We start from the raw sequence: 288,358 nt of genomic DNA, 5'->3' as shown, positions 1-288,358 counted from the left end.
TAGCGTGACAGTATACGTGGTCTATAATCACTCGCAATGTGCAAGAAACGACAAGAAGTCATGCCAGCGTCTCCGATTAGCTTTGTGGTGTCATGCCTCGTTAACTCTAGACAGTTATTTCGTTACTGGATGACGATGCCTGCGATGCAGTCGTTCTCATGGACCAACGTTAAAAGAGACGTCTATCTAACAATGACAGGTGAACCCTAGGTTCCTTTTCTATTTTGTGTCAATGTGCTAAGCTCTTCATTCGCAAAGTGCATCTGCGAACAAAGCAGCAACTCTGTCTACATCCAGGATCATACATTTGTTTGCTTGTCCTGTCGATACCACCGCTTATGTTGATCGAACGTATAGGGACTCGTCGCAACGCCTACAGTTTATTGTCGCGCATGTTTCTATACAAGCACAGTGCATCGCATTTAGTGCTCTATTTGATGTTCATCGGGATACGGCCGGCGTTGGGAAAACAAGGGGCGTACCACACTGTAAGCGATAGGAATACTCTATTTCATTAGCGCCGCAACAAAAAACAACTGTTTCATAAAAACCGAATATAGGTTGACAAAGCTTGGTTGAAATCGATATAGTACCTTCGTTCTCGAAGAAAATCGCACTTTGCACACAGGCATGAGGTCATTTTCAACGCTCATAGCGCCTTGGCCCATATAGAATTGATGTGAAGTAACTAGAAGTTTGCAAGACCTTGCAAACTTGCAAGAGCAGGCTACGAAAAGGGCAGAAGTAAAGAAACAAGTGCATCAAACAAGGCCCTCTGCATACTGTACTTGTTTCTTTACCTCTGTCCTGTTCTGCTATTAATTGCCAACTTTCTCAAGGTCACACCCTGTTAAGGAAGCAAGTGCCATAAGAGAAAAAGTGCTCAGAGGTGCCGAGATACGGACAGACCAACCAAACCACTACGAATTGTTAATTACGGACAATAAGTTTCACAGATCACTTACGCAGCTTCTTCAGGAAGACAGACTGAACTCACTTATTAAATATCTCCTATGGCAAAATGTGTGATTGAAGGAAAATGTTTTTTTCTTTGATCCCGAAGTTTCCCTGCTCAGCTGCCACAAAACTGGCATGCCGTATTTTTAACCTCAATATGTGACCCCGGGCGATCATGTACGCAAGAAAAAATTGTTACGGAATCCGTCGAAGATGGTCGTCAATGACAGCGATAGCTTTTTTGTGTCACCTGTGGTATATCCCCATGCTACTTGCGAATCACGAAAACTGATGGGCACAGCAGCGGACACACGAGGTAGTAATCTCATTTTCATCCACAATACCCAAAGGGTACGACATCATAGTACGTATCTTGTAATCACAGCACCACAGTTGAAGCCACATAGCAACCCGTACTATTCCTAGTATCCTGGCTGCAACTTCTCTCTCTCTCTCTCTCTATCTCTCTCTCAATCTCCTTTCTATTCCCCTTCTCCCTTCCCGCAGCGTAGGGTAGCCAACCAGACTCTTGACTGCTTAACATCCCAGTTTTCCTTTTATTGCTCTTTCTCTCTGCTTCCAATCCATTAAGTGGCTGCGGCTGACGTGGAGGTATCTGTTGCAGATGGGGTGCTGTCGATTTAATAGATTTAAGGCTGTACATATACCTTGTGTCAGCTTGGCACATACATTACGGGCGATTGACCGAGAATGAGCACATACCAATATCTCATGCGCAGTGCCGAAGTTCTCTGTTCGAGCCCATGCCCATTGGCAGATACCTGCAGTGACCCAAGTTGTCTACCACGCCAGAGAGCAGCCAGCAGCAAGTTGTCTATTCGGGCACATAGTCAGTGGTCATGTCGTCTGCTAGGAAAGACAACAGTCAGCAAACGCGAAGGGGTCAAATTTGAACCTTCTCCCATAAACGACCAGAAAGACCAAAAGCGCAAAGTTGTGGGACGCAACATTAAGTTGCTCCCACAAGTTCAGTGTAAACTATAAAAATTGAAATGCGACGATTACACATAGCACGAAAATAGTAAGTTGCCCAAACCATAGAAAGGAACAAACGGCAGAACGGATCTTAAAGTCTGCAAAAGAAATCAACAAATCAACAAAAGAGATCCCCAATACACGCTGTGAAGGTGGTTAAACAGTGAAGCTGTAAACGACAACTAGAACAATTACCGATTGCGACGTAGCTTGAAATTGTTCACATGGCGACCTTCGCATGCCCTTTGCTTTACTGAAACCTAAGAGGTTTCAAAGGCCTGCGACTTGACTTCCGCCGCTACTTCGTGCACCTACAAAGAGTGGTCCAGAGACAAGATAAATGCACTTAACAACATATTCGCCGCGCCTCGTATGCAAGTTGCTCTTCAGGAGTCCTCACTATATGTAGCCTTCGCATACCATAGTCACAACACAAATCAGTAGCTAGACGGGTCCTTCTTTGAAATACGAAAGTGTAGTTACGTCACTCCTTCCTGCTTCGTATGCTACAGTTGCTGCTTCCTGGCAACTGCACTTTATGCAACCTTATTCTTACCGGTAAACACTTGCGGCGAACGCTATGCGCGAAGGCGAGCTTTCTAGTTCTTTTTTTTCCTTCCCTCGCACGGCCGGCGCCGCCGCTGCCGCGCAATGGTGGACGCGAGCGCCATCTGCTGGTGCTGCCAGGAACCCAGCGGTGGACGCGGCGCGCGCCTCCCGAGCTTTTGGCTATGAACACGACAGACCCATTAGGAGGTAGAGTCTATGCTGCTTCGCGGGTAAAAAATTCGCAAGAAGTTTTTGTACGTCAATTCTGTTCGTCGCGTCGTAGACGTGGTTCAAACGTGGTCGTAGACGTGTTGAAAGAAACTCTCGTGTGAACGTTTATAAAGGAACATATTAACTTCCTGTCTTCGTGACATCGATATTAACATATTAACTTCCTACCTTCAAGCGACAAATTTTGACATCTTGTCAATATTTGTCGTTGGAACATTAACTGAAAAGATTCGATTGGGACTTTGGCCTGATCCTCATCAGCCTGGTAGTCTGAAGGCTCTCAACAAATATTTGTGTGAGAGCGAACTGGACAAGAGACATTGAAGAGTCTTGGAGCGTGCAAAATTTTCACCATCTTCATCCTCAGAATCAACGTCTTCTCTATTCTTTCTGTCTACACCCTTGCCCCTTCCCACAACACCGAATAGCAGGTCAGAACATTGATTCAGGCCGCCCTCTCAAATATTCTATCATAATAAATACCTCTCTCTCTCTCGTCTCGAAATGTTTTCGCCGCGATTTTCTGTGCATACCAGCCCTAATTTTGTACCATTCGAATCGTGAGACCACCAGGACTCTGTAGATACCAAGTTATCAGGTGGGACATTTATTTTTTCCGGTACTGCGACCACTTTTGTGTTACGATCACGCCGTCGCCGCGCTAAGGCTAACCGCGTGCGCCAGGTGCTCGGCCTACCAGGCTACCTGGCACGTTCCCGCGCGTGTCCGTGCGAGCTCTGCTACGACGCACAAGCCCCTGGCCAAATCTGCGAAGCATGGAAGTCCAAGTATGTGGCAAAGATATTTCCCCAGAAGAGTTAACCGCCGAGATGGGCAGGTGTACCGCCCGTTCCCGTCGGTGTACCGCCCGTCGCCCAGACGAGCAGCGGGGTCGAAAACTATCCCAAGAACAACAACCTAGGACGCAAGACTCTCGCTCTCGCTATAGACCCAGGCAGCAAGTTAGAACTCAGGTTCTCAAGGCCGGGCGCATGCTCCCACTACCAGCAAATGAGATCAAGATCATCGTCAGACCCAAAGGAGCACTCAATATTTCCAAGGTCGGCAGCCCTACAGTGACTGCAGCTATTCTTCAAGCAGCGCAACTTAGCTCAGAAGACAGTCAAAACGACACAATATGCTCGAACAACCAGCAAAACATCATGGTGATCAGCACGCCCAGCCCCCAAAATGCGGACCGGTACGTCAGAATCAAGTCCATCCAAGTCAACGGGGTGACCCACGAGGTCAGCGCGTACGAAGCCGCCCCAGATAATACCACCAAAGGAGTCATCAGAGGCATCCCTCTCACCAATGACGCCAGACAAGTCGATGCTAACATCATAAATGATCGTAATCCTCTAGCCCTGGCCGCAAAGCGAATCGGTTCCACCACGACCATCATCATTGCCTTCGACGGACCTGACGTGCCATACATGGTTCGGTATGGCGCAACACTAATCCCATGCTCCCTGTACCGCAAGCAGATCGATATATGTTACCACTGCGGCCGCCTCGGGCACCGCATGGACGTTTTCCCGTTCCCTAATAACAAGATCTGCCGGGGCTGCGGTGCTCGCAACCCAGATCAAGATCATCAGTGTACACCCAAGTGCATGTTGTGTGGTGGACCCCACCCCACAGCGGACAAAGCTTGTACTGCCAGATACAAAACGCCGTACGTTATACGAAGACGCCTCGGAGAACGCCGAGTAGCACAGCATTCAGCCCTTCATTCAGAAGATTTCCCGTCCATGGAGACCAAGCACCGGTCCCGGTCCCGCTCCGTCTCCAGACCGAGGTCGGTCCAGATCAAGATCCACGTCGATTCCAGGAGCCAGATATACCTCAGAAAAGGTGAGCTTCGCAGAGGCCCTGACGGGCGTCTCGCGAGAGGGTCACGTTAAATCCCCCCCACTGCCTAAACCCAACACAGACAACACAGACAACACAGACAACACAGACATCGAACACCTTAAGAAAGAAAACACAGTTATGCGTGATTTAATCCAAAAGCTTACCCAGGAGGTTCACAGCCTCAAACAACCCAAAACCCAACCCACACCTAACACCCCAGAACCCGCTACCAACAGCCAAACCGAAGAACTCTCAAGACCAGCCCCAAAAAAGCGAGCCCTCCAAGAAGGAGCTCAGGGCCAAGTACGCTCCGAAGTCAAGGATATGCTCGTAACACTCCAAAGCACGGTGGAAACTTTACAGAATTCTCTAATCGCCCTTATGCACAGAGTCACCGCCATGGAAGCTAATATTCAAACCCTTTTCACACAACCCGCTTCCACCGCTCAAACCGTACCCATGGACACCACAGGAACCGTCGCCGCCACCCTGCCACCTGTGGCATCCCCTATCCTTCATCATGGCCCACACTAAAACTGACACAACATTGTGGCAGTGGAACTGCCGAGGCTACCTCCATAAACAACCCGTGCTCCGTCAACACCTCCGTACTACTTCATGTCAACCCGACGTAATCTTGCTCCAGGAAACGCACAATACTCCGGTCAACCTTCCAAGATATCACTCTTTCACTGCGAACAGCGCTCCACACGGAGTCTCCACACTCGTTCGAAAAAGAATTACCGCAATCGAACACGATCTCAACGATCGGCGCACCGAACACCTCTTCATTGAGCTCATCCCGCACAGAAAACGAAAGGAAGGAATATTTATCCTCAATATCTACAATACTCCATCTCAACGCCATAGCCGATTTCTAACCCTCTTCAAAAAGGCCCTTAACATCGCAGGCAGCAGCCCCCTTATCATCGGAGGTGACTTCAATCTCCCGCACACAGGATGTGGTTACAGACGCAGCTCTGCTGCAGGTCGTAACTTATGGCAAGACTCCCATGATCTCGGGCTTACGCTCATTACTGACCCAGCCTTCCCCACTCGCCTCGGCACTTCTACTGAACGAGACACGACGCCAGACCTCACTTTCACCAAAAACGCAGACAACGCCCATTGGCGCAACACCCAACACGACCTCGGGAGTGATCACTCTATCATCGAAATTACTCTCCCACACCTAACAGCCGTTATGAGAAGAACAAGGGACTTTACTTGGACGGACTGGGATACGTTCCGTAAACGCCGTGTAAAAGCAACGACGGACACTCCCATTACCGACATAGAATCATGGTCATGCGATCTACTGTCTGATACTAAATCGGCCACCCCCATTATCACAACAGACGCCCCGACTGAGCGCATGGACAGTAGACTCGCCCACCTTATCGAGGCCAAATCATCCATCCTCTCTAGATGGAAGGAACAACGGCTCAATAGAAGACTCAGACGGAAGGTCGCACTTCTCAACAAGGAAATTGAAGCACACTGCTGCGTTCTAAGTCAACAACAATGGACAGAGCTCTGTCACTCTCTAGACGGGCAACTCCACCATCCCCGCTCGTGGAAAATCCTCAAACATTTGATTGATAGCACCACCACACGCTCATATCAACAAGATCGCCTCACCAAGCCTTTATTCACAGAAAGCAAGACGCATGGCCAGGACCACGTTAAGAATAGCTTATGTGAAAAGTACATCCCATCTGGGCCCACTCAACCTCACGGCCCATACACAGGGACCTCCAACCCTGCCCTTGATGAAGATTTCAGCGTGGCAGAGATTCATGCTGCCCTACATAAGCTGAACAGCCGTTCGGCGCCAGGCCCAGATGGGGTTACAAATAAAACACTAAGAAATCTAGATGACACCTCGGTGCAACAACTCACCGAATACATCAACAACTGCTGGCGCCAGGGATCAATTCCCCCGACATGGAAAACGGCCAAAGTAATTCTAATCCCGAAACCCGGTAAGCCATCTAGCCTCGCCAATCTCCGGCCCATATCGCTAACTTCATGTGTAGGCAAGGTCATGGAGCACGCACTCCTAACCCGTGTAAACACTCACCTCGAAGACACATGTGCTTACCCCCACTCGATAATTGGCTTTAGACAGCATCTTTCCACCCAAGACGCTATACTCCAACTTCAGCATCAAATCCTAGATGGCAAATCCCGTCACACGAAGGCGATCTTGGGCCTCGACCTCGAGCGCGCCTTCGATAATATAAGGCACTCCACCATCCTCGAGCGCATCTCCTTGCTCAACCTTGGAGAACGCACTTATAACTATGTAAGGGACTTTCTATCCAATCGGAAGGCCTTCCTGTCGGTCGGAGACATTCGATCAGAGGAACTCTCCCTCGGCAGCACGGGCACACCGCAAGGCTCTGTCATTTCCCCAATACTGTTTAATCTGGTTATGCTCGGATTAGCACAAGAACTACAAAAACTCGACGGTATTGAACACACCATATACGCCGATGATATTACAATCTGGGCTGCAAAGAGCAGTGACGGCCAAATCGAAACTGCCCTACAAGACGCCATTGACGTCGTAGAAAATTATCTTGAAGGCACGGGACTCCGCTGTTCCCCTGAAAAGTCGGAGCTTCTCCTATACCGCCCCACACTCCGTGGACGCCCTCCGCGGGGCTCCACGACTAAACGCCAATACGAGGAAATAGAGCTCAACCTGAGGGATGGCAGACCTATACCCGTGGTCCCTTGCATCCGCGTTCTTGGTATGACCATAGAAGCCAACGGAGCTAACTCTACGGCTATCTCAAAGATCCTTCGACAGACCGCCAATACATCCAGACTGCTGAAACGAGTGACCAACCGGCGAGGGGGTATGAAGGAAGACAGCCTCATCCGCCTTGTCCAATCTTTTAGCGTCTGTCCCATTACTTATGTTGCGCCCTTTCTCAACTGGTACAAAGCTGAAAAGACTAAACTGGACATCATCATTAGAGGAGCCTATAAGCAGGCCTTAGGACTACCCAACCACACCAGCACGGATCTTCTACTACAATTAGGTATCCACAACACGCTAGACGAGTTAATCGAGGCCCAACGTCGATCTCAACTAGAGCGGCTTACTCTCACGGAAACGGGCCGCAGCATTCTAAACAAGCTTAATATCACCTACCACCGTCAACATGGAGACGAACACCCAATACCACGCCAAATTCAGCAATGGATACACGCCGACCCTATCCCGAAAAACATGCACCCAGACTACAACAAAGAACGCAGGAAGGCACGAGCTACTTCCCTCATCAAAGCTTACGCCAACACAACGGGCGTCACCTTCGTCGACGCAGCTGAGTACCAAGATGGACGGCGCTTTGCGGCGGTTACCACAGCAGGCGGCTTGCTCCGACATGCTGCCAGCATCATTACAAAAAATGCCGAGACGGCCGAGGAAGTGGCCATTGCCCTGGCCACTCTTGACCCATCCTGTCACACCATACTGAGCGATTCTCGCGCAGCAGTCAACAACTACATCAAAGGTCGTATTTCTCATCAATCACTCCGTATCTTACGACAAGCCCCGCATTCGTCTGAAAATCAAATCACCCTCGTCTGGATCCCAGCACACGCCGGCGTTGTCCACCCGCACCTCACCAACCTCAACGAGGTTACACACTCCGTAGCACGAGGACTAGTCAACCGTGCCGGAGACGGTGCAGGTGCACCCGCAGGGCGCGACCGCCTTACGAGATACAACGACCTTGTAAAGTCATTTTACCTCGCAAGAAGAACCTTCCCCACCCCTCACCGCAAGTTAAACAGGGCACAGGCAACCACCCGTCGCCTGCTACAGACGAATACATACCCCTCCCTCACACGCTATCACACTATATACCCCGACATCTACCCGAGCCAGACGTGCAAGGTCTGTAAAACTGAATCGGCAACACTCCCCCACATGATATGGGAGTGCAGATATCAATACCAAGAGCTTAATCCCGTGATCCTCTCGTCGAGATGGCACGCCGCCCTGCGCAGCTCCCATCTCGACGACCAACTCTGGGCGACCCAGCAGGCCTACGAAGCGGCGAAGAGGCAAGACCTCGACGTCCCATCGTGGGAGGCCTAGGCCCAGCCGACAGAACTGCTGGTGTTCATTAAAGTTTACTCTCTCTCTCTCTCTCTCTCTCTCTCTCTCCTACCTTCACGTACGGTGAAGGGGCCTGAAGATACACACACACACGTTAGTATACAGAGAATAACTTATGAAGGCTCTCAGCGCTTCTCAATACTCGCACTTCAAGGGCCTTCGAGCGTGAGTTGCGAAGAAAACTTGATATAACCTGGGAAGTGCAGCACCACCAGCGTCTCCTACGCAAGTAAACGTTCTCGATGAAGCCCGCCTTAGTAGGTGACTTTGTCAAATCAGCATCGTCCGGAGACAATCATCAATTAACCGTTTCGAAAGTAAGGCCGACCAATTCATCATGCACTCGTCACGTAACTTTACTGAAAACCTGGTCACCCGTGAGTATAGACGGGACTCATACAAATCAGCGCTAGTTTTTTCTGCTCCCAAATCTGTAACCATTTTCGCGTGCCTCGCGATGTCTCAAACACATGGTTCGACACCGCGAGAGTTTTCCTTTTCGACTGCCGCTTTCACGAAGTGCTGGTTCCCTCAAAACAAGTCAAAGTAACGTAAAGCAACTAAAGCAGCATGGCTACCCTGCAGGTAGGGAAGGGGGAAGGAGAAAAGAAAGATGCGAAGGAAGCATAGTCAGTGTGCGCAAACACGTGTATGAATGTTGACTCGTGCATATATGCCACAAGCGTTCGTATGGCCCAGTTACCTTCAAGACCCGCATTAGCACTTTTGTGACCTTGTGCATACTATAGTTCTTCAGCCAAGATCCCAAGACTTTTGCTTCTGAAAAAGGGCTGTCGTCTAGTGGCTGAGGCTAGTACGCAGAGTATATCTTGACAGTAGAAGGATGGACAGAGGCCACAGAATGTGTTCTATAGTTTCATCACATTCGCGAGAATGGCTTGTAGTGCTGCTGGCTACTCCCGTGAGGAATGAATAAGCGTTCATCGCAAGTGATGCCCAACCACATGTAGCACACTAAAGTTGTTTCACAACGGGGTAGCCCGCGTAAATGCAATTAATGGCTGTTTTTCAGTAAATACAATCAAGCTATGTTTACCAATGACTATGACATCGAAACTCCCTAAAGTGACCATACCCTCCTCACTACAGTAAGGTGCCTCGATGGTTTATTCTCCCCAATGATGTCAAGAGATTAACTGGTAAGGCTATCAAATTTACGTGGAGGACAGTTGCTTCTTTAAGGACGTGATGTCACAATCAATACAAGCTTCTACACGTCCGTTTACAATATCTACAGTATACACCGAGTTTTACTGAGAATTGGGGATGCTTCTAGACGTCTGAGAGCGGGCAGATGGTAGAGATGCTCAAAATCTATATATTATACACCAGGGAAGACAGGTACGTAGAAAAGAAAATTCAGAAAATCATGGAAGGTCAATTAAATATCAGTGATTGAAGATCTTTTTCGAGTGGCGGGACACTAGCAAGCCTTTATATCTTGTGTGGGGAACTCTGCGCGGTCTTCACTTACTTCCACAATAACGGCGACCTTTCACTGTTCTGGCTTTACATTAATCAATTGATAGCTTGACGTGGCTCGTGGATTTTTATTGCGATAGCAATTACATCGACATTCGAAGCGCGGTCGCACCATTAGCGCAGTCGTCACGTTTAGCGCCACCGTGTTATACCGGTATTGATGGTGCAAGCGCGGCTCACATGCAAGAGTTTAGAAGGCGTTCCACAATTTACAATGTCATCGATCTCGTGACCTTCCTGCAGCAACAAAAATCTGTGAAGAGCGTCTCTACGTCACGACATTCCTACGTAAAAACTCGTACAACAATCTGACCTCTAAAGTCTGCTGAATTTGAAAGCAACGTCTTTAGATAGGTTAGAAGCTACCTTTCCAAGAGATCTATGTTCTTGCTTACGAAAGCTTGCCCGGCAACTAAGCATCTTCCGCGTCGTGGTAACCCAAAGGAGGCTATTTGAGCTCGACTCTTTCCCATCTGGATCTTGTTGGGCTCGATGAATCGCTGCCACCAGAAGAATAACATCTAGCTCTACTCCGATATATGCATCTGCGCCACTGAAGTGGCACGACCTCAAGCGCGCAAGAATTCGGAAGGAAGCAATGTTGACACCTATCTACCTACCAAGTGTACATTTTCCTTGCAGAAACCGGCTTCCCTTTAATTAGGAACTGCAATGTTTTCGCTGTAGTTTGTTACTGAAAGGATAAGTATTGTAATGTCTACCAATTGAGATCGAATTAGGTATTTTTTCGTTTACTTATTTCGCAAAGGGGCATAGTGATTAGGTACTAGGCCAACAAACGCAGTTCAAGCACGGCAGAGAAGCGAGCGCAAGTCTCGCGTTTTTTCACACCCACAGCACATAAAGGCAGAGAACAAAATGCTGTTTCTGTAGGTACTTTATTCAGTGCCATATCACACACTCTGTTATGCCATGCTAATCAATAACACTATGTGCGCGAAACATCAAATCTCGCTTAAATGTGCACATTATACATCATCTTCCGATGAGGCGTCGTGTTTGCTCCACTAGGCGTCGACTCCCGAATCTGCTTCAATGCTTCACGTGCCATTCGAATTACAATCTCGTATAAATAACAGCAGAATTTTATGAACGTTCCCGATGAACTAAACCAGTAACGTCATGTTTCGCAGAAGTATACATAAGCACGCGATCCTTCTTCCGCCCATTTTAGCACAAAGGAGGTCGTTCTCTGACGAGGCGTCTCGCTCGGAGGCCACGAATGGCTCTATGCGCTTCGATCAAGCGGTGAAGGAGCAATTCGCCGGCGAGCGCAGACAGTGCCGCGCTTAGCCCCAGTAACACCATGTAGAACAGAGCTGCGGTATCCTCTACCGAGAGAGAGTGAACTTGAGACGAGGAAGGCCGCGTGAGGTACCAGGAGCGGGGCAGCAGCTGCAGCCGTTTCCTCTCTGTCAGTCCTGACTCGTGCATCCAACGGCACCTGCGATAAAGGGTGCGCACAGGTTGCAGACGAAAGCACGCTGTCGCTTTCCGCTTTATGACATGTGCAGGTAAATTCTCGAATATTTATGCAGTTTTTATTTTCTGCCCCAGTGTAGGAAGTATCAAAAACATACATAACAACAAATAAAGAAAATTAAACGATAGAACGGTATGCGTAGGTAAATGAAAAGGTAAATGTAAATTTTCACGTAATATCCTTATTTCTTCACACGAAGAACAATTCACCGATGTTATGATACTCGCGAATGCGAAATTTGAGCGCAGCTCAATACTTTTCATTTCGCGATATACTGGCTGGCGCGAATAATCTGTCACATGCGGCGCATTGCAAATGGAGCGAACGTGTGGTGCGACCGCCTCGCTAATGGGGAGATCGCGAGAGGCAGCGCGTGCTTGACGCGTGGGAGCGAATCACAGCACCCGCCGAAGACAGACCTCCGCTCATGCAGCGCTTTGTTTCCGTATTTGGTATCGGTGGACGCGCTCGCCGAATGCCATCGGTGAACAGATGACTGCGCGCTACTCTGGCGCCATCTCGTGGTGGTCGTCGCGGCACTACGCTTTTCTTCTCACAATTTCGCAATACCCCCTCCGCTTTTCTTCTCGCGCTCTCTTCGCTATAGCCGTCTTTCATCCCCTGCTGCTCTCCGCGTTCGCGCTTTCATCCTTTTCTGTGCTCGTTCGCTCGGTTACAAAGAGGGGCGACGCTTACGCGAAACGCAGGAATGGGCGCCTAAGAGCTGCGATATAAAACTGCACATATCAGTTATCCACGTATGCCCCATGCATGACAATACACTTTTTGTAAAATGCAATCAGTTTCTGTGTCCCTTCCGCGAATAATTAAGGTCTCAGTTGCTCACGAAGCAATGTTTGCACTGCTTGCTGAACCTCATCACCTAACCTTAACCGACACGACCATGCTTCGAGAGACCGAAGATGGGATAATCCGATGACACCGGATCAGGGCTGTAAGGAGACAGAGAGAGAGAGAGAGAGCAAAGAGAGGAAATGCAGAGAGGTCAACCAGACGAGCGTCCGGTTTGCTACCCGTCACTGGGAGAAGGGAAAGGGTGAACAGAAAGAGAAAAGCGGTATAGAGGGAGCGCTGTGTGCACACAGCAAAGCGCCTTGAAATCAGTCAAGTCCAAGCAAGTGCCCCGCCGACACATTAGGCTGCCGCCATTCTGCTATCTGAAACTAATCTAGGTGCTTCCCCATATCTGATGGTGCACGTTGAAGTGACCTGTGAAGACCGAGGAGCCACTGGTCGTCAGCAGTGCGTTGCAGTACGTGGGAGCATATCGTTAAAGTAAAACGCTCTTTGACTTCAATGCGAATAGAATGCTGCGGGAGAGCCATGATGCCTACTCAAGACTTGGAAGTACTGAACCGAGAGCATCCAGCACTTGCATTGCACTTCGCGCTGACGGAGTGTGAGGTTACTCACGAGCATTCAAAAAGTATTCATCAGAGGGGGGGAGAGAGACTGGAGCGTCATAATCACTTGCCGGTCTTTTTCGGGCAATTTCTCAGGAACCCGCGCTGTACACTCTGCAGCGGTGCGCAGCTGTATCACTTGACGTGGCTCCGGCTCCGGCTGTGGCATCGGCTATGACATCGGCTGTGGCATCGGCTGTGACATCGGCTGCGGCTTCAGTTGTGACTTCCGCTGTGGCTCTGGCTTTGGCTGGGGCTTTAGTAGTGCGGACCAAGTTGTATTGGTCTCCGCCATGACCTTGTCAGATTTATATTCGGTTCCGCCAGGCCTAGGGGGCAAAGGTGGAGGTGTTGTCAGATGGGGCGTACTCATCACAGAAGCATCAGTGTTCTTTGAAGTCCGACGGCGCCGGGAGTGTCGCTTTCTAACGGGCGCAACAGCTTCCCGACGAGACGAATGGTCTCTCGCCATCTGCTTCAAGACCGCCTTTTCCTTCTTCATTTTTAGAGCAGTCCTTCGAGGAAGCATCATGGGACACCAACGCAGTTGATGCATTTGAGAACCGTGGCTGCACAAGAGTCTGTAGCGTGAGGCTCGCTGACGCGTGAGCAAACTCTCGTGTTCTCGCACACGGCGCTGACGAGTCCCAGCGTCATAAAATTGCGGCATTAGAGTGGCCTTGGGATAAATTGTGGCACAGGGTGCCTAAAATGGCCCACCTTGACGTGAGAAACGAGAGTCTCGCCCTTGAAGAATATTTTGACACAGCGGGATGTGCCGGGGTGATACACATGGGTTATAGCCACGTCATCAACGGCAGGCTTCACTGGAATCGACAAGTCCGCGCTGGAAATGGAGGCGTCCGCGTCGTAGATGACACCAGTAGTGGAACCACTCTCCAATGGGATGTACGAGTGGAGCTTTCTGCCACCAAGTTCTGTAACTTTACTCAAATTTCTCAGCGCAGTCTCATGTGTGCCGCCAATAGCCAAAACATTTTTTCATGGGTTGACTCTAACGTCTGGGGTATGATCTGGCGCCGCCGCTTCAAGTAGCACCGAGACAGACTGTCTGTTGAGTCACCTAAGGTTGTCGGTAGCGAGTTCTGGTACAAATAGAATGGTACTGACTGCGGTTTTCCGAGTTGGTCCTACCATTGGCGTGCTCGAAGACATGGAGGCCCTGGTGGTGTGTCTTTGTTTCGTCTGGCGGCTCCGCACGAGCTGGAAGGTGTCATCGGAGAGGTCCTCACTGCTGAGCGAGCAGACACTGGTGTCATCGCCGTCGGTGTTGCTCTGAAGGCCGCTCCGCTTCATAGACGCAGCCACCACTGAAGTCGTCATTCCCGGCGGACGCACGGGGATGTCAACTTGCATCCGCGCCACGAATCATCTCCAATGATGTACGCAGAAATCAGGAGAAAACAGCCGAGCTAGAGAAATAGCGTCCTGGCCCACAGACACTTCGTCTTCGTCTTCGCTTGGTTTCAGGACTGTAAGGAGAATGTGGAAGTGCTAAGAGCTGACGGTGGTTGTACCTCCGACCACAGCAAGCGTACTACGGCACGCCGTTATTTGTTGGTGCATTCCTGGAGTGGTGCATCCATACGGGCGATCTTTTTCCTCCGCGACACTGAAATTTGTGTACTCCTACTTCCACGTCACTCCAAGTATACACGTGGTGATATCTAACACACCCAGATTTCGCTTATTCTCGCGAATATGCAAAAATTTATTTTACTTCTTTATTTACGCTCGTAGGTAGAAGAAATAAATAAAATGTCAGGAGATTTCACAGATGCAGACTCAATGCATGACCGGTGAAAAGCATGAGTAATATCAGCTCATCCTGAATTAGTCCTGTTCACAGTATAGAGCAAAATAAGTCACAAACGCGGGAAAGTAAGAAATATATATAATGACATTGAGATGAAAGAAAGAACATCACGTCAAAGCACACGAAATATCGCTGACTCAAGAATGTCATCACGACGTTACTTGTGTACGGAATTATCAGCGCCAGCAGGCACCACATACGTAGTAAAGACTTGATGTACCCACGAGTTACGCTTCCTCAGTATCAGCTGAGAATGATTCGCCGGAGTGGTCCTTTGTCAACTACAATGCATACGCTCTTTTTTTTTTACATTTTGTGGAAATGCAAACACCCTAGTTTACATTTTGTGGAGATTCAAAGGGGTTCCTAGTTTCGCCATTTTGAAACGCTGAAAGCGTAGAGGGCTATCTGCCACCATAATCACCAACAACACCGATCGCTTTAGCAGGTGTCACTAAGGCAACCTTAGATTTTTTTTTTAGAACCAGCTAATTATTTTTGTTAAACAAGAAAATTTGTTAAGATTTTCAACAAGAGATTATAAAATATAGGAAGCACATATAACGAAGTAATTCGGAAAGCGGAAACGCGCATAAATATCTGTTAATATTTATACAGCGTGAGTCGACGAAATCATAAAAGTATTTTTACGCAATACGGTACTTTAAAAAAGCAGACCATTTCTGAAACAAAATGTTGAGGAACAGTGTATAAACAAAAATGTTTACTATTCAGATAGGACACCGCAAGAGACTGCTTGCATTTTTGTGCATATAAAGAGCTCGAGATAACTGCACCCGAAATTCTCTAGAATAAGCCAAATATATTCGTTAATCTACAGAAAATTTGGCATAAAATACTTCATCTCATACCAGCACGAAAAAAAGAAGGCTCGCTATCCATCACGAGTGCATTTTCGCCGCTAAACAAGACCGAAATCCACTACAGCTACAGTGGAACGTTAACGTGGAAGTATTGCTGCAGACAAGGGTCACGCCAATTTATAAAACGAAATAAAATGGATGTGTGGTGCATGAAATCATAAATGCGTCAGGCATTGGGCGCGTTATAAGCTCACCGCAACACAAACAAGGTATTTTTCCAGGGCTCCTCCATATTATATTCAATAAGCTTGGCATATTGCACCCTTCAGACATCATCAGATATTGTTCGCCGTTGTTCTATCAGTCGTGATAAATATCCTAGTACGCACCCAGCAATTCAGTTGTAGTCTACCCGAATCATTCTACTTTAGGGGCAACGGAAGAAACTTAAATGAATCTGCCGATGTTGCTGGTAAGACGGCTAAAGAACTGGTGTCGCAATGACAAGAAAAACACGTAGTGAAGCGAACTTTCTTTGTTGAATAACTTAAGCCAATTTATAAAAATTTTAAATTACGACTGGCCCAAAGTGTTAAATGAACGGGCTTGGGAGCATGCGCCACTATCCCGTTTCAAAACGGATGCTAATATTGTGTTTAATGGGAACAAAAGATGCCAGACCTGCTATAAGGAGGCATTGCTAATGCAGATGTGTCTGAGATGACAAAAAAATGAGAACAATATAAATAAAGACAGAAAAGCTAGGAATAAATCAACGACGTGCAATGAAACAAACACACGCAACCACACTCGCGGCATCAGTAATCATGATGCATTGCGATCGGCGTACGCGTAAGAAATAGATCAAGCTTATCGCACCGTCAAACATGAGGGCATCTGCATCAACCAGGTATCGGTACAGCTACCAAGAGGCCAAATAGCTTTTATTGATTTCCCGCCGTGATATTGCTGTTCCTATGAACTTGAGGATTTCTTTTGTGTGCCAAGCCCCCCCCCCCCCCCCTTTGTTTTTTAGAAACGTACAATTGATAGACAATGCTCGTCTTGTGTTCTTTCCTGTGCCCTCGTTTGTTCGCGCGCCGCTCAAAGGAAAATTAACAAGGTTACTCATTCGGAAAGGTAGCGCACTGGATGTCACCCTGGTGCTCAAGTAGGTGTTACCTGGTGTGCAGAAGTTCCACGGTTTTCGGATCCAAACTTTTGCGCATGAACATGGAGAACTGAGCCGATATGGTGTGCTGCACGGCCGGATAGATGATGCCGAGTCCCGGTTTCTGCGGATACAGGGCCGCGACGAGGCTGTGCATCGCGTTGTCCTCCAAGAAGATGACCCCGCGCTGAGCGATCATCTCGTCGAGCGTTGCGCGCGTGAACACAACCGATGCAGGCAGGATCGACCCCCGACGGCGGGCCGTTGCCAGAATCTTCTGTAGATCCGGTTCTGGAGAGACCTGCGCAAACGCCCGTTTGGTGCACGTAGATATTTAACTAACTCGCATATCTGAATACAGCAACTTGTGGCTAAATGAAACGGAACCACTTTTTTTTTCTTCAAGGGCCCCTCACCAGGTCTGGCCACTGCATACAACATGCGCTAACGATCGTGTCTGCTAAGTATTACGTCCCAACGCGCCGCGGAGATAGCTTAAATTTCAAACGGAACGCCGTGGGCCGTCTCCTCACGGGCTCCGCGCTCACAGCCGGAGAGTCGACGTTGATTGCACAGGTGCGCCTACGTACATGGCCGTGCTGTGACGTCCCTCACAGCGACACGCGACTTCGAAAATTATTCAAGGCAACATCAGCTATTTGTTTAATCTCTTGCTTCAATCGACCAACTATTGTTTAAGGAAATAATAAAACATACAAACCGAATCTCTGCATGTTTTTGTTTTGCTTCGTACCGCAGCAAGAGAGATGTAGTTCTGTTTTGCCTTTTGTTCCCACGCCTGTGAGCAGAGAACGAAACTATGTCATTAGAGAATTTTAGTGCTTCCGGTACTGCTGCAAGCGCGGGCGATTTGCCGGTTGAGCGGGGCTGTAAACGTGATTAAAATTAAATTATGGGGTTTTAGGTGCCAAAACCACTTTCTGATTATGAGGCACACCATAGTGGAGGACTCCGGAAATTTAGACCACCTGGGGTCTTTAACGTGCACCTAAATCTAAGTACACGGGTGTTTTCGCATTTCGCCCCCATCGAAATGCGGCCGCTGTGGCCGGGATTCGATCCCGCGACCTCGTGCTCAGCAGCCCAACACCATAGCCACTGAGCAACCGAAACATGATCGGCCTAGAGTTACTGTATATGCTACCAAAGGCAGCAGAGTTGCGCGTCTGTTTTATCACGCCGCTAGCGCCTCTGTTGGCAGAACGTCATCACGTGGTAGTCAAGCAACCATGCATTGCGGAGAAGCAGATGCTCGGGCCAATTTTTGTATTTCCCGACGCCGCCGCTGCAGCGAACTGCTGCGAACTAGCTGCGGAGCAACAACACAACGTGCGCAGTGCATCGCACAGTTGATTGATGACAGTGTCATCGCAGTTCCATCGGAATGACATAATGACCGGGTGCTCTGCTCCCAACTGCACGAATTGCTCTGAAAGCAGTAAAGCTTTTTTTATTCGCTCTCATTCGATCCCATGCACCACACTGCTTTCACAGAACTGTCATAAAGAAGCCAGCTCACATTCTCATGATAATTCACTGCTTGGGTTGTTGTTTCTGAACATAAAAGAGGTTACTACTAAGTAACGATATTTCACATACCACTGCTTATGTGCAGCAGGAGGCAAGAGGAATGAACGTCGTTATTTAACATACGGTAAGGGCCTAACTGTGTTTTGTCTCATTACCCATAATGTAGCTATGTCAATCCTGTTAGAAAAAAACTTTCACTGCACTCCCACAGAAGGTTACCTTTGGAATCTCTGCAGTGAAAAGGCACATAATGAAGTGGCCCCTGCAGGTGTGGCTTATATCCAGTGCCTGTTGGTAGGTGGGTACGTTTCTACAGCAAATTTAATGGGCTACCAGAGTCAAAATACTAATCGCTAGTCATTGATTCACCAGTAATATTTTAGACTGCCTACACGTAGAGCTTTGGCACATAAGCAGGTATGGGCCTCATTATATTTAGTACAGTTCCCTTTGTAAAAGAGCAGAAGTTGATAAAGCTCATTGTATCAAAACGTTCGTACGCACATGCACCACTGTTCTGTTTTTCTGAAATTCGCATTGTGGTTTTATTGCCAAAAAGAGGTCGTTGCGGCTCGGTGATTTTCGTTATTGTTTACATGCTAAAAGAGCACTGCACTACTCTTAGTAGTGCATTTATCTTTGTTGAAACAATATCTGAGTACCAAGCAATATTCAAGAGAAGGAAAAGTATTAAATCATCTGACTGCTTACCTCAATTGTTAACGTTTATCCCGTTTTTAATACACTATATAATTTCGAACCTTATACTACCTTGTTATGTAGCTTTTCCATAAAAATAACATCAACATATTCCCTAAGACTGTTCGGTGCGATCTAATTGTTACCGTCGAGGTTCCTGAATGCTGCATCTGATCGGCGTATATAGAATACACAATCTATTCTAGATACGCCAGTGCCCATACGTTATTACGTCAAAAGTTCCTAGAAGGTGCACAGGTGACTGCAAGTCCAAAAAACAACTGATAATATTTGCGCTGCATCTTACGCCGCGCGCTAAAAAAGAGCAGCGCCTTTTTCTTGACGATCTTATCAAGTCAGCTGTTTCGATGCGCTTTGTTTGCGATTAGGCGGAAAAGCACTCCACAAGCGATGCAAAAGCGTCCACGGTCGATCGACGATACGGTAGGCATGTCGCCTGCAAAAACAGAGTGCGGCTTCGCCGCATAGATTTGGTTCCTTCCCAGGCAAGATGGAGGACCTACGCGCAACTCTGCTACCTTTGATAGCATATACAGTAACTCTAGATCGGCCAGATTTGTGGCGCCAGATGATGGTGCACAGCTCAACCACACAAACACAGAGCCAATTACTATATTCTGCTTAGCTGCTGGCGTAAATTTTCGACAGCGGCGTAATCGTGTTCACAATTGTGCCGCTCCCGAAAATTTGCACAAGCATGGAAGCAGGATATAGTGGGTAAGTGCAATTTTAGCTCTGTGTTTGTCTGGCTGAACCCTACGCCACCAGGCGGCTGCACCGCTCAGGGCGCTCACGTTTACGCCCCCCCCCCCCCCCCCCACATCCGGCAATATGCCCAAACCACCCCCGTTTGCCGGAGTAGCGGGCACGCTAAAAGTCTCTATTTTCTACCGTGTTCCAGCGAGGCGATCGTGCTTTTTCATCCCGTCGCGTCTGCCTCAGTGCTCGTGACTGTGACACTGACTTACACCGTTAATCAGGTTTTCTTCAATATCGTCCGCTACGCAAAACGAGACAAACGCAACTGCTCGCGCACGAGACCGTCACCGGAAGTGCGCCACTCAGCAAAAACACGACAGGGAGAAAAAGTGGAATGAGGCGGGACCCGTGGCGTATTTGTCATGCCATGTTCCGGCTCCGGAGTGGGAGAATGCAAGGAAGGCATTTCGCTTTCGAAGGCTAGACGCGGGAAATGGAAAGAGTGAGTATGTTGGCGGTGATTCTCGCCTCCTGAAATAAGTTTGCGGCGCTTCAAATGTTTCTATCTCTGTTCTGGTTGAACCACTCTGGAAAAAAAATGCGGTAGAACACTCCTTGGAGGGCAAGTAACAACTTTCAGCGTGTAACCAAAATTTCCTATGTGGTCTGGTGAGGGGTCATTGAAGAGTGCCCAAAGTACCAAAATAAAGCCCACTTCGACTAAAGAATATGAGACGGAGGTTATATTTGCTCCTCTGTCTAGGCAAATGGTACCGTCTCTATCACGTATTATAAGCATGAAGTCAGCGTAAAAGTGACGCTAGCTGCATACAAAATATTACGAAGAAACTTGACGGTCCGATGTAACGAACTTCGTTACCCAAGTCGGACAACTGCTTGCGAGAGCTTGTACAACGACTTCTCGCCGAGAGGCTAATTCTTTGCACAATCCCCAATTCTATAACCGTGGTTTTCAAGTCCGCCTCAAAAGAAATAATTCATCAGCGCCCCGAGCACGCACCTTAAGCAGCATAGTCTTGCGATCCTTCCGGGTTTTCTTTTTTTTTTTCTCTCTCTTTCACGGCGTGTTAAATATGTCAAGGGTGCGAGAAATTTGTGCGCACCTACGTATAGTTAGAACACTGTCCAAAGAGTTGACGCCCGAAGCAAAACCTTGCTATCACTGTCAGTGGTTCGCCCTTTTTAGTTATTTCTAGTACCTCAAAGGCCCCTGAGGAGGGACCTTTGAGGGGCACTAAAAAATTGCCAAACATGAGATTTTTTACTGTCTCTTTAACGCGGGGGTGTATCCTTGACTAGGGAATGTAGCTTTCTTCTTCCTGACCTTGAACTGGTGCTCGAATGTAGTTCCTCGTACGATGATCGGTTTGAGGTGCGGCCTCTCGGCAACATCATGGAATGTCTCCAGGCGTTCGGTTGGCGTCTTGACGCTCATGCTGGCCTTCATTGTGCCCTGGAACGAGTTCATCAGCACCAGAACGGCCAGCCACCAGACCGCGAACATTACGCGGCCAACCGCGTCACGCACGGGTCGAACAGTGCCTGCGTATACAGAAGGACTAGCTCTCGAATAATAGCTCTCGAATAAGAATAGCTCTCGAATAATAATTTGGCTTTATCACAATAATGTAAAGCGATGTTCACATCTCAGCATTCTTAATGTTAGCAAGTTTCTGTCATTACATAGTACGTTATACCCGCCGTGGTTTCTCAGTGGCTATGGTGTTGGGCTGCTGAGCATGAGGTCGCGGAATCGAATCTCGGCCGCGGCGGCCGCATTTCGATGGGGGCGAAATGCGAAAACACCCGTGTGCTTAGTTTTAGGGGCACGTTAAAGAACTCCAGGTGGTCGAAATTTCCGGAGTCCTCCACTACGGCGTGCCTCATAATCAGAAAGTGGTTTTGGCACGTAAAACCCCATAATTTAATTTTTACATAGTACGTTATGAATCGTTGTTTATAAGAGGCAGGCAGGGAGCATTACGAGCTAAGAAGTAGTTTCTTCGCATGCATAGAGCTCTTCAGAAAGTGAGAATGATCACTGTACAAGCTGTAAAGTATGGCTACCTAAGTGACGTAGCCTGTTTCACTACACAAGTTGTCATGTTTTATGTCTATACTGTGCACGCGTGGGTGAAAACTTACCGTACTTTCTATCGTTTATGCATGTTTATTTGGGTGCAGTTGACATTTTGGAATATACGAAAAATATGTGCAAAATATTCGCACTTACCAATAGCGACTATTCAATTCGAAGACCGAATCAAATAGAACGCTATTCAATTCCTATATTATAAAGTTTCGAATATTCTCACACACCTACATTTTACGCTTACTGCGCTACCCCAGGTTCCAAATGAAGGAGCTAACCGTCTTTGTGCATGTCCATCAGCTGATGAGGTGAAAGCAGCGTTATCTTTTATGAAGCGAGGGTCGGCTCCAGGGCTAGACGGGTTGCCCGTTCAGTTTTATTTAACCTTCTGGGTGCCGCACTCACCTCTGTTATTTGTCGCTGCTGTGAGGACTTTGATTTTACGGCGACCTTTTGCGATGGTCGCATTGTACTAATACAAAAATGAAAGCCATCATCACTTTATCCTGACGGATGGAGGCCAATCATTCTTCTCAGCGTTGACGACAAAATATTTGCAACTATTGTCCCACGGCGCTTGGGGAGCCTGATGTGTCCAGGCGTGTTCGATCCCTGGCAGACAGGCACAGTCTGTAGTTTGTTAAGCTTGACATTAGGCGCACACACTGGGCAAGACCAGTACGTGGGCTGTTGGCTTCGTTACACCAGAAAAAATTATTCAATCGCCTTGAGCATATTTACATATTTGACGCACTGACAGTTATTAGCTTTTTTATTATATTTTGTTCGCCTTATTAGGAATGCCTATCCAAAGCACACTGTTCATGAATGCACATGAAGTCTAACCAATTCACGTCGCACTCGGTGTACGCCAGGGTACTCTCTATCGCCTGTATTGTTCTTGCTTAGCCTTGAGCCATTTTTACGCGCAGCGCTGAAAGATTCTCATGTACGGGGATTCCAATTGTCAGTTAGCGGTGTCGTGAAAGTTACAGCTTTCGCCGACGACAATACATTTGATCTAGCACAGGAAGAAAGCTTATCTCGTAGCATTCGTCTTTTCAGTGACCATATTTCAGGTGCGGCGCTTAATTTATCAAAAAGTCGTTACTTGTTCATTGATTCCCACTATCTCGGCTCAATACATTGTTTCTCCTTCAAAAAAGCGACAGCATTCGTATTTTAGGCCTGTACTAGAATTATTATGGTATATCAGATTCTATGTGGTTTTCAGTCCTTGAGGATGTACGGCGAAATATCCAGAATGCGCGGGACTTGCCTCTGCTCGAGAGGAAGGTACCCAGCACAGTCAGTATTTTGTGGCCGGGTGTGGTACTTTTGTCACGTTATACAGCCTCCATCACGCATCACTAGGTCTCTGCAGTCTCTTTGCTCGTTCTTCAACATGGTCCGGTGGTTCAGAATTGATCTGTCGCGCGGCGCTCGGGCAACCGCACTCTCGCGGTGTGTTCTCGTTTCCTTCAGTGCCGGCTGCATGCTCTGCGATTCGTGCTCCAGCTCTTGCGTGGGGATCAATGCCGCGAACTTCATCTCATCTGCCATTTTCTCGTTACTCAGCTTCACCAGATGCTACCGGGCGTAAGCCTAAATTGCGGGCCACGGGCTTCCAACGCACCTCCATTTTACGCTATACCGCAGCGGCACTTCATCGCCACATGGGGCAGGTCTGACCTGACGCAGATGTTCTCGATGACCACGTGGTGGACACAATGGCAGCCTTACTGCTTCAGCCTGGTTCCGCCAGCATGCCTGGCGCGCTCCAGTCGTGTGTCGTGGGGAGCGCTAACGGCGTCCTTCTTGCCTGGCCGCATCAGCGATTTCATGTGGCGTTTGGGGTGAGCTGTCCTCCCTACGCATGATAGGCTCGAGTGACCGGGCGTAGTCCCAAATTCACCGTGCCCAAACTGCCCAGTCGAAGAATCCAACCAGCATGCGCAGCAACAGTGTGTCGTAGGTCCTACGGAGAGCCGTGCATATTGGTTTCTGTGACCTTCGAATTACCCGTTTTATTATGCATCTGGTCACTGCTCTGGTGATTGCTTCGAGCGACTTCTAATTGCTGCGGGGGCCTTTTGACTGCGGTGCAACCGATGTGAGGCAGCATGCAGGACACCGTCGCATCGCTGTGTATTCAATTCTGGAGCGGCTCTACTCAGAACTTTTTTTCCGACGAACTGTTCTTCCTTGGAGGAGGAATTCCTCCAGCAATGGTCGTGCCGCTTCTTGTCGGTGGCTGATGGGTGTGTACGGCTTTCATTCGGGCCAAACTAGTTATCCTCACCCTCTTTTTGTTTATATGAAACTGTGTTCGTGTTCTTTATTGCTCTACGTAGCAATGTATAGTAAACCGCGCCAACGGACTGCAACATTTCTATGAACTCTTGTCGCGTGCATAGTTCTCATTTGCTAATATTTTACCGCCCCAGTGTTACTGTGTCGTCATCGTCGCAGTGTTCGTATTGTCATTTGTAGGAATATTTTTTTTTTCTATACAGTAACGGATACCAAACTGCGGGAGTGATGAGAAAACACCTTCGCTTTAACATGTTCAAGTACTTTTCTTGGATTTCCTTGCAGCCACGGGTAGTTAAGACGGGGACGGTTTCCACGAAGTTCATCAGCCCCAGGACGGCACATTTCTTAATCCAATCTTTAAAAAAAAGCGTTACTAGTGGTACCAGAAAAAAAAAACCACTGTATTCTGATGCAAAGTAAGGCAATATCTCGCAGCCAGAAACAACGCTATGCAAGAACGCTTGCCTTCAAACATCATGATCCCGAGGATGTCAAAGAGGTTGTCAGTGATGGTGTCCCTGAAGCTCAGTGGAGACCGCGCCGCTTCGATTAAGGATATGAAGGCGCTCACCAGAGGCCAGCAGAGCAGCAATCCCAACCATACCTGCGAACAACCATTTGTCGCAATGAAGCGCCGTTATTCTCTGGTGTGAAGTGGCGGGCATGAAAAACACACGGTTGATGCTACATTATATACAGTGAGGCTTGCAAAGAGAGCGTGCATAGCAGCTACAGATTACTAGGCCAGATTTGTTCTTCAGATATACATATGTACTATAAATGCGGAACTTCCTTTATCAGTTGCTATGGAAATTATAATAGCGATATGTGAACTTTGTATTGGCTTTGTCATATTTTCTGTCGAGGAGCAATTAAGTATCATGCATGAGCACCATTGCCTCCATACTTCGGCTGAAAATCGAAATTTTGGTAGAGTCAAGTGCAAAGCGAACGGGATGCTGCCTTAGCTTGACTATCTTACCACTATTCCACGCATCTTTATAAAACAATTTAGAAATTGTTGCGTACTATGTTCGGGATATATTAGGAAAACAACAACAAGCACCAATTGCTGCCTTTATCGACAACATTCTAGTCTTCATCATTATCTATTTATCATGACGAAAGGGAACAAACACATTTTGCTTCTAACAATGAGGCAAAATAACTTCAAGAATTAACGTTAACATTGTCGCACTGTGAGGAGCGCATTCAGTGTAGATTGTGAAGCACACAAACACACGCTATGTTTCTATACCTTGAAAACCACAGTAACAAATAACCTATTGTACCTTTCTATAGACGCACATTCATCTATGAAGCCTGTAGACCCTCCAGAGACGATTGCTATACAATGGGTTAGGTTAGGTTAGGTTAGGTTAGGTTAGGTTAGGTTATGTTAGGTTAGGTTAGGTTATTTTAGGTTAGCTTATTTTATGCTAGGGTAGGGTTTCAAGGTTGCAGAAAAAATACCGGCTCGGTTCCGATTCAGCCTAAAGTAACGGTTCAGCTCCTGTTTTCGGTTCAGTTCGCATTCAATCCGACACTCTGGTAGATAGTTCAAAAACATCTACAGAAAGTCTCGAAAGTATAGTTAAGCAATCTTCTAAGCGATGAACTATTCTATAAAGCGGCGCTTCTCAAAATGTACTCCGGTAGTTTTTTTTTTTCTATTTTATTTAAGAGGTCCTCAAGCGACCAGTGTAGGCGTCCCTACCCCATGACAGTCATCTTCGGAATTTGAGCCAACGGGGCACCTGCCGAGACATTTGGGACATATATCCGTGGAGCGGTGCTCTCCGCAATTGTCCATGTTAATTCGGAGGCGAGAAGCATGGCTACTGTAAAAACAGTCTGGCTACATCGACGGCGCTTGAGTGGATGTCTCAGCAGAATATTTCGACATGCGCTTATAACGCTGCTAATGATGGGATACCCGTGAAGTACAAAGGAACTGAAATGCAACGTCGCCAGTTCGCACCGTCTTTCTCCCGTCAAGGTCATTTTATACAGACATGCTCCACACCCCAATCTAATGGCACTTTTCTGACGGCAGGTAACGTCTAACATGCATGTCCGTTCCATACCGCACTACCATCGTCGGTAGCGCGCAAAAGCGTGGGCGTGATCACGAGCCGCAGCGGCCGCAAATGCAATCACGCTCGCGCAGCACCACTCGCCTCCAGGTCGAAGCTCATCAGGTATCCAAACACGCTGGTCATGTAGGCGTTGGGCGTGCCGGCGTAGTATCGCGGGTTCGAATACACATAGGCTGGTAGCGGTGTGCCGACTGTCAGACGGTCAGCCGTCGGTATCACTGGGTGCGCTGTGATGTCAGACTCCTGCGAGCAAGTGCATTTAGCTTGAGCACAACCAACGGAACCAGCCAGCATTTATCTGCACCCGGAGGTCCGGGATAGTGGCGCCGGATCGCAACCGCGTAGAAGCCTTTCTTTATTTTATTTATCCCAGCTTGACGCTGACACTCGGCTAATCAGAGATTGAGATAGAAGTGCTCATTTATTTATTTATTTATTTATTTATTTATTTATTTATTTATTTATTTATTTATTTATTTATTTATTTATTTATTTATTTATTTATTTATTTCAACAAATGAAAGTGCATGTGCGATATAGCCCGGACTATGTGGACTAAGGATTACGGGCTAATTTTTGCCATGCACCCACAGTTATCTAAAGAAGCATCATGGGAATATTAATTTTAGCTGTACTTGTAGGTTATCTTTTCGCAATAAAAGAAATGGTCAGGCGGGCTTCATGCGTGAAAAAAAGACGCTAAAAGGAAAAAAATACCCGAGCGGGAGGTTTTCTTTTTGTTGCGTTAATTTTCCTCATCAGCAATGCAAGGCCAACTAGCCCAACAATTGATTCTTCTCAAGCTAGCAAATTTTGATAACCTTTCCTACGGCAAACGGCGGAAGTACGAAAGAGCATGTGAAATACCTAAGAAATTTGGGCATTGTCCCTTCAGCTATCCGTCGAACTTCACCGTAGTGCACCACCGTAACTCAGCGAGCCCACCAGTACGTCTTAATCAATGGGCAGGAACATTAAAAATAATATTTCAAAAGCGCACCCGAATTTTATCAACTTTCACTTAGAAAAGACGAGGGTGTACGTCCTTCTATAGTTATTTGTAAATTTCCTACAGCATCACAGCAGTGTTTTAATTCCGACCAATACAATCCTCTAACACAGCAAAGACGTTATGACTAAGTACCGTAACTACATATGTTAATAAAACGACGTACCCTCTCGACGTTTCTAATTGAAAGTTGTTTAAATTCGGCCGGTCTTCCGAAATACCAGTTATTGAAAACGGTGACCGTTGAGTTACGCTGATGCGATGCGGTGGGCTTTTACAGGTAGACGAAGGGGCAATGCCCAAAATTTTTGGGCATGCAGAAAAAAAAATCTGTACGATAACACAAAGGACAATGCCTCAATTGCTATTTGAGTTTCGAGCTCCTAAGGACAAAATCATATCGGAGAAAATATATGTAAGAGAATGAGGCGTGTCTCTGCTGCTGCAAAAACCCGCAGTCAACTCAGCAGATCCTAACAGAGAGCGAAGGTATCCAGACAGTTAGACCGTTTAGTAGCGTTCACCTTCGAGCAGCGCTGGGATACAAAGGGGATGGAAGCGTTAACCGGTCAGCAGTCGAGATGAGCAGTTGTCTTACTATTGGCGCAAAAAAAAGAAGGTACGGGATTGGTATAGATTGGATCCGCTAAATCATTATTCTGTTAATCATCAGGAAGGAGGATAGCGCGGTCGGAGAAGGAGGTAAAGCGGAGAGCCTCCGGTCTCCGGTCTGGGGTGCCCGAGTCTTGGGTGTGTGTTTTGTAGAAGGCGTAAACACTCGAGGCTAGTAGGCACTATGCCTCACTGTAGCGTGAAAGAAGAACAAGATAACTGAAGCCTGGTGCGCGTTACAGAGTGTCAAACGCTGAAAAAAAAAAATTCAGCGACGATTACGATACTCCCAAATGCGAAATTTGAGCGCAGCTCTATGCGTGTTTTCGTTTCGCGATGTATTGACTGGCGCGGACAATCTGCCTCGTGCGGTACGTTCCAAACGGAGTGAAGTGAGGCGCGACTGCCTCGCTAATCGGGAGATCGCGAGAGGAAGTGCGTGGGTGACGCGTGCGCGCGATTCACAGCAGCCGCCGCAGACCCCGTAATGCTTCAGAAGATGATGATGTTTATGTGCAGAACAAAATATTTTTGCGAAAACTTCAGGTAAAGCTTGAGCAGTAATTATGGTTGTGAATGATATAGCACGGATGAAGCAAGCAATCAGTGGCGCTATCGAAGGCGTTAGAAATGCAACCATGTCATTCCGTTGAGAACGGCGACCAAATAATGTACATGCCGCTGATCGGTCACAGACCGACTTTCGTCGCTGGAGAAAAAATTGCCGCGGTCGAACGCAGTTAAACGAAGTCTGACAAGCGATAGCACGGTTTTGCTTGCTTTTGGAAAGGACACAGACGCTGCTCGGCGCCGTCAGCAACTACCGCATCTACAATTGCACCACAACGCACAGACGCTGCTCGAAGCGGCAGCAGCAGAGAGCGAATTGACCTACATGCAGCGTGTCGCTCCAACGCGAACTGAGCGTCGAAAGCACATCGCATACGAAGCTACCAGCACTCGGCGCACTTTGTCCACATCGCACATTGCTTTCAAGATACGGGCGCCCACGCGACGCACGCAGCAGCAGCCGCCGGTAGTGGCCGGCCCGGTTTGACTTTGACTGAGCTCGAAGGTCAGACTTACGGAACCAAGCGTTTTCTGGGTGTGTACCTGGAGTAGTAGATATATTGCTCTAAAAGCATCGCTTGTCGCAAGCCAATCAGAATGCGAGATTACGAGAGAACGGAGGGGATAGAGCTAAATCTACTCGCGGTTCTGAACATTGGTTAGCCATTTTGCAAAAAGCGCAGTCATGACCAGACATGTTGTTTGCAAGTAAGTTGGCTGATGCTTTGTGAATTTGTGCTGTGGGTCATCTGAAGACAAGTCTGCAGGAGAAGTAAACTGTGTAGCTTGTACATTAAAGTTATGCGCATTAATATAGCTGTGGTTTACGCGTGCGTTGCAGTGTCGATACGAGCCGTATCAGGCTTTTACCCTGACAAAACGTAGCACTCTTTTCCTCTGTACTATTGAATTGAATAGTATTATCATTATCTCGCGCTTCTTTCCTAAAACCCCTTGAACTTCGTAAAGTAGCGACACTCTCCTCCTCCGTCTTCACTCCTCCTAGTTTCTAATCTCTTTCATGCTCCCTCCTCGACCGTGGCGCCGCCTACACCTCTCGAGCGTAGCAGACGAAAACAGCCTGGTTGCCACATGACACGTTTCTAAGCGTTCGCACGCAGCGGTACGCCACGCGCAGGTTTCGCGGTAGCTGGGCGCCAGATGGTACCGAGTGACGCAATGACAGGTTTCCGAAAGGGTAGGTCGTCAATCGACAGCGTCATCGACCTAGTAACAACTGTTGAACATCAGAAACGTCGCCGTCGATTAACGGCTGCTGTCTTTCTAGATATCAAGGGTGCTTTTGACAACGTTCTCCATGATGCAATTTTAAATGGCCTAGAAGAATGTGGTGTCGGGGGACGTATGCATCAATGGATAGCCAGCTATCTTCAAGAGAGAACGATATTCATGACAACTCCAGACGGGGAAACAAAGAACCACCCCGTCTATCGTGGAGTGCCTCAAGGAGGTGTATTGAGCCCAACCTTATTTAATATCGTTCTCATCGGACTGGTCAAAGAACACGCAGGCGCAGTCTCGGTCTCTGTGTATGCAGACGACATCTGTATATGGACCACGAGCTTAACGCGCTTACAAGTACAAACGAAGCTGCAGCGCGTGGTGTCAATAACGTCCACATACCTAAACAGTCGCGGACTGCAGCTCTCACCGGAAAAAAGTGCAACCATGGCATTTACACGAAAGTCAATGGCCTGCTACCCCGTTATGATTGATGGGAAGATTATACCTTCAGTAACCCACTACAAGTTTCTCGGAGTCATCATCGACCGGGACTTATCCTGGTCGAAGCACCTCTCAGGATTAAGAAAAAAGCTAGACAGCTTTACTCAGATCATTCGACATATGTCTGGAAAATCATGGGGGCCATCCAAGTCATCTCTTCTGCAGCTCTACCAGGCACTTTTTGTTGGCTACTTCTGCTACAGTGCGCCTGTACTTTCTCGGGTTAGTACAACTGCTGTACGCACACTTGAAAGTGCTCAGGCTCGCGCACTGAGAATTTGCCTAGGACTACCACGATGTGCGTCTACTTGGGGCACTATTGCAGAGGCACGTGCGTGCCCAGCTCGAGTTTATCTGCAACATGAGCCATTGCGAGTGCATCTAAGGGTACTGACTAGACACAGGAACCATCCACTCACGAACGTCACAAGCGTACGGCCTGTGTCCGCCTACTCAGAAGCCGTGTTGTCGCAGCAAGACTTATTGCCGTCGGACTTCGAACCGTATGACATACCCGAAGTTCCACTCTGGACGATGGCAAAGCCAACGGTCAGGCTCTCAATCCCTGCAATAACGAAGAAGTCGAAGATGCCGCTTGCTGGCCTCAAGCATTTCGCGCTATCATACATTGCTTACATGTATGGATATTACGAACATATTTTTACAGATGGTTCTGTGACACAGACCTCTTCCGCGGCGGCCTACACGGTGCCAGGAATGGGGATCGCACAACGTTTCAAATAGGACACAGGACGTCGTCTACAGCAGCTGAGTTGACCGGAGTTCGAGAAGCAGTTCGCTGCATACTGCAACAAAGTCTCGAGAAGTGGACAGTGTTCTGCGACTCAAAACCAGCACTGCAACTCATCAGCAATTATATGAGTGACAGAACCGCATATAGTCCCCTGGTTTATGACATCATGTATCTGCTTGCTGAGGCGTCTCATTCCGGACATACCATCGTGCTGCAGTGGATTCCTGGCCATTGTGGAATAGCTGGAAACGAACAGGCTGACGCAGAAGCAAAACAGGCGCACACTGACGGAACTATTATAAAAATTCATTTTTCCCGGTATGACATTAACGCCTTGCTCCATACCTCCCTTAAAACTTCTACGGCGCAACATTGGGACAACCCCGAACATCGACAAGAGCGCCTCCATAGACTTGACGCTGGATTACAATTCCGGTATCCACTTCGGTTGCGGAGAAGCCAGGAAACGCTCATTCATCGATTACGGCTGGGTGTGGCATACACCAACCGATACCTTCACAAGATTGGACAAACACGGGACCCTGAATGTAGCGTCTGTCACACTCTCGAGACAATAACTCACGTACTTTGCGTGTGCCCTCAATATGCGGCCGAACGAAGAAAACTCAAATCTACAGTTGACAGCTTGGACTCCCGCCCCTTTTCAGAAGAAAAGCTTTTGGGCGCGTGGAGGAGTGTTGACTGTGCCCAACGTGCCATAAAAGCACTTTCGAACTTTTTAAGTGAGACTGGTTTAGATGATCGCCTATAGAAGCTGTGAGACGTGTAGTCAGTGCGAAATGTGTTTGCGCAAAAACTTTTTGTGGCAAGATTACTTTTTGTATGGACAAGATTACTCTTAGTGTATTGCGTCTCCAGTGCGCATCCGCATATTGGACAACGTGTATATAGTATCTCATTGTACCATATCATAATCATCCGCCACCTACCTTTCCCTGTATTTCCCACTTCCCCATTCCCCAGTGAGGAGTAGCAGGCTAGAGACACGCTCTCCAGGCCGACCTCTCCTCCTTTCTCTCCATTAAAATCTACTCCTCCTCCTTAGGGAAGCGCGAAAGAAGAGTCCCACTACAGTAGACGCCTCATACATAACTCGTTTCGACGGTGGCAATATGTTGTGCAGCTATATTGGGGCAGGCTGATGAAGAAGACGTTTAAGAGTAGTCCAAAGAAGGCGACGCTCTTAGCTTCGTGAGCTAACTACTCGAAATCCCGCTTCGTAATTAGGGCCTAAATTTGCCAATGCCTGTGATCCTATCTTTTGGAGCCTCCATTATTGGGTTCAGTCACAGAAATGTTTGTTTGGCAATCCAAAATTACCTATTTGGAACCATTCGATTGCCATGTTAGACTGATCGTTCTCCCTCCCCATCATAGCTTTCTTTTATTTCTTATCTATGCTGGACGAGTGGCTCAGGCAACGGGCCACCTCCGTCGATCCTTTCGCAGACCTTTCGCATGACAAGGCGCTTTAAGCGTTCGCGTTCGCTTTCTAGCTCCGAGTAACTTCGTGCACAGCATAATTTTCTAAATGGACGGTTATGCAAATTCAGTTACCGCAGCTTTTCTGTTTTGTTTTGTTTTGTTTTGTTTTTTGTTTTGTTTTGATAGCTATTTTCAAAAAAGGATCTGAACAAGCGCCAACTCTGCGCCATGATGACTCCGAATGTATCACGTGCGCTATAATTAGGTACGCAACATTTGTCAAGTGCGTGTCCCAAGATCTTGTTGTGAATGGGTGTAAATAACACATATACAAATCAAACTCGAATGCCAACATACTAACCTCTAGCAAGCTATCAGTAACCTAAATTATCCGCGCCGTCCTTACCATGTGAATTCGTGGCGCGTATCAGCTATGACGTACAAAGGACGACAGAACTCACGAACGAACTGCAGTGAAGGTTCGAAAGAGTATTACAAGCTACAGTGTCACCAACGTGCGTGCTTGCCAATCTTCTAAGCAAGCACAAAGGCTCAGAGGTGGCCCCGTGTGCTATTATACTTCTCATGCCTCAAAGTCGACAGAAATACGCGAAGCCGATCATCGAATCGGGATTCTACGTATATCGAAAGTGAAATCAGTTTTTTTTTTTTTTTTTTTTTTAGCATTCGTTCGCGAAGCGGGAATGCGGGAACAGCGCTTCATTCAGGCTCAAACAAGTGCATTGTTTTTTCAGGTTAGTGACTCATCACGAACAGCATTTCATCGTGCGTTAGCTCGTCTGTTCACAAAGTGACATACTTCTCGCGATCCGAGTTGAACTAAGTTACATGCACTGAAGACGGTTGGGCTCGCTCCGAAATAACATTTGCTAGATATGACTTTAGTGAAGTGATGACCGCGCAAAGAATTACTGCGCTATAACGTGGCCGAAATTGCGGTAAGTGAAGTGATGCAGTCGTTCATATTGAGGCACCATTTGTTGTCTCATTACATGTGTCATCTCAGAGACATAGTGGTCGAACGTGGTAATAGTTGAACGAATGAGTAAGCAAACGACTAAACGAACGAGCGAACGGTGACTAAACCATCCATTGGACGAACGAGCGACCGCACGTTTTCTTTGCGAGTGCTCCACCGCCGAATCTTAACCTACACACACTTTAAAGCTGACAAGAATTAACACGTACGTCTCAAAGACTCGTGATGCTGTCGTTCGGTGACGAACGGATTTCCGGAGAGCACGCACACTTTTCCTTTGTATCGCAAATCCAACGGGCGACCGCCAGTGACGAACACGAACAAAAGAGGCGGATAAAGCTATTTGCTCTAAAGAAGGCTAGTGAAGAACCACAAAATGCAGAATTGCTTTCCTAAGATCAGTTTTCACGCTCGAGCCTCAAATTTTATTAAAAGGAATGTGCTGAATCCTAAAGGTTTCGTAATCACGTTTTCGCACGCAACCTAGCGTGTCCACGAATGCAAGCCTGCTGGCGTACAATACGATTAAGCGCACCAAATGCAACCACCTACTGCTTAAATAAAGAACGTACACGTCGTGTAAGAATCGTGTTAAAGTGTGCAGACAAATGGCAACCTCCACAGTGAACTGTGCAACACCTTTATTAGAGCTTCTTTCTGGGCGAGTTGGTGCATAATTTATTTTAAAATTGTGCAATACCTACTACGCTATGGCCCACAACAAACTACGCAAGCCTGACACGGACTAGACTGTGAGAGACTCGCAAGTACCTCGTATAGTCGTCTGGAGAACGTTGGTCGGAAGTTCTCCCTCCCAATTCGATGAATCCATGTCTTTCTTCTTAACCCGTATAGTGCTTACAGGACGGTATCGAGAACAACTTCCTGTTTTTGCTGAAACCATTTTGGCATGCGAAGGCGCAGCTGGTTATGGTGATAGAAAATGCCATTAAGGGACGTCGCGCTTGCGTCAAACTCAGTTAAGGCGTTCGCAAACCAAAACAACGCGGAACATCAACGGTGCCATCATGCGCTCCTCGCCAATCCGTAGACGCTTCTCAAGAGAAAATGGCGCTGCAGTGCGACTGTAAACAAACGAAGCCGGCGCGAGGGCCCACGTGATGTTATTAGGCCAATAGCGATGCGGTGTCGGCCTCGGCCAGAGGGCGCGAGGAGGAGGCGGCATTCTTCAAAGCGTCGCGCTACCTTACGAAGTTTAAGGGGCTTTATTCTTTTTGGCCTCACTGCGCTATCTAGTGGCGCTGTCGAGAAGTCGGTACGTGACCTCCGAGACGAGAAGCGTAGCGCGCCGGTGCCTGAAAACAATGATAATTGTTCTCTCGCTTGCCGCACACCCAGTGGCACATACTCAGTGACTAAAGTTAGCGAGCGAATGAGTGAGTGAGTGAGTGAGTGAGTGAGTGAGTGAGTGAGTGAGTGAGTGAGTGAGTGAGTGAGTGAGTGAGTGAGTGAGTGAGTGAGTGAGTGAGTGAGTGAGTGAGTGAGTGAGTGAGTGAGTGAGTGAGTGAGTGAGTGAGTGAGTGAGTGAGTAAAAAACTTTATTAGCTCTAGATTTGCTGGTCTTCTGCGGTCATCAGAAGGCTTCGTCCATCATCTAGCACAACGGTCGGTTGCCCTTAGTCCAGGGCTCCGCTGGATGCTGCTGCCAGTTGTGCTCGCCGAATCAGACCTTCTTGGTCGACCTGGCGATCGCTGGAGAGCACTCCCCCCCATTGCTCCGCACTCGGGTTTGGTATAACGGGTACCACGTCTATCTTCTGGCATGCCCACGTTATGTGATACAGCGCGGGTGTTTCGTGGCACCAGGGGCATTTGTCATTGTATTGTTGTGGGATACATTTTGCTGAGTACGTTTAGGCTCGGGTACGAGCCCGTTTGTAGCTGCCTCCACCGCGTTAGCGAGAGATTCATTGAAGAACGGCACATACCCAGTGCATTCGTGGCGCAGCTCGCTAAAAAGTTAGTTCCTCCCCCCACCCTCTATTCCATTGCCCCCTTCCCTTTAAAGAGGGATAAATAAAGTTTTTCATCATCATCATCATCGCGCGAAAGACGTTAATTGAAAAGCGGCACATACCCAGTGCACATGTGGCACAACCTGATAAAGCGTCGGCTGTCTTTCACTGGGGATTTCTTGTGACGTTCGTTCGATAACGCTGAGCATCGGAGAAATTTAAGGGATCTTTTTCATCATTGTAGAGCGGCCCGTTTCCAGTGGCTACACGTACCTAGTTACCCAATTTCAGGACAACATTCATTTGGGCTAGATGGTGCATACTTGAATTAGGAAGGAACATCGCCAACTAAGACGATCACAAGTGGGGAGAACGACACAGGACAAGTGCTTGTCCTGTATCGTTCTCCCCACTTGTGATCGTCTTAGTTGGCGCTGTTCCTTCCTAATTCTAGTTACCCAAGTTGGCGTCAAAGGCGTTCATCGAAGACCAGCGCAGACCGAGTGACACATACTCAGCACCCCAAGTCGACGTCAAAGTGTTTCATTGAACAGCGGTACCTACCGAGTCCTGCATATATCAGTGACCCATGTCGGCGGGAAAGAGGTTCGTTGAAGTGCGGCACATATACGCACATTGCCACATGCTCAGTGGACCAAGTTGGTCCGCTGGTTGGTTTCGAGCCCTGTTCCCTCAGCACAACAACCTGACCATTCGACCATGGTCTACCCAGTGACCCAGGTAGGTGGACACACACACACACACACACACGCACACACACGCACACACACATACACACACAGCCCCCGGAAAGAACGTGAGGCACCTCAAGATTCCTAACGCATTAATATATTTCCGAAATAATAATTTACTTGTGTAAACTTATCAAGTGTTGCCCTATGGTTTCCTTTCAGATTGCACTGGGTAGGGCAACCGTGTCGACGAATACGTGCGCTCAGCCACTCACATTTCGCTCCAGCATTCCCAGTGGACCTCCCCACTCGCCGGTGGAACGTCGGCTGGACCAGATCTGTTCGTCCGTTGTTTGCAGCTGCGTCCTGTCGGGCGTTGCAAACCGTTCAACCAAAGAAAGACATACGTTTACGTGAGTCCAGGCGGAGAAGAAGTTAATGCTGTGCTCCATGTGTTAAGTGTACATATGAAACGATAACCGGAGTGATGATGTTAGCAACTCCATGCTTCTTTGGGACCTTTGACCATTACGCGTAATTTCTCCTTAATTTCACGTGAGGCTGGGTAATACCGGCATCGTCCTACTGCACTTCTCGTCTCTTTATATGAATCGAGTTCACTGGCTTAATTCGTTGTTAAATATGTACCAATTTACACGAGCATTAGATTTGCTGGCTGACGCCTACTCTGACACAGGTTCGTCTTAATACTTAAACCCCATGCAAGCGATCTTGCACGCGACAGCGACAAGCGACGCGATGGAGATGGCTGTCGCGTTCGCTCGTCGCCTACAAGTTGCACCCCATGCGAGCGATGACTTCGAGCGACGTCTCCCCAGTGTTGCCGGTATGAGGGCAGCAATATAGGCGCCGAAACTAGCGTGACGCGTGCTTTATTAACTTAAGTTGATGTATTTTACTGCAAAAAGCAGCACAACTATTTCTGAAAGTCTTGCAGTAGGTTCTTATCCTTGCACGTATAAAAATTCAATCGTTTGCTCGTTCCGTGCGACAATCGGAAGTACTGGAGTTATGTACATCCATTTCCGGCTTTGCGCTATTGGCTAGTCGCTCATAGCACTTCCGGGCGACGAGCGACGAATTCTAGATTTGCAAAACCGAGCGATCGCGCGACAAGAACGAGCGATCTGTTCAAGCGACGGCCCGATCCGTCGCGCGAAGCCGTCGCTCGTCGCTGTCGCGCACACAATCGCGCTAATGGGGTTTAGCCTTAAACGTGGCTTTGACTTACGGTCTGGCACATATTTGAGTGCCCACAATGCGCTCAAGTGCCGCCCCCTTCACCTATCTTTCTGCTCTTTTTCTTTGTTCTCTTTAATTCTAAAGATGTAAATTTAAAAGAGATGTTCGCGTCTTCTGGTGTTCCCACTCTTCGTCGCAGGGTAAACGAAAAATAATTAAAACACAAGAGCCCTTATAAAAAGAGCTAGGAAGAGATGCCCGTTTATAATGATCACTGGAGAGGTTTGCATGGCGGTACGCCTAGTAAGGCACTCGAGATAAATGCGATGATAAATGAAATGATACTCACAGGACATATACGTCACTTAACACACACATGACACAACATACAATATTAAAGTATCTCGTCATGACGAGTGACTCTCAGAAAAGTTAAGAGAGCCTTCGTAGCGCGGGATGCACAGGCGGCCCCTAATCCATACCATCATATATGTTCTAGATGTTACATGTGAGCCTTGAGGTACATAATCACTGAAAACAGTTTAACACCACGAACCCGTGTAATGTTTTGCATACGAGTCAACATAGACACAGTAGAGCCCGCAGATCGGAAACCTGGACAACTTGGTATACATTCATCTTAATAACAAAGCGTCTTCAAAGAGGGGACGAAGTAAAGGTGTGTCCGTCTGCTTCACTGCGTCCCTTGTCTGATAGCGCTTTGTACTGAAGATGAGAGTAAACTAAAATTTACAAACAGGCACCGTTTCATAATCAAGTCAACGTACTCAAAGACTCCGCGAACGGGCGCAGAAGTTTTATAAGCTGCACCATTAAAGCTGCTGCCCCCACCAGAAGCTACATTTCCATAATAATAATGTTTGTTCCCATGAACACGTACAAATTGACAGAGTAGGCAGGAATAAAAGCGAGAAAACACTTGAAAAAGCTCCCACTCCCTTTTGCAGTTCCTTTCTACATCCAACAGTGTATAGAGAAAACAATTAATTAAATTCCACGGACAAAAAAATGGGATAAACTACCACTGGAATTAGGATAGACAGAAACTTTAGCCTTTGTTTTAAAATATTTCATTTGGCTAATCAGTACTGCTAAACACTCATTTTCTTCTGATTGCAATTTCGTCATGTTGCTTGTTATATATTGTAGTGATGAGAATACGAACAGGCCTTTGTTGTGTTTTATTACTTTCTATTACTTATTGCTATTTGTTGTTACAGCTGATCTCCTTGATTTTCGTTTTCACTGAACCGACTGCTAGGAATGTAGGCTGCCGGTTGAGATAGTTATGTAAATGTTTCTTGTTATTTATGAAGATTGATTGATTGATTGATTGATTGATTGATTGATTGATTGATTGATTGATTGATTGATTGATTGATTGATTGATTGATTGATTGATTGATTGATTGATTGATTGATTGATTGATTGATTGATTGATTGATTGATTGATTGATTCCATTCATCCGAACATATTCATTTCATACGTTCTGTCCCAACAAGTCACCTATTACGACAATATCGAAGGTCCGGTTTCATGCGAGTCACTGGCGTTAGCTAACAGAGCAGAAACTCAGAATAATTTTACAAACTACGGTCTATGAGCGATATCTGTTGTGCTTTCACAGAAAGAGGCTGACAGTTAATGAGTGCAAGCCGGAGGGTTCAAATTTAAGTCTTTGCTCTTCTCGAGGAACTCAAGCAATTTACTCATTTTGTAGCCACGTGAAAGCTTGCAATAACGTTATTGTATGACAAAAGCTAGCTCCGCATAAATCAAAAATGTCTAGCAAAAGGCGAGCACGTATGAATATAGAGAATGCTCACTTGAATCGGAGGGACTGCTGCAGACATTGGATGATGTACCAGGCCAGGCCGTCGAAGACGACTTTGCCGTCGACCACTGACACTCCCAGCATGGGCCTCATCTCGAAAATAATTTATCAGAACCGTTATTGAATGTACATTTGCGCACAAAAAAAAATAAGAACACTTAGGTTGCAGCGTTGACCGTAAACTATAATCACGAAAGCATTTACGATATTGACATTTATTTTTATAAACAAAAAGACGCCACAAAATTTTCAGAAGTCCGTACCGCGGGTACTTGCATCCCCGTGGTGAAAGCGGCCTTCACCGCATTGCCTGTGACGCACGTACTATTCCGAAGTGTCATAAGAAAGCAGATTTCTTAACGGCTGTTACTCTTCTAATTCAAGCTGTTTTCCGTTTTTTCATCATCATCGTCGTCGTCGTCATCATCAGCCTATTTTATGTCCACTGCAGGACGAAGACCTCTCTCCCTGCGGTCTCCAATCACCCCTGTCCTGCGCCAACCGATTCCTACTAGCGCCCGCGAATTTCCTAATTTTATCACCCCACCTAGTCTTCTGCCGTCTTCGACTGCGCTTCCCTTCTCTTGGTACACATTCTGTAACCCTAATGTTTCAATGGTTATCTAACCTGCGCATTACATGACCTGCCCAGCTCCATTCTTTTATCTTAATGTCAATTAGAATGTCGGCTATACCCATTTGCTCTCTGATGCAAACAGCTTTCTGTCTCTTAACGTTATGCCTAGCATTCTTCGTTCCATCGCTCTTTGCGCGGTCCTTAACCTGTTCTCAAGCTTCTTTGTCGGTCTCCAAGTTTCTGCGCCATATGTCAGCACCGGTAAAATGCATTGACTGTACACCTTCCTTTTCAATGATAACGGCAAGTTTCCATTCAGGAGCTGACAATGCCTGCCGTATGCAATGCAACCAATTTTTATTCTATGAATTTCCTTCTCATGATCAGTGTTCCTTGTGATTAATTGACCTAGATAAACATAATCCTCCACAGACTCTAGAGGATGACTGGCGATCTTGAACTCTTGCTCCCTTGGCCGGCTATTCATCATTATCTTTGTCTTCTGGATATTAATCTTCCACCTCACTCATACACTCTCTCTGTTAAGGTCCTCAATCATTTGTTGTAACTCGTCTCTAGTGTTGCTGAACAGAGCAATGCCCTCTGCAAACCGAAGGTTGCTGATATATTCGCCGTTGATCCTTACTCCTAAGACTTCCCAGTTTAATAGATCGAGTACTTCTTCCAAGCACGCAGTGAATAGCATTGGAGAGATTGTGTCTCCCTGTCTGACCCCTTTCTTTATAGGTATCTTCCTACTTTTCTTGTGAAGAATTAAGGTAGCTGTAGAATCTCTGTGCATATATTCCAAGATATTTACGTAAGTGGCCTGTACTCCTTTATTACGTAATGTCTCTATGATTGCTGGCATCTCTACTGAATCAAATGCATTTTCGTAATCTATGAAAGCCATATAGATAGGCTGATTGTATTCTGCGGATTTCTCGATTACCTGAATAATGACATGGATGTGATCCATTATAGAGTATCCCTTCCTGAAGCCAGCCTGTTCCCTTGGTTGGCAAAAGTCCACTGTTGCCTTTATTCTATTGAAAATTATCTAGGTGAATATTTTATATAATACTGGGAGTAAGCTAATGGGCCTATTATTTTTCAATTCTTTAACGTCTCCCTGTTTATGGATTAGTATAATGTTCGCATTCTTCCGGTTTTCTCGGACCTTAGCAGTCGATAGACACTTCGTATAGAGAGCCGCCAGTTTTCCAAGTATTATGTCTCCTCCATCTTTGATTAAATCGACTGTTATTCCATCTTCTACTGCCGCTCTTCCCCGTTTCATGTCTTACAAGGCACTTCTGACCTCATCGCTAGATATAGGAGGAGTTTCTGTATCCTGTTCATTACTATTTCGAATTACTGTTTACTGTTTCCCTTTATAAACTCAAAACGCTACTCCCATCGAACGTCGGCTCTAGGAACATCGGCTCTAGAACGAACACCTCTAGGAATTCGAGGTCTTAATAACCTGGGACAAACGTTGAGCAGATTATTTTGGTGCCGCGAAGACGAACGATTTCCAGCAGAACCCATCTTAATACGACTTTTGAAGTTAATCACATTAGCATTCACGCAATGTAGTGACCACACACACCGTATTCACTAAGACACCTTTATTTTGAATCTGTATAGTGGCCCTTCTGAGATTTCAAGCGCTTCGGCTATATACGACATTCGTTGTCTTCGTGATTGGCCTGCTTTGTTATGACTATCGCTTGCCAAGGTTGTCTCACGACGTTATGAGGAGGACCGAAGGCCGACGGCACATGCAGTGACGACTATGGAATTATGAAGAAGGAAAAATGTCGATAGAACGATGAAGGCATTATGACAACGACGGCATGATGACGATGGGATGATTTTGAAGTGATGGCGATAATCACGAAGCATTTACAACACGTGATGGTGGTGGCATAATCACTATTGATTGACGATAGCACTATTATAACAGAATGAAGAAGAAATTATGTCGATGCAACGGACGTAGGCGGCATGACGACGACGGCATCAAACAATTGTGTGACATTTCTGAAATGATGGCGACGTTGCGACGACAGCGTGACGACGGTGTCATGGTGAGGTGACAATGAAATGACGACAAGTGTACGACGAGGATGGCCTGACGACAACTTTATGACGAAAATGGTGGGACGACGACGTATGACGGGAATCAAATTACGAAGCTGAGATGCCGACTATGGAACGACCACGGTGGTATCACGACCATGGCGTGATAACAAATGCATGACGATGACCGTATGTCGACCACGCAATGACGACGATGGCATGACAACCGCGACATAATCAGAATTCTGTGACGACAGCGGGATTACGATGCAATGACGTCAATAGAACTGCGAAGGCGGTACGACGATGAGGGTATGACGACATTTGATGACGTTTCTAAAATGATGATGGTACGACAGAGTTAGGAGAACGCCATGACTTGAACAGGAGGATCAGGACTGTATGATGGAGATAGAACTACCATGACCGCGAGAACATAGATAGATAGATAGATAGATAGATAGATAGATAGATAGATAGATAGATAGATAGATAGATAGATAGATAGATAGATAGATAGATAGATAGATAGATAGATAGATAGATAGATAGATAGATAGATAGATAGATAGATAGATAGATAGATAGATAGATAGATAGTAGACAGACAGACAGACAGACAGACAGACAGACAGACAGACAGACAGACAGACAGACAGATAGATAGACAGATAGATAGATAGATAGATAGATAGATAGATAGATAGATAGATAGATAGATAGATAGATAGATAGATAGATAGATAGATAGATAGATAGATAGATAGATAGATAGATAGATAGATAGATAGATAGATAGATAGATAGACTCCAGCCAGTTCCTCCATTGATTACTGATAATCGGCTAGTGTGACGTAACGCCCTATCAACATGCCGCTACAAGTGTACTCACTGTAAGGCCGACGAACCGCAGAGTAACGTTTTGTAATTCGTACATCTGCGAAGGAAAAACATAAAGAAAGGGAAATAAGAAAAGTTGAATTTGAAGAAAGCAGGAAGGCTAATCGGGAAAGTGCCCGGTTGCCTACCCTATAATGGGAACAGGGGTAGAAGGAATATGAAGATTTAGAAAAGATAGGAAAAGTTATTTTATATTATTTTACTTTTGTTTGTTGATTCCATTATTGCATTAGCATACAGAAAGGCAATCATGCAGGTAATACACTAATGAGAGTCCCAAAATCGCAAATTTCACCGTGACCCTCAACAGCAACTACAATCGAAACCTAACAAGCAACCTAAAATTAATTTTAAAAATAAATGTGAACAGCTTCAAATAGCACACTAAATAGAATCACTAACTCAGTTCATTCTGATAAAGCTTCCTTTCAGGGTCTTCATTTTCAATAATTTCGCGGTAATAAGTCCATTTGTAGACGTGACAACGACGGCCAAAGTTCACTATATTGGGTTTCGCGCTGAAACACCATTGCCGATACGTCGGTGTGACCTCACGAGTTTCAAACCGTTCTCTCGGATTTGGGCACTTGCTGCGCAGTGAAAGTTTTTGAAACGTGTGAAATTATGTCTTTGGCTTCTTTAGAATGCCGTGTAGTCTAACTTGACCGATGGAAAGTTTACTACTGCCGAGCAGACGCCGTCGTAGTCTATGACGTCACGACGGGTTGGTGCAGGGACCCCAAGCCAGCGCCGCCACGGCTTGCATCTTTCTACACTGTAAAATAATTTACACCCTTAAAAGTGAAAAAAGGGTGTAAATATGCCTATAACCGGCACCCTTAGGGTGTCGGTTATATAACTAACACCCTAAGGGTGTGAGTTAGAGACACATTTACACCCTTTTTCGCTTTTAAGGGCGTAAATTATTTTACAGTGTAGGCGTACCAAGCCTCCTCTCACGTTAAGAGCGGCTTTTTGTTTTGCATTGAGGAAGGTAATCACTAATACAGCTCAAAAATTTTTTTCTCTCTTATTTGGGCCGCTTAGGCAACTCAACGACAAAATTTTTAAATATTATATTATGGCATACAAGCGACTAAAAGCAAGTACACATCAATGGAAATGTAAGGAATAGAAGACATTATAAACAACTAGCAACGCCGAACAGATTAAGGTTATGCCTAATCTAAAAGGAAAACTATAAGAGACGATTTCATTGCTGGAAAGGATATGGATTTCAATGCATCTGACAAACTGTTCTACAATTTCATTGCCTTAGATACAGAAGTTTTTTTTTCCAGAATTAGTGCGCACTGGAGTAAAAAGATAATTTGCAGCGAATGTGTGTTTGTCATTTATTAGTGAAATACTAAAAATGGGTAGACACCGAAGTTGATTGATAAGTATTGTAGAAGCTTACTTCTAAGTCGAATAAAAAGGTTCTTGTGCAGGAACGCACAAGGAAAGTGATACGTGGAAGGCCATTACACGCGCCCAATCCATTTGATCAAGAAATGCCACAGCGCTTTCAGAAGTAATTACGCTAGCTCCTATTCCCGGTGGGGGGAATTTTAACAAGCACGAAGTCTCCCTCACGACGCTACCGTTGCCGTATTTCTTTCCTGAACTTATATCTGCCCGGTAAAGCTCACATACAGTGCAGCGCGAGTGCTTCAGAGATAAGCGTCGCGAACATATAAGTATTGCAACAAGAAGATAGCTTGCTGTTTTAGCCAAGTATCGTTTCTTCGAGAGCTTGAAAGATATTCTAACCAGTGTACCCCAGCCGACAAATTAAGTTGAAATCACGGCTGAACAGAAACAGGAACAGGTGAGTGGCCTCTACACTCAAGGTGTACTCATTTGTGAATGCAACTCGTCTTTGCCAGTTCTGTCCAGTGGAAGTAAAGAAAAAAGGCACGGGTTGTGCGAGTCAGTTGAACCGTAGTTCATACTCAGCGGACCCCATTTCACATCACTGTGCTGTGCATTCACTGTGCCGCTGAAGGCGTTGTAACATGTTTGACATGATGCTCAATGTGCGACGTTACGTCAACAGTGGCGAAAAAAAAGAAGTTTATTTCTCGTAACGCTAGCAGCCAACCAATGCGTTCGTGTTCTTGGAACAGGTGATCAAATTCCCTTTATGAAAAACTCCAGCATGACTAACTGCAAGAAAATAGACAATAATTAGTGACTTTGTAATCATGAGGATGCACAAAAAATGTGCGAAGTATCAATCTACTACCCTGACTTCCTCGCAATAGAGTCTCCAGCGCCCTGGAATAAATTATGTAACTTTTGCACATTCGTCGACAGTCCGTGACAATACGTAAGTGAACGGGACAGAAACGCAGAAGGAATGAGGAACCGTGCCTGGGAGAAGCAATAATTTGACTACTCTGTGTCTATAATATACAACCCTGTACTTTTCGTTTTTGCAGCGAATGAACAATCCTTGAATCGGCTCGTCGGAATGGCCGTCCGCCACGGCTAAACTATGCAAGCGCTTCGTACCCACCTTCGCCAGAGAATCCTTAGTGCGTCCTCCCTCGAGCGGAGAAGGTGGTTGAGGCTAATACACCGCGCTTTACATAAGCGAACAACAACTGCGCAACCTAAGTGACACTAGGAAGGTGTACTCCAGTTTTCCTTTCGGGCAACCGGTATCAACAGCAGAACGGCAACGTGCGTAGTACACACAGTCATCGACAGTTCAACCGTGACTTCGAGATAGACGCTGCCACCGTTCACGTGACCTGTCGTTAAACGCTGAAGGCTTAGAACCATTTCTTCGATTAACGGCGGTCTGAAAGAGATGAGATCACCGCGCTCTCCCTTTCGTTATAAACAACCCTCCAATATGCGAAGACCACTGTATGCTCCATGAGAAGAGGACACGCGGACGCTTGTGCCGCCTCTTGAAGTCTTATCAGGTATGTACAAGCTGCGAAAGAGTCATTTCTTTTTGCCCGCTAGTTCTATCTGAATAATGTTTGAAAAGTGTAGCTTGTATATCGACACTGTAAGGGGCCTCTGAACAAAATAATGTTAGAATATGTCCAATGTCTTAGTAAGTTATGGCGCCTGTAGAAATGCCCGAAGTATGCTTGCTTACGAAATGTGTCGTTTAGAAATTAAGACCTAAACTGCGCTGCTGCGGAATTTTCATTTCATTTATTTCCACCTTAAAGGCTCGAAATGGCCACTTTATGCATAAGGGAAGGCATTCACATATTCTTCTTCAAATGCTCAAAAAATTCATCGCAAGCGAATAAAAGACAATAACCAAACAACATAAGCAATGGAAGAATGCAACTTGTCAATAGTTACACGTAGAAACTGTTCATTGCTGAAGTGCGGCCGAAAATGCACGCTAAGGGATGGCTTTGACTAATTCGAACAAACGTTAATCATTTCGTTAATCGCTTCAGCAGTGTGTCTTGATGGTGGGAGGTTTGTGTTGTCTGTTTCTCTTTTATTGTATCCGTGTCTGCACGGCTTACCTTCTTTCACGAAGAAAGAGCGAAGTAGACAAAAGCGCGATATGCGACGAGGGGATTCAAGCGACTGTGAAAACCAAGCGCGAGTTTTAACCGAATGATATATGCTAGATATTGTCTTAATTAGCTTGAGGTGATCAATCTGGTAGCGCGGTTTTGAATGGCGTCAGAATAGGAGGCGTGATATATTTGGGCAGGGTGCCCGAGAAATGAAGCATACTTAAGTGTTCGTTTGACGAATGTTAGGTTAGCTAGCTTTTTTTTTTTTCATCTGTAGTGACGAATTTGTGAGGTTGCAGTACAAGCAGCCTAGCTTGCGCGATGTCTCGGAGCAAAGTTGTTTCGATGGGTCTTATCCATAATTATTTCAATAACGTGAAATGCACCCGGGAATATGTGTATGTGGACGTGGTGACGGAGTGGAACTGATTTAAGGGGATATGTATGTCATGATATGTTATGTAATCGAGAAAATGTCACTGTTCTGCCCTTCGATAGGTTTAATGACAAGAACCATATGTATCGCACCACGTGGTTATGATGTCGAGGTCATGCTGGAGGTCAGGCGCATTGGTTTAATTAAATATTGCGCGGTAAATGACGCAGTCGTCAGCAAAGAGTCGTATAAAGCTGACGTAATATGTTAGCCGGTAGATTATGCGTATAGATTAGGAATAAGAACGGAGATAGCCCGGCACCTTAGGAACACCTGATGTTACGTGAACGAGGGGAGAGATGGTTATTAGCGCGCCGGTATTGAAAGCGGTGTTTTAAGAAGTGCTCACTCAGTCCGTTTCACTAGATTATGAGGTAACCCAAAACACGACAATTTATCGAGGAGGTGATTATGGAGGACACGGTGAAATGTTTTTGAGAAATCTAGGTGTCGATTTGAAGGTGCTCGTACATATGCAGTAATAATCCATGTGTACATTCGGCGACTTGGGTTTCGCATGATCGGCTTTCTAAAACCGTGTTGCTTCAAGTGCAAGAAATTTATTGATTCAATATCAGCCATTTGGTTAGAAGCAATTATGCGTTCCACAAGTTTTGAAGAGATGCTGGTGAGAGAGTTGGTATTATCATCAGCGTCAGAGCGGTTTCCTCGTTTCACGATATAGGTACCACCTGAGCTTCCTTTCTGTCGTCTGGAACATTGGCTATGTCGAAGGAGTGAACAGATATTAGGCTAAGTCTGACTTGATAGTGAAACGCCATTCTTACGAAACTTATATAACGTCAATGACCACAGCGCGGTTTGCGACGTGTAACGTGAAATGTACGCACCGACGCGATGCTGACGTCGGTAATACGCTTCGCGCGATGCGTCCTCATTCGCCTCAATGCCAGCCGGAGAGCCCGTTACGGAGGAATATACGGAGGACTCAAGCAAGGCAAGGCTTCTGAATGCTTACACAGGGCACCATAGTGAAAGGCATCGAATTACCCACAAATGTTACTGCAGGGAACCGTGGCGCCAGTAGCTGGAGGTACGCCGGTCCAGTCAGTACGGAAATGACGGGTAGAATAGCAAATTGGCTGTATATATTTCTTCTTTAATGCTTCCAACGATTTTGTGACTTCGCAATTGGAATATTTTCAAAATATTGCGTTGTATAAGCAACAGTTCGCGATGCTTATACATGTGCCCAGAGACTCACTGCATTTCCGTGTTTGGAAAATTGATTCCTTCAAAACTAAGAAGTACAAGGCATAAAAGCAACGCCCAATGAATTTCTGAAGCCACAGGCACAAAGGTTAGAGTAATCCATATGCAACGTCCGTGGTTATCGTGTTAGCTGAACGACTACAGCGCCACAGCTACCTCTGGTAATCGAGTAATATGTGGTAATGTATATTAATTATAATATATGATATAAGTAAATCTAGTGATACATAGAAAACTCGATATCGGGTGAAAGGGATTGATGAGAGTAATAGAGGCACAGGGGCAGTGTTTAAAGATGCACATGCGGAGAAAACCATTACTCTAGTTATCGCGTGTTCTGCATCAGTTGCGGGCTGTGGCAATGAGCCGTTAAATCGATGTTTTCTCATCAACCATTTCACGTTATCTGCTTGCTTATCTCTCAGTAGCTCTCCAGCGGTCAGCTACGACCCCCTTCGCTTGAAAGTTCGTTTGGCAGACCTATTCACTTCCTCGAGTCCGCAGATATCGATCTCACTCATTTATATAAGCTTACATGTATGCTTCAGCATTGGCTCAATAGATATTGAGCGCGGATGCCACGTCGCAATTGCTTCCGCGCTATCGACACTTTAAACAGCGACGATTATTTGTCGACTCGCCATATACACGAAGACAAAGGCACAACACACAATTAAGCATGGACAAAGCGTTTGATAGAAACCACAGCTACAATTCTTATGACGCGTGACCCTGATAATAACGCTACAGCAAGCGTGCTTCTTTAAGAGGGGAAAAACTTCAGAGGGCACAAGGTCGAGCACTAATTTACATTCGTGCATTCTCTTTCTTTTTCTTTTTTTTAAATTTATCTTAGTTGATTTCAACTGTTTTCGCTAGTACACTCTATAGGGAGATCGAGTGCTAATTTGTTGAGAATACGGTGTAAAAGGCAAGTTGGCCGCACGCGAAGTTATAGGCCAGCTCGCACATTTCATGCCTCGAAGGTGTCTGCGCATGTTTTCGTAATAAGCACTGAGGAAGAAAAGCTTCCTCCATAGTAGCAAGGGTTCATCTCTCGAACAGAGGAAGAACAAACGATTTGGGAAATTTGTCCTCATTATTGTTTGCCTCGACTCCATGCGTTGGTGGGTCGGCAACTCGTCCTGCTCACTTAGACGAGAGAGAGAGATAAAGGGCGTTAGTGGAGGGCTGACACACAGTTTAGACGTCGTATAAACTACACCAGACGCTTTCCGTATGCAAAAATAAAGATCCAACTTCGGAACTATAAGAAAGCTGGGAAACACTTATGTGAAGCCAGTCTCGAAATGGCGCCACTAGCGTAATCGGCGTTACCGAGACGTAAGGACACGGAACAAGTAAACAGGTCTCTTCGGTTTGGCTGCACTTTCTGTACTAGTCGTGGTAGTGCAGCACCTTGGTCCTCGATTTTACAATGCAGCGTGTCCAGCGCGCGTCGCCTGCGCCAAGTTCCACACGAGTTCACAGTTCCCCTCTGCTGTAGACCAGCGTGAAACAAACTTTCCTTTGCATGAGGCGGCTTTAAGGACAAGGGAGACGCTTGGTGAAGCCAATGTAACGAAGAAGATATGCATAGCATTATTGCTTATAACCTTTATTTTACTTTATTTTACATACCCTCAAGCACCTAGGCATTGTAGAGGGGAGCGTAATCTTACTGTGCTCAGGCACCTTACTTCGATATCGCTGTGGAGAAGAAAGAAGCGATTACTCGACCATGCATGTTCCGAGTACGCAAGATGGCGTCGTCATTTCTTTACCCTAGTGCCCGTACACCATCTGCAGCACTCACGAGACGTTTGCCTACGCCGTTGCGGCTGCGTTCCTGATGCAGCCTACCCGTTCTTTTAAAGCGAAGCTGTTGGCCTCTCCTTGGTCGGCATGTTTCGTGTCGTCGTCCGTGGGCAAAAATGTGGGCCGATCCCGGAGGTTTTGCAATACTGCGTCGACCCGCGGTGGAGGTGAAACAGGCTTCAAGCACTCGGCAAAGTGAAGCTAAATGTGCTTCCATTCTTTGGAATCACGCATACAGTATGCAGAACAGCACTCGTTTCAATAAATAACAGGTACAAAACAAGCATCCGAACCACGCAATTCATGATAACGCGCTCCTTCTAACAATGTCAAGCACGTAGCGCTCCCCGCATACGTTTCCCGTTAAAGATTACTGTTGTGCAAGCTGCCGCAGCGACGGCAGCTTGCTACAGGGGGAGTGGGGTCACTAGCCTTCTTTTTATACAAAAGAGCCAGCTTACCAAGTAATTTCAGTGTTGTTGCAGCGCGGCTAAGGATAGGCAACATACAGTTGGGACTCCCGAGGAGCAGCATGAATGCGAGGAGTGGTAAAGGAAAAAAGAAACGGCAATACGACCTGCAGCAGCATGCTGTCGAAATTACCATTAGTCCCATTACTTTCATTACTCTAAATTACCATTGCTCTAACGCAATAAAGCATTGCATACCCCTCTCAGCAGTCGTAGTGGCGGTTCTCAACACATTTACTGGACATCCAGTTTCGCAGGGCCGAGATGGCAAATCATTTTTGTTTCTTTCGGTGCAGGTTTTAGACTCCCCACATAGAGGAATGTGTGCGTGTGTGTGTGTGTGTGTCTTAGCATCCTTATGGCACTTCATGCACTTTCTGGGGGCTAAGTGCGTTTGTGTATATATACCTAACCATTCTTCCGCCAACCTGGGTCACAGTGTACTCCCCGACCGAATAGTTCCAGCACCGGGCTGCTGTGCTGAGCGAACAAGTTTCGAAAATAACCGTCGGACCAACTTAAATCATTGCGTATGGGGCAATCGGTACATGTGTGCTGCTCTTCAAGGAACACCTTTCACGCCTACATGGGTCACTGTACATGTGTGACTGGGTATGTACCGTTCTTCAGTGGAACCCTTCGACGCCGACTTCGAGTACCGGTGTCATACGGTTTCTGCTGGTCTTCAATGAACCTCTTGTGCCACCAGGGTCTAGGCTATACATCTACCTCGTTGATACCAAGTTGGGTAAGTGGGTATGGGCCATGTTTCCCCTGCACAATGAGAAAGAAGATCCGTTGAATTTTTCTGATGCTGGGAACAATCAAGCCTACTTCACACGGTTTCCTCAAGGACCGATACCAGGCGAGTTAGCAGGCTGCGCCACCGGTACGGTATGTGCCGCTTTTAGATGAACTCCTTTCATGCCAACGCTTTAGCGAGCTGCGCCATGAATGCACTGGGTGTGCACTGCTCTAGAATAAACCTCCCCAAAACTTGGATCCCTGAGTGTCAATGGGTGCGCGGCAAGTGTGGGAATCATTCTAGTCGTTCGCATGCCCCAGCGCGCGCCATGCTTCACGCCTCAGAGGCCACGCGTAGACTTCTCCGCAGCGCCACTAGATGACGCAGCGTGTACAGAAAGAAACGCGAGAGATGAGCTCGGCTGCCGTATTACGCGTTTCTCAGCGTTCTAGCGCACTGTCGTGCCATGCACTTCGGAGGCCCCGCAGAGGCTTCGCGGCAGTAGCGCTAGATGGCGCCGAGCGTTCTTAGGGAAGCGCGAAAGAGGAGTCCCAATGTAGTGCACGCCCGCGTCATACCTAACTCGTTTCGACGGTGGCCATACATTGTGTCCTTATATTGGTTCAATGTTAAATGCATTACCGTAGACAGTCATCTCTAGGTGGGTTCTGCTGAATTGTCTGCTTTTATCATTTCTCTGTGCTCTCAATATCAAAAATGGGAAAAGTCATTATTAAAGGCTCGCCTATGGATTGTCCTAAATATAGCGATCTGTGCAAGAAATAAGAATTGCCGATGTTCACGATCTCAACGAATTAGTGAACCTGGTGGTCTAGCCGGCATATCGCCAGGATCTCATCCGAAGTGGAACAAAAATGTTTATGGCATCCTTCGAGGAGGTCAAGCCTGTAGTAACAAAAGACGTATTTCTCGAAGCTTAGATATCCTCATGCTCAGTAGATGTCTACGAAAACAAAGTGCGGGACGTGTTTTCAATGTTGTGGCACTAGTCATCAGTGAAAGCCTTGCCGACTGCGGCCGAACACGGGATAATTATTGCTGCTTCTGATACAACGTAATTGACTCGGACACCACCTCTAAGGAAGTAATTGTTGTTGAGCTCTGACAACTTTCGGAAATAGAGGCTTCCAGTGACGAGGATGACCAAGAAAGCAGCATGCAAACCATTGGCTTCGACGTACTGACATTATATGTTCGACTGATTATATTTTGCTTTAAATGAAAGTCCAAGGCCTCCAAATCCTGCAAAAATCTTGGTAAACCACGGAGCAGCCTCAATAACTTTCCTAGTACAACAGCTTTGCTACAGCCAGTTTCTGTTTCATTGGCAGAAGGTGGCTGTGTCATGTATATATATCATGTATTATATACTTAGACTTCTGGGGTGGAGATGGCTCTTCAAAAGTAAACCCGGTTGCCGCCATCTTACTAGAGGCAAAAAGCGCAAGCTGGTGCAGCCGTCGTTGCACATATTGTAGTGCGTTCGTCGTATCTGTTGATTGGGCGCAGTTGGAAGAGTGCTTAACTGATCGTGGCATGCTCTCCGCGGGCTTTATACCATCTTAGTAGCTCATCGCTGCAGCAGTCACAGAAAGTAGACGCCCCTGGTATAACGCGCCCACTGTGACGTAAGCTCGCCTTGCTTGCTAACGACCGGATCTTGTGCCTACGTTTGCTTCATTAGGGTACGGTGATGAAGGTGCTTGTACATACGCGTATGAAATTCACGCGTGGAGTAATTTTTGGCACGTTACTGCGTTTTGTATTCTGTAGCGCATGTGGCTAGGGTTCCGAAGTGCGATGCGCACTTTCCACGACCTTCTCTTTTTGGTTTGCACGTATTGCGCAATGCCTGCAGTTCTGTAATAGGGAAACCAGTGAGACGTGTACACAAGAAAGGCGAGCTCTCGATTTCCGATAAAAAAAAAGCGATGGGTTGCAAGTGCGACGCTAATCCATCCTGAACTACGTGATAAAAGCAGCAAATTTAAATTGAAATCCAGTCCAGTTCTTACCTCGTAGAGCCTGCATGTCTCACTAGCTTCCTGTTTATTCACAAATACGCATAAACTCGCCCAGCAAAACATTCTAACTGTATTATGTATGGCCTGAACGCAAAAGCGGTTGTGTCCTGCACCAATCAGAAGATTGCAGAGTAGGATATAATATTTCGGATACACCACATCACTCAGAAATCTGATCGGGCGCATTGTGAAGAGCGGTAGCACTGCGTTGGAGACTTGTATTATTTAAAAATCAATGGACACCGAAAGTAAGCTTCAAATTGAACTTCTAGAGTACGGATATACATTTTGAGAACTTCAAGCGTCACTAAAAGTGTTTCCGTTGATCCTATGTTTGTGTAGCATTGCTTATATGTTTATGATGTCTTCATATTTCCAACGAGGCCAGTGCAATGCGTAGGTTTAATTAGCAAATGTTCTCGGCGCGATGGATGGGTGGCATCAATTTCTTTAGGTGCATGTGAACTATAATAGAACGTCCAGAGTAAAGTTCAATGATGCATCCTCCGAATTCAGTATATAAATATCAAATGTTTCAGGATGCTAAATGGATTATTCGCAGTGCCTCTCGTGAGAAAACCAGCTTCGCAGTTTCGTAGCAAAATTAAAGAGATCGTACTAAAGTATTGACATAAAGTAATGTCTCCAACGACGTGAGGGCCTTTCTGGAACTGCGTGGAGCAGATAAAATAAACTAAGTGCAGTTTCTCCACATGTCCACAGCTATGTGACAGCCCTCACGAGAGATACTGTACAATAAGCCAGTAAATGAATATGGTGGTCTCGCCGCATAATCAGAAGTTGGTGGTGGAAGGTGCGTTGTGTATTTATAAAAGGTGGCTTAAAACCTTTTTTTGGCAAAAAGCGGGCAATCAGTATTGGATAATGACCAGTGGCATCGCACTAGAGCCCGTTCTTAATTTAACACAGCGAAGTGCGATTTGCGAAGCGTTCCACCGGTTACTTTTATCGAGACTACGGCAAGAACTAGATGCAGAATTTTTTTCTAAAACAACGAATTGTAAACTGATATACATCTTAAAGATATCGCTTTTCAACTTTTTGTTGTGGAACTACAAATTTAGACAAATTCCGCGCATATTCCGCGGCCGCCTGTGCTGGGGACGCGTCCTCTTGACTCTATATGGCCACGCGGCTTCACTCGCTCCCGTAAGCGGCGGCAGGGTCTGCCACTCCGGAATTGTTATATAACCCCTTTGATCATGACGCAGAAGAAGGTCACGTGGGAGCAGAATATCCGGATGTTTTGACACTCGCGCAGGTCGCTCGGTCGCATTATACACTCCTATTCATCTGTCGACCGTGGGGCCCGATGCAACCTCATAGAAGACAATGAGCGAACCGGAGCGTCAAAACATCTCGATTTCCTACTCCCGGCCACGTGATTACCTTCTACGCCATATCCTCACTGCACAGTCTATGGATACGAAGCCTAAATTTACCGTAAAATGTTGTATTACATTATTCCCTGTTCAGTGCGCTCTAATAATTGTCAGTATTATTTTCTTTGGGATTTAGAAGTCTAGGATTTCCATCTAACGCAAGAAAACAAGAAGAGTCGAAAATATCGTATATATATATATATATATATTATGTGAAAAAGACTTGTTACATGACTACGTTCACAGTCTGTCAAACTTGGAGAGCGCCGCGATCAAGTCGATACTATTGCAACAAGCTTTAATCAGCAAGTTTAGCCAGTGTAATCGCAGTGCGCGTTATTTTTGGGAATAAAGATGTTCTGTAGCACAATTTCGAACAAACTCCCCATACAGCGAACACATTTTGACCAACGAAAGTGTACGTTATATACGGACTCGACTGCTGAAGTCGGAGCTGACAGCTGTAGTTGGAGCACGCAGTATTTTCGTTCAAAACGCACGTCTCGAAGCGCAGAATTAGAAACAATTGCTTTTGTACAACTGGTAGAAGCATTGCGTCTCGCTAACTGCCATGTTCAAAGCACAAGCCCCACATATTTTCATCCCTGTGCAAATTAATGTTTATGTCGTCCAAAGAATTCGCGCGCACCGTCACACGTCCTTGGGCCTCTTCGATTTTCGCAGTTCTGGCAGCCAGGCGGCAGCCAGCTATAGTTTCGGTCCTGATAGGAAGTCACGTGGACTGGGAACCCAAGGCAACCCGAAGATGTCCAAAGTTTGGAAAAGCAGCGACCATGGCGGCCGGCGCGCGCTCAGCGTAGTCGGCCCATTTATGAATTGCAAGCTTGAAAATTTATAGTGTGCCCGTAAAGCCATGGTGCACTTTTGACCGGTCATACGAAATCAACGAAACAAGATAAGAATCTGAAATCTTCACCAAATAACAGGAAACCTCTCCATATTCACGTTGCACTCTTGTCACGGATTCGAATTTAGCAAGCCACAGGACACGCTGAACATTCCTCTGTACCGTCCAGATCTCGACTGGCATGGACGTGGGCTGATCCGCTGCTGCGCAGTCTTCATCTGTGTGCGCACACCCTTGCACATCATACTACGGAAACTTGGAAAGCTTTCCTTTTATTTGGTGAAGATCAAACATTCCTGTCTTGTTTTGTTGCTTTCCCGTGACCGGTCAAGAGCACACCATGACTTTGCGTACACACTGTGGTTGAATTCGGGAATACGATCACTTCAGTGACTTCAGCGAGGTTTCGCACAACTCGGCAAAAGACGCGCACTGGGCACATCACCTTGAACAGCGCAACAAACGGCCTCCGACGCGCCCGATGCCAAGGCGCGAAATCGCGTGTAAGTGATCGCCAAAGTGATCCCTCGAGGACGCCTGTTCGAAGCGGTCGCATCGTCCACCGGCGACGTTGATGAGCTGCCGTTTTCTGATCATTTGACGAGACACGAAAAAGCAGGATATCGGGTATGACTTATAAGCATATAATTTTCTGTAGACATGCTGGAATTCGATTTCAGAAAGTTTATTTCGGCGGATAGTGTTTGTCTTCTACCCTTGTACTGAATGAAGGAGCTGAGCCTGTGCTTTACACACGAAAATGCACGCCGCCTGTCACCAGCGAAATGTCTCACACGAAAAATAGTATCAGTCTATTATGAGGGCAATAAGCTAATGTAAGTGTGGCCATTACCCAGCTAGTGTATTCTTCAGACACCAACGGCCTAGTTAGAACCCATCGGTTTCGAGCTGCCACCCAAACGTACGAGGGAGAGACGGAGCGGACACTAGCAAGCTCCGACGCTTTCGCTAACTGCAGGAAGGATATACCACCGAATTCACGCGAGAGATGTCAAAAACGATACCACCAGAGAAAGAAAAAACCGAAGAGGTACTGCAATGTATGGGTATGAGTGTCTACAACTTCGTGGACTACAACTTGCCCAGGACACGAAGCCGACAGCACGCACGCATAATCGAGAGCGCGGCGCACTGCTCACGGCCGGGAAGAAGCCTTCGTGGGACGCGCACGCACGCACGCACGCACGCACGCACGCACGCACGCACGCACGCACGCACGCACGCACACACACACACACGCACGCACACACACACACACACACACACACACACACACACACACACACACGCGCGCGCATACAAAAAAACTTCAAATCGTTCACCGCCGCTTGTATATCACCGGCTCGCAAGGCAGAACGGTGCGTTAGAACCTTAGAAAGATAATGCTAGAAATAATTCAGTTTGGATGTGTCCCTATCCAGTTCGCTGAGCGAGTTAAGAGTCCTCAGGCGCCCGCGTTGCAATCCAAGTCCCCACAAAGATGGCGGCGAGGGCTCATCGCTTCTTTTTGTAGTTTGCTAGGTAGTAACGTCCAGAGGGCAGCCAGACCAAAATCGTCCTGGCTGGTTCTGGCAGCCCACGAGTAGTCAGAACATTTCAGCACGGCTGAAACGAATTCCCGGCGGAAGTACGTTGCGGTGGGTGGAGCAACCAGAGAAAAACGAAGGCGCTCTTGCTGGCGAAGGCGCTCTTGCAGCCAGAAGCGGAAAATCGAAGAGGCCCACTTTTGTTCACAAAGTCTCTTTACCTTTTTCTCACCTACGACATCAAAAAGCAGCGATGCCTCGAAACGCGCGAAATCCGCGGCATAATAACCGCGGGATCATGGCTAAGAATGGGTTATCAGCAATTTCGTTAAGAAAACGGTGTTCTCGGCCATCTGCATAAGAAAGTGCTTTTCAGAGCCATATGGAGTAGAAAGTGTTATTGACGAAGAATACATTATCAGCCATCTGGATAAGATTCCTGACAGAAAATGGGTTCTCAGCTATCTGGTTATGAAAGTGGTGTTCTCGGCCATATGGCTTAGGAAGCGGTGTTCTAGGCCATCTGAACCAGGAAGTGGTGTTCTCGGCCATCTGGATCAGAAGGTGCCATTGTCAGCCATATGGCTTAGCAAGTGAGGTTCTCGGCCATATGGCTTAGAAAGTGACGGAAGACGGTGCGGAAGGCGGAAGACGGTGACGGAAGACGGTGATGACCCTTCAACGTCATCAGGGGGTGACGCCCGGTATTGAAGAGCTCGGGCATGCCTGTGAGCGGCTTCGTTTCCTCCTGGTAGTTCCAGGTGTCCGGGAAACCAGATGACTGAGGCTTGGCTGGGTGGATGCTTAATCAGCAATGACAACCCTGACCTGTGAATTAATCCATTATTGAAGTTGCGACAGGCGTTCTGGGAGTCAACGAGCACATCGGCTGGGGTTAGATGCTATAGCTAATGCAATAGCTGCTTCCTCTGCATGAGTGGGGTTGGATGTTTTCATCCAGGCGTAGTTCACCATCGATCCTGAAGGCGTTGAGACCACAATAGCCATCACTCAATTCTTTGGCCCTGCGGCGTCTACGTAAAGGGTGTTAGGTTGCTCGTCCCATTTCTTCTGCAGGGCTTCCTCTCTTGCTTTTCTCCTTTCGATGTTATATGCGGGATGCATATTCCGTGGAATGGGGTACACATTGATGCGTCTTCTCACATCACGTGGTACCTCTTCCCTTTGGTCTATCGTATAGGGCAGATTAATATGGATCTTTTCGAGCAGATCTCTACCTGGTTTTGTGAGTGCGAGCCTATTGAGTTGTGAGAGGCATTGTGCTTCCCACATCTCTTTGAGGGGATTATGTACTCCTAGAGCCATGAGCCTCGCCGTTGTCGTGGAGTTTGGTAGCCCCAGTGCCGTCTGTAGGCCTTCCTGATCAGTGTCTCCAACTTTTCAATTTCAAACGACATCAAAAAGCAGCGATGCCTCGAAACTCGCGAAATCCACGGCATAATAACCGCGAGACCATGGCTAACAATGGGTTATCAGCAATTTGGTTACGAAACCGGTGTTCTCTGCCATCTGCATAAGAAAGTGCTTTTCACAGCCATATGGAGTATAAAGTGTTATTTACGAAGAGTACATTATCAGCAATCTGGATAAGACTCCTGACAGAAAGTGGGTTCTCAGCTACCTGGTTATGAAAGTGGTGTTGTCGGCCATATGGCTTAGAAAGCGGTGTTCTAGGCCATCTGAACCAGGAAGGGGTGTTCGCGGCCATCTGGATCAGAAGGTGCCATTGTCAGCCATATGGCTTAGCAAGTGAGGTTCTCGGCTATATGGCTTAGAAAGTGATGGAAGACGGTGCGCTTCCTCCCCGCTTTCCTCCCTTGCGCACGCGAGATTGAGTCGCGATCGTCGGCTCACCCTAGCAAGCTTTCACTCACACATACAGCCCAAGGCACGCGGAGACGGGGTTATCTCCTTTGGACTTTATACAGAACATCACGGCGACGGCGACAGCAAAAATGCGCTTGAAGTGTCCATGTAATTGCTGCCTCAATAAAACAAATGCTTCAACTGAGAATTCGTGAAGTTTATGGAAAGTAAATAAGCGTGTAAGTTTTATTCTTGTTTACAAGTCTGGCCAGTCAAGGCAAGTTTTAATTGCTGAGATGTTTGCAGTACAGGAACAAGCAGCTACAATAAAATGCGAACGTTGGTTTTGCATGGCTTGAAATAAATAGGAGAATTGGGTTTTTTGTAGTTATATCCCAGATCGATGAAGTACACTCCATTTTTGATATTAGAAGTATAAGTTTAAGAGAAGCAGGAGCCCTAGAAAAATTGCAACACAATACGCCAAGATTTCGGTCATCAGCATTAGTCAGGTAATTGATGTGCATTTGCCTAGAGAGATTATTAGCAATGTGGGTACGTATGTACAAGGTGGCAGGCTTGAAAAGAACAGAGTTGATAATCTTTTGGTAAATGTGCTAAGAGGAGTAGCTAAAATATGAAAACCTCTTCATTTTACCTTTACTGATGTTACGTTTTTAACTAGTGAGGACATTCCGAAGAAAAATGAGTCTATTTAAAGTGAAAGGGAAGCGCCAGCATTTGGTTGTTTCACGATAAATCACATGGTCACGAACATAATGTTATAGGTTAAGTTGTTTGGATGCCCTAAAGTAAGAAATATAAATGGCGTAAACACTCAGCATTCTGGCATGAGAGCTTACAAAAGGCAGGTTTCTGAATTGTAGTTGTTAAGATATGCAAATTGTGCTTGATAACCAAGAAAGCATTCAGTGCATTTTAGTAATTGCATACGGATCGATATTCGCTTAACTTCAGGAGAAGGTGGCCGTGGCACAGAGTATCAAGACCTTCAAAAACTAAACGGATACATTCATTGCAAGAACCATGGAAGATAATGGAGAACAAGCTGTTAGTGAATATGACAATAGTTGGGTTTCGCCTGAGAAGGGGATTATGGCTACTACGCTGACATGTTGAGGAATAATTTTGATTTGTGAAGGATTATTGTGAGATTGGATAAGCATTATTCTGAGATTGAAAGAAATGATGTGATGGCGGTTTGTAGCCGCAAGAAGGTGTGATCTGGCTATCAAGGCCAGCAATTGCTCTGCCTGAGTGTCTCTTACAATATTACTACGGCACGTCACCACATGCATTCTCTTCCAGGAAGCTTACAGGGAATGCAAATTTGTGTAATGGGTCTCTCCAATGCCGACCACAGTACGATGACGACGGCATGACGACGCTGGCATGATCGACGATGAGATGACACTTCTGGAGTCATGATAATTGAGGCATAAGATTCCTATTTGCAGTTCCTGTTTATTGGTTTATTGGTCCTGTTTATTGGTCAAACTCTCCCCAGCTACTTCAGCAATTCCATCACATGTTTTGCAATATTTAGTTGCAACATGCTTTTCTTAAATTCTGCCACACTCAAGGCTGGAGGTTTGAGATCCTATATTTTTTATTCACTTGTTTCATTGGGAGGCGCTGCCGTGACCGAGGTGTGCGGACGCCCCTTATCGGCTCCGTCGTAATCAATGTTCTGCAGCAGCTTTTTGGATACCAATCACCAAACTTTAATCAACTCCGTATCCGCCTAGTCGCCGTGAACACGAGGATCCCCTTTTTCGAGGTTGGCGCCCCTTTTTCATCATTTTTGGGGGACTTTTCTGCCAGCGTCGAGCGGCGGCCGAGCTAAGCCTGGGTGCCCGCACCAGCAACTGAGCGCAGGCCTTCGCGACAGCTGCGGAGACGCACGGCACGCTCGCGCATTTCGCCGTCTTGCAGCCACGTGTGACATGTACATACCAGTTTCGGTAGACGGAGAGGATGTCTCTCCTGAGGAACTTCAATCTCCCGGTTGGACCACGGCTGTGAATCGACGGAAAGTCAAAACAGTGCTCGACCGCACGGGCGAGGCGCCGAGCGCGAAGCCCGGCGTCGCGACGTTGTCGCAGCCTCGTCGGTCGCTCACGAAGGTGGAAAAGCAAGTAATAGCTGCGTCAAGACTGTCACAACTTCCGAAAGATCATCTGCGGGTGATTGTCCGTTCAAGAAATGACGACATGAGGTGTGTTAGCCAAATCAAGTTCGCCTTCCCCCTGGCCAGGTCGGCGGGTCTGGGCGAGGAAGACATCGTCGCGGACGTAGTTTGTCCTAACGTCATGCAGAACGTTGCGGTGGTGAGCACCCCGGCGGAGAAGAACGCCAGAGCGTATGCCAAGATATCCAGTATTGACATGGGCAGTGTGGAGTACGAAGTCAACGCATATATGGCTGCCCCGAACGACACGTGCAAGGGGGTCATACGAGGGGTAGACTTCGACATCGATCCAGTGAGACTTCAGGCGCTTATTGTTCATGACGGGAACCCAACAACTCTTCAAGCAATGCGAATCAAGATCTTGAAAACGGTGGTGATTCTTTTCGACGGCCTCAATCTTCCGAATCAGGTTATTTGTGACGCGAGGATGTTCCACTGCACACTCTTCAGAAAACAGACAGATGTTTGCTACGTTTGCGGTAAAGTAGGACATCACGCTGATGTATGCCCTACGCCAGATGACGTCATATGCAGGGCTTGCGGCAAGCAGTCCCCATCGGAGGAGCACGATTGCAAGCCGATGTGCAAGCTGTGCAGCGGTGCACACGTCACAGCAGACAGGAACTACAAGCAGCGCTTCCAGATCCCATATGTAGTGCGTCACAGAAGAAAGGAGAGGCAAAAGCAAGACGTACTCTAATCCGGGTTTTCAACGAGGCCACGACGTGGAAGAAGACTTCCCGCACTACACATGGTCAAGCCAGGGGTTACCAGCGTGAACCAGCGTGGGCGCTCCCGATCCAGGGGCGGCCGAACCCGATCCAGGGGGAGATCAGCCTCCATAGCAAGATCCCGCTCCAGGATTCCTGTGGTTCGCATCGCAACGCAAGGGGTTGACCAAGGAACGTGGTCCACCAAGGTCAAGCAAATGGCACAGCCATAGGTAAAGGGGGGTGCTGATTTTGAGCATGTTAGCTTTTAGCTAATTAGTCGAATCCAAACGGAAAACGCTACCCTTAGAGGCATCGTGGAACAGCTGAGGGCTGAGATAGCAGAAATGAAGGGAGCTGAGGTAGCGAAGGTTACCCTCCATCGCGGCCGAAGAGGCTCGTCGAGAATTTAGGGCAGTCGCCAACAGCTGAGGTTCCAATGGATACCCATTCTGAGGTTAGGCCGGCAAAGAGAAAGGCAACTACTGGGCAGATCCAGAATGAGGACCTCGATTTTCGGGTACAAATCACGGATTCCTTGGCAAAGATTAAGGAGACCTTTAGGCAAATGGCGGAGGCGATGGCCTCTCTTAACGCAAGGACTTCCAAGCTTGAGGCAGAGGTAGGCAAACTGAGAGCGAAGAAGGGAGTCAAGCCGCTGGTTAAGAGTACGGCTGCTTCCTTGTGGGAGCGCCGTGGTAGTACAAAGGCTGAATTGGCCGATATCTCCAATGATGGCTGCGAGTAACGGTGTATTGAACTTTACGATCTCGCAATAAAACTGTTGGGGCTCCTCTCAAAAAAGGCGGCCCTTCAGCAGTTCCTCAGATCGAGAGATTCGAGACCGCAGACATCCTAGTACAAGAGGTATTAGTGGATAGGGTTTCCCTGTCGGGCTACAAATCGTCCGTAAAGAAAGGGCCGGAGGTTAGGGGGTCTCCACCCTGGTCTCTAATAAACACGCTTTTATCGAACACTAACTAAACATGGGAAGTTCCAAAATTGGGTACCTTTTGGCGAGGTTATCCCGAGCGGCGAGCTCAGGAATAGCGTATTCATACTGAACGTGTACAGTTTCCCTAGAGGGGGCCAGCATCGCTTCACTTCAGTGTTAGCTAAAGCGGTTTCTATGGCAGGCAGGGCCAGGGCTCCCATTGTTGTGGCCGGGGATCTTATTGCCCAGCACGAGGCGTGGGGTTAGCCCACACCACGCGCAAAATCGAGAACCGCAGGCGGCGGCGGATCTTAGCCTCACGTTAATCACCGATTACGACTTCCCCACCAGGATTGGCAATTCCGTGTCACATGATTCGGCTCCGGACCTCCTTTTCGTGGAGTCGGCAGGGGAATTTTCTTGGGCTAACTTGGGGTGGAATTGGGAAGCGATCATTATAATATACTGTTAGCACCGTGCTCCAGGTAGGCATAAAGCCTCCAAGGACATTCAGATACGTAGACTGGGATCACTTCCGTAAAATCAGGGAGGGAAGAGGGGGTGATTCTCCGGAGAACTTCCATGAATGGTTTGATAGAGTCAAAAGGGACGTAGAAGAAGCGACCAAGTTTATACACACGGAGCTAGAGGTAGATAAAATGGATAGCAGGTTAATTAGCACACTTAGTAGAGGTCAAGGAATCTCTGCTTGCTAGGTGGAAAACACGAAAGCTCAATCGGAGGCTTAGAAAGAGGCTAGCCGAGCTAAACAAGCAAATTGTGGCGCATTGCCAAGTTCTTTAGAGACAGCAATGACATGAGGTTTGTAACATGGTGGATGGGCAGATGCAAATAGGTGGGAAATTGAACGTACTGAAGCACGTGCTCCGCGAGAACAAAATCAAAACCAATCAGAATCGGGTGGTGGATAAAATTCTCCATGCAGAAAGGCAGCAGCATTGGGATGACGAAATCGCCACGCGCTTGGCATGGAGGTGTCTTCCCCCGGCAGGCGAGGCTGGGACCCCGGGGCCGGATGGCGTAAGTGACAAAATGCTGCACAATTTAGATGAGAAGTCGATTAAGGTGATAAGGACAGAGATCAACCACATTTAGGAATCGGGTGTATTTCTATATAAGTAGAAGATCATGTCCGTGGTTCTCATTATCAAGTCCGGGCGCAGCCCCGGGGCTGAGAATCTCAGGCTCATCTCCCTCACGTCTGGTTTAGGCATGGTGGCGCAGCATGTGATAAATGAGCGGATCTCTGAGCACATTGAGGACGAGGGTCTCCTTCCCAACAACATGATAGGCGTCAGGCCTCACCTCTCCACGAGGACGTCGCGCTACTCATCAAGCACGATATATTATATAAAGACACGAGGTACTCGAGGGCCATTCTCGGTGTCGATCTAGAAAAAAACCTTCGACGGCATGTCGCATATGCATATTCTAGACTCGATCTCCCGCCTAGACTTGGGAGAGATATTTTACAGATTCGTGCAGTCCTTTCTTGCAGGTAGGAGGGCCACAATCCAATTGGGTGAGCTGAGATCGGAGGCTTACAATCTCGGGCAAAGGGGTACGCCAAGGAGTCGGTTATCTCGCCGCTCTCGTTTAACATAGCGATGCACGGCTTGGCCGGCGAGCTTGAGCAGATGGAGGGCATTGGCTCCGCCATCTATGCGGACGACATCGCCCTCTGGTGCTCTGGCGGGTCGGACGGCCACGTTGAAGACGCAATGCAAGAAGCAGTGCATTGCATAGAAAAACACGTCAGTCGGATGGGTCTCCGGCTCTCACCTTCTAAATCAGAGTTATTTATGTATCGTCCCACTAGAAGAGGACCCAAGCCTCGAGGGTGGAGGCCTCCCGAGGAGATTGATATTGAAGTGTGAACGTGGTCCGGGTACGAGGTCCTCAGGGTTCGTTCTCTCCAGGTGCTAGGCATGATCGTTGAAGCTAACGGTCAGCACGGGCGGACAATAAATAAGCTTACAGGACAAGCTGAAGGAGTAATGAAACTTATAATGTAAGGGTTTCCAACAGACAAGAAGGGCTCAAGGACGATAATCTCTTCATGCTTTTTCACGCGTTTCTTATGAGCCATGTGAATTATGTTCTTCCTATGTACAGATGGCAGAAACACGAAATGAACAAGTTGAATACGCTCATCAGGAAGAGTATTAAGAGAGTCCTAGGACTCCCAATGCGCACAAACACAGACAACCTAGCAAGCCTAGGCGTCCACAACACGTTAGATGAAGTTATCCAAGCACAGCAGTCCGCATAGATTACCCGACTCTCGTCTACGGCGGCGGGGAGAGGAGACAGGTCGGATTGATCCCGACCTGTCTAAGGTCGGGATCAATCCGCAAACTTTAAGGGATAGGAACCTCCAGCTTTCAGACAGTATGAGGCAGGCTATTAAAGACTCCCCTATTCCGAGGAACGTACATCCGACTTTTAACGCTGGCAGGAGGACGGCTCGCACCTCTGCGCTTCTGAGGAACGCGCATTCGTACGAGGCAGAGTGATGTTTTGTAGATGCTGCCCAGTACAAAGGCGACTCCAGTCGTTTTGTTGCTAACGTCTTGGACATGAAGGGCCGAGTATTATCGACCGCGTCAATCAGGACGTCGTCGGCTTGCAAGGCGGAACAGCTGGCCATTGCACTGGAGCTCCTTGGTTCGGACAGCGAAGAGATTTATACAGACTCGGGATCAGCCCTTCGAGCTTTCTCGACTGGGGCTGTTAGTGAGGAGGTTGCAAAGGGACTTGAGGGTAAGGTACTTACTCATCATGTCATTACATGGTTTCCGGCGCAGGAGGGCGCCTTAGCAGGAAGGCTAGCCAACGTCAGTGAGTTGGCCCATGCCCGCGCGCGAGGTCTTGCCGGCCGCGCCGGGCACTGAGAGGCTGGTGTGCCGAGTGGGACAGGCGGTGGGCTTGGTCCGACCTTTTCAGAGGCAGGTCCCCCCCCCCCTTTAGGGACATTCTCTCCACCTTTGACGAGATATCTAGTACTATCAGATGAGTCGCAGCCCTTTCCCCTTGCCATATCGAAGTCTCACGATGCCTCAGGCCATGAATGTCAGGCTAATCCAAACACACTCGTATCCCACACTCTCCGTCTTCAGTAGGTGCACGGAGGTCTCCCCTCTATGTCTCGACTGTGGTGGGGTTAGCGACTTTAAGCACGTGCTCTGGGAGTGCCCCTCTTTACAGCATACACATACCAGGGATTGATGGCGGAAACATTTTATTCATTGGTCAAGAGCCACGACTGGATTGGTCAACTCCGCGCTGTCCAGAAGGCCCACGATGCGGCAGTGAGGCTTGGCCTTTCCGTCCCAACGTGGAAGCGACCCGCAGTCCCGCCCCTATAAAGACGGGGTAAGGATTCTTCCAGACCTGAATAAAGTTTGCTACCTACCTACCTATTTGTTTCATTCATACCTAGCCTACAAGCAGCAATTATCCCATTTTACAGCAGCTATTGGATGCAATTCCCAGGTACGTTCTCAGTCTCCTTCAGTGGGAAGCAGTTGCTAACGTAGTGAATGATCATGAATCATGTGTATCTTTAGAAATCACCTTCATGTTATGCAGTGCATATAGCTATACTCTCTTCTAGCACAATTTCTTGAGATGTAGCTCTAAAAAAGGAAGTCAGCTACATTGCCTATGATGAGACTGAATTCTCTAATTTATTCAGAGGAAAAATTAATCTGCTGAAAGCTTTTGGAATGATGCTAATCAGTCCAGGCTATTTAAGAGATGCTTTGGAAAGCATGTTAGGTGGCTTTCATTCAAGCTGCGCGCCTCAACCAAATAATGCATTGAGAATTATTTTCGGCCAGTAAGCGCACAAAAAAATTATTTTCATTTCTGATGTTCTTTTTCCATAATTACTTTCTTAGTTCAGCGCATATATACGAAGCAAGAGATGCTGGCTTTTTTTATTGGGATAGCAATTATATGGACATTCCAGGCGCAGTCCGCCGCTGCCGTCGTCGTGATAGTCCGTATAAAGTCGAAGCGCAATAACATCGTGACCGTGCTAAGTATGCTGTAGGTGCAAGTGAAAGCGTGGGAGGTGCATGAGCCGGGGATGGTGGCTTGATCTCGTGCGCGCAAGGAAGGCAGGCGGGAAGGAAGCACGCTGTCTTCCACTGCGCGCGAGGAACCGGGGGAGGGGAGGGGGTTCTACTCCGGTGGCGGCTGCGTAAGGCGTGACTTTGCGCGGCTGCACAAGCCTTATCTTGAAAGCGATCTGCCATGAGTACAGAGACTAGGTGCGCCGAGGACTCATAGCTTCGTGTGCGCTGTGTTCTCGCCGCTTAGCTCGCGCTGAAGCGAGAGCCACCACGAAGGTTAATTCGCTTGCTGCTGCTGCCCTCTTCCTCACGCCAGCGAGTGTCCGCACTCATCGAGTGAGATTTGTTTGTTTGCCTGCGCGCGCGTGACACAATGCTTGTTAATTTAGTTAGCAAGCAAATGATTACGAATTAATACAGCCGATAAGACTTCTATCCTTGCTTCGTATAGCTGTCTACTAATCTGCTATCGCAATCAATGCTTCGCCTCTCGGTCGAAACTGCGGCTCTTTATTCGAATTAGCAAATTTCACAATCATATACAGTTAACTTCCGTCAATTCCATCTTGACGGGACGGGCAGAACTGGTCGAATTATCTGGCGTGTAGAAATAAACAAAAGGCAGAAAAGTACGCCGAGACACGTCATTGATTCACCAGGCAGTATTAGCCTTTAATGTTAGCGTGTTATGCGGTGAAGCGTACCAAGCTGGGAAAGGGACCACTTTTACGAGACAGAGGATGTCTTCCTTAATTTACAAACGCACATGCGCCGAGCGCCAAGACACCTAATAAGTTTACCGGCAGGCCTTCAGACCTTTTGTAAGGACACCCGCTCTTTTGTTGTCTTTAAACGTCCCCTTGCCTTTCTTGTGTTCTTTTTTTTTTCATTTTACTGCCTTCCTCTTCGCTACCTTTCCCAAAACACAGATAGTTTTTCCCTGATTTTCTGTGGACGCCGCGTGCGAGCGCGTATAATTAAGGAATGGGTACTAGGCCCCGTTGACGGTCTCCTAAACGAGACACGCATGGCGTGCAGAACGAGTGCTCAAATCGCCACAGCAACGTCATAAACAGCTCTGAATAGCTGGCAGTATGCTCATTAGGCGTCAAGGTGCTCGCACTGTGACCGGAGATAGCGCGTGCGCGCCTGTACAATTAAGAAACGTGTACTATGCCACATGACAGTGGTCCTTTTCTAGTCTTAATACGCTTCACCGCATGACATCGCCGTATAGCGGCGAAGCTGACAAGTCAAGTTTGAATTATCCGGCGAAGGCCAATTTTGATATACAAATAACGGAAGTTGGGCCTATATCAATGTATGGGCGGTGACCGGAACCTTCGATCGGGATCGAATTAACCGAAAAATTGAATTAACCATTGTCGAATTCACGAAAGTCTACTGTATAGCACACTTTGCATGTATTGATTGAGCACAATAAAAGTCATTTCGCGAGCAAAACGTCTACTTTTGAATATCAAAGCTTATACTTTAGTGTGTGCTGTTCGTACACGATTCTTTACAACTACTTGACTGTTACAAATGTGTGACGTAAAATTACTCAGCACAGTAGGCAGATTCAAGCTGTTGCAGAGTGGTACTTACCATTTAGTGCAAATATAATCATGCTTCAAGATTGTAGATGTGGATGCCAGGAGTACTGTTAGAATCGCACCGCTGGCACGAGTTGTTGCAAACTCAGCGCTGACACCCGTTGTTGCAATCGGGTCGCAAGCCCCAAGGGTAGCGTTGGCCTGGCGGCCTGGGGCACTGGAAGCATCCGAAGGTCTCGGCAAAGCATGAGTCGACTGGTAACAGAACAACTGGTTTATTCTAACATCGCAAAAGAGCGGGCGGTCAGGTCGACCGAAGTGAGAGACGGGAGAGCACGTAACTCGACAGAAGAAATCGGAGCCTCTCTCCCGGCGTCCGGGGGCAGCTGCTTTTATAGTCTCGGAGTCGAGGGCAAGAGGGAACGCCTCGATAGAGGCGCACGTGACGGGGCACGGACACGCTGAGAGACATGTTGAGACGAGTGTAGTGACGCATCCGCCAGTGGGGCGCCGATCAGACCTCCTCGCTTCACACTTGGGGAGCTCCTCTCCCCGGCTGCCGCGCTTTGACAAGCTTGGGCACACACACACACACGCACACACGCACACACGAAGACACGTGGCACTGAAACACGCCTGGACGCGCTTGGCGGGGAGACTGCGGGAGCTCCGAACGGGCCAAAATGTCCGCCGCTTTGAACGAAGCTCCGGCGTCCGTTGCATCCGCGCCGGCTATACCGCGCGTTGTAGGCGAAACGTAACAGTACATATCAGGGGGTGAGGTGACTTTGGCATGAACACTGGTAAAGGAAGTACTATAGGCAGGGGCGAAGAATCTAGGTTTTGAATATGAATTCATTATTATACTATTCAAATTCTAAAGTGATTATAATGATTCGTAATTTTTGATTACGTATAACTAGCCATATATTTGGAATAAAAGTGCTGGAATTGTTACTGTTCTCCGTCTACTAACAGAGTATAAGAAACCAGAATTTAAACAACAAATCTTTTCGAAGCATTGCAGAAACAAGCAAGCTTTGATTTTGGTTTCACGGTGGAAGCCTACAGAAAACCCCTGATTTTTGCTTATAGTCTATCATTTAATATTATTCGCAGTCTAGTCACGCAAATTTTTAATCAGTTATTTTTCTTCCTGCGACATGTCCGTTTACGTGCCTTTACAGCAAAAAAGCCCTTCAGCAGCTTTTGTTTTCCGTTTTCACTACTTCTGATTTTTTTTTCGGCAAGCATTTTTTACAGCTAGTCATACAGCAGCTATTCATTCTTAGAGGCTATTTGTGCAGTTTTTCAAATGACAATTAGTGATCTTGTGTTTAAAAATAATCCAAATCTTACCTGGTACATAGCAGTCTTCTTTTTTACTAGTCAGCACAAGTATGGTAGTTAATTTAGGGCTGAAAGTTGGGCTACTCGATTCAGCGTCAAGTTCCGTTATGAGAATTTCCAGCGGAAAAAAAAACTGGGAAAGGAAGTAAATGGACAGAAAGACGCTAGACTTTGACGTGTACTTTGGAAAGATGTATTTTGTTTGCCTAGCGTCATTCTGTCCACTTGCTTCCTTTCCTAGTCTTTTTCGCTGGAAATTCTTATAAATGTACTAGCATGGTGGTTCACTATACCGAAGTAAATATGTCTACTGAATGCGTCTGCGTTGAACTATTTGATATTTACTATTCATATTCGATTCGTATTAGAAAATTTTCAATTAGCCAATCTCTAATTGTTTACATTGAAGTAGCGAAAAGTTTGATGGAAGCTCACCTGGTCTGATCGAAAGGAGGCGTGGTAAGCAGTTGAAGATTGGATGCCGTCCGCAAGATTAAGAATAAGAGATGGTTTGGCTGGAGCTTTGTTCACAATCATTGTGAACAAGGCTTTCATGTGGAAGCCGATACCATCATCATCATCAGCCTATTTTGTCCCCTGCACGAAGAAGGCCTCTCCCTGCGACTTCCAATTACCCCTGTCCTGCGCCAACCGATTCCAACTAGCGCCCTCAAATTTCCTCATTTCATTGCCCCACCTAGTCTTCTGCCGTGCTCGACTGCGCTTCCCTTCTCTTGGCACCCATTCTGTAACCCTGATCGTTCGCCGGTTGTCTAACCTACGCATTACATTACCTGCCCAGCTCCATTTTAACGCGACAGCGTTAAGGAGCTCGTGTCGCAGAAAAGCCGGTGTCGTCGGTGTCGGCGGCGTTGGCCGTGAGCGATAAATACCAGGAGTCACTTCATAAATAAAAAACAACTTGCAAGATGGGCTGGGTGGGAATCGATTCAGGGTCTCCGGAGTGTGAAACGGAGACGCTACCACTCAGCCAAGAGGTCGATGCTTCAAAGCGGTACAAAAGCGCCTCTAGTGAATGCGGTGTTGCCTTAGAAACGTGCCGTAGAAAGTTATACTGCGGGGTATATCGGTAATTATGAGCATGTAACTTACAGAAGTCGCAGTTACATGAGTAGCGAAGTACGTTTTCGCTACATTTCTTCTGCTGCGCTCTGCGCACACGCAGAGCCATCTTTTTTTTCCTTAATGTCAATTAGAATATCGGCTATACCCGTTTGCACTCTGATCCAAACCGCTCTCTTTCTGTCTTCTAACATTACGCCTAGCAATCTTCGTTCCATCGCCCTTTGCGCGGTCCTTAACCAGGGTTGCCATATCGCTCCAATCACAGGTAGCCAAATTGGCCTCCGCAGTAGCCCAAATGTAGCCAAAATCGAAACTATTGGGTAGCCCAAAAGTAGCCAAAAAGCTTAGGAAAAAACGTAGGAAGCCGAAAGCTCAAATGTGGAGACAGCAACTGTCTGTTCGCTGGCGCACGCGCGCGCGGGTAGCGTTAGTTCGCGGATGGAGACGTGTTTCCTGAGGCCAACTTTCTTAATTAAAATTATAAACCGCCGCGATCCTTGACCTTCTGACATACATATGTGTTGTCTCACATAGAACTTGCGAATTTTGATTTTGTAGCAGACGCGCTCTTTAACCTGCTATCACCTCCAGTTTGATTCCAGCGTGATTTTCATTTAAGCATAACCATTTTTTATTTTTATTTACACAGGGAAAGGATGTAGCCCAAAAATAGCCACATAACCAAAAGGAAAATTCTGACGCCAACTCGGACAAAAAGTAGCCCAATATGGCTATTAATAGCCCAATCTGGCAGCCGTCCTTAACTTGTTGTCAAGCTTCTTTGTCAGTCTCCAAGCTTCTGCCCCATATGTAAGCACCGGTAAAATGCACTGATTGTACACCTTCCTTTCCAACGATAATGGTAAGCTTCCAGTCAGGAGCTGACAATGTCTGCCGTATGCGCTCCAACCCATTTTTATTCTTCTGTGAATTTCCTTCTCATGGTCAGGGTTCCCTGTGATTATTTCACCCAGGTAAACGTACTCATTTAGAGACTCTAGAGGCTGGCTGGCGATCCTGAACTCTTGTTCCCTTGCCCGGCTATTCATGATTATATTTGTCTTCTGCATATTAATCTTCAACCCTACTCTTACACTCTCTCTGTTAAGGTCCCCGATCATTTGTTGTAACACGTCTCCAGCGTTACTGAATAGAGCACTGTCATCTGCAAACCGAAGGTTGCTGAGATATTCGTCGTCGATCCTTACTCCTAGGCCTTCCCAGGTTAATAGCTTGAATACTTCTTCCAAGCACGCAGTGAATATCATTGGAGAGATTCTGTCTCCTTGTCTGACCCCTTTCTTTATAGGTATCTTCCTACTTTTCTTGTGTAGAATTAAGGTAGCTGTGGAATCTTTGTAGATATTTTCGAAGACATTTACGTAAGCGGCCTGGTCTCCTTAATTACGTAATGAATCTACGACTGCTGGTATCTCTACTGAATCAAATGCCTTTTCGTCATCTATGAAAGCAGTAAAGAGAGGCTGATTGTACTCTGCGGATTTCTCGATTACCTAATTGATGAAGTGGATGCGATTCACTGTGGAGTATCCCTTCCTGAAACCTGCCTGTTCCCTTAGTTGAGTAAGGTGCAGTGTTGCCCTTATTCTATATCAGAATATCTTATTGAATATTTTATATAATACTGGAAGTAAGCTAATACGCCTATAATTTTTCAATTCTTTAAAGTCTCCCTTTTTGTGAATTAGTATAATGTTTGCATTCTTCCAGTTTTCTGGGACCCTTGAAGTCGATAGACACTTCGTATTGAGTCAATCAGAACTTCAGCAAGAGACGAAGCGTACATCCACGAGATGGACACTTACAGAATACGTCCCCCCCCCGTGTTCTGTCCTATCTTTCAGCCCCTCTCCGTATATTTTGCTCAGCAAATTACCTTTATCAACCTTCCAATAGCCCAGCGCCTAAATAGGTCTGTAAACTCAAGCAGTTAGCGATTGCCACTGTGATGCGCTATACACTGCAGGCCCAAGCAATGGCTTCACCATAGCTTTCCAAGTTAATTTTACTGAACTTTGAATGTAGAGAAGGCAGAATATAAAAATAGGCCAGCATTTCCCTAATCTCCCGGCCCTCTTATTTTATTACAGTCGCATATTCAACACAAAAGTAAAGAAAGTAGTTGACACTAATTGCAGTTCGCTGTTTCGTTTTTAAAGCTGTAGCAAGATTCTTTTAATTACATTACGAGTTGAGACTCGTATTTCCATTTTATTTATTTCTCAGGATCCAAACAGAGCTAAAACTGTTCCCTCATCCACAGCTACTGAGAACTTATGACACCATTGGATGTTCTCTGAAATGAGTAAACGCTACATATCGCATAATTTCTCTATACATTTTCACAGCTGCCTTTCACATCTTTAGTTTCTCATTAAAGTCAGCATTTCTCTGGCAACCACCTTAAACATCTTGTGGTAATGTACACCCACATGAAAGATAGGTGCTTTGTAGTGCTAGTATGCCTTTTCCTAGAGAACATTGTTTTATGCTGAAATTGCCGACATACAAGTCGGTGAAATGCCGCATCAAGCATTGGTGCTTGGTATTTCGCCTTGTGTTTCAATTTCACTGCATGTATGCATTTTACCAGTGCAACAGCAGAAAGGGTTCAATGCTGTTCCTGAAAACGTTCACGAGCACTTATCACAATCAATTCCCTATATGCTGAAGAGAATACAGGGATAGACGAATAATTAGACAACCAGCAATGAGGGCAGGAACATTTTATTTTCAGAAAACATGTTTTTGTTGATGAACTGCTGCTAAACTGTTGAAATTTGTGCTTTTCAGTACACCGCTCTGGTTCATCACCCCATGCCGAGTGTAAGTATCCTGTACCAGGAAATCAACCAAGACGTGGGGTGTTCAATCTGTGAAAATAAAAAGGAGGCTCGAACATTAACGTGTAAACATTAAAGCAGACTCAAGAAAATTGCCGCCGCACAAGAACAAATCCAACGAATCAGAATTACCTTTGAGAGCAAGAAAATAGTATCTATGGCGCAGTGGAAAAACACTTATCCTCCGGCTTTTGTGTGTGTGTGAGAGAGAAAAGATGGAAGTGCATGTGTAATTCTGTCTAATATTGTGTATCTTTCACCTTTTAAAATAAAAAAGAATGTCTCATTACGCAAAAAGGAGGTGAGGCGTGCAGACAGGACACAAGAGTAGAGAAGTGGACAACACGAACGCCGACTATCAATTGAAGGGATCACTGAGGCGAAAAAAGAAAGAAGACAAAAAACTCACCGGTTAACGACCTTTTATGTTCCATTAGCCTCTGATTGATACACCGTCCCGTTTGCCCTACGTAGAACTGGCCGAAAAAAGCGCGATAACACGATCTGGCAGAACCGCTCGCCATGCCAGTGTTTTTTTACGTCCTCGCTATTTTGCGCATCCCTTCCTGAACAAGAATACTGAATAGTTCTGTGCACGCCCTCACAATCCTAACGGAGGCTAACACTCACATGAGCAGCTCTATATGGCATGCCACGGGCCACTCCACAGGCTACAATATGACGCGGCCACGAGACAAAATATGCGCGCAAGATACCTAACGGTAACGCATCAAGCAGCTTGCAGTCTTTATTACACGCATATTCAGTGGAAATATGAATTACTCGCGCTGCAAGTGGGCACGGAATACGAACTGGCCTATATGCCCAGGTATGAAATATACGATAAGCGTAACATGTTTTTCTCAGAAATCAGACTCGAGAATAATTTGTTTCGTTTACATGTCCCCAGAAAAAAAAACCGAAAGACGCAGCTACTTTCTTTCTTTCTTTGTGTGTGTGTGTGTTCTTTTTTCTTTAATTAAACAAATTCTGGCATTTTAGGTCTGGCGATATGATTATGCGGGACTCTGTTCAGTTTTCAACATCTGGGCTTCTTTAACGTGCACTTAAACATAAGTACACGAGTGTTTTTCATTTCGTTGTTATCGAATTCCGCGACGTCCTTTGAACCCGTGAGCTCGAGTTTAGCAGCGCAACGCCATATCCACTATGTAGCCACTAATTAGGCGACCGCGACGCTTCCTTCTTTTTTTTTTCTAGTTAAGCATGAACTGGACAAAAAGTTTCACATGTCTTACGGGCCAAAGATTAGCATATTGTCACGTGGTGGTGACGTAGAAGAACACAGTAGCAATACTGTGAACGAGAAAACTAACTTTTATTGGGCGAACTTGTGCCCACAAAACAGGCTACACTTATAGCACAACGAAAGCGGCGAACACAGTCGGCGATCGTCGGAGATCTGATCTGCGGGTCCAGCGCGTCCGCTTTTATACAGCAGTCGTCGAATGTTCCAGACTAATCGCTGGGACCCGCGCGTATTCCACAATGTTCTACGCCATTCGCGTCAGGCGATGAAATCAGATAACATAAGGTACGGCGACAACAGACAGCCGGGTAGAAGCATCGATAACTTTCCAGAAACATCGGATACATGCAGGCGCGTCCGTCGCTGTGCGATTACAGTTGTTAAGCGGTGAAACGTGGGCGCCCGATAAAGATAAGTACACGTGTCAATACCCCCCTCTTAAAAAAAAGCATCGACCCGATGCTGCAAACAAACGAAGTTAATAAACAAAAGCATTCGTAGCAAAGAAAAGAACAAAAAGGACGAAGTTCGTCAGCGTCCGTAAAAGGGTTTAAGGCGCACCACGTGGACCACTTCAGATCGTGCGCGGCGCCGCTGTGAATGCGAAATGCCGTCTGGCACGACCTCATAGTCCAGAGCGCCAATACGTCGGATGACCTTGTAGGGTCCGAAATAGCGTCGGAGTAGCTTCTCACCGAGTCCTCGTCGGCGTATCGGGGTCCAGACCCAAACACGGTCGCCAGGCTGGTACTCGACGAAGCGTCGTCGGAGGTTGTAGTGTCGGCTGTCGGTCCTCTGCTGGCTCTTGATTCGCAGGCGGGCGAGCTGTCGGGCTTCTTCGGCGCGCTGTAGATAGCTAGCGACGTCAACATTCTCTTCGTCAGTTACGTGCGGCAGCATGGCGTCAAGCGTCGTCGTCGGGTTCCTGCCGTAGACCAGCGTGAACGGCGTGATCTGTGTTGTTTCTTGCACCGCCGTGTTGTACGCAAAGGTTACGTACGGCAGGACCGCGTCCCACGTCTTGTGTTCGACGTCGACGTACATTGCTAGCATGTCGGCGAGGGTCTTATTCAGGCGCTCCGTGAGACCATTAGTTTGCGGATGGTAGGCAGTTGTCCTCCTGTGGCTTGTCTGGCTGTACTGCAGAATGGCTTGGGTGAGCTCTGCTGTAAAAGCCGTTCCTCTGTCGGTGATGAGGACTTCTGGGGCACCATGTCGCAGCAGGATGTTTTCGACGAAAAATTTCGCCACTTCGGCTGCGCTGCCTTTTGGTAGAGCTTTAGTTTCAGCAAAGCGGGTGAGATAGTCCGTCGCCACGACGATCCACTTATTCCCGGATGTTGACATCGGAAACGGCCCCAACAAATCCATCCCAATCTGCTGGAATGGTCGGCGAGGAGGTTCGATCGGCTGTAGTAATCCTGCTGGTCTTGTCGGTGGTGTCTTGCGTCGTTGACAATCTCGGCAAGTCTTGACGTAACGGGCGACGTCGGCGGTCAGACGCGGCCAGTAATACCTTTCCTGTATTCTCGACAGCGTCCGGGAGAATCCGAGGTGCCCAGCGGTTGGATCGTCGTGTAGGGCGTGCAGTATCTCTGGACGCAGCGCTGACGGTACAACAAGAAGGTAGCTGGCGCGGACTGGTGAGAAGTTCTTCTTCACGAGTAGGTTGTTTTGAAGCGTGAACGAAGATAATCCACGCTTAAATGCCCTAGGGACAACGTCGGTGTGCCCTTCCAAATACTCGACGAGGCCTTTTAGCTCCGGGTCCCCTCGTTGTTGTTCGGCGAAGTCTTCCGCGCTTATTATGCCAAGGAAGGCGTCGTCATCCTCGTCATCTTGCGGCGGTGGGTCAATGGGGGCGCGTGATAGGCAATCGGCATCTGAGTGCTTTCTTCCGGACTTGTATGTTACAGTGATGTCGTATTCTTGTAGTCTGAGGCTCCACCGCGCCAGCCGTCCTGAAGGGTCCTTTAAGTTAGCTAGCCAACACAACGCGTGATGGTCGCTGACCACTTTGAATGGCCTGCCATAGAGGTAAGGGCGAAATTTCGCCGTAGCCCAAACGATGGCGAGGCATTCCTTTTCGGTTGTAGAATAATTGCCTTCCGCTTTTGACAACGACCGGCTAGCGTAAGCTATCACGTGTTCATGTCCATCTTTTCTCTGGACTAGGACGGCACCGAGGCCTAGGCTACTGGCGTCAGTGTGTATTTCGGTATCGGCGTGCTCGTCGAAGTGCGCAAGTACGGGCGGCGACTGCATGCGTCGTTTGAGTTCTTGAAATGCGTCGGCCTGCGGCGTTTCCCACTTGAACTCGACTTCACATTTAGTTAGCTTTGTCAGCGGCTCAGCGATGCGTGAAAAGTCCTTGACAAAGCGCCTATAGTAGGCACACATGCCAAGGAATCTGCGCACTGCCTTCTTGTCGGTTGGCTGCGGGAACTTTGCGATGGCAGCTGTCTTCTGTGGGTCGGGGCGTACTCCTGATTTGCTGATCACGTGGCCTAGGAACAAAAGTTCATCGTAAGCGAAACGGCACTTTTCCGGCTTCAGAGTGAGCCCTGATGACTTGATGGCTTCTAACACTGTCGCAAGCCGCCTAAGGTGATCGTCGAAATTGCCGGCGAAGACAACGACGTCATCCAGGTAAACAAGGCACGTCTGCCACTTCAGTCCGGCTAACACCGTGTCCATGACGCGCTGAAACGTTGCAGGCGCCGAGCACAGTCCGAATGGCATGACCTTGAACTCGTAGAGGCCGTCTGGCGTGATGAAGGCAGTCTTTTCGCGATCTCTCTCGTCGACTTCTATTTGCCAGTAGCCAGACTTGAGGTCCATCGACGAGAAGTATTTAGCGTTGCAGAGCCGATCCAATGCGTCGTCTATCCGTGGAAGGGGGTACACATCCTTCTTCGTGATCTTGTTTAGTCGACGATAATCAACGCAGAAGCGTAGGGTTCCGTCCTTTTTCTTTACCAGGACTACAGGAGAGGCCCACGGGCTTTTCGACGGCTGGATGATGTCGTCGCGCAGCATTTCGTCGACTTGTTGCCTAATAGCTTCACGTTCTCGCGTCGAAACTCGGTAAGGGCTCTGGCGTAGTGGTCGAGCGCACTCTTCGGTTATTATGCGATGCTTTGCGACTGGTGTTTGTCGAATCCTCGATGACGTCGAAAAGCAGTCTTTGTATCGTCGAAGCAGAGTTCTGAGCTGTTGCTGCTTAATCACGGGGAGACTTGGATTTATGTCGAAGTCTGGCTCGGGAACTACGGTCGTCGGGGTAGATGCAACAGAATCCGAGAGGACAAAGGCATCGCTGGTTTTCTGAATTTCCTCGATGTATGCGATCGTCGTGCCCTTGTTGATGTGCTTGAACTCCTGGCTGAAGTTTGTCAGCAACACTTTCGTGTTTCCTCCGTGCAGTCGAGCGATCCCTCTTGCGACGCAAATTTCACGGTCGAACAGCAAACGCTGGTCGCCTTCGATGACGCCTTCTACGTCAGCGGGTGTTTCAGTGCCGACGGAAATAATAATGCTGGAGCGCGGCGGGATGCTCACTTGATCTTCGAGCACACTCAAGGCGTGGTGACTACGAGGGCTCTCCGGCGGTGTCGCTTTATCTTCCGACAGCGTTATAGACTTCGACTGCAGGTCGATGATTGCGCCGTGTTGGTCCAGGAAGTCCATACCGAGAATGACGTCTCGTGAACACTGTTGGAGGATAACGAAGGTGGCAGGGTAAGTCCGGTTATGAATGGTTATTCTTGCCGTGCATATTCCAGTCGGCGTGATGAGGTGTCCTCCAGCGGTCCGAATTTGAGGGCCTTCCCATGCGGTCTTAACCTTCTTCAACTGGGCGGCGATGTGTCCACTCATTACGGAGTAATCGGCCCCTGTGTCCACTAAGGCGGTAACTGCGTGGCCGTCGAGAAGCACGTCGAGGTCGGTGGTTCTTTGTCTGGCGTTGCAGTTAGGTCTTGGCGTCGGATCACGGCTGCGTCGCGTTAAACTGAAGCTGGAACGTCGCGTCGTCACGTAGTCTTTTGTCGGTGTAGTCTTGGCTTTCTGACTTCGTCGGGACGGCGGCGTGTCATTATTATGTCGTGGAGATGGTCTCTTCGGCGTCTCCGTCGGCGTCGGAGGATCTTCGTCAGTTCGACGAACAGCAACCGCACCTCCATCGGTTGCTGCTTTTAGTTTTCCGGATATGGGCTCGCAGACCGGCCCCGGGCTGGGCCAGTGTATGGTCGGCGCTGCGGCGACAGGTAACGGCCTGGTGACGGCGAACGGGACGGTCGTCGAGGGCTCCACTGAGTGGCGGCGAGGTAGTCGGCGATATCGCGAGGTCGTTCGCCAATCTGTGGTCGCGGCGCGTTCACGGCGAACCCTCGGAGTCCCATCTCCCGGTATGGGCATCGGCGGTAGATGTGCCCGGCTTCTCCGCAGTGATAGCAAAGCGGGCGATGGTCAGGGGCGCGCCAAACGTCAGTCTTCCTTGGAATGCCGCGTGGGGTGACGGGTTGGCGTGCTGGCGGCGGGGTTGGTGGTGGCCGACGGAACTATGTCGTCACTGGGCCCTGCCGTGGGCGCGGAGGGGGAACGTGACGGCGGGCTACAGCGGCGTATGTCATCGCTTGCGGCTGAGGCTGCGGCGATTCAGGGGCTACTCCGAGTTGTTGTTGGAGCTCCTCACGTACAGCGTCGGCAATCGAAGCCACTTGAGGCTGCGGTGACGGGAACAGCTTTTGTAGTTCCTCCCGCACGACCGCTCGGATAGTCTCGCGCAGGTCATCGGTGGCCAGTGACTGAATTCCTGTGTAGTTGGTAGAGTTCGTGCGGCGGTTGAATTGCCGGTTCCGGATTTCGAGTGTCTTCTCGATGCTGGTGGCCTCGTGAAGAAACTCTTCTACGGTCTTCGGTGGACTTCGTATCATTGCGCCGAAAAGTTCTTCCTTCACGCCACGCATGAGAAGGCGGACTTTCTTCTCTTCGGGCATATCCGGGTCGGCGTGGCGGAACAGGCGGTTCATTTCTTCCGTGAATATGGCGACGTTCTCGTTAGGTAGCTGCACTCGGGCGTCCAGCATAGCTTCGGCCCTTTCCTTGCGCACGACGCTTGTAAAGGTGCGCAGGAAGCCGGTACGGAACAGGTCCCATGTTGTCAATGTCGACTCCCTGTTCTCGAACCACGTTCTGGCGGCGTCTTCTAGGGCGAAGTATACATGCCGCAACTTGTCGTCGGAGTCCCAGTTGTTGAAAGTGGCGATTCGCTCGTACGTCTCCAGCCAGGATTCCGGGTCTTCAGTTGCTGCTCCATGGAAGGTCGGTGGGTCCCGAGGTTGTTGCAGGACAACGGGTGTCACTGGGGCAGCCATTGGGGTTGTCTTGGCCACGATCTTCTTGGTCTTCTCAGGTAGAAGTCCGTGTTCCGGGGGCAGCTGTTGTAGACGACGGCTTACTCGATGGTCCGTGACTACGTTGGTGCTCTCTTTACGGTCCGGGCTTGGATCACGGTTTGTCGGGGGCGTCCGGTACATGGACCAAAAGCACCTCCACCAGATGTCACGTGGTGGTGACGTAGAAGAACACAGTAGCAATACTGTGAACGAGAAAACTAACTTTTATTGGGCGAACTTGTGCCCACAAAACAGGCTACACTTATAGCACAACGAAAGCGGCGAACACAGTCGGCGATCGTCGGAGATCTGATCTGCGGGTCCAGCGCGTCCGCTTTTATACAGCAGTCGTCGAATGTTCCAGACTAATCGCTGGGACCCGCGCGTATTCCACAATGTTCTACGCCATTCGCGTCAGGCGATGAAATCAGATAACATAAGGTACGGCGACAACAGACAGCCGGGTAGAAGCATCGATAACTTTCCAGAAACATCGGATACATGCAGGCGCGTCCGTCGCTGTGCGATTACAGTTGTTAAGCGGTGAAACGTGGGCGCCCGATAAAGATAAGTACACGTGTCAATATATAATGGTTACCTAAAACTGTATTCGGCGCCCGAGGTCCGACCGCAATAAAGCACCCGTACCAATTACTCCGCATTCTGTTATACGAGGAAGACGGAAACATGAATAGAATGTTGCACTACAGCTTTTTTTTTTCTTTTTCGATAAGAATACTTCCCGTAAACCTGAGTACAGTGCGCCGGAAGGGGCAGATATGTTTTATTTGTTTGAAGCGGCGCAAGCAGGAATATTACATAGGTTATTCCTTCTGCGTTTCGCAAGACCTACTAATGGAAAACTATATGCGCAAAAATACACACGAGAGATACATGCTGCTTGAAAAACAGGGAAAATATTTGTTCTCAGAGGGAACCGTACAATATCATGGTAGAATAAGAGCCGACATTGCGGGCCGCACGTGCAATCACCAAGCGGCACTAAAAATAAATGAAATAAAGAAGGAAAGGCTTCTATTCCTAAGGCATACATACATTTCATATCCAATTATAAACACCGTTTGAGCGGTCTGAACGCATATACCAGCGCGCGAAGTAGTACGAATGACCCTTCCGAGAAGTATCGCAAGCAGTTTCCAACGGCGCGACTTGATGCGGCCCACTCCACTTCGACCGCAGCGCCATCACAGTATTTTTCGTCCTTCGAACTCCTAACTGCAAAGCATGCGCCGCCCCAGCCGCTCGAGCCACCCAACCTCATTCATGGGAGCCGCTTCCGCCCACTCTCGTTGAACCGGAGGCCGCAGGTGGCCCTTCTAGAATTGGTTGCTCCGCTACTCGGAGGCTTGCCGGGCGGCGTACACATGCGCTCGCCAGGTCGTCTGCTGTGGCGGACTGCTTGCACCGGCGGCCGTAGGTGGCGCTTTTACAATCTGTTGCTCTGCTACTCGACGCTTTGCTGGGCGGCGTTCAAATTTGCTCGCCAGCTCGTCTGCTGCGGCGGACTGCTTTCATACGTGACAATTTCTTACGAAGACGACAACTAGTATGTGAAAATTGTTTGTGTGCTCAATGTAGTGCTATGTAATAACGTGTAGAACAGTATACAAATTATAGGGAAATTTCGCGCGGCTCCATACAAGAAAATGAATTAACCGATGCTTACGTGTTCGTTCGGTGCGCCAAACATGCAGTCTAAGCTTTTTGAGATGGTTTATATATGATGCGTCGCTTAGAATCAATGTTTCTATGACGCAAACGTCCTAACAGGCAACATCTAGACCACGATCGCGATCATAAGCGAAGTAGCAATTCTCCATAAAGAAAGCGACTACAGGCAGAAACAGACGAGATATGGATAGCAGGAACAAACACACGCCCCATAGTCGCTGTCGTTGTGGATTACCGACTCTTCCGCTCATAAAACTTGTTGCAGTTATCCGTACATCATACTACGAGAAACTGATCGCCTGGTACGCACTGCCAGCTACATTTAACCTCCAAATATTAGCGTATCATAACAAACGTACTGATAAAGCCACTGACAGAACTGCCGAGGGCTTTTTGCTTCGTGGTGGAGGGTCCGCATAATTATTTACGTACGATGTGATAAACGGCGTTTATCATCATCGATCGATCGCCTACACAGACGGTTAAAGACACACCGAAATAGCGGCACGAGCGCTAGAACAGATCGCAGGAGCAGACGACAGCGAACAGGTTATAACTAGCGCCACTCTGCTCATACGTTCCGTTCCTATCGGCAAAACGGGTGAACTAGAGTACGCGTGCTGGAGTAGGAATATCTGTGCGGGTCTGGAGTTACTGTACAACGTCGCTTCTGTTATGCAACCGTGCCTGATCATAGCCTCTGGTCTAAATTGAAATTATTCGACAATATATTTCACTACTGTTTGATTTTCACTTTCGGTCTCGACAAATTTCGTTCGTACCGGTTCAGCGGCTGCTGCGCTATGAGAATTCCACATTTATTCTGAAACGCATGAAGTCCGAGTTAGAGGCGTGAGCCGTTATACGGCTCCGGCGCTCGCCTAAAATTCCATGCGTAGACTCGTAGCGATGGTTCCACTTCCCTTGCAAACGATATGACGGGAAAAGAATGTGCTTCTCGGGATTAGGTGCAGTTCATAGGGTTTGTTTAAATGAGCTACACGCACATACAGGAGCCGTGATCTATGAGCAACGAAAGGGAAATATTGCATGGCTTCGGCGCTCGCCTCGAAACAACGTCGCTTCATCGTAGCTTAACGCAAACGTTCGCGCTCAAATAACTGTTGCGAGAAAAAAATTATTGGGGTTTGGCGAAGTGTGGCAGCGTTATTACGTCAAGCTGTATCACTACAATTAGCATTATGGAATGCACTGTTGAGACGTCGCACGGATTCACGGCGCTCGCTTGCTTCGTAAGGAATTTTTTCTTGACTGCAATCGTACACATTGGTGATAGCGGCTGCGCCCATCCAGCGCTGGATCTGCTAGATATGATAAAATATCCTCGATAAAGTTAACGATACGAACTTGTCGAGTTGAAGGCCGTCGCGCACAGGGGAAGTCATGAACGAGGAAGCCGTGGGAGAAGCCATGTTGAATGTGACGTCGTCACTGGCGATCAATAATGCTTTTTGTTTATTTTCTCGACTTGGCTATCTCTAGGTTTTGTCGATAAAATTTAAACTTGGGGAAAGAAAATTGATAGCTCTTGGGCCTCTCTGTATGGAACTTCACACTATCGACCGCTTGTCTTACGTCACCGCGAGGTCGAGAGTACCTTCACGTACATTTTATTGAACCTCGCGTGTCTTATTCCAATTTCTTAATAAAATGGGCAATATTTAAACATTTTAAACTAGAAGTACTACGTCGAAACACTCCTAGAAGTTGTCATAGCGAAAGACTCAGATGATGTGTCGTAAATTTTGGTTTTTAATGGAGCGGGCTGATGCGCACACGGGGGTTTATTTTCTGGTTTGAAATGGTGTGTTGAGACCTCGATCCAACATTCTGTTATCGCTTCTCGGCCTTTTGGCTAAGATCAAAGTGTAGTACGCTTTGGTTTTGAAGCGGTAAAACCCTCGTACTCGGACATCCCTGCTGCCCCTGGAAACCCCGGACCATTGGAAGGATTTGCTGCCTGCTGCTTGAGTAAGTATCAACATTGCCTGATTCACTGCTTGCTTTCTTTTACTTTTTCTCGCCTTTTCTCTGTAGTTCTTGTATTTTTTTTTCTCTCTCTCTCGTTCGTTTGTAAACTTAACGTTTTCTGCATGCCCTAACTTCTAGAACAGTCGTAGTTCCCTTTTTTTTCTCTCTCGCTCGGCGGCCCCAGCGCCGCGAGCCCTTGACCATGTCTTTGTGTGCACGCTTTTGCATGTAGCATATCCGCTGGTTCCACGTGGGCCGCGGTGAGCAATAAGCTCACGTGCGGTTCACAGGCCCACTGGTAAGATATGTTTTCTTTTCTCTCGCTTTAGGTACACGTTCTTGCATGTAGCGAACATTCGGGCCCCAAGTAGGCTTCCGTGAGCTATACGCCCACGAGCGGCTCACAAGCCTGCTTGTCTACTCCGCTTGCTTTTTTTTTTTTTTTTTTCCTGCTTTTTCACGCCGCGGTTCAGCTGTAATTTTTTTTTTTTTTTCAACTAGCGTCCTTGATTCTGTACGCAAACTCTTGTATGCACTAAAACCTTCTGTCTTTGCGTGGGTTGCTCTGAGCAACACGCTCACGTGACGCCTTTCTTCTTTTTACTTCCCCGCTGTCGAACGAGATGGCGCCACCTCTCAGCCCCCCAGACGCCAGACCACCAAGCCGGATCCCAGTTCGCTCGCCGCCCGCTAGACGGCCGCAACCTGATTTCAACCACGCCAGTCCCGGCGCACAGCCGATACGCCACGAGCAGGAACTAATACTGTTTTTTCCTCTCCCCAGTTGCTTCAGATGTACAGAGGAGGGCTGCTCAACGAGCTACTCACCAGCAGTCTGGACATCTCGACGGCAATCCCTTCAGCGGCACCTCGAGCAACAACATGGCACCAGGATCCTAACAACCACACATTTTTGCACTCTTTGCAGAAAGATACTAGGATCCCGGCCGACTTCGCATGGATGCCTCGCTGGCGGCCAGCACGACCTCGCAACGCGGATTCAACACCCGCACAAATGCACTGAGTGCCCCTCTTCCTTTCCTTCCAGGAAGGGTCTCGATAATCACCAGCAGGCACACAGGAAAAGAGCGGCAGCGCGGCAAGCCTCATCCACAGCCCGGCCGACTTCAGTAACAGGCAGCGATTCTAACACTGACGCTCCACTTCTAGAGACGACACCGACTCCGGTCCCCTCAAGGGAGACCACACCTGCACCGAGGCCAGCTGCTTCAGCAAGCAGCAGCCCCTCGCCTATGCCCTCCCCATCGACCTTGACGATAGAGGCATCTCCCTCTTTTTCAGACGAAAGCATCGAACCTGCTCCGGCGCTGACCTCCTCTCCCCCCTCTCAGCAGGCACACGACAACAATGAGGCAGCACATGATAGCAGGACGAGCAGCGCGGCCACCCCCTCTCCTGGTGCACCGCTGTCGCCGGCAGCCACCGAGAACGACGACGCCTCCCAGGAAATTGACACAATTTCTCTTGCAGGCCCCATCGAGGATGACGGCGTGCTAGCCAAGCACGCCCAACAGCTGAGGCAGCTGCAACGCGAGCCAATATCGGACGCTGGATGGGAGCAGTTCACCGGAATCCTGGACGACGCCATACAGGTAGTATGCGAGGCGGTAAAGCTTCCTGTAGCTTCCGCTAACAGGAAGCCGCGCCGCCCTCTGAATCCTGAGAATGCTCAGCAGATTCAGACACTGTACCGACGCAATCGCCGACGTGCAGTGAGGCTGATCGTGGAGGGTGAGTCCCAACTCTGCCCGATCCCTCTTGACGAGCTGGAGGAACACTTCAGCGAGGCTTGGGGGCCACGTGAAGCCGACACCGCTCTGCTTCTGAGCAAGGTGAAGCGAAGCGACATGGCTGAAGTCAGCCTTGCGCAGTTCACTGACGGCGAGGTAGTTTCCCGTCTTCGCAAGAGCGAGAACACCGCCCCCGGAAGTGACCGCCTCACCTACCAACACTGGCGCTCCACTGATCCCGAAGCTCTTTTTCTCACCGCAGTGTTCAACGTGTGCCTGAAATACCAGAGGGTACCTGCTGCCTGGAAAGAGTCACGGACTGTACTCATCCACAAGAAGGGAGACCTCGGGGATGCTGCGAACTGGCGCCCCATTACCCTTGGGAGCACGATTTCGAAACTGTACGCGGGCTGCTTGGCGGCTCGCTTACAGGAATGGATCGCCTCCCAAGAAGTGCTCTCCCGTTGTCAGAAGGGGTTCCTGCCGTATGATGGTGTGTACGAACACAACTTCGTACTGCAGGAGCGCCTGGACGCGGCGAGAGCTGGCCGTGGGGACCTGTGCGCGGCATTCCTCGACTTCGCCAACGCGTTTGGATCTGTTCCCCACAACGCCCTCATTGATGCACTGCATGGCGCTGGTGCGGGTGATAACTTCTGTGCTATTATTGCTGATATTTACAGAGACAACAGGACCAGCGTCATCGCAGAAGCCGGGATCACCTCACCGATAGAAATCTCTGCCGGCATACGTCAGGGTTGCCCACTGAGCGGCCTCCTGTTCAACCTGGTGCTCGACCCAGTCGTGCGTGCGCTTCAGGGAGGCGACAGGCAGCACAATGTGCTTGCCTACGCCGACGATCTAACGCCGCTAGCTGACGAGCCAGGTACACTACAGAGCCGCATTAACGTAGTGGCAACCCTGTCGAGCCAGCTCGGGCTACGTCTGAACCCCGCGAAGTGCAAGTCACTGCACCTCTCCGGAAAGACACCCGTGGGGACAAGACCTACGACCTTCACGGTCTACGGCACCCCAATCCCATCAATCGGTGACTTCGAGGCCCACACCTTCCTCGGGCGACCAGTCGGGTTCTCGGTACTACCGGACCAGGCAACCGTGGACGAAGCCATCAACGTGGGTCGCCGCCTGCTTACCTCGATGCTCGCCCCGTGGCAGAGATTGGACGCCGTTAAAACATTTGTATTTCCGGCGCTAAACTTTGCCATGCGGTGTGGCTCCCTTGGTAAGGCAGAGTGGTCTCGCCTGGACACAACGCTTCGCCCACTCATCAAGCGGACCCTCTACCTGCCTGCCAACGCTGCTAACGACTACCTATACGGTAGCTCCGCAGCGGGTGCCATTGGCATTCCTGTGGCGGCAGATATCAGTGACATCTGCAGAGTTGACAATGCCTTCAAACTTCTCTCCTCTGCAGACACTGAGGTACAGGACCTGGCACTGACGGCACTGATGGCTGTGACATGCAGGAGATTGAGACGCATTCCAGAACCTGGGGACATGCCCGCCTACCTGAGCGGCGAGACAGAGGGTGACTTCCGGGCCACGGCGACGCAGCTCCAGTCCGTGTGGACGGAGGCCCGCAAGGCTTCTCGGCGTCTTGGTGTCACCTGGGAATTCGAACAAGACGGCCCCCGTATCTCCAGGGGTGACATAACACTTGGCCCGAGGAAGCGTACTAAGGTGGTGAAGACACTCCGGACGGCACTGGCAAACACACGAGATCACGATCTCCACCAAAAACCCAGTCAGGGGAAAGTGATGGAGTGCGTTGCCGCCGACCGGAGCAGTTCCCACTTTGTACGTACCGGCCAATTCACGAGGTTTGCCGACTGGCGTTTCGTTCACCGGGCCCGACTCAACGTCGTTCCCCTGAACGCAGCGAGGCCATGGGCTACGGCCGTGGACCAAAGGTGTAGGATTTGTGGCGGTCAACCAGAGACCCTGCCACATGTCCTGTGTCACTGCATGACTCACAGTCAAGCATACACCAACCGCCACAACCAGATCGTGAACCGAGTGAAAGCCGCTGCCTCCGCCAAGTTCACTGTCACCCACGAGAACCGACCAGTAGGTAATACTAATCTCCGTCCTGACCTTGTGCTTTGCAGGGGCGAGGAGGCGATCATCATCGATGTAACCTGCCCGTTCGAGAACCGGCCTGCAGCCCTGAACGCGGCCCGCCAGGGGAAGGAGGAGAAGTACCAGCCAGTCCGCGAGTACCTGCTGCGGAAATTCCAGAAAGTGACCGTGGAGGCCATCATCGTCGGAGCACTTGGATCGTGGGATCCCCGAAACGACCGGATCATGCGCCGCTTCTGCAGCCGCAAATACCTGCGGCTGTTCAAGAAACTCGCCGTGAGCGAGACAATCGCTGCATCACGAGACATCTATGCAGCGCACATCGCAGCCAAGTGAAGAACAGCACTAGGTAGACACACACTACACCAACACACACTTCTATGCCAGCACAAAAACTTCCAAAATACCCAACAAACACTAAACAAACACACACCTCTATGCCTGCCCAAAAACTAAACACCAAAACTCTAGTAAATTCACATCAATGAAACCGTCCTTCATTGGGAAAATGTAACAAGCATTTTTTCAAAAACCTCTGTTCTTATCAGCTTAATATCTGATACGGGTCCTATTTGGACCCAAGATATTAAACTTATTTTTGGAATGGGGCGGAGTGCTTGAAGCTTGCTTCACCTCCGCCACGGGTTGGCCCGGTATTGCACTGCCTCCGGGATCGGCCCACTCACCCCTATGGGGTGGGAACCTTATTCAATACAAAATCAGACTGAAACAATCTAATGCACCTCGTGAGGTACCACCGAAGTACTGCAAATGCGGCGTCGAAACTCAACTGCCCCCCCGTAATTTTTAGAAAGCTCAGCCGTCGAGCGACTGAGTCATGCGGGGAAGCCCACTTTCAAATTCAGGAGCGGAATGTGCACGATATCGGAAAAAATATCGGAGTTCAATTACTTTGCAAGGTACCAGCATTCTATACTCCGTTCCATACATAGCAATCAGCGCTGCGGAAGCTGCGCAAGAAATTAGGTCAAGAAAAGTTACCGCTCCGTTCGTTCCGTCTATGCATCGCTGCGCGCCAACAGCGTTCACCCGCGCTAGCATGCACGGGAGGTTCCCGCGTCGGGGTGCAAAAACTGATCTGAAACAACGCATTAGCAGTGCTATACCACAGTGTGCTTCTTTCTAAGGATTAATACTTGTTTCATTCAATACTGAGCCTACATAGAAACTATTCACGCACAGTTGCGGTCAAGAAACGTCGAACTGTATATCCAAGTGCAAACGAAGCTACTGCAAGAAGTCTCTCTAGCCTCCACAACGTTGACTGCTATGTATGGAACGGAGTATAGTATAGACGCGGCTTCCGACCTCATTGCCCCCCGTAATATTTTAAAGGCTTAGCCGCTGAACGACTGTCATGTGGGGAAAGCCAGATTCAAATTTAGGAGGGGCAAGCTATACTTGGTCACGTTACCACAAAAAAAGTAACCGAGTACAATTACTTGATTCAAAATTTTAATTGATTACAGTGGCAAATTACTGCTCCCAAAAAGTAATTGCTTACTTTTACGCTACTTTCCTATCAACGCTTATTGATACTGCACAAATACAGTAAATAGAACAAGCTGTCCTGGCTGCAACCCTTCACAATTTGTTTATCTTTACCAGCAATTGCATCAAATTTTTTTCATTTGTTGCCTACCCACGTTTACGTGTGAAGGCGCCAGCAGCGACATTAGAAACTCGCTCGATGTACGCGCTGAAGGGAAGAGCTGTGTTGTAACGGACGAACACATTGCGTGCAAGACTGTGGTTACCCAATGCAGCGATGCTCGCGTTGTGAACACGTTCCCAATCGGGCCAGTGAAAAAAAAAATTAAAACTCATCTTACAGGTCTTTGGCATCGACGTCCGAAGTGGCCATCGTCATCGAGCCTACAATCGCCTTTTCATTCAGTCGGTCAACATCTCGCGGAACTCCTCCCGGCGCCCTTTTTAAACGAATAATGTTAACAGAGGCCAGCAAATGCTCACGTCCCTCGAAAAGGTAGCCACATTCCTAATGTAATTTAATATAAAGCTGCATATCATCCGATGCTAAGAATTAGTATGTTATAATTGCAAGAGAAGGTGTATATGAGCCAGGTGTCAAACGAACAAAAACATGTGCGTTTGTTTCCATCTGCTTGGACATTGTCACATGCCGACCTCGGGCATTTACTGAATTTGCCGCCAAATATAAGAGCTCAAAGATGTGTCCCGTGTTACAGCTTGTTTTGTGAATAAAGTATAACTAGTTACGTGTAATTGGTTACAATAATTAATTACGTGTAATTCGTTACGTACAAGTCCGGCGCAGGCAGATTGATAGACTGGGAATGGGTGCGAAGTTAGAGGGTATTAGCTAGGATATTTGGTGTCCGCACGGCTTCACAGTCCAAACGCAGCTTATGAAACGAACGCCTGATGCACGGCTTCACTGTCCAAACGCAGCTTGTGAAACGGGCGTCTGTCGCTCATACGTTCGTTCGTTCTAACGGCACCCGTTAAACCAACCTAAAATTCGGAAAACGGAACAGCCCGGTCACTAGATTCTGAATTCTTTAAGCAAGCTGCGCGATCCTCCCTGCCACGCTCCGAAAGCTCTGCGTATCTTCAATTAGCCACGCACGATATTTCCGAGCTTTCGATTGTGATCGACTGTTCGAAGAAATTGTCCATTACTTATGCCACTCCGTGAGCGCGTTCCAAATTTGTGGACGCAGCAGGGTCCCTTTTCGAGATCGACGGAACAAAGGCGGCGCCGAAGGAGGGAGCACAGCATGATTCCTTATTCTCATTGAGGGTGCAGGAGGGCAGCCCATAGTGGTAGGAGAGGGGTGATAGATAGGTCGGCAAGAGATAATCGATATTTCAACGGGTGTTCATGGACATACAGTTGTCCTGCTCGTCATATAGCAGCTGTAGAATTTCTGGAAATGCGGATATTCTTTCTAAAGGCACTTGTTTATGTTCATTATTACGACGTTCCACCCGTGTAAGCTGTCTCACGCATGCAAACTTCACATTATTGCATGACACCTGAGCAACTTTGTTTTAGTTATGGAACTCCCGTTCCTTAGCTCCGTGTTCTGTATTTCACAATTGCTTTCCTTCTACATTATTCCAGCACAGTGTACTGGACATGTACTTGCTGGAAGCGCCGAAATTTTGTTCGGTGAGCCTAGTCTATTGCCTTCCTGTTGCTGCAAAAGTGCCAATGCGGCGGCCTGCAGCCTTGTCAAACTGTTCTTACAGCTTTTTCTGCTGGCCTCCTGTACACTGTCGTCTACACCTTGACATGATGCTCATACAACCTATCATTATTATTAGTGGGACTACAAGGGAACGAGAATAAGGCAAATACTACTTCATTCTTCGAGAATACGCAAATACTGATTTGCAGGGGCGGCGCGCGGAGACGGCAGACTAGATATACAAGCAAACTGGGTAGGCACGATGCACGAGGTGGTGCTTGCATCTCACATACTATGATGACTATCATGCAACCTCCGCGAAACACACCGCTTGCAGCCCTGCCTGTGATAGGAAACGACTGCCGGTAAAACAAAACAAAATATTACTATTCTTTTTTACAGCGGAGCTGTGTATGGCTAGGTTACCTTAGAATTTTCGTGTCCACACGCAAAGGTTATCATCATCAATGACTCATACCGCTGTAAGCACTCGTACCCCTGAGCAAGCAAAAAACGCAATGGCTCATATAGTTCACGAGGGTTGCAATGTGGGCTTGTTGGTAATGCATCTTCAAGGGGGGTATGGTAGCGCGATTCAAATACGGGACAAAAGAAGACACAAAGGGACACACACAGCGCTGTGTGTGTCCCTTTGCGTCTTCTTTTGTCCCGTCTTTGAATCGCGCTACCATACCCCCTTGAAGGCTCATATAGCCCCTGTTGGATACGGACACTTTCCCTGGCGTCACTCAAGTTCCCCGACCACATCCAATCGCCGCCGCATTCCAATTATGGTGCGCCGGGGCGCATCTACCACGTTACCGGACCCGTCAGACGGATTGGCGACCCCCACCTCATGCGCCACACGTCGAGCTATTGTCCCTCCCTGCTTGACTCTTCCCGAAAGTGCAACGAAAGGCTGGCACAGTTCCAGGTAGTTGATCTTGGTCCCGAGCAAAGCTGTTTTGCCGCTCTAGAAGGTCGTTCGAGAACAACCCGTCTCCTCCAGCTGAGCGCTTCCAGGCGAGGAGGCGACGCCGGAGGCAAGTCAACCCTCGGACAATGGAGCCCTTGGAGCGTTCCCCATTGGCCGAATGTGACGGCACTTGCACAGGCGCCTACCATTGGAGGAAAATGACGACACCTGAGCTGGCTCGACGATTGGCCGAAAATGACGTGACCCCGAGAGACCGAAGTGATTGAAAGCAAGAGACAGGGAGAAGAGATTTCTTTTTTCGTTCTTCTTGCCACGGGCAGCAGCGTCCGATTTGCTGCAAGGTCGTCGATGACTTTATGACTGTTCATTACTTTGTGTTATTACAGTAAATAATGTAAACCTTCAGTTCTCAAAATCCTCCTTAACGTCGGCCTACTCCCACAAGCCACAAGCACTCAACAAAGTGAAGCGAACAGTGCTTAAATTCTTTCTAATCACGCATACAACATACAGAACAGCCTGTCGAAAACTGTTATCATAAATGGCTCATACCTCCGTAAGCAATGTCTCATATTCCCGTAAGCAAGCAAAAAATTGCAGTGGCTCATAGCCCCATAGGGTATATATATGGCTATTCACTTCACGGAGGTTATGGTAGTGATGACGCTACCCCCTCTGGCCGTTGATTTCAATGTAGATGAGTTGAGACCGAAAAGGGAGGGGCTTACACGTTTCGTGTTGGAGTATTTCACTTGCGACGCCACGCCGATCAGGACCAACCGACCATCCCGCGGCGTACGTGCATCGATTTGACATTATCAAAGAAAGTGTTTGCAGTTGCGAGTATGCGGATCAGTGTATATCATAGCGACCACGAAGCCAGTGTGACCGTCGTTACTGAGTGACAATGAGTGATGTCAATAAAGTATTTACGAGAAGTTTTTTTATACGCCGACGTTTACAGCTCCGCTGGTCACCCACCTTCCCAGGGCGGAATGGCCTTGAATTTTTTTTGCAGCGAAGCTGTTTATGGCTCGGGTTATGGCTAGGGGCTAGGGCAATGGCTTGTACCACTGCTCGCGCGTTCGTCGTCTTCCGCGGTTGACTCTTTCGAGCCACTCAGCGTAACCGTGCGAACGCGCTCGTGCCACTGCTCGCGCATTCGCGGTCGTCATCTTCCACAGCTGGCTCCGTTGCCGCTCATCATGCCAGCGTTCCCATACTGCCCCTCCCTCTGCGAAGGCACTGACGGCACTGGCCCACAGCCAATCGGTGCAGTTATTTCGGTCTCAAATTATTTGCCTCAATATATCACAATATGAAAACACAAATGTATATAACGAATGTGTATAACGAATGAACGCGAATGTATAAAAATAAATGTTTGTGCGTACCTTTCGTATCTAGGACCACCGATCAAGACAATAAATGTGTTCGTACCTTTGTTCAAAATTCTGCGTCGCCTGTTTGTCGTTCGCTACACAGCTTCTTTGGTCGTCCACCTTCACAGTGTGGAATGGCTCATCGCCTTTTTTTTTTTTTTTTCTGTTTCGCCGAGCACCTGCCCTGTGTCGCACAGCTTTCGAGAACCGACAAGTGGCAGCGCACGCCGGGATCACCTGACTTCCTGCTACCCGGGTGAAATGCAAGCCTACAACCTGCAGGCCATCAACAGTCAGTTACGGCGTTGCCGGGCGCGTGCCGAGCAAGAAATATCTTCTATACAATCGGGGAGATGAACTAACCTATTATGAATCACTTTTTAAAGCGAAGCTTTCTTTGCCTTATCTATGGTGCTGCTGCTGCTGTGGGCTACTGCCGCGCACACCGCGTCAGGGGGGGGGTCAGAGCCTGTATATAGATGACAGCACGAGTAAGAGAGAAAACGCGACGGGAGAAACTCGTTTTCACCCCACCACGTCGAATGTGCACAATGCCCTCTGGAGCTCCCTGGCCGTCGCCGCATTAGCCGCTTGACAGTTGTAATTATCCGTGACTCCCCTCAGAAGCATTGCAGAAGCTGCAGCGCTTCCCTTTCTACTAACGTGAGAGGCCAGAGGGGACGCAGATAGAACTGTAGAGAGAAGGAGAGGGAGGAGAGGCAGTTGCTATATAAGAGAGGGGTGAGGTGACATGAGAAGGCAAGGAAACCCCGCTACTATACGACAGCGGTTCCGGGGAAACCGGATAAGCTCAATTTCCATATACGGTACACTACGTTGCTGCTATTTCTGAAAAATAAACGCCACGCAAATATGTCAAGCGGGCAACTTACGCAGGGCGCGCAGAAGCAGAGCCGCATTAATTAAAGCGCACCGCAGGGTCCAGGAGACACCGTCAAATCAACACTTCTGTGGCCGCCGCGTTAGCTTTGCGGCTATGGCAGTGCTAGAGGTCGTGGGTTTGTTCCCAATCGCGGCAGCCACATTTCGACGGGGACGAAATAGAAACGTGCGCTTAGATTTGGGACACGTTAAAGAACATCACGGTGTCAAAATTAATCCGCAGTCCGCCACTACGGCTTGCCTCCTCATCCGAGTGTGGTTCTGGAACGTACAGCCCCATAACCCAATTCAAGTTTAATACTTCTGCCACAATGCAATGTGCCATGTGAGGAAATGACAACGCTCAACCCTCTCAGTAGTTATAAAATATGGCGCACAACAACGCCTCAAGTAAACACCTCTCCCTGTGTTTTCTGTGTACTACGCAGACAAACAGCAGTGGTGCACGCAAGGTAACGTTTAACATCAACTCACCACTCCGGTGTTAGCCTAAACGTCGAAAAATGAAGCTTTAGCCGTTAACATCACCGCTAATTATCGTCACTCAAAGTATCCAGCACGGAAAGCGTCGCTCACATCGATTACCACAGTGTGTGGGATCTGCATCATTTTTTATAGTGTTTCACAGTATTCGCGAGCACCTTTCTTATGTGGCTAAGGTCGCTAAAGTCTTGGCAAAAAGACCATGCAATGCGAGTGTAACAGAGAAGGAAAGACAGAGAAGGAAACCGTTTTACCACACCGCCACGCGATCGCAACGTAAAACGCTTGCTCGCAGCTAGACGAACCTTGTGAAGTGACCGCAGGCTCTGAGGGCATCGTTGGACCAGAATTCTGCTTGGTGACGTAGTTGACGTAGCCGCTATCGCAGCTCGGTTCCCCTGCAACAGAACGATGTTGAAACATGAAGACGCTTTCACACAAAATGCTTACAGCTAACGTCTTGCCGCTCACAGAACGATTGGAGCAGAGCGATCGAGTTATATCGCCATCCTCCACTTACCGACGGATCGCAACAACCCTTCGTTTCCGTTGCTCCTTATTCCATGGCATACGATGAAACGTGCCGCGCTGCTTCCCGTACCCGGAAGTTTGTCGTGCCGCCATCTTTTGGACACTACCTATAACAAGTGGCCTTCCTTCCTACACTCGTTGCACAGAGTGCTCCAAGCTGGCGGAACCAGCTTACTTGGTAGAGAAACGTCTCTTCAGCTGCCGTCGTCGTCGCTTTTCCTCTTTCATCAAAGATGGGACGCCATAGACGTTTGCACTTGGAGACGCCATAGACGTTTGCATGTATACAATATTTACATCGACAGCTGTTTACAGTGAGTCTGACGTATCAACTCGACATAGCCGATAGTGTACAACACCGTTCGTACGTCAACACCCTTCGGTTTCACTGGGACCGGCGCCTTAACTCGGCAGAGCCGAAAGTGCAGAGCACCTTTCCTGCGCCCGGAACCTCCGTGAGAGGTCGGGAGCCAGGTTTTAATCCTTCAGTTGCTCCTCCCGAAACCCCTAACGGCAAATCACGACACCCCAGTGACCTGACTGGGTCAACTGGGCTGTCACTCACTGGTCACTCTCTCTCTCACCCTCTCCCTGCGTTCCTCGGAAAATTCAGACAGATAGAGGAAGAAAAAGGAACCGCCAAACAACAAATACACAAATAACATCCCATCCATCTTGCTCTGCGACATGTATGGGAAAGTCTCCCGACACTTTGAAGAACACTTACGGGGAACGAACATCTGCGTTGCCCCGTCCTCGCACCTTAATTGAAACCATGGCACACTGCGTGCCGCAAAGCGCACCCCTGCCGAAGCGCACCCGCCGACGGCATGTCTTGCACAAGACATGCCGTCTTGTTCGCAGCTAGTCTTGTGCTTGGTTCGTCTCCTCTAGCGGGCCCATAAAACTAAGTGCGGGGATGGATTGTGTCTCCGGCGCCAGCCTGTCTTTCAAGAGACCGCGCATCGGGTCACCGATCCCTCTGGCTTTAAGTTGCCCCTTTGTACCCCAAGCATGCCCATTGACGCCCTAATGACGCTTTGCCCGTGGTCCGTCCCAGGCAGGGCGCCTCCGTCCGCGCCTACGGGCCAAAGGGCCCCCAACGCCGCACCCTTTCCCACGTTTCCAGACCGCCCGTGCGACAGGTTGATGTCCCGAGGTGGCCACGCGGGCCCTTTGCCGCCAAAGAGCGCCTCCTGACTCACTACCCAGCTGTTTTTGCTCTCGGCGAAGCCCGAAAACGGCGATCTTCCACCATTCTGGGACGAAATTACTTCTCAGCCCCCAGGCCATTTACAGGCAGCATCTGGATTTCTTCAGCGGCAATCGATGCTTTTCTTTTCGTCGACCGCAACGCGCTACACTATTTCGCTGCGCTAAAAGGAAATGTTCATAACATTCGTATTAACCCTGGTGCGCATTAATGAGGCTGGGTGTGTTTCATAGGAACTTTATCCTGTGAAACACACCGTAGGAATGTTCGTGCGATATTCATACCGCAAGTGGATTTCTCCGCATACATTTACTGCTTAGTGGTGCAGGAAAGAAGGAACGGAAGGAATGCGGTCAGGGAGTGCGTGACTGCTACGTCAGGTTGCGCTGGCATGCTGCATAAAAATGTGCTTAGAAATTATTCGACTACTTACTGGAACCCGCTTCACATATACTTTTGTGCACCTTTTCTCTTTTTCAAAGCTTAACTGGCACCTGAACGCGGCGTGAAGCAGGGGTAAAATCGTAATAATCACAATTTTTCCAGTCATCGAAAAGTGCGCTGACATAGCGGAATGCTCTAGCCCTATTATACACATATTATTAATGCGTACGGTTGCAGAGATGATAAAAACATAATTAGAAAACATAGGCAACGAAACAAGCTGTTGGCGAATTGCGAATATAAAATGAGAAACACGCTGCAACGGCACGGACGACCGGCTAGACATTTAGCCAAGAGGTTGGGCTCCTTCATTAACTGGTGCAAAAATACGAAATTCAATACCACTTGTAATTATAACACCAAACAACGTTTCCCTAACAATTGAAATGTTGTATTTCGCAAACATATGAAACCATTAATGTTATTTCATCGCCTGTCGCTATTCCTCTTCTGCTTCAATTATGCTTCAATAGCGTTCATATAGTATGTAAATTCTTACATACGTACTGCTTTCTAGATGTGACTTTTATTTTTTTCTTTGTTTTGATTTTTAAACACGTTTTTATAACTTTGTCCGTTTCTGCGCAGATGTTATTGGACTGATTGCTTAAATGTAACTTGGTTCCTTTAATCATCACTTCAACGCGCTGCATCCGCACTGTGGTTCTTATCCTGTATGTACAGACACACATGTGCAAAAAAAATGTTTTCTTAAAGTCTCATTATTATTCTTGCAATTGTTGTATTAGCGTTCTGGCCTCTTGCGTGCATATTAATTTTGCCAGTGCGCCTTGCCCCTCCTGCTTGGGCCACGAGGCCTGTAGCAAGATCAAATTTTTTTATGTGCTGTGCTGCTAGTTGTGCGTGATCACGGGCCTCCAATAGCTTCGGCTATTGACCCATCAGATTTCTGCTGTACTGTGCTTTTGGTGTGATCACATAAAATGAAATGAAAATGAAACCTCTCTGGTACGTTGTAGTCGCCCCACTATGGTGCGAGAGGAATGGTCCAAGTATTAAAAAATTGTGCGAATCCCACGCACTGTGGGAACGGACGTAAGCGAAGCTTTCTGTGCTGTTTGCTCTGACGATAATTAGCGGCGATTTTGACGGCGGATGTTTCATTTCTTCAGCGTTTAGTGCAATACGAGAGTGGCGAGCTGATGGTAAATGCTACCTTGCATGCTCCACTGCTGTTTGTCTTCGTAGTACATAGAACACACAGCGAAATGTGTTCGCTCGAGACGTTGTTGTGCGCCATTGTTCATAACCACCGAGAAAGTTAGCATTGTCACTGCCTCACGCGGCACATCGCATCGGGACAGAAGTGTTAAACTTCACTTGAATTGTTGAACTGTACGTACGTATTGTGTGCACACTTCAAGAAAACCTCACACACTGGCCCAAGAACAGAAATGGTGACCCTGCCAAATCTCATGTATATATACTCGCAATGGCCTGTCCCGCCCTCTAGCTGGCATGTAACGCATGATGTGCGCTGCACGGTAGTCGAAATTTACCCATTGAATTACGCTAATGGGCGCTATTGCAAATACCGCAAATACACCAACTAGTCCATCGTTTCTTTTTCCCACGCTTTCATTGTTCCTTCCAACAGCCACAAACACTAATAAGTGTTTTTTTTTTTTTTTTTTTTTCAGAAAAACAGGCGCGAGCTAACGCGAACAAGTAGTATACGCCGTGCATTTCGCCCATTGGTTCTCGGTGCGGTGGCTAAAACGTTGCGTGTGCATAGGTAGGTGATGTTCATGTAGTGGGGGGGGGGGGGGGGGGAGAATTTGCATTCATGACCCCTCGTCCCCATTTAGGACCGCCACTGGCTGCTGGCACCCATTTTCACATTCAGCCTTTCCCTTTTATGCATGCCTCATTCTGTTGTAAAACGTTACCTTGCGTGCACCAATGCTGTTTGCCTGCGTAGTACACAGAACGCACAGGGAGACGTGTTTGCTCCAGGCATTGTTGTGCGCCATTGTTTGTAATCTGTGAGAGGGCTGAGCATTATCATTAGGGAGTTTTAGAATAGGGGCCCCAAACGTTTTGGGGCCCCAAAGAAATAGCGTCGAAGCCACTGCGCATGCGCACGACGCAAACTGCGTTTGGGTTTTGCGTTGGGAACGCTATTTCACCGATTTAGCGGGAGCCCAAATAGCGTCCCCAAAAGCTTTGCGTCGGCAAACATGGCGGCACCCATCGAAGCGACGGCTCTAACCTAGCACAAAACTGGGTTCGATTCGCGGTAACGCGTGAAGTTCGCAAGCTAGGAGAAGTGACTGCGGTTATCGCTTTCTCCCAACTAGCGTGTGTTATGAAGATTGACTCATTAGACGCCGCTGATTTTGAATTCGATTGTGGATTTTATGGCTCGTAGGCCTAACACGGCTAAGCTTGGCTGGTGAAGGCTAGTAAAGTTGGTTTGCTCAAAACTAAGCGCAACTAATTATTTGCTGCTTACAGAATAACCTCTAAATTGTAATTAAACGCAAATACACGCAAGTCAAAATTATTATTCCTATCATAAAATGGTATATTTTATTTAATTATTTCGAATAGCTTTTCTTTGATGCCGTATAGTGGCGCTGTCAGCGCAAGACGCTATCCGCAAACGTAAAACCCTATTCTAAAACTCTTCACTCCTACGTGCCCCAACGCTAACACCCGCAAAGCTGTTTGGGGCCCCAAACTATTGCGGCCCCTATTCTAAAACTCTCTATTGCCTCACATGGCGCATCGCATCGTGGCCATGTGAATTTAATTGAATCATGGGGCTATGGTGCCAGAACCACAGTCGGATTATGAGGCGCACCGTAGTGGCGGACTCGAATATCAGGGTGTCAAAATTAATCCGGATCCGGATTAATTTTGACACCCTGGTATTCTTTAACGAGTCTACAGGTGCACTAGCATTCTTTATTTCGCCCCATCGAAACGCGGCTTCCGCGGTCCGGATCAAACCCGTGACCTCTAGCAATGACAGATTAGCCACAATGCTACCGCGGCGGGCAAAAAAGTGTCGATTTGACGTGTAGGCGCTTACGTAGTGTCGCCTTGACCCTGCGGTGCGCTTTAATGCCGCCTTGAAAATTGGTCAAAAGACACCGCACTGTTTCTAAGTGCGAACGCAGCCACTCCAAAAAGTATTTCTAGCCTCCACAGCGTTGCACCTGATGTTTCTGAACAAAACTAAAAAGTAGCGACATTCCTCCTCACCCTGCCTCTCCTTCTACTGGCCTTGTCGCAGCTCGCTCTTCCTCTCATAGCTCGCCCTCACAGTTTGGTCGTTCGCACGGAAGCCGCCCATAGAGGTGCGACATTAAAAATTGTTGTTGGGTGTTTGCACAAGAATTTTTACCGTATTTAATGCTTGATTATTGCGTGCTGTGCTAGGAGCGATAATGGAACGCTATGAAACTGGCTGAAGCGGATGTTTCTTGTGCTCTTTCGCCGCGTAACTGCGCGCTCGTTTTGTGGCTTCGGGTTTACTGCCTGCTTCCAGTTAGAAGAATGCTTTTGATACTAGTTAGGTGGACAAATTCCTTTTAGTGTCGAGTACTAGCACAAAATCAGAATTCTTTGTCCCGCCGATAATATATACGTAATGTACACGATGTTTATATACGCGCCAGAGCTTCGTTTGAGTGTTATGTCGTCCATGGCCATGCCTTGGACTCGTAGGCAAAGGCACTGTCGCGGCTTGCACAGATCAACCCGCCTCGCGAGTTATTTCTATAGCATTGATCAGATTCTTTATTTGGCTTTCTAAAGACACTTGACCGGCGTGAAAGGGCTGCGATGAAGGTTTCACCGGTACACGCCAAAGGCGATGCGCTTGCTTGTTCAGATGCGTTTGCGCTGCTCGAAGTGCGTACGTGTGTACTTGCGTCTACTCAATCGACTGCCGTGCGTCCAGCTTGTGCAGCTTCATAATGTAATCATTTTAGTACCATGATGACCGAACGCGAGGCGTATGACGTACATATTCGCCTGAATGACGCGAGCGTCATGTAGAAACGTGCGCGACCAACGCGGAGCATCTCAGCTATTCTCGTCGTTTCGTCATCACACTGGCATCCCTTCATGCAGTGAAACTGGTTCTACGCTTTTATGACAAGCTCGCGCCGTTGGCTCTCGAGCGCAAACATCACAAGGGAACCTGCACTTTATTTGTGAACAAAGCGCATGCAAGGACGAAAGTTACACATAGAAATGGTTTCCATCAATGAGCACTTTCCACCTTCGCGCAGTTCCAAGTCAATATGAGCCAACAAACTCGCGCACCACTTTATCCTGCTGAGACGGCGAAGCAAGGAAAGCCTAATCACAATAGTCAAAATCATTTGCACTGGTAGTGAACGGCTTGCCCTCGCAAAATATATTTGCAGCGCCTAATTCAAAAGCACGGACTGACAAAGCTATGCACTCTCAGTGCTACAACAATAACACGTGTTAAGTTTCTAGCACGATATATGACAGAACACAGCCTATGCACTCCATAGCTTCATACACCTGTTGACGATAGCACGATCAGGAAAACAAATCTGTACGAGCACCGAGAATAGCACCCATGCATAAGCTTACCCATGCCTGAGCTCCGTATCCCGTCAACAAAGAAAAAAGCTCCGTTCGTACACGTTTGCACCTTTAGCACTCTTAAAATTAATCCCTAACATAATATAAGACAAAAACTGAGTTTTTAAATGACACGGTTAGCTACGAAACTTAACCAATACATCCGAAATCAATTGCGAAAGCCTCGCCGCGGAAACTCGACGACCAACCGTTCTGGTGGTGAGGTAGTGACTCTCGAGTGAGCCGAGAAATGAAGAAAAAATAGAGAAAAGGGCGCGAAAAATACCACGTGATGGTGCTCAGCCAATTGGTAGACGGAGACCTTCTCTCTTGCCTCCTCGCAGCGGCGATGGTGGCAAGATAAAATGCAACTCTATGGATAAAATCATGTCGCTACATTTTAGTCTTATTCAGGAACCTTAGCAGTAGCGGGACCTAGCCATCTCATGTAGCCTTCTCTCCCTCCCGGCCTCCTCACTGGACGGTTGCACATTAGTAGAAAAGTAAGCGTTGCTGCAATGCTTTTGCGGGGGGGTCACGAATAATTACAGCTGTCAAGAGGCTAACGTGGCGATGCCCAGGGAGCTCCAGAGGGCATTGTGCACATTCGTGGCGACGCAAAGGTGAAAGGTCCAAATGATCGAGTTTCTCGCGTCGCCTTTTCTCTCTGCCGTGCTCCTGTCATGTACACACACGCTCTGAACTAACCCCCGACACGGTGTGCCAGACAGCAGCAGCTGCAGCAGCAGTGGGAAAGTCAAAGGAATAGGCAACGAAAGTTTCGCAAAAAAAAAAAAAGAAAAAGAAACAAAGAAGAACATGAAGAGGGACGTGGTGCTTCTTATGCTTGTCCTAGACAAACAAGTCGTATTATTTTCGTAATGCTTCGCGCAGCGTGGTCGACGATTCGCTCGTACCATATTTTGTACCCTTTCTTATTGTGCACGCTGAATTCAACAAGAAAATGAATCAACCTTTTCAGTTAAAACAATGTTAAAAAACAAGAAATAATATGAAGATGCTCTATTCAAATGTTTTCTGTTAACAAAGGAAGTGTGGAATGTTTAGCGCTGATTCAACCTCAGGAGTTTTGGTTAACACGATCTGGAATTCAAGTCCCGGATTCAGTCCACACGATTCCATCCAGCATGATTGGAGCACAGAGCGTTAGCGAATTTGCGCATTCGCTTGCGTTAGCGAACTAACTGATCGCACACAAGTAAGGCTGGATGAAGGAGCAATGGTTTCGTATTCGTGCGCTTGTCGCTGAAGCTACGTGCGTCATCTCGTTTCTCTAAAACAAACTGCTCGGCAAAAAGCATGGCCTCCAAAACTGCCTTTGTGCCTAAAGGCGATCTTAAAGGCTATGCAAAAAGAGAGTGAATAGTACATAATAATACCGACAGACAGCAGCACAGTTGCCACAGTGTCCAACGACGTGCACGAAACATTGCATGAGCGCGCGTTTGAATTATATCATCTTTTACTGATCACCTGCGTCTTTAAATTTTTCTCCTCTTGATAGATCAACATCTTCTTACTCGTCTCAAGAAATTTCCCTCTATACATCCGGCTTGCAGATGCCTCCACGGAAAAAAGCGAAGATTGAAAGTGCTGCTGAGAAAGCAGGCAAGTTCGTTTGCCTTCTGTTTGAGCGGTTGATATCAACACAGAAACTAACATAGCTATAAAACGAAAATAAGTGTCAGGAGCGCGTTGACTGTCGATGAACTCTTATGTCCTACAGCTCGAAGGGACACCTGAGTTGCCCGTTCGCCACTTGGCAACACGTTTCGGCCCAACACGTGTAAATTTAGTTTGTCTGTTGATGCAAAGCCTCACGTAGTGCTGTTTCATAAGCAGCTTTTTTCACATAGTCACAGATCAGGCGGAGAATAGAACTCGTGAAACAAATCTTGCGCTGTGTCCTCTCGTTCCCTTCGCGCTTCACCAACACTGATCGTCGTTGATTTGCCCGTATTTAGATTAGATTACTTCATTCTCGCCTCGCATACTATTGCCCGTTTCAGGAACGGCATGTTTTATGTGGAACTTTTTATGTATTCATGTGGATGATATGTTATAGCCAGTGGTTACAGCCACAAACAAAAAGAAAAAAACAAAATAACACGCCATGATCGACTTTTTTTGTTTCTCGTAGAACAGCAGCAACTAAAGCATGAGTGCTATCAGGGGGCTCTCATAGGCATTATCCTCGCAAGGTTCGATTATCATTTGTTTAATGAAATGCTCAGACGACGTTAATTGAATTAACGCAGAGTAGCACTGAATTTTTTGGCTGCATAAAGTAGTCTAATTCTGTAAGTTTTCTCCTCATCTTGGTACAAATACTAGATGAGCACATATGTGTTCGTCTGCACCACTTCACAACCCTGTCAATGAATATGAGCAGGCATCTGTACTTTGCCTTCCGTGAATCATGTACTAGTATGCAGAGGTGATCAATAATAGACTTACCAAGTGCATCACGTCACTGCTGCGCAAACAATTGCATGCTATTGTGGCAAACATTTCTTTTTCTTCTTCTTCTTCTTCTTCTTCTTCTTCTTCTTGTGCATGGCTGGTTTTAGACATGAGCGAGTAGTGGGGCACGGCGTAAGAAATGAGGAAGAGGAGTTAGAAACGATGGAGTAGATCAAGTAAAGGGAAATACAAATAAAACCACTGTGCTCTTAACTGTGCTTGGTGGTTCCAAAATTACTGGTGACCCGGACTACGAACGCGACCTTCAGTGGGTCAAACCCAGACTCCAGGCGACCTCAACTCTACACCTACTACTTCTGCAACCAGTCAGGTACCTTCTACCGGTATTATAGGAGCTACAGCTACTATTACGCTACCACAGCTGAGGCTCGCCGATCTCACGTTATGGTTCATACAAGCTGAAAACTAGTTGCGCAGTCATCGCGTCAAGTTGTAGTTTCGCAAATATGAGCTCCTCCTTGCCGCTTTGCTGCTACAGGATGTGGTCGAGATATGCGACATTTTCGTATAGCCACATCAGGAAACACCATATACGACAATCAAAGAGGCTCTTTGCCATCTTGTTCCGCCTGCTCATCGGTGTATTCAGCAGCTCCTGAATGACAGAGCTTGGTGACTGACATCCAACTCAGTTTCTATGTCACCTGCAATACCTCATTGGTGTCCGACTAGACTTCTTGGACACGGCTGTATTAGTGAGTTGTTTCTACAAAGCCTTCTAGCCAATGTACGCATGGCTCTCGTCTCAGCTAAGCATAAGCCCTTGTTGGAACTCGCCAAACTGGCCAACAATATGATAGACATAGCTCCGGCAGTCATAAATGCTGTCAGTAGCTCTCCACTTCCTGAAGGGGATTTCCCTGCGAGAAACAGTAAAAAAAGCTCACATCTCAAATCGCTGACTTGAGTCAGGAATTGCGCAGCACACGCAACTTCAATAACTGATTCTATCCAACTCATCAGACTCTCACGCCGCCTTTTATACAACGGCCGTTTCAACAACCTGAGCACAGTTTTTCATCACAGGGCCTGTGCTACTACCACCAATGTTTTCGTGCTGCGGCTCATCAATGTGTGTCACCCTGTTTGTGGCACTCGAAAAATGCTCAGGCGAGTCATCAATAACAGCAGCGGGTGATCATGGCTGTATGTCAAGCCGCCTTTTCCATATAATCGACTGAACCATAGGACTGCATCTGTTGGTAGACCCTGGTGTGGAAGTTGGCATTATTCCTGCATCCGAAGCTGTCTGGCGTCTCTGTGCAAAGTCAACCCCCCTACAAGCTATCAGCTCTCCCGCATTCGTAACTTATGGACAGAAGACGTTTACCCTCGGTCTTGGCCTTAAGAGAAGGTTGCTGTGGCTATTTTAGATAGCAGACGTCAGCTATGCCATCTTAGCAGCTGATTTCTCAAGCCATTTTCATCTGCTCGTGGACGTGAGCCACAGTCACCTGGTGGATAACATCATGGTTCTGTGAGTCAACAGTTTTCTGTCGCACGCTACTGCTTTCAACCTTACTTTCATGAAACTGCCTACCTCACCATATGCAGCTCTACTCAACGCATTTCCGGAGATTATTACACAGTCTCTGATGGATAAAACCCCTAAACACACTGTAACCCATTGTATTGCTACCGCAGGCCAGCCCGTTCAATGTCCCCCCTCTTCCCCCACCAACTCGGTCCTGATAAACTTCGAGTTGCTCACAGTGAATTCAAGCATATCTTGCAACTAAATTTCATTCATCTTTCGTAAAGCTTGTGGTCATCAGCAATACACATGGTGCCTAAGAGGAACAATAATTGGCGGCCCTGTAGAGATTATTGCACGCTGAATGCGGTCACTGTTCCCAACCGATATCTGCTACCCAATATTCAGGATTGCACTACCTTTTTAACTGGCGCAACAATATATTTGAACATCGATCTTGAGAAAGCTCTTCACCTGATCCTCATTGAGCTAGCCCACATTCCAAAAGCTACTATAACCACCCCATTTGCCCTTTTTGAGTATTTACGCATGCCTTTTGGTTTGTGCAACACAGCTCAAACCTTTCAGCATTTTATATATGAAGTCACCAGAGGCTTACCATTTTGTTTTGCCTACATAGATGATCTCCTCGTCGCCACCAGCAATGCTGAAACCTACAAAGCACATATACGTTAAATTTTCACTCGACTTCGTGCTTACAATCTCGTCGTCAATGTTGACAAATGTCAGTTTGGGCTCCGGAGATCGATTTTCTCAGACATCACGGCACTAATCACGGCATCACTCTGGTGCCTGACAAGGTTCAGGCCATCATCGACTACCCATCACCAAAGTCCACACATGGTCTGCGACGTTTTCTTGGACTCATCGATTTTTATCGCTGTTTCATCCCTGCATGCTCTAAGTTGGTGCAGCCCCTTGAAGCATTTCTCTCCATTTCGAAAGCTGAGTCTACCGCACTTCCTTGGGACACGGTCGTTGATCAAACTTTTGCCATCATTAAGACCAAACTAGTACAAGCTCTCCTCCCGCATCACCCTTCGCAGGCCGTTGCCACTAGTCTTATGGTGGACGCTTCTTCGGAAGCCATGGTAGTCGCTCTTCATCAGTGGATTAATGGTGCATGGGCCCCCATCTCCTTTTTTTCCCCTAAGTTACGCGACACTGAACGCCGATAGAGTACTTTTGGACAGGAGTTCCTTGCGGCCTGCCTCGCAGTGAAGCACTTCAAGTGTTTCCTTGAAGGGCGTCAATTTTTTTATTCTCACCGACCACAAACCACTTGCTTCAGCTTTACGTTCGTGCAGTGCCACCCATACTCCTAGAGAGCTCCTGCATCTTGCTTTTATTGCCGAATTCACGACAGACATATGCTACATCAAAGGCACCCTTAACAAGGCAGCGGACGTGCCGTGTCATGTCATCGGAAGCCCGTTCATTGCACTAAGTGTGCATGCTCGACCAAACGCGCACTGCGTAAAAGCAGCCATGCTGTGTACAATAAACTGTTATTTGGCTTGCGCCTACTGCATGTGTTGCTGTCACTCGCATTACTACAGGCTTTCAGTTGTATTTCCATCAACGCCATGCCAAGTTCTGTCCACCTTTTCTTGTTTTCACTTGCGGCAGCTCAAGCATTCGATGAGAAATCTCCATGACTCCAATCTTCTACATCCCTCCGCTGGGAGCAAGTCAACTTTCCCAACCACGACACTTCACCTAACAGTACCCACATTTATGTTCCTGTTCTTCTTCGTTGTGCTGTTTTTGATACACTGCACTCAATTTGCCATCCAGGCGTACATGCCACACAGCACCTTATCCCCAAATGTTACGTTCGGCCACCCATACGCGCTGATATGCGCAACTGGATGCGCACTTGTACAGCGTGTAAACGTATCAAAGTGCTACGACACACCAAGCCTCCATTGGGAAAATTCCTTCTCCCGATGCACGTTTCGACACCATTAATTTGGACATTGTTGGACCTTTGCTGCCATGCTGTGGTTATACGTATTTGCTCAAGTGTATTGATTCACGCACGGTGGCCTGAAGCAGCTCCAATGCCTGACATAATGGCGGAGACAGTTGCTGATACCTTTCTGTCTACCTGGGTAAGCCGTTTTGGTGTGCCATCAGCGGTGACCACTGATCGAGGCAGACAGTTTGAGTCTACACTTTTCATGACTGTAACATCCCTTCTGGGTTGTGAGCATATTCGCACAACTGCTTACCATCCTGCATCCAACAGCATCGTCGAGAGGCTGCATCGACACTTGAAAGCTACACTCGCCGCTCAGCCTCACGCAGAGGATTGGATATCGCACCTTCCAATCGTGCTGCTCGGCCTTCAGTCAGCACTCCGACCAGAACTCACCTGCTCTCTAGATGAGATGGTTTACGGCTGCACCCTCCGTTTGCCCGGTGACTTCGTCAGCCCCGTATGTATGCTGAATGTTTCTGAGCCATCTTTTTCCGTCCAGCGTCTATTCATTTTCATGCACAACTTGTACCCATCGCCAACCTCTGCTCACACAAATAAGCATAGCATTTTCCTACCCTCAAACCTACAAGCATCCTCACACATTTTTGTCTGTGTTGACACACCTTGTCATCCTCTTCAGCCCTGCTATGATGGTCCTTTCCCTGTCATCATATGTCCTGAATGCCAATTCACAATCTTGTACAATGGGCGTGAAGATGCAGTTGCTATCGCAAGAATCGAACTGCCTCCCATTATCAGCACCTCCGTCTGACCACCTCTTCAAGTGACCACGGCCACTTGTCCTCAGGGGGGGGGGGGCCCATCTGTGGCAAACTTTTCTTCTTCCGGGGCGTCGCTGGTTTTAGACATGAGCGAGCAGTGGGGTACGGCTTAAGAGATGAGGAAGAGGAGTTAGAAATGATGGAGTAGATCAAGTGAAGGGACGTACAAATAAATCCCTGTACTCTTAACTGTGCTTGGTGCTTGGTGGTGCTGCTGGGAAGACGTGTGATTGCAGTCCAGTCAGCCTGATGGTAGCTATTGAACCACCAACTAACAGGATCAAAGGTCTCTAGATTTTTGGATTAATGCGGCAGTATAAAGATGCAGCACTGTTCACATCTTAATTTTAATTTCAGGGGGCTGAAAGCTACAGTACGCAGCTATCATCATCAGCAAAGCATCAGTAAAGTTGTAAGTGGGGGAGGCATTGTTGGTCACAGTGGAACATTGTGGTGGTACCCCATTGCTCACATTCACCACTGATTTGCCAATTCCTTGCAGGGAGTTGTAAAAACAACTGTCATCTGAAGCCATTGTACACAGGTCCGCCATAATTATTGCTTAATATTTTGCACATGCACCAGTACTTTGGTTCGTGAAATTGCACCTTAGATCTTTCTTCATTTCGTCAGGCCACTTCTAGCATGCAGACCGAGATCTTTGTACATATTTAAGGAAATAACAAGCCCCAGCCTCCACCACTTCAAAATCCTGCCACTCAAGAAGGCTAGACACACTTTCTTCAAGATCACAGTGTTGTACAGAAGGCTATTGAGCATGAACACTGAAGGATCCTGTCACTCTGGCCATGTTTTCATACAAGTACCCAAGAAAGTATGGACTAATGATGCAGACATTAAAAATGGTCGTCTCTGTTGGTGCAGACTACTAGGGAGGAACACCCCACAATAACTTTTCTGGCGAGATTTTTAAGGTACAGGCCAACTACATTGTTTAGTGGCTATGGTGTTGTGCTGCTAAGCATCAGGTCGCAAGATCAAATCCTGGCCACAGTGGCCACGTTTTAATGGGGGAAAAGTGCAAAAGCATTTGTGTACTTAGATTTAGGTGCACATTAAAGAACCCCAGGTGGCCAAAATTAATCTGGAGTCCCTCACTACAGTGGGCCTCATAATCAGATCATAGTTTTGGCACGTACTGCACCATAATTTAAAAATTAAGGCTGACCATCACTCCATACTCTCATGTGGTCCCCTTGTCACCACATCTAATACAGCCATTCACATGGTTTTCATTACTCTCATGCAGAATTTGTTATGGTGCAGTATGAGATAGCTGCCACAGGCAGAATTCCTGTTGTTTCCACGTGCTGAGCAGGGTTTAATATTCACACAGAAACAAAACACTTTTGATCAAGTGCTACAACCTATTTTGCTTCCTTCATTAGTGGAAAATGTTTGAATAGCGTATCTTTCCTTTTCTTGTTTTGTAACTTTATTTTAACTTAAATGTTTCATTTGTTTTCTTGTTGAATTCAGCATGCACAATGGAAGAGAGCACAAGAGAAATGAACACACAAACAGACACATTGACTCACAACTATTTATCTTTTCTTATTCAGTGAAATTAGTGCTATTTGAATTAAAAGAGGAGAGAAGGATGTCGTGCCCACTTATATGCATAAACGGTAACAAACCTGTGAGCAAGGTGATATCCTCATGGGAAATTATTGGTATCTTCGGATAATGACAAGGCACAGTAGCATGAAACTCAACATTAACATTCTGTTCCATATTGTAAACTTGTAGTGTAGTAGTGGATATCTTATACTTTGGTCACCACATTGCTGCTTGGTAATGCTTGTCAGCTTGTTTAAGAATTTTCATTCAGTTGCTAGCAATGGTTCCATGTACCTAATAATGGCACCACATCAATCCCATTAATGTCCCACAGATGAAGAATGTTGGCATTCCCTGCCTAGAAATACTGTGGGGCTGATGAGAAAATTGGTAAACCTTCACGGAAATAATGTAAAAAAGTAATCTGAGTATCCTTGTAAGTGTCAAGTGAAAGTAATAGTTGGCTTAAAGAGAAAAATGGTGGAACTCTTTCATTTAAAATTATTATGTTCACTGAAAAGAACAGAAATTCTGTCTCCAGATAATGCCTTAAATGTGCGTCCATTTTCTTATATAGGAATCAAAGACCTTAGCCATGAAGGAAATTTGTGTCCCTGACCAACAAACTAGAGAGATCAATGCACTTCCTTTCCCCTACCGTGTGCACGCAATGAGCTATGTGGCAAAGTGTATGTGTTTCCATAGCACTGTTGTGAATGGCCTGGAAAGCTTAAGAGGAGAACATTTTGGTTAGCCACATTAGACAGGGCAGGCAACTTTTAGAAGTGAAGATGCAATTTCATATTCATAATAAAATAAGCAATATTCTGCAACTCTTTTCATCTGTCATTGCAACAATAGCCCACAGGCATTAAATATGTTGAGTATGAAGGAAAGCTAAGAAACCCCATGAGTGTGTTGTCAGCCGAGCATGCATTAAAAAAGAACACTTAGGTTGGACAAGTGTTTCTCGTTTCTCTAGCTGGTGAAACATAACTACTAGAAGGGGTGCACAAATTGACACACGTACACAGAGGAGCATAGAGAAGAACAGTCTGTCCTTCCATGTATGTATCTGTCAATCTGCATACCACTTCCCACAGCTGAGGTTGCATTCTTCAAAGAGCTCACCAAAGAGTGAAAAAACTCTCCTTGACATATGGAACATAGAGCACCTCGATTCAAGCCCATGGAGGAGTTAATTTTTTTGCAACGACACTGGAAAGCAGACACTGGAAGCAGATTTTCAAGGTAGAGTTTTTTCTCCTCCTAGTGAAAGTTTGATGAGGCACTGATTTGTTAAACAAGTGAGGAGATTTAACAGTACTTGCTAATCATCTCCTGTTGCTTAATATAGCAAGACTGGACCGTCCAGCGAGCGTGGGGTTGGCACCTGGGGAAGTGCAGGCATCGTACCTTCCCTTCATCTAGTTGCCTTGCTTATTCCTCTTGGAAATGGTGGGGATACAGGACAGGCTGATGCCACAATTCACTCTGTAGCATGCTTAGCCCCACAGACATTAAAATGAGACACACTGGTGGAGAAATTGCTGGAATAGGGAGCATTTGCGTGATGCCATGTACACCTTTTTGTTGCCCTATTCACAGCTTCCACTGTGTTGCTGGAAGTAAGGGGATTGGAATAGGCTTTACACTGTGCTCACTGTACAACAATATGGTGGCTTCGATGATGTCACTGCACACCCTTGTACATCTTTGCAAAGGCTGCATCTGCCTGTAGCTTGCACCACTCCTCTTTGGCAGTCATTTGTGTATGGTGCATGTGCTACGCCTTGACTTTTTTGCTTTCCCTTTCTTTCTTTAAGGTCAGCCAGATAAACAAGCATCAAGGAATACGCAAGAAACGGATGAAGTGGTTCACTGGCTGCTGAAATCTGAACCAGAAAGTCGGATAGAAAATGGTATAGACATGAAGGTAGTGCCATGTTAACCTGGACTTTTTTCTTTGGTGACCTTTCCCCTGATAGAGGTACAGTCTGATGTTCAGCATTGCTATCTTCCAGCAGTGTCAGCAGGTGCAGCTTCTCTAATAAGTTACTGAAGCATGGGCCTTAATAACATTGATTCTATTCCAATCCCCTTCCTCTTCATGAGTGGTGCTCGGCATACCAGGATTGGCAGGTTGTTGCTGTTGGATAAGAATGGAATGTAAGCCTCTGTCTTCTCCTGTTTCAATGTGCTGCTAGTGGTGTTTCAGTTGCAGCTAATTCTCTAGTTATGTTATTCTGTTCTTATGTGAGCTCTGTTTTACTTGTATTTATTACATCCATGTCTTCAGTTGCAACTTGTTTCTTTTTTTATTACTATTCCATATACCCACATACAACCAACTTTTTCTATATTACTTATTGCCCCCCCCCCCCCTCTCATGCTATACACTTACACTGGAAGCGTTACAACTCCACACTTTTCTGCCGGTCTGGTTGTAAGCCTGGAATTGACAGGTGCAGCGCAGCTGCACACAAACACGAAGGTCTAGGTTTCTCATTCCTACACATCGTGATAAGACCATTGCAAAGTTTACTTTTTTCATATCCTCCCTTTTTGAGAAAACTTTGAGGCATAGAAATAAGCCCTGCCAATAATTATTAACTAGATCCTTTTCTGATCATGGAGCATAGTTTCTGCTTTTCCATTGGTCTTGATTACAGCTGTATTGTGTGGTTTGCAGCATTGATAATGTTAATCAGGACAGTGCACAAACAGGTAGCAAAATCACAGAGAAGCATCAGAGTTTACGCAGAGGGAGCTTTCATGTTAAGAAATAACAGTGAGAGCCATGGTATTCTGCTAAGAATTATTGTATCCACTTGTTCCCTATGTCCACATTACGTGCTAAAGTGAAAATAGTACTTCGACTAGCATGACCACATTTGTGGTCAATTCAATCCAATCAAAGGCTGTACACCCGGTTATCATTTGTCCTGTCTGTTCAACGTTTAAGACTTCTGATTCATTTATTCGAAGTTAATCTTTAAATAATTACAGTGAACTATCACTGATGTTTCATTTTAGCTGCATCTTGCTTGAATGTTAAAGCTCTTATTTCTCTACTACAGAAATACATTACACTGCTAGACAAAGTCCTACCCCAGGAATATCCACTTGCCCTTGTCCTTTGTCAGCTGACTTAATACAGCTCTCTGCCACCCTTGATTGCATTTCCCTTTTGTCACCCATTCGGTTACTCATGATAGACCATAGGTTGTGCCTGTATTCTATTGGTAATCTTGTGCACTCATAAGCTGTGTGATATTCACAATGTTTTTAGTTGGTTTGCTGTATTGCAAAAAAAGAAAAGTATTATCTTAGTGGACCTAATTTACGGCCATGTTTAGGAGTGTCTAATGTGGAAAACTAGCTTGTGATGAGAGCATAATGTTGTAAACTGTGTTCCTCACTGTAACTTCGGCGCCTTTATGTTGTATTTCTTTCCCTTGGCACCTTTTTAAACCTTAAGTTACTCTGTAACATCTTTTCTTGAAGCTTAATTAAATAACATGTTGTAATTAGTGCAGTGTCCTTCAAGGAATATATTCCCAAAGGGATTTTCAAGATGGGTCTAATATGGCTAGAGTTAATAGGAATGGAATGTGTCTTTCTTTTTTCATTCCCCTTCAACTCAACCATTCCTCTGAGCGAGGGCAGCATTGATAGCCAGCGTCTTGCCTAGGAAACCTCTGTTCTTCCTTTTTAGCTTTATGCATGCAGCAACAGCAGTAGAACAGGCGGAATGTGTTGATAGCTACCACTTCACTTTCCTAGTAATTGCTGACAAGTCTGGAAGGACATGCATGCATGTGAGCTTGTGCATGCAAGTAATTCTTGGTAAAAAACAATCACCCAGTAACTGGTGTCTATGGGTTTCTGCCACCTGACGTCAGCTGTCAGCCAGCTGGTGCTTCCAAATATAGGATGGAGAAAACTTCTTGTCAGCTCCATGTTTGTTAATTGTATAACATAAAACCTGGCTGAGGCATTCACAGTTCCATGCTCTTCCTGGAGAGCATGCTTACTTGCCTAGCTCAAGGGTTAGTTCAGGATCCCTTTAAGTTGGTTCTTCTCTGGTGTCCTTGGTCTATCATTATCATCATCATGTTTGTTTATGTACTGTATTTTTCGTTCTATAAGTCGCATCTTTGTATAAGTCACCCCCTCCTCAAAACGACAGTATTTCCTTTAAAAAAATGTATATCAATGGCACCGGTGTGTAAGACACACCTGTTAATTTGATGACTGATTTAAAGACTCGTTGAGGATTGGGTTATGAGAAAGTGTGACCAAAATACCTGCTAGCAGCGGCCGCCGCCTCTGCACGCATCCCGTGGTAGACAGTGCTGACACGCGTGCAAGCACCTTCCAACATCAAGACAATAGTTTTCAGAAGTATTTTATTCTGATAGCATGAACAATGCTATTGATAGCTTACATGACGATGTTTAGTCAAAGCCATCGAAGTCATCCTCCTTCAAGTCGCTTATTAACAATGCAGCTACTTCAGGTTGGAGTTATGCTGGCACATCACTGTTACCTTCCGACTCATTGGTGGAGCACATTGGATGCTTTCCGCCAGTCCCAGATTATTTTTTCGCTGACTTCAAATTCCCTCACTGCTGCTCGGTTTCCATGCTCCACAGCACATTCAACTGCACTGCACACAGCTTGAATTTCGCGTCGTAACATCGGCGACATTGCTTCGCAAGCGGCACCATAGTTAGCGAGGCAGCATCTACACAGGTGAAGTACGCAGCCTTTTTTTTTACTATTATTCTGTATACCCACATACAACCAACAATTCTATACTCGTTATCGCGCCCTCCCCCTCTCACACAATACACTTACACTGGAAGCGTTACAACACCACACTTTTCTGACGGTCTGGTTGTGAAGCCTGGAATTGATAGGTGGAGCAAAGCTGCACACAAACGTGAAGGTCTAGGTTTCTCATTCCTACACATCATGATAAGACCATTATAAAGTTTACTTTTTCATAGCCTCCCTTTTTGAGAAAACTTGGAGGCACAAAAATAAGCATTACTAATAATTATTAACTTGACCCTGTTCTAATCATGAAGCATAGTTTCTGCTTTTGCATTGATCTTGATTACTGCTGTATTCTTTGGTTTGCAGCATTGATAATGTTAATCAGGACAGTGCACAAATAGGTAGCAAAATTACAGAGAAGCATCAGAGTGTGTGCAGAGGGAGCTTTCATGTTAAGAAATAACAGTGAAAGCCATGGTATTCTGCTAAGAATTATTGTATCCACTTGTTCGCTATGTCCACATTACGTGCTAAAGTGCGATTCGACTAGCATGACCACATTTTGGGGTTAATTCAATCTAATCAAAGGCCGTATACTCGGTTATCATTTGTCCTGTGTGTTCAACGTTTAAGACTTCTGATTCCGTTATTCCAAGTTAATCTTTAAATAATTGCATTGAACTATCACTGATGTTTTATTTTAGCTGCATCTTGCTTGATAATTAAAGCTTTTATTTCTCTACAGAAATATGTTACACTGCTAGATAAAGTCCTCATCAGGAATATCCAATTGCCCTTGTCTTTGGTGAGCTTACTTTATCCAGTTCTCTGCCGCCCTTGACTGCGTTTCCCTTTTGTCACCTGTTCGGTTACTCATAATAGACCAAAGGTTGTGCCTATATCCTATGCACTACATACGTGCCCAAGCCCACTACCGTTCCTCCTTATCTGAACTAATATACTGGTTGCATTTGTGTGGTGCTCTCTTATCTGCACTTAGGTTTTCTAATCACCTGTGTTTCTGTTCACTGCAGTTCAGCATTGATGACCTAGTTGAGTGCCCTGACAGGACATCATGCTGGGATGGAGTGAGAAACTATCAGGTAGGCCCTGGCTATAAGTGGCGTTACGCCATGTTCAGTACTTGTGCAATTCGGTGTGTGTGCTGAATGTGAATGCTTTGTGTTACTGTATTTACATATAAGAGGCCGTCTACAGGGAAATACTTGGTTTATAAGGTCTTATAGTGCAATATCTCTCATTAAAAGAAAATGTACCTGCAGCGTAAAAATCCTTCTTGGCCACATTTAGGTTACATTACAGTACAATAATATTTGTTTGGAGTTTAACATGGTTAATACAGAAAGTGGTTTATGAGTTACAGAAGGTTGCTTGTCTGCAACGTCAGGAACTAACAGCACTAAGGCCCAAATTTTCATACCTTCGTTACTTTAGTAGGGAAGCCTTCATTGCAGTTAGACTGCCTTAAATCAATTCTGAAAGCTTCCTTTTTGAGGCCTCCTTAGCAGAGGCTTCCTTGGCACTCCCTTGCTGTAAGGTAGCCCCGAAGCTACCTGCACACTTCCTTTCCTCACTTTTTTGCCCTAAGTGGGATTCTTGCCAATGCCTCTCCTCATTTATTTCACTAAACGAGGGCTTCTTCACAGTGCTTGCCCATGTGATGCTCGTCTGCGCACGCGCAATTACTTTCTGGTGGCCGGCTGGCTGGCGACAAGAAAACGGCGGCTGCAAGTTTGAGTAAAAGTTTGAGCAGACGGTAGTGCGCTCTATGCAAAGTGCAAAGTACGAACTTTATGTTCGTGGCCTCCAAGATACCGCAGTGCGTACGGTATTGTTAAGCCTACAGCAACGAAAAATTGAGAACCTATCTGAGGAACAGTGCCCAACTGTCACCAATACCTTGTTGTCGAAGCATCATGACACAAATCTAAAGCAAACACAACTATCACTTGAGAACGAAAGGGCGAAACAGCACAGGACGACAACTTAGTATACACAGAGCAGCCAGTATCCGCCACAAGGTGTCCACATTGCCCTCCACAAGGTGTCCTTACGTGCGTTAGCGTTGAGCATTAATCAGGAAAAAGCATGTGCGTTTATATATTAACAATACAGCAGAGGGAAAAGTATTTGACAAAATAATTTATTTTGCTGAATAAAGACGTTCGGTGACACTTATGATGAATACCCTTGAACCCTGATGCATGGAATGCGTTCTTTACCTAACGAAAGGGTTCCTTTCGTGAGGGCGGGTAAAGGGAGCTTTCAGAATACACTTGCTTCCTCCACACATCCTTCGAGGTAAGGAAGCATGAAAGGCTCCTCAAATAAGGTTAGGAGCAGCCCAAGGAAAGGAAGGTCTCAGAATTTGGGCCTCAGTGATTATTGGAGCTATTTATTTTTTCTTGCGTTTATGTATATTACTGATTTCAGGAAAACACTATAATCAATGAAAAGCACAACAAGGTACAGACTAACATTGATCTGCAGGGGAAGATTTCTCAACTCAGGATTTTCTGATTGTCAAACAAGGCACCTCAAAGAAATCATCACGTTCAAACCACAAGCTATGGCAAAAAGTCACATTGGCCTAGACCGTTATTTAGCACCTGAGAGTGTTGCAGGCGAGGACTTGTTATTATAGAACATTGCCTGTGAAAAATACTGTCCGCACCATTTGTTTAAAGCCCTCAGAGTCACTGATATTCGATTTAATCAACCAAAGCTTAATCAGACATGGTAAAAAACAATTATATTCTTCTAGTATTCAACACATTTCCGTCGTAAATGCAAATTCTGAAAGAATATTTTTTCCAGTCTAAACTGATTTATTAGTGCTGTTTAGTGTCCCTTTAAAGAACTTCACTTCAATCTTCGTGGCTTCCTACCCTGTTTCCAGGCACGGAACATCTTACGGGACCAGATGAAGGTCGGCCACCAGTGCTTCTTCTACCACAGCAATTGCAAGACTCCTGGAATAGTTGGCATTGTCGAGGTATGGACACACTTGTGCAAACAAGGATTGCGATGCAAGACACACATGTCATGCTTATCTTCTCGCTCGGTTTGAACGAAGTCACAGTTTAACATCATCAACACTTTGCGGACAGCAGGTTGTGAGAAAGCATCGTATTTCCTAGCAGTTTGCAACCATAGCCAGTAAAATTGTACAGCCCTTCAAGAAGTTAATTATCTCACAAGAGCATCGACCGACATGGTGGGTCAGCACCATGTCATGGAACACAGCTAAAGATTAACGACAGCAGGTGCATCTGCACAGAGCATAGACGCAATGAGCTTAGATGCAGAGCTTAGACGCAATGCTTGTCCAAGCATTGCATCTAAGCTATAGCCCCTGCTACTCATCCACTTCCAATGCAAGAAGAAATGTACACACATGTTCCTGTGCGCACAGTGGTTACAGTAAGTGGATGCAAAAAATTTATGTGCTGATAAACACCAATTGCTATGCTAGATTCATTGAAATAGCCTAGCAGACGATGCTCTAACACTGGAACGCTCTGCAGCCCGTGTACCCACCCTCATTACTTTTGAAAGTGTGCTGCATGACACAGCAATGATCGACGTGCTGGTCGACGCTTCCGTGAGATTATTAAAATATTGGAGAGCTGTAAAACTATGTTGTTCTAACATCCTCTTTAGGTGCAGTGTACACAATGGTGCACACCAGGAGAGTGCATCAAAAGCAATAACACTGATGAAAATGGTTATATTTAAAATTTGTTGCATATATCTTGAAGCTGATTGGACTTGTGTGTAAGTTTGAATATGTGTAAAGTGTTTTTTGTTAAGCGAGTTGGCTGGGTGTTTACTCTCAGCGTCAGTGTGTTGTCATGTAGCAGGTTAACTTTTCATTGTTTTTCACCATGTTTTGTGAAAGGCGCTCATACCTCACTGTGCAGAGCTTCATGCCTCACGTCTTTCTCCAGCGCAATGCCCTCAAGGCACCTTTGATGCCTGCCTACGATGGGCCGTTTTACATCCTTCGGTGAACAGCCTAGTTGCAGGAATTTTTCAGCGTGGTTGTGAGGAGGTCATCAGTCGGGAGCGCTTAAAACCCGCCTACCTGGAAGCACCTCAGCACACCATACCTGTGGACATCGATGTCACAACGGTCACTTCCCCATGCACAGTAGACTTGACATCATCTCGCCGCCATGTTGGTTTCGACGTCCCATCTAGGCGGGGGGCCCCGTAGCACCCTCTTCTGGCAGCTTAAGGGTGCTTGCAGGATTAGCAAGCGTAACAGTAAGAAGAAAATTAAAGAAGTGCAGTTTGAGGCATGCACACAGGCATGACACGGCTGGCAGATAGGTTTCGGAGTCTTGTCCTGGTGTGCCATTCCTGCAGACATAAAGAGTGTGCAGTAAAATCCCGAAGACTATAATAAATTACCAAACGTACAGTGAACCTTCATAAAGCAAGCAGAAGCCAATGGAGAGCCTTCTCAAAGTTTCTAATAGTTTTCCTATTAACCTCTGCAGGCTTCATATGATCCCTGCAACGACTCCAGCATCAGCATGTGATTGCATTTGGAGATCCTTGTGGTCCTTTAGTGATTTTGTCTGAGCTGGTGGTGTTCTTGACGTGTAACTACTAACAGTCTGCTTATGGGTTACCTGTGTGCTACCAGCATGATGCAACTTTGTTCTGTTTGACGGTGGTTTATGACTGTATCGTGCGCCCAGGCGCACACCACAAGAGCTGCCATATATGAGCCATCACTGCCCTTGGTATCACCCTTCACGTATGTGTCATAATGGCAGAGCTGGCTGTAACCATAATCATTATGTGGGGCCGACTGTGGTGAAGGCAACAACACATCACAATGCTGTAATTTCAGCTGTGTTGTCCCTTTAACGCCTATCACTTAGAACAACTGCGGGTTGTCTGGTGCATGTGTTTGCTTATGGAAATAACAGAATATCTTTGTTCGTGCACACTAGGTTGTCAAGGAGGGTTACCCCGACCACACACAGTTTGACAAGAAGGGTAATCACTATGACAGGTAAGCTGAGCTAGAATATGTGTATCGGATTCATTAATTGCTGATAGGAAAGTGTTGCTATGTCAAATCACTTAGAGTTGCCTTTATATGCCTTTTTTTTATTTAGTGCTTCATGTCAGCAAAATTAGCAGGAACATGTCACTTTTTAACGCTCTGCCTGTCCATAATTTTCTTAACTCATTTGTGTGATGTGGATACTATTTCAATGCACTATCAACTCGCCCAAGCTATCTGAAGGGCTATTGATACTCTGAGGAAACATTTTGACAGCTCGATGTCAGTGCATTAGCTTTGGTCTCTTCTTTGTTCCATTCAGGAAACCCACACCTAATTCTTTTATGTATACCTTCTGTTATTGTAATATAGTCATATTTAACTTTGTAATGCACAAGGTGGGAAGTGCAGTGTTACGTTTCGCCTACGACACGCGGTATAGCCGGCGCGGATGCAACGGACGCCGGGGCTTCGTTCAAAGCGGCGGACATTTTGGCCCGTTCGGAGCTCCCGCAAAACCTCCCCGCCAAGCGCGTCCAGGCGTGTTTCAGTGCCACGTGTCTTCGTGTGTGCGTGTGTGTGTGTGTGCCCACGCTTGTCAAAGCGCGGCAGCCGGGGAGAGGAGCTCCCCAAGTGTGAAGCGAGGAGGTCTGATCGGCGCCGGGTTGGCGATGCGTCACTACACTCGTCTCAACATGTCTCTCAGCCTGTCCGGGCCCAGAGTCACGTGGTCTCACCCCGAGACGTTCCTCCTTGCCCTCAGCTGCGAGACTATAAAAGCAGCTGCCCCCCGGACGCCGAGAGAGGCTCCGATTTCTTCCGTTGTGTTACGTGCTCTCCCGTCTCTCACTTCGGTCGACCTGACCGCCCGCTCTTTTGCGATGTTAGAATAAACCAGTTGTTCTGTTACCAGTCGACTCATGCTTTGCCGGGACCTTCGGATGCTTCCAGTGCCCCAGGCCGCCAGGCCAACGCTACCCTTGGGGCTTGCGACCCGTTTGCAATAACGGGCGTCAGCACTGAGGTTCCAACAACTCGTGCCAGCGGTGCGATTCTAACAGCTGGTTGCCAGCGGTGAGATCGCGACAACGGAGGCCAGCAGCGAAGATATGCGGTTGACAGCACAACGGCCATCCGGGAGCAGTGCAACGAGCCCTGTGTGATGACTGGTTGCCTGCAGCGGAACGACTGCGCTGAATTCTTGGCTGCGAGGTTTGGTGAGTGCGGGACTTTCTTCTACTGAGTTTTGCCAGGCTTTTGTTAGTGTCAGAAACAGAGCTGGTAATTGTGGTTGTCGTTGCTGCCGGGTTAGTTTGCGGCAAGACAGTAGTAGGCAGTAGAGAAAGCAGCATTCAGAGCAGCCATGGATTTGAAGTCGTTGCGCAAACCGAAATTGCTGGAGCTCGCAAGAGAGTTGGGCCTGGATGTCTCAGACAAACTCAGAAAACCAGAACTGCTAAGGGCTATTCTTGAGTTAGAAGCTGAGGATGACGAGCTGTCGGAATGCCTTGAGACCATTGAGGAGAGGGAGACGGCAAAAAGACAGGAGCGCGAACTTAAAGAGCAAAAAGAAAGACATGAGCGCGAACTTCAAGAGCAAAAAGAGAAACAGGAGCGCGAACTTAAAAAACAGAAACAGGAGCGCGAACGAAAAGAACAAAAAGAAAAAGAAGAGCGCGACCGTCAACACGCTTTGGAAATGAAGCGCCTCGAGGTAGAGATGGAACGCGCTCGTAATGGAAGTCAGGCACACGGTGCAGGAGAACGAGTATTGTTCAAAATGACTGACCTGATGCGGCCGTTTAAGCTTGGAGAGGACATTGGTTTGTTCCTGGTTAACTTTGAGCGAACGTGCGAGAAGCAGGGGTTCTCTCGGGAAACGTGGCCACAGCGCTTGCTCACTTTGTTACCCGGCGAGGCGGCCGACGTAGTCGCTCGCTTGAATAGAGAGGAGGCAGAGGATTTCGACAAAGTGAAATCGAGTCTGCTAAAAAAGTACAGGCTGTCCGCGGAGGCGTTCCGTCGGAAGTTTCGGGAAAATGAGAAAGGCAAAAGTGAGTCATATACAGAGTTTGCCTACAGGCTTATGTCAAACATGCAGGAGTGGCTCAAAGAAGAGAAAGCGTTTGGTGACCACGAGAAAGTTCTGCAGTGTTTCGGGCTAGAACAGTTTTATAGTCGGTTACCTGAGAACATGCGGTACTGGGTCTTGGATAGGCCAGACGTTAGTACGGTGGCTCGAGCCGCTGAGCTAGCCGAGGAGTTTGTGACGCGTCGGGCTCGTGGAGCTAAGGACGGTCAAAAGGGTGAATTTGGCTCCAAGTTTGAGAGGCCGAAGTTCACGCCCATGAGAGCAAAGGGGGACACACGTAGTGCGGATGCGAGTGAAAGCAGTCCGACCGAACGTAAGGAGACGGCGGCAACCGAAGCCAAACGCAGAAAGAGGTTCGAGACGAGGCAAGCGCGCGTTTGTTATACGTGCCAGAAGCCGGGTCACTTTTCGGCGCAGTGTCCAGAAACAAAAACAAAAGTCGTGTTTTTGTCATTATGCAGCACTGACGAGAACATGAAGCTTCTCGAGCCTTACATGCGAGACCTCCTCGTAAACGGGAAAGAGTGCCGAGTGCTTCGTGATTCCGCAGCTACAATGGATGTAGTTCACCCCTCTTACGTAGAACCCGATATGTTCACGGGCGAGTGTGCATGGATCAAGCAAGCCGTGGAAGCTCATAGCGTGTGTCTGCCCGTAGCAAAAGTGCTTATTGAAGGACCTTTCGGAGCGCTTGAGACGGAGGCCGCAGTGTCATCTATGCTGCCCCCCCAGTACCCGTACCTATTTTCGAACAGGTCCGATCACCTCCTGCGCGAGAAGGGGCTTTTGTTTGGTGAGGCTAGCGTTCAGGCCTTAACCAGATCAAAGGTTCGGGAGCTCGCTGCAAAGGCAGTAGTTGCGGGGCCGACGTTGTCGAACAATGAGAAAGAGTCAGAAGCGCAGCAAGCTGATATTCAGAGCACGCCCGAACTGAATAAAATTGAGCCTGTAGCGTTAAAGGCACCAGATACTGGAGAGGAAATTCCCGATGCGGGAAAGTTAGAAGAGCTATCTGCAGATTTGCTCATCGCGCCTACGTCAGACGGACTTAATAGGTTGCTAAAAGTCAGCCGGGCGGCTTTGATAGCCGAGCAAAAGAAGGATGGCAGCCTAGAAAACATACGCTGCATTGTCAAGGAAGGTGTCGCCAAGAAAAATGCTCGCTTTGTGGAAAGAAGTGGGGTCCTGTACCGAAAGTATCTAGACCGCAGAGGAGTGGAGTTCGATCAGCTGATCGTGCCTCAGTGCTACCGTCAGGATCTGTTGCGCTTGTCGCATGGGGGTTCGTGGTCCGGACACCTAGGAGTTAAGAAAACTAAGGACCGTCTCTTGCAAGAGTACTATTGGCCAGGGTGTTTTCGGGACGCAGACCACTTTGTGAAGACATGCGACACCTGTCAGCGGGTGGGCAAACCAGGGGACAAATCGAGGGCGCCGTTGAAGTTGGTACCTATCATTACGGAGCCTTTTAGACGGCTCGTTATTGATACAGTGGGACCTCTGCCGGTAACAACCACGGGGTACAGACACATTTTGACTGTGATCTGCCCAGCGACAAAGTTCCCTGAAGCAGTACCGCTTAAGGAACTCAGCTCAGTTGAGATAGTCAATGCACTACTGTCCATATTTGCGCGAGTTGGTTTTCCTGCGGAAATCCAATCAGATCAGGGCACAGTGTTTACTAGCGCTTTGACGACAGCCTTTCTCGAAAGGTGCAGGGTAAAGCTGTTACACAGCTCAGTGCACCACCCCCAGTCGAATTCCGTTGAGAAGCTCCACTCCGTCATGAAGCGCGTGTTGAGAGCATTGTGTTTTGAACATCAAACTGACTGGGAGCTGTGTCTGCCTGGGGTGATGTTTGCATTACGGACCGCGCCGCATGCGGCTACGGGGTTTTCGCCAGCTGAGCTGGTGTACGGTCGCTCGCTGCGATCTCCGCTTCGCATGCTTTGAGAATCGTGGGAAGGCAGGGGCGACGACCCAGTCGTGGTGGAGTACGTGCTTAAGCTCCTCGAACGCTTAAGAAGGGCACAGGAGTTGTCAGGTGAAGCAATGGCAAAGGCCCAGCAGAGGGCCAAGGTTTATTATGATCGGACAGCCAGGGCCCGTCGTTTTGAGGTGGGCTGAGGTCATGATATTGCGCACATCGCTAAAAAACAAACTCGACGTGCAGTGGGAGGGCCCAGCACGGATTGTTCAAAAACTGTCGGACGTTAACTACGTGGTCAGTCTGCCAGGAAAACGGAAAGCACAGCAAGTTTACCACTGTAATCTGCTCAAACCCTATAAGCAACGGGAAGCAGTAGTATGTATGATGGTAAACGCTCCCGAAGAGCTACCGGTCGAGCTTCCGGGACTAGGCTCAGTAACGAACAGGAAAGACACTGATCACGTCATTAGTGACTTAATAAGTAAAGCATCGCTGTCGCCTGAGCAGAAAACCGAACTACACCAGCTCTTACAAGAGTTTCAAGGTCTGTTCTCTGAGAGGCCTGGTAGGACTTCTGTCCTTACTCATGACATAGAACTTACCTCCCCAGAGCCAGTACGATCCAAGGCGTACCGGGTGTCACCCCGCCAGAGCGATATTATGGAGGCTGAGGTAAAGAAAATGCTACAGCTCGGTGTTATTGAGGCAGGTGAGAGTGATTATACCTCCCCTTTGATTTTAGTTGAGGTACCGGGCAAGGAAGCTCGTCCTTGCGTCGACTACCGCAGGCTTAATTCCATCACTAAGGATCAAATTTATCCGATCCCTAACATCGAGGAGCGCCTTGAGAGAGTGAGTAGCGCTCAGTTTATTTCCACCCTAGATCTTGTCAGGGGTTATTGGCAGGTTCCACTTACAGAAGAGGCTAGTAGGTATGCGGCGTTCATTTCACCAATGGGGACATTCCGTCCTAAAGTTTTGAGTTTTGGTTTGAAGAACGCGCCATACTGCTTTTCAAGCCTCATGGATAAAGTGTTGCGGGGACAGCAAGAATTCGCTTTACCGTATCTAGACGACGTAGCGATATTCTCCGCATCTTGGCCTGAGCATATGGCCCACTTGCGGGCAGTGCTAACCCGCCTGCGCGATGCGGGCTTGACAGTCAAGGCTCCCAAGTGCCAGTTAGCACAGGCCGAGGTTGTCTACCTCGGTCACGTGATTGGTCGGGGTCGTCGCCGCCCCTCTGAAATAAAGGTGGCCGCTGTGCGAGACTTCCCGCAACCGCGCACGAAGACCGATATTCGGTCGTTCTTAGGTGTCGCCGGCTACTATCAGAGGTACATCCCCAGGTACTCTGATATCGCGGCTCCCCTGACGGATGCTCTAAGAAAGACAGAGCCGCAAACAGTCGTCTGGGACGAGACAAAGGAAAGAGCTTTTAGCGCCCTAAAGAGCGCCCTAACAAGCCAGCCTGTGCTACGATCGCCCGACTACACAAAAGGGTTCGTTGTTCAGTGCGATGCTAGTGAGCGAGGCATGGGCGTTGTACTGTGCCAACGGGAAAATGGAGAAGTAGAACACCCCGTCCTGTATGCTAGTCGTAAGCTGACCAGTCGTGAGCAGGCGTACAGCGCCACCGAGAAAGAGTGTGCGTGTATCGTGTGGGCCGTTCAGAAATTGTCATGCTACCTAGCCGGCTCGAGGTTTATCATTGAGACGGATCACTGCCCTCTCCAATGGCTGCAGACCATCTCTCCCAAAAATGGCCGCCTCCTGCGCTGGAGCCTCGCTTTGCAACAATATTCCTTTGAGGTGCGTTACAAAAAGGGGAGTCTCAACGGTAACGCCGATGGCTTAAGTCGAAGCCCCTAACGTGGGAATCAGCCTCAAAATTGTTTGTTACTGATGTTTTTCTTCCTGAGGCAGGATTTTTAACATATTGCTTTTGTGTAGTGTTTCAAAGTGATGATGTGCTTTCTCGTGCAATTTTCCAATTTGTGGACGCGTTCTGAGTGCTGCTAAACTACTGTAAGGAACTAGGCAGTAGTATAAAAGGGGAAAGAGCCTGGCAGGGCTTAGTGAGGGTTGTGCCGTGCTTGCTGACTGAGCGGTTGAGTTTCGGCGTAGTTCTAACGCTTGCCGGGAACGAGAACAAAAATGTCAACTCTCCCGAAGTCACTTTGCAGTGTCCTGTGTGAACCTGAACGAGAGAACGAGGCCTTCTCTGTGCGCTGCGCTCAAGAAACGCCGAAGGACGACCGACTTCGGTTATGAGCATCATCAAGCGACATCTCTCCGGACAGCGGATGCAGTCCCCTGACCATCGGGATCTCCCTCCCCCGGCGGGGCGGTCTGTTACGTTTCGCCTACGACACGCGGTATAGCCGGCGCGGATGCAACGGACGCCGGGGCTTCGTTCAAAGCGGCGGACATTTTGGCCCGTTCGGAGCTCCCGCAAAACCTCCCCGCCAAGCGCGTCCAGGCGTGTTTCAGTGCCACGTGTCTTCGTGTGTGCGTGTGTGTGTGTGTGCCCACGCTTGTCAAAGCGCGGCAGCCGGGGAGAGGAGCTCCCCAAGTGTGAAGCGAGGAGGTCTGATCGGCGCCGGGTTGGCGATGCGTCACTACACTCGTCTCAACATGTCTCTCAGCCTGTCCGGGCCCAGAGTCACGTGGTCTCATCCCGAGACGTTCCTTCTTGCCCTCAGCTGCGAGACTATAAAAGCAGCTGCCCCCCGGACGCTGAGAGAGGCTCCGATTTCTTCCGTTGTGTTACGTGCTCTCCCGTCTCTCACTTCGGTCGACCTGACCGCCCGCTCTTTTGCGATGTTAGAATAAACCAGTTGTTCTGTTACCAGTCGACTCATGCTTTGCCGGGACCTTCGGATGCTTCCAGTGCCCCAGGCCGCCAGGCCAACGCTACCCTTGGGGCTTGCGACCCGTTTGCAATTACGGGCGTCAGCGCTGGGATTGCAACAGCAGTTACGGCGAAAAGTAATGCAGCATCGGTGCCATACCAACCTGTGCTTTTATACTACATCTCGTTTATCACTGTAATGTTATTTTTTCATTTGGTGCATTTATCAAGTGCTTCTAGCACTAATTCTTGATGATATTCACATAAAGGCAATGTTAATTGTTGAACCTCTTTGATAATATTCATTCTTCTAACGTCCAGGAGTGTCTGCATGTGTCCATTACTGCTGTGTCTGTTACTTTTCTTTATTTAAGAAAGTTATTATTATGGTACTTTTTCTTCTCTGATACAAGACTCAGCACCACTGAAAAACCGAGGTGGTTCATGGTCGACGTAAAGTTTGTCCGCAAACTGGACCGCCAGATCACTTTGGCTGAACTGAAGACACTTCACGAGAAACATAAGTCTCAAAGTCCCAAGGGTCCTTTGGCAAACATGGCTCTAGTTGCGAGATCACGTCTTTCAGTGCAACCAGTCAGGAAAGGTATGTCAATGTTGAATTCCTAAACCTTCAGACTAATGCAAATGTTGATCACAAAGAAGCATTGTGAGCATTTATATGAGCCTCGTATTCTTCATCTCTATATAATCATCATCGCATCGTCATCGTCATTGCACAGCTCGCTTTTGGAATAGAGCTTTGGCACAACCGTTGCTTTTCATGTGGTGAAGGGCTCGTCTTGTGCCATGTTGATGAGCACTTGACACAAGCGGTGTCTTGAACACAACTTTTGGGAGGAAATGAGGCGAGACAGACAATGGGGAGATCATTGAGCACCTCCCCCCATTGAAAAGCAATGGTAAATTATATAGTATATAGATTTTAACCAAAGCTGTTTCTTAAAGGCGCCCTGAACTACTCCTCGGGCTTGATGAAAAAACACAGTCCGCAGATAGCACGCGCTGCTGTGAACATCCCAACCAAATTTTGCAGTCGTGCGTGGCACATGGATCTCACAAGTAGAGCGCAAAGTCATCGTTCTCTCAAATGCTCTCTTTTCAACAGAAGCCTGCTCCTCACTCTTTTCTCTACGCTTTAATTTGTAATATAGCAGCCTCCCACATGTGGCTGCTATTTGTCAATCGCTGACATCAATTAAGAAGGGTGTTTGGATCAGTACGCTTCTTCCTACTGTTACTGTGTATATTTATTGATGCAATTTAATAAACAGGCTGAAGTAAGCAAAAGTCAGGTTTTTAATTTCGATAATAATTACGTACTTCCAGAAGAAACCAACTATCGTCTGCTCATACTCGACTGTGGCCGCCCGCGTAGCAATTAAACTTTGGCCGCTCTGCTTATCGGTGTCGTAGTCATCGGGTCTTGATCATTTCAACTAGTTTCGAACACTCAACTAGCCTTGAACCACGCGAAACTTAAGGTCAGGCCACACGCACTTTCCAGTGCACACTCACTCCTGGCTGCTCCTGGTTAGACGCCTTGGCAGGCTTCGCCTCCTAATGAACTTCAATATGTGCAAGTTGGATGTGGCTACTATGCATCAGTCAAGCTGGTGCAGGACAAATCAGGTCCGCACCATGTCGTAACCACGTAACACAGCCAAGCAGGAGCATATGGACGCAAGAGCGCACTCTAGCCCTGTAGTGCACAAAGCAAAAGCTGCAGTTGCATGTAGATGCAGTCTGCCACGTAGCGTACACACTGTGGCCACCATGGGGTGCCGCGACGAGTCCACTGGCTGAGCGCACCGCAGCTCGTTGAAGTCAACCGCATTTGGCATGTATGCATCAAATCGTAAATAGTGGTGTCTACATGAACACCCAAAATAAAATTTGAACTGCACGCTGCTGTGACATTCAGTAGGCAGAGCGTTGTGGGCAAACCCTGCTCTACCATAGCTTTCGTAGTGCAAATCATTCAACAAGGAGCATAATCACTGCGAACGATATGTTTGATTGCCAATAACTCTGCTTCTGCTGGACACATTGAAGAACTTCTTGCGGCAACGTATTTCTGAAATAGTGTAATTTAAGTTCAGATGCATTTCTCGACTTCAATAAAAAGTAGTTCGGGGCCCCTTTAAAGGCTAACTGCAAAAAAATTTTATTTTGCCTAAGTTGGTTATAAACAAATATTATAGTAAGTACTGTAGAACCAGTCTCGGTAACATTGCAAAGCTGGTAATTGTCTAATTTTCTTATTAACAGCCTTTAAATGGCACCTAAGCAGGTGACACACGTATTTGGTGGTTAGCGTATTTGACGTAGACCTCAGAACATGGCCTCCAAGACTGTCAGTGTGCCCCAGGCAGTGCCTGAGCTTGGAGGTCATGCATAGGCACCACACTGGACTGGTTTTCAATATTCTGGCTATCATGGCAATGAGCGGCAATGGTAGCGTTTCTGCCTTGGTGGTAAAGATGAGTGTCTTTACATGGTTTTCATTATGCGTACACTTGTATTCCAAATGCCAAATTTTGCAGCGAGGTTGTTCTATGTCTATACTGTCTTAATCTAAGCTTCTTGCAGTCAAATTTTGCTGCAGTTGTCCTTTAATAAAGTATTTGTGTTGTTGTACCTGCCCTCTGTCACTAGTCAAGTTCACTGCAGTTGTAGAAGGTCACATCTGCACCCGTCATAGAATATTTATGCGTGGAGAATTCTACCTTGGAAAGCATATTTAGCGCCAGCGAACAAGGACAGAAGGGAGACGACACAAGTGAACGAGCACAATATGTCGTCTGTCCTTGTTCGCTGACGCTAAATATGCTTTCCAAGTCTGTTTACCAACACGCCGAACAAATGGCAATGCTGAGAATTCTATGTATGTATGTATGTATGTATGTATGTATGTATGTATGTATGTATGTATGTATGTATGTATGTATGTTGTGTGTGTGGTACGATTCTATACACTGTGCCTTTCCTTTACCGTTTCTTTTTTCTTTTTATTCTCCTCTATGGCCTACCACAGAAGAATGGGACTTCATCCTTAGCCTTGAGAAGTCTTCACCATAGTAGCCTTTGGTAAATTGGATGAAGTTAACAACACTCATCTTCACACAAAATAGCAGGTGGTAGCTGTCACCCGTCAGTGGTTGTTTCTGCTTATGACATCTTAGCAGCATGACAGTGTTTTAATAAACATATTCAAAAATGTTTGACATTTTTGCCTCATTATCAGTTTTACCGACACATGCTTCTGTAGGAAGTGCTTCTGTATATGAAAGTGCGTGCCAAATTTGCATTGAAAATTGCTCATTATCCTTACCTTGTTTGGTAGACTCTCCAGAACTACTGGGCAAGTAAACAAGTACTGGCAAGGGACATTTTAACTCTAACACATTCTTTTTTTATTTTTTTTTATATATGTACAAAGAATATTTGGACCGATAGCCTGAAAATGGCTAGTGGCCGGTCCAGTGCAATATACAAAACAGGTCAGCTAGAGGATAAAAAAGCACACAAAAATACTAAGAATCATATACATTCACACACACACACACGCACACACACACACACACACATATATATATATATATATATATATATATATATATATATATATATATATATATATATATATATAATCTGTGATCGAACGTCCGTGAAGAGTTCCATTTTATGTCGGTTCATATACGGATCAAAAACTGCTAACACATGGAAATACCACGTTCCTGTAAAGCCTCTTCAGGCTATACATGCACAATTGTGCACGCCAAGATAGTGCATCAAAAGCAAAATTATTGATCGAAAAGAATATTTGGAATTAGTTGTGGGCATCTTGAAACACTTCTGATCAGAATTTTGCTGTAAGCTTGCATAATATGTGTAAACTGTTTTGGAAAAGCAAGCTGGAAGGTAGACGGCTGTGTGCTTGATCTCGGTATCGCTGTGTCATCACGCAGCAAGTTCACTTCTTTCGTTGTTTTTGACGATGTTTTACGTCAGGCACATGCATATGTGCTTAGACAGGTGCTTTGCAAGTATGCTGAGTACAATATAGCTGGTGTTTTCATATCTAACATTCCTGTAGAGAGTCCACGCATGAAGTACTCATTCTGTAAACTTGGCAAAACTCATTGAACACTTCAAAACTGCTAATTCTTTCTGGTGCAGTATGCTTTTTATCATTCTGCAGATAAATGTGGTCAAATTAAATTTTCAATGGACAGAATTAATTCACGCCTGAGGAAGATAAAGTGTTGAAATAACTGTGTGAAGAGGTAGAACTTGCGAGTTTTTCTGCAGAAAAGAAGTTTTAAACAATGGCGAAGCGACACTTTTCTTTCCTTGCATGTTGAAGTGCAACGTGACTTAACTTTCCGTATTATTAGTGGTTGACTAGTTTGGAAATTTTAAACTGGACATTTTATGCTATGTGATCTGGTTCTGGCAGCTTCACAGTGGTAGTGCCAATTCTGTGCTATGTCATTTTCTCACTTACCAAAGCTCTCTTCTCCATAAAAATGAAGCACTGTACACCTTGATACACTAATATGTCTCTTTAGCTTGTCAAATTTGCCTTCACGGCACTTTCAAGTGCACAAGCCCAGTTTGAACATCAAGCAGCATGGGAGCACCACCTGGATGGCATTTGCGTGGCCCCTCTGAACAATCACTCGTCAACAGAGTGTCCACTAGTATTTTTTGTAGCAGCACCACAGCGCCTGGTTCACCTATGTGAGCGAAATGCAGAGGGTTCAATATCGGCATGTAATATATCAACTCTTGAACTGGGACATTGTAGTTCAGGAATTCAAAACAGCCACAATTGAAAGCGTCTACTTAAACTAGGAACCCTGGTTATAGCATTGGATACGAGAGACTCATCTTCAAAATGTGCAGAGTATAGGCATTACACTTCGTAGTATTCTAGAGCGCCTTCATCATGGGCTTCAGGACAACATTAACCACAGATTTTGCAGATATCTCTATACTAGTGCCTTTCACAGGGTACCTAGACGATGAACTTGCTTTCAACAATTACTGCCTATAACTGACCAATTACGTGGCCTCTAATATTAGTAACAGAAAGCTGAATTAGGGAATGTCATGTCATTAATGTGTTTAGCACCATTTTCTGATGTACATGGGTGCAAACTGTGTGCTGCTGGAGGAATGTGTTCATCTAAGCAGCGCTGAATTTTTGCCAGTATTTGCAGAAACTTTTTAGGTATGCAGCTAAAAGAGATAGGTTGAGCTGAAAGGTGTTGTTTCAGATACTCCACAGTTGTACAGGCAAGGAGCGAAAAGTTTTTTTCCCCCCCCTCAAACCATTCTAAGGTGCTAGATAATGCGAACCCTCTCATTCACCACATTGAGCAGCCAAGGTTTAGTAGTTGCATGCAAACCTGTTGGTTCTCAACATTTCTATAAAGAGCAGTTTGACGGACATGCCAGATCATTGCTAATGCACCACGACTGTGGCGTGTGGCCTTAAAGATTAGATAGCATAAACAGTCATCTGCTTATCGTAAATAACCGAATGACTAGTATCTGTAGAGTCATAGTATCTGTAGAATCATAAGCATATTTTTTGCCTTGATGTCACTTTGTTGTCATATAGGTTCTGCTGTTTCAAGGTTCTGCTGGGTAAAGCATACGTCTCTGAAGCACTTTCACATCCACTTACCACATAGATACGTGCTAACTGTCCAGACTTTCTGTAAGGTTTACGAATTTGGGCTCGTCTTACAATATTACAAATTTTGTGTCGTGTTTTACTAAAAATAAGTTATGTTCATGAAAAAGATTTCGTTAGTCTCCTGAGCTTCTGTTGGAAGTGTTCTGATGGTGAAAGCATGACAGAGTGTACTTGAGAAAGTTTATGCAGAAAAGTTCCTGAAGCAGGTGAGATCAGCAACAGCAAGTCACTGATCTAAAAGCCATGTATCATGTGTCAGACTTCGCTGTTCCAAGTTTACATCTAATGGGTAATTCCTCGTTAATAAAGTATGTATGTGTCCCTCAGAAGTCGTGTTCTCAGGGCTCCCATTACAAAGGAAGCTTGCTATCTACCGCTCTCCAACCCTTTCAGTCTCATGTTAGGGTATTTTTGCAAATTGGACAATTGACAAGTTGGCAGGTATGCAGATGGCAATGCAAGAACTGTTAGAAAGGTGCAATACACAGGGTAGTTGCACAACTTTGTTTTTTTCTTTCCACATGAGTAGGAAATTCAGTTTCATAAATTACATCTTGAACATTATAAGCAAAAGTGATTTTTTTCTTTTTCTGGGGGGCCTCCTCTTTCATGTTCTGGGGAACGCTGTGCCAGTGTTTTAGGTATGTTACGTACCGCTTTTATATATGTTTATTTAAGGCCTCACAGAAGTGTGAGCATAAAGTGGTAAGACTTTTTTTTTTCCTCTGTAAAATTCGTGTACCTGTAAAAGGACCCTCATAAGTGAGAATGAATGCTAGGTTTACAAATAATTACACTGAAATAAGGATAAATTTTAACAAAGCAGGCACAAATTTGGCTTCGTAGTGAGATGTCAATGTAACGGGACAAAAGACATTAACTGCAACTTTGAGGAAACAGACTTTATTTACAACCAACAGCCATTATCTTCACAGCAAAGCTACACAGCTTATAAATAGAGAACGGCACAGATGCTGTACAGAAATAGCAACATGTGACTCCAATACCTCAGTATACTGAGGCCTACTCTCAAGCACTGTTTAAGTTAATGATTCTCTAAGAAAAAAAATACACACACACTTGGAAGTTGTAATGAGTTGACCATCGATGTTGCCTTAGCACAACCTTGGCATAAAGCTTCACAAAATGCATTAACACTAAATTACACATTGCATTTGACGGCATTGCAGCCCACACATATGTACAAGCAAAAAAAAATGCGAACGAGCACAAGATGACACCGAGATTCTTTCCTTGGCATAGAGTGCACCAAATAAATAACCTACACAGCTGCAAGTCCTGCTATGTACAGAACAAAGGCCCGAGAATTATCCGTTCTTCCTTTCTATGGGCACAGCACCTTTGGTATTGCGCATTCTGTGCTGCACAAGTCTCCTCTCTCTTTTCCTGCAATTACCCCCTTTCGAAGCTCCACAAATGTGACATCAGTAGTACTGCGGATGCCTCCTGTAGTCCCGTAACCTCAGGTACAGACAGCAGGAGAATATCATGCCAAAAACCTACAAAAAGAAAGAAAAAAAAACAAAACAAATGAGGACGTGAGTTGTCCCACAACACCAAGCATGCCTAGGCACCAGTTGAATTGATGATAATATAATCAAATATTTTATTGTTCGAAAGCTATGAAACCATATAGTATACTGAGTGGACATAGCCATCAACGCCTAGAAAACTTGGTTCATGAAAAAGGAGTCATGAATGTACATTTCTGGTAGCTAAGGCATTGTGACTTCACTATATGACTGTTATAGTATTTCAATTTCTATTTTATTCACATTCATTCGACTTGCAAAGTATCAAAGTGGTGATGTAAACGTGTTGGTTCATCTTGACAGAGAAAACCAGTGTGACGTGCATTATACATGATTCAGCAGTCTGCGCTATCATGTCCTAGTGCATTATTTTCTTGAACTATCGTTCTGTACAAACCCTTTCTAGTCCAATTAAATTTTATTAATTAAATGAAAAATTTATATTTCATGCATCTGAATTACAAGAGACGGCCCAAAATAAAATAAACGTTCCCAATGGAGTTTTCGGCAACATATCGAAGGCTTTTTCTCGTGTACTGCAAACAACTCAAGGCATTGGAGACTGTGTGGTTTTTCAGACTTCTTAATTCATAATGCCAACCCCATGAAGTATGAACACAAATTGTTTGAAGTCTTTTCTGCCCACCAAGGTGGGGGCAGCAGGCTCCAAAAATATGTCACAGAGGCCTAAACTCAGCATGATGCGATGCATGGGCATTCGTGAAATATGTATTGGGAAGAACCGTGTTTATCAGTGCACCAAGTCGACAAATCATGTTACTCAGATTTCCAAGATTAGTTTCAATGTTCATTTTTCTGCATGTATTTCTTGCAAAGAGTCATTAGACAAGAAAGGGTTAAGAGTAAAAGAATTGGTTTGCTCTAGAGCCATGAATGTCCGACATCACTAATGACAGGGATCCTATCCTATGTAACTTGATGCTTGGAAGGTATGCATACTTTCTTTTTTCTTGCACCGGTCTATTCTTGAGTCATTTAGAAGCATCTCAGATGTTCCCCCTGTCAGGCTCTGTCCACAGGCTTTTGAAATACTCGAAACTTGAAGTCCAAAGAATATTTTGTCACTTAGTACACACAACTACTTGTGGCTCACTTCTGGTTTCCCCAATGAAAATAAAAATCCATAATGATAGCTTCATACATGGCAAAATAATAATAGCATAATCTTGAACTGTCGTGAACTTTTTATCAAGGTGAACCAATTCTTCGTATAACTTGACATAATCTGGTACAGTTGATTTCTGTTAGCTGGAATTTTCTTTTTAGCCTGAGCAGTAAAAATTTTATGCAAATAAGCAACCACTGTGGTCTTAACACTTTCCCTACCACAGGAAATGAAAAAAATTTACCAACTTTCCCAGAAATTTCCCAGAAATCCGATGCATGGGCAGCCATAATTCCAATGCAGGCTTGAAGCAGCCCACAATAAATAAAGAAAGAAACTGCACATAATGCCACTAACATTGACAAGCACCGTCATCAAGTCTCGAAAAATGCAAGTAGAAGCAAGTTGATGGATATACTACTTGTCATTGGTTCGTAGTGCAAGGTATTTCTGCTCATGAAAACATTACTTGTCATCAGCTATACTAGTTCTAATATACCAGTTAGCGGTAAAGAAAGGCCTAATCTGCTAATCTGCCCCCTTACAGCAGTTCTGCGACCGAATGTTGTGAAATGATCTGTTTAATGTGATGGCTGCAGTGACCAAATGCAGATAATAATTACCTGAACAAGGCATATTCCGAGGCCGACAGCACCTATGATGATTAAATGCTCTCGAATCTGCTCATCAAGTGCATTGATGCATCCCTGAAAAAGACATCAAATAAAACCATCTTGTAACAGAATAATGTAACATAATGTAACAGAATAAAATTGCAATGACTCTAAAGCATTGGCATTAAACATGCAGTTCTTTCAGGTTGCACCAAGTGACATGCCGACACCATATGGTTATCTGTAAATTCTCAAGCTTATAGTTCAGTTCTGCAACGCGTAATACAGTACTGCTTAGAAAGCAATTGGAAGTTATTTTCTCACTGAATGAACGATCACCATCATCACTCCTTATGCCTAATCATAGCGACCACAACTATTCTCTGTCCTTCTTCAAATAGGCATTTCGTAAAAGTTGGCACTTGTGTGCCTTGCCGTCCTTTTTCCTTTTCTCAGCTTTTTTTGGCACTTTTGGAACTTTTGAATGCGGTCAAATTAAAAAGCAGGACAAGTTGCTGGTGTTGAATGAACACAAGTCAACCATGTTTTTTAATATTCACCGCATCTCCTAGCTGGTTTAACCTTGAGGCACACAGTAATTGCATGGCATGAGTTAATCTTTAATGGCACAGTTTCTGCTAAGGTCATCTTATACTGGCTCTTGTTGTGCCTAAAGTTTTAGCTTTGCAAATCATCTCTATGCACGTGCAGTAGCAGCAAGTTTTCCTTTTCATTAAATTTAGAGAGTTAGGCTTCACATTATTTCAAGTAAGGATGCAACTTGCATATACCTGGTTAAGTCAATGAAATGAACTAACAATGCCATGAGATATTGTGATTAGCTGCTTTTGTTGTGCTAGGATCATATTTCACTTTTGCGCTTACGTCATAGTAGATGTTTGATGGGTGGGCCAACTTGCCACAGCCCGGGCCTATGGTCTTGCAGCAGGAGTCCGGAACCTTGTTGTTGGTACGCGAATGCTTGCGAAGCCACATGCTGAGTTTCCAGTCGTCGAAGCCATTGGCTCCGCAGCACTTGAACTGAAAGTAGAGAATGAGAATGCACTGTCAAATTTAAATCCACCTCATGTGAAATTCAATGGCTGATACTTTCCTTGAGAAACCTGGTGCATCTAATGTGCACAGAGCCATGTGCATTGTACTTTTTTTTTACTGCTAGCTGCAACTGGGCATGAGACCCTTAACAACGCTGGAAGTCTACCTTGCAGGGCAGTTCTAACTCACGGGTTAATGGAAACATGCATACCACAGTATAAAAGACTGTCTTGAGACCAGAAAATTTAAGATAATTTCACTCATGTATCCTGCAGCTAAGGAGCGATTGCCTCATGAGGATTTCATGGTGACCTTGATCAAAACCAGGTTATAGTTCCATATATCTTCTGTCAATATTTCTTACAACAGGTAATACATGATGTTAAAAATTGAGCCATAGTTAGAATGACATAGTAAGATGACAGTATAAGAACCAAACATTTTAGAAGGGCATGCATAAAAGGAATAACTATTATTCATGCCAAAGTTCTAAATTTTCTTATTTGATGCAAGCACTTATAAAAAATTTTTTGTAATCAGACAGTACTGTCTCACAGCAACATCTGTGGTTTTGGGCGCACACTGTATTTTAATTCAGTAATTTTTCTTTTTTTGCCACTTGGCATTTTTTGATGTACCCTGCTATTTCAGTTAGTGGGAATCTTGACACAGACACTGCAGATTGACGGTGAATTAAATTAAGAAGATAAGAGTCTTCTTTCAATATTGTACTCCTATTTTATTTAGTGGGAAATGGGTCATTAAAGGTGTCAGACCTTTCATCCTTACACTTCATGCCCAAACCGTGAAGGTAACAACATCAATGTGATGTCACAAACGTTCCTTTAATTTCAGGTATTTCAGCCATTTTAGTGCAGAAAAAGCTTTTGAAAGCTAACAGGCTCCATCTTTGCATACCTTCTAATGTAATGCAGACCTTCTTTGTGAATGAACTATTAACAAATTTCAGGCAGACACTGTAAACATCTATCATGCTGTGGTAACTAAGTGGTATGAGAGCACGACTGGCATTTCCACCTGTTCCTTGTTTTGTATCCGCCCCCCCCCCCCCTCTTTAGTGCCGGTGCCATGCATCAGCGAGATCCCCCTATCTTCTTCGGCATTGATGACAAAGACGTTGAAGATTGAATCTCCTCTTACGAGCGAGTAAGTGGCCATAACCAGTGGGACGATGTTACCAAGTTGGGAAACGTCGCATTCTACCTCTCAGACATTGTGAAACTATGCTTTCTAAACCATGAAGCCAACCTCACTTTGTGGTTGGTCTGCAAGACCAGCTTTACCCAAGTTTTCGGTCGGCCAGCAGTACGAAAGCTTCATGCCGAACAATGTTTGCGTACATGATCCCAAGAGATCGGAGAGAATTTCACGAGCTATGTTGAGGACATTGTTGACATTTGCAAACGGGTGAATGTGTCGATGTCAGAGGAGGAGAAGATCAAACATATAATGAAGGGTATTGAGGACGACGCGTCCCAAATTATATTATCAAAGAGTCCTCACGCTGTCGTTGAAGTGCCAGAATTGTGCCAGAATTGTGACGAGTTGTGCAGGGAACTGCTTCCCACATGATGTCCCAGTATACGCCTACCGACTCTCTGTGAAGCCTTGGAGTTGGCGACAACCATGCTACTCTTTCCCTAAAAATTTAGGAGTTCATTCGCGCTGGGGTATCTCGCCTGCTATCTTTGATGTCTTGTGTCCCGGAACCACCACCACCTGCTTTGCCACCTACGGTCCGCGACTTTATTCAAGAGAAAGTTGCTCAAGCAGTTCCTCCAGCCCATGAACAGACACCAGTCACTGCACCTCTCATGTACATTGAAGCAGTTTTCCGATCTCGTCCATGAACGCTCTTATGCTCCTATGCAATGACCGCCGTCATTTTTGCCACCATCTATGCCACTTCCAAACCAACAGCATTTTCTTCCTATGCCGCTACGAGACCGACAGCATTTTCCGACTTCTCAACCACGACTCGGACCTTAACCCCACCAGTGGCACATTTTCGATGACCGTCCAATATGTTTTGCTTGTCGTGGTGCTGGTCACGTGGCACGCCCCTGTCATCGTTGCATGCTTCTTTTCGTTGCATCCGTCTCGGAGCGGCGTGTCATTGACGACCAGGTTGCTGACATGCTCAAGCGTGGTGTTGTACAGCCTTCAAACAGTCCCTGGGCGTCACTGGTCGTTCTTGGTAAGAAAAAGTATGGCTCTAATCAGTTCTGCATCCATCGACTACCGACATCTGGACAAGCTAACGCACAAGAACGTTTACCCGTTACCGCGCATCGACAACACCCTCGACTGTTTGCAGGGAGCAGAGTTCTTTTTTTCGTTGGATTTACGTTCCAAATGCCGACAAGTCCCTTTGGCACCATCTGATCGACCTAAAACAGCATTTGTAACACCTGTCAGACTACTATATGAATTCATTGCAATGCCTTTCGGCCTGTGTAAAGCTCCAGCCACTTTTGAGAAGACGATGGATAATATTTTACACGGCCTCAAATGGAACACATGTCTATGCTACCTGGGTGGCGTAGTTGTCTTTCCCGCTGATTTCGAAACACATCTCAGCCATGTCGAGCACGTTCTGAAGTGCCTCACTGACACGGGACTTAAACTCAACTTAAGAAACTCTCATTTAGGCGCCCAAAAGCTCACTATTCTTGGCCATGTTGTATCGCGAGATGGCATCCTCCTGGATGCAGCCAAGCTCCGCACTGTCGCCGACTTTCCACAGCCAAAAAAGTTAAAGGAGCTTCAAAGTTTCCTTGGTTTATGCTCATACTTTCGACGTCTCATTCGAAATTTCGCCTCCATAAGTGCACCCCTGACAGTCCTTCTAAGTGGTGACAAAAAGCTTTCCGCTTGATCGCCCACCTGCAATGACACGCCACCCCTAACCTAGCCACCTATACTCCACCACTTCACTCCTGCAGCCCCCACCGAGGTCCACCCCAATGCCAGCGGCGTCGGACTCGGTGCCGTACCCACGCAACGAAAAGCGAGGTTCGGTGAATATGTTGTCGCCTACGTGAGCCGAACTCCTGCAAAGGCCGAGGCTAATCACTCGGTTACAGAGAAATAGTGTTTAGCCATTATTTGGGCCCTTGGAAAATTCCGTCCTTATTTGTGTGCGTACCCTTTCGATGTCGCACATTGACCACCACGCTTTGTGCCTGTCCACCCTTAAGGACCCATCTAGCTGACTTCCTCGCTGGGCTCTTAAGCTATAGGAGTATGACATCCACATTTTCTACTGTTCCAGCTGCAAACACACGGACGCTGACGCCCTTTCTCGCTCATCGGTCTCTGCTGACAGCGCTTGCCTATCCACCCTTGAGCCCACAGTTACATCTCATGCACTGTGCAACGTGCCATTGGAGAAGCGCAAGGATCCCTGGATCAGTGCTCTCAGCATCCTTTCTGATCCATCCACCTCTTCACCATCTCGCGCTCTTCGCCACCAGGCTACCCACTTGTGCGTTCGCGATGGCCTCCTTTATCGTCGTAACTACGTTTCTGACGGTCGCAAGTGGCTTCTTGTGATACCCCACCATCTCCGTGACTTTATCTGCGACGCTTTCCACGCAGACCCTCAGTGCACACATGCCGGCCTTTTCAAGACCTACACTTGACTACGCCTCCGATTTCATTGGCGCGGTATGTATAACTACGTCCAAAAGTTCATTCGCTCCTGTGCTCAGTGCTAACGCCGAAAATTACCTCCTAGACAACTCTACCCGTCACAACCCCTTCCCTGCCTTAGTTGGCCCTTTGATCCTGTTAAGGTTCCCATGCTTGGTGCATAATAATACATCTATTACCTTCAGCAGGCACTTGGTCTGCCTGAAGGCATGTACCATTCGGTACTTGTCTGGAATGGGCATTTGAAGGATATGCACCTTTGTTGATAGGCCATGTGCCAGGCATAAAAAAAAGAGCAGGGCGCCTACCGGAACAATTCCCGGGGAGGGTGGCTGAAGCCCGGTGCCCCCCCCTCCCCCCCCACTTTGGCTATGCCACTGGTTACTACGCAACATGATATGCTGAGGGCCACTTACAGAGATGTCAACCCAATGTTGGTTCAACCGGAATCTTTGTTAACACATATACGCATCTTACTTTGCAAGTCTGCATGTGGGGATTTGTGCCTGCAGGAGCACAACTTGTGTTTGGGACAAGAGTGTCATTACAATAACTGCTCAGCACAAAAATGCACAAGTAAAAAGAACAGTGCAAATCTGGTACTAAAGCAAACAAATGGCTACCTGGGCAGAACAAGTAAACATGCAAAAACAATAGCATTAGTTTGTGTTTTTGGAAAACCCAGATGAAGTGTAGCGTGAACCAATATTATACAGAAATAATAAATGTTGCCGAAATTTCATAGCAATAGAAATTCCACAGGCTGAAAACAAGATTTCTTCGACAAGCTTAAAGAACAACCTATAAATTTTTCTCCTGGTGTGCCAAGCTTCTGCTCTCAGTATGACTGGCCTATTTGGTGTTCCAGAATTTTAATCTACCAGTTTAGACGAACTTAATTCTCTTCGACTTTTGTTGTGTGTTTTGTTTACTTCCATGGTCGCTGCTGACTGGTACAAGCTCTGTTAACACGAAAATGGTTAATCAGATTTAGTGGTGGAGCAAGTGGATTATAAGCTAGAGCTTTTGTTGCCACTTGTTCTGATAGTCCAATACTTAATGGTTCTTGGAAGGTCAGAGGGTAAAAAAAATTCTTGTCATTTGTGGTCAAAAAATATTCTGCTGTAAGTAAACCAATGTAAATGAAAGAATAGTTTTGGTGAGTGGATTATCTCGCATTCAAGTCTAGTACATCACTGCAATCTATGTTTAACAGTGGCTTACAGTTGAATTCTGCTCACACAAAAATTATTAAAATGCGGAACGTTCTGTTGGCAAGAAATCTATGATTACTAGTGATGAAGCAATGAAACCAGCAAACTGCAAAATATTTTTAATTCCAGAGACTGGAAAGACTAGATTGCTTGTTTTTCTTCGCATGTAATGGCGTGATGAAAATTATGTTTCGAGTAAGAACTGTACCATTGCAGCATTATCATCACAGGTACCGCTGGAGTTCCCTGTAATGCCCAAGATTTACTAGATAAATATGTTGCCCACTGTGCATGCTTGCAACGACTAGATATACCTGGTAAACCGATACAGCTGCACGAAATTTCACATTTTAACCGTTACGGATAATAATAACACGGGGTGGAAGCGGTCGTTTGATGGTCATAAAATGAAGGGGTGGGTAGGAATAGTATATCTATATAACGCAAAATAAGCGTGCGCAATGCAATGCGACCGAAGTCTTAGGCCTGAAATAAATAGGGCGTCACACCAAATCCGCTACAGTGATGCGCACTCGCGCATGGCCACCTGCGCATGCGCCGGTACAACATGCTTGAGCGCATGTTTGTGCCACTGTCCCTGGTAACCGCAGCTGCACTCTCACTTTACCGCAGGCGCGCGCCGCACATGCGCGTACGTCGTACGCTCCCCCGGGGCACTGAATTGTCGGCTTTCCTGCAAAGCTGCGTTGTCCGGTGGATCAGCCCGCCTATGTCTAAAGGGATACTACACGTAAATTTTGAATTGCGCTTTTCGACTACACTTGGACACCGCAAAGGTCAGCCGTGCCGAGAACGCAAGCTTGGTAAGCCATGAAAGATACAGCAAACGAAAGACGGATGGCAACTCCATTTACCGCACCTACTAGTGACGTAGTAGATTTAGACAGCGTCTGTTCCGGTCTAGTCGATTGTTTACCGAAAGGTACCGACTTCATTGCATTTTAATGGGAAAAAATTTTCAACCTTTGATATTCTGATAACCTTTTATTTTGTAAAGAACCGCTAAAATACGTTTAAAGGCATTGAAAGCCGCAATGGCACCCTGACCCAGATGCCTCCTTTACTAGATGCCTGCCACATGAGCTGAGAAGCTGGTTCCTGCCCCTCTCCTCTTTCCTCCTCTCCACCCGGGTCGGCTGCGAGCGCTAGCTGCTGTGACCGCTGCAAACCTAAATCACGTTGCCCTGCCTCCGAGATTTTAGCGGCGCCTCTTGCGATCCCGGAGGCTGGACCCGCGGTATCTCGTCAAGCCATTGGTCGAGCGCGCGCCAGCCTAGTAATCGTCACTTCCTCCGCAGGAAGTGGGTCGGCAGCGAGCGCCGTCTCTCCGCTACTATCCTGAACTATGGAAACCTCCGCTCCAATGGGAAGACTAACGACGCTTCAGGCATTTCTTTTTTTTTTTTTTTTTTATAGTAAAGTCGGCATTGCCCTTACGTACCAGCTCTGAAGTTTCGGCGCGGACTTCGAAAGGAGTTTAGCCCTCATTTTCTTCACTACAGTAGTAATGAACACTTTTCCTCCAGAAGAGTAGAAACAGTTCTGAAATAATACTTTACCGCTGTCAACACGAAGAGTCGGAGACAGAAGATCTCGACCGAAGCGCTCTTGATAGTGTTTTTCTCATGCTGATAACATTACAGCACTGACTGCGATAGCAAGGTTAAGCGTCGCGCTTGAACTTCTCGCAACCCTTAAAAGCCTTATCACGCTATGTAGGGCCTCTAATGACATCTCACAGGCTCCACTACGCTGCCGTAAAAAGCCGCGCCATTAAAATGACATCACTTTCCGAGTTTGAGCTCCGAATTGTTCTGCATTTTGAATATTCAATAGTCTGACAATTTTTAAGTTAAAAAGCGTGCGCTGCGAGTGTTATGTTTCATGACCTTCTTTTCTTTTTGTGGGCTGCCATTCTCAAAATTCTGAGGAATAATTTAGTCAAGAATGTAAGACCTGCTACGAGAAACCTTAGGGATAGAATAATGTAGCAATATAAGCCGCATATATACACCATGGCATCACATATACATATACCTAAACATATGCAGGCCTTCACGGCAACGTCGACGGCGTTAATACGCTTGGAGTGTCCAGATATTGCTATCGCAATAAAGAAGAATGGGCAGTTTCGCACGAAAAGCGCAGAACATGACAGCAATAGAAAGGTCTAGCGCTGCGCGAGAACTGCTCGGACGGCGTCCTAACTGTACGCGGGTGCGACATGTAGGCGCGACGCAGCGCGCATGACAACTCGTGGGGGTGCTATCTTAAAAGAGAGGTTCCTTTTCCGAACAATCACAAGATTAGAAGAGGAGATTAGAAGTGCCGCCAGATGGCGTTGCGGGAGTCACACGTCGGTGTTTGCGGCGGCAAAGCTATAGAAACGATGGAGTATGTTTTATTAGAATGTGAAGACATCTGCCCAGCGGTCGATTTAGGCACCACTGGCCTCCTTGATGCCCTTGGGTTCAGCGAGAGCAGGGGAAAAGTAAACATGTCCGCAATAGAGATTAGTAAGAGGCGATTGGAAGATTGGTGGAAGTAGGGAAACGACAAAGAACGGAGACGTACAAAAGCAAAGTTCGCAATAGGGGCTCAGAAAATTTGGTTGTGGGAGTTCGTAGTGTTTCTTTTCTTTTTTTTTTTTTCTTTCTTAAGTTAGGTAGGACATCAGGCAGTATAATAGCAATAGCTTGGTGTCGCAACCCACCGCCCCGTTCCAAAGGGGACGCTCATAGCATCCATCCATCTGTCGGTGGGGCACGAGAGGAGACCGATGGGAAATCATCGGCATTAGTCGGCGCCCACGGAAATATTAGATAACGTCAGCTTGACGTTCACTGCACTGCTCATACCATAGCATACACACAGCGACTCAACTGGAACGTTACAGTGGGCTTATGCGTGCGAATGCTCATGCCATCAGTGGAAGGCCGAATGCTGCCCATGTTAGTAGGAAACCCTGTGGTCCACTTGGCTTCGTTGTTTTCGCAGCCAAGCGCGCTCCGCGTCTCTGGAGGCCTAACCCTCCGCGCGCCAGCCGCGCATGCGCCGTCACACTGAGGCGGCATTAATGCGCCTCGTGAGTCCGTATAGTTACTATCGCAATAAACAAAATCCCCGTTATATTCGTGCAAATGTTATGAGTGCAATCGCTCAATGCTGTGCTACGTAAAGTGTACGTACGGTGCGCTGCAAATCGTTGATTGCCTCTGTCCTGCTTGCGTCGATGCCGTAGCTCTCGACGAAAGTTGTGTTCAGTCCATCAGCCAACTCGTGCCACACCTGAAACAGTTGTGAAGAAACATGCTTTACGCGATCGATATTCGGCAAAACAGCCTTATGTACATTTTTGAAGTACACGCGGAGCACGTGCAATTTATTCTCACCTTCTGTACTTTTTATATTTTGCTAATATTTTTGCTTGCTCCTTTAATAGCAGGTAGATAACCATTACTTATACGGCTATAATCAGCACGACAATCTTACTACTGCCAACTTGTTTTAATATGTCTTTGGACTAAGACGAAAGAAAGAAAACAATTTATGTGCATCCGGCATACTCTATTTGATAACGCAATTTTTGTTTAATGATTTGAACACGTGGATGTACAATGTGCAGGACAAATTAATGCGTACACTAACAGGAAAGTGCTGCTGTTGTTAGCAGTTAACTCGCTCCCTATAGACTGGCCAATGAATAAAGACTCTTGTTTCACCTGTTCTTCGTAGACGTAGGCAATGATCCCCGCAACGGCTTCCATCAGGAATATCAAAAGGAGCAGGAAGGTGTACTGCAAGGAAAACGATGATGCAGCATTTAGTCAAGCGCACGGTGTGCTACATACACAATCATCCAGAAGCGTGGTGTGTAATAGTGATGCTCCATGAATTCGCCACGCATCAGTGTCAGTGCACACAATTAAGAGCTGATAACAAGCGACCATGCACGCATTATTGTTCCGCTGGTTCTTCTCACAATTTGCGTCCGTTTAACGTATCACTCTACGAGAACGGGATACCCAGTACAATAAGTAATCATCGAAGTGTTAATTGGCTTCAAGCTGGAGCTCCCTTTTTTGCTCGCACTGTTGATCAATCAAGTCTCAGTCATCCTCAGACCCCTATGATCTACACAAGCAAGCATTTTACAGGATAGAAATTACGCGAGGTTTCTTCCTTTCTTTCTTTCTTTCTCTCTCTCTCTCGTTCTTTCTTTATTTCTCTCTTTCTTTCTCTCGTTCTCTCTCTCTCTCCTTCTTTCTGTCTTTCTCACTTTATTTCTTTATCTCTTTCTTCATTTCTTTCCTTTGACACCTGGAGGAATGGTTTTCAAAATACAGCTTCAGACATACACACAAACATGGTGCTGCAAAACCGCTCCACTTACAAACGATACGCTGTGTGCAGCCGGCGGAAATTTTTTCTAGCGAAGGTCTTTTAGTAGCCAAGATTCTCGCGGGAAAGGAAAAGAATCGGTCGCTGATTGGACGCCGCGCCATGTTGCGACCCGAAGGCAACGCTTGCAGTGTCAGGGCAAAGTGTGAACCATCACGGCACTCACGGCCAAGAGGAAGCATCGGTGCAGGCGGCAGACGGCCACGCACCCGAGCGCCGTGACGAGGATGACCAGAGCCCCGGCCAGGACCAGCATGTAGGCCGTCGACGCGTAGGTGGCCGTGGTCAGCAGGCTCAGGTGGTGCCGCTTGGCCACCAGCGTCCACACGCCCACGCCGAGTACCGCGCATCCCGACAGCTGCGAGGGAGAGAGAAGAACTCGATCAACCGTTTGCTGTGCACACCGTGCGGTAGCAAAGAACGTACAATAACCTCAAGGCCCGAAACCCCCAAGTTCCAAGTTAAGTTCCATTGCGTAGTAAGGACTGGCTTGTATCAGACACAAATGACGTTCAGAAAACAACGCACCTCCCATGGATACGTCCAATGGGTGCGCCTTGCACACTCACCGGCTGCAATTCGTAAATTGCAATATGTTCATTTAAGTAATCAATTAATTTAATTAGTTAGTTTCTGTTAATTAGCTGAATATGTGTTTCAATTTGTCGTGCTAGTAATGTCCGCCTCTTCGAATGCTCCAGCTCAAGGACAAGAATTGTGCGATCTGCTACAGGCGATCTTTAAAAATTCCGAGAAACTTAAAATTGATCACCCCGTATATAATCGCGTGTTCGGTTGAATAAGTTTGCAATGTCGTAGAAACTTGAGGTGAAGAGCAGATAGGACGCTCCGTAGCTCGGCAAAATGAACGGAACTTACTCAGACTCATTCACAAGATATATATCAACACTAGTGTTTAACAATAGCGTTTACCTTCACTTCCATCTGCACTAGCTCGCTAGTGCTATGTAAGTACATCACATCACTAGTATATCAAAATCCGTCTATCTCTCGCTTACGCCCGTTAAATGATGCAGAACTCAACAACCGGCTTATCATATAAATTCGTGTCGTACGTACGCAGTAGGAACGATGCCGCTGCCGTCATACGATCGCCGTCGCCGTTTTGCAGTTGTGATCGCACACAAGTATACGCTCGCGTCACGCACATATATAGCGACTCGATTTACATAAATGCGTTGGTCCACCTGGTAACGCTTCGCGGCACCCCACGCAATGCTTTACAGCCAATGACAACGTGCACAATGCTTCACCTAACATCGATTGCAACAATTCGTAAGATCTTTTTCTGTTTTTTTTTTTGTTTTTTTTTGTTTTTTTATGTGTATGTGAATACGGACCACCATCTGCACATGACACAGTTCCCTACGCGCTAACTGCTCGTCACCTCGCTGTGGAGTGGACAGCATTCCCGAGAGGTTGACCTGCGCCCTCCAAATGAGGGTCTATCCTCGAGCATCCGAGACGCGAACTTTTTTTCTAAATTTTGTTTAGCGAGTCCTTCCTCGACGCGACCTCTATAATGTGCTTGGGTTGTTGCTGAAGGCGAACACACTTCGCCCGCGTTTATCGCTTCTATACGAGCAAAGCACTCTGGCAGATGATGTTTACTCCCTAATGTGTTTCTTTTCTGTCTTTTCTTCCTTTCTTTTCTTTCTTTTTTTTTTTTTTTTAGATTTCGCTCCAATCACCTATCTTGTACTTCTCCAGAGGACCGGGCACCTCGCGCACATCCGGAACGGGCCGCGCGCACGCTCACACTTGAATTCGGCGAGGTAACAGCTCCCGGGCGTGACCGGACCGTTGTCGTCGGCACCTTCTTAGTGCGGGCGCCTCCGATTAGAGGAACCGTTAATCACGGAGAAAGAGAATCGGCGGGTCAAAGAGAGGGCGGAGGAAAGCCGAGGGAGTAAAACGTGACCCCTCGCCCGCCCCCCGTTTAAGGTGGGTGCCGCGCACCCAACCCACGCGCCGCGCGGATTCGTTCTTGGGACGGATGTTTCTCGAGTCCAGGAATGCGCGTAGTGTCAGTGCCGATAGATTGCCCAACTGATGCAATCATTGCTGGAGCTGACGTGCTGATTTCAGCACCCTGTCCGGCAGCGTCTGGGATTTCTGCAGAGCGTGACCGGATGGATAGACCTGTTTCTGCAAGCCAAGCTGTGAGCACGCGTGTGTGACGACAGCAGCAATACGCATACATGACGATGATGTGACGTCAATGGTATGACGGCGACGAAGGCAGTACAGTCCTGAAGGCGGCACAGTCGCAAGGCGCCTACTTAACTATAGTGCCAGCTGTACGAGGAGCAGACAGGGAAGTGTGGGCCCGATTGCGAAGGCGGTGCACAGTCTTAACACAGAGCCTTAATGCGATATTTGCATTAATATATTTGCATAGTTGACGTGCGTATTTCGCGCATAAGATAGCGGTTATTCAGCGTCTGGGTCCCCTTTAAGTGCAGCGCTTTATAATTGCTGCGACTTGGAGAAGACATTCCAGGTCGGGGCCAATGAAAAGCTGAAGGAATCGTCCGTGTATGATTTCCTGGCATTGACGTCCAAAGTGGCCTTCGCTTTCGAAACGCATACCAGCACCTGTTCATTTCGCCAGCCAACATCTGGTGGAGCGTTAACATGAGGAAACACATACCCCCGGGTTTGCTAGTCTGAACATGCGCATTCGCGAGGATATTTATTGCGTGCCACGATCTCGGGCATCCTATTGTAGCTTTCCGCCAAATTCAGGTTCTCAATGCTGTGTCGCTTGTTACAGCTCGTCTCCTCAGTAATGTAACCGGTTACGTGTAATTGGTTGTTGGAAAAAAGAAAATAAATTTATTTACAGTGTGCGTTACCGACTAAAGACATGATAGCTAAATTTTAAGAATTCAAATAATTTTAATTGATTACGAATAATTAATGACACGTAATTTGTTGAGTACAAGTCTGGCTACGACGTATTCGTCATGCGTCGCACCCGATGATGCGTTAGAACAAGCAGCGTACGATTCCTGGAGCAGGGCAGCATGGCTGTACTTGTGACATTGGCACGTTCGTCAAGTGCGTCGCCTACCGCTGCCGTTAGCACTAAAGCCTCTCCATCCACGTTTTCGAGCAAAATCGGTGGTGGCGAGTGGATGGAGGGGCTTAATTTAGTTAGCACTAGAACACAGCACACCTCCGTGACGTCTGCGGCTGATAGTGTCGACACCGCTACGCGGTGTTCGTTGTAAAGCAACAAATTAGCCGTCGGAGACGCCTAAATTCCTTCGCTGTACAGGCAAACTCGTTGTACTGGTCTTCGTTCTCGAAGCGTTCACAATGCGTATCAAAGATAGAATTTCGGCCGGGACATAATACATCCTTCGTTATAAATGTAATTTGTTTGTGGAGGCGTTCGACTGTATTGCAGTAACCAACCATATTCTACATAGCTACGGCTGTAAAGTGTTGGCAGCGACAAAGGCGCTCACGTGCAACCTTTTTTTTTTTTTCTCCACAAGGACACATGTTTAACACGAGAACGTGTTTAAACCGTGGTAGTTGGACAAAGCGTCACAAGCTGTCAATTAAAACATTACTAAAAAAAAAAAAACGAGGCGGCGCAGCGTGACAGGGGTTGGGCCGCTATTGAAGTCGGAGTAGCGCAGAGCAAAATTAGCCTTTGAAGAAAGACTCAGGAACACGATTGGAAATAAATGGGCGGCTAAAATGCACAAATATCTGCTCGTCAAAAGCGTGGACATGGAATGGAGGAAGAGGGCAAGAAAGTTGGCAACCAGATACAGGGTAATTGAAAGTGTAAACAAACAACCAGACGTCACCAAAAAGAAAATGAGAGAAACAGACAGTAAATTGGATGCAAAGGATGGAGACAAAAGGACCATGGAGATTTACCAGAACGAGTAGAAAGAAATTAGAAAGGAAAATCTGTATGATAACACAAGGGCATTGCTATTTGAGGCCCAAGCTGGCTGCCCGAGGACCAAAACATGCCGCAGCAAATATTCGAAACAGGATGAGGCACGTACCTGCTGCAGCAAAAATGCGGAGCACATATCCTAATAGAATGCGAAGGTAGTCACCCGGGGAGACCCACCCATAGATAGAAGCATTAACCGGTCAGCAGTCGTCATAAGCAAGGGACGTTTAGAATATTGGCGGAAAAAGAACAAAAGCAGGGAAGAGAATGATAGGCCCAGGTTTCGTTACGGGCCTAGGTAACTGTACAAGGCCGATATAGATGCTATAATTAAGGAAAGGAGAAAATATTAGGGACATGTAGGAAAAATGCAAGACTTCCAGACATGTATAGATTACCTGATTAGCTCGAGCGGGCTATACATGAATGTTTGTCACCGCCCCATTTCGAAGGAGTTGCCAATAAAGCATCATATATATTGCCAGTACCACACTTCGCCTTCAATACACGCGCGCCGGGAAACAGCACACTGCCCCTCTGTAGCGTGAATGCTCGCACGAAAAACGGCTCTTTACTCACTGCCTCGCCAATGGCGAGAAAAAGAAAGCGCCGGTCATTAGTGTACAATCAGTGGCAACCCGCTGGGCGCTCTTGGGCTAAGCCCGAACGTCTAGACAGGCATTGTCCGTTTATGTGCTCCCGGCGCCACTTGGTGAATTCGCTTTCACGGTCACCTACGGGGCTTGCCGAGGTCGGCGCGTGATGCATGCGTGCACTTGTCCGAGTCGCTAAAACGCGCTTAATGCCCCGGCGTTAAAAGGCATGGCGCACGCTTGCGCGCCCAGGCTATTCCACAGGAAGGACCGGAGATATATAGGCGGGAGTTTTCGCTAAACGAAGGGCATCGTCCCCACGACTTGAGAGCACACGGCGTATATCGCAGATGAGATGTCGAAGTGGCGCCTGAGCGTTCAGTCATTTTATAGTTGTGCTTTTAACGCCGGGAAACTATATTTCGAATGTGTTAGCGTATTCCACCTCTCACCAGTTGGTCCTGGATCGAGGACGTCGAAAAAAGGTTTTGCACCTTGTTTTACACAAACAAACACAGGCGCGCGCACTGAAAACGTGTCTAATATTCAGCTGCTATATGGCGGAATTTTATTCAGCTAAGAACAGCCAACGTCAGAGGTTCAATCCCCAACCATATATAGAACGTCCCATGAACCATTCCAGGTGCGCGTTAAATAGCAAACGGTGATCAAAATTAATCTGGGGTCGCCTATACCGTATCATGTATACATCACGTGTCTTACGCCATGACTTGGAAGGTTAAGCATCATCAGTTTAATATTACTGTTATCTCGGCGACAGTAACGCCCAGACACAGTGGGCGAAACAAGTATCTGCCGGCATGCGCTTTTGTCAAGCAAAACGATCGAGTAGCACCTGAAATAAAACTTGGGGACCGCTCCCCAAACGTAGCGGTGTGGTCAAGTAATAGCGAAAGTCGCCATGCATCTATGCTGCTTTCAGTATATGTATCAGCCTGCCACCCATCGCAAGGAGTCGAATCCTCATGGATGCCGCCGCTTGCTTGCAACATCACATCCACTTTATTTTTATTTTATTTTTCTGGTAGCTTAAACTGGTAGTTGCGTTGTCCTGCGCGCCAGCATCGCGATAGCAAGTGTTGCAGCTTAGAGGCTTTCTTCTGTTTCGTCGCTGCTGTACGAAAATGTCGTACAGATTAGAGCTGTGGTGCGCACATCAAAGCGCGGCGTACAGAACGATAAGACAATCGCACAGGCAGGTCCCTATAGCATACAACGTGCGTTGGCATTCCGAGAAGCGCCAGTAACCCGCCGCCCCCTGAAATCGCCCGCGCAGGCAAGCAACCGTCGCGGAGGCTTCGACAGTCGACAAACCGGCCACTTGGCGCGTACAGACATAGGTATAGAGCATATCTAATTCACTTGACAAAATGTGTACGTTCAGCGCTCGTTCTTCGCGCCGATATTACAACGTCGAGATGTCCGAGGCCGCGAACACCTTTCAAGGCGTCGCGGAGTCGAGGGATTCCATCGCGAAACACTCATTTCGAAGCCACTATATGCACAGCGCTGCCTGCTTATACAGCTACGTGAGTTCCATTCACAGCATGACGAAGCGGCAATTAAAACTACGCAGAGATCCACATCGCTGTTGTGCAAGCAACCGTCGCGGAGGCTTTGCACTGCCTGCAGTGGGTGTGCATGTCTGCTGGGCCTGTCGTCTCCTCCCGATAACGTATATGAACAACACGCAAATGTTGCCTAATGCGAATTCTTCACCGGACAACCCCAGAAAGCTCGGCATCTTCTCTTTCGTCTCTTTTTTTAAAATGTTATTGTGGAGACGCTTGTCCATCGTGTCGATAAGTCGTATGCCGACACTCCAAGAGGATTGTGGTTTCTTTCCTCTGTGCGCTTTCAGCGCCTCGCTAGCGCACGCGCGCGCGCACACACACACACACACACACACAAACACACACACACACACACACACACACACACACACACACACACACACACACACACACACACACACACACCTATATATATATATATATATATATATATATATATATATATATATATATATATATATATATATATATATATATATATATATATATATATATAGAGAGAGAGAGAGAGAGAGAGAGAGAGAGTGTGTGTTGTCAGACGTTGACCGATGCGATGCCTTTATTTTAGAGCAGCCGCTATAGAGGCAGAGCTGAAGCACCACACTAGCCAAAAGATGATGAGTCGTATATACAGATGACGACGACGATATACACCAACTGCGCATCCCCCCCCCCCTTCCCTCAACGAAAGCTGTCAGCAAGGTAGAAAGGGTAGGTATACGACGGATGTATATAGTTTCAGGCGAGAGACGTAAACAATTTCTGTAGTGCGGCGGCGGCGGTCAGTAGCTGAACTGACAGAAGTGACGCGATAGTTAATGGCCGAAGTTCCTTGAATAACTGTTTATGGGCCGCGAAGTCTATGAATAAATTTTTGACAGAGCCCCGGTGCGCGAACAGGTGTCCACAAAAGAACTTCGTCGTCTGGGCGGAACGAAGCAACACGACGCGTCGCATCATAGCGAACTTTCCTTTTGTGACTGAATGCTAGCGTTGTTGTCGCGGGCAATTTCACGGCAGCGGGCGATGCAAGCAGCAAGTTCTTCCGGAAGGAACGCGGATGGAGCAGCAGGTACGGCAGTATGGATCAGTACGTTGGAACGAGACGAGGTCGGCAGACGGAAGAAAGTCAACTGAGGCCACAGACAGTACCGGGCTACTGGGCATATATGCTTGAACGTTTGGCTAGATGGTGACGCACGTGCAGACAAAAGGGGGAAGCATTGGTGTTTGGCGATAGCGGACAGCGCGACAAAATATCGGCATCTTGATGTTGTTTGCCGGACACTGTTTAACATTGAAGTCACTTTCCTGCAAGCGCACTACCTAACGACCGAGGTGTCCAGACAAGTTTTGCAGCATCGACAACCAACAGAGAGCATGGTGGTCGGTCACAATTGTGAAATGGCGGCCCTAGAGATAGGGTCAAAATATTTATATTTCCCATTGCCATCGACGCGCGCCGGCATATCTGTATCTCCTATATGTGAGACGAGTGTCCACGTGGCGTTTTTGTTTTGATTCGGACAATTTGCCCCGCGGCATATGCGAAATTCAAAAGAAAGTGTGCAAGCCCTCCACATGTGAAAAGTTTAGTACCTTGGCATAACTTATCGTCCACGAGCCAACGCCTACACAAGACCCACGTCGACAATCTCGCCGTGTACTTTGTCGAGCAATGTGAATGTGAACACTCAAATTGCCTTCAAGAGGCCGTAGTGGATATAGATACGTATGCGTCGTATAGAAGTGTTCTCTGAGAATAAATCATCATCGGGAAAGGCACTTGTTTCATATCAAGACGTTATATTCGAAACCACAGATCAGGAGCAATCGTTGCTTAGAAGGAATTAGGTGTTCCCTTTCATACATCTAACGACTGTGTGTCGACGATGAGCACAACAATGTAGTGCCTTAGGAGAACTTATAGCGTTCATGAGCCAACGCGTACAACTTTGTCTGATCAGTTTCTATATCGACACATCCGAGAATTCTCTCTGCATGAGGAAACGGGGTGGCACAGTGAACAGAGAGCTGAAGCGTCACCGTTTGTTGCTCGCAAGAAAACGTTTCCGACTACGCCACCTAACCACATTCAGGAGGTTACGGCACGTAGCCAAGAAATAATCGTTTCCGAAACGCGTAACTATAAAGGAGCGACATGCATTGCTTCGAACATCTCGTTCGTCCCATGACTTGGATGTGTTTTCCCACGCGTAGCAGTAACCCTGCGCCAAGATAGAGATAGACGTAAAGAAAAGCAATACAAAAGAGAAAGAAACGCGCCATAGCCAGTCGCCGACCAGACGTAACTATACACCGCCGTTTCGTCGCGGTTCGTCGTCGCCTTCACCGCGTTTTTATGGCCGCCTCTGCGTTCATCGTGAAAGGCCGGGCTGGATGGTCCCGTCCGTGTCCGCGTCGTTTGACCTCTCGCTAGGGGGTGGGCGGTCCGGTAGAGAAGAATAGAGACGGCGCGCCGCCTTACACACACACACACACACACACACACACACACACACACACACACACACACACACACACACACACACACACACACACACACACACGCACACGCACACGCACACACACACGCCTCTCTGTCTCTCTCTCTAAACGACCTGCGGCTGCGTTTTTGGAAAGCACTGGGGGTCGTCGATCCTCCTTTCAGCGCAGATCTCGGCGGAGATCGCGTTGATTTTCCCACCGCGTCCGACCTCCGCTGCAGCAGCTCGCGCACAATGGACCAGGAGCGGTCAGCGCGCCGGCGCTGTTGTCCTTCCCCGGCATCCAGGATTGCGCGGGCGGAGACGACGGGCACCTGAGTTAAGCGTGGCGCGGCGTCCTTTCATCGCGTCGCCTTCTCGGCGACCCCTGCCCCGCTCCTCGTGGTATGCCCTCCCCTTTGTGTCGCCTACTCAGGTTGCTCCTTTTTCCTTAGATCGCTTATATTGTAGCGTGTTTCGCGAACCGCTCGTGCTTCATGTGACCGGGCGTCCACGGTTGATGACGGGACTGAGGCGCACTGCTGTGCTCCGCTGGAATATATGTGAAAATACGGTCGCGCGGAATGCATTCCTCGCGGTGGAATTTCTGGCCCGACAATTCCCACGCAGTTACGTTTATATTTCAGCAGAACGCGTTTGAATGAAAAGTCGAGCGTCTCTGAAGATGCATTCTTACGGGTCTGGCTGTACGCACGTAAACTATAGTTACTATCGCGATGCTAGATATTTTCTCGCTCGATCAGATTCTGTCCTTTTGAATTTCTTTTTTTCTTTCACTTACTGCCGCGTGGCGAGTAGCCGCAGAGGTTTGTTTGCAAGAAAAGCAATTAACTAATCAAAAACGCCATTTATTAATAAAGTAGGATCCTGTCACATTCATAAACAAACGAGAACAGAACCTGGGCAATAGACTCCCATACGCGATAATAGGGATGAAAATAAAGAAAAGAGAGGGAGAGGATGTAGGGCAGCAAACCGGACGCGCGTCTGGTTGACCTCCCTGCCTTTCCTTCCTTATTTTCCCAGTCCTCCACCTGAGCGATAACAGCCAGAAATTCCGCTATATCTGACTGTGACGTCACTCCGACGACTTCGGCGCTGCGATTTGGGCGCACAATTTAAAAAAAAGAACGGTGTTCTTTTTTGTCCTCTTATTAACCATCGTTGCTCTTGCCTTTTTTTCCTGTCTTGCTTTCTTTCCTTTCTTTCCTTTCTTGCTTTCTTTCCTTCTTTCTCTCTTTCCTTCTGCCTTTCTTTCTTTCTTTCCTTCTTCCTTTTTGACAAAATCGGAGAGAGTTCCTGAAGAGTAATGTCCCGGTCACCCCGATGTAGTATTTTTCCTTTTTCAAACGTTCGCGCTTTCCTGTGACGATAGACAGCCCCATGTATTTACGTGCACGCATATGCTTGTGACTCTTCAGCGAAATGTGCTGGACCCGCGGCTTATAAGCCTAATATACATGTGACCTCCAGCCCCCTTCACACCACCGCGTTGTTTTTTTTTTATTTATTAGATTTTTTTTAATTCGGTAACTGATGTCTCGAAACGCAAACTGCTGGCACTTTTTTCCGTGCTTGCTTCGACATGTGTGGCGACACCTTCGTCTTTCAAGCACGTTTCCGTCGCCCCCAAACATCGCGACCTCCTCGACTCGGTGCCTGCCACGTATACATCCATCCTCCGTATAACGACGATGATCGCACCGAGCCCCTAGACACGCGAGCAGATGGTTTCGACAAACCGGACGACGGATGCCTTCTGTCGACGCACTGAGGAAACATCCCCGCAGGCTGTGCCCGCAGTTACGCACCCCCTCCCCTCCCCTCCATGTCGTACAGCATACAACGTACACGGCTACGATATACGCCGTTGGTGCGGGACGCGGTGTGTTACACATCCCGTGTACACGCCGCTTCAGGTTCCCGACGACGGCAACGCGTCTACGCGCGTTCTTCAACGTTCGCCGCCCCAAAATCTCAAGTTCGTGCTATAGCTATATATATGTATATATATATAATACAACACTGCGGAGTCGGGGGGGTTGTGGGCGCGAAGGCCTTGCCGCGGCTGGTTTTATTTTTGGAAATGCCGCTGGTGCGTGGCTCGCGCCCATACCGCAGACGCCACGCTGCTGCCTCTGTTTATCTTGGAAGCTCGCGCTTTCGCCCCACTTGATTTCTTGCCTTTTATCTTTTCTCGAACTTACACAGCTTGCGCATATACACGCGCGTATAGGTGCAGCATCGGAGCGGGCACGCCCGCTGGCGCGAGATGGTTTCGAAAATAGTAGCTCAAGCGGGCCCTGCCAGGTTCGAGAGTTTCTCCAGAAGCTCGCCCGATATACGCGTGCTCGCAGCGTAATCGGTAGTACGAACTCATGGACCCGCAAGGGCACCTCTTAATCCAACGGCGCTTACATGACACATATCCGATTATTCAAAGCATAATTTCGGTGCTATCAGTGAGAGAGAGAACAGAGATTAGAGACAGATAGGTTAGCCAGGGTAACTGTCCAGTTGCATGGCTATACTTTGAAGGGAAGGGTAGAAAAGATTAGAAAGAAGAAAGGGGGAAGGAATTAGTAGAGTATCTACACAGAACACGGCGGAAGCAACTGACGACTACAGTTCTCCATTAATCCCTGATACCTTTAAAACAATAAATGGGTGAACGAGAACAGCCTCTGCCTGTTCGCTCACTGTCAGTCACTTCAAGTCCACATCTTGCTGTGAACTCTTTGTATGGTTTAGAATTTTGATGTGTGTTACACGTACACGGCTATCAGTTTCATAGCACTTCGAACCTATATAAATGAAGTGACAGCCAGAAGCACGTCGGGTAACTGATCATCTGGTAGTGCATGTGAACCGTGGTCTGTTCGCTGTATACTGGGAACGGTTTCAACTTTCACGGAACGCATATAGTTCATGCCGGCGTGTAAAGGAAAAAAAAAAAAAACGGCTTGGATAATGAACGTGATTCCTTTAGCGAGTTTTCCCCTAACGTGAATCGTTCTCGCATTAGTCACAGACTGTCCATGAATTTTCCGACTGGCCACCTAAGCATATTGCCGCCCCAAGGCTTACTGACGTCATGCGCTGGCTGCTAACGTGGTTCAGTACGTCATTTGTTGGCCAAGATGGGTGTAATTTTATACAAAGTTTACTAGAAGGAACTTCAGCGCTGCGATCGCTCAGCTATACCATGCGAATGGTGGTTGGTACATGAATTAGTCTCATCTTCATGCTTGCGACTCCAGACCCGTTCTTGTGGCATATTTATTTACTGTGCTGCTTACGCATTTATTGGCCTACAGTATTTAAAGCAATCATTTTTTAAATTATGTTTGTAAACGCAAAGGGCCACCTGGCTCTGAGAACACGCTTAATCATTCAGAACAGTTGCATCTAACGCGACGTTTAGCCGAAAGTAGTCAATTTCCAAAGTCACAAAACCACTTGAAGCCATTTGTAGTACGAAGTTCAGGCAAATCCATGTACCAACCAAAGAGGTTATGTATTAATGACCAACACACACTTGATGGCCGAACCGCCGCTGCGTGCACTTCCCGTAGACAATATATATAGCGCCACGGTTCCCTGTAGTAAATTTTTGTAAGAAGGCTGTATTGGGAGGCAGCTAGGTGTCAGTAAATCTAGTACACGTGACAGGCGCGTCAGCTATATTATATCTAACAATCATTAGGGCACCGAATGCTCCGGCCATAATGCAAGGATTAATTACCCGGGACACGAAATTAAAGTTAATTAAACAGCACGCGGGCTCGAGACGACCGTCAGCGTTCGTAACCTTGCAGAGAGGAACGAAAATGGGTCGCGGTCGAGATCGTGGTTGCCTCCGTGAAACCAACTTCCGCTCTCTGCAATGAGCGGCGGCTCTTTAATTACCCGGCCGGAGCAGACTGCACGCGTGCGCAGCGCACACTGTATACAAGCTCAGTGCATCACGCTGCGCGCGCACTAATTAAGGGAGCGCGCCGTTTTCCGGAGCAATTAGGTGGCCGCGCGATTAAGGTCAACGATATTCGAACGATCGCCGCATTCTCCGGGCTGACCTTGCAGATCGGCTCCGGAGACGCGCTCGATATAGGACGAAACGCGTAGCGCTCCTAATGCATGCATGCCTAACAGCAAAACGTGCACCAGGTTGTCGAAGCAGCGACCGCTCTAACGAAGCTGTTAGGGCTGCGCAAACGTTCGCGTACAGCATTTATTTATATACAGACCTTGAAGACCCTTAATTACGGCCGCTGTAGCTCGGGACAGGCGATCGGCGATTATCTAATCGATTAGCACCAGAAACAGCGACAAAGTGATGCAGTGTTCGTGCTCCATTTAGCGCACGCCGCACCACAGTATTCAGTGCCAAATGATTTGACTCCTGACGCTTCCTTCTTCATTGCCGGGGCGCTTTTTGAGGGAACACGTTAAATATGAACGTTACGATGAGCTGGGCTCGTAAATTATGGAACGCCATAATGGTCAGTGCTCCTACCACGAGCGGTGGCTTATGTGGTATACGCCAGAAAAGACGCAAGAATGACAGGCGCGCGACATTTTGAAGCCCCTTGTGACGTTATTAATTTTAAAAGCGAGTACTCGGGACTATAGTTCATTGTGCTAATGATAACGGAGGATGCCATCGCACGAGAGACCCAACCTTACAATTTCGTCTGTATACTAAAGAGCAGCCTATAGCATATGCCAAAATTTGTGCAAGTGAAATTCGTTACGTCACGATAATTCCACCGGCCCTGTGGACTTATCAATGAAGTTTCAAAATAAAATGGAACAAAAATGTGAAGTTTGGCCTTTTTGTACCGAACAGCAGGAAATATGTTGGCCTGGGGTGAGTGCGGTGGACGCGTGATCAGTGCAATCTAAAGCACCCTGACAGAAGCTTTCGCCCTGCAGCGAACATGAACGGGCGGATCATGACGGTTACGATAAAGTAAGTTTTCTCTGTAGTAAGTAAATCTGCATTTCGGTATCACGCGGCGCCGTATTAAGCCGACAGGGCACGATTTGGCAAAACCCCGCGCATATGCTGCCAGAATCAGTCGTTCGGTCAGTATATATACTTACTAAATTATCTCGTCGGTAGAAATACATTTGCGAGCACATGACGTCGGCGTTATTGAGCTTACACATAGGTTTGGTGCTATACAACACGTGTGTACGGTAATGACGTGTCCTGAAAGCGATGACCATCACCAGTAATGTGTTGCCGCGTTATGTTTATCTGTACGATTTCGAATTTCAGCTTATGTACGCGTATACGTGCTGCTCAGACCCGCGGACTTCAAATAGCCGAAGTGCTCTCTTAAATTCCCAGCACCGCTTTCTCATTTTCACGCAAAGGAATAAGACCTAAAAAGAAGAAAGATAGAGAGAAAGAGAGAAGATAAAGAAGTAGGAATAGAAAAACGGAATACTTAAAAGAGATCGCGTTGTTCAAACAACGTGACCTCATTTCTTGCTCTCTCTCTCTCTCTGGCTTTCTCCGAGCTGAGATCTCCCAGGGTTACAACAACACTCGAGGCCACGCGATATGTCTGCTTATTGCTTAAACCCGAAACAAACGAACCCAGATCTCGGAGGGAGCCGGGCATCTCCCGTGACGGTGGCGTCGATGTATGCGCAGATAGCCAGACGTCCTTGAAGTTTAGAGAGAGAGAGAGAGAAAGGCGCCGCTCCAAAAATGGATGAAAAGGAGGAGAACACCTCGAGTCAAAACAAAGCGATCCGTACGTCAAGAGGACGGCAAGACGAAAGGAAAGGCCGTACGATCTCTTGCGGCCAATGTGTTTGAATCAATGTCTTTTCTTCGGCTCTCCACTCAACAGAGGGAGGGCAATGTTTGTTGCTGGTGCGCGTAGCTCATCTCGGTCACCACGCATGCACGGATGACTTGCAAGAAAAGCAAGCGCCTTAAGGAGCCCTCAGGCAAAGCCGAGGTCGAATCGGGGTCGCGGGGCGGGGTGCGTGTGTGTGTGTAAGAGTGACGCGCTCGCTGGAACGCACGCACGCACGCGGGAGTTGAGGGAAATTCGAGACCTCGGGGCATGTGAGCGTGTGTTTGTGTGCCGCGCCGCCTCTGGGTGGATTCTCCTCCAGGCACGCGGTGGCGCGGCGTTTGTTGCGCAAGCGCCAGGCGCACGGCTTCCTTGCCGGCATGTCGAACCTTACTTATGCGCTGCGGGTCACGCGCATATGGACGCGGGTTTCAGCACGGCGAGCGAGTTGGTGGAATTATGCTAATTGCGTACTATCAATGTAGCACGGCTAAGGAGAAAAGAAAAAGGGGGGGGGGGGATGGGCGTGAGTAGTTGAAGGCATATCATAAGTGCTATAAGCTGCCTCAAGATCCTGTGCTTACGCTATAGAGATATTGATTACAGATCGCCGAAAGAGAGAGAAAGCGAGAGGAAGTGAAGATGACGCATTAATAATCTTTCACGCCCCAAACGAGGGAGAGAGAAGCGATGAGAGAGAGACAGGGAGAATGCTGAGCCCGACTGACTACTCCGCACTAAGAAAGGGGGGTGGGGGGAGGGACGGTTGCTGAACGGTTCCTGAATCGATTTTGGAATACCTGAATATTGCTGCACGCGGCAGTAATTAAGTCTCGGCCCATGGGCGTTTTTTCTACCGCCAGCTAGCCCCAATAAATCAAGAGAATCCCTCGACTCTGTATACTGCCTTATAACGACGACTGCGAAGACATTCACCAGCCTCTTTTTGTTTTTCGTACGAGCGCAAGCAACACGTCTTGCGCTGTATTCCACCCGTAGATGGCTTGCGCGGTATTACTTATTTTTAAACAAATATTTTATCACTTAGATAATTTATGCGATTTATATTCTTTACGCACTAGCGCTTCTGTCGGGTTCATTTTCGCTTTCGAGTCTTCGCGCTACGCCCGCCACGTTACAATCACGCTATATAGAAAGTCGTCAAGCTATAACTTCCAAGGCAGTATCGAAATTCGATATACATGTTTGCCACTTGTGCGCCAGCTCGAACGTTTCTCCGAACGACGCTGCGGTATACTTTTGTGGAAGCCCACGAGCAGTCAAGCATTTCCGCGAACGATGAGTAGTAGTCCAGCCTCCGGGTAGATCCTGTAGCAGGCAACCGGATCGCCGCATCACGGAAGGAAAGAAACGTCACTTCCGGTGTGACACCCGCTCCTGGTCGCGTCTACGCAGCAACACAAGGACGCGCGCGGACGGCACCAAACAAGTCGAGAGATGCGCCTTGATGCGACGCTAAAAAATGGGAGACGCTAATACCCCGCAGTCACACGGGTACGTTTAGTGACCCTTTGGGCGAGTGTATACTGTACCGCAGTCAGTGCCTGTTACGCGGGAAAGTAATGCTAATGCGACACTGGGAATTGATGGCAGTGTCGATCGATGGTTATGTCATTAGGAACGTTATACAGATTGAGTGAAAGTTGAGCGACTAGAGAGGGATTGGTTTTACTGAAAGGAACGCGTGCGAACACGGACACGAGCAAGAAAAAAAGAAAAAGGACCACACAAAAGCGTCTGTGTTCCTTGTGTCCGTGTTTCCAGGCCTGCGTTTCGGTAACATGAACGTTACCTATACGTTATTTTACGCAGTGTTAGCAAAATAATATTGCGTTCTAGCTCAGAACAGTAATTAACGTCACAGATAATGCAAATAGGGTAATTCGTTGCAATCACATTAACATGATCAATCCTTATATAAGCCAAGGAAATACAGCATTGCACCCAGGACAATCAGGGCAGGAACGGCGCTCTACACTGCAGATGACACTGGGCGCCTAACTAAACTTCAAAGGACAGCAAAATGGTTTCAGAATTAATGCTGCTCGTGCATTCTACATCATTTTATTGTTATTTTTTAAGCATTGTTATCGACGCCACACACTTCGACCCAGCGAAGCGAATTCAACAAACGAACACTCTGGCCACGTGCGTTCTACAGCGAATGTCACTAAACGTTTCCGCTTGAAGTGACACTAAACTGTCCCGTCTGATTTGGGTACCAGATAAGATTGTACATGCTTCTGAAATAGCACTAGGTAACATTACCAGAGCGAACTGTTAGGTGAGTTGTTACATATTCATCGGAAGAAAGAAAAAAATGGTTTCACTAGCTGTGTATTTCCACGGTGGAAGGCTATAGTTCTCGGTGCTCTCTCTCTCTCTCTCTTTACTCTCATATTTCGCTCTAGTCGTTTGTGAGCACTCGTATAATGTGCACCGATACGCTTACCTTAATTATAATAGTTATACTAATAGAGTGGAGCACCTCTACAACGAACGCACGCTACAACGAAGTGACCTATATAACGAATTATTTCAATAGCCCCCAAGCACTTCCTTATAAAGGCGTTCGACTGTAATAATAAAATAATAATAACCATGGATGGCTGTTAGTGAGGGTACTAATCCAGGCTGTTTTCTTGTCCTCGCTCAATTCATTGCTCCATTGTCGATGTCGAATCGGTGACGTGTTCACCGAGAGCATGTCAGTAAATTATGCGAAGAAGAGACGTGCGGCGGTGACGGCGACACTTTCGAACGCCGCACTCTTGTTACAGCATAGGTCACGACAACGCATGACTATATTGAAATGTCGACTGACAAAAACGGACTCTTTTCTTGCGTTAAATAAGAGAAAATTTAACCTGGCGACTGTTACAAGCCTTGCCTGCGGATATGGCGCGTATGTACGAAAGTGTTGCAAGCGGATCAGTGATTCGGTGGTTATACGTGGCGGCTTACGTTATGCAGTTCGTGACGTTAAGCGAATCCACGACGCTGCTCGGGCGTAAAGTGGGAAAATGGAAATTGGGGCCTTCATTTTTCTTCGGTTACAAACCACCTCTGCACGCCGACCAAATGTTCAAAGGCTTCCGAAAGAGTAATCTACCTATCTGGACTTCTCAGTGTTTGCAGTCGACATTCATTTAATGCGGTTTACGCTTGGTGTCAGACGCTAGGAGATACCGCGTTCTATGTGGCGGACAGTCGCCAGCAACCACAGCTACTAGCGCAATTCTATTGTCATTCCCTACTGAGTTACCGTGTTGTTACTACCCTATACGATATACAACTGCGTGCAATGTCAATTAATGATCAGTTATCCGTTCACTGTTTTCACGTGCTTTGTTACCTGCAGACGTCACTTTGAGCTCAGCTTACTCGTGCCCTTTCCTTCTAGTGCTTCATACCTGCACATATTTTCTTAGTTTCTTTAATTTATTTATTTCATTGTGTTCCTGATGGGCGAATGCTTTTCTTTCTAAGTGTCACGTACAGCCAAACGCAAACGCTTCCTGGGCACAGGAGGACGGCTGGGAAGAAAAGTTGGAAATGTGCCAGTCGTACTAGCACATTCAATGAACTTTTACGTTTGAGGATAGAGGAGTTTGCATGCTCCTAGTGCTTTTGCAGGTGGAAGTACCCCCTGGTACAAAAGTAACGGACCCCGGCCTCTGCCTCCAGTTTCGATATCACTTCTAGCAAATATGTCATTGTCTCTACTTGAGGGCTTTCTTCGGACGTATTACTTTCTAGGCCTTGAACAAAAATCAACGCTGACTGTTACGTCAAGCGATGTCTAATCGCGGTTTGAAAAATGTTGATGTTTCTATTACTTTTGCACGTGGCAGTACCTTGAAAAACAATCCTGACGCCTTCCCACGACGTCCGCCTTACGTTTTCTTTTTTTCTTTTAACTTTATCCCCGTTTTCTCGTTTTTCTTCCTTTTTTTCCATTTAGCCTTAATTTATATTCAGAGCTGTTTTCCCGCGACTTGTGAGAGATGTTTCTTGGTAAAGCCATTTCCGCTTCTGCTTCCCTAAAAAAAAAAAAAAAATAAACACAAAAAAAAGAACACCTAGACTGGGAACCATACCTAGACCTCGCGGAAAACCAGCTGCGCAAGCCAACGGCTTTCAACAAAGCTGACCAATAGCTATTGCGATAAGCCGACACATCAGCCGACCTGTTTGAGACGGCGGCCCGCCATGAAAAGCATCGTGACTATCGCGTAGCAGCTAGTCGTCGAACTTTCCTTCGCAGTCATACCTTCCTAGCAGTGCGAATCTACGGCTGCTGCTCGCCGACGTGACCGTTTTAACACGTCCGCACCAAAGCCGCACCTGTGCCGACGTGCGCTGACGCACTGTAACGACCGGATGCACGCGTTGGCATAGGTGTTTCGCGAGTGCATGCGCTGACTGACGCGCAGAGCGAAGCACAGGGCTGAACGAGCTGCCGAAAGCAGAGGTGTAGAGGAGGGAAGGGGGCTATGGTAGCAACGCAGGAAGCAAGGCCAATGGAAGCTCGAACGCTGGCTTACACTGACCTTACATTGCACCAACGGTGGTACCATTTATAGTACTACTTAGGTAACCGATGTCCACAGCCTGCCGGTCCACCTTCTTTTTCTTTGAGACAGAGTGAGTGAGTGAGTGTGAGAGAGTAAAAAAAAGGGGGGAGGGAAGTAGAAATGTGAGAACCGCCATTTCATCACAGATCGCATCACAATAAGCATGTGAGTGTCGGTCGGCAAGAATGCTGTCGTGGACCATAAAATTACAACGTATTAGCATACCAAGTCTATGATAGGTACCGTAAAATTCACCATTGTAGCTTCCTCCGATTGGGTCAGAAGGTGGTTACGTCCCCTCTGTTAAAAAAAAGAAAGCGTTGCGAATTTCTCACTTAAAAGAAAGCACAACACAGGGTTTCTGCTTTGAGGTGAATCTTGCTCGACTCCTCCGTTAGTTTCGGAAGGAGAACAAGAATGAATAAAGCCTTCATTTTAAGGCAGCGGACAGCTCTCGACCGCTGTTGGGTATTAGATGGGAAAGGAATCTAGGTTCCCGGATTGTTAGCTGAGGCACATCTTCATCCCAGTCTTTGATCTTCCGCTTCATGCAGACTCTGGTATTGCTAGGCATACATGCTCAGTTCCATCGCTCTTGCATGGGCTGGTCGACCCCTTCTACACTATACTCGAAACAAGCCACTTTGTCTGCCATACGTCGCGATGGCTTTCTGTGTTTCAGGGTTAGTTTGTATTTGATTGCCTATAGGGTTCTAATGTCTTCGTTGCAGTAAGTGTTGAACGTCGGATCTCCCTTACAAGGAGAACAAGAAACACAAAAGAACAACCTTATGAGGCAGACAGTCGAAACTACAAGGTGCGGAAATACGAAAGGCTTGGCAGGAGGATACGGTTCGATGAGGAGGAAAGTGAGCGTCGCGCTCGTGGCGGTGGTACAGGAGGAAGCCCGCGGGCGCGTCCGCAGCCGGAAGGGTCCGTTGACCCGCGCGTTTGCGGCGTCCCGCCGTCTTGACGCGTGAATAATCACCTGCCGCATTTGCGCGTGTCCCTCTCTCTACTTCCCCGAAGACGCCCGATGGCTTTTGTCTTTGAAGGGCCCCGGAGGGAAAGGAAAGAGACAGAGGGAGAAACGCCATTTCAGTGTCAGAGAGAAGTGCCCGAAGGGGGTTTTCGGTTTTCGCACGGGGAAGAGGGGGTGAGGGGGTGCCCACGCAGAGTCTACGTAGCGTCGTTGCCTGCCAGTCGGCCTCTCCACAATGCAGCCGCGTTGCCGGAGCAGCAGTATACTGCGTTCGCTGTACCGCGGGCGGCTGTCACTCGCTTGATGAACGCCGACGCTGCGTCACCTCGGGCGCGTCTATCAGCCCTGCCTGCCTGGCTTACCTGCTGCTGCCTTTCGCATGTGCCGCAACAGGTGCCCTCCCCTTCTCCTCCGTTCTGCGGCTCGCGCACGCGCGGTCCTGTTTTCAATCAAGCAACAGCAACGTTCGCCCTGTTGTTGCCGCGGCTGCCGCCTCGCTCCCCGACTCGTCGTCTCAAGCTGAGCGACTGCCACGGTCCCCACGTTTGTCGAAGGGCGTGCGAATGAACGGGCGCTCGCTGCTTGCCTGAGTGACTGCGCTCAAACGTTCTGTAGTACGCGGAGACTTACGGCCCCGAGGAGAGAGCGACGAGCTGCGGCCTCGCAACGACTTAATTATGCGCGGAGGTGGGGAGCGGTCGTGTACACGAGTGCGCGCGGCACATCTGCGCGGCTTTCGAAACGACGTTCCCTCCTTATTTGTTTTTCGCTTTCCTTTTTCTCTTTTTCATCGAAGGAGTCCTCGGCCAGCTAGCTTCATTAGATTGCATTTCCAAACGCATCACTTTCACAGCCGTCTCGCGATCTCGGGCGTCTGCCTCTCTCCGGTTGCGCCTGATGACAGACAGCTTTTACATGCTGCGTCGTGTGGCGGAAGCCAAGGTCACTTTGCGGCGCTTACATGTGGCATTGCGTAACTGCGGGTAAGCTGATATGCCTCACCTTGAACCCATTACTGCTGCGGGAACCACATTTCGCCCTGCATAACTCGAGTGGCAGTGCTCGCACTAGCATTTCATATTCTCACGGCTGGCGCCTCAATTCATGTCGCGCCAATCCATGGTATTGTGCTTTGTAACACGCTTTGCTTAATCACACCCGCCGTGGTTGCTTAGTGGCTATGGTGTTAGGCTGCTGAGCACGAGGTCGCGGGATCGAATCCCGGCCACGGCGGCCGCATTTCGATGGGGGCGAAATGCGAAAACACCCGTGTACTTAGATTTAGGTGCACGTTAAAGAACCCCAGGTGGTCTAAATTTCCGGAGTCCTCCACTACGGCGTGCCTCATAATCAGAAAGTGGTTTTGGCACGTAAAACCCCATATTTAAATTTTGCTTAATCACTACACGTGTCAGGTTAGAGATCAGGGCATGCCAACGGTTAGCAAGCATGAACGTGAGGTTCAATTACGACGTTATGCGTGTGACAAGAACAATTATACGTAGATGTATGAAGGCGCAGGATATGTGCGTCAGGAGCAATTGAGGCTGTTTTAACGCCGATGCAACTCAGTGGTTGGACGTTGTAAGGGAGGTAAAGTGAGGAAGCAAGTGACTGAGGTGAAAATTTAAACACCTTACATTTCAGTTAGTGCCCGAAGGTCTAAGAACGAAAATTTAATCAAAGAAGAAGTTGCCCTTAATAATCGCGGAGTAGCGGAAGTAATTGGCCGTTTATTAAAATAATAAGTAAAATAAATCATGAGTAAAAATAAATCAATTAAATTATGGGGTCTTACGTGCCAAAACCAGGATCTGTTTATGAGGCACGCCGAATAGTGGGGGACTCCAGATTAATCTTGACCACCTGGGGTTCCTTAACGTGCACCTCAATATAAGTACACGCGTGTCTTTGCATTTCGCCCCCATATAAATGCGGCAGCAGTGGCCGGGATTTCATCCCGCGACCTCGTGCTTAGCAGCGCAACACCAAAGCCACCAAGCAACCACGACGGGTAAAAATGAATGAAGGAATTATCGCTAACTGCACTGTAACCATCTAGCGCAGTTTGCCGACACCTGAATCGCGGCGGGCACTGGGAGGACGACTGTAGAGAAGTAAAAGGACAGCAAGAGATGATGGAGACATAGACAAACAGTATTTACGTAAATATACATGCAGCAAATATGTATAAAATAGCATCCGTAGATCGCTCGTCGAGTGACTTCTGCAAGAGGTTTTGTCACCCGGCTCCGCACACAGGCACTGTTAGTTCACGTAGAGAAGCCGGGTGACGATGGCCGACTGCTCGAGGGAGTCACACGGTGATCGCGGAGACCTATACGAGCTAAGTACAAGACCACGACGCCAGCTACGACATATATTAGTACACCATCAAGGAGCGCCGATCGGCGTTGTCAGACTCGTGTTTACTGTGAGACAGCGCTTTTCTGTATCAGGAGTATGACCGCCGTTGTAGCAGCTGGCACTGTGCTCCTTCCGGTGGTGTTGCCTTGCCGCCGTGACGTCGAATGATCACTTAACGACAAGGGACGGGTGAAGCAGTCCTCGACACACCTGTGTTAGCAGACGAACCCTCAACCGCAGATTGAATCCGGAGCAAAGTTTCAGCTGCGCACCATGCCTCAACGCGTTTCCCGAGTGGCGACAGCCGAAAAGCCAGAGCGCTCAGGCGAGGCGATCGGCGTGCGTGAACGATCGACGCAGCGTCCGGAAGTCGCGAACAGCGGGACACGCAATGAATTAAAAAAAAAATATGGGGTTTTACGTGCCAAAACCACTTTCTGATTATGAGGCACGCCGTAGTGGAGGACTCCGGAAATTTCGACCACCTGGGGTTCTTTAACGTGCACCTAAATCTAAGTACACGGGTGTTTTCGCTTTTCGCCCCCATCGAAATGCGGCCGCCGTGGCCGGACAATGAATTTTCGTCGGCCATTATAAATGTGCAACGCAGCTAGCGCTCATTAGTTGCTTACTCTTTTTTCTTTCTTTCCCCCGTCGTTTTACGAAGTCAGCAGCTTAGGTGTGGAGCAACTCTTATGTGATCTAAAGCCCGACAATTATAAACTGCGTCGCCAAAGAATACAGGGAAAGGTCCTCCGCTGCATACGCTAGGCAGTGGAAAATAAATTTAAAATAATAGCCAAAAGCTTCTTGTCGGCAATATACCCGACCGTACGCGAATGATTATATATAGTTATCGCCAAACGTGGTATAGCCTATATATACGCTATACCAATGTTACACGGTCTGAACACAGTATACTGTGTTCAGACGGTATAACATTCCTAACTATACGATCTTGACAATGTCCTTCAGTGGATATGGCGTTCTGCTGCTGAGAGGTTGCAGGCTCGATTCCTGGCCACGGCGGCGGCATTTTTGTGGGGGCGGAATGCAAAAAACGCTCTTTTACTTCGATGAAAGGTACACGTTAAAGAACCCTAGGCAGTCAAAATTAATCCAGATCCCTCTGATACGAAGTCCTCAGAGCCCCACAGTGTTTCGTTGTGACGTTAAATTACTGTCAATTAACCGATAAACTAATCAATCAAGAGATGGCTTCAATATTCTGAACGTTACTACGTGCGGACCACTACAGAGACAGGAGACCACTACAGAGACAGGAGACAAGCTTGTGCCGATTTCGCAAACTAGACGGATGTAGCCACGTCCATTCAACGTCATTGACCACGTTGTTATCGATTACGATGTGGTGCAACTATTTCAGACACTCTCGCCACTCAAGAGGTGTGCCACAGGTTTTCCTTTATAGCTTCTGCTTAATTATTATTTGGAGAGCTCAATACTGTGGCGATGCCGGTATTGTCGGTCGAAGCGTTACACTTTCCATGCTGCCTGATAAAGGGCACAGGCTTTGCCATCGAGTGGCGTAATGGATACACTGTCATGGGTGGAACTTCAGGGACTGTACAGGACAATTCCAAGTAGCAATGCAATGACGAGTCAACCTGCATCTTGAAGCGCGAAAAGCACATGTGAAGGAACCATACAATTTGTTACGCCACGCTAGTGCAAACAACACATCAAACAAAGAACAACAGAAAGCTGAGCTAATCGGTAAGGATTCATAATCCAAAAAAAAAAAAAAAGGAAGGGAGGGAGGGAGGGAGGGAGGGGGTAAACCATGCAGACACGGACACATGAGAAGTGGTTCGTGTTGTCCACTCCTCTTGTGTCCGAGTCTGCCCGCCTTACCCCCCCCCCCCCCCCCTTTTCTTTTTCTTTCTTTACATTGTACATCAAACGAAATTCCATCACAGGTTTCCAACACTCCGAGCAGGCGTATCTTTCCGGCGCATCGTGCGACTGAGCGGACGGTTCGGAGATGCACGTGTTTACTTTGCAATCGCGCGCGCAGTGCGTACGCATGCGCGCATGCTCACGCTTCCCACGACGCTTCCCACGCGTCGCCCAAAACGTGCACAGCGCGTCCCACTCACCAGGAAGATGAAGTTGAACACGTGCAGCAGGCACTTGAGGAATCCGACGCTGCAGCAGCCATCGTCCTTGGCTCCCCTGCGGTAGGTCATGGCCGCTCCTTCTCCTCCTCCTGCCGCTGCTCCAATCGGTCGCCCCTGGCGGTAGTGGTATCCTGAAGAAGCAGACGCACGGGAAAGGCCGTGCGGCGTGCCGTTAGTGAAGCGGTCCGACCTGTCAGCGGCGCTTCGACCACGGCCGCCGCCGCCGCTACCGCCGCTAAACACGTTCCCGGCCGCCGGCGAAGCCATTCCTGCCGCGAAGAAGCAGGGAGGCGACGGCAGAGGAAGGCAGCCACGCCGCCCCTTCCTCTCTCCCTCTCCGGAGTACACTATATACGCGCGCTCTCGGGAATTAGCCTTGGCTCGCGATCGCCGGCAGACTGACTGTAGACGACAGACGAGATGCTGCTGCTGCTGCTGCTGCTGCTAATGCCTAGGCCGCACGTCGCTCTCTGCCGCGATAGAGATACGGCCAGCAGCACACACTTTACGGCGTTGACGCGGCCGTCACGAGGCCGCCGCTGTTAAGACAAAGCGTAGCGCTAAGCTGCGTCTCGGGCGATTGACGGGAGAGCCCGCGGCCCGCCCGAGAGCGTCTCTGTTCCGAGCTCCCGCAGTTGTTTATCTTTATTTATTTTTTCTTCTTTTGACAGAACCGGGACGAGCTGGCTATGTACGTTGGCACGACTGCCGAGTCATCGATGCGGCTCGAGCGTTCCGTTCCAACGGCAGCGCACGCAGTAGTAATCGTATTACGCTTGCGGCGGCGTTCTCGGCAGTGGTGCGAATAATCGGGAATAGAGTTGGGAACGGTGCCGAGAGAAATAAAGGTGGATGAACTCGTGTCCGATAACACCGAGCACTGCGCGACTGAATTGCGTGCATTTTTTTTTCTTTATTCACTTTATTGCACGCTGAAGCTTACGTTCCGGTTAGTTTGCATACTGCGGCATATACGGGGTGTTTCAGCGAACATTTTCGAAAATTCTTAAATTTGCCTGTGACAGATAGCACAATTCTAGTTCATGAGGCGGCCTACTCGAAGCGGCGGACACTACTTGCACAAAAAATTCGATTCCATGATCGACTAACAAAAGCTCACTAGAGAGAGAGAGAGAGAGAGAGAAGGGAAGACAGAAAGGCAGGGAGGTTAACTAGACTGAGTCCAGTTTGCTACCCTACACGTGGGGAGGGGAATGGGGAGTGAAAGAGGGAGAGAGAGAACTTAGACATAGGATGTCTACAGTCTGGCACTCAAGTCTGTTTCCCTCAGGTAGCGAAAAAGCGCTCGAACTGCTTTCTGGGCCATTGAACTATGAGGCCAGGCCCCCAAGATCTTCGCTTCCGTAAATGGCCTGTCATCCAGTCTATTTAAGGCACACTGGAGAGTCTCGCGTTGATTATCGAAGCGCGAACAGTGGCACAGAAGGTGACTGATGGTCTCTTCACACTTGCACTTCGCGCACATTGGTGAATCCGCCATTCCAATACGATAGCTGTAGGAGTTGGTGAATGCTACTCCTACCCACAGCCGACACAGCAGTGTTGCGTCACGTCGCGGAAGGTTCGCTGGTAATGTAAGTTTCAGTGATGGGTCGAGGCTGTGTAAACGACACTTAGAGTTCTGAGGTGTATGCCAGCAACCTAACGTGATTGTACGAGCGAGATTGCGAAGCTCTCTTGCAGCGTCGACTCTGGATAAAGGTATAAGGAGTGTCGGTGAGCCAGCCTGGGCACGTCGGGCAGCGTCATCGGCGAGGTGATTACCAACGATGCCACAATGTCCCGGCAGCCACTGAAATATGATGTTATGTCCTCTTTCAGAAGCGCAATGGCAGGTTTCGTGGATTTGTGACACCAGCTGTTCATAATTGCCACGTCGTAAACTTCTCAAGCTCTGGAGGGCTGCTTTCGAGTCACAAAATATTGCCCATTTGTTGGGCGGTTCTTTTTCAATGTATTCGACAGCAGCGCGAAGAGCGGCCAGTTCAGAGCCTGTAGATGTCGTTACGTGTGATGTCGTAAACTTGATGACGACCGATTGAGATGGTAGAACAACGGCGCCCGTAGAATTTTCCGAGACGGAACCATCCGTGTAAACATGAATTCGGTTAGAGTATGAACAATGCAGAAGTTCCAGTGTGATCTGCTTGAGAGCCGCGGTGGTCAGGCTAGCTTTCTTCACTATTCCTGGAACAGCAAGGTACACAGGAGGCTTCTTCAAGCACCACATAGGGGATGGCGTTCTTGTTGCGGGTGAGTGCCTCAAAGACAAAGAGTGCCGGTTAGCCGCAATTGATCTGGAGAACGCTGCCCTGGGTCTTTTCTCAGGCAATCGAGCGAGATGGTGGTCAGGGACTCGGGATATATGGCGAACATGCACCCGGAGCGCGTCGATATCTATATAGGTCCTTATTGGGTGGTCTCTCGCGGTGGCAATTGTTGCCACGGTTGAAGCATTTCGAGGTAGCCCCAGACATGTTCGAAGGGCTTGGCCTTGAATGCTCTGTAGGACATGGATGTTAGTTTTGTTAGTATTGGACAGCACTGGTGTGCTGTATCGCAAGTATCCCAGGAAGAGCGTCCTGTATAGTTGAAGCATAGATGCCACGGATGTGCCCCACGTTTTACCGGCGAGAAACCTTAGTATGTGGGAGATAGAAGTAAGCCTCTTCTTCAAATATGTGATGTGGGGGCTCCATGAAAGGTCTCTGTCTATAATAACGCCTAGGAATCGGTGAGTTTTTGCGTAGGAAATTGGTTGGTGGTCAATAGAAATGGGGTACCAGGTCATGGGCTTGTGGGTAAAGGCGACTAAGGCGCACTTCTCGGTCGAAATGCTGAGGCCTTGCGCACGCAGGTACGATGATGTTAGGGTCACTGCTTTTTGGAGCCGTGCACGCACCTGGAGACGTGTAACTGCCGAGGCCCATATGCATATGTCGTCAGCATATATAGAAAGGTTTACTGTATGTGGTAGAACGTCGGCAAGGCCAAGGATTGCAAGGTTGAACAAAGTGGGGCTAAGAACCCCACCCTGAGGGACGCCACGGTAAGTGTAATGGTCAGCAGTTCGGCCATCTGCACTGTGCACAAAGAAGGATCTTTTGAATAGATAGCTCCGAATCCACCGAAACATGCGTCCACCTATTCCATTATTTTCCAGGGCATCAAGGATGGCTTCATGCGTTACATTATTATAGGCGCTTTTCACGTCGAGGAATAGTGCAACCGATATACGCTTGTGGTGTTTTTCCTGTTGTACAGACGAAACTAGGTCGATGACGTTGTCAATAGAGGAACGGCCTCTTCTAAAACCAGCCATGGCATCGGGGTATACGTTGTGGCGCTCAAGATACCATTCTAGGCGGGTGAGAATCATTCTTTCCATGACCTTCCCAACACAGCTGGACAGCGCAATGGGTCGGTAGGACGCTAGGTCAAGTGGCGACTTTCCAGGCTTCAGGAGTGGTATCAAGCGGCTGGACTTCCACCGCTCAGGAACGACGCCATCATTCCATGACTGGTTATAACATTCCAGCAGTCTGCTTCGGCCATCTTCACCTAGGTGGCATAAAGCAGCGTAGGTGATGCCATCTGGTCCTGGCGACGATGAGCGCCTGCATGAGGCCAGAGCAGCGTCCAATTCCTCAAGTGAGAAGGACACATTCAATTCTGGGAAGCGTGTTGCAGGAACTTCACCCAGAATTTCACTATTGATGGTGACCACACTGCCCACTAATTAACTTTTTAACTAATGACCTTATGGCCCATGTTGCAATTCACAAATTCAAGCCGTGGAAAAATGCATTGGCGTTCCAGTTACTTTCTCAACAAAACGTTTCATGCATTCAAGCACGAAATTAACTGGAACGCAAATGTAGTTCTCCGCAAAGTTCGGGAATTAATACCTCGAAACTAGTGTCATCCTGAGAATTCGTTCCAAGCGGATTCGCCTTAATTACGATCTCCACGGCTAGAATTTGTAAATTGCAATGTGGGCCATAAGGTAACTATTTCAAAGGTTACTTAGTGAATTATTTTTAATTAGTCGATTATGCATTTTAATTATTGTTGCAACTAGTGCCCACCGCTTCTAGTGGACCATCTCATAAACTAGAATTGTGCTATCTGCCGCAGGCAACGTTTAAAAATTTGTTTAGAAGTATGCGCTGAAACAACCGGTATATAGCTAGGCCCGAATTATTCGTCGACCATTTTCGGTGGTAGCTTGACTACTTTGTGCACCTTTATCCCTTAGCTTTCTTTCTTTCTTTCTTTCTTTCTTTCTTTCTTTCTTTCTTTCTTTCTACAGCTTATCAAGAATATTACTATTGGCTATACGTTAAGACTTTCATTCCAAAAGAGGATTTTTGAAGTATCAAACTTAGCGTAGCATATGCATGATACGTTGGGCATTACGAGATTAATAAAGTCGCAGAATGCGTCTATCCCAATAAATGAAGTCCATGGAGGGAGCGGCATGCAATGTGGGTCACGTATCCAGAGCGTTTGACGAACGTTTATCGCACGCATAGCTTTCAGGCGCCGCGGTATAGGCTACTATACTGTACGTGTCGCGCTCTAAATTTCGCAACGACAGATTGGGAGAGGAGGGCCTATACACGTTACGAAAAAGCGCGTTCTTCTTTTTCCTCGTCTCGCGTCAGGATGGGTGGTCGCTCTGCTACAGGAAAACAAGTTTCCGCCTTAGCGGCGATAATTAAGAGCGATCATTTGGGCTAGCACGCGCAGTCAGCAGCCTTGCGTACAGGCTCAGTTTCAACTGCATCTGTGAAAGATCTCCATGCAGCTTATCTCTGTTGCTTGCTCGATGGTCTTTATGCGCGTTGCATCTGCATTCTTTCTTTTTTCTTTTTTCGTTTTGCCTGTTATTTGTCTCCTCGTACCCGTAGTGGTAGACGACTGGAGGTCAGCGCTGCGTTTGTGTTGCCTTCGTGCCTTTATGCTAAGCCCTGCGCGTATTGCGGCGCTGTTCTAAATTTTTGGCGATGGAGATGCTCATCTTTCACTACATGTAGCTACGCGATAATCGTCTCCGAGAAAAAAAAAGAGATCTAACCGATGCCTCAGTTATGCGGACAATATTAATGAAGGTAACGGAGCACAGGGGTGTGTGTGTGTGTGTGTGTGTGTGTGCGAGAGAGAGAGAGAGAGTTGGGAGGGAGCGGTCGGGGCCGGCTTTGGAACAGACATGTTGCTTGAGTGATTTGCGACCGCGCAGCTGGCAACCAACCGTAACATGCAGTTCGCTATAATCAAGAAAGGAAATACTGCAGCGGCCACGCGTCGAAACTCCCGGTGATCTTCCGATACGATCTCCCGGTGATCGCTTCGCGAGAACTGTCCAACCTTATCCCGTTATGCACTCTCGCTCAAGACGCGATTTATGTTGCATCGGAAACTTCGCCAACATTGTCGCCAATTCGGTAGCCCGGCAGTACTGTCGCATCAGATTGCACACCCTCGAATCCGTGTGGGCGCCACCACCGGCTGCTCCGTAATACACGATGACGTATGCAATTCATAGCAGACAGTCTTGCTCAGTGGGATTCGATTCAGCGACCGGGTCGGCCGTACTCGTTGTTATCACTTACGCGCTGCTTTACATTGTGCCCCCAGGTCCCGACACGAATCTTTCTTTCCCTCCTTCTTCTATAGTGTTTTCTACAATTCTTCGCCGTCACATACGCCGAGTGAATATAAAGACACGCAGATATAGATATTTGTGCAGTTATCGAATGCCCATTACGCGAATCAGCATTCCGCAACGTGTCGAGTTCCCCATGTTGTGAACTCACGCAGCCTGACTCGATCCTCCTGTTTTAGCACGAGTGCCCGCAGACACTGATTACGGCCTCATCGACAAAGAATCCTGTTTGCACGTTGGCTTCGCTATCATCGTCATTACCAGCCCAATTAACTGCTCTGTATAATACACCTAACCCCCATGTCCAACTAAACCCATGTTCTACGTCAACCGCTACCCAACCAGTGCAAATTATCTTCGATATCTCTCCCGCTCCATCTAATGCCGGCCCCAGAAATGCGTTTCCCCTTCACCTGGTATCCATTCCGCTCTCGCAACAGAGCACCTGCCCCACGCATTACGTATGATGCCCGCATACGTTTCACTACTCGTTCGTTTTCGTTTGCGTTCGTCGAAACAACTGGAGTGCCTCTGGCGCGGGCTGGGAGAGTCCGGGCAACCAACCTTGCGCCGGAATTCCGAGAAGATGCGGCGCACCCGCGTCTCTTCTGGTCTTTCACTCCTTTTCTTCGAATGGCGTTTAAACGCGCTGCTGCTTCTAGTACTTCGACGCCACTTTTTTTTTGTTTTTACCTTTCTTTCGTGTACGTTCATTTCCATGCCTAGCCTCTTTCTACTTTTCTTTGTTGTTGTTGCTTTTTTCAATCCTCCGCGCGACTTTGTCGCCGGTAGCAGTAATAGCAGCTGCTGCTTCCCCCTCAGCAAGGTGCCCCATGATCGCCACCCCGTGCGTATGTATGTAACTCAGTCTATACGAGAGAGCTTGTCGCAAGAAAGCAAAAAAAAAAAAAAAAGAAGAAGGTCACATAATCAGACGAAACGAAGCCGGCGGTGCCCCGAAGGATGCCGGCATGGCGCCCAAGCGGCGGAGAGGAAGGAGGAGGTCATCTTTCTCGAAGAGGACCGAGAGCTTTGAGGAGACGGATGAAGTGGCGCCGGGACCCCCCGCGGGGTGTTAATCGAGGCGGCGCGGCCGGTGCAGCGCACACACGCGAATGGAATGTGCGCGCCCATATACTATATAGCAAGTGCATGTGTCCACTCTACACGCACTCGCCGCCATCAGATCTCTGCGAGTTGCGTGCAGCATGGCGCCGTCCAACGTACGCACGGACCGGGCACGTGCACCCACACGCGTCCGAGTGTGTGCGGGCCACGCGAAAAATACACACAGACTGTCGCGGGTGCGAAACTGAGGGTCGTGTGCTACAAAAACGGCCCGCTTCACTTGCTTATATAGGTGGCTCGGGGGCTGCGGCGCTCTGTTGCTGAGCGAGACAAGATGGCGGGCTCAACTCCTCCGGCCACACTATAGCCACCTTTCCACAGCTGCGGATTCTGAACCAGAAAAAGAATCAGTGTACATATGTAGTTTGAGGCGCACCGAAAAGAGACATAGACGAAATTAATGAGCTATTTTTTCTTTTCTCTCTCTCTCTATTTTTTGCTCTCTGCGGCATCTGTAAACGTTTAGGACGCCGACTACTGCATCCAACCAACAGCAACTTTCGGGAATACCGTGTTACGCCGCGCTGTGATTGACTGAGCAATTGGAAGTGGACTAGCGAAACGTTTCTTTAGTGCTGAGGTTACATGAGGCTTCAGCCTTGCGGAGCTTCTGTCAGCCATTTTTCGTAGCTCAATTCATGCTAGCTAGTTAACAGATGAACAAAAGATTCGCCGCAAACAAACAAACGACGCGCCGTTGCACAACTGTCTCACAGTCCCTGCGAAATTCGAGAAACTGTAGCAGGAGGCGTGTGCTCTCGCGTATAGCAGCTCAAAAAGGCCGTGCGCAACACAGGAAGCCATCAGGAGCACGAGCGCTGCTGACTGCATCGTGCAACGTCTGTGGACCTCCTGGTGAGCTTTGTGGCGTGAAGAACAGAGTTCCTCTACGCATCTACATCTTTCTAGCCACAGTATTACGCAAATGTAATACTGGACGTCCCAAATAAGTCACCCGCACTAAATGAACGCAGTGGCTTCCTTTGTTTTGACAAAAGCTGTACCTTGTTTCTAAAAGTGGGTAAGCACGACTACACATATAATAGTACTGTCAAGCATTCAAACGTCGCTCTTAATTCTTCCGACTTCACTTCTGTATTATTCCGTAAGAAGGTATATATTTTCGGGGCTTGCTAGCGCTCTGCGTGCAGCATATTTTGCTGCAGTTTTTAGCCCCTATATGCTAAACTCCTTGCACTTCCGGGATGCAGAAACCTTGCAGGTCCTCGCAGGGAACGATCACTAATGGCGCGCAAAACTCTCTTCGCACGCTGCCACCACTGCAGGTGCGACTCTGTTGCACGGAACTGCATGACTCGTGAAACGCAAGTTTACGAGACTTGTGCGCGTTGTGTGCGGTACGTAAAATGCATTCCGGGCGATACCGCGCAGCAGTACATGGCAATTGCTCGCGTCTTCTCGATCGCGCGAGCGTGCACGAGCGATTCTCGCGCAGTTCGACGCATGTACGCCGTCGTGTCGCCTTTTTCATACGCACGCTGGCGTGTGGCCCGTGTACCATCGCGCTTGACCGCATGGGTGGTCTCCCGTCGATGAGCGGCGGCGAGCCTTTTGCTCCGCGTTTCCGCCGTGTCTCCTAGCAGTTGTAGCGCACTGCTTGCGTGAGCAATGGTGTCGAAACGGGGTTCACGCTGAGAACAGCGCCCTTCTCCGGTGACTTCGTGCTGCGAGAACGCGCAGCCATATTGCAGAGGGGGGTAATATGTATTCACTTCTAAATCGCAGTCGGTAGCCGGCGAGTTCATTCGTAGCGGTCGGCATATATACGCGGTGCCGATGCGCGACTGTAAGGCAGAGAGGGCGCGCGCGGGTCACCTTTGAAAGGGTCTTTAACCTGGCTTCGCTGCAGGTTCCAGGGACCGCGCGCTGTTGTATAGGCGCGCGCACGTCGCGACATCGAACCCGAAGTATTTAGGCTTACACCACCAGTCACTTGGATGAATTCTTATTGAATCAACCGCGCATTATGTTATGCCGTCCTTCCACGATCTGTGACCGCTTGTACTGCTTAATTGAGGACTAAAGATGAGATGAATAACTTCGTAGGGAGCAGTGCATGAATGAGGTGCCGAAGGCGTGGAATGATGCGCGCTGTTTTAGGCACTGAAACAACGCGCTTAAAATAGTTGTACATGCCTTTAGAGGGCGCTATAACTTGCTTCTGCGCAGCGCGCAGCCGCGCATCACCTGCGTGCTGTACATACACATCCGCAGTGCCCGGGATCGAACCCATGACCTCGAGTTCGCCGCAACACCCAAGCCGTGTCATGCTCGACAACGCAGGAGCAGCAGCTCGCAGATGCAGTTATTCTTGCACCGTAATCGGGAAGAAAAGGACCGGTACACCACGCGCGCTCGACCGCGGGTTCAAGTGCTCGTTCGTGCTATTTCGAGGGAACGAGCGAAAAAGGGGCACCGAGCAGCGGCCTCTGCACAGAGCCATCAAGGAGAGAGCCGGAGGCCCCTCCGGTGGGGCTTAGCGGCATCTCGTCGGGCCCTGGCGCCCGAAGTCGACGACCGGGCTTGGAACGACAGCGCGACTCTCGAAAAGGACAGGTCGACGCTTCTGGCTTCCGCGGTATACGGGTGGGCAGAAACTTGAGGGCTTTCTGGCGACCAGGAAAGTGGTGTGTGTACGCGGCCGATTGGCGCCGCGCTTATAAAAGCCACGCGCAGAGAGTGCGCAACGAACTCTGGACGACTCTGATGCGAGCGCCTGCGTTTTGGTGCCTCGATCGCGTTCGTCCAGCAGTCTATGTAGCATACGAAACTGTGATGGTACGTGCGCTAATGTGCGATTTATAGTGACGGCTTGCCTGTACCGAACAGCTGTTTGTGGGGAGATAGATTTGGTTATCCTTGGGGTAATTAAAGCGCAGTTGAGTGCACTTGAAAGTGCACTTAAAGTGCGCTTGAGCAAACACAACGGGCCTATGTAGACAAAAATAAGCGCGACGCTTTGTGCCTGTCCTTACTTTGTGTGTGTACAGGTAGGTCCATTGTTAAAGAGAATGAGCCGACAGCTGACTCACATCTTGCGAGTGCTGCAGTTGCTAATGCCTGCGGAAGAGTGCTGTCAATGCACTATGCAGGTACTATGCATACAGCGAAGAGCTGCACTGTCACCTTGCGCATATCGTGTGCCACAAACCTGCACATCTTCAGACTTGCCACAGAGGGGAAAATTGATAATGTGTGTTTCCGTTAACTAACTCACCTGCCTGCGTGTCTGCTTCTTTATTTACCGTACGTTTTCTAAGCACCCTGTTTGGTCTAAGTATCTCTTCCTCTTTCCAGCTGACATTATCTCTTTTTATCCTTTATATTTACGTAGGACGGACAGTGGGGCTCAGTCCCACATCAACTCATTGCCTTTCTAATGTCTTATGTATCTTTTTTTTGTCTCCTACGTATCGTCCAATTTAAGCACTTTCTATATTCTGTTAAACTGTCCTTACAATGTTACAGAACGCTTTTACTCTATGCTTCCCAGTCATGTGAAGCTCTTTATTTTCTTAGTAACGTGAACCTATCTAATCTTGGTATCTCGATTATTGAGGCGACCAATAATTAATAGATCCAGTTTATCTCTCTCTCTCTCTCTCTCTCTCTCTCTCTCTTGCTTTTGTCTCAGCGGTCGTCAGTGATAGTTTAAAGCCGGAGGAACGAGATCTTTACTTACGGGGCTGAAGGCTTCTTTCGTTTGTAAACCGCTCAAGCAGATTGCCGGGAACAACATTTTATAAACTAATACGTGAAATAAAACCTAACGGAGCAATGTGTCTTTGTGTGCGGGGAACATTCTCTCTTCTGTGTATATTACCAGAAAGTTGGCTTTTACTACACGCACCACGATCCAACTTCTCTCCCAATTCTCGCCCCGTCTTGTGCCGCGAGCGGCAGCAAGCTCATTTCTCAAATTGCCGGCGTGGATTGCCGCGACGACGTGCGGAATGATGCATTTACGCATGCGGGACCTCCGCCGTCAAGGGGGAGACACAGAAATGTGCGCACGTCGCCGCCTCGACACCGGATGCCGCGCGGATCACTTGTTCGCCGACGTAAGGCTTCCGGGATGCAGACGCTGCGCATCTCCCGGCTCTCCAGCCTCAGCAGCGCCACATAAACACTACGGCGCGCCTGCGTGGCCTTGAATTGCCCAACGGTCGCTCCGTTGGTCGGTCGGTTGCCGCTCGCGCCTTGAGTTATACGCACGCCTCCTCGGAATCGCGCCGCCGCCGCCGCTTTCCTCTCAGGAAAAAAAAAAACAAAACAAAAAAAAAAAGGTTCTGACGCAACGCGGCCAGCTATGCCGGCTCGCCGTGTATACACGGTGAAAGCTGCCACATTCTCGTCGTTTAACTTTCCTTATTTATTTAAGTTTTCCAGGGAGGGGGGAGCGCTTGGTCGGTACGAGAGTCGCCGGCGTTGAAGTGAACCTGCAGATTTGTCCATGGTGTCCGCGGGAACTGTGTGCTCGATGCGCGGACGGACATCCTGCTTGGCCGCTTTTAAAGTCTGTCGTCACTGCCTTCGCGCTGGCTAGATGTGGCGCAAGGCGCGAACGTCAAAGTCACCGTGACCTCGGCGAGCGAGCGACGTTAGCTGTCTCGGTAGATGCCTCCTTTTCAAAAGCCGTTCTCTTCCCTTTTCTTTCTTTTTCTCTTTCTCTGTCTCCAATAGCTCTTAGAAGAGGTGGAGTTTTACAGTCGAAGAAAAGCCCATCAATAGTTGAGTAAAAAAAAATTGATGCCGATCCAAGTTTTGTATTTCACTTGTATATTACCACGCCCATGACGTCAATGAGGCGTCATAAATTTCGTAGCATTTTCGCGTGTATCATTTGCCGCTTCTTTTCTTCTTTTTGTCTCTGTATATGTGTGTGCAGGAAAAAGGTTATGGAATTTGTCGAGTGGAGTCCTTGCTCGCGTCATTTTGCATGCAATGCCTTAGTTGATGCGTCTTTGTTGCGCCTTTGTGATGCGTCTTTGTTAATAAACAAAGTATTAACCCAGGTACAGGCTTTTTCAAATTTCATCACGTCACATTGAACTGGTGTTCAAATGCGAAGGTGGCGTATCCACCCGTCTCTCGTCGTGTCCTTTCTATTGCTTATCAATAAGCTTCCGCTGACGTTGAGACTCTATAGCTTCTTCAGTAATCCAGAGCCGTGAATTATTAACCTACTTTCTCTCGCACAGCGTATATGACGTGAATGAGAACATTCCCCCAATGGCTTAGCAGCTGACGGGATGATGTGTCTTGCCGTTTAAACGCGAAGTCCCACCATCGATTTGGCTCCGCGAAAAGGCGTTCTCGTAAGGTAAACACCCCTGCCCACAGAAGCCTTAGGGGCATGCAATCTTATAAGAGAAATATTTTAAAATTCGCCACAGCCATCGCGTCCGCGCCACAGGAGTCGCCCGTGAAGTCCAAGGTGAGTGCTGAAACCACGACAATTTACCACTTTTTTCTTAATTTCCGGCGCCTTTCGGTGGTCGTGTGAACACACCGGCCTTGAATAGCAGCAGCATATATATATTTTTTTCTGTTAATAGTGATTTCACGCGGAGATGGACATCTTTCATGCATCTTCCATGCACCCGTTCGACATCTGCTCAGGAAGTATTTGAAGGTGTCGATACCTGCGATGTGGTAGAACGCAGCCGGTAAAAATACGCTGAAATAGGCGATCATCAGTATAGGCAACTCTACATTGCTGGCGACGATGATGACAAGATTCAAACAAAGCAGTATCCACAAAGTGGGATAGGTCAAAGAGAGATAGACGTAAGGAAAGGCAGGAAAGTCAACCAGATGTAGCTCCGGTTGGCTACCCAGCACGTGGGGAAGGGTGTAAGGGGATAGAAAGAGGGGTGAGGAATACTAAGAAACTAAATTGCGTATGGAAATCCTGTTAGGGTACTTGGGTGGCTGGGAGACAAATTAATATACATAAACGCAGAAATGACACAAAACGGTAGCAAAAGCAGAATAGGAAGGAACAGAATAGGGCGTATTTAAATCCGACAGAATGAGTGGACAGTTAGATCTAAAAGAAAGAGAGAAGATTCATACAACGATTCAGACTATCGCCTGCCCTCTTCTTCTTTCTCTTATTCTGAATCCTCTTCTTCAGAACAGTGACTCGTTCGAGATCTCAACAGTATACCGATTCAACTACGTAGCTTTTGTTTCCAGAACAGCAGCAAAGCTGGAGGCGCCCTCAGTGGATCTCCTTTCATCAGGCATTAGGCAGAAAAAAAAAAAAAAATAGAAGACGTGTATCCGACATCGTCGCTGTCGAGCAGCGACCGATGCTCCGACGACCTCCCCGTCCTTGGGCTCAATGTGGGAGGCTATAGACGGCTCAATGTACGGCACGAAAAAGACCGCTTCTCTCTTCTTGCCTCGTGATCATCCAGTTCGGTAAGAATGAATAATAAGAAAGCTTGCGAACAGAGTGCGCCCGAGTGCGGACCCCCGTCTCCCCTGTCCCACCCCCTGCTTCCCTTTTTTGGCGTGGTGCCTTACTTGAAGCGTATCGGCGCCACTGAAAAAAAAAAAAGGAATAAAGAAGAGAAGAAGAAAAGGAAGCGTTATTGGCACCAGTCCAAGCAGTGCCGAGACAGCGTCGTCAAGTCGGCGATGAATAGCCGTCGCCGTCTTCGCGATCGATGGGACCGGACGCGAGCGCCTCTTTCTTTAGGCCTATACTTCGCTCTTTTGAATTTCCATTTTGTGCTGCTTGCAGAGTGTATATAGTTACTACAACGCGGAGTCTACGGGAAGCCACACACAGCCGGCGGTTTAAAGGTTAAACGGAGCAAGTTGGCTGCAGGAAACTGGATGTACGCTATACGTATACGGTGGAGGATCCGGTGTTGCGTGTGTGACACATGCAGGCGTTGCCGAAGTTGCACGCTTTCGCTGCTCCGGCAGGCAACCGAGGAAATACGGAGACCGCTGCTGGTGCGAACGTCCTGAATCGAATTTCAGCTCTGACGTCACATGGCTCAGAGGGGCCCCTATATCTTGCAAGCGACGCATACCCTTTTGCAGGCTAAGAAGCACGCTGTTTGTTCTCAGTGGCGTATATACTGACAGTACTTGCTGCATATAGTTATTTAGATGCGCTATTGGCTATGGCGCTGCGACACTCAACGTCAGGTTGCGGGTACGATTCCGATTGGCGCGGAATGCGAAAGCGTTCGTGTGAACGCTAGACTTCTAAAAAAACAAAAACATACACATATAAGAAAAATGCGCTATTGCACATGCAGATAAAGCTACGTCCATTGGATTCCGTGCTATATGTAGCATCATTTGCTTAAAACTCATTCAGCGTGCGACTTTTAATATGTTAGGATATTCATAACATGGATTGTTCGGCTGAAGCATTTATATAACATGTGATTAAGGCAACGTGCGTATGTAAAAAAAGAGAAGTTATAAATAGTGGTCAGTGCCGAAAGCTGTAAGTCTCAATCCTCTCAGGTTCACGGTAATTACTTACGCATGTTCTCTTCTATCAAAGGGCATTGCATTCCACAAGCCACCAGTTTGCGAATAATCGCGCCATTACATGCACCGTGGTTATGCGCACATCACGTCATAATACGTTGGTGTTTGCGCAATAAGCTGCGGGTGTGCTTAGTGATGTTCATAGCCTGTGCATTAATAAATATTTTCTTAAACAGAAAATATATTATTTTATGGGTGGCTCGAGTCCTCTTTGGGGAAGGAGTGAAGAAAAGTCGGGCTAATTATGGCTCGCTATGGAGGCTTCACATACGATGATCCATATAGTGAATTCAGTACCTAGCCTGTAGCACTGTAAAATACTTTACACCCTTATTCACTTTTGAGCACGTAATTAGTTCTTTTACAGTATGGCCGGACCCAGTTCTCGAAGGACGTCACCCTGTTAAATTGGCGCTCGTTCAAGAATGTCCTTATGTCTGCAGCGAGCTCCCGCGCTATAGGTGATGACGCGCGCTTGAGGCTGACTCACTTGCGCATGCTTAACATTTCACTTTCGGCGGTGATTGTATTAGGACTGACCACCCAACGACATCGACATCTGCGGAACAAGCTGCTCTTCGCGCTGCACTTTGTTTCGTCAATCGGGAACCACCTCGACAATGGTCAATCTTCAGCGACTCAAAGGCAGCCCTACAATCTGTGATATCAGCTCTGCGTCGCGGGCCATTCGAACAGCTCGTATACGATATTAGATGCCTACCCCATACATCACAGGAGAAAGGACACCACGTGACGTTTCAGTGGCTGCCAAGTCGCTGCGGCGTCATAGGAAACGAAGACGCCGATAATGCCGCTCGGGCAGCCGCTCGGGCAGCTCTTGAAGACACACAGGAAGGGGCCATACCACTCTCACGGACCGACGCAGCTAGCAGACTTCGAGTGCTTGCACAGGAGATCACGCTCTCTCTATGGTGCACACCAAACAGCCAGACCAACCGGAGCAACCGCCAATACCACCTGCCCTCTTTGATGCATCTCCGTATGCCAACTGGACTCCGCCGAAGAGAGGCGACTCTGCTTTATCGCTTATGGATAGGGATGGCTTTCACGAAACCTTACTCATTTCGCATTGGAATGGCCGACAACGCTCTCTGCAATTACTGCCTTTGCGAGGAGATGTTAGAACACATTCTGTGCGACTGTCCTGAATATAATGTTAAGCGACAGTCCCTGGCATCCGTTCTAGCGCACCTTGACACTATAGACCATTGTCACTCGAAAGGATTTTCACATGTCGCCGACAGAAGACATCGCAGCTGAAGGCGACGAAGGGACTACTTCGGTTTCTGAAAGAGACGAGATTTAACAAGCGGCTGTGACAGTGATATCAGGTAGCACGCAAGAGTGATGGACTCTAACTGACGATGTGTGTGCTGTGCTATGGGCTCTCTCTCTGTCTCCCTTCCCCATCTTTCATCCCCCCATCCCGCTCCCATCTGTAGGGTAGCAAACCGGTTGAGCTAAACTGGTTAACCTTTCCTTCTTCACTTTTTCCTTCCTTCCTTCCTTCCTTCCTTCCTTCCTTCCTTCCTGCGGTGATTGTAGACGGTTGGTGCAGTTGAATTGCCCTCGCCACTGCCATTATGCGACGATGTCGTTCGTCATGGCGTACCTTGTCCTGGACAGCTTCCTATACCGTGCTAGAGTACCCGAACATGGCGGCCATAATGACGTCAGTGCACCGTATTATCACGCGTATATGTACAGTTATTGACGCTATGCCGTTTCTTCACCAGCTTAAACTGTCATCGATTTGTCACCCTGCGCAAGACGCGCCTGTCGCGCTGTCATGTTTCTCGTTTACGCAGCTTCTCGACGTGCTATACTGCCCCTATAGATGGCGGCCACGATATCGCCCCCCCCCCCCCCCCCAACGCAAAGCTATCCATAGTTTACGCGCGCGCTTCGTCTAAAAAAAAAAAAAAAGCACTTTCGTTCTGGGTGTGTTCCGGCCACACCGTGGTCCTTTGTCGCGTATGTACGTTGAGATCGGCAAAGATGAACGCAGTAAAAAGCTTCTACGAACACGTTGGTAAAATAGGAAGCACATCTTCGAGACTTGCCTATATCCATACGGCTAGTTGTCCTCGAGAACGGCAAATATTTGGCCGGAAACCAAGCCTGCTTTGTTCTTCGGGGATGGAGAAAGCTTGAGCGAGCACACGAACTTGGGCCATACCACGGTGAGCCTTGCGTTAAACAAGGTCCAAATGTAAGGCGAAGGGAGGGGTGGGAGGGGGGGTTGCATGGCCAAGGAAGTTAATGTTTGCTCACTGTTCCCCCGAGCGCGCCGAGGTCATTTGACCCAGTCTTGAGACAGACGCAAAAATAGAAGACAAAAGAGGACATGCGTAGCAACAAGGTCCAGGCATTGCGGCTTTGTACATGTGTGCTCTCCGATAACCTCTAATAGCCAACATGTTATCTGAAATTGAGAGAGAGAAACGGAGTTGTGCGTAATGCGTGGAGCAGATAAGCGGTGGTTGAATACAGAGTTGCAGAATGGGTGCCAAAGGAGGGGAAACGTTGTCGAGGACGGCACGGAGGTGGTGTGAGAAAATGAGCAAATTTTCGAGTATCAGATGGAGTACTTATAGATTGATTCTGTATATAGATTTATCTAAGGCGTTTCATTATATTAAGCACAATAATATTCTCCTTTGTTATTTTTTATTTAATAATTATTATCATTATTTTTTTAAGCTCAAGTGTTATGGTATTGTTGCGCCACGCTATCACTGCTAAAAACGTTGTCGTCCAATATACGGTAGCTTGTTGTAGATGATCGCTTTTCTAAACATATATTATTAACCCTGTTCCCCAAGGGTGTATTTTAGGGCCCCTTTCGATTTTAGCCTACAACGATGATTTGCCTTATTGCCTTTCGTGCTCTAAGTGTATTTTGTAGGACTTGCACCTCTATCTTTTCTCTCAGCCTTATTCTCGATCTGGATTTCTAATTTACGAGCAGACTTGAATTCCCTTGTGCGCTTGTGCTCTGCGAACCGGCTATCGATTAAACATTCGAAATCGTCTTTCACGCTTTTTCGTTCGCCAAACAGGAAAACTACGTCTCCTCTTATTTACATAAACTACCAGCCCCTTATTTTGTCAGATCATGCTTCCTTTCTTGGAGTCATTGCTGACACTTATTTTAGATTTCACAAACACATTTGCTTAGTCTGAATTATAGGATATCTTTTGGCATGCGTACCCTCCTTATAGCCAGATTGTATTTCCCCCTCCATGTATTCGCGCCATTATATTACGCTTTATACACAATCATATAGACTACTGCGTCACATCGCGGGGTCATTGCACTCCGTTTACCTCGCCCCATTGATTAAACTACAGAAACAAGCCGGTTGCATTATAATTTAGATCCACGGCCGCCACCATCTTATCACGTATTTATTGATCCTAATATCTTGCCTTCGTCTAGCCTTTACTTTTATAATATATGAATTATGTTCTTTAAGATTTCCTCAGTTTAGACATTTCCTCACAACATGCTCTCTAATTTTAATTCTACTCACTTCGCCGCCCATTATAACTTGCTCTTTCCTAGTATCCGTACTAAATATGGCGGATTCAATTTGATTTTTGAAAATATAATTTTAGAATAGATTAAACACGTATATGAAACCTATAACTGTCTTTCGAATGTTTAAGAGAAAAGAAAACTGTAACCATAATTAATCATTTCTACCTGTGAACATTTCCATGTGTTGCCTTATTAAACTGTTGTGTTTTTGATGCAGTTACATGCGCATTTTCATTTTTTTTTTGCATTGTAACCTCTCTTATGTTTGCTTCGTTATATACTTTCCATTTTACTCACTTGACCTGTATATTCCCACCCACGCTGATTAATCCTTACTTGGAATCCCTTTCTGTGTATGCACAACTCTGTATTATTTCTATTACGTGCAGTACATCTGAATTTGAAATTTGAGTAGCCGACGCAGGACAGGGTAATAAGGCCCCTCAGAGGCCTTCGTCATGGCAGTGCTCCTCAAAAAATTAAAATTCTGCTGCTGCTGTAGCTACTACTGATGATGATGATTATAATGATTATGATGGTGGTGGCGACGACGATGATGATGGGGAGGAGGGGGAGGGTGTCGACGACGACGACTGCTCTGCGGCAGAGAGACTGCGATGAGTCCCAATTCGTCTCTCCCCCACCAAGCACAACAGCCTCCACACGCCGTTCAGGGTTCAGCGTCTTGCGGACCATTCCTTTGGGTTCCGTCAGGGCCGCAGTTTCAGTATTGCGGTTGCCACGGACATCAGATGTGGCGTGCTCGCGACTTCACTCTCGGCCACAGCTTGTACAGGAAAGGTCAGTGAACCGCAATAAAGGTGCAGCGTACATGACGCACTAGGAAGTGAGTCCGCGCGAGGTTTATCTCGTACAACGTCGACAACGCGCGCGCGTAACAGCTTTCTCGGCTGTTGTTGCGATCATATCAGCGTCGTCTAGCTAATAGTCTCTAAGAGGAGGATTTCCCTCGGCCTCAGTGCAGTCTCGGCGTTCTCTCGGAAATAAAATCGCCTTGTTTGTTTCTGCGAGCTCGCGGCCTTGAGATCGCGCGTCCTCAAGTCGCGACGAGGCAACGTGAAACTACCTTATCGAAGTGGGCGCGTGGCGATGCTATTGCGTTTCGTGCCAACGTACCCTGTCATACGAGGCGCGCTGCAGACGGATGGTCGTGTACATCGGCAAGGAAAAATTGTGCGGCCGATTTTGAAAATACGAAACCAATAGAGAGCGAGTGAAGGCGACGCCCAAGTCTGGTGCCAACGTTTCGACAAACAAACAAACAAACAAACAAACAAACAAACAAACAAACAAACAAACAAACAAACAAACAAATACTTGTCTTTATGAAGTGCTTTTATTTTTGTTTTTCTTACCTCCACCTTCCAAGCAGCTTCGATCTGGCCCTATATGCGTTGAATCGACCCTGTGAGTCACTTCCCCACGCAAGTCGTATGCGTCACGGCATACCGCGGTCATTGCGATAGTAGGAAGAAAACTATACAGATACTCATATAGTCGATGCTCGTAAAAAATTGTACATAATTTTCCGTTTATTTACTCTGTTATTCTTTCTCCCTCTCACGTTATCCTATATCCCCGACCCCCCACATAGGCTGGCCGCCGTGCAGGTGCCAGCAGCCAAAACTAGACAGGTACAGAGCGGTCAGAAGTAATTTACTTTCTTCCTCCTTCCGCTGCGAAATGAAACAACAAAAAACAAAACAAAACAAGTACTACAGTTTACAAAGGGTGTACTGCGTGCTTGAACGTCGCGCGCGGCGACGCATAGAAGCGGCGAGGCCACAATCCTCGCTACACGCACTTGGCCACTGGCAGCTACCACCACCGCGTTCTGTCTCGTCGTGTTCTTCTGTTGTACAGATACGCGTGACGACACACAGCGCCGCTCGTCGCGCCACTGCAACATGTCCAGCGTTCACGCAAAAACAATGCATGCACCGACGCGCGTCTTTCGAGAAGCAAAACTGTCTGCTATAGTCTGGTCCATCAACTCGCCCGCCCTCCTTTCTTTCTTTCTTTCTTTCTTTCTTTCTTTCTTTCTTTCTTTCTTTCTTTCTTTCCATTTCGTTATATCCAGTAGGTCTAACGCGCCGACTTCGTTAGCGCCGCACCGACGAGCCGCGCGGGAAGACCATTCAGTGCCGTCCTTGCGTGCGAAGGCTCCGGCCTGCACAGTGGCCGACCAGTCAGAAAGACCGTGCTCGCACATGCGAAGGTATAGGCCGCAGGCTTCCTCCTTCACCTTTCCTTTTGTTAAACCCCCTCCGTACGCTGCAGGACGCTTTCGCCCAGACGAGCAAATAAACAAGCGCGAGCAGCGGCACCTCGCCTTCGTCGCCGCCAGCTTTGGCGGCGCGCTGTGGGAAAGCCCAGCGGAGTGTGTGTACACCGTGTCCGTCACGCGCTCCCGACGCGCGTAGGCACCGGACCGTAACCGCGCGGCCAAAGCGCATGCGCGCCGGAGGTCCCCGGGTCGCGTATAACGCATACGAGTCTATTAGCCGCCACGCCACGTAATACGCAACATTCGTTCCGCCCGAGGCACCTTGTGATACGCCGAGTGCTCTTTTTGCAACCTGAAACGCTCCGTTTGGTTACTTGGTGCTCGGTTTCACGGCTGTGCCTGTTCCCCTCGGTACGGAACGGACGCGACAAAGCTGCGGCCCACCAGCATCTGGAATTCAAGAGTAGCTGAACGGGTGGCCATGAGTTGATACTCACTTCGACGATATATCGCGTTTCCGCGGCCACTGGTGCGTGAAAGTCCACAGCGTTATCGAAGCGTTCATTCTATTTGGCAGGCAATGCGAAATAAAGCTCGGTACTGTACTTAGACTTAGGTGCACGTTAAAAAAACAAAAAAAACACGGGCAGTCAAAATGAATCCGGAGTTCCCCACCACGGCGTGCCTCTCAATCATATCGTAGGTTTGGCACGAGAAGCCCTTGAATTAATTGATTAAGATTATAAGCAAGCTACCCGCGTAGCCCTCCGTCCAGCAAAGTTTCCAGCAACCGACGAGTCCCCAAGGTGTCCGCCACAGCGCATGAAGAAAATCCTGGACTCTATCCCAGAGCACCTCTGGGATAGAGTCCAGGATGAGCACCTCTGGGAGACGTCTTTGTCCGCGATATATTTTAACTTGCCGTGTTGAAGTTCACTTTCCTCTCCCGCTTCATCATCACATGGTCGCCACCTAGACGGGAGGTCGCACTCGTTTGATACAAATAAAACGTTTTCAACAACGAAGCTCTTCCAAGTACAATCCTAGTAAATTGTTGAACCAAGTTGAAGAACATCTGTTTATTTTAAAAGAGGAAACCGTATTCTAGGGCATGATCGAAAAATATCTTTTTCAGGTGGCTCCTCAATATTTGCTGCAAACATTGAGAAAGGTTAGAGAATTGCACCATTGCTTTGTAAAACCGTCCAGTCTCTTTAACAAATACGCATAGCGCTCCAAGAGTTGGAAATTTTGATTTGTTTAAGCTATAGCGAATTACTTTTTCACAAAAAAATGCCGGACGCTTACGACATGTTGAAGATGAAAATTAGGGATGAGCGATGCCCGTAATATAGGAAAAGGAAAGTGACATCCTCGTGTTTTATATACGTGCGCACATGTCGTTGTTCTTTAATGCTCGCGACAGTGACAGAGAAGAAGAAGAAGGCGCTTGACATATTCCTGCTACACTGCGCATGCCAGGTCAGCGGCCGATGCTACCGAATTACTCCATCGGTGACCCGCAGCGAAGCGATCCATCAGAGCTGCCCACGTGGAAGAGGTGCGCCTCTGACCACGCAGGGAACGGCGTTCGCATAGCCTGCGGTATTTAAAGAGAGAACACAGAAAGAACTATAGCACGGAAGGTTTGCGTACCGGACAACGCCCACCATCATCTGCCCGTAGGTATATACTTTATACATGCTACCTACGTTATACATAGATGTATACACAGAGACATGGAGGTCGTTGCGTCGCAGCGCGCACATAGTGGGGCGCTTCTTTCGCTCTTCGGGACGCGAGAGCGAAGCTTTCTGTGTATTTATGGTGTAGGTGGTTGCGGTGGCCATATACGTATACGCTACACGCAAGCTTCTTTGACTCCAGAGTTCAAGGCCACCAATTGGTTCCTCGCACCGGTATACCGTTTCAGGGCGTGTGCGTATTCAAAGAGTGTACGTCCGGCTAAGTGCGTCCATTATAGCGGTCCGTATACGAGCGCTAAAAGCCGGTATTCAAGCTGAGCGGCTCGCCTTACTCATTGGGACAGGTGGTCATTTGATATGAGCTCGCTACTGGCCGGAAACTTATGGGCTTGCTCTTCTGGTGCCTGTAGTATAGACCGTACGGAGACGAGAGTATAGAACGTGAGACACGTGAAAAAAAAATAACGGTAATAATTCGCAGACACCTTTTTTTTTTTTTTATCTACTCGTTTAGTAACCCTTCCGCGTGGCATGGGCTCGTCCGCGATATCGCTTGTTCGTTGTTTGGAACCGTAAAACGCTGCTCGTAATTGGCGAGCTCACCTTGATGTCCGTGCACACATACGAAAAGCCGTGTCCCTCTCCGGCACTCCTCGCTCAAGTGGATCGGCCGCGGGAAGCGCTCTGTGCGCGCGATATTTCAACCGTGTGTGCGCGCGCTTCCCTAATCTGGCCGGCCGTGCCCCCCGCATATCTCCGTGTTCTTCTGGGCCCGTGCTCTATACGCGGAAGTGTGCGCAACTCGGTGAAGGCTGGCACTGCTTGGCACACGAAGTTCTTTGTCCGTGCATACAGGAAAGACAAATTGGAACTCCGAACATTGTCGTATATAGTAACACCACACGGCAATCGTTCACCAAAGGGCCGCCGATATGCGTTTCTGGAATAACTTAAATAGCCACCATCTACTCTGTGAGTCGGTTTTCCCGTGAGAAATGCTCGTCATTGTTGACAGGTGTCAGTAGACGCACCGGCACCTGTAGTAAATGCGCTCCCTAGAAGATGACGTGATTGTACGGGAAAGCACGGCAGATGCGTTAAAAAAAGAAAACGAAGTTGATACGCAAATACGTTTCTATACAGCCCTATGTCGGGATGGCATGGAAAAAAAAAATGAAATTCGACCCTCCAGAGCAAATTCAAACAAATTTTCCTTATTTGAGGAAACCTTTTAAGCCGTCAAAGTAGGTTATCTTTATTATACCTGCAAACTTGTAATAAAATTAGAGAATTTATTATAGAAAAGGCAGCGAGATCGGTCTGAGCTAGTACGTTCTGACCTGCTATGCTCCTCGCAGGGGCATAGGAGGAAAGGGAACAACAAGGAATGGTGAGAGATGACGAGGAAGAGAAGAAGCGATGCGTAAATACAGTAACCACGTAACACAGTGGTCTCCTTAAACTTCTAGGCCGGTGCTGTGTAAATAGTCCATAACAGCCCTCGTAGCTGATTCTGAAACCTGCGAGTCGCTGCTATGATAAATGGTCACCGACCCGATAAGCGCACAAGAAGGCAAAAACGAATGACGTAGTAATATTAATATATGCGCTCTTTCGTGGGCGCGCCAGCATCGCAGCATTAATTAACGACGCCTCTCGGTCTCGGCGCAAATGGAATTGCATGGCGGCTATTGCGCCTGCGTGCAGATGGAGGTGCGGACGCAGCACTTTCAGAGTTTCGCCATTGGCTGTGGGGAACCTTCTAAAGCAGAAGGCAAAGTCGGCATCGGGTGTTCTCGCTTCTGAATGGGACAAAAGCAGTTTTGCAATCTCGCCTTTTTTTTTTTCTCCTTCCATCGCCCTCTCTGGACTGCATGGATTCTGCTATCGTAATTGCCTCCGCGTTCACTTGTGATAATATTTGTCCGTTGCGTCTTCCGGTCTGCGCACACAAAGCGGACGATAACAATAAAGCAAACAGACGCAATATCAACTGAGGAAGAAAAAGGGGGATCGGCCGTGCGTCCCCGAAGGTGCTGATGACCGCTCTTAATGCAACGGCGCGCTCGGCGATATTAATCTCTCGCCACCGTACGGTGTGGGAAGTGATTTCGCAGCCTCGAAACAAGCTTTGTGTACAAGCCCGCTTCCTGCAAAAACTACGCAAGCCCCTCCCGGTCGATGGCTTCGAGCTGCCGAAGATGAACGAGCCGGGCCAAGACGATCCAGCCGTATATAGCCGAAGAGGCGAGGCCTCTCTGATACGCGTGTATAGGCGTATACAGCAACATGGCAGCTCCCTGCGCGTACACACACATGCGCGTGGGGATATCTGATGTTCGGAACGACTCTTCACGCACGGTTGACGCTTTTGCCCAACTCGCGTCTTAGCTGCGCCACGCCCACCACCTTTGAGTTAGGTGCGCACGATAGCATGCGCACATGAAGTGTATTGTGGGAAGGTTTGCGCGCACAGGTGGCACTAATAGCTCGCCGCAGCATTGAACTGTCACATTGCGTGAGGCTGCAGCGCCACTGAGGTAGTCGGACAGCAGAAACCACGGCTGTTCAGCCAAGCGTATGTGCTCGGCATTATTAGGTGAGGCGAATGAATGAGCGGCCGAGACACTGACTTGGAAGCGGTGCGAGGCAGTATATATATATATATATATATATATATATATATATAGACGCCGATATTGAAAGCAGCTCGTACCCGCCGCGGCGTCGTGACAACAAGCGAACGTTATACCTAAATAGTTTTCATGTGACGTCACGGGCGCAGCTCTCACTGCGCTAGTACCAAAAGCTGGGGGCCGTGATGACGTCAGTCCATTGTATTAACACGCGCACATTGTTTTGTTTATTGACGGTGACTGTTTTTCACCGGTTTATCACTGTTATCGCTTTGTCGTTTGACACAAGCTTAACACATCGTTGCGTGATGCTGTCATGCTTCTTGATTACACTCCTTCACGACTTGCTAGCACCTAAATATGGCGGCCGCGATGGCGTCTGTGCAAACTATCTATTCCCTGGCGTAACCACACAAAAAATTTGCGTACAAAGTTTGACAGCGGTGTATCTTGCACTGAATTCTTAGGTTGTAACCAAATTATACAGAGTTACAGCGTAAAACATTAATTTGAAGGGCTCTACTCCGGGAAACCGTTTTATACTCTTGGGCTTCGAAGGAAGACGTCTTCATTGCATTGCTTCTCAAGGACGCCATGGGCGGTGAGTTTCAGAATGGCTGGAGGCTACGTTTCTCGCCAGCGCATCTGCAACCAAAGGACCGGATCCAATTCCCGTGACGCAACTATGCAGCCTCTCCCACTGAGGAGTGTTTGACCTCACTCATTGCGCGTGTCCTATCCACACCCAATCGCGCACAGAACTACAGACAAACCGAACAGACGACACCGCATGCAGAGCTCTCGAACGATGCCGCTCGACGTTTGTGGAGTTAATTGGTACTGACAGCGACTGCGCGAGAACGCGAGCATCCGCTCCGTTCCACTGCATTTAAGAAGAGTCGCACGCAGTCAAGCAAATCGACAAGCAGAGAAAAAAAGAAAAAGCCAGAAGAACCAGAACTTGGTATACGGAGGCACAAGCGAGGAACGTCCGGCTCGCCAGATGGAGTGGCTACGCGCACACGTACGGCCCACACGTTGAGTGTGTCGTGTGCGTATACGAGAACAGCGTGCGGGGGTCAACGCGATGTTCCGCCCCGGTGAAACCCCTCCCGCACTCTGCGTCACGGTAAAGAGCCGCTGGAGCAGAGCGCGCGCGCGCGCGCTGTGTAGCATGCACGCCGCGGCTCTCCCTGCGCGCCTCTCTCTCTTCTTCCCACGCGACCTGTCAAGGTCAGTGCTGGTTCTTGTACGCTCTCTGTCTTTCCGAAGACCCCCTCCGAATAGCGGGCCGGTACGAAGTGCGTAGAGCAAATTCGCCATGTGCTTTGATGCTCTCCAAAGCGCGCGCCAGATGCGACGCGGGTTATACGACCGACCGCAGTATGCCGCCCACCCAACGAGGAGGCGAGGCGCCGCCAGCGCGGCGCATCGCCCGCGCTGCTTTGTACCTTCGTGCGGCCCGTGCCTGGAGCCGAGACCGACGACGAGCAGGACGACGGCGAAGGGCGGCGCCGGCGGGACGAGGGCGCACACGTGCTCGTGCGCGATGTGGTCCGCACCGACACTCCCAAGTCGCGAGAGGAGTTGTTGGCAATAAACAAACATCAATGCGAACAAGAACTGTACTGGGAAGATGACTTCTTCGTTCATTCTTAAAGCGAAGCTTTCTTTGCTTGCGCAAACATCGTCCATACTTAGAAGCTGAATGAGAGCAGCATTCCGGGCAAGTTGGTAATCCATTACTTAAGATGATATTTGCGCTAGGTGTGTCGCTACGTGAGATATTGCGCTAGGTGTGTCGTCTTCGCTCACGTCCGTGTCGTTTTTTTTTTTTTTGTCGCGCGATATCATTTAAGTAACTTAGAAGCTGCATGTAATGTAGCTATCTCTGAAGCAAACAAACATCCGACACCGTCTTCGATTTGGTTGTTTTTCATTGGTTCAGCCATTCGACATGTGCCTCTGGGTGTCTTCCCCATTCTTGGCCGATCCTCCAGAACGGGTATGTGCCACTGCTATACCAAGAGCTATACAGAATCACTAAATGTGGCTAGATATGTGTTGTACTTGTCTGCGTACACACCTGCAATTGCTGTTGTTCCCTCGACTACATCGCCTTCGTGCCCGTCACATCGCCGCGTAGACGTCTCGCACTACGCATCCGCCAGGTTTGGTGGTTGCATTTCGCCTAAGCTCGTGAACGACATATGTAGTGCATAAATAAAAAAAAAATTGCACGAGATTGAAGTTAACTTTGTCCTGCATGCGCACACACATTGTGTGGAATCACACGTTGAAGAGGATGAAAGTAAACACAATTGTACGGATCGCCATTAGTTTTACAGCATTTAATTAACCCACCGCTTCAATAAAGCTTTGCTTCACATAGATTCCAGCATGTGCGTTGGACGCGCATTCTTTTTTTTTTCTCATTGTTTACTGAATTGCTCGCAGTTTAGTAGATATTACAATGAAACGTTCGGATCCCTCTCGTCCACTATGCTATTCCTCAACCACCAGCGTTGACGGGCCTCGCAACAACAGGTGTTCTGCGCCGCGGAGGGCGGGCGAGAAGGCCCTGGTTTCCGAGCAAAGACAGCGTGCCTCTGTGTACCGCTGTCGCCCGCCCGCACGTCCTACGTATATACGTATATGTCTTCGCGCGGCAAACAGCTCGGCGGCTCCCCTAAAAACAGGCGGGCGTGCAGGCGATGAAACCGCGTGCAGAAGGAAACGCGTGTGCACTGTATACGCGGCCCCTTCTGTATGTATACGTGGTCCAGACGCCAACGCGCTCAGCGACTGGGAGAGACAGAGCCGCCCGTCTATAAGGCGAACGAAGGAGGAGGCTGCAGAACCGAGCGTGTGTGCGCAGACTGTGCGCGTACGGAAACAGCAGGCAATGAAGGAAGAAAAAGTAAGATGTTAAACGAAAGGTCGAGAAAGAACAAAGACGCGAGGGATGTACGACGGCGTTTCCGGTTGGCCGTTCCGCCGCAAAACCTGGCCGTCGTCGCATACGCCGCATGCAGGTGGGACGCGGCGACGGCGCTTCCTCTGAGGCAGAGCGAGTTTAGATTGAACGTCCAGTCGGGCGAGAGAGAAGTCGGACGACGCTTTCACGATAAGTCCTCCACCAACCATGACAAGAGAGTTGTGCACGGATTGTGCCACTCAAAGCGCCAACGAGGCCTGCGTAAAGAAGAGTGTGGTTTTTGAAAAATCGATTATTTCGAAATGGTATCGGCGTTCTCGCTTGGGTCGTGTGTTTCTCATGGATATCATAGTACGTTGCATTTGAACCTTAACTCTAGCTTAGAACTGCGGGACATTCTTGGCTTAAGTTGAGTGTGTGTACATATCTGTAGTTATGTGCCATTTTTGTGTGTTTGTCTTGTCACTGCGTAGTCACTTGCACCCAATCCCTGGAGTAGCACGTCATCCCGTCAGCCAGGCAAGCATATCCAGCATATCCAGCTTTATCAAGACAGCATATCTATCTATCTATCTATCTATCTATCTATCTATCTATCTATCTATCTATCTATCTATCTATCTATCTATCTATCTATCTATCTATCTATCTATCTATCTATCTATCTATCTATCTATCTATCTATCTATCTATCTATCTATCTATCTATCTATCTATCTATCTATCTATCTATCTATCTATCTATCTGTCTGTCTGTCTGTCTGTCTATCTATCTATCTATCTATCTATCTATCTATCTATCTATCTATCTATCTATCTATCTATCTATCTATCTATCTATCTATCTTACCTTATCTTATCTTATATCTATCTATCTATCTATCTATCTATCTATCTATCTATCTATCTATCTATCTATCTATCTATCTATCTATCTATCTAATCTCATCACGGACATACCTGGAGAGAGAAGAAGCGAAGAGAGAGAGAAAGGAAAAGTAGGGAAGGTCATTCACACGAGCATTAAGTTCGCGACTCTTCACAAAAAGAATGGATAAGGAGAAAGGAATGGATGCACTGTACCAGTGGGCTGTATAGGTGAAAACAGTTCTCCTGATCGAGAAGACACACGTATGGAAAATCGACGTTGCTACAGAGTATACGTTCAGAGTGGTCGACATCTGGAAGGTAAAACGCAGCAGAAGCCCCAGGAAAACACACGGTTCGATCTGTGATTCACTGCGGGGCGTCACAAATGAGCCGAGCGCAAAACAGAAGCAATAAAACCGAAACAAAGAAAACTGGCATCAGACTGTGGCTTCTTCTAGACGTTTTAACCAAACACAGCGTCAGCCCCATCTTTGCGCTTAGAGATTTAAAGAAGGGGGTACTTGTTTTTCGCGCAGCCCGAGAACATTGGCACTGGAAACTCACTCCGTGAGTAACGATCTATAAGTGCTCGTCAGATAGAGAGAGAAAGAAAGAGAAAGAAGGAGGGCAAATTACATAAGCAGAAAACACACCTTAGTCATTTCAATTTATCGAAGGGATCTTAGGCCATTACGAGCCATTTGATGCTCGTAACACCAAACACGCCAGGTCGCACAAAACAAAGAAAATGTCCGGCTAATCGCACATACGTGCTACCATTACGCCGAAATAAGCTGCATCGTAAATAACCTTAATTGGAACGGCTCACCAGTTCGGAAGTAGAACCGTAACAACCGCACTTTTATCGAGAGACGTTTGCACCAAGTCACGCGCCTCAAGGCCGCTACGAGGCGCATTACAACACGCGTTAAGTGCAGGGGACACAGTGCAGGAGCCGTGAGCGGAAACATTGTAAGCAGCGGCAGGTCATCTACCGCATATATGGCCGATTAGAGAATTTGAACGAGAAAGAAAGGGATAACTTATACCACAGGCATATGCAGTATCAGCGCGAACGCGGACGGTTGCCGAAGATCCGCGCAATTTGCCCGTCGGGCGAGAAGCAATTTAGACATTTATTTTTTTCTCCCCATTTCGGCCCGCGTTTTCCACCATCAATCAACATGTTTTTCTCAAAAGAGAGAGGTAAATAAAAAGAATTGAACGAACAAAATAAAAAAAAATGATTACTGGGGTGTGGAGGTGCGGTCTCCGTCCAGCGAATACTTGCGCAATGGAAAGAGCGAGATTACGCGCGTGGGAAGATGACGTCGACGGCGCACTGTCTCTACCACACACACACACGCGCGCGCACACACGCACACCAACACGGACACATACACACGAGCACACACGCGCACGCTGATCGGGGAAGAGCGAGAGATGCAAGCGAACGAACATCAAGCGACTCGGCGATGACGCAAAGCCTTTAGCGAACAGGAACTTGGCTTTGCCATCATTGCGGCAAGCTTGCCGTTCGCTCTTGCCTCAGTGAGCGTGAATGAGAGGGAAACACACACACACACACACACACACACACGCGCACACACACACACACACACACACACACACACACACACACACACACACACACACACACACACACACACACACACACACACACACACACACACACACACACACACACACACACACCCGCACGCACGCACGCACGCACACGCACGCACGCACACGCACGCCCACGGGTCTCGCAGTTCTGCAGCTTTATATACACAGCAGCGTCGGGTGGATTTTCCTCTGCCGCTTCTGCGGCAGCTTCTGCCGTCGAAGCAGCTCGGCCATTATACGGCGCGGCCGACGGGCGTACTATAGTATAATTGTGATAACGACGGAGGCCCCCACAACGATTACGGGGAGCCATGCATCCCCTTAAGAGCAGCCCCGCGCGCGATAGCCGCCTCTCGTGAGCCACACCGCACGAGGCGTCCGTGTGCATGGGGGCGGGTGTGCTTCCTATACACACATACTGCAGGTGCGATTGCGTTTCGTATATCTGTACTAAGCGAGCGAACGATCTACGTGTTGCTTTCTTGGGTTTCAAATGCGTATGTATTTTAGCGGAGAATATACGACAGACTGCGCGACTGTTTTGTTATCTATCCACTTTGATCGCACGAAAGGCGGTAGGTATAAATTAGGGAGATAATAAAGCGAGAAATCAAACGATTTGGCAACTGCAACCGAGACGGGAGACTCAGCGATCTAGTCGAAAACATGCGATACAGAGAGGAACGAAGGCATCTGAGGGAGAGCGCGACTATGGCACCTCCTGACGACGGAACCGTGCTCCTTATATTATAGCCTTGCAGCGACGCAAAAGGAGACCTGCACGGGCCGAGGTATTCCGGGAAAGCAAACAACCGGACTGTTTCGCCAGTGGGAAGTCGAAGCTCGAATAGGAAACTGGAGGCCGCTGTCGTGCGTTCTGACGGTGGATGTGCGTGTATAGGGGGCTTGGTGATGGCAGCGCTAGTGATTCACCCGGCAGGTTTTCTCACGACTGAGAGCGAAACAGGAAATAACCGTCTGGCCGGCTCACACCGCGCGATCGGTGTCGTTTGGCGTTATGATACACTTCTCTCGTATGGCTGGACGCAGCCGTCATCATATAAGACATCCGCAGGGTCATAGAGGCCGCCTTATACACAGGGTGATCATATTTAACTTTTACGGAATTAAAAAAAAATAGCCTGCTGGGGATAACATAATTGTAGTCTATGAGGTGGATTATTCAGAGAGGTGGACATTACTTGCGCGATAAATCGAAACACATGTTCAACTAATTAACCGAAATTCACTAATTGTCTTCTGAAAAAATATCACATTATGGCACATATCGCAATTTACGAATTGTAACCGGTGAGTTGCAAGGCGCATCCACTAGGAATGAATTTCTAGAATGACGGAAGATTGGAGATATGCGCCATAAAGCTCGCCGTAATAATGCACTGATGTTCCACTTACTCTTTTAACAAAACGCTCTCTCGTGCATTGAAGCACAAAAGTACCTGTAACGCCCTTGTATTTCGTCCCACGCTTTGGGAAATATCTCCAACTGGTGTCATCCTCGAAATCCATTTCAAGTGGATACCACTAGCAAGCTCACAAGCTACTGTTCATGTTCCGTAAATGGAGTAATTAGAAAGTTAAATACCGAATTCTTGGTAATTAGTTGAATATGTGTTTCGATTCCTCGTACTATACGTCACGAGGAATCGAAACACATACTGAGCTAATTACGAAAAAGAAACTAACTTCTTAATTACTTAATTTACGGAACCAATTCTGTAACTCTAATGGACCATCGGTTATTTGCCTTACGCACTACATGGCCTGCACAGCTCCATTTCTTTATTTCTCTCTCTTAATGTCAACAAGAATATCAGCCTATTTCCATTGGCTATCTGATCCACACCGCTATCTTCCTGTATCTTAACGTTACGCCTGACATTTTTTTTTCATTCCATCTCTCCTTGCGCGCTCATTCCTTAACTTGTTCGCGAGCATCTTTGTTAACCTGCAATTTTCAACTCCATATGTTTGCACCTGTTGTTGAACGTATGTATATGTAAAAAAGATGAACCGTTATTGTTCGGCACGTTATGGGCTTGCGAAGGCGAATTCGATACTCATTTACTCCGTTGACACAAGACGTATGCAGAGAGCGGTGCCACTGCTGACAAACGAGACAACGTTCAGTGCTACACTAAAACGCGAGGATAACTTGTCAGCCTCATGTTTGCGTACAACAAACTTATATTACGGTCAACAGTATTCCTGTCATCAAGTTTTCTGAGAGCAGAACCGCTTCTTCTTCAAGGAAGATACGTCCGAGGCAAGAACACAACGCGGCTGCTTTTTCTTCGCCCGATATTACATTTGGCTTTGGAATTCCTTTAAACGCCGAATGGGCTATTTTTCTTTTCTTTTTTACTTTATTTCATTAATGTTGCCACTGTCGCTTGCATATTTCTCGCTCCCTTAAATGAATAAAACGTATATTTTCTAAGCAACCAGGGAGCTATTATTCTCCGAGAGATGTGCGGTCCATTAAAACGAAACTATATCTTCTGGTGAGTTTAAAAGGCTTCTTGTCGAGCAATTAGAGACGTTTCTTTCTGGCGTTGTTTGATTTCGTTCAGAGCATGCGCGAGTGCGGTACTAGGGGAAGCTTGTTCCCGATGTGTTGTTCACGGACCGTTCACGTATGTCAATTCAATTTCGATGGCACAATTAATTTGTCATAATGTCGATCACAACTATCTGAATTAAGTATATCTTTAAGTCCACTGACACAAACGTCCCGTTATGGAACACGTTTAGTTGTACGAATTCTATGGCGCCACATTCTATGCATGTCGTGGCGTCACTGTCATGGTAGGCAATTAGCACTTGGGCTACACAGAAGTGCTTGCTCATTCTCAAGTGCGCTAGATAGACTCGACGATTGTCCTTCGTGGGAGAAATTAATCTTGGTAGACTGGTTCAAGCCGTCCTCGGCATAGAAGGCATTTTAAACGCTTTTCTCTGCTTTCTGTGAACATGGGGATCCGACTAAGCGCTGGACTTTAAATTTAAAGTTGCCACGCAATGCATTCCGTTTATGTACGCACTTTTAATTTTATTATTCATTCATTCTATCTCATCTTTGATTATATCACTTAGAGAGAGAGAGAGAGAAGTTTAATGATACGATATGCCGAGAGGTATATCACTTATAATTACCTGTGCCCGGGCACAGGGTAGCCAGGCGGTGCTTACGCTGGCTAACCTCCCTATCTTTCCCATTCCTCTGTCTCTCTCTCTCTCGTTTACAATGTTATAATTATGGTTTACATATTTTTAGGCGAATTCTAAAGAATCAGCACAAAAAATATTTTGACGGATTGTGGTGCAAAGTAATATCTTTTTTCCAATCTCAAAATTTCAACAGTGTGCTCACGTACAAACAGCCAACGCCGACGAGGCTATACGCTCGTCTGCCGCGCTGCAGAGTGAGCCCCACGTCCGAACCGCACTCCGTGGGACGGCGTTCTGCAGCCGGCCACGTCTGTAAACGAGCAGCACCTTGGTTGACGCGAGGCTTGCCGCCCCTGTCGACACAAGCCAGTAAAGATGGCGCCTGGTTCTTCTTCTTGTGTGCCAACGAAGCCGCAATTTTCTCACGCTGCCACCGCGGCGCTCCATCCCCAAGAACATTAGAAGCCTGAGAGTGCGCGGGCGTTTGCGCGGGATTAAAGCAAAAGGTGCAAGCGTGAGCGCTATAGGTGGTAGCGGTGGTTGTTGTAGGTGGGGGAGGAGGAACAGAGAGAAAAAGAGGAGGGGGGGGGGGCTGAGTACACAAGAGCCCATGCATGGAGGGAAGCTGGGTTCTAATTCCATCTTTCCGCGCGCCGCCGGAAACTCTATATTCCGCGGGCTCACTCGGTGCCTCCCTCACCGCGGCAGACCTTGCGGTGGGGTCGTCGTTCGAGCAAGGATGCCTTTGTCTGAGCGCCTGCCGCACATCGGGAACTGAAGCCGATGCATTCATAGCCGCCTTTACGAACGACGCATCCAGTGTATACGCGGATGTTCACATTACCGGGTCGGTGCCGCGCTACGAGCCTCCGGATGCTCCGGCTTGTCTCGGATTCAGCAGGGCAAGCGTGTTAAGACACGTAGTTTTCTAACTGCTCTGAAGAGGGGACTGAAGTGCCAAATTCCGTATAAAAGAGAAACAATTCAATGGCAACTTAATGAGCATAATGTTGACTGTTTTTATATATGGAGGGTGTTACTACGCATTTGCGAATATTCAGCGGAACTGTACTCGATTCTATATGTGTGTATGTATTTAGGTCCGCTGGGCTAATTGGACACTTAGTTTCACGCCACTTACTGTCCGCATCGTTACGTTTCATATTTGCGTAACTCGCTATCTTCTGCTACACTCAGGCGCGTCAAGTTATGAGCATCCTTGAGTATAGTGCAAGCATAAAATGATAGCGAGCTTTGGAGAGCTTGTTACGTAGCAAGAAGAAAGAGAAAGGCAAAGACGCAACTTGTCTAATGATCGGAGGACCTGCATAAGTTACTACATCGTTCCTTTATTAGACTACAATGCCGCGGTATATATATATACATATATATATATATATATATAGAGAGAGAGAGAGAGAGAGAGAGAGACTAAACTTTTTTGTTTGACCCAGGCTTCTTTGACTTGAGCGCAAAGGTGGGTGGTCTCCACAGTCCAGGTAGCCATGGCACGCTGCCGCCGCCTGAGCTCTGTCCACCAACCGTAGCTAGTCTTCATGGTCTTGTGTCAACAACAAAACCTCCCACTGGTGGCTATGACGTTGCGCTGCTCAGCTCTAAATTGCAGTTTCGACTGCAGCCGCCGCGGCCACTTTGCTTTCACACGCTCTATAACAGGGAACACTCAGAAGGTGGGCGAAATGCAAAACACCCTCGTGTACTTAGATTTAGGTGCATGTTGATGAACCTCAGGTGGTCAAAATTATTCCGAAGTGCCCCTCTACGTCGTGCCTCATATTATCAGATCGTGGTTCTGACGCGCAAAACCTCACGATTTAATTTTTTCTTTCAGTTTTCTTACTTTTTAAACGTCGCGCTGTCTCAGCAGCACAGTTGGTAGCATAATTACTGTCCCACAAACTTCAGCAGCGCATTACATTTATTTGTTCTTTCAGCGGTGTCCGCAACCGCGTGACCTTAATATCCTTCATCGAAACGCAGCCACGGTATGGTTGAGCATCCCATGCGCAGTATCCATCGCAATGAGTCCGAACGCAGGAGACCGCCGCAGAGTTATCACAAGCCGCGTTGATGAGGCGTAAAAGGTTCAAAGGAGCGCGCGCCATATAAAACGAGTCGAAGATTCTTTCTCCCGACCTGCGGCGAACGTTGGCTTCCTGCGCGAAGCGTCAACGGCCTTGGCAGACGTGACGTGACTAATGGCTTCATTGTGTTCGCGGCAAGTCGCATTTATCAGTCCTCCTTCCTCTCTTCTTTAAAAAATAATACAGCGAAACAAAACTGTGCACGCGCTCTGCGTGCCAAATGAGGCGTTCCATCTCCCGCAAGTCTGTAAATAAACCATCTGGCGAGGCGGAGGTGCCAAGTGCAATTGTTATACGTCCCACATTACCCATGGAGGTATGTGTGAGGATTCCCATATACGAAGAACTTGAAGGCGTAACCAAGTTCCAGCGCGATTCCTTCGGTTTATATTGACGATGATCGTCGTTTGTTTGTTTCGCTTAGAGGTGCAGCTTGCAATGCGTGCAGGTTTCTATACAAGCGTTCACGCGAGAGCGGGCCACCAGCGTGGCGCGCTGCGCCGTTTCGTGAGAAAAATTTGCATTTCTGTGATGAACGACCTCTATAGCTACGCGGGCGCGCCTAGGCCGACAGCCGGGATGATGAAATGAAATGTATTACGACGATGATAAAGCGTATATGTTGCACCTCGCCCACAAGCTTTAGCGCGGTGGATCGCCAATCGGGGTTAGCTAGATCGCAATATTTACGACATTTTGGCGTCAATCGTACGGATGCGAAGGCTATCGTCGCCGCCACCTGTCGCGTTTGCACAGGCGCCGCGAATGCGCATGGTAAGCGCGGCGCGGTTAAGATAGGGTGCGCAAAGCTGGCAGGTGGCTCGCAATCGGTAACGCCATGGAAGCAGTAACGCTACGCTAAACATCGCCATTAATGACAGAACGCTAGTCAGAACCAGGCACTCTCAGGTTGCTTGTCACGATGTGTGTTTGTGTATGTTACTTGTAAGCACATGTTGTGTGGGTGTATGCGCCTGGGTCGTTTAGTGCGTCATGTATTAGCGCGCTAAGCCAAACAAACATCTCCACCCATAAAAGAATATATATATATATATATATATATATATATATATATATATATATATATATATATATATATATATATATATATATATATATATATATATATATATATGTATATATATATATATATATATATATATATATATATATATGCTATTGATGAACCTTTGGCATGTAACGCTGGTTCAGAAGCTACTTCACGCCCGTATAGCTCGTTAACGAACCATGTCGAACACTCAATCGCGACTGCTCGCTGTACGCCATGCTGTGTGCGCTGTCGTGTCAAACCACCTGTTGCGCAGTTCGCAGCTTCCGCGTAACGCAATTAGCGGTTGCCAACGCGAGAAGGCCGCGGCGCGAAGCCTATGGCTTCCTTGGCTTTGGCGACCGTGACGGGAACGTGCATCACGCCCTTACATCATCGCAAAGAAAATGAAATAACCAACAAATACAAAACAATAAAACTTCGAGACAAGGAAGGAAAGAAGTACATGAACCGCAGCAGACACGACGGTGGCCTAATCGATACGGCAGGCGCGTATCGAGTAAAATAAGATTAGATGCGGGCATCGCCGAGCGAGCGAGCGAATGGACTTTGGGAAGAAAGAACGGGCCTTCTGTATGCGCACGGTTCGGCATCGCGCACGAGCGAAGCTTTGGCCATCGTTGGTCGTCGCGCGTATTACACACACACACACACACACACACACACTTCGCGCGTGTATACACATACACGTTCGCGGTTGGCGCCCTTCCTTCCGGAAGGACGCGCGGCTGGTGCTCGTGAGACGGTGGTCGACGCGTATTGGCATCGGTCGAAGATTTCGTTTGCCAGCGTGGTCCGCGGGTGGTCGCCCGTCCGGCCGGTCGCACGACGCCACACGCCATCGGCTTGCGAGGAACCACGCGAGCCAGAACGGGGGGCAAACACGCTTGCGATTTTCGCGGCGCTGCGTGATGTCCGGAAGAACGACCGCGGCAGGTCCCTGGCGAAACGGGACGAAAAGCGAGAGATCCACTCGGATGCAAGGAGGGGAAAAGAACTGATTAGACTAGCCTGGAGGAGGACTGATAATTTTGTCGCTTCCATGTTTCGTGTGTTTCTTTATGTTTGTGTATTTCAAAACGCCGCAGCTGTAAAGCTTTCTGTTTTTTTCCTGTTCCGTCGCGTCGTGGTTAACGCGTATCTAGGAAATATAGTCACCTGCGAGCGTCCTGCTTTTACAGTTTAGAGAGGCTGCAGCGCCAAGAACAAAAAGCAAAGTGGCATGCATATAACAAGCTGTGGTGTCTGGCCCGAAGCGAAGAGAGGCCTAGCCGGTGGTCATTTGACCGCAAGATACGTGTTCGTATAGCTAAATAGGACTATTGGACTGGTTTGTCTTGTATATATATTGAGGGGAATCAGCGCAAAAAGAATAGAAAAGAAGAAGAAAGACGCACACACAGGACGAAGGGACGAACACAAGCGCTTGCGTTCGTCCTCCCTTCCTATTTGTGCATATATATCATTCTTGTTATTTCTCTCATTCTTAAATTTTTTTTTTTGCTAATTCCTCTCAACAGATATGCGCTCAGCTCTCCTGCTGTAGCTGCGTGTAGTATATTATAGCGTTTTTTTTTATTTTCGGACACCCCTATTGAGGGATCTTAAGACGAAGGCATGCATTCTAAACCGAGCGGTGTTACGTCGTCACTGGTATGCGATAGCTAACCATGAAGTTCGTGATGGCGGTCGTTTTCCAGCAAGTTTGTAAACCGGTGTTCATGAACAACACGTCACCGAAGTCAAATGCCGACCCGCCGTGGTTGCTCAGTGGCTATGGTGTTGGGCTGCTGAGCACGAGGTCGCGGGATCGAATCCCGGCCACGGCGGGCGCATTCCGATGGGTGCGAAATGCGAAAACACCCGTGTACTTAGATTTATGTGCACGTTAAAGAACCCCAGGTGGTCGAAATTTCCGGAGTCCTCCACTACGGCGTGCCTCATAATCAGAAAGTGGTTTTAGCACGTAAAACCCCATAATTTAATTTAAGTCAAATGCCGCGTTCAATGTCGTTATAAGAATCTTCTTTGCCTAGCAAAGCTTGTTGAGCGAGTTCGTGTTTAGGTGCCGTATGGTATATAATCAGCGCGAAGAAAAGCGTATAAGAACACGGGAGTTTGTTCGTCTGCGTTTGTTCTTCTTGTCCACTTTCCCCCTGCCCCTTCTTCTTTTTCGAGAATGGCTGTCTAACGGTACAGCAAAAAAAAAAAAAAAAAAAGAAAAAAAAATGAAGACAAGACAAAGTTATCAATATGAATACAACACGGCGTCGTGCAGTAAGTAAAGTGAGGCTCTATAATTACGGCCATATTGAAGTCAGCCGGCCGGCCATACCGGGCACGGCCTCCCTACCCGCCCCCGCCTGCGTATTCTACCTTTTAAGAAAATTCGAACCACTGTAGAACTCACCCTATATGCTCTACGCCCTTGAACTCACTCGCACAGGGCTTTCTACATCGCCACGGCCACCTCCTCAACCTGCGCTTAAACCAGCCATCCATGTACATCACCCAATACGGGAGCATACATAGAGGAACGCTACATCGATACAAGCATCGACACAAGCTGATGCGCTGCCGCACATTCATGGCGCGCCAGCGCGAATAGGAATATACAGCAAGACATGAAGAAAAGACAGCCACGTGCGAGCGTTGTTCGTTTCTCTATACACGACCGCGACACATCTCTGACAGTGGACGCCGCCGGCTCGCCGCGTGCGTGTGCCGCACGGTGAGTAGAACGGCTTTCGCAAGCACCCGCGAACTGCTGCGCCTTGCCAACCAGCGTGTTTTTTATGACGCGGCCCAACCAGCCTGCAAAGACCGCACCGTACTGGAGCGTTTCTGTATACGCTCTCTCTCTCTCTTCTCTCTCTCCCTCCTTCCACCGACACTGCTCTGTGGTGCGTTTCGTCTCTCACCTTTGTACCCTGACAAAAAAAGAAATAATTAAAAGATAAATAAACGAACAAAAAAAAAGAAGGTGCGCGCGATGCCTCAGGCATCGCGGAGGCACGCCGCCGCCGGCACTGCCGGCAACGCTCCGCCGAAACCGGATTCCAGCACGACCCGGGCCAGAGCGGCACGGCCCGCACCGTTTGGCCGCTGGGAGGGACGCGTATGCCGCCGCCACACCGGCGTCCATCCTGTTTTATGAGTGCCCCCGCTGCCGCTCATAGACCCCCCCCCCGCTCCTAATGAAGCACACCGACGCCCCACACGTATACAAGAAACGGCCACGCCGAAAGAGTTGCCGCCGTCCTCGTCGTTAACTCTTTCGGTCCCCGCGAGTAATATTCCGCGGAGGGGGCGGCGAGTGGGACCCTCTGCTTGCATGCTGCGCGGACCCCCGCCTCCTTGTTGCACCCGCGGCCTTGGATCGTTGGGGCTGCCGAGCTGTCGCCCCGTTTTGTCGTTATCGGTTGGTGTATAGTGGGATGCTGTGTTTCTACTGCTGCTGCTTGCTCTTTTTTCGGAAGCGCCCGCTCTACGGCAAGGCACGGCGCAACCGGAGAGTTTTTGGAAAAGGATGCGCTGGCCAACCGTGAGACGCCGCCGGAGAAGCGATACGCGCGAAGAACAAGCGAAGCAATGATGTGGCGTCCAGATTAGGACCTTAACGCGAGCTCTGCGGACGTTGTGATTAAAAACAAAAAAGAAAAGCAAGAAACGAAAGAATGACCCTGAGCTAACTGACGCAAATTTTTTCTTGCTATCCGCACACAGAAGGCGATGTCGGTGAGGGCCCGAAAGGCGTTAATATAACGCTATAAAACAACGCGAGGCTGTGCGATGCTCTCCTTAAAGAGGTCGGAACACGTTGCCTGTCCTCTGGCAGTCGGTGAAGGAGGCTAATTTATCTCGAGGCAAATCCGAGGGATTCGATATGCCCCGGATGAACGGACAGAGTTAATATACTTATAATTGCTTGATTGCTGGTTCCAAAGAGAACGTTTGAAACATCTAGCGTTCGCGCATCCATTATATAGAATATCTCTGTATTCGTTTACGGTATAATATATGTAGCGGACAGCAGAGCAAGAAGAATTTGTGAAAGGGACCCTGATGGCTCATTAGTCTACCCTCTTCCATTCCCTGCTTCTTAATCTAGCGATTACTATATACTGTCTGATCAAAATGGCGCTTTTGACTCGCGACAGCAGACGGCTGGGGTCAAGCTTAGACGCGCCTGTTATATTGAAACATGCTTCCTTTAAAAAAGAGGCGCGGTTCCCGTACGCGTGAGTGTGCATGCATGTGTTTAGGCGCCTGCGGCAGAACGCTAGGCGGAAAAGGGTGAAGGGGGCGTGTCAGCACTGAGATAACCATCGGCTGCGGTACCGTACTCGTGCGCGCCGCTAATGAGAGGGTACATGCATGCAGTGCGCTCACTGCTTCCCGCTCCCGGTAGCTCCCCGGTTTCGCGAGACAACTTGCTCCGCGATAGAGACCATGACCGGTTATGGCAAGCTAAAGGACGTCAATATATAAATATATATTTGAAGGTTAGCAAATGTAGCTCCGAAAGAAAATTTTTTGACAGTGAGAGACAGACGCTCATCGACGCCATTCCAAGCTCATTTGAACCCTCAGTCAGTAGATGATGTCCCACTTCCGCTTCGCCATGTCCCATTGGCCAAAGAGGTCTGCTATGCTGCACTACATCTCGTTTCCCTCTCCGCTGCTCTTCCCTTACTCTTTCCCATCTGCAATCTACATTAGCCTTTGGATGCGTGTCTTCTGCAAAACCGCGCTTGTGATTTATTTAACATTTCCTTACAGTACGGGCAAAAGACTAGTCTGCAGAAGCAACGGTGCGTGTAATGGCGGCAAGGCAGCCAGGGAGGTTGTTCAATCACAAGTTCGAAACTTTATATATTGTATTATGCTCAGTGCAAGGACTCGTCCAAAGCAACATCTGACGCAGTAGAAAGTAGCTTTCACTAATTAACAATAATGAAGAAATTTCAATTCATTCAGCTAGTAGCCCCAAGTCTAACTTCTTGTACATAGAAATGGGACAGAAGGAATTCCAGCTGAATGAGAATGGTAGAATACTCAAGGGCCTAAAAGATATTCAGGGCTACTGGAACCGCCTGTTTTGTGTTGCTTGTCGTTTGTAAACCACTGCAAGTCAGATTCCAGCAAAGGAAATAAAAAGAAAGATATCGTACAAGAGAGAAACAAACACTGGGCGAGAAAGAAAGAAAGAAAGAAAGAAAGAAAGAAAGAAAGAAGAATAAAAGCGTCTTGAAGAGGCTTACTTGATTATCCTTCCGCTTTGGAAACGGCGGCCGAACACGAACGAGAACATAGTACAGGCGCTTACTCACGTTGAAAGGCCCGTTTTTGAGTTTACAAAACAAGGAAATCTTGTACCAACTATAGCCCGAATATCCTTATATTGATTATATATGATTGATTATATAGTTATATTGATTATCCGCTGAAGCACACCCGGAAACGAACCTGATTTCCTTCCTATATTATTCTTTTTTTTTTTTTCGAGGAGTCACACCGCTTCAATAAGTCATACGTGCGGTCTGAAACCAAGACGAATGCACGCGACCGAAATCCAGTGCAAGCAAATCCCCAAAGTGCCCCCAAAGCGAGCAACACGCAAGGAAGCGTGTAATACGCAATTGGCGAGGCGGCCTTTTAGGCAGTCTGATTCTCCTTCCGCGAGCGGTCGTTCGAACCGATCGGTCGCGGCCGGCCGAGTTCGCGCACCGTTACACACACAACGGCGATCCCTTGTTCGCAGCTCGCCGGCTTCGGAGGCCGATTATGATCGAACGCCGCTGCAAGGTCCCCGAAAAGCCGCTTTGCTGCCCGCCGCTGAAAGATCGCGGCGAGCCCGCACGCAAGCACGCGTGCGAAGAGGAATAATGCCTGCGCACGACCGTTTTGGCACAGTTCGGTGCATCACCGCGGACGCGGCAGGAGGCCAAGAGGGCCGACGAGGACAGCGCCTGAGATGCACAGAGCTAAATGAACGCTAAATGAATGCATAAAACTTTTATTTCGGGGAAGGGAGACGGCTCTCGGCCGCTGCTGGGGGATTCGGTGGCAAAGGGTGCGTCAGGTTTGGGAGATTGTTAAGGCATGAGGGGAATGCCCATTTGAGTCTTTCTTCTTCTGGCCTATGTGGACATGTGTACTTTTTCCGAAGTTGGAAACTCTAAATCTGTTTAGACTGATAAAGTGTTCTTTCAAGAGTTTATTTTCGTCAGTTTCACGGTAGCAGGATGTTTACTAGAAGGTATAAAGTATTTACGTGTGTTATTTTCGTTATGGCGCGGTAAATGTTTTGGAAACTTGCTAAGTTGAGCCTTTGGCTCATTTAGAATATACAGCGTTGTCCATCTTTAATGACAAAAGGTTAGCTAGTACCGAGCAGGTGCCGTCGTTAAACCATGGCGTCATGGAGAACTGGCTCGGGAATTATCGTCACCCACCTTTGTCCTGCCGCCTTTCCTGGCTTATACAGCCGCCAGTCACGGTAGGAGGCGCTTTCTTTGTTTTCCTGTTTTTTTTTAATATTCCATAAAGACAATTTATTGATGCAGTTAAATCTGCTGTTTCCTTTGAGTGCAAAATTTACCACCTGAAAACTTCCATATATTGGAAGAAAAGCAGCGCTAACAGTACGCCAGGAAGACAGAGAGAGAGAAGGAATTCAAAAGGCAAGGAGGTTGATTAGACTCTTCCCAATTTGCTACCACCCCAACTTGAGGAGGATGAAAGTGGGAGCGAAAGTGAGAGAGACAGTAGACGAGAGTGAGTATACATGTGCATTGAAGGAGGCATGGCGTTTCTACTGGCATATGCGAGCGCTTTTTCAGTTTATGAAAGCAACCTGCTTGAATTCTCGAGAAGAAGAAAAAAAAATAAGCACGCAATGGAGCTGCTACGCTAGCAAGTATGTTCTGAAGTCAATTTTCTTTAATTTCGGCGTATACAGCATACATATACGGACCATACTTGGAGGGAACACTTATAACTATAGCTTTTCAATTGTTGTGCAACACTGCACTTAGTCGTGGAAAATACATAACACGTTAGGCCCATATACATTTCTTGAGAAAGATTATCGTGGAGGCACTATTGTCAAATCCAAATTGTTAGTTTTCGATTACTGGCTCAGTTAACTGCAAGCTGTACGTGCAGTGTGCGCGCATGCACACACACACACAAACACACACACACACACACACACACACACACACACACACACACACACACACACACACACACACACACACACACGCGCGCGCGCGCGCGCGCAAGCACGCACGCGCACACACACACGCTATCACACATGGCCGCACGGCAATAGGAGCAGAATGTAAAAAATAAGTAAATGTGCTTCATAAACATTGATAAATTCATAAATATATGGCGCGGCTTAAGCTTGTTGTCCTTGCTCCTTCTCCCTATCCGTGCAATATTGATCAGGTTGTTACTTACAATATCTGAAACATGAGCCAGTCGATAAGCCCTTATTGTTAAAATAGCGCCAAAATGAAACTGGCACGAGGAGACGAGAGGAGACAGCACCTGCGACCATGCGGACTAACCATTCTTTAGTTGCAACATCGACAACTGTCAACTGCAGTCTAACCGTCGATCCTGCTATGAGTATTACTATAGTGTAGTAGATGCAGAGTAGTATTTTAAGGTCATGCAGTGACTGCAGTGGAGCGTGAAGTAGTGTCGCAGGATTTCACAGAAGATACATTACATTTGTGACGGAACAGAGACATGTATACCTGAACGACTTGATACGTTGCTTACCGTTTGTGACGACGGTTCACGTGTGTAACACGTGAACGCAACCTAACATCGAACGCAACCTCTCTCCTGAATGACCGGCAGACAGCGGGTCTCGGTGGTTTCATTTCAGTGCACGGAATTATGGGCGGGGAGAGCAAGTGGTGCAGGGTAATTTGCCGGCTAAGTCTCGACCTCGTGGACACGGCTTTCCGCAGCTTTCCTACGGTATATACATAGACGGCTAATCCCGACGCCACAGACACGCGATTGCAAATACAACGTTGCTTTGTGTTGCCATTGCACAGACGTAAGAAAAAACAAACAAACAGAAAAACAGAAAAAAGGACAAAGTACATACATCGATATATTGTTTTGATCTGCAAAGTATGCGAGGCCGAGGCTATCGATCATCGATAAAGCTAACAATAAAAAAAAGTTATCCTTGTTAGCTGCATGCCTCGATTACCGAATTGCAAATTTCATCGAGAGAAAGACGATCAGTAAACAAGATAAAAAAGCAGAACGCTGGCGGCAGCGTTTCCTTAAAATTTTTGCACTAGCAGCCAGTAACCTCATATATACACTGTATGAACGCAACACTGAAACTATACGTAGTTGTTCATTGTTAAGAGCGTAACTACGCCGTCTTCTAGGATTTAAAAAAAGAATGAGGAAAAGTCGACTTAGAAATGCATTTTTTTCCTGCACAAACAAACATGCAATAACGCCGTCAAATCCACGACGTAAAAAATCATCTGCTATGTTCGAACTCCACGCCAAAAAAAAAAAAAAAAAAAGGGAAACTTGCCCGTAGCTCTGTTCATTAAAAAGCACTCTTATTTTTAAAGCCGTGTAAATGCTTAGATACTTCAGACAGAAAAATTCAAGGGGCACTTACTTATCCCTACGTGGATGAGTGCGGAAGCATTGCGACCACGTTACTCGAGCGGCCACGTCAGAAGCAGCACTGCGACGTCACGTGACCATTGGTGTTCGTCGCAAGGTGCGCACAACGCAAGTCGTGGGTTCGACTCCCGACAAAGGTTGTGGTTTCGAGTGCCTTAATTAACTCTACATTAATTAACTCTACCTTAATTAACTTCGCCCCAACGTGGGTTCGCTCTAACGTAAGGTCATGGGTTTGACTCCCACAAAAGGTCGAGGGTTCGATGACATTTTGGACCATCGGTGGTCACGGCAACGCTGGAAACTACGCCGGATTATCCGTCTCTTGAGCCATATAATGCTTTCGCATTAATAATATACGAGCCTCTAAGCAAGACAAAGGTTGACAGAAGGATGGAGACTTGAGAGGTGAACAGCAGTGGTCTGATAAGAGATGTCTACTTCAAGACGAAGACAAGACGAATACATGACGAATACAAGACGGAGACGAACACAGATCCCCTTATCGAAACGTCCGCTTCAGCCTTAGACATCCGTTGTACGAACTTCGTTGATCGATTCGAAACCATAACCATTTAAGTAGTGGATCTATGCGCGGGAAATCGTGTGCTTAGTATGGCATGCTACTGTGATGGGCGGTGATAGTATGCGGTGACAATGACCGGCTGTGATTGTGTATCTGTGTTCGCTTTACTCCTATCTCTCTTTACTTTCCTGTCACTTAACCTTCCCTCTCCCCTATCTCCCCAGCGTAGGGTAGTAAACAGGGTTTTCCCGTCAGGTTAACCTCCCCTCTCTTTCCCCTTCTCTCTCTCTCTCTCTCTTGTATTACTCGCCTTTTCCCGAGGTGGCTCGGCCGGCGACAGAGACTTCGATCTCGCAGCCGAGCCAGCTATCTGTGACCTGCACACTTGCGTAGCGGATGTGGCTCGACGTGGTAAGTATATAGGCGCGGCGAGACGTGGGCAAGGCTGCGGCGACGGGCGCTTGGCTTGTTTTGACTAGACGCGGGGGCGACGGAGGCAAGTGCGTTGCCCCGCTCCATCCACACGCAGTGCCGGCTCGAGCTACCCGGCGGGGCATCTCTTAACGAGGCTTACGAATGCGCATACCCCTGCCATGCATCTCGCTGCCTTGACACATGCACGGACGACGATATAACGGAAAGACGGCATCAGCCGAGCTGCCAGGGGGCCAATTTCGTCGTGTACATATGCTGTACACATCACGCCCAAGGCTGCGCCTGTTACCAAATGACAGACGGCGTCATTTCGGTCGCGCGCGGGTTAAATGCCGCTGGAGCCGCTGACAAAAGCGGCGAATTAACGGTGACAGCGCGTCGAACGCGGCCGCAATTTTAGTATGCGAGGCGGGCGAGAGCCGATTCACCCATGTATTCTAGAACGTTGCTCCACTCGGCTCGGTGAAGTATGGAGCCCTCACACACATGGGTGATGATGATGATTTACATTGAAATCTCCTTCGATACAGGGCGGCGACAAATAGTCACCTAGCCTAATTGAGCTAATCAAATTATACTGCGTCTATTGCAGTCTACCGTTTTGCGTATCTCTATTTTATATTCTGTCTCTTCTTCCAAACCTACATCTGCTTATAACACACACACACACACACACACACACACACACACACATATATATATATATATATATATATATATATATATATATATATATATATATATATATATATATATATATATATATATATATATATATATATATATATATATATATATATATCGACATTGTGGAGTTAATTATGCTTGTAAACACTCCGGTTCTGTCTAACTCTTCCCTGATTTTTTTTTTCACGAATACTCTTTACGTCTCTTGCTTATGTCGACCGCTGGCCAGTTAACGCTTCCGTCCACTTTGCATCCCAGTGCTTCTGGAAGATGAGCGTTTCTTACATGTCGTGCTGGAAGAACATCCAAAGGCACTCCATTACGATGTGCTGAGTCGTCTCTAGACTTTTGCTGCGGCAGGCTTTGTCTTATCGCACAAAATTTCTCTCCTGATTTCTTGCTTACCGTTTTTGTAAATCTCCGTGAACTTTTGTTGTTGTTTCCATCCTTCGCGCACAGTTTATCGAGACCGCTTCTATCACCTTCTTTATGATGACTTCGCTTTGTCTAGTTGTACTCCAAATTACTCTTTACTTGTTTGCCAACTTTCTTTATTTCTTCCTTCACTGTGTGTCCGCGCTTTCGACGTACATATATTTGCTCACTTTAGCGGCCCATTTCCCTTCATCCAGTCTTAAAACAAAATTAATTTGGCTCTGCGCTTGTTTGACTTCAAAGCAGGCCAAGCTCATGTCACCCTGCCCTGCCACATACGTATTTTTACATTGAGCCACACAATGTCAGTAGGCCACCGACCTTCCAGGCCCGACAAGATCTCTTACTTTAGGCACGGAATGTCTGGCACTTGCGAACGTTAACGCTGGCACCATTACTCCTCTCCAGATTCATCGCACCACCTCATATTTATTGTAATCCCAAAGTGCTCTATATGTTTCATAGTAGTTGCAGTTTGCTTCCCCCTTTATCCTCAATTTTTTCTTGATTCATACATGCTTCAGTGGGTCTTTTTCCTTTGGTTATGTATACACCCAGGTATTTATTGCTTGACTATACGGGCATCACTCAATGTTGAGTTGATATCACGACATTACTTGTCTCTTCATTAAAGTTCATAATTCGCGATTTCTCTGCGCTAAAAGGAAGGCCTAGCTACCTCTTTTCACTGCCACATGTGTTCGCAGGTCTCTGTAAATTCCCTTGCATTGTCCGCTATAGTAGCATAGTATCTCTGCTGTCCACAGTAAAGTCGATGGCAGTGCATGCTGCCAGCTGACTGAAATGGTTCCTGCGCTTTAATTGCACTCCATGTTGATTTATGAACGGAAACTTTGTAAGCAGTTGCTTGATATCGAGGCGCCATAGTTGTTTCTATTGGGAGCCTACACGCTTGCATGTAGTGCTATAGCATGTATGGGCTTCCTACTTGCTGAAGTAGAGTGAGGCTTCGAGTCACGTACCGTTCGTCGTACACTTATAAAAGCAAAAGTTGGGCGAGTATAACGCCATTGACGCCGCAGGGCAGGTTTTGATTTCTCCAACCGCTTTATCCTTTCTTATTTTCGTAGGCCACGATACGCCTACAAAAATTAAGAAAGCTTAGCAGACTTTTTATCATGAGAAACCATATGTGCGATGCTGCGAAATATTTTTTTGATAAGCGCCGCTTTATTACTAAATGAATAAACGAATGCTCTGGCAACCGTATTGCCAGGCAGCGAAAAAGAGTTCCCTTTCAGAGAGAGAGAGCGAGAGAGAGACAGAGAGAGAGAGAGAGGGGAATACAGGAAGGCAGGGATGTTAACCAGTCAATAGTCTGGTTGGCTACCCTACGCAGGGGGTGGGAGAAGGGGAAGAGAGAGAAGGGAGAGAAGGTGTTTTGTACTTTCATAGGCACGCAGAGCAGCATGTCAGCGATGTCTATACGCCGGCTAAACTCGCTGTCTTTCTTTAAAGGATTCTCTCTCCGTCTCAAAACAAAAATTAAACCTTATTACACAGACAAAGGATTTCAATACTGTTGCCCTGGCTTTGTAAACAATATAAGAGCGCGCTTAATGTCACACTGGAGCTTAGTTACTATGTTAAACGACATTTAGAGCTTCTGAGAGTGCTCCGAAACAACTAGTCGAATGCGCTATTAGAAAGATGGAGCAAAGGAATTTTTGACGCAAGTAAGAGTGATGACTGCCAGTTAAGATCCCTGTTAGACATACGTAGGTTGTACTGATTGCAGTACCACTCATCGAGCGTTTTTTATCGCAACGATATCTTACAGTCGCGTCATTACCGAACGCTTCCTAAGGGGACGAAGTCCGAGTATACGTGCTGCTGGCAGTGCAGTCTTAGTACGCCCCTTCCACGCAACATAATCTGATATCCGCACTTACACAGAGGTTGCCCATGTTGAAGACACGTAAGGACATTTATCAAATGGAAGGGGAAAATAATCAAGTATGTAATTGAAGAAGAAAAAAGAAAAGCACGTCATTCATTCGAGAGCACATATCTACTAATGAGCTGCTGACGATGTAATTGCCGGGGTGAGAAACAGGTTGGTCATTCTCGACTGATTTATATAGCGCATTAATTCAACGCATGCCGCTTCGACGTGAAATGGCCACGCCATTACGTAACAACCGCGCGATGCTTCCCCAATAGCTTTCAATGGTGACACGTACAGAACTATGATTTATGGCGTACATGAAAGGACAACGGCGCTATGCACCGCAGGAAAGAGATGTTTTAGCTCAGTCACGCGGCCTGCACACACCAGGCTCAGCGAAAGATACGAGGCGGAATATAAACAGCAAACAAGTATGAAAAAGGGACCCACCACGGGCTCACGCACGCATGTGCACAACGCGAACGCACACTCAAAGGTAAGTAATTGCCAAGCCTACTAAGTCGTGTATCCCAAAGACTAGATGCGCTCTTCGTTGCGCACAACGCGAAGACAGTTATTGCTTGCAGGTCGAAAACGTCCCGCGACTCAAAGTGCGGGTCGTGACGCAGACGTTGGGCTTCCTTTCCAAACAATAATGCTCGGGGCGCTCACGAGGTCCTCGACGCGAAGGCGGGCGTTATCCGTCTGCTAGGCAAGTGAGAAAAGAAAGCAAGAAAACGAACAAAAAAACAGAAGAAATAAAGAATGGAGAAAGAGAAAGCGTAATCTTATGTGGTTTAATCTACGTTTTGAATCGTCTTCTGCGTTGTTCTGAAGATGATAACGGAGCTTGAGAATCTAGGCAAGACAGTGACGAATGTGAAGCCGCTTCAAAGACTTGAACGCGTCTTCCCCTCGAGCAACGGCTCGGAGTCACGTTTTCCGATGTAGACGGGGCGTAAAGGGAGGTTCGAGGTAGAGCCGCCCTCTATTCTGCAATGCATGAAGTGCACTGGGGATTATACATTGCGGAAGTGCTCGCATGGTAAAGCCAATTGGCCTAGTAAAAATTCTGAATCGAGTTTTCTCATTTTAACTGGTAGAATTTTCTCAATTGCGGTTCTACCCGGCTCTTATCTTTCTTCTTGTCCAACGCCCCTTAGGTAGCACAAGGCCCGTGCACTTCGATCCGTGACGTCATACTAATTTGCCCGATTGCCATGGAATCTAATGGGGACGCTCCTAGGTAAGCCGCGGTGATCTTGACGCCACCGTTTTCGTAACGCCGGGCTTTGCGAAAGAAATTTGGTCCAAGTAGCATAACGTAATAAAGCAGATTGCACAGGCCTGCTATACATCTAGGAGGTGTTGCTTGTTCTCGCTAAGGACATCTTTCAAGAAGAGAGAGAGAGAGAGAGAAAAAAAACGCAATTGAAAGCCCAGCTTTCCGTTTTCAATAGCTCTCGCGTCATACTGCAGAATCACTGACGTCATTTGGTGACGCACAAATATCACTCTTTTGCGCATTTGGGCCTTAAATTCTCCATACACGGAAAGTGTGCGATATACTTGAATTTCTCGTTACTTTTGAAACATAATGGGAATCTGTCGTAAGCTAACAATTAACAATCCTCGGTTGGCCGCTGGCACAATTGATATGTGACGTCAAAGTAAGCGTTTCCTGGAACATTGGCGAATTTTGTTCTGCGTGCTAGTATTGCCTCACCGAGTGTTAAGAATGGACATGCTTCTAATTTACTGCTCTATTTCACCCTGCGATATATATATATATATATATATATATATATATATATATATATCGTACCACACTTTCTAACAAGATATCCCCCAGACGGTGTGGCTTCAGGACGTCGTTCTCTAATAACGTACGTGAGCGCGATATTTGTACATGGAAACTTCAATGCACTTTAAAGCTAGAAAAAACCCGCCGTGGTTGCTCAGTGGCTATGGTATTAGGCTGCTGAGCACGAGGTCGCGGGATCGAATCCCGGCCACGGCGGCCGCATTTCGATGGGGGCGAAATGCGAAAACACCCGTGTGCTTAGATTTACGTGCACGTTAAAGAACCCCAGGTGGTCGAAATTTCCGGAGTCGCCCACTACGGCGTGCCTCATAATCAGAAAGTGGTTTTGGCACGCAAAACCCCATAATTTTTTTTTTTAACCTAGAAAAGTCAAGGTGGCGCCACGTCTTCTATGACTAAAACGTTTCCGCATACCCGACTTCTTCGTTGACTAAGAGCGACTGATTATCTACCTGGGTTCGTAATATACTAATCTATATCACGAACTGTTATTTTTATTTTACGCACGTTTGCAGTACGCACTGCTTACTGACCCGGAGCTTCACACTGAGGTCACTAAAGGAAAATTCGGCTCTACAACTGTTCAGGCGCAATCCGCCACAATAGAATCGCGAATATTCCATATATATTTTTAAGATTTCGCCGGGAGGCTGGGGGTGGGGAGGCAGGGAGGAGGGAGTACGGACTCAAAGCATGCTTCAGCATCTTTCATTGTTATTTGTGGCTAAATTGTGCTAGGCTCAGAACAATGCATTAGAGCCGTTAAATATTGTATTGTGGTAGAAGTTACAGGTTAAATGAGCTCTAGAAACCTTAAGGCTTGAAGGTGGAAGAACGAAGTTTGGCAAATCTATGCGCTGTCCCTCATACGATCCTGCGGCGGAAAGATGCCATACTGGCGCTGCGCACAGGCAATATAGCCTCAGATTTTTCTCCACTATATGTTGCATGAAACTGCATGCTTACTGCACGGCGTCCTAGATATGGCAGCGCACACCCACCGCAGCTCATGATCTCAGAGGCCATGCTTACTGGTATACCCTCCGAATAAGCAGGCAAAGGCCTCTTAATTTTGCTGGCTCTACCACCCGGCTTGAATGCTGATGGCAGGACCATATATGCGAACAGCGAATGGTGATTGACGTTCACTCTTTCGGGAAGCCTTAGATAAAGACACACAAGCTCCGCTGGCGCACGTGCCGGCTTAATCACCCGGAAATTCGGACGGTCAGTGTGCGCGTCAGCGCACAGCGGAAGCCGTATATAAGAGCGCCACAGGGGGCCTTCCCTTCCCGCGAAGTACTCCGCTCCCTTTTTCACTCCTCTTCCGTCGGCCAAATACAGTCACCCGCGCATGAAGAGTCAGTCAGTCATGAAGCACGCCCTTTTCCAATCTTCTTCGCGGGAGTTTGCTTTTTGCCTCAGCAGTTCTGTGCAGTAGACTCGCACACTTATGAGCAGATTCCAGCACCGCGCTACTTACAGCTGCCTCGTGCTGTCCTTCGTCGGACAGGCTCCGTTTCCTCTTATCTAAATTGGTGTTCGAAACTGGTGCTGCCTTTGACAACAGAGAGAATGTAAACAAAGGCTGGGAGACTGGTTGGCTACCCTGCCAGGATGGAGATGATAAGGGAGCATGAAGAGAGAGGTGACAAACGCAAAAACCGTGAATAAAAAGCGCGCATACAGTCTAGGGGTCGCACGCAACGTTCTAACAGTATGTTACGTCGCCTCGTAGACTTGAGGCACTTGCAGCTCAGAAATATTGCCTTTGTGCGGAGCACCTCTGGGAGCAGTCGCCGATTCCAATGAGGGAGGCATAGACGTTATTGGTACAGCCTTCGACAAAACGTACGGAGGCCACGACGCGACCACAAGCAATGCAGCCCGGGTAGTCTAGTACTGTTCGTGCTGCAATACTGCACCGAACAAGCTAAAGCCAAGTGCCGCGTAGCGCGGTTTCCCCTCCCAGCGGCGCGGCGTGCGCGATCAGCCCGCTGTGATGGGCGATCAGATTGGTCTTTCGCGTAGCTGGGCCCCTTGCATTCCCTATGCGTGACCGCGCCTGCATCAGTTTCCATTTGCGATCCACTTGAGCCTGGCTCCTGCATGCCTTGTCCTTCTCCTTGAATGCCTCTCCATCTATGGGGGAAGGGGAATGCCTCTCCATCTACTCGTAGCCGTGCATTTCTGACCAACTTCTTCCCTTTATAAGAATTAAGACATCTTCTATCCATACATTGGCTGTGCACCCATGTACGAGAAAACTATGGTATTAAGTGTATACGCATCGCAAATTGTGTGATCACCTGCGATTACCTGACTATAGAGAAACATATCCCCACCAATCATTACTCAGGCGACCCTATACCCTAGAGGTCGTCTTTGTAACGTGGCCTTAGCAGAAACAGTTTTCAGCATAGGGACATCGCACGAGACGTCCGTCACCGCAGATTATACAAGCCACCATACGGCCTCAACTCGTACTGTCCATTGCGAGCTCCAGGTATGCACCCATCTCCAACGTCTGAAACTATTTTCAAGAGATTCAGACACCACCACTTAATAAGTAACCGATAGTGAGAGAAAAATAAAGGAACGAGGAGAAGAAACTAACAGAGGTCAACAAGACGAGCGTCCGGTTCGCTACCCTATGCACGGGTGTTTGAGGGAAAAAGAAGAGTGAAAATAGGGAGAGAGTGAATACTGCTTTGCACGCTCGAGGATGCGTCGCTGAGACCGGTGCACTGCAGGAGTGCACGAATAGCTTTCTGGCGCCTCAGAAAAAAAATTTCTAGAGTGCAGCCGCTTTAGTCCAACACATCTCTATACAGATCCCAAACCGAGAGTTCTGAAAATAAAGTCTTCCCCTCCAAGGGTTCTGTTCGCACCGCGCCGAACGTGCTCAAGCATCCCTGTAGGATTCCGCACACACGCGCACAGATCATGTCCATGGGCGAAGCCCTCGTTAAGAGGCAGCTGGAGCGCCAATAATTCCCGAGGCTTTCCTCTTCGCCAGCCGCAGCACTTGCGGATGTGCCCCCCCCCCCCCCCCCCCCCTCACAATCCACCGTTCATCGTGGGCTCCCGGGCCAAATGCACCCCGCGGAGTCATTGAGCATTCCCCCGTCCGCATCCCACGGCATCCCGCGGGTAGTGAACAGTGCCACCGCTGCCTTTTCAGACCCCTGTGGACTTGCAGCCAGTGGACACTGACGTCACCGAGTGACGGGGGCTTGTCGCAGCCTTCTAATAAGACTCCCAGCGTTGGTCGCTCAGCCGTGTGTGCTTAAGCCTGAGCGGTAAGCACGCAGCTACAACGTCGAGCTGTTGCACCGTCCGTTGAGAGAGCCGCACGTGACTCAGAAGGGTCGCGCGGGAGCCGTGGCGGAATATTAATCGCGAACAACACGCAGACGCGTGGTCAATTGGGCGACAGACGCTTATACGAGACCTGGCAGAGACGAATGAAAGCACTTCTGGCGTATGCGGTCGTTTGACAGTGTTTGCGTGCTCCGTTTGCGTAAGAGTTTAGAGTACTCAACGATTCAAACGCTATTTCTTGCAACCTATTGCGACAAAGCAAATGGCGCGAACATGTACATGCGTGCCCAACTTTGATGCTACGTGGTGCAGAAATCTGACACTCAAGCACACACATCATTTATTTCTTCTTATCTTTTTCGTTTTTCTGCAAGCTGCCAGTGGATGTTCCACGAGTCCCGCATGCTCTACCTGCAGCCACATCAATTGAATACATCATATCTAGAGAAATAAGCATGCCGCCAAAATTCAAGGAACAGAAGAAAAATTCACGCAAAAGCTCCTCTGGGAGTTGTTTAAGCATGCGTAAACACAGTGCCACTTGCTCATCTCCACGCAGCCCGGTGTTACTATTAATGTTATGAAACTTGACCCGACACGTATAAACAACGCTGCGGCGACACGAACTGCTACGGACGGCGGCGCAAGGTGGATTGATGACTCAAGTAAACTACTGCAGGTGGCGGCGCCAGGTACGCTGATGACGTAACGATCATTATAAGCCGTTATCGCTCTTTAGCGCATTATCCATCCGCATCGAACCATTATCAACCGTGATCAACCGTACTCCGGCGGCGGCTGCGTATGGCCAGGCCACGCGGGTCCTATATTGAAAGTGATCTGAGACGGGGACAGAGGGCGCCAAGTTCTGATAGCTTCGTGTGCGCTGTGCTTTCGCCGCTTAGTTCGCGTGTGAGCAAAAGGCAGCACGAAGGTCAATTTGCTCACTGCTGCAGGCCCTATTTTGAAAGCGATCGTCTCACGTGACGGAGGGTCGGAGTACGCACGGGCGGACGGACTGGTTTCCTTGTCGGGTAGGCATCTAAATGCGCTTACGCAGTCAAAAAGAAGGAAATGCTGATAAGCGCCGTCAGACATGTTCTCGACGGGGAAATGTTTTGTCTCTCTCGTGACTATCATGATTTTGTGGCTATGGATCGAAAGCATCTTCGTACCTCTTGGATGACAAACACACGTACGGTAACAACCTGACAAACGCTGCCTTACAAACAGTTGTATGATGCATGCACGATCGTCCATAGTGCGTAACTGCATATAAGCAACCCTGTCTACTCCCGGTGTGAAAACCCTGATGCGTCGAGCATAAGATATATCACCATGGCTCACGAATTTGTCCTGACAGACTTATTGCTGAGCATATATAACGCTTTCGAGCCCATCGCATCTCATAGCGAACGGGCCTTTGCACCAGTTAAGCGCAATGCTTGCAGTGTTGCACGGTCATGTTGAAAGTAAGCTCCCATGCATGCGAAGCCGTTTTAGTGGATGAAAGCGCACTGGTTGATGGAATGTGTTTCCTTGCCAAATCGCAGTGACTTGCCGGGTATAATAAGAAAGTCTGCCAAGCGGCTCTGATGTATGGGATAAATATTGCCTGCGGCAAGGAGGTTCTCATTTCGTCTATTCTCTACGCGTGCTAGAAATGCCAGACTAGTAGCGTAGCGTTCAAAAACGCCGCCGGCGCGTAAACAAACTCTCCAGTAACTCGGCATACCAGTCGGAGCTACTGCTTACATTGTGCATCTCTGCCTTCAGGCGTTTTGGAGTCCTGTGTACCCTGGCGCCAAGCCAGGCGTACGCGACTCAAGCGCAGCGCTCAAACCGTGTTTACCATTACCGAGCGTGTTTTCACTAGAGGCCCGCCTGCAAACATACTTGCAAGTCGAATATTTATGCCCAGGAATCCTAGGCGCATACGCTTCTTCTTTTTGAATGTCCGCTTTTCCTGTCGAGGAAGGTTATTATTATTGCAACCATGGCGCGAGACATGTTTGGCCTGTACAACCACCCATACATGACTCATGCGCTACGCATGTGCGTATAGTTATAACCGTCCCCGCGGTGCTGGCCCGATTGCCAAACGCTATATAAGGTAACCAAATGCTCTGGACGATATCCAGATATTCAAACGAGGATGGCGCCTCATCACGCACGCGCATGCCAACAGCATCTGTCTTCGCTCTATTTGTCTCACCATGGCTTGCGAGAGTGCCGCCCCTTGCACGGCCAGCTAGCCGATCTCGCGGATCCAAAGCGCGATTGCGCAAAGGCACGCGCTGGCTTCGCTTGGCGAACGAATCGGGCGAAATGCGGTGCACATGCCGCGGAAAACAGAACGACACGTGATTGAATTGGCGTGGTACATTTTTTATGGAGTTCGCCTGGCGCCACGTTTTATGCTCCCTGTGCTCTCACGAAAACAGCTGGTTTCATCGGTAGATTTGGAGCAGCCCTTCTCCAATTACCGGTCGAAGACGTAGGTTATACGTCTTTGCATGTCTCGTATGCTTGGACAACGAGCGTATTTTCTATTGGTTGATTCGGGTACGTCTAATTCGAATACAATATGCACCCTGAAAAACACATCGCATACTCGAACCGAATCGATGGAAACGGGCCTCCTTTCACATCGTCCGAAACAAATTTGGAGGCTGCTTCAGATCGACGACACGGGACTAAAGGTAAAAAAAATTCAGCCTGTCTCAGTCACCGAGGAGACGCCGGAAAAGAAGCCGCGAAGACTCTCTCGACAGTTCACCTCGGCGCGTGGCCGCTTCTCCCGTTATCTGCAGTCGAGATAGCGGCGTCCATCCCATACGGATATGAGCACTCGCGGCCACTTCCGCATCCATAAGCGCGCGGCCAGCCCTCTCTGTCCCTCCCTCTTCTGCGTGGCGAACGCCAAGGCCACCTCACCGCGTCGCGTGCCGGTACAGCTGGGCTGGCAGGGGTCCCTATACGTACCCAATCCGCCTGGGTGGCCCACTGCCGCGATAGGGGAAACCCGCCGGGCAAGTTGGTGTGTTTTGGACGCCGAAGGTCGCGTTGCGTGTTGCGTCACTCTAGAGACACCTCGAGGGCGAACAGGCACTTGTGTGAAGCGAAGCGAGTTAATATCTTTTGACGGTGCACGCCGGCTCAGTGGACGTCGGATCAACTAGAGATCGGACAGCTTGTTGTGAGTGATGGTTCAGGCGTACATGTTTGAAGGAACTTCATCTAAAAAAAAAACAGGAAAGACCGAGAGCAGGTAGGAGAAAGAGACGGATACAAGCAGTCACTTACAAACCGTTTATCGTAGGCGAGAAAATATCGAAACTCGTCAAATGCGTCCCTTTTGGGGACGCACGCGAAGGGCCCGCCAACCACAGCCGCGTACTAACAGTAAGTCCACGCACGCAGACGTCGCACTCAAGCGTTCGAAAAAGACATTTCGGCTAAGTGCTGTAGCTGATAAAGTGAAGTATATCGCTAATGCATTAGCTAAACCAAGGGCACCGTCCCCACCACTCGAGAGTGATGGATATCGCCGATGAGATACTGAAGTGGCGCCTAAACGTTCAGTCACTGTATATAATTGCGAATTAATCTGGGGAGTCTAGTTCGAATGTGTTTGCCGATTCCCCCTCTCATCCGTTGTCTGTGGATCGAGGATGTCGAAAAATAAAAGGTTTTGCTGTATGTCTCTCCACACGCGCGACGCACCCGCGCGCGAATTGATCAGAGAGACGTGCAATTTAGCAGGCTTCAAGTAGAAGCAGTTCATAACATTATGCAAATAAAACACGCACGCACGGACGCACGGACGCGCACGTGGACGCACTTGCGAGCACGATAACGTCAAGTTGGAACATGAAATAGCGCTGAGTCTGGCTTGCCGTTCATCTGACAGACTGATTTAATGCTAGCCACTGAGCACAAGCCTTGCAGGAACCACGGCATGTATTGGAGGACAACGTTCACAATTACAACAACGCCAGACACAGGTATTCCTATGATTTCCCTCTACATTTCCGGCCGTTTTTGTTTTCGTAATACGAACCACCGACAGGCACTCCTCACGCAATAGGTACAAAAGAAACGACTGCGCTACGCGTTTGGTTCAAGGCGGAGCAGAGCACAAAAGACGTCTCTCTCAGACCGCGCCGTCCAGGCCCACCGCGGCGAGCTGAAAGTGCGCAATTAGCTGCTTGGCATTACAGTGTTGCATATGTGTTCCGAGCGAAAGCACCGGCGCGAGTCAAGAACAGTGACTTCTTCAGCCGTGCGTGAAGCACGTGCTACAACTGTTAACGAGCGCGCGAGTGCGCCAGACCGTGACGGATGCACGTGCGCGTCGACAATCCAAGCCGGCAACGCTTTGACCAGTTTTGACCGACCGCTGCTCGCAGTTCCTCGGCGGCGACGAGGCGGCTGTCTACAGGGCCTCTGAGATCCGACGGCACGACGGAGGAAGCTCGCGCAGCAGCGCCAGGTCACGGAGGCAATGTGCTCTGAATCGCGCTGCACGCTAGAAAACGAAGAGTGCAACGCGACGCCAGGTGCGGTTCAGGGTGCAGGCAAATAGAGCGGACGCATGGGCGGCTTACTTTGTTGTTGTACTACGCAGCCCAGAAAAACTACAGTCGGAAAACAAAGTTGTCGTGCGTAGGGGACTGCTTCGAACCTGGCGCCATAGCCTGTTTCTCATCCTTAAAGGCGTGTTCTGATGATCAACAAGCTTTTGGCGTGTGTTATGGGACCAAAACGGAAGTAGCCCTCCGTACGAGGATTTTACGCCTCTGTCTCCACTTCTTGACCTCTGTTTTGAATTTAAATGGCGATCACCAGTATGAGGAATCGAATGACTAAATTAATAATTGATAATTGGAGGACGAAATAATTATGTTTCCGATGGTTGCCGATGCACATTAAGTTAATTTTGCTGAGATGTAACCCACAAAAGAAAACTTAGATCAGCTGCGGCAATCCTGGAAGCGATAGCGCTTTAACTATGACACTACGAGTACAGTTCCCAAGCACTTCAATGTGCTATGCAGGAAAAAATCAGACAAGCGCAGTATGGTACAAAGCAGCATAAACTTCGCCTGCAATCACCTTCAGTGGCTTCTGCACAATTTCGTTTCTTTTTTTCACAGAAGAAAGAAACCACGGAATAAAATTGCGTTTTTAATCTTGCCTTCCTGTTTGAATACCTTTCTCTTTTTTTGCTCCATTTGTGGATCCACGATAGTGCACATCTTTTGTCTGCCGACATCGCGTCATTCCTGAACACGAACATCTCTCTCTCCCTGTCTCTCACGTCCTGTCTCTTTCTTTTTCCTTGTTTCCCTTTCTTGACTCACCATTCGTTATTGTTGCCTAACTCGCTCGCGGTCACGGTCGGTCGCGTAAATGATGCTCGCATATATACGCGGGCGCGCACACACACACACACTGCACGCCCGACGGCGCATGAACTCGCCTCTTCCATTGTTCCACTGGCGCGTCAGATGCGGCGGGCGTATTCTTGGCATCGGCCATACTCCGCGCGTCATTGCACCCTTCCTCAGTCTCGACCGCCCATGAGGAGACCCGCGTTCACCACCCCCTATAATGGTGCCTCTCAGCGGGTGGCAACGCAGGTGGCGTCGCAGCTTCTCGGGTCACGGGCATTGTGCTGGCACGCGCACATCCTGAAGAAGCAGCGAGCTCCACCAGGCAGTGGCGTCTGTGCCACGGCCTTGTCTGTATACAATGCGCATCCGTTTGCCACTGACTCAGATCGGTGTGATGATGCAAAGCAGGTGTTTACAACGAACGCGAACTTACTAACTGTACAGGTGCGTAACAGCGGTGGTGCCTCGTGGGCCCGTCTGGCGTTCACTGGCTTTTATGTCTCTAGCGCGAGAAGAACAGGTGTGTCAGGATCAACGATAACCCGCCGGATTGAGCTTTTCATTCAAATGTACTGTAACTATAACGCCGTCGTTGATGGGACCCGTTGGTATACATGTATATGTATCGTCAAAGTTCTCGCTGCAGCGAGAACTTTGACGAGATCTGAGCAACTTCTAAGAGCTATATATACTTATATGAATAATAAGCAAAAGCAAGGGAAGTTAACCAGAACAAATCACGGCTGGTAAACCTGCAAAGCTACACGTTACACGAGACAGCAAAACGCTGTCATTAACCCCACGCTGATGTAGTTTAAAACTGCATTATGCACGACGGGAGGGCGTGAATACGCATTCACTGCTAAAGATGATTCATGTACTGGGGCCGCATTCTTGAAACGATCACTCTCGAGTATATGGATATTTTTGTCCGAGTTGATTGGTTGAAACAGTGAAAAGGATAATCGCCCCCTCTTCAGTGATGCGTCGTCCTGGACGTTACGTCATGCAGGAGTGAAAGTATGCGTGACGGTAATCGATCTTGAATGCCGACATGGTGATTCTTCTTCATAATCAGTAAAGGAGACGATGGACGAGCGTGGGTTTTTGAGACGCAGACAGAAAGCGGAGGAGACAGGCACCGAGTTCGTCAAAGCTAGCTGCTCGATGTACTTACTATAAGTGCCGTACTTGAAGCTATTTGCGTAGCATTAATTATGGAGCTTTGACTTGGTATACCACCGCGCAAAATATTCAGAAAAGCCTCGTATAGGCAGATTTGAGAGATCGCCATCGGGTCGTTGGTTAAATAGAAAGTACATATGACGAAATATTTTAAGTTTTAATAATTAATTACGCTTTCGCAATAGCAATACGGCGACTCTGGCCGCGAGGAGAAGGCACCGTCACCATGAAGTTCCCACGCCAGCTTTTCGTGACGTCATAAATTTTGACAGCACCTATATGTCCAGGTATTCAACCCAGAAGTTTAGAAAACTTTCAGTGCACCCAAAAACGGTCCTGTAACAGAAAAATACATTCGAATTCGTGACGTCATGCTGACGTACAAAGCGCTGGCGTGTCGGAACGAAATTCTAAGAAATAGTTTGGCGTTCAGTCTCTCCGTTACTGGTGAATCTTTTCTACCAAGCTAAAATAGACCTTTGAAAGAATGCTTCAACAGTATATAAACTGATTTAGCGTTGCTATATTAACTCATTGTTCCGGCGGCAAGTTCCTTTCGTGGCTTTGCCGCCGTCTAAAGCTGTTGCTAAATTCTCCGTTCGAAACCCGCGTAGTGTCATCAACGGTATGTACCCATTTTCGTTGCTGTCCTGCACCTTTCTTGCGCGGAGAAGCTGAGTACATGGCTTGCAGCAACAAACAACCAATGTCGGGTTCCGAGCAGGAATTCTTCTCGTGGAGCATCACCGGATGACTCGCTTTGATCAAGGCAGGGATCAAGCTTCTTATCTCCATTCCGATCGTGGTTCCACTCTCCTACGTCACAGCCGCCAGAAACAGGCAACCCGCTGTTCAATTGCAGGCGTTGTTTGCGACCCCCCTTATTAAACTCTCGATAAGACCCTGCAGACGAGGCTCTCACGGTGTGTATTTAAAGACTCGGGCGCGTGCGAGCACACGCTATAGTGGCGCAGGTCCCACGCTTTTCTTTTCTTTTCACTTTTGCTTTCTGATTGGTGGAATTCAAAAGGGACGTGCTCTTTTGTACCCCGGCCTGGCCGTGAGAAACGGAGAACGCGCGCGAAGTTTCAAGTGGGCACGTGCACGAAGGAGGCGCGGCCGCGGAAGGTACATACGCGCACGGAACACCCCGCTGTTCTCTCAGCCACCATGCATATCTCCTGCTTCTTCATTACGGTACGGATACGCTCACAACGCGCAGGCGCGGCATGACGGCTTTTCTAATTTCCCAAGACTACGCTCGCAAGTGATGTCTTCGGAAGAAAGCCGGCGTCTATATACTTATTCAATGAAGATATACCGCATATACCTCCCGCACATCGACCGTGACGGTTGTGGGCCGCTGTGGCCGACTCTTGAGCAGCGCGGATAAGGTGACCCGTAAACTGCTTCGCCACATTTTGCGACGGCATTCTTAATTAGCACGGTCAGCGAATTGATGGTGACGCGAACGCTTTTATTTAGACGGTTGGCTCGAAGGCCTAGGAGGTGGAACGGGAAAGCGCGGGGTGTTTTCAGTGTCACCCTATATATAGGAGCTGCGCGTCCTTTGGCACAAGTTGGGAACGAGTGTAGAGGATTACTGTGGGTGCTATACTTCTGGAAACTGTCAAATTCCGCCACGTCGATGTTTTGAGCCAATTAGAGACGGCAATTGCCCTCACAAAGGCATACTCTACATTAATAGGAGTGACTGACAGTACAGCATGCGAGGTCTGCGGCACCGAAGAAAATATCGACCCCCTGCTGTGCCACTGTCAACAATATGCCACAGAAAGACAAGGACTTGCCAAAGCTCTCCACAAACTGGACAATCGGCCGCTTTCTGTGTAGGTTCTACTAGAACACCGCCCCCATCGCTCGTCGGCCCATAAAGCGGTGAAGGCGCTTTTGTGCATCTTGAGGACGATGGGCTTGTGCGACCATCTGTGGCTATTAATGTAATTTCTATAAGACCACACGCGTCAGCGAACTCACCGCAATTTCCTTCTTTCCTTCCCTCCTCTCTCTCCCTGTCATCTTTGTTCTCGCCTTTCCCGTTCCCCCGGTGCAGGGTAGCCAACCGGACGTTATTCTAGTTAACCTCCCTGCCTCCTGCATTTCTCTTTCCCTCCTCCTCCTTCAGAGACGGCAAGATGTCGAATTTGACAATATGACGGAATTTCGACAGGAACTTGGATTGCGCTTATACGTGTCGCTATCAAAGCCTCGTGGGACGCTGCTCGCGTCGCTTCTCAGCCACGTGACCGTCCCGGTGCTGAGCGTGGCGTCGTCGATCCTCTCTCCTTCTGCTCGCCCCGATCTTGGAGGTCGTTAGTGGCGCAGCGCCACGCGAACGCAACTTGCCTCGCCGAGTGATGCATGGGCGCCGGAAGTACGATGTTTTGTTTAGTCGAAGGCTGGCGCAAATGAATGTGACGGCGCCCACGCGTCGCGACGCGCGGCGTTTTCGGAGAGGGGTTTCTTGGCCGGAGACACGCTCCCACAGTGCACAGGAGGAATCGCAACATATATATATAATACACAAGAAGTGAAAGAACAACAGCAAGAAAAGAAATAGCGGGTCGTCGGCGTCTTCTTCAATCACTTCTCTTGCACCGTGACCCGGCGTTTCCCGAAAGGGTCGCAAGGTCGGGAAACCGAACTGCGCGCAGCGCTATAGCAGCAAGCGTGGGAGTAACGTCCCCCTCCCCTTCCGACCATAAGAGCTAGCTAACGAGCCGCCTGCTCTCCGCCGACGGGCCGCGAAGAGCCAGCATCTGCCACCGCTGCGTTGCTACTGACGCCGCCGCGGCTGGCGCCTTCGGCGCGCGCTGGATGACTTGCACCTCAACCCTGCCTTGCCCTCACAACCTTTTTGTTGGGCGAAACGGAAAGAAAGGTCGCAACGACAACAAAAAAGTTGCGAGCTTTACGAAATTCTTCGTGTGAACTACGAGAAGAGCGTAACCACCGACTCACCACGCCGAAAGTTTCAAGTCGATATGTCTCAAGTTTGCAGGAGGTGACTGAATCGAGTGAGACCCCGAACAAACCAATCAAGCCAGCTGCGCTGAGGAAATACTATCAGTTAACACGCGCGAGGTACAATCTGCTTTCGCAATAAAGTGTGCAGAGTCACGTTGTACGAAGTCGAGCGCCGCCCAAGTATCGCAAGACCTACACAAAGAGGACCGCAATTTCCTTTGCACCTCTTGAGGCCGTACGCCTGAACGTACAGCTCACAACAGGAGGCGAACGTATGGCTCTTGCACGCGCTCGAAAGTGGGGCTTACGTGGCGCTTATCAGAGGGGCTGACCGAGAAGGTGCCGTATAACACTCGGGACACATGCTCACTGCAGGATCAACAGCAGCAGCAGCAGCAGCAGCAGATGGCGTACGTGCAGCAGCAACGCATGTTTCTTTCATACTGACGCCACGCCTTACACGCACAGTGTAAGCTGCTGCCTTCGGGCGTGACTTGATGCCTCCCCCATGAGTGACGCCATATTTCAAAACTCCAGCGGCGGCAGCAGCCGTGCCAACATCACAGATGCGGCTGCTGCTGCTACCACCGACATCTGCACGGCGATACGCCTCTACTCTCTCGCTCTTCTTCCTCAACGGCGTATCGGCGCCAGCCCGAGATCTTGGCGGGAACGGCGCTCAGTGAATGTATGCCCGCGCAGTATATCAGAGAGGCTGTCATGTTTACGTCGCAGGCACCGGTGCCCACGCCACGAAAGACCGTGCACGCTCCTGCTTGTCTCGTGTGCGACGCGCGGGGCTTTGCGCGATATACGAGAGACTGCGAGGGCCTATCAGCACCTCCTTCAATCGCCGCCAACTCCCGCCGCCGCAGTCACGGACAGCGACGTCTCCATCGTGGGTTCGTCTCTTGGCTTCGCTCAAGTTGATTTGCGTGGACGGGCGCGTTCCGCTTCCGGATGGGACCGACGAGAGATCGGCGCGAGGGTGCGTGCGTGGGTGCGGGCTACATTCACTGGGTTATCACGCCGTGGTATACGTCTTTCACATTTTCTTTTCAGGCTCGGCCCCTCCTATCTTCCGCTCCGTTTGTCACTTCCGCGTGTTTCGACGCCGCTTTCATCTGTCAGAGTGCGGACGCTGAGCAATCCCGAGCAATCCCTCGCGTTGTTTCGTCGACCATCGGAGGACGATTGTCCAACAATCGCTCGCCGAGGTGGAACTGACTCTCGATCCCGTCTCGAACGAGACTCTTGGAGCAGGAAGAAGGAAAAGTATGCACACTGGCGCTGGGCCCACGCCTCACTGCGCTCTTGCGCGATGCCGCATACAGACTTCCACACGATTGGTTGTGTTCTGGACTGCATGTCTGTGCGGGGCCGGTCAGCGAAACTCTGCTTTCCCGTTTCATTTAATTTTCGCCCACTTTTGCAGATCACTTCCGTATTGTGTGCCCGCGGCAGTCGGGTAGCTCGAAAAGCTCGGACGCGTGGTGCCTGTTCGTTGTTTAGACTGAGCGCACTGCTAATTGAAAATGAAGAAAAATAAAAACGGCACGAAAACGTGGAAACATTCGGACGATGGGTGGGCCGGTGTAAGAACCACTGCTTATGTATGCGTGATTGTATACAAGACACCGCCGTACGAACGATGGAGTAGGCATAATCTCTTCAAGAACTGACTGTGGTATATAATTGCCCTTCAGCATTGCAAATGTCGCATCCATGAACAGTTTTTGTCAAAAATTTCGAAGCCACTCCACCAGTAACAATATCTGCACCCTGGCACCGGACCCTGTGCGAAGATCCTGGAAAAGACGCTTAGCTATAGCATGGCGCTCCCAAGCTGAGGAGAGCGAGAAGCACGCATGCAACACAGCAGGCGCAAGCGGCACAATGGTGTGTCGTTTACGCCTGGGCGTTGCATTCACCAATGCATATTCATTTCTTTTATTGGAGTGGCCGATAGCGCCGTGTGCAGTGCCTGCGGTGTCGAGGAGACGACACCTCCTCTGAAAATGAAAGACATGACATAACGCACAGCTCTAAATCGGTTGGACAGAAAACCATTAACCTTAAACAAGACCTTGGGACCATGGTCTCGCATGACGCAGCTACTAAAGGCCACAAAAGCGCTGTCGCGATTTCTGAAGGCTACCGGACCGTCTGTGATATAAAGGAGATAACTGTTGCTACGTCGGCGATATACCTTCTATTCTTCTCTCTGTTTCCCCTCAACTTTCTCCCTTACTCAGTGCAGGGTAGTCAACCGTGCTCAGGGCTGGTTTACCTATTTGCCTTTAAATTATCATTTTCCCCTTTTCTCTCAGACTCACGGAACAGCGAAATTTGCATACAAAGCCAAGCACGTAGCGTAGCGACAAGCCCGGTAACGAGCGCAGTATTTCGAAGCTCTGGCAGTCAAAGACTGCATTACCGCCGGGGTGATGAAACCTGAGACATAAACTTCAAATTCTAGCAGCAAAATACGGTACACACACAGTGCTTCAGACACAGGGGGCGCATTTGAGCCCATTCCCACTGTCGCGTCCGTGAGTTCGCAGCGGCCATGCAGCTGGTATAGTCTAAAAGTTGTTTTCAGTAAGTCCTGCGCTACTCAATTCCTATAAGCTCTGCGAGCGGAGCCGAAGAGCTTCCGAATAAGCAAACCAGACGCGCGTTTTCTGTCGCATTGTTGCGTTTATTTGCACGACCCTTCGAGCTTGTCACTAATTTCGTTTGCCATATTTATTAGCCACCCGCGACTTACTTTTACGTCTGCGGTACAGCAGAATCGTCAGTGACCCATTTTCCCCGTTTTACGTCAACGAGCACCAATAACGGCTCGCCACTATATATACTCTGTGAATTGGGTCTGTACAACTGTAGGACACCGCACCGGTTCCCGCTCAGTTTTCTTCGTAATCGTGACGCCCGGCCTACTCCTACCCGAGTATGCCTGCCCAAGAAGCCGGCGTCCCCTGCTGCTCAACAGGACCAACAGCAACAACGAAAAAAGACCGCGCGCACATTCTTCACCGCCTGCGCGCGGGCCACAGCACAAGCACGTGCGGGCGGCGGTGGCATTGCACACGTAGGAGGCCGCGTGCGGCGCTTCCGCGTAAACGCCCGCAGTATATCTCCGCGGCTAACAAGGCTTCCTTGCCCCTTTTGTGAGGGACGAACAACACGCAAACCCAAGCTGAGCCAACCAGGCCACCGCGCCGCAGGTGGCGTGCGCGGTTTACGGAGATGGAGGCGCGGGCGTGGGGTCGTTTGGGCGATCGTCGCCGACGCTCCTCCGCGGGCGTTCGCCCCGAGTCAAGGGGAAGTCGAGGAATCGGAGGTGGGAGGAGAGAGGCGGCAACGGAGGCACTTGGCTTCTGGCAGCCACGCGCCGCGCTCTGCAATCTATTGTGTAGGTTTATTTAATCCATCTTGGAGCACTCATTGGTGCTTTTAGAGAAGCGCGCGAAGATGAAGCGTTGTCAAAGAGAAAAAGAAAGAAAAAAAGACGAAAAGAAACAATAAACCTTTTGGAGACATATACGATCCCTCATTTGCAAGAAAAAATTATTATCTGACGATTTTATTATTATTATTATTATTATTATTATTATTATTCTCAGACTTCTGTTGGTTAACACGTCACAAAAGCGACACTTGTGTTATACATAAATGAGAGGCCCCGTAAGTGGCCGCATTAATTTTGACCAACTGAGGTTCTTCAACGTGCACCTTAACCGAAGTACACGAGAGTTTCCTTTTCTTTTTCATTCCGTTTTCATCGCAACGCGCCCACCGCTGCCCTTAATTGCACCTGCGACTTCGTGTTCAGCAGAGAAACACCACAGCCATTGAGCGCGGAGGATCATCGGCAAAAGCGTCATCAATGAAGATGCCATGTGGCACTGCGACATTGGCGCGCGCGCACCTCTCCTGCGGCTCGGTTTTTGGCGAAATGCGAAAAAGAGCTTGCGCTAGCCTTTCCAATTAGTAGCAGGGTCCTTGAATACTTAGTAGCGAGACGGTTAGGAAAGCCCGCGACACAGATGCGTTGCACTTGAGCAACAATGCACTCGTAATTCTCGTGGAAGCTGGCAAACTGCTGCTTTTTCTGAAGGTTGTTGGCACAGACACCCGATGCGAATACGCCGACGGCGGCTGCATATCTTGCAAAAGCCCGTTCCGATCCAGAACAAGGGGGAGAACAGGCAACCGACTGTGACTTCACTTGTGACGTCTCGGCGCCCTACAATAAGGTTGCGTGTACTGCTTGTTCCTGTCGCGTTCCTCTCATTCTTGGATTTGTAATTGGTTTGGGCGACTGTCCCGCAGAACCAGTTGTGATTTCATGATGTTGCCGTGAACATGCCCAGCGTGTTGTCCAGGGCTGATTGGTTCTCCTCATCTTTTCCAGAATGGAATGTGTGTCCATGAAGCACGTTTCGACTTACGCACGCACGCGCTACCCCCCCCCCCCCCATCCCCAAAAACATACACAAACACAAAAACAGTTCATAGTGAACCGGAAAAATATTAACAAGGAAAGATGATAAAATCAATCAAATTGAAACGAAAAGCAAGCGCCTTCTTGTCACGATCGATGTAAACATGCTCGTAAATATCGTAAACTCAACACGTGAAATCAGCGGATGCATGCAGCTCGCGTAGGAAAAAAAATGTATAAAATAAAAGCAAGGAAGGAGGGACGCACGAACATGAGGAAGCGTGCAGAGTCCAAATCACATTATGGACACAGTACACTGCGTGACTCCTGAGTCTTCTAGTGGCGTTGCACAGTACTACTGCGACAGAACGGGAAGACTTAACGACTGCGACGCTGTCCCAAAACTGCGATTGTACGTATATACACAGGCGCCCCTCCCCCTCCAACCAAGCGACAGCTTTCACGCCGTTGCAGCGCGAGCCACCAAGGGAGAGACCGTCATAAATCTTCGGCTCGGCCCAGTCACCCCCCCCCCCCCCCCCACCTCACCCCATGAGATACGGCCCCGTACGATGGGCGCGCGTACACGGGAGACCGCTAAAGAAAACTTGCGATAGCAACGGCGGCCGGTATGAGACCGCCACAGGGAGCGTACGGGCGCCATGCTGAGAACGCTTTTTCTTCGCCAAAGCGCTATGCCGAACACGGGGCGGCGTCATTGAGTGCGCCACGGTGGCTGCCGGAATTCACCAAGGGTAAGCGGGGAGCTCACAAAGGAAAAATAGCGCTCTTTCAAACTTCTCACTCGACTTCAAAGCACACCGATAATTACGCGTACGGCAACTAGTGAAGCCCTCTTTGCTCCACCCCATTTACACTCTTGCAGAGGAGAGTGCTTGTCGTTAAAAGGCCTTCTGCTGTAGTAGTTTGTTGTCGCCGTTGTTGTTGTTGTTATTGTTGTTGTTAAATGAGGCTTGGTGCTTTTCCGTTCCGCCAGAAAATGAGTGGCAGAGACCGCAATACTCCTTTAAAGCCTGGAATAACGCAAACCTCCCTAAATAATGATAAAAGAAGAAATAGCTTACTCCAAGCGACAAAAAGCTTCTTTTCAAGGTGAACTTGCGTACGTACACACGACTGTGGAGCAGAGATATTCGATGTCACAAAAATGAAGTCGAGTAAAGCTATTACCGTGACCCTGCCGCGAGAAAGCTGGGCTGCGCAGGCGAATCTCCTACGCGCTGTTGAGACAAGTGACAGGCAAAAATAAGTTTGAAATTATTTACGGTCCACCGCTCAGCGGACACTGCACCTGCGTTCGGTAGCGAAACAATGGTCGATTAATCCGGTGGGGTCGTCAGCCTGTTTCCTTGTGTAGTGGGGCAAGGATTTGTTCTTTATATTTTCCTATTCTGACATTTCAAAGCCTCAGGAGGTGCGTGGCGCCGTTTAATTGCGCTACATATCAGTATCAATGTATCATCGTTTCTCCCTCTCTCTCTTCCTCTCGTGTAGCGATCATTTCGGCTTCCACCTGTGAGAGCTGCTATCTTCAACACTCTGAACTTTTAACCAAGCAGATTCCCGTGTGCTTATTTAATAAAAAATGAATTTAGTGAGCAGTAGGCGCCACTACGTCGCGCGGAGTTTTTGAAGAAAGCCTAGTGTGACGTAGAACAGGTGTACTCAATGAAAGCAGATGGATACACTGGCTGTTCGCATGTTTTTGACTGTTGGCCGCTTAGAAGCATTTTTGTGATCCCGAAACTGAAAGATAAAAACCATACCTTTGCGCCGATTCGCGTAGCCTGCTTCAGTGCTGTGCCACCAGGCGGTGCAAGAGAAAGTTGCCACAACCAACAACTGCGACACCGCGGTTTGGGCGTGTCCGCAAAACGCGCGCACGCCAAGGAGACACGAAAGCGTCCTTTCCCTCATTGCCCCAGAGTACGCCGGTGAAGGTCACCGCCGCCCGCGAGAAAGCGCAGAAAACAGCCCGCGCAGCATGCACAGGTGATGGTGATGTTCCGCCCTGCGGCGTCCAGAGTTTCCTCGCTCCTTCGTTATTTTATACGGGGAAAGTACTCAGAAAACAACATTTAATCCTCTAGTAGGCTTATAGCCGTGATAGACCACTGCTGTTGCAATTATTATCGTTGGAATGTGCTTTCTTTCTGTGTGTTTTTTAAATCTATATAATGCAGCAACCACTTTGCGGAATGCCATATATAATAATCCGTTGCGGTTTCTGTCTTTGTCGTTGTTCATAGTGCCGTCGCTACTGCTATTGTTGCTAATCGTGTCGCTGTTGCAATCTGTTGCTCTCTTGTCGTTGATGATGTCAATGCAGTTACGGTTCTCGTCATTGATGTGAGCGCACTTTGTTATCGTTGTTCGTTCCAGCCGTAGTTACGGCAGTAGACTCGGTCTTTAGTCCAGTTAGTTTTAAATGCGTGTTTGTGCAAGAGAGAGAGGGGCAGAAGAAAGGCGAAATGCAGGGACGTTAACCAGAGGGGAAGTTCCGGTTTGCTACCCTACGCTGGGGAGAAAGGGGATAGCGGGGTAAAGCGACAGGAAAGTATAGAAAGGAAGCCCAGGTACACAATCACAGTCGGTCACTGTCACCACATACAACCACCGCACAGCACAGTAGCACTTGCAACACTGTAAACATCACTCCAGGCTACAGCCGCTGGTCCAAGTCTGTTGTCCTTAAAGACTGCAACAGAGCCCTCGTCGCCTTCCGCTGGTATGACTTGTGTTGTCGGCATTATAAAATGATTTCCTCTGTTACATGTCTTACGTCCAAGCGCGCTATCGCGATTGCGAGCGATCGCATCTGTAAATTGTAGCGAGAACAGTCACAGAGAAGGTATTGCAGAGTCTCCTCGCTACCACATGCAGTCATCACACGAGTCGTCGTCGCCCACCCGATTCGGCAAATAAAAGACTTTTTAAAGGCCACTCCTAGCCATATTCGACAAAGCAGCCTAGCTTTCCGTTGACACAGTCCAGCTGGAATGCAAAGGCAGAGAAAAGTTCTAGGTGGTGCAGCCGGTTCCTTTGTAAACTTCGTGCGTTTCATGCGGAGAACGTGATAACCCTGGTGAGCATTCTTAGTCTTCTAGCGGCGTCTGTCCTTGATAACGGTATCGACTCCTCTTTGTCGCCTTGAAGAGCCGACCAAGCAGCCTTATCGGCGTGTTTGTCGCCTGTGACACCGCAGTGATTTGGAAGCCGCTGAAATGTCCCGTGGTGTCCTTTCTCAGCCAAGGTGTGGAATAGTTCTCTAATCTAGAATGTCAGTTGTTCGTGTGGTTCGAGCCGCAGGGCTGATAGTAACGACTGCAGTGCTGCCTTCCAGCCACTGAATATGGACTATCTTCGAGGTTTTTCTTGGCTGACGAGACGAAGTGCAGCGCGAAGACCTGCATGTTTCGCAGCCGTCGATGTGGTTGGGTGACACGTCTTGAATCTGATGGTGGTGGCTCTAGCTGGGAAAACCACGGCTCCAGAGGAACACTGGAGAGTTGCTAATCCATCTATATAGATATGCACGTGGTCGGCGTACGTCTCTTGTAAAAGGAGCAGAGTTAGTTGTTTAAGAGCAGGTGATGACAGTTCAATCTTTTTTTTTCTGATTCCTGGTACAGTGAGGTGCACTGCAGGTCGAGCCAAACATCTTGGAGGAATCGATGCCTTAGTTGCGAGAGTGAAGCCTGACGGATGGCGAGTGTAGTAATCCGAAATCGTAACACAAAATTATGCCTGCGGCCTTGATGGAGGTATAATGTTGCAAGATAATGGGAACGGGCTCGGCAAAGTGCCTAACGTGCATTCTCAGCACTTCCACAGCAATGTTTGTTTGTATTGGTTTGTCTCGAGCGATTGCAATAGTCGCCACAGTTGATGCGCATTTAAGCAAACCAAGACAAACTCTTAAAGCCCGAGCTTGAATAACGTGTAATGGCACAAAGATTTGCCCTGCAACTGTTGGTCAGTAGGGGCAAACTGTATCTGAAGAAGCCCAGAAAAAGAACCCTGTATAATTCCGAAATTGCATGCACTGACATTCCCCAAGTCTTAGTGCAAGCGCATTTGTTGCTTAGTAAACGCACATGCTGCTGTTCGCCTTGCTGTTGTAAATTAAGTTATTTGGCGCTGTCCCTGTCATTATCATTGAAGTAGATGTATAGAGCGAAGTATCGAGGACAAGGAGGCTACAGAGAGATAAAATAAACATCTTTATTAAACCCCTATAGCCCGGTATCTTCTGATTCCAGGGCGTTCTTGACATGAGATACTGGGGTTTACTGGAAAGTCCATCATCTACTTTGCGACGACTCTAATTAATTTTACGGTCAATTAGAGTCGCTGCACTGTAGACGGCGAAGTGGGAGAAGGATAATAAGAACAATGAGAGGCAAATGACAGAATGGCCTTATGATCCATGGTCTCATGTACGAACCTTACATGTATAGTTGTTATAGTTGCAGTGGTCCTTGTTTTGATGTAAGCGTACAGTTTGTCGTGGTTTATGACAATCATCGCGCAAATACAGTTACCGTTTGTTCGCGATAGCGCGATTTATTTTATGTCGTTTGTTTTATGTATAGTACACTGCAAACCACGTAGTGGAACGTAAACAAAACATTCATATGCATGTTGTGCAACATGATCAAATGAATGCGGCGAACGCCCGTAATTAACGTAACGCGAAAAAAAAAAAACAGAATGCTTAAACACCTCTGTGCGTGCAAAATACGGGGCCAAAGAGCATGTGGTCGTAAGTTTCGGGTTTGTCTAGACGTTATAGGTTTAACGTGTACTGAACTGCGATTATTTACTTCATTGCTGATCATTCAAGAAATAAAGTCAAGGCAAAACATCCTTTTTTTTTTTTTTGCAGAATGCCAGCGACTGTATCCCCTTTTGTGAATGTTATATATAGGAGGGTATAGGATTAGTATCTGGGCCATTTGGGAATATCACCACCTTCAGTTTAAGCCTGCGACGTTTGCTTGCTTGAAAAAAAAAATGTAACAATCCGATGTGAGGATCACTCCCTTCGTTCAAGGAACAAATACACAAATTTACTTCCTTCTCCGGTATTGCTTCGAGCAACGCCATCGCACGCACGACATCAACATAGCATCTACATACCGTAAACAAACGGCGTGCGCGTAACGTGACATAGTGTATGCCTTAATGTGAGATCAGATAACATCAAAACGTTTAGCATTAACATAGTGCGCCTTTGCTGCTGTCTTTCTTTTTCTTTTTTCAGCGCTCCCGACAGCCTCTAGGCTCACGTGGCTGTCGTTCCACTCACGCTTTCTCGCGGTGCGCGTAGACGCGACATTTCGAACACGGGCATCCCCCCGTCCACCTGCGCGAGCCTCGCACCGCGAACGACCGCGTGCGACGACGTGCGTACGTAGTATACGTACGTACACAGAGAACACGCAGGCACGCAGCTGTCCCTCCCGCACAGACTGTCGCAGCAGCATCGCTCGTGGAGGATCGCACACTTGCGCGTGCTCTCCGCGCGTCTCCCGTGTCGCTCCCCTCCCACCTCTGGTCACGCGCGCACAGCTGCGCTCTCGCATCTGCGCCCTCGTGACGTGCAGCATCGAGCGCAGCAGCGCGTACACGCCGGAATGCCAGAGATGATGCGTCGATGCTAGTCCCCCCCCCCCCCCCCCCCCCCACACGTTCTATTTCTCTAATTCCCTTACACAGGGACAGAGATTTTCGCATTGAAGGGTGGGGTTGCCAGATAGCGTGCGTGAGCGCCGTTTACAAAAGAAGGCAGAAGAAATCGCAGGCGGTCGTCAGTTTGCCGGTTGTGTGCACATTACTTGAAATACGGGGTTCTGCGTTCCAAGGTCGCGATGTGGAGGTAAGAGACGGCCAAGGTGGCGGGAAACGGGTTAATTTTCACCAGTTATACAGTGTTCTTTAGCGCGCATCCGACGCTCGGGGCACGGGCACCTTTTATTTATTTTTTATTTTTTTTACCGGTCCCGTCGGAACGCGGCCACGCGAACTGGGTATCGAACCCGCGACCTGCATGCTCTGCTGCAGAACGCCATAGCGATGAAATAATGTTCCGGCAGGTATGTATACCCACATAGCGAAACGGTGCGCCGAGATTACACTTTGTCAAACGTGCTCAGTAGTTGACCGACTTTTACAACTTCCCATGGCCGCATCCGGGTTATCAGAGAAGCCCAAACTTGTTGAGAGATTCGCGTTAGCGTTGAATATCGATCTGTAAGATCCTTCAACGTGCAACAAAACGTCAGGACGCGGTGGTTCTTGCATTCCGCCTCCATCGCAGTTAACGTTGCTGCCATGACGAGACATCGAACCATCGACGTTCGTTACTCGCGTATCGCCGCAGTCAATGAGCCACACGCCATATGTATACGGAAGACAACACTCCATCCACTTCATTTCTTTAATGTGGCACGGGACGCACCTATATATACGTAGAAGCGCGCCGCATCTTCTTGCGATATGGTAACGCCCACGTTACGAAATATGTCGATTCCAGCGCTGATTGCGCATCATCGGTGTGCCGACTTCGACAGCAGCTATAGCCCGCGAACCGAACAAATCGAAGACAAACATCGCGAGATCGGCTCCTTCCGAACGCCCGCGTATAATATGACTTTATTCAAAGTGTGAACAGCGGATGTCCTCACGCGCACTCGCGCGACAGGAATGTCACGAAAAAGAAAGGGCGGTGCATCCGTCCTACGCAGATGACTGACGACGTTAATGCGAGTAGCAACCTATATTATTATGGGTGTGTAATTGGTGATGGTATGTTTGATATGTTATGATGATTATTATGAAAAGCGGCACATAACCAGTGGCACATAACCAGTGACCCAAGTTGGCGTGAAAGGAAAATGGTTAAATCCGTACATAGATAGATACCGGAAAGACACCATTAAGTTTCCTATAATAACCCTAATAACATAAAAAAAAGGAGACCATGGCCGTCGAGGATGGCGCGTCTTAATTAGGCTGATTATAAATGTGAACTGATAAATTTCATTCGCGAAGCACCTGACATATGTGGCTCATCAACCGAGTTGGGTCCTCCTCACCGTATACAAACGCAGCTATGAAAGCGAAGCGGTGGTTTGTGCCGCACGTGATCGGCAAGTTATTTTTTAGAGAAAACAAAACAAGTACGAGAGAAACAATCCAGTCGGCGTATGTTCAGAGTTCATCTGAACGGCAGTAAGTTCGTTAATTAACCATGTTTTCACAGTAGCCCGTAAGCGTATTGGTTAACGTTTCTGCACGGCCCTTGCGGATAAGTGAGCGTGAAACAGAACACAAAGAAGCGTGCCCGAGATGCGCTTTGGCAAGCACGTGCGTGTCTGCCCACGCAAGCATGACGTAAACGCGATCGCTTCCTTGTAGAAGCGACAAAGCTTCCGCGTTCGCCGAGCGTCGCTTGTCTGACGAGACGACGTATGCCACCAGCGAGAAGGATCAATTGTCCCCGTATAGCGGAAACAGGCATGCAAGGGATTTCTTTTCTTTTTTTTTTTCGTGAAACAGAAGTATGCGGGCATTTCGCAGTCTAAAGTTTCGTTTTCCGGAAAACAATCGCGAATTGCCGTAACGCCTGAAGTCTCGCGCAATATCGCTAAGAGCAATGTTGCCACTTGGGCCTGTTCCTATAGACTAGCGCGTTACGGACAGGGACATCAGAAAGAATCAAACCTATAATGATACCTGCACACAGTGCTACCTCGCAACAATTTTACTTTTCAAACTCACGACCGTGACAGTAGTATGCCTTGAAATGTATAAAAATGGACACGAGTACTCGAAATAATATTGGCAGCCGCGTGTATAATTAGTTTCTTTATGTTGTCACAGTATACGTAACGCGCTATTTAATCTGTATAGCAAAATCCCTACGCGTGAAGTATTGTTACGAGGAGTCGTTAACCCTATGCGTTGCAAGGACTCACGCACGTTGGCCAGGACTGTTACGAGTTCATTATTCTCGTTGTTTTTTTTTTCCACGCGGAGCACTGTTATTTTTCTGTGCTACTTTATTGGAGACCGCACCATACTGATGATGACAATCCATCTGGGGTCCGCATATATCTGGAGACTCTCTTCGTGCGAAGCGCGCGCATGCGCCGTTAAAAGCGGAACAGCACGACGACGCCGGCGAGAATGAGTCTCGAGAGTCCGTATAATTGCTGTCGCAATAAAATTAAAAAAAAAATGTCGCTTTCATCGTTTTTAGGCTTCAGGTATACTCATGTATATGACCCGACAAAGTAGTATGACAGGGAGACACGGTTTCGCCTGCCGGATGAGGCGGCTCTGCTGACAACCGCGTTTGGCGCCGTGCCATGCAACTTCGCAGGAAGCGTTTGCAGTTTCCAGTTAAAAAAAAAACAAGCAGGCAAAAGTGACTTTGCATGCACGTAGTGCGCGAAGTTGTTCGACGATTAAACAGGCCACTGTAGTGACGGTAGCCACTGTATAATGGATATGTATTGACTTATCAGGTTTGTAACTTGACTCGGCGAGCTATTCGTTGTTTGAGGTCGTGGTCATACGGTGTTCCCACAGCATTTGCACCAGGCTGTACACTGATACACACACAAAAAAAAGCGTTCCAGCACTTAACTGTAGGCGTAGGTTGGAGAATCCCAGGTGGTAGAATTTAATCCGTAGCCACATGGCATGATGCAGCCCTTCGAGCGAAGGCGAATATTTTATGAACGACAGTACAGCAGCCACGCCCATATATATGTATCTGTCATATGGTGAGGTTGGTTAAGCTAGGTTCTTGTAGCACGCGGGCAGGTGTGCTCGGAGTGCTCGGGCGTAATAACCACTTCACTTGCAACCTTCCTCCCCGAAGAGCACCGCCCCCCTCGTTCTCTCTAATCCCTGCCTTCCTATAGACCCCGCCGAGGTCAATCCGGTTCGTTTGTGTGCCTCTGACTCATCCTATAACATCGCCAAACGTCAGGAAGCAATTACGCCGCCGCAGGCAACGTTATTTTCGATCACGTAGTTGTCGCAAAGGGCCGCACGGCGATTGGCCGTTATAATTAGCAGGCAGCGATGACTGCCGCAGCCAGTGACCGCGGATATTATAATATTAAAGCTACGGGCAATGTAACTTTAATGCATGTCGCCAAAAGCTGTGAAAACCTGTGTCATTCAAGTCAAAGAGGAGGCACTTTATAAAATAATAATAATAATAATAATAATAATAATAATAATAATAATAATAACAACAACAATCAACACGGCATTACGTTGTTCGTTTCTTGCTCTTCTCGATGGCAGTGTCGAATTGACAGACTTCTAAAAAGTATGTTAAAGTCCACTGCGTATAACTCTTCCTCGGCTGACAATATGAACTTGCTTATACGTCTGGGTTTTATGCCATACAAAACATTGTTCACTCAAACGAGTTTGGTAAGACACATTTTGGAACCCCGATTTCAAACAGGAACATATTGCTTCCCGTGCGCTACGGAAAACATTTCGTTTTCTAGTACCCTACTGCAACACAATATTTGGTATAGGTAGTAGGTACGCATATTGGGATTGGATTGGACAAACTTTAATGTCCCAAGAATATTCAATCACATACCCGATCATATATTTACGGCAACCACGAAAGAAAACTTGAGAAAATTTGTTGAAGGCACTATAAGCTATGTATAACACTAAGTACTGTTGTTGTCTTCTTTCTCGTTTTTCTGTCGTCACTGATTTCAGCTAAATTTCTGCGTTATTTAAACTTCATTTTGTTGTTGTGATGAGCTTCACCAGCTTTCTATTGCTGCACATGCTTCCATTTTGTTTTTTCTTGCCGACGTGCCGGGCCTAGTCACGCAAGTCTCTTCCTTGGCTTTGATGGGCCTGCCTTCTGTACAAAGATTCTAGGATGGCAAAAATTATTATTATTATTATTATTATTATTATTATTATTATTATTATTATTATTATTATTATTATTATTATTATTATTATTATTATTATTATTATTATTATTATTATTATTCACTTGCGAAGCGCCGAAGCCTCCACTACTCGAACCATTCTCTTACCGGAAGTTTTCGCCACGCCTCGTAGTATACGGCTCTTAGTAATAACCCGGCTTACGAAGGTCACTCCAGTCGACGCCAAGAAAAATGGCTTCGCTTTGCGCGTAGCGCAAGACGTGAAAAGACGCTTGCACGACGCCTGCAAGCGTCACGTCGAACTTCGACATGCACGCGTCGCCATTGTGTTTCTCTCTCCACTTCTAACCCATCTCTCTTCCTAAATTTCTCTCTTAGACACAACAGCATTTCTTATATCTTGCAACGAGGGGTGTTTGTAACAACAATAGTTTCGAGACTCCTGTTGCGCGGAAAAACAAACAAACGAACAAACAAACAAACAAACAAACAAACAAACAAACAAACAAACAAAAAGAAACGACAATCAAACGAACGAACAAACGAACAAATAAATAAACAAGCAAGCAAAAGGCCACGTTTTCCTGGAACGCGCAGTATCAAGGAAAGGTAGAGTGGTTTCTAAATTTTTTTTGGTCATCGGCGTTATGTATCAGTCATTTAGCCAGCTATTTCCAGAGGCATTCAACTAAATAAGCTTAAAGCTCTGGTTGTTAAAAAAAAAAAAATCCTTATGTAACGACTCCAGGTGAGACCACATTTATAACGTGTGTCAACCACCGCGATACGACAAAAACCACGTAAGTAACGTTTAAAGAAATCATAACGAAAGGTAAGAGGGAGGGAATTGAAGCCTGTCAGATGGTACTTCTGGCGAAGTAGTGAAAACCGTAGTGTAGTCTTCGTGCCTCCAACACGCGAACATGAATGAGAGGGAGAGAGAGAGTGAAGGAAAAAAGAAGAAGGAAATAAAGGAGAAAAAGCGATTTTTAACGTCAAGAATCCCCTCGAGCTGTTTACGTCTAACTCACAGAAAAGGGTTGAACAACTGCTGCGGGCGACCTTCACGAAAGCACGTTTAGACAAAAAAAAAAAAAAATAACCAGGCAAAACAAGCTAAAGAAGGTAGCTGCTCATTCCGACGCAGTTTCCGTGCACGATCGAGTCGTGACCGCAACGATTACGGACTCATTTGGCAAGGCCCACGTTGTTACATTCCCTCTCTTGGGCACTTCGCGTTTCTCGGCCTCGCTGCCCGCACAACAGTGTTTCCTTTAGTTGTCCCATGTTGGAACTTGACAGCCTTATGTATCCAGCAAGTTACTCTATACTCTATATGCCAGGGGCCTAATTCACAAAGAGTTTCGTTGGTGTAGAGCCATTTGCCATTGACTGGACGCTTTCGCTAATAATATGTCCAGCATCAGGATTGACTGAAATATTCTCTCGCGCACTCTTGTAGCGTAAGAGGTTTCTGCGAACCAGATTTCTTAAGTGTATTTACTTACTGTCCCACCAGGGATTAGAGCAGACGTAATAAGTCTTGACCCCAGTCGCCATCTGTTGGCGCGGGCCACGCAGGGAACTGCGGGTTTGGTGAATGGGACAGCTGACGACGATTAAATGTTATTACGCGCGAGATCGCACTGCGACAGGTATGCGAGAGGCACAGGCTGAGCGCTATGCCGGCCGTTCGTTCGGTCGGTTCCCGTAGTCCCCGGAAAGATATAGGTGCCACCACCTACAAGCCGTGTAAAGGTGACATATCATTCTATAAAGGTGACATATTACGGATTAAACGAACACTAAAGAGAAACATCAAGTAAAGCTGCATTAGTTAATTACGGTTCCGCGACGGCATCACGGTCACGGTAATCGTGAGAGGAGACTTGGCAAGGCACTGAGAAAGGCACAACGCAAGAAAGGTAGCGACGCCGTTCTGATGTTAATGCACGATCTCATCGTGATGCCATGAATTTGAACAGCTTGAACTCGAGCCTAAATTGTCTGCCGGGTCTGCCGGTAAACAGGGGCTACACACTGTATTCTAAATTAATCTAAGATTCAACCTCCGCAAATTTAGAGGGCTTTTCATGCGCGAAAACGGCCGGAATATGAGACAATGCTTTATAATCCGCGGCGTCGTACTGCAGGCACTGACTTTCCGGCGCGTTACGGCACTGCACTTATCTCTTCCATTCTCTCTAAAATCACTTCACACACACACACACGGCGCGAAATTCACGAGAAGTCCGGCTTGCATCTTCCACATCCGCGCCCACGCGGTTTGTTAATCATTCTTGAAGGCAAAGGGTACCGTTACCCACGAAACGTGAAAAAGTGCTCACTTTATGCAAAAGTTACTGCCTTTTTATTGCACTACTGCGGAGATCACGTGTTCGCTTTGAACTCGCCGCGCAGGGACGCGGGCAGGATTTCATAAGAGCGTTGAAGCCACAGAGAGATGAATGAAGGCATATTTAATAGGAGGCGTAGGAATAATCGATTTCACGACCAAAGTGTGTGAACTCAGATGCTACGCTCATGCCGAGCATTCACGGGAAAGCCTGAAGTTTTAATGCAAAGGAGTATCAAGCTCTAACGAGTCTGCTGTCGCAATCGGATGCTTAGGTTATGGGGTCGGGTTAGATACTCATAAAGAGATACTCGCAATGTGAGTAGACATCAAGAACTAGTAGGTTAGCGACCACGATAAAACAAGCTGGTTTTGATCGCAGACTCCTCTAAACAAATATGCGCTGCGATTATTGCGCTCCACAATGCGAACAATGTATCTAAGGGCTATACAGTTCGTACTCACGAAATAAAGCTCGAATATTCAAATGCGTGGCAGCGCCGACTAAGTTTCCGCTGCATACTTCTATAAGAAGTTCTCGGATGACCTTTATATACAGCACGGGAAAAAAAAATGTCTAATCGCTTCTGCATTGGAAATGCCGAGCACGAAACCAGACACAAATCCATTGAGACGAAGAACGTGTGAGTCGTGAGGTGAAGCGGTGGAGGAGCTAGCATACACAGGGGACGTGTTCTTGGCATAATTTCACTGACTAATTGCGTCTGGCTAATTGGGTGCACGCAATCGAGAAACTGCCTTCGCTTAATATCTTCACAAATGATTAAACTGTCTGCCCAGGTACGATGTAAGTTCCGTTACAGGTTTTGCAAGGAAGCTGGCGGATACACAGCAAAAAGGAATTAAAAAAAAATGGACGTTTCCGCATTAAAAGAACGAAGACGCATTAAGTTACAAAGCGAAGCGGCAAGCCATATACACGCAGCTTATCGGCGGTCAACGCGTAGGATGGGTTAAATGAGAAAACGGAAACAATATATTGCTCTCTCTCTCTCTCTCTTTCTGGCAGCTGTTTCCCGCCAGCTGCACAAAGTTGCCACATAAAAAAGAACGACCAGACAGCTGAGTCCACATTCGTCAACCGCTCTTTAGGTAACAATAGCGCGAGGAAAGGTCACGCTGAAATGAGGCTCGGGGAAGGAAACGTAATTTCCCGCGCGCGCGGCCAATGTCACAAAAGCGTCTGCAAGCCCCTCAAACAGTTCGGGACGTGCTACTTAGCCGGTCCCTATACTGAATCGCTCACCACAGCCTTAGGTTAATTATCATAGTTGCATGACCCACGTGGATGCTCCTTCAAGAAGCGCCAAGGGGCAGAGCGGACCCGCGAAGAGGAACGCATCACAAGCGATATGACTTGTGATCTTGTTGGGGCTTTGCTTCTGCGGTAGTCTCGTCGCAATACGGTGTTTACTCGAGACCGTGTTTACCATAGTTGCGCCAGATTGTATTTACATAGGAAGAAAGTCACTGTGCTTGTGATGAATGCTATTTCGTCATGCGAAGAGCGACAGTTTTGGCTACGCTCGGAATCTTCAGCCACTTATACGCCATAGCAGGGCAACGATTTTTTTGTTTTCCATGTCTATGTGTGCGTCACTGTTGTATCGCAGCGTCTACTCGCGCTGTGGGAAAGCGATAAGCACATAGGACGCATGACAAGTCGGGCGGCAGCCAGGTCGCCGGTTCGAATCCCGCTGCCGAAGGAACGCCGAACGATGTTTAGTAACTTTATTTTCTTGCCTTCTGGCTCAGCAACGGCGATGGACATGAAGCTGACCTTTTTATGTGTGTGTTTTTGGTATAAGCTAAGGACAAGAAACCACGATTGCAAGCCAATAATAAATTAAATGCCGTTGCATGATGGAGAATAATCCACTGGTGGGAAAACAAGCGTCTCATCCGGATTGGGACAGCAGCAGGTGGTTGACTCTCGCACGTAGCTAACGTGCAGACTCCCGCTGACGGTACTAAAATTGCAAATATTGCAAGACGCGGGGTGCAACACGAGGTTACGTAGGTGACGGGCAGACTTTCGTGTACCGCAATAAAATCGCGAATATTGCCAGGCGGGTGGCACGCATTACTACGAGTAACACTTTTCATTTAATCTATTGGGCCTTAAACCAACTTTATCGAACATTTAATAAGGGGAAGTAACGCTTACCGTTTGGTTGAATGCCTGACGGAGTGGTGCCGCTACCGTCGCAGACGCAGGTAGTACGATCCTCTCGCAGAGAACAGGGCGAGGGCGGTACGCTTCAGCGAGAAGAAACGGGCGCCAGCTGTTTACGCGACACGGGAAAGCCGCCGCGGCTCACGGCGCATCGACGTACGCGGGGAACGAGAGAAAAAAAAGAAAAAAACTGCGCCGCAACAAAAATTCCGTCGCTCGCTGGGCGCGAGAGCTTTCACTTTCTCAGCACGACGTTGCGCAGACACACGGCGAACCAACACGTCGACGACTGCGGGTCGCGCGCCCGCGCGCGCTCGAAGAAAGGCGCCGGCACCAACGGGACACGCCTCCTTTCGCGTCGTCTTGGAAGCGACCACGAGCGCGCGCTTTCGGCCGCCGCACACGCCACCGGCGTCGTGTTTGCAGCAGCGCGGCCGCGGCGCGCCCGACGCGTCGGCCAGGGCCAGGCGGCAGGCGCGGCGCATCGTCGCTCTCTTTCCACTGCGTCGCGCCCTTCTCTTCCTTCGTCGTCGTACGAAACGGGGCCTCGGAGATTACTGACGAAACCCGCGCGCAGCGCCTTCCATTTAGGAGGCCATTAAAAGAAGCGGCGCGGTGCTCGAAGCTTTCGAAAGGTGGCGCTAACGTTTAAAGCGCGTTCGAAATGCTACGTTTTGAGGACAGTAGGGAAAACTTAAAAAAGAATCGGCCGGTGAAAAAAAACATAAGCGTAGAATAATCGTTTGGTGGAAGAGGGTTGGCTACGCGGGGGCGAAAAAGAGCGGGAAACATGCAATGAAGCAAGCTTTCTGTTGTGAATCATGTAGCTCACTGTATAAAGGTACTTTAAGAGTATAATACGCCAGAAAAGTTAAGTGAACGAGCTTGGTGGCATGCGCCACCGCTATGGCCACCATCCCGTTTCAAAATGGGTGCTCATATCATCATCATCATGCTTACGGCGGCGCTAGTATCGAAGCGCACCAAAGCCATATATGCTCCTTAGAACGGGATACTGGTGCGCAAGGCATTTTCAGAGATAACGATGACTTCACGAATAACAACGATATATTTGTACCAAGCATTTCGAAATTGTTTATTTCACTGCTGTTATCAAAGTCGGTTGATAAAGTGTCCCAATACCCTGAAAAAGAACACAAACGAAAACCAACACTTTGTCTGAAATGGAACTGTGGTTCAAATGTGCCTATTGGTGGTTTTATTGGTAATAATAGTACCCATAACCAAACTAAACCACTAAATGCAGGCACCTCGCTGGAAGTACTACAGGGGTTGCCTTTCATTATTAATTAATTAATTAATTAATTAATTAATTAATTTATTCATTTATTTATGTACTTACTAACTGTTCGTCGCTTTCACGTAAGTCTGTTGAACAAAGCCATCTTCAGCCTCAACTATCGACTGAATTCAGCTTTGATAACGGCTCGGATAATGCTCGGATCAGAAAGCACGAGTTCAAGTTGCGCAGTGCCTCCACGATAGCAGCGCTTAGCGAGTTTTTACATTTAGCATATCATGGCTGCTTGTTAGTCTACCTCTCAGTGGCGTTAGCCACACATAGCAGCGTGGCAGGTTTACTTTATTGGAGAACTAGGGAGGCCATATTTAGGTGCCCACAGAAGTTCACAGCCAGTCACTCTTGAGTCGCACAGGAGCTATGGGAGCAAGCAAATCCGTTCTTTAGGAGTGGCGCCTAAGGACATCTTTCACAGAAAGCTTCTGCTGATTATACCATTCGAAACTGCTTGGCAATGGCCATGATTGGCTTTTTGGGATTGTCACCCAGTATGACCTCCACCTGCTGGAGAGGGAGAGATAAAACTTTATTGTGGCCTTGATCGGGTCCAGGGGTGGTGGGTGTTGGGCCATTAACCCCCAGTCCCCCCTTCCTCAGTGCAGGCCAGTCCTTGCTCTCTGGCGGCGTCTTCGGCCATCCTACGGCCCAGAGCTGCTCTTCTGGGTCCAAGCTGAGCAGCAAAGTCGCCCACTGCTTGGGCGTAGTTATGATGCGTGTAGTGTTAGTGCGGTGGGTGTTCGTGGGTGCGGCTTTAAAATTATGGGGTTTTACGTGCCAAAACCACTTTCTGATTATGAGGCACACCATAGTGGAGGACTCAGAAAATTTCGACCACCTGGGGTTCTTTAACGTGCACCTAAATCTAAGCACAGGGGTGTTTTCGCATTTCTTCCCCATCGAAATGCGGCCGCCGTGGCCGGGATTCGATCCCGCGACCTCGTGCTCACCAGCCCAACACCATAGCCACTGAGCAACTACGGCGGGTTCGTGGTTGAGGCTCTGGGGCATTGCCAGATAATGTGATCGAGGTCAGCGCGGGCCTCGCACGCTTTGCAGAGTGGCGAGTATGCATCGGGACAAATGCGGTTGTATAGCACGGGGTTTGGGAATGGGCACATTTTCAGGAATAGACTCTAGGATTACTCACTTGGTAAGGCTAAACAAAGCATCCCTAGCTGAGGCATCACAGGCTCATAAAGGGACGGTCTCGCGTGATGGCAGTATGGGTGCCAAACCCATAAATTAGTAATCCAAATGGCTGGAATCACTAAAGAATCTTTGAGAATTTGGCAACGGAACTGTGCGAGCTTCCCGAAACACAGGCACTCCTTGGGGCAGCTTGTGAGGTCGGTGAAGCTCAAACCACAGGTCTTAATTCTACAGGAAACACTGTTGGATTCCCAGGTCTCACTACCAGTTTATTGCACTGTGGCATCCAGAAATGACAAAGGACGGGGTATTGCTACATTGATCATCAATAATATGTCCTTTATTGAACTCCAGGTCCCAAAATATAAGGCAGAGTTAGATATCCAGCTCGCGGAGGTAATCCCTAGGAGGGCCCAGGATGCGAGTGTTTTCATCCTCAATGTATGCAGTTCACCCTCAGACAAAAGGATAAATTTCAGGCACGCACTAACTTCAGCAGTCAAGCTAGCCAGGAAAGCCCCATTAATAATGGCAGGAGATCCTAACGCTCCGAACCAGTAATGGGGCTACGGTTATGGTAGCGTCAAAGGCACGGAGCTTGCTACAGCTCGGCTTGATCCATGTCACTGACCCAAGATTTCCTGCCAAAATAGGAAACTCGGTTTGCAGGGACACTGCCCTGGATCTAACTTTCGTACACGGAGTAGATGGGGACTGGGGCAACCTTCAGGAGAGTCTGGGCAGCGACCACTAGATTGTAGAACTCACCCTTCGAACTGTAACCAAACCCCTCAGAACATTCGAATTCACACCAGACTGAGACCTCTTTAGGAAAATCAGAGGAGAGCAGACTCCGGAAGGAGAGACATACCAGCAACTCTTAGATAATCTGAAAAAGGCGGTAAACGAGGCCACGAAGACAATAACTACCGACTTCAGAGCCCCTGTAATGAATGCCAGAATGGTGCACGTGTTTGAGGCTAAGCATAGCATAATTTCTAGATGGAAGACGCAAAAACTTAATCGTAGGCTCAGGGCCAAAATGGCAACTCTAAACAAGGAAATTGATTCATACGTTGCACTTTTGTCGCAGCAACATTGGGTAGAAACAAGGGCCGAAGCGGATAGTCGTATGAGAAGAGGCAGTAAATGGAGCCTTCTCAGAAATCATCTTAAGAACAAGAAATCAAAAGGGACAGCTAGACTAGCTTTAGACAGGATGATCAAAGGCCTAACTAGGCATGGTATGACGGAAAGCAATATCGTTCAAAGCGTGCTGTCAACCTACTTTCCTCGGAAGGACAGTGAAGCATGCAGGGAGACAGAGAAGGTCCCATACCCGGAATACAACACTGGGCTGAATGCCCCACTCCTTGATGAAGCCTTCTCCGTATCAGAGGTTAGGTTCGTTCTCTTTAACTTCAATAGCAAGTTTGTTCCAGGACCAGATGGCTTCACAAACCAACTTCTAAAGAACTTGGATGACAAGGCAATAGAGATTTTAACAAATGAGATTAATCGAGTCTGGGAGTCGGGGCAAGTCCCTGATGAATGGAAGGCTCCCAAGGTAGTCTTCATCCCCAAATCGGGAAAGCCTACCAGTATGGAAAACCTCCGACCCATCTCGCTTACTTCATGCCTTTGCAAAGTCATGAAGCATGTAGTTCGTAATCGCAATCAAGTCACATCGAGCGACATTGCCTCTTTCCTCACAACTTGATGGGATTTCGACCTTCCCTCTCCACACAGGATGCGGTGCTCCTATTGAAGAAATCAATATTTGATAACCGCATTAGAGACGTGATAGGTGTTCTGGCCCTAGACTTGGCTAAGGCCTCTGACAGGGTCAGACACCAACACATCCTAGGTGAGATATCCCAGCTCAATCTTGGCAGCAGATTTTTTTAATTTTACTAAATCCTTCCTTGGTGAGTGCATGGCGTTCATCAGAGTTCGGACGGTTACCGAAGGGCCGTTCCCTCTAGGATGTCTCGGCACACGCCAGGGATCGGTGCTGTCACCCCTGCTCTTTAATATCGCTATGAACAGGCTCTCCGAGAGGTTCGAATCGTTGGCATCCCAAATGTACAGCATTTCATCTATGCGGACATCACCATCTGGGACCCCGGAGGGTCGCTAGCCAGATTAGAGGAAAGCTTACAAGAAGCTGTTAACATCACAGCGGATTTCCTCGCTAGCACGGGGTTGACGCTCTCTCCCACAAAGTCAGCTCTCTACTCCTGTACAGGCAAGTGAGACAAGGAGGCAAAATTAAAGGATTAGCACCACTGGACTCCTTCCTATTCAGATACAAACTAAAGTGGGCACCTGCATACCCGGAGTTGATTCTGTTAAAATCTTAGGTCTAACTATTAATTCCAAAAGGCATAATAGAGAAGCTCTGAGTCGTCTAGCAGGACAGGCAAACAGTGTTCTGAAACTCGTTGCTAGGGTAGCTAGCCGAAGGAAAGGATTGAAGGAGGACAATCTCATCCGGGCCTTTCAGGCGTTCTTCCTAAGTCACGTATGTTTGACTGCACCTTATTTAGAATGGATACGAGCTGAAACAGCTAAGCTTGACTCTCTCATTCGAACGGGACTCAAAAGGGACATTGGACTGCCACAGTCTGCTAGCACAGAAAAGCTGCTGGCCCCGGGAATCCACAATACTATTGATGAGATTATTGAAGCACATTGCATAGCCCAAATCACTCGGCTCTTTGCCGCTAAACCTGGCCTTCAAATCCTGGAAGAGGCCGGCATTGCACCCCGGTATAGCCCTGAATTCACTAAATCTCTCAGCAAGGACATCAGGTGTCACTTAGTAACAGACCGTGTACCCCGTACACGGTATGTTATCCTGCGTATAACGTGGGCCGGAGGAACGCACGAGCAAGGGCAATCCTACAAAATTTACATCAACACAAGCTAGATGCGCTTTTTGTCGACGCAGCACCGTATCCCACAGGGGAAAGATTCTCCATAACAGTGGTGGACGTAGAGGGAAAAATCATTAACGCAGCTTCTGCAAGGGTCAAGACGTCCCATGGGGCCGAGGAGGCTGCTGTCGCTTTAGCTAATAATAGTCGTAGGAAGCCAGCCTTTATATACTCGGACTCACGCTCGGCCATCCGCTCCTTCTCACCTGGATTGGTAGCGGAAACACCAAGTAAGATCCTTCGGGATCAGGACTTCACTATCAGAACTGAAGAGTAGAGATATCACCACATTTCTTGGTCCCCTGTCTACTAAAGGGGCATCACTGGACCAAATGGGAATAAACCAGATGAGGTTGTCCATAGGTTTGCGCGTGACCTCACGAACCGCGCAGCCGAACCTGCATGGGGCCTTATTGATTCCCATAGATCTAGGAAAAGACTTGCTCTATACATATCATGAGATTACCACTCATTATAAGCTTAGCCGTAGAACGTTCCCCCTCCCACACCCCAAGCCTGACAAGGTCCAGGCCTCTACGCTTAGAATGCTACAGACTAGATCTTACCCTACTTCTCGCCTTATGTACTTACTCGACCAGGAAAACTCACAGGAAGGCCACAATTGCGGATACGAATATTGTAATTTCGAACACATGCTCTGGCTGCGCCCCGCCTTAGAGGCGTCTCCACTTCAAACCAAGGATTCCTGGGAATCCGCCCTCACGTGTCCAGAACATTTACAACAACTCCAGGACGTCCAGAAGGCCCAGGATGTTGCGGTGACTCTCGGCCTGCCAGTCCCGTCATGAGTGAAGCCATCGGCTTCTCCCGGGTGCTCCCGGACGTGAGCTCTTCAGGACCTCAATAAACTTTCTGTCATGTCAAGGGAATGTTCGCGTCTGAAGTAGTCGCCAAGTGGTGGATTGAGATTTATTCAGTGTTTTGTGCGCTAGGGGTAGCGTAACTGCTCTCTGCGGTAGTGGAAGAGGTTTCTCTGAACGTGAGCATTCGTTCCCGCGCGTGACCGCGATGCAAAACAGAGGGCTTGTCAGGATCGGAAGACGCAGCAGAAGGATGGTGTGCCCGGTGTGCGAGAACTCACGCGGCATCACGAACGGCTTCGTTTCCAGCCAGACCCGAGTGACCAGGGGCCCCGAAGAACTGGACGCGGCGTTGCTTTGAGGGAGGAGTGCCGGAGAGTATCTTCTGCTCTTTTGGTGCTATCAACCCTCTTGTGTAGTTGCGAATGACCATTCTTGTATCGCAGATGATGCAGTGTGAATTAGTAGAGGCGTAAGCCAAAGAGATGACTATTTTTTCCCCTTCGGGTTCACTGGTGAGTATTGATGCGCTCGCGGCGAGGCGTTACTGCGAGCCCGCGACTACGACGACCACCATGGCGTTCTCGTCGGGGTATTCCGCTGTGTCCACGTAGGCTACGTCTGCGGCTTGGTCGCAGCGCTTTTGTAGTCGTTTAGATCTGTCTGCACGTCGCTCCTGATTGTGTTCAGGTTTCATATTGCAAGGTATGGGCGGGATAACTAGCTGAGCGCGAATGTTTGGAGGGACGTATACTTTTGGTCCGAATTGGGTGGTGTAGGTTATGCCTAGGCAGGGTGTCTACCAACCGGGAAAACCGGGAATTCTCAAGGATGTTGAGTAGTCTGGAAAAACTCAGGGAAAACTCAGGGAATTTGCGCTTCTATCAGGGAATATCAGCTGTAATCTTATTGAAAGGGAACGGAAGTCGCGATAATGCTGTCCCGAGTAACATAGAGGAATCGTAACGAATGGTCTTTGACGCCGCTTCGTCGGCTGGAGGAGTTGCCAGAGTACAGTTAACGAGCGACTTTCCGGACGCCGGATAATTCGGACGGCTTCGCGGCACCACTGCGTACCCGCATAGGGACAATGTATAAGAAATTTAGGACGCAAGAACCCTTCACCGTCCAATTTTCAGGACTTCTTTCCGTGACCGCAGGTCCGAAACGGCATTAATAAAAGCCACAACCGCCGCCATTTTGATAACTTCGCCGCCTCGTACTGGCACACTCGCACGCAGATCCGCTGGCAGCCGTGGCCACCACCGCGGCAATGCTAGGCCTAGCTGCTTCGAAGTTTGGTATTAGGCTTCTTGCCGTTCTGTGCCGTGTTTTTCATTGAAAGAATTCGCCGCTGTCAGCAATCGAACCGACAACGCCTTTGTGGTCATTGCGATTGGCTTCGAAGTTCGGAAAGCACGGCGCGTTGCGTAATGCCGGTTCCCCAAAGTCAGCTTCCCCTTATTACAGCAGTGTTACGCTGTGAAGCATACCAAATATGGGAAGGGGCAACTGTCACGGGACATAGTACGTATTCCTTAATTATACACGCGTGCACCCGCCATCTTCTGTCATAGTACGAGCACCGATGTGCCTATTAAGTGTACTAGCAGGCCTTCAGTACTTTTTCGGGCGTGCCTGTGGCAATTTGAGCACTTAAGGGCTGTAAAAGACATGCATTCATTTTTTCGGATGTTTTCGCGGCCCCTAGGGAGTCCGAAAAATTGGACGCTGACTGTACAACTGTCCAAGAGGATGCTTCAAGTAGCCAGTGAGGCGAACGCGCAGACGAAGGAGAACAAGAAGGCAAAAGACCTACGCATTAATAAATGAGCGGGAAAGGAAGCATGCCGCCGCTTTTTTGGAGGAGGTTGCACTCTAAAAGCAAAGCGTCGCCTGATACCGAGATGCAGGTGTCCCTCATCCAAGCAAGAAAACACTCTTTAAAACAGTGAAATGCAACACTTAGGCGTTGTGCGCAGGCTGAGAGTATGTCAGGACAGTTGAGGTTGACTTAGCAGCTGTTACGAGAGAATTTCACTTGTTATAAAATTCGGGCCTCATACCAATTAGCTTGCTATGAGTTGATAAAAATAGCTCATATTCGAAAATATTCTGTATGCATCTCTTTCTTATTCGTATTTGAGAGTGTTCGACTCAATTTGCAATGGGTTTTACTATTTCTTTCAAAGATATTTTATTCACTATGCATTTTACTAACCCCTCCCTTCTGTTTTCTTTTTGACTAAACACTACCACTTACTATTCAAACTGTTATTAAGTTTTTTTTTTATTTTTTAACATACTTACAGAGAGTGACACCGTTAGGCGACATGATGTAGGGAGCCCGTCTTGACACAAAACAAAGTTCTGTGTCATTCAGGGAATATTGCAAAGGCACTCGGGGAATATTGCAATGGCACTCACGGAAAACCTGGAAAACTCAGGGAATTTGGAAATGTCAACTCAGTAGACACCCTGCTAGGGTGCCTAGATATGCCTGTCCATGGTGGAACTGGTGAGTCGTTCGTATTGGCTAATAAGCTGAGGTTCAATGAGCTCGTCTATGGTATTGTGAATGCCGAGAGTTTCCAGTTTCTCGTTGGAGGTGGAAGTGGGAAGATGTAGGGCTTGTTTATAGACCCTCTTGATCATGGTATTAAGTTTGAGCTTGTCAGTTGCACTGAGGCTAAGGTACGGTGCGACATAGGTTATCCAGCTGAGGGCGTAGATGGTTACCAGGTGTATGTCGTTTTCTTTCATGCCCTGATGTCTATTTGCGATGCGTGCCATGAGGCGAGTGGTTTAGTTTACATGAGTATCTAATTGCTTGAGTATCTGTGTTTCTGCCATTTTGTTGGATGCGTAAGCCAAGGATACGGATGCTAGGTACAGTAGGTATGCATTGCTGATGCACGTGGAGTTGTATCTCCGGGCGGAGGGGAGGAGGACCTGGACGTTGACCTGCCCAATCAGGCTTGTATAGAAGGAGCGACGTCATCACCTTCCGAAGTCTGTGGCAGAGGCGGGCATGCACTACCGAAATTGCAGCTCTGGTGCCTACAAGTGCTAGTGTCCGAACTCTTTCCACGATCACTCAATCACGTTACGAGGGGAAATCAGAGGCCTTGAAGATTTCGCAGGGCACGCAGTTCTCGCCTACGGAACTGCGGCGACTAGTTTTCCTGGGTACGAGTGGTAGGCCGTCGCCTCATGGGCGAAATGAAGCGGCGGCGAGGAGAAGACGGCCGACGACTGGCGAAAGCGGATTCGTCCGATGGGCACATAGAATCGAAAGGCGGATCCCGTGAAGCGAGGCGTTGAAATTCTCTTGGCGGGTAGAAATCGGTTGCCAGAAGCGAGCAGGTAGGTGGCATCCGGCGCCGGCAAAAACGCACCATGTGTAGCAATTCCGCAGGAGGACCAAATCGGCGGGTTGTCTGGGGTGCGCCATGGGTTCTGTGCGCGGTGATACTGAGGTACTAACCGAGCGGGAGACGTTGGTGTCCGCGTTGGTGCATGAAACATGGCACTGGTCGGCGTTATCGTAGCGACGCGTGCACAGCTGAGCGGAGTAGCAACGGGAGTGTTGTGCAAGGCAGCTGGAATGCACTCAGCGACTTGTTCATGGATGACGTGCTGCAGCGCGGGCGTTAACAAAGAAGAGGGCGTCTCTTGCGTCAGAGACGCCAATGAAAGTCGGCCGTCGTGTTGTCCACTTCTCTTTTGTGTCTGTGTGTGCACGCCTTACCTTTTTTGCATTATATGAATGAAAGTAAGTTGGTGGGCAATCTCTTGGCGAACAAACTGCTTGAAGGGACCCTGAAACACTTTTTATCTAAGTGGAGAAATGTATTTGAAGTGAAAATAGGCTATTTTTGAAACATTTTGCCGCAAAAGGTGTTTCAATGCATTCAGCAGAAGCGGAGATATTGGCAATCAAACACAGCCTCCGCTGTGCTCCCGTTCTTTCTTCATTGTCTTGCGTTGTGAAGGCTACGACGGCGTGGGGTGTGCCAACTACGCTCCACTTTCTAATATAGTGAATTCCAATGGTAGATTCGTAGTGGCCTACAAACTCTGCGTCACAGCATTCCGCTACGGTGGCGGGCAACCGGATGAAATCTGTGAATTAAACTAATGAAACACAGGCCTCTCCGCCAGAGCAATTGGCAGGGGGTGCTAGAGCGCATCCGCTTCTGCAACCGGGATTCAGCAGAAGGCGATGGCTCCGCGGCAGGCTTGGAGGAACGCAGTAGTTGCGGGAGATGGCACTGGGGACGCAGCAGGCTTAGGGAGCCTACATGCAAGCGCTACTGAGTCGTCGGTGACTCAGTAGGGGCCACTAGGGAAGTGCCTACCCCCCCCCCCCCCGATTTGCACAGCGGCTCGGGAAATGGTGGTCCGGACAGCAGGATTCATGGCAGCAGGCAGAAGAGGCCTTCAAGGGGGCCTGGGCCGACCCTGGACATAGCGCAGCAGGGGAGGTACTCTATAATAGTCCACCTAATGGACATGTCCATTTCGTCTGCTGCTGAAGTGCTGATTGGCTGTGGCGCTTGGCTGCGGCGAACGCGCAGCCCAGCCAATAAGAACTTCAACAGCAGGCGAAATGGACATGTCCACTAGGTGGACTCTTACAGAATACTTCCCCAGATGTCCGAGCTGGTCCAGGTCTAATTCCAGGTCCAGGCTTGTACGCTGTAAACTGTGCACACCTGCTTTCAAGTACAGGGAAGAACAGATACTACTTTGATCTTAGCCCAAAAGTCCGCGAAGCTGTTCCGTTTTCCGTACTTCATGTTGGTATGCCGTTAGAACGAACGAAAGAAGGAGCGGCAGGCGTTCGTTTCAAAAGGGTATTTAATGAGATATTTGGTGCCCGCTCAAACTTCGTATGCATCCTCCTTATACCAATGGGCTTGCACATGCTTGTACGTAAGAAATTACACGTAATTAATTACTTGTAATCAATTCTATTTCTTGGCAATTTTGTAATTTATTGATTGCCTTGTTTACTCAGTAACGCTCACTGTAATCCAATAACTTTCTCAGTAACCAATTACACGTAACCAGTTAGGCTTTTTCACAAAAAAAGCTGTCACACGGGACGCATGTTATGCTCTTAAATATGGCGGGAACTTCAGTACAATGCCCGCGGTCGGCATGTGACATTGTCCAAACAGATGGAAACAAACCCGCATGTTTATCAACAAATTTTTTTTCAACAAAAACTTTTTTTGGCAACGTGTACAAGTATACTATAATCTGGCTCTCCTGAAGTTGAAGGTGGCCTTCTCCGCAAAGCTTTGTCGTCGAATGGCTAAGCTTTCCAAAATTTTACGGAGGCAGTACGGTCGGAAGCCGCGTCGATACCAAAAATGCCGGTACCTTGTGTGACGTATAAATCTGAATTTAAATTAGCCAATCCCGGAGGCAGTGCAATACCACGCCAACCCGTGGCGGAGGTGAAGCAAGCTTCAAGCACTCCGACTCTTTCCGAAAATAAATTTAATATCTTAGGTCCAAATAGGACCCGTATCAGATATTAAGCTGACAAGAACAGATACAGTTTAGAAAAAGTTAATTTACACTACGTACAAGAGAAAATAAAAGGAATCGTATGTACAAAACTATGCATACAGGCAGTACAGAACTATACAGTGGGAAACAGACATTTTACATAAATGAATATGAAGAACATTGTGTATAATACAAGAAGATGAAATTGAAAATGAGATGCAGAAAACGATATTTGAGAGTGGCTATTATCGCCACTCAGGGCGGAAGACTCGATGCACTCGGCCGTTCTAAACCCGAACAAACGGGCGCGACCAGTGGCGGAGGAACTCCTGTTCCTCGAGGAAGAAGAGTTCGTTCGAGAGGAAAGCTAACATCTCCCGCCTCAGGCGGCCCAGTATAGGCCACATTGCTCGACGGCGACAGTTGCCTGCCACCGCGTCACAGCGATTACGCCAAAGGCTGAACAGGGCCGCTACGAGCAGAAGGCCCGCGAAACGCCCGCACGGAAACCTTCCGCCTGATACAAATTCCAGGACACCCTGGCCTAGAAACCCTGCTGGGACGGCGCGCCAAGATACACGTGTAACCACAACAGTTCATAAGTCTTCTTCATTTGTAAGTATAGCTCCTAAACCTTTGCCCATTGACGTCTTAAAACTTGTGATGAATATTTCATAAAATTCTTCCCACCATCCAACATGGAGCTAACTCTGCAATAAAATTCCAAGTGACTTGCATGTTGCTGGTGTATTCTTGCACCCGTTCGTCTTCCATCCTTGGGATGTTGTTTATCTCTTTTTCGGACTTCTGGAATGCTCTTGCGTCGTCACTATAAATTGTCGTATATAATCCTTTTCTGGCTACGAATATCCGAAAAGCTTGTATGAATGCTTCAGATGACATGCTCTTGACTAACTCCAGCTGTACAGCTCTTGTTACAGCACAAGTAAATGAAACAACATAAAAAAAGCCAACCCTTGCATAAATGACCAGTCGCAGCGGTTCACTACAAACAAACTGCGCATAAACTTTCATTGTTCCTGCAAATTTCCCAAGCTTACTTAAGAAAGTTGATATCTTAAAAACACTGATACACGCCTGTGATGCTGATATCATAATAGGTGTGATGTTCCGGCGAAGAAGAAGATACAGAGGAGACAAGAACAGGAGTGGAAATAATAAAGTGAAATAATAAACCAGTTGTTAGCCTGCGCTCGTGTTGTGTACTTCCTCTCATCCTTCGTCCGGGTTGCGCTGCCCACCCATAGGAACATGTTCAATCACCAACTCGCCCAGCTTGCCGTCTTAATCCAACAGAGTACTTCTGTGACCAACATGCCTGCTATGCCACCCTTGCTTTCAATGTCCGGCTTTGTCAAGTCTGAAAGAACTAGGTTTGTGCATGAAAATCTTCCCAAGGGTGTCTGCCTTGAAGCCCATAATGGTAATCACAGAAATAGAGGTTGGGGGAAGCAGATCAAAAGTTGCACCAAAGGGGAAGCTCTCTTGTAAACAAATATGAAAGGGATGACTGCACGCTCAAATTTGTCAGCTCAGAAGATTGCCAAGACTGAGTCGTGTCAAAAGTTGGTGAAGCTTACATGATCGCTGGATAACCAAATAGGCTAAACTTATTTAGATACAATTTATAAGGACTACATATTTACTAGAAATCGCTGAAAATAAATATGTAAGCCCAGAAGAAAAATTGACGGAGGTTTAACTCTTGTAAACTTAGTTATCACGAGCGAAAGGTCTGTTTGGCTTGGTCGTGAAAAGACTATGCACACAATGTTTCATTAAAGTTAAGGCACAGTCTTTCACATACGTTACACACACTGCCGAACGGTTTGATCGTTGAGTCGCGGTGAAACCTAGCTGTCGCAGTCGAGCTTGCAGCCAGTCGAAGGATGTTGTTTAGTCAAACGTTCGCTGTGGGGGTGCCGTTGCTTGTATCCACGGCTTCGTCACCTCTCCTTGTTGCTGTTCGTGTTGCTGGACGGCGGAGGTTGCAGTAGCTTCGATATTGGCACGCTTCCGCGCTTGGTAAGCTTCTCTATAACGTGCTAATCTGGCCTCCCTTTGCTCCAGTGTTTGAGCAGGCAACTTTGCCTTTGCTTCACATTTCGCAGCCTGTCGTCTAGGTATATGCACTGGATGATTGGATTCAGCCTGTCACTTACGCTGAAGCGCACGCGCATACGGCCCAGCCGGCGCCCCATTAACCCTCGCCTAGCCACGTGGTACAGCAGCGGCGAGCCTCTGAGCGAGCGCAGCTGCAACGCCTCTAAGCAACGGATCACGTGGTGTGGTGTTACGCCTGCTACACTTGCGCTCCAGCGGCTCAAGGTCATTGCGACGCAATGAATGACCTTGGGAGACATGGCGTAGTAGAGCTTTTGTTTTGCTCTAGTACCTTTCGCTAGTGGTGACATCCTTGAAAGAATGAAAATGTAAAGTTCTACCTGTGTGGTGAGGATACGTTAAAAAAAAGAACTCTAAACAATGGAAACAATGCTGCAAAAAGTAGTACTACAAATATTTTGCAGCTTTCTTCTTCTCTAGGGCTAGATGAATGCAAATAATCATAGTAAGTCGTTCAACATTCGACGCCAACCACAAGAACAAAAATATGAAATGTTTCGGCTCCCACATGACAGCCTTGCCCACAATGATTGTAAGCAAAGCTCCAGGCAAACCATCTCTTATTTTTCATTTTTGTGGCCGGCATCCAATTTTCACCTACTTACCACGCCTCCTTTCGACCAGACCGGGCAGGTTTCCGTCCAACTTTTCGCTACTTCAATACAAGTAGTTATAGGTGGCAAATATCATTTTTTTCTTGTACGAATGGAATACGAATAGTAAGTATCGAATAGTCGAACGCAGACGCATACAGCAGACATCGGTATTTACTTCGGTATAATTAACCAGTATATTAAGTACATTATAAGAATTTCCAGCGGAAAGAACTAGGAAAAGATGCAAGTAGACAGAATCACGCTGGACTAGCAAAATGCACGTCTTTCCCAAATACATGTCAAAGTCCAGCGCTTTCTGTCCACTTGTTTCCTTTCCTAGAACCAACTAACCCAATTTCCAGCTCTAAATTAGCCACCATGCTTGTACGGATTAGTAAAAACGGGCTGCTAACTACCAGGGAAGATTAGGATTATTTTTAAAACAAGATCACTAATTGTCATTTAAAACACCGCACAAATAGCATCTGCGAATGAAAAGCTACTGTATGACTAGCTGCAAAAAAAGAGGCAAATAATTGTTTGCCGAAAAAAAATCACAAGTAGTGAAAACGGAAAACAAGAGCTGCTGAAGGGCTTGTTTGTTGTAATGAAGTGCAACAGGACATGCTGGAAGAAAAAAATCGCTGGTTATAAAAAATTTACATGACTAGACTGGCAATATTAAATATGCCTAAAATGCCTAAATAAAATACTTTGACTTGACTTGATAGACTATATGCAAAAATCAAGGGTTGTCTCTAGGTTTCTAGCATGAAACCAAAAACAAAGCTTGTTTGTTTCTGCATTGCTTCGAAAACATTTGTTGTGAAGCTTCTGAAATTTTGCGGCACTTTGTTAGCACACGGAGAACAGTAATAACGTTAACACTGTTATTGCAAAATATTTGCTTAGTTATACCTAATAAAAACTCAAATAGTTATTCATTTTAGAACATTAATAGTTAGTGGGTATTCATACTGAAAACTTAGAATAATCGTCCGCCCCTACAAATAATACTTCCTTTAGCAGTGCTCATGCTAAAGCCACCTGCCCCCACCTTCATATGTACACGCGGCATCAACATCTACAATTCTGAAGCATGATTACATTTGCATTATGTTACAAATACGAGTCTGCAACAGCTTGTATCTGCCTGTTGTACTGAGTAAATTATACGTCACATATTTGTAACAGTCAAGTAGTTCACGAAAATCATGTCCGAACTGCATACACTAACATATAAGCTGGGATATTCAAAAAGGCAAGTACATGTATTGCTCGCGAAGTGACGTTTAGCGCGCTCAATTATGTAAAGTGTGCTATACAATAGACTTCCGTTAATTCGACTGCGGTTAATTAGATCGCAATCGAAGGTCCGTTCGGCGCCCATACATTTCTATGGGCCCAAATTTCCGTTATGCCAATCTCAATATGGGGCCTTCGCCAGGTGATTCAAACTTAAATTGTCAGCTTCGCCACAGTACAACGGTGTTATGCGGTGAAACATACCCAATTTATGCGGTGAAGTATACTAAGAACGCAAAAGTGGCCCCTGTGACGGGACATAGTACACGTTTCTTAACTATACAGGCAAGCATGCGCCATCTCCAGTCACAATGCGAGCACCTAGATACCCAATGAGCATACTGCCACCTATTCAGAGCTGTTTCTGACGTTGCTGTGGCGATTTGAGCCCTCGGTTTGCCCGCCATGCGTTTCTCGTTTAGGAGACCATCAACGGGGCCTAGTACGTGTTAATTAATTATGCGCGCTTGCACGCGCCATGCAACGAAAAGCAGAAAAAGGCTATCTGTGTTTCGGGAACGCTAGTAAAGAGGAAGGTGGTAAGATGAAAAAAAGAAACACAAGGCAAGGGGACGTTTAAAGACAACAAAAGAGCGGGAGACAACAAAAGGGCGGGGGTCTTTACAAAGGTCTGTATATGGCCTGCCGGTAAACTTGTTAGGTGTCTTGGTGCTCGGCGCATGTGCCTTTGCAAATTAACTTACTCTGTCTCGTAAAAGTGGTCCCTTTCCCCGCATCGTACGCTTCACCGCATAACACGCTAACTTTAAAGGCAAATACTGCCAGGTGAATCAATGGCATGTTTCAGCGTATTTTTCTGCCTTTTGTTTAATTCGAACCGCCAGATAATTCGACCAGTTCTACCTGTCCCGTCAAGATGGAATTGACGGAAGTTAACTTTATATGATCGTTATAATTTGCTAATTCGAATAAAGAGTCGCAGTTTCGACCGAAAGGCGATGCATTGATTGCGATAGCAAATTAGTATACAGCTATACGAAGTAAGGATAGTAGCTTTATCGGCTGCATAAACACGTAATCATTCAGTTACTAACTACATTAACAAGCATGGTGTCACGCGCGCACAGTCAGACATAAACGCATCTCACTCGATGAGCGCGGTCACTCTCTGTCAATACGCTGGCGTGAGGAAGAGCGGCAGCAGCAGTGAGCTAATTAACCTTCGTGCTGCCTTTTGCTTCAACGTGAACGGAGCGGCGGGAGCACAGCGCACACGAAGTTATGAGCCCTCGGTGCACCTAGACTCTGTACTCATCGCAGACCGCTTTCAAGGCCCGCGGGCCCGCCCTCGGTCAAGCCACACGCAGCCGCCATCGGAGTAGAACTATCCCCCCCCTCGCCTACGGTGCCTTGCGCGCGGTGGAAGACGGCGTGCTTCCTCTCCGCCTTCGTTCCTTGCGCGCACGAGATCAAGCCACTATCATTGGCTCACCCTTCCACGCTTTCACTTGCACCTACAACATACGGCGCGCACCCACGGTGTTATCGCGCTTGGACTTTACACGGACTATCACGACGACGGCGACGGCGGAGCTGCACCTGGAATGTTCATATAGTTGCTATCGCAATTTAAAAAAAAAAGAACAAGCCAGCATCTCTTGCTTCGTATATATGCGTTGAACTAAGAAAGCAATTATGAAGAAAAAAAAAACAGAAATGAAGATAAATTTTTGAGCGCGCTTACTGGCATAAAATTATTCTCAATGCAACATTTGGATGAGGCATGCAACTTAAATGAAATCCATCTAACATGCTTTCCAAAGCATCTCTTGAATTACCTGTGCTGATTAGCATCATTCCAGAAGCTTTCAGCATATTAAGTTTTAGTCTGAATAAATTAGACAACTTAGTCTCATAATAGGTCATTTTTTGGACTTATGTGTCAAGAAATCGGTGCTAGCAGATAGTATAGCATTATGCACTGCATAACATGAAGGTGCTTTCTAAAAATACACATGATTCATGATCATTCACTACATTAGTAACAACCTCTCACTGAAGAAGACTGAGAAAATATCTGGGCAATCCATTCAATAGCTGCCGTAATATGAGACAATTGCTGCTTGTAGGCATGTATGAACCAAGTGAATAAGAAATATAGGTTTTCAAACATCTAGCGGGGTCCTTCAATACTTTCTATCTCTTGTGTCGCTTTTGTGTGACTTCGACATCCGACTCTCGCCATGCCGTCGTCGTGAGCCATCGTCGTCATGCAGACATCGTCATAGTCTTGGCATCATGTCATCATTGTCACTCTGTCGTTTCACCATCGTGATCGCTTCGGTAGCGTCATCCCGCCGTCGTCATACTACCTTAGTCAATTCACCGACGTAATTCCTTGTTCGTCACCCGCCGTGGTTGCTTAGTGGCTATGGCGTTGGGCTGCTAAGCACGAGGTCGCGGGATCGAATCCCGGCCACGGCGGCCGCATTTCAATGGGCGCGAAATGCGAAAACAACCGTGTACTTAGATTTGTGTGCACGTTAAAATAGCCCAGTTAGCCCAAATTTGCGGAGTCCGTTCCTACGGCGTGCTTCATAATCAGATCGTGGTTTCGGCACTTAAAACCCCGTGATTTAGTTTTTTTATTCCTTGTTCTTCATTCTATTGCAGTCATGCTCTCGTCCTTTGTGATTATGCCGCCGTTGTCATGCCATCGTCGTCAGTGCGATCACTTTTGTATCAATCACTAAAATGCACTGAATGCTTTCTTCGCGACCAAGCATAATTTGTGTAGCTTAACAACTCCAATACGCAAACCTGCATTTTGTAAGTTCTCTGATGCCACAATGCTGAGTGTTTAGGCCCTTGACTTTTCTTACTCCAGATCTTCCAAACAACTTAATATCTAACATTATTTTCGTTGATGACTGTGTGATTTATCATGAAACAACCAAATGCTGGCGATTCCCTTTCACTTCAAATCGACTAATATTTCTCTTCGGAATGTCATCACTAGTTAAAAACATAACATAAATAGTGGCAAAATGAAGAGATTTTCACGTTATAGCTATAGTCCTTTTAACAGCAAGTTAACAAGTCTGTTCTTTCTAAGCCTGCCACCTTGTACATAGGTACTCAAATTACTAATAGTATCTCAAGACAAATGTACATCAATTACATTACTAATGCTGATAACCAAATACTTGGCGTTTTGTGTTGCAATATTTCTTGACCTCCTGCTTAACTTATACTTTATAATTTGCTTGCAAGATCAAAAATTTAGATATGCTTCATCAATCTGGGATATATCTACAAAAAGCCTTTCCCTCATATTTACTTCAAGCGATTCAAAGTCAACAATCATATTTTATCTACTTATTACTGTACTGCAGGCACATCAGCAATTAAAACTTGCCTTGACCGCCCAGACTTGCAAACAAGAATGAAGCTTACCCGTTTCTTTCCTTCCATAAACTTTACTTCAAAAATTATCAATTAAAACATGACTTCTTTTCATTACCTCTTTATATCTCATTGCGAATGAACCACTACCTCAAATTACAGGTGCCAACTTCTCAAAGCAATCTTTGATATTCATGCTTCAGAATAGAACCACATCCCCACATTTGTGTATAAAGGGTGTCCCAGTTAACTTGGACCAAGATTTTAAAAAAAACCCAGGAGCTCTAGAGAAATCTCACGGACTACATAGTAGCGGCAGCCATGTGTGCTTACAGCCAGTATTTTTTCATTATTATTATTTATTATTATTATTTGTTTTGAATACATATATACAATTAACAGGAAAGGTGAAGTGAGGAGCAGGCTGGCAACTGCCACCGGAAGGGGCACAACGCCTCCCTACTCTTCAGGAGGGAGGTGACAGCAACACAGAACTGAAAGATAGGAAGGAGCGGAGGAAAGAGGAAAGGCAGAGCAACAGGACAAATCTAAAGAATAAAGTAGAACATACAGTACAGATTACACACAGTATGGCCGGTCACTGAAGGTCATGCTACTACAGAATGTTGAATAGAATAGTTTCGACGCTACCAACGTGAACATAAGTTAGTTAACTCTAGAGAAGTAAGTAGAGCGCGATGAGCCTGATCACGTTTAGACGCACAACCACTGGGGTACAAACATTCATCGAGTGTCGTACACCGCAGGCCAAGGAGATGATAGTCTCTCACTAGCGACGTGCGCCGCGCACTGAGAGCGCGACACTCAAGTATAAGGTGATGAAGTGTCTCGCAGCAGCCACAAGACGTACACGATGGACTGGCCACACGCCCTTGTCTGTATAAGCGTTCGTGCACGTTCACGCAGCCAACCCTCAGCTTGAGTAGTTGCGCTCTAGCGCGGCGAGGCAAGCCTCCATTGGCGTTCCATTGGCGAGGCGCTGGTCTGGATGCTGCTTGAGTAGGTGGCGACGAATCAGCAGACGAGCGTCATCAAGCTTGCACAAAAATTCTGGGCAGTCACAGTTGTTATGAGCGCAAGTTGAAGCCAGTCGATCAGCCTCTTCATTTCCGGTGATTTCTACGTGTGAAGGTATCCATTGAGCAACGAGAGATACCCCACGTGATGAAATTTTGCTTGCAGAGTCAGTATGCTGCGCACAACTGGGCAAGCAATCTCACTGCGTAGAAACCTTCTAAGGGCCGAGCGGAAGTCCGTAAAGATGGCAATCCTAGTCACGAAGTATTAATTAATTAATTGATTTCAATTAGCGAACTTCTTAATTATTTCAATCAGAAACATACCAATTACAAAGTTGTAGGGCACCTTAAATAACCTCCGAATCAATAATTTCTTTCGTGCTGAAGGGTGGTTTTTTTTTCCAAGAAAAAAACAAAAGCACGCGAAATATGAAATATATGCGCGCTCGCGCGCCGCTACTCAAGCGCCTCCAAGCAACCTTTGTGATATACGGCTGCATTCGTTTATCGCCGCCTCGTACAAGGGTTCGTCATGTAGGATGGCTCGAGAGGTTTCGCGACCTCACTAGCGTGGTGCGATAAGCGTCAGCATCTGCGGACACAAGAATGTTGTGCTCGATCATGATATCATGAAAAGCCAGCAAAGACACGAATTAAAACACAGGGGAAATTACCTGTACTTACTAATTGAATTAAAGAAATGATAAATTAACGGCAATGAAAGTGGATGAAAAAAGAACTTGCTCAGAGCATCGCACGCGTAATGCGAAGACGTATCATTCCCACCTGCGGTCAGTTGTTTCTTCATCCACTTTCATTGCCATTAATTTATCATTTCCTTAATTCAATTAGTAAGTACAAGTAATTTCCCCTGTGTTTTCCTTGGCGTCTTTGCTTGTTGGCTTCTCATGATATGAGTAATAAAAATCGGGCCCCTCGGTTAACCCCCTTTCTTCTCGTGCTCGGTCATGAGGCACTCGAGATAGATTTCACCTTCGCGTATCACGAAAAAAAGGCTACAATAGAAACTCAACCGATGTTAAAAAAGAACAATGCGCAAAAGAGCACGAGAAAAGAAATAAGGAAGCTCTCAGAAGAACAGAAAAGAGCTACTCAGGAGTTTATTTCAATAAAACATAAACAAAAAGCACGTAAGATATCTCAGCCACTCACAAAGAAACATCCAAAGGTGCAACTGGTTTAGCAATTTACCCTTTCTTGAACTCCGGAAAAGAGACAAAACAAAGCAGGTTTTTACCTACTCTTATCCTTGTCACAAGCTTTTTTTTTATGTAAGGATAGGGTGACATCATGAAGGTGCGTTAAACGGTCACGTTTTACACCAGTTTTGAGCGGTTATTTTCTGCTGCCACTTATAGCACGTGCTCAAACAGGTCACCGTCTGAACGACAAAAGACTCTCCCAGCAACCTCCAATTACCCCTGTCTTGAGCTAACCGATTCGAACTTGCGACTGGAAATATCCTAATTTCACCCCCCCCCCCCCCCCTTAATTTTCTGCAGTCCTCGAATGTGCTTACCTTCCCTTGGCACCCATTCTGAAACTGTAATGGTCCACCGCTCATCTGCCCAAGACACTACGTGGTCCGGCCAACTCCATGGTTTTTTCTCTTAATGACAGCAAGAATATCGACTATCAGTATTTGCTCACTGATCCACACCGCTCCCTTCCCGTCTATTAAGTTGCGGCTAAATCTCTCGCTTTATTTCTCTTTGCGCGGTCCTTGACTTGTTCTCGAGCTCCTTTGTTAAGCTCCCAGTCATGATTTGGTAATGCATGCCGGCCGTATACACTCCAACCCTTTTTATTATTCTGCAAATTTCCTCTCTCTCTCTCTCTCTCTCTCTGTCGATAGTATATATATATATATATATATATATATATATATATATATATATATGGCTGTTCTATATTGCGATAGTCCCCATTGAAATTGAGCTCGATTTTAAAGCAGGTCTGTGAAAGGAGCACCTGAGTTGACGGAAAGTTGGGGACAAACTTGCGCAAAAACGACCACAGTTCCGAGAAAGCCATAGAGATGTTTAATACGGGTTGGAACAAGATAGTTGATTACGGCCCCTATTCGTCCAGGAAGCGGTTATACGCCGGGCTGTAAGCCATATGGCCAAGAACTCCACTTTCTAAGCCATATGGCCGAGAACAGCACTTTTTAATCGATACGGCCGAGAACACCCCTTGCTAAGCCATATGGCCGTGAGCTCCGCTTTCTAAGCCAAACGGCTCAGAAGTGTACTTTTTTATCCAGATGGCCGACAACAGCACTTTCTGGTTCAGATGCCTTAGAATACCACTTTCTAGAACGCCACTTTCAAGCCATAATGCTGTGAACAGCACTTTCTAATTCAGATAGCGGAGAACGTCACTTTCTGGTCCAGGTGGCGTAGAACACTACCTTCTAAGTCATATGATCGAGAAATCCGCGTTCTAAGCCACATCGCTGAGAACAGCACTTTTAATTCAGATAGCCGAGAATACCACATTCTGGTTCAGATGGCCTAGAACACCACTTTCTCAGCCATATGGCCGAGAACTCCGCTTTCTAAGCCATATGGCTGAGAACAGCACTTTCTAATTCTGATGGCATAGAGCAACATTTTCAAAGCCATATGGCCGAGAACTCCGAATTCTAAGCCATACGGCTGAGAACAACACTTTCTAATTCAGATGGCCTAGAGCACCATTTTTTAAGCCATATGGCCGAGAACTCTGCATTCTAAACCATATGGCTGAGAACAGCACTTTCTAATTCAGATGGCCTAGAGCACCATTTTCTCAGCCATATGGCCGAGAACTCCGCTTTCTAAGCCATATGGCTGAGAACAGCACTTTCTAATTCTGATGGCATAGAGCAACATTTTCTAAGCCATATGGCCGAGAACTCCAAATTCTAAGCCATACGGCTGAGAACAACACTTTCTAATTTTGATGGCCTAGAGCACCATCTTTTAAGCCATATGGCCGAGAACTCCGAATTCTAAGCCATACGGCTGAGAACAACACTTTCTAATTCAGATGGCCTAGAGCACCATTTTCTAAGCCATATGGCCGAGAACTCTGCATTCTAAACCATATGGCTGAGAACAACACTTTCTAATTCAGATGGCCTAGAGCACCATTTTCTAAGCCATATGGCCGAGAACTCTGCATTCTAAACCATATGGCTGAGAACAACACTTTCTAATTCTGATGACCTAGAGCACCATTTTTTAAGCCATATGGCCGAGAACTCTGCATTCTAAACCATATGGCTGAGAACAACACTTTCTAATTCAGATGGCCTAGAGCACCATTTTCTAAGCCATATGGCCGAGAACTCTGCATTCTAAACCATATGGCTGAGAACAACACTTTCTAATTCAGATGGCCTAGAGCACCATTTTCTAAGCCATATGGCCGAGAACTCTGCATTCTAAACCATAGGGCTGAGAACAGCACTTTCTAATTCAGATGGCCTAGAGCACCATTTTCTAAGCCATACGGCCGAGAACTCCGAATTCTAAGCCATACGGCTGAGAACAGCACTTTCTAATTCTGATGGCATAGAGCAACATTTTCTAAGCCATATGGCCGAGAACTCCGAATTCTAAGCCATACGGCTGAGAACACTTTCTAATTCAGATGGCCTAGAGCACCATTTTCTAAGCCATACGGCCGAGAACTCCGAATTCTAAGCCATACGGCTGAGAACAGCACTTTCTAATTCTGATGGCATAGAGCAACATTTTCTAAGCCATATGGCCGAGAACTCCGAATTCTAAGCCATACGGCTGAGAACACTTTCTAATTCAGATGGCCTAGAGCACCATTTTCTAAGCCATATGGCCGAGAACTCTGCATTCTAAGCCATATGGCTGAGAACAACACTTTCTAATTCAGATGGCCTAGAGCACCATTTTCTAAGCCATATGGCCGAGAACTCTGCATTCTAAACCATATGGCTGAGAACAGCACTTTCTAATCCAGATGGCTGAGAATAGCACATTCTGGTTCAGATGGTCTAGAACACCACATTCTAATTCAGATGGCCTAGAGCACCATATTCTAAGCCATACGGCCGAGAACTCCGCGTTCTAAGCCATATGGTTGAGCACAGCACTTTTAATTCAGACGGCCGAGAATACCACATTCTGGTTCAGATGGCCTAGAACCCCACTTTCTGAGCCATACGGCTGAGAACAGCACCTTCTAATCTAAATGGCAGAGAACGTCACTTTCTGCAAGTTAAAAACTGGGTGTTGCAACGATTGCCGGGGCAAAATGTTAACGACGACCTATCATACCGTGTGTTGAAGCTAGTGTTACCCAAGCTGTTTAACGAAAAAAAAGGTTAAGATATTTGTAAAGCGCACAGACCTCGCAGTAATAAAATATAGCGCTTGATATTGAGCCGCTTCTTAGTTTAAAAGAAAATTTGGACGTTCGCGTATTATGACGTTTTCCTCATTTGGGCAGCTGAGTATATACCACCAGGGGCGTAGCCAGAGGGGGGGGGGGGGGGGGGGGGCTTATGGGGCTTCAGCCCCCCCCCCCCGAAATATTATCGTGCTGTGCATGCGCCGCCGGCCAAAACAACCCCTGGCGCCGGAAATCATGCTCGATTTTGTCTAGAATGTCCTTTTCACGCTCGAAAAAACATTTTAGTGCGAACATTGCGAAATCGGGCTGGATTTTGCGGCAACGCCCATGCACCGGGAGTCACATATCGCAACGCAAGGAGCTCCATCCGAGCACAAAGTTCCAAAGGCGTGGCGGGCGGGCTCGTCGCGGCATCTCGCTGAGGCCGCGGAATTGGGAGCGCTTTGGATTTCAATTCTGACACTTTATGGGTATAAAGTTCAAATAAACTTTTGATGCGAAAGGTGCATTGATATTTCCAAAGTCGTGCTTTAGAATTTCAATTCCGTAACTTTGTGGGCTTAATGTTGTTATAAACATTTGACGCCAAAGGCGAATTGACTTTTCTAAAGTCTTACATCGGAACATACAACGAGACAAGCCAAATCAACACACTATCAGACAAGTTGGCAAAAAACGCAGCGAGATCCGATGAGACGAAGCGTTGTGGTGGTTCATTTGTGCCGTCATGTGGTATAAAAAAATATCATTTTTTTTCACCTATGCCAGAACATTAATGTCAAGACACTAAAGCCAGCCAGGGTAACTACGTTCTTATTTATTTTTGCTACTTTGACTTTTATTCGTGAGGACACCATTGAGGTTCTTAAATTTTTTTATTCTCGCTACCCTACCCGCGGGCTGCCAGAGCCAGCCATAGCGCATGCGTACTTCTTGTGTTGCCCCGAAACCACCGCGCGGTGTACTTCGGTGCTCGTGTGGTTTTCTCTGGCCGAGTGCATTTTTGCCTGGCAGAGTTACGGACGCCTTCTGGCTAGCAGACGAGAAAAAGAAACAATGGTCGCTCACCGCCATCACTGTGAAGACTTGACGGATTACAACCTGCTCGCTTGAGCGCAACCTCTCCTGGATGTCTTGTCTCGCCGGTGTAAAAGACCGAGCACAATGCGTATGGTTCTCGGTGGACCAAGCGTCTTACGTTTTCTTCGATATTCATTCGGTAGCCACATTAGGTGCCCCAAGTAGGCATTGGATTGTGGCCAACATACTCTGCTTTGCGTTTTTTTTAAAACTTCGGTGCCCCCGCCCTACAAAAGGAAAAAAAAAAGATACATTGTTGCGGCGCAGCGAATGGTCGCATGGTGACAGTTTGTTACTTCTATTGCGGAAAATAATCGGCCACGGCACGCTTCGGTTGCCGGATACTATTATTATATTATTGTGATAGCAATTATATGAAGACTCCAGGCGCAATTCTGCTGTCGCCGTCGCCCTAATGTTTCGTATGAAGTCTCAGGGCAATAACGTCGTGACCGCGCGCCGCATGCTGTGTGTGCGATTGAAAGCGTAGGAGGGGGGTATGGAATGGGTGAGCCGACGATGGTGGCTCAGTCTTGTGTGCGCAAAGGAGAAAACGGGGAGCAAGCGCGCCGCCTTCCGTCGCACGCGACACATCATGCAGATGGAGTGGGCGGAATGGGGGAGGATCTAGGATTCTGTGAATCTGTGATTGCGCTGCATGTTTATTTTCCTTGTTTGACGCATTATATACAGTGAATTTTTCTTAGATACGTAGGTTTATTGGAGGCTTATACGTATATTTAAATATCTTTTGCGAGGTTTTGTGTATACGTGCAGTGAACTTTCTTTCCAGTGACAATTTTTTGCCCTTTATCAAGCATTTGTATATTCCATTGCATCTTCGCATTTCTAATGAACGAGGGCGAGTTAAATGAAAGTGAGCTACCCACTCCGCGCAATAATGGTTCGGTTCATTATCTGCGAGGCATGCACGTAGCACACAGGCATCTTTCATTTACAAAAGCGACACGCAGATGTGAGGGTAAATGTTCTTTAATGGTCTCATACACTGGATTGAACATGGTTGCGTGACGTAATGCACACTTCAGAAGTTGAGCAGCGGGGTGCCGTGAATGTTTTGACAACTGAAGGTGGTTCCGAAAAGGAAATTATTCGCCGTATGGCTGCCGTGCACATTGAACGTTGCATTTCATCGGCCACTGTGAAGCATTGGAGCAAACGGTTGAAAAAGGACGTGAAAGTTGAAAAGACGATCCAAGACCGGGCCAAAGCCATCGTGCAATCACCCCCAACACAAGTGCAAAAGTTGATGAGCTGATGAGACAAGAACGGAGGATAAACATCAACGAACTGGCAGAGCGCGTGAACATCAGTCACGATTCGGTTCACATCATAATTCATGAACATCTCGGTCTTCGGCTCTTGTGTGCGCAATAGATGCCCAAGATTTTGAACCACCTCCAGAAGAAGGTTCTGCGCTGCCTTGACTCATCTGATCCGGTATCACAATGAGCGTGACGACTTCTTGTCTGAAATTGTGATCGGGGACGAACCATGGTGCCACTACTACGAGCCTGAAACACGACGGCAAAGCTTACAGTGGAAACATTCGAATCCACCGCCCCCAAAGAAAGCAAAGGCCGTCATTTCCACCTGAAAGGTGTTTACTTTTTTTTTTCGATCGTCAGGGGCCATTACTGACAGAATGTTCTAAAGCCGGAGAGACTATCAATCGTTTCCGATATTGTGAAACGCCGGATCAGCTGCGTGTCGCAATCAAGAACAAACGATGTGGAAAATTGACGAATGAGGTTATGATGTTCCACGACCTGGCTATCGTGTTGGGCTGCTGAGCACGAGGTCGCGGAATCGAATCCCGGCCACGGCGGCCGCATTTCGATTGGGGCGAAATGCGAAAACACCCGTGTACTTAAGGTGCACGTTAAGGAACCCCAGGGGGTCGAAATTTCCGGAGTCCTCCGCTACGCCGTGCCTCGTAATCAGAAAGTTATTTTGACACGTAAAACCCCATAATTTAATTTTTAATTTTTCCACAATTCACGTCTCCACGTCGCTGATGTGGTTAATACAAAACTGGCAAAGTTCAAGTGCGAAACGCTGCAACATCCGCCATACAGCTAAGACCTGTCGCCTTGCGACTTCCAGATTTTGGGGCAAATGAAAAAAAAACAGCTTAAGGGAAACAGATTCGTGTCGGACGATGACGTGAAAGAGTCAGTTGCAGATTTGTTGAAGCAGCAACCTAAGGAGTTTTATGAGACTGGAATCACCCGACTCGTTAGTGAATGGGATAAATGTCTAAATGCTCATGGAGACTACTTTTACATTAAGTACCCCGTTTGTCATATATTTGCATTGGCTCACTTTCTTTTGACTCGCCCTATTATATTTTGCAGAACGGCTTTATATAGGTGCTCTCTGTTAGGACAATAATTTCGGTGCAATTACTCACGATACACGACCGGTGACAGCTGCTCCTGCGTAATAGATTGGAATAAGTGACAGCGTCATTGAGATTTTTCACTGGCCGTTGCATATGTACAAAAATGTAAACAAAGTTGTTGAATGACAAAGTTTCATTAACATATTTGTCCTCAACTTGTTCATTTCATGACCTTTACATTTTTCATATCAGTGGCATGCACTGCTTTGTTGGTTTCGAACTGATATAGTTCTAAGGATCGTGTGATATTTTATTTACTTATTAAATAGACAAAAATATCGAAGCATTGATATCAGTTATTTTGAGCGCAATTTCTGGCACATACGAGTATATCTTTTTATTAAAAAATACATATATTACTTGTTTTGACAGTGCGTAGCGTTCAAGAATTCGTTTGCAGCATCTTCGGCAATGGCAACGCAGTTATTATTCATGTATTTGATCTCTCGACAAATTGTTTAAGAGGAAGCTTTGGCTCGGGCCCAACTCCGACGCGGCCTATTCAAATAAATGTAAAACGCAGAAACGCTTTTCTGAGATAACCCCTGGATCACTTTTAATGGAATTTGTTGAATTTGAGAAAGTTAACTTCTAGTATCTGTTGGAAGCGGAAGTTCGATTTAGAGCCTGAATTTTGTTTAAAATATTTTGAAAAATTTTAAAGTGCGCAAAAAATAGAATAAATAAAAATAGAATAATAAAATAGAATAAAAACGAACTAAAAGCGCTTCATCAAAAACAGATATCGCGGTTCTTGAAACGGCATCTACTATAAGAGTCAAAGCGGACAAATTGGGTATGTCAATTTGTATCTTACGTGAATTAGTTACGTGATGCACAAGGGTTCTGCAAAAGCCGTATTTCGATAATGCGAAATTGTTTTAGATTCATTAGTAACATATCAATTTTGTCCGCTGTAGATGTACTATTAGATGCAATTCACAGAATTGTGATATTTTTCGTTGTTGAGTTACAGAGTTTTAAACGTGATTGTTTCGTTTTCTGAAAATCTGAGATTTGTGCCAATTTTTAATAAAAAATTGGAAACCTAAATGGAAAACTAGAAAGCAGAAGAATGTAGAATTTAAGTTTTTTTTTTAATGCAACAAACCTCATCATATTTTGTGCAGTGGTTGCCGAGAAAAACTAATTCACCTTCTACATGTATTTAGATAGGAGCATCCGAGATAAAGCTTCCTCTTAAGGAGGACAGGGTTGGGACAGGGTTTAACTACGACGACGCTGAAACTTCGATAGCTTACAAGGCGAGGCTGGCGCACACGACGGAAACAGAAGTCCCCATGGCGGTTCCAAAGACTATAGCCTGTAGAAATGCTTGTTGTAGACGAAGTACGTGTTTCTTAGGCAAAGCTCTAAGAGACGACACATGTCATCTACGTCAACAGGCGTACGAAAGGGTAGAGTGGGATTCTGTTCCAGGGCTTCTTTGAAACATTCAACTGCAAAATCGACAGGGACGCACGGGAACGTATGTTTCACGTCGAAGGAGGCCATGCAAGCATGGCGCCGTCCTTGTCGGCGGCGCACTGCTTTAGTCTCTCGACTAAATGCCTAAAATCCTCGACAAATGTAGAGGTTCTACCAACTAGCGTAGCACGTTGTGTAGGTAACCGGAGAGCCGGTGAAGAGGTGAGCGGGTGAAAACTACGGTCGGTCTTAAAGGCACGTCTGGTTCATGCGTCTTCGGTAAACCGTGTACATATACATTGCTGGAGTAGAGCCACTATCGCATAAAAGCCGTTTATAAATGTACTTTCTTTCAGGTGCAGCAAACTTGAAAACACTGGCCAGTAGCTTCTGCAGTTCACATTCGACTTTACAGTTCGGGTCCCTATCTATTCTGGTGTACGTACACATCCTGAAGCAGACCCTGAATTTTTGAGGCGCACTCCGTATACGGTGAAGGATTACGTCTGCGTTGCCTTCATTGGCTGGGAGAATAACAATTCTTTCGTTGTCTTTTAACCTTTCCGTGGCCTGTTTTTTTACGGCAATGTCAGCGGGCTTGCCTTGGCAAGCCGACAGATTGGATAGGACTCCAATAGACCGAACACTTTCTTCGTCTCGTTTGTTGAGGTCGACCAAGCGCTCGGCTTGTTCGACGACACAGGAGATCTTTGCTGCGTTCGGCAACGCGACCGTGTTGAAGGTGAGACCTCTCTTCAGTAGGCGTTGTTCAGCAGGATCCAGCTTGTACGTGGAAAGGTTGTAGACACCTGTGGTTGCACGCACGCATCTTGTAGGTACATCGGTGCCTTGCTAGAAGTAAGGCGAACTTCTTTTCTCTTGTGTTTCCGCGGCGACGCTATTAGCTTGCAATAAAGATTTGAAGTAGCCCGTTGGCAGTGTATTGACACGTGTACTTATCTTTATCGGGCAACCACGTTTCGCCGCCTATAACAAATGTAATCGCACAGCGTGGAACGCGCCTGCATGTATCCGAAGTTTCTGGAAAGTTATCGATGCTTCTATCCGCTGTCTGTTGTCGCCGAACCTTATGTTATCTGATTTCATCACCTGACGCGAATGGTGTAGAACTTTGTGGAAGGCACGCGGGTCCGAACGATTTGTCTGGAACATTAGACGACTGTTCTTTAAAAGCCGACGCGCTTGACCCGCTGATCAGATTTCCGACGATCGCCGACCGTGTTCGCCGCTATCGTTGTGCTATAAGTGTAGCCTGTTTTTGTGGGCACAGGTTCGCCCAATAAAAGCTAGTTTTGTATTCCACCGTATTGCTGCTTTATTCACCGTCACTACCACGTGACAGTATTCTGAAGCGCACGCCCCGAGGTGAATACCCCGTTTTTCAGTCGATTGATTGTGGCTTTGTATTCCGTGACGCGAGCCTGAATTAGACGTCGTTCGGCTTGGGCAATGACTTGTCTTCTAAACGGAGTGTGCACCAAGACTGGCTGCCGCAGTGATTTTGGTATCACACCATGAGCTTGGCAGCAGAAGTTGAAGTGAAGTCTGGAAGGAGGTGAGTCTTGTCTTTTGGTTGACGAAATTTCGAATTTCTGTGATGATGGAAGAGCCGTGCTTCTTGCCGAGATTCACATAATAAAGAGTTCGACGGAAACCAGTCTGGCGAGGAACAAACATACTGAATTTAAAACAAACATTAGCCAAGAGTATAATACGAAGGGTGTTACGATCGGCCAGCGGGTGTAGTGACCTTCTAGACTCTCCTGCCCCACTGCGACGAATCGTTTCGTGAAGCTAACAGTGCGTCCCCCTCGGACAGACTTGCAGCGTCAGCAAGGCGCAACACGCTTGGCGAATTGAGTATTGTTTGTTGGTTCACTGTCGCCGTCATGGACCAATGGGAGGCAGGAACTCCTGTAAAAGGGTGTTCTTCGGCGTTCCCTCACGGACACCGGTAACCGCCACTGTTGTTTGACAGACGCACCCGCTGACTGCTGGGCCATTCATCCCAGGAACGAAGACGTGCCAGCTTGAGTTAAGCGTGGCAATCCCCGTCTGCGGAGCTCCCCTCCTGAACAAAGGCGTGAACAAAGGCGCGGGAGTGATTGTTCTCGATGAGAACATGTCCCTCCCTTCAACAACGGCCTTAGCATGGATGAGTCGGACGACGGCATGGGCCAGCTACCCCTTACACATGCCCGACTCCAACTCTTACAAGGGGTACCCAAAAGTAACCGCAATTATTTTTAAAAAAGCTACGTATTTATTTTTCTCCATTAATACACTTAATACATTTGTCCAAACTGCGATTCCATTCTTCGAAACATTGTTCAAACTAGTCTGTTTTGATGGCGTAATAGCTCCTCTCTCGTTTTTTTCTCTCCCCTTTTACACTTCGTGAAATCGCAGTCGTTTAATGTCATTCTTGATCGGAGGAAAAAAAAAAGTCGCACGGAGCGAAGTCAGGTGAGTAAGGGGCACGCGCACCTGACCTCGCTCCGTGCGTCTTTTTTTTTTGTGTGTGTGTGTGTGTGTGTGTGTGTGTGTGTGCAAAGAGAGATGAAACGAAAATTGTTAGGCGTAACGTTAAGAGACAAGAAGACAGCGGTGTGGATCAGAGCAAACAGGGTTGGCCGATACTCTAGTTGACGTTAAGAGAAAAAAAAATGGAACTGGGCAAGCCATGTATTGCGTAAAGTAGATAATCGGTAGACAATAGCCCTCTCCGCATTTGCAAGTAGCGTGACGTCACTGCGAGTGTCCCTCCCACCTGCCGCACCTATGAAGTGGGGGCTGGTTGAAAAAAAATATGTTCGGCCCCCGTTTTACCGGCACAACAACTTAGCGTTGTTGCTGGTACCCTTAAGCCAATATGTAGTGATTTCGTAAGAGTGTGCCTGTTCCGTAGACCTAACAGCCACAGAAAATTTATTGCGCTTCGAAAGCGAGCATTTTATCACAGATGATGCACATTTTCACGGTTCCGAAATTATACTTCGTTTAAACGTCTGGTCTCCAGACGAAAATTTTTATTGTATCGTCGTGAAGGTACCAATTTGCGCCCCACTTACACTGCAGTGTACAATAAACGATATACAAGATGAACTTCGTTGACGGCTATCAACCGTACTCATCACGGCGGTTCAGTGGAGCCGTACATACCAAGTGGCGGCGCCTGAATTCATATGAGGGAGGAACGCAGAAACACTTGTTACCGTGCTTTATGAGCACGGTAAGATAACCCAGGTGGTCAAAATTAATCCGGAGCACTTCCTTACAGTCTCTCATAAGCTGCTGTGCAGCTTAGGAATGTTACACTCCATAAGTTAATTTTAGTTACTAGTCATGGTCATGCGAATGTACAATGCAAAAGCGTACAGAAGTACGTAATCCGTTTCGCGGTAGCTTCCGTGTGCCTGCTGCCTCCCTTTGCTGCTCTCAACTTTACATGACCCAAGTTTTGCATGTTTATGTGCACCATCACAACATGAAGTCCGTGTCGTAAATGCGAGTATAACAATAAAGAAAAAGAAAGAAAGTTTAGTTTTGCGGAAGAACCGTGATGTTCGCGTTAAAACGCGATAATTTCAGTGGTTTTGCCTTTTGGGCATTTCTTAAGGTGAAATGTATACACGCAGCTTCGGGAGTGGTCAAAACATGCTAGGAGCTCATTTATAGTCATACATTTCAGCATATAGATTTTGCTCAAACGAAGGGCCTTTTTTCTTTCTTTTTCTTTTCACACAGCGCAAATGGCACCAGATGCATGCGCTCACTAATCGTCGCGTCTCATTCATTCTCACCGTTCAAGATTCATGGGTCCTTGAGTTGTATCGACGCCTGATCACTACGACTGACCTTATTACACGCAACACGTGTCCAGAGTCGCAAGCGAGATATATTGCTCATCGCAGTACACACACACAGACAAACACAAACAATGTTGTCAGTTTCCCTACGCAAAAATGAGCCGATATCGTTGCTGTTTTTCGCCGCACACTTTATCACAAAAGGAAAAAAAAAAACGTAGCACACTTCCGTGGAAAAGGCGATATTCTTCATTGCGCAATCCATCACGGACCGCCACACGGTTCACGCGTTCGCAAGTAAAAAAGGCCAGTGTCACCAGATTTTCATCACGAATTTTTACAACACGCCGATGTTCTCCGACAAGCAATACTGCTAATCTGACTGGCAACATAATTGTGGAGGTTAACGTAAAAAAAGGGAGAGGGAAGCACACGTCCACGTGGCGCCCTCCTGCACCAAACACTGCGCGACTGCACCACGCTGGAAGCCGGTGGCGGCGATGTTTTGCCGACCAGGGTCACTGCACGTGCGCCCAGGGAGTCACGCTGCGACTGCGCCGGTGTGGTGTGACGTACCCCAGAAGAGGTCTATATTAGAGTTGCAGAATGGGCGCCAAGGGAAGGGAATCACAGTCGAGGACGGCAGATAGCTAGGTGGGCTGGTGAAATTGGGAAATTTGCCGGCGCAATTTGCAACCAGCTAGTACAAGACAGGGGTAATTGGAGATCGCAGGGAGGGGCCTTCGTCCTGCAGTGGAAATAAAGATAGTCTGATGATGATGATGATCAATATTTAATACGTTAATCTTTCATTGGCTTCATTACTGCATTGCGCTAGTGTACAATTGTACACGTCTCAGGCACGTACCCAGGGGGGGGGGCCCGGGGGGGCCCGGGCCCCCCCCCGAAATCAAGTGGCATACCCCCCCCCCCTCCCCACCCACGCCACCACTCCTCACACATTCCTAAAGCGCCGCCAGATGAATGTTGATACTTGGCAGCTGTTCATCGGTCAGCACTATGCTGCCTTTTTCACCCCTTTTAGATGGCGGTAGTTATCGGCATCTCTTGTAATGTGGACAGTTTTCTCATAGATTCCACACCCGTGCGATTAACTCGAGATGCGTTCAGTTGTCACCATCTATTCAACCGTCACGCGCATAGCTGTTGGTTTTGTTAGTTCAACCTTCTTTGTTTAGGCTGATCCTGGGACCAGGAGAGGGATGCGGCTGTTACTCAGCTGATCTGTACTCTCATGGAACGAGTTGCGGCCGGAGAAAACGCCAATTGCGTTTAACTTTTCCCTTTGCTTCATTATTTCGTCGAGTTACAGCTCGCGGGGATGCTGGCAGATGCCCGGAACCATATACACGTGATATGGGTTAGATGAGGTGGGAAATAAAATAATGTGCTAGAGCGTCCATCATGAAACCCTGCAATAACCCTTAAACACATAAGCACGATGACTGTCGCCCGTTACCTCGTCTATTTTTCCCTAATTGTATAGCACTTTTCGTGCAAAATTGGCAACTGGAAACAAAAAATCGCAAGGAGTTGAGAAATTAAGTGATCTACTAAGGGAGAGAGCCAAGGCAACAACCAAACTGCAAGCAAAAGCGAATAATAAAAGAAAGTTAACCGTTGTTTATTAGAATATTTATGCATCAACATCTTTTTATTTAAAAAGGAAGTAGAGAAAAGGTCGCCAGAAGTGGAAAACAATTACTTGTTTTGAATGACGCTTCCACAGTTATCGGTCGAACCGCCTCACGTAGCCACTTCTCTGCTGTGCTTATGTGGGTGTTTTT

At 47.6% G+C, this 288,358-nt stretch overlaps 3 protein-coding genes and 2 pseudogenes across 4 annotated transcripts; 2 read left to right on the top strand and 3 right to left on the bottom strand.

Annotated features, from left to right (window-relative positions):
* Positions 1-21,246: 21,246 nt before the first annotated feature.
* LOC126537417 (probable glutamate receptor) lies at positions 21,247-39,450 on the bottom strand. Its single transcript, XM_055074247.1, has 5 exons — positions 39,350-39,450; positions 36,573-36,663; positions 26,574-26,735; positions 24,859-24,997; positions 21,247-21,527 (listed from the first exon to the last, which is right to left on the bottom strand). Exons 1-5 carry the CDS (start codon positions 39,448-39,450, stop codon positions 21,247-21,249), a joined length of 774 nt encoding a protein of 257 aa, XP_054930222.1.
* Positions 39,451-88,349: 48,899 nt separating this feature from the next.
* Positions 88,350-88,517, top strand: LOC126537634 (U2 spliceosomal RNA; annotated as a pseudogene).
* Positions 88,518-102,919: 14,402 nt separating this feature from the next.
* LOC126537555 (thymocyte nuclear protein 1-like) lies at positions 102,920-129,807 on the top strand. Its single transcript, XM_050184665.3, has 7 exons — positions 102,920-103,139; positions 111,684-111,793; positions 115,677-115,745; positions 117,563-117,658; positions 119,631-119,692; positions 126,976-127,166; positions 129,618-129,807. Exons 1-7 carry the CDS (start codon positions 103,091-103,093, stop codon positions 129,659-129,661), a joined length of 621 nt encoding a protein of 206 aa, XP_050040622.1. The 5' UTR covers positions 102,920-103,090; the 3' UTR covers positions 129,662-129,807.
* A 3,370-nt stretch (positions 129,808-133,177) lies between these two features.
* LOC126537552 (CD151 antigen-like) lies at positions 133,178-253,644 on the bottom strand. 2 transcript variants are annotated; one of them, XM_050184661.3, is made up of 8 exons: positions 253,176-253,644; positions 170,475-170,626; positions 146,117-146,308; positions 145,272-145,346; positions 144,739-144,837; positions 136,469-136,624; positions 135,593-135,676; positions 133,178-133,810 (listed from the first exon to the last, which is right to left on the bottom strand). In XM_050184661.3, exons 2-8 carry the CDS (start codon positions 170,562-170,564, stop codon positions 133,736-133,738), a joined length of 771 nt encoding a protein of 256 aa, XP_050040618.1. In that variant the 5' UTR covers positions 170,565-170,626; positions 253,176-253,644; the 3' UTR covers positions 133,178-133,735. The 2 variants fall into 2 exon arrangements, with proteins under 2 accessions (XP_050040618.1, XP_050040617.1); XM_050184660.3 differs by lacking the exon at positions 253,176-253,644 and having other exon boundaries at positions 170,475-171,065.
* Positions 253,645-264,828: 11,184 nt separating this feature from the next.
* On the bottom strand, positions 264,829-265,001 carry LOC126537644 (U2 spliceosomal RNA; annotated as a pseudogene).
* Positions 265,002-288,358: the final 23,357 nt, after the last annotated feature.

The sequence above is a fragment of the Dermacentor andersoni genome, chromosome 4 (assembly GCF_023375885.2).
Source record: "Dermacentor andersoni chromosome 4, qqDerAnde1_hic_scaffold, whole genome shotgun sequence".
Classification (NCBI taxonomy): Eukaryota; Metazoa; Arthropoda; class Arachnida; order Ixodida; family Ixodidae; genus Dermacentor; species Dermacentor andersoni.
Note: the sequence above shows the minus strand (reverse complement) of the source record. Positions and strands in the feature narration are given on the sequence as shown.

Bases quoted from the DNA above. Each gene is read 5' to 3' on its own strand.
- LOC126537555 (XM_050184665.3), top strand. From the start codon at position 103,091: ATGCCTCCACGGAAAAAAGCGAAGATTGAAAGTGCTGCTGAGAAAGCA. The intron at 111,794-115,676 runs GTAGTGCCATGT...TGTTCACTGCAG, and splicing joins AAAATGGTATAGACATGAAG to TTCAGCATTGATGACCTAGT. The intron at 117,659-119,630 runs GTATGGACACAC...CGTGCACACTAG, and splicing joins GAATAGTTGGCATTGTCGAG to GTTGTCAAGGAGGGTTACCC.
- LOC126537552 (XM_050184660.3), bottom strand. From the start codon at position 170,762: ATGGCTTCGCCGGCGGCCGGGAACGTGTTTAGCGGCGGTAGCGGCGGC. The intron at 145,347-146,116 runs GTGAGTGCCGTG...TTTTCCTTGCAG, and splicing joins ACCGATGCTTCCTCTTGGCC to TACACCTTCCTGCTCCTTTT. The intron at 144,838-145,271 runs GTGAAACAAGAG...CAACTGTTTCAG, and splicing joins CCTACGTCTACGAAGAACAG to GTGTGGCACGAGTTGGCTGA.
- LOC126537417 (XM_055074247.1), bottom strand. From the start codon at position 39,450: ATGAGGCCCATGCTGGGAGTGTCAGTGGTCGACGGCAAAGTCGTCTTC. The intron at 36,664-39,349 runs GTGAGCATTCTC...AACGCCCGACAG, and splicing joins CAGCAGTCCCTCCGATTCAA to GACGCAGCTGCAAACAACGG. The intron at 24,998-26,573 runs GCGAGTGGTGCT...GGTTGTTCGCAG, and splicing joins TGATGAGCTTCGACCTGGAG to GTATGGTTGGGATTGCTGCT.